Source organism: Podarcis melisellensis, assembly GCF_964234715.1.
Source record: "Podarcis melisellensis genome assembly, chromosome: 17".
Lineage (NCBI taxonomy): Eukaryota > Metazoa > Chordata > Lepidosauria > Squamata > Lacertidae > Podarcis > Podarcis melisellensis.
Genome location: NC_138534.1, coordinates 7,316,925 through 7,565,216, shown reverse-complemented (window position 1 = coordinate 7,565,216; position 248,292 = coordinate 7,316,925). Strand labels below are relative to the sequence as shown.

At 45.8% G+C, this 248,292-nt stretch overlaps 4 protein-coding genes and 3 long non-coding RNA genes across 15 annotated transcripts; 3 read left to right on the top strand and 4 right to left on the bottom strand.

Moving 5' to 3' along the window:
* Nucleotides 1-360: 360 nt before the first annotated feature.
* Nucleotides 361-3,150, top strand: LOC309360396. The gene is made up of 2 exons (XR_014164098.1): nt 361-538; nt 2,822-3,150. It is a non-coding gene; the product is annotated as an uncharacterized lncRNA (long non-coding RNA).
* Nucleotides 3,151-5,830: 2,680 nt separating this feature from the next.
* Nucleotides 5,831-28,119, top strand: PODNL1 (podocan like 1). 7 transcript variants are annotated; one of them, XM_081894301.1, is made up of 12 exons: nt 5,831-5,949; nt 7,278-7,328; nt 14,600-14,851; nt 15,531-15,624; nt 16,013-16,077; nt 18,013-18,122; nt 19,500-19,656; nt 20,253-20,368; nt 20,533-21,190; nt 22,697-22,845; nt 25,618-25,786; nt 26,841-28,119. In XM_081894301.1, exons 3-11 carry the CDS (start codon nt 14,708-14,710, stop codon nt 25,766-25,768), a joined length of 1,644 nt encoding a protein of 547 aa, XP_081750427.1. In that variant the 5' UTR covers nt 5,831-5,949; nt 7,278-7,328; nt 14,600-14,707; the 3' UTR covers nt 25,769-25,786; nt 26,841-28,119. The 7 variants fall into 7 exon arrangements, 6 of the variants coding, with proteins under 6 accessions (XP_081750427.1, XP_081750428.1, XP_081750426.1 ...); XM_081894302.1 differs by lacking the exons at nt 5,831-5,949; nt 7,278-7,328 and adding an exon at nt 10,120-10,375; XM_081894300.1 differs by lacking the exons at nt 5,831-5,949; nt 7,278-7,328 and adding an exon at nt 10,382-10,520 and having other exon boundaries at nt 14,603-14,851.
* CC2D1A (coiled-coil and C2 domain containing 1A) lies at nt 27,981-79,460 on the bottom strand. Its single transcript, XM_081894997.1, has 30 exons — nt 79,237-79,460; nt 77,643-77,751; nt 73,309-73,441; nt 70,359-70,468; nt 69,229-69,303; nt 67,560-67,697; nt 65,058-65,430; nt 63,415-63,539; nt 63,036-63,108; nt 61,304-61,420; nt 59,684-59,814; nt 58,310-58,382; nt 56,614-56,735; nt 55,623-55,767; nt 53,897-54,069; nt 52,075-52,197; nt 51,036-51,094; nt 49,801-49,917; nt 48,868-48,941; nt 45,351-45,409; nt 44,983-45,034; nt 42,492-42,591; nt 41,028-41,118; nt 39,286-39,417; nt 37,185-37,240; nt 34,225-34,291; nt 32,687-32,813; nt 31,742-31,818; nt 31,504-31,551; nt 27,981-30,077 (listed from the first exon to the last, which is right to left on the bottom strand). The coding sequence occupies exons 2-30, from the start codon at nt 77,697-77,699 to the stop codon at nt 30,057-30,059; spliced, it is 3,048 nt and encodes a 1,015-aa protein (XP_081751123.1). The 5' UTR covers nt 77,700-77,751; nt 79,237-79,460; the 3' UTR covers nt 27,981-30,056.
* Nucleotides 79,461-80,254: 794 nt separating this feature from the next.
* BRME1 (break repair meiotic recombinase recruitment factor 1) lies at nt 80,255-95,135 on the top strand. Its single transcript, XM_081894159.1, has 9 exons — nt 80,255-80,439; nt 82,153-82,201; nt 82,924-83,131; nt 84,864-84,924; nt 88,245-88,376; nt 89,479-91,179; nt 92,462-92,586; nt 93,012-93,104; nt 94,542-95,135. Exons 2-9 carry the CDS (start codon nt 82,171-82,173, stop codon nt 94,687-94,689), a joined length of 2,499 nt encoding a protein of 832 aa, XP_081750285.1. The 5' UTR covers nt 80,255-80,439; nt 82,153-82,170; the 3' UTR covers nt 94,690-95,135.
* Nucleotides 95,136-95,353: 218 nt separating this feature from the next.
* NANOS3 (nanos C2HC-type zinc finger 3) lies at nt 95,354-98,556 on the bottom strand. Of its 2 annotated transcripts, none has more exons than XR_014163976.1 (2): nt 97,606-98,556; nt 95,354-96,253 (listed from the first exon to the last, which is right to left on the bottom strand). XR_014163976.1 is itself a non-coding variant. In XM_081894952.1 (2 exons), exon 1 carries the CDS (start codon nt 98,111-98,113, stop codon nt 97,688-97,690), a length of 426 nt encoding a protein of 141 aa, XP_081751078.1. In that variant the 5' UTR covers nt 98,114-98,556; the 3' UTR covers nt 95,354-96,253; nt 97,677-97,687. The 2 variants fall into 2 exon arrangements, 1 of the variants encoding a protein (XP_081751078.1); XM_081894952.1 differs by having other exon boundaries at nt 97,677-98,556.
* A 16,201-nt stretch (nt 98,557-114,757) lies between these two features.
* On the bottom strand, nt 114,758-147,507 carry LOC309360405. Of its 2 annotated transcripts, XR_014164109.1 has the most exons (4): nt 147,410-147,507; nt 128,660-128,813; nt 126,472-126,636; nt 114,758-115,304 (listed from the first exon to the last, which is right to left on the bottom strand). It is a non-coding gene; the product is annotated as an uncharacterized lncRNA (long non-coding RNA). The 2 variants fall into 2 exon arrangements; XR_014164110.1 differs by lacking the exon at nt 147,410-147,507 and having other exon boundaries at nt 128,660-129,304.
* A 36,861-nt stretch (nt 147,508-184,368) lies between these two features.
* Nucleotides 184,369-201,119, bottom strand: LOC309360406. Its single transcript, XR_014164111.1, has 4 exons — nt 200,541-201,119; nt 199,717-200,025; nt 192,018-192,147; nt 184,369-186,118 (listed from the first exon to the last, which is right to left on the bottom strand). It is a non-coding gene; the product is annotated as an uncharacterized lncRNA (long non-coding RNA).
* Nucleotides 201,120-248,292: the final 47,173 nt, after the last annotated feature.

Here is a 248,292-nt window from a genome sequence, read left to right as displayed (position 1 = left end):
CCCCCTCGCAACGAGCGTCCCGTTCGGAGCCCCGCCCATCGCCTTCTCCTCATTGGCCAGCCTCGCGCGCGAGGAGTCGCTTGCTCGCCGCAGCGCTCTGGTTTTCTTATGCGCTCCTTTCTCGCTCTCCATTGGCAGCCGCCGCCGCCGATCATCCCCGCTGCCTGCCTCCAAATCCTGCAGCCGCGCGTGCTGAGCTCTCACCGGCTTGCGATTGGTGGGGCCGCTTTTCAGTCTGGGAAATAGCTTTCAGTTGCCGCCGATGAGAAACGATGCGTGCCTTAATGCCCCGCCTTAACGGGGTTCTCAGGCCGCCGATAGGGCAAAATAAAAACGTGCGTGTTGCCGTGGCAACGAGGCTTCGGCCTGCGGTCCTGTCAAGCGAGGACCACAAGGAGCGAGAGGGAGCCTTCCTTGCCCAGGCAGGAGTTGATAGAAAGTTGAGGGGGTGCGAGGGTTGACTGAATCCCTTCCTACCAAGACATGCAAAAGCTCCCTGCAAGTAGAAGATGAGCGCGCAGGCAATATCTGAAGGAGCGTCTCCACCCCCATCATTCAGCCTGGACACTGAGGTCCAGCACCGTGGGCCTTCTGGCCGTTCCCTCACTGTGTGAAGCCAGTTACAGGGAACCAGGCAGAACCAAAGGAGAGTATCGGCAATGTTTTAAAATTACTAGAAGAATTTGGAAAATTATCGGGATTTAAACTGAACAGAGAAAAAACCAAAATAATGACTAAAAATATGAAAGAAGATACAAAAAATGAGCTTGAAAGACAAACTGGAATTAAAATAATTAAAAAAGTAAAATACCTTGGAATCTGGATAACTATGAAAAATATAAATTTGATTGAAAATAATTATAAGAAAACATGGAAAGAAATAATGAAGGACTTGGATACATGGAACAGATTACATCTCTCGTGGTTGGGCAGAATGGCGGCGATCAAAATGAGTTTATTACCTAAATTACTCTTCTTATTTCAGAACATCCCAATAATCAGGGGAACTTCAATATTTAAAGATTGGCAGAGATTACTTTCCAAATTTATCTGGCAGGGAAAAAGACCCAGAATCAAATTTAAACTGCTTACAGATCAAAGAGATGGGGGGGTCTTGCGGTTCCAAATTTGAGGTTATATTATGAGGCCGCATGCCTCTGTTGGGTTAAAGATTGGATCGTCATTAAAAATAAAGATTTGTTAGACCTAGAGGGGTTTAACCTAAGGTTTGGTTGGCATGCTTACCTATGGCGAGATAAGGGAAGGGTTCTTAAAGGTTTTTCTAACCATATCTTTAGAGGGCCACTATTGGAAGCGTGGGAAAGGAATAAAAAATTGTTGGAGCAGAAAACGCCCTAGTGGTTATCACCAATCGATATTTTAACAATTAAAAAATCAAATATTGAGGGAGAAAGATGGACATATGAGGATTTACTAACTAAAACAGAAGCCGGGTGGAGGATAAGACCATACGAAGAAATAAAAAATAAGTTGACCAGCTGGATCCATTACCATCAAATAAATTCAATGTGAATGGAAGATAAAAAGATTGGAATAAGTGAGAAAAAATCCAGATTCCAGATTGAAATAATAGAAAGTAAAACGAAATTATTATCAAAAATGTATAACCAGTTGCTCGAGTGGGACACCAAGGATGAGGAAGTAAAGGAGGTGATGGTGAAGTGGGCGGTAGATCTTGGGTACAATATAGAGTTTGACAAATGGAAGGCACTATGGTGTAAAGATATGAATTTTTCTGCATGCACGACACTCAAGGAAAATATGTACAAGATGATGTACAGATGGTACATAACGCCGATAAAATTGCATAAAATTTATAGAACGGGAGATAAATTGTGCTGGAAATGTAAGAATAAGGAGGGCGAATTCATTCACATGTGGTGGACGTGCGAGATTCTTAAAAAAAATTGGGAATCCATCTATAATGAGCTAAAAAAATTTCTTAAATACACGTTTGCTGAAAAACCTGAAGCTTTCCTGCTGGGGATAATTGGTAAGGACATCAAAGAAGAAGATAGAACCTTTTTTCAATATGCAACAGCGGCCGCCAGAACCCTCATAACACAGCACTGGAAAACATCAAAAATCCCAACAATACAGGAATGGCAATTAAAATTATCTGATTATTTAGAACTGGCAAAATTGACACAGAAAATAAGAAACCAAAAAAGCACAAAATTTAGCAATGAATGGGATAAATTTAGGACATATATGGAAACAGAGACAAGGGGAAAAACAAAATGTTAATCAGTAATATATATGTATTCAAAAAATCACAGTAGGCACGAGATAGCGCTTACTACGTAAAAATTTTATTTTGGAATAGATACAGCAGATAGATAATTAAGATAACATTATCCAAAATCGAGATAAAAGGAAGTCGATTAATGTTGTTGTAAAATCAATGTAAGTCGAGTTGTTTATGTTGTATGTATTTAATGTTTTTCTTTTTCTTTTTTTTTGTTTGTTCCTGTCTTCTGTATGTTTTGTGAAGTATATCTATGCAAAATTTAATAAAAATTTTTTAAAAAAAATACAGGGAACCAGGCAGAGGGCCTTCTCGGTAGTGGCACCCGCCCTGTGGAACACCCTCCCACCAGATGTCAAAGAGAACAACAACTACCAGACTTTTAGAAGACACCTGAAGGCAGCCCTGTTTAGGGAAACTTGTAATGTTTGGTGTATTACAGTATTTTAATATTGTTTTTTGGAAGCAGCCCAGAGTGGCTGGGGAAACCCAGCCAGATGGGCGGGGTATAAATAGTAAACTAGTATTATTATTTATTACTCACCCACTCAGCTCTCTAGCTAGCTTTCTGCCTGCAGGGACTTTAACCACCAGGGATGGGGGCATTCAGTCTAGTTGCAGGAGAGGGAGAAATGGAAGAGAGCTCCATGGCCTCAGCTGACAGGACACCCACCCACCCTTGACATTTGGCTCCCCTATCTCAGAACTGTTTCCATTCAAGCTGGTCATTATAAGAACAACTATGCAGCTTTGAGAATTGATGCATAAGTTTGCCAGCTTCTCCTTTTCCCTCTGTTCTGTTTCCTTTCGTCTTTACAGGAAAAATGGGTGATATTATCATTGTGGTAATTATACAGAGTTGTGTGGAAGTTGCCCCAGGACATTTGGCCTTTTGAATAGTTCTCTGTTTCCCTCCTAGAAGAAAACAATGCAACACACTTGGTTTTAAAATTTAAAAGTAACATATGACTTTTACTTGCTGTACTTGCTCTTGTTAGATTGAATGTACAAGACAGGCAGGCAATACTTACGTTACTGAAGAATATTTACATTAATTTGTACCTAAGACTGATCAGTATTTACCGACTAACGGGGGGGGGGGGGACTGCCTAAGGCAGGGGTCAGCAAACTTTTCCAGCAGGGGGCTGGTCCACTGTCCCTCAGACCTTGTGGGGGGGGGGTCCAGACTATATTTGGGGAGGATATGAACGAATTCCTATGCCCCACAAATAACCCAGAATTGCATTTCAAATAAAAGGGCACATTCTGCTCAGGTAAAAACACTCTGATTCCCAGAGTGTCCATGGGCCGGATTGAGAAGGTGATTGGGCCGGATCTGGCCCCCAGGTCTTAGTTTGCCTACCCCTGGTCTAAGGCATATGGCATTACAATATTCTATGCTACAGCATTAACCCTTTGGGATGCACCATTCCCAAAATCATTTCAGTGCTATCATCAAGTAGTATGTTGATCTAAGATTCCACAAGGCTACACACTTTCTGCCATAGGCGTAGCTGGGGTGGGGGCAGGTGGCAGCTGTCCCCCTAATGCAATATAAATCAATACAAATCTGAGGTTCTACCCCTGCAACAAAAATCCTGGCTATGCCCGTGCTTTCTGTTTCATTTTTGTTGCTGTTTAGATTTGTACTCAATCTGAACCTAAGAGAGCAAGGTGACTCACAGTACGTATGCTAAATAAGACTTATTTCTCCCTCCTAAATGTCCACAATCTAAATTGCATTCATTCTGTTTTCCTCAAAAGCTCTCTTAGCCACAATATTAGAAGTTCAGCCAGAATGTGTACTTCAGATGAAGAAAAGTACTTCCAGGGCCAAGAAGACTGCTTGAGACATACCAATTTTGGCAGCACAAGTTTGATGAGGCAGAGGAGTAGATAGAAAATTTTCAGGAAGTGGCCCTTGCACTTGTATGTTGGGTTTTGCTGGAGATGAGAATGAGAATGACTAACTTCTATGGAAAAACTGCCACAGGTGTAAGCAAAGCATACTGTGTGTTCATTTGACACTGTGTGTATGCGTGCATATGTGACATGATGTCTCACAGAGAATTTGTGCAGCTGGAAAATCTGCTTTTAAAACCCCCTGAAGGGATGCTAAAAAAAGAATTTGAGGAGCACATTGCTAAACAAAAACATGAAGAACACCACCAACAAAAAATCATTAAAATACATTAGTAGCAAGAGATTGGCTAGGGCGGGGTGTTGGACCTTTAGATGACAACGGAGTAAAAGGTGTGCTAAAGGAATTTTTTGCATCTGTCTTCACAGCAGAAGATATAGGGCAGATTCCTGGGCCTGAACTTTCACAAGAAGGGAGTCTGAGGAATTGAGGCAAATAGTAGTGACAGATGAAGTTCTAGGGCTTCTTGATAAAATAAAAATTGACAAATCACTGAGTCCGGATGACTCTTCTAGCAAAAATACATAACAACAACAACGATAATGATAATGATAATGATAATTTATTTATACCCTGCCCATCTGGCTGGTTTCCCCAGCCACTCCAACAGAATGTTAAAATACAATAGCATTAAACATTAAAAGCTTCCCTACACAGGGCTGCCTTCAGATGTCTTCTAAAAGTCTGGCAGTTGTTTTCCTCTTTGACATCTGGTGGGAGGACGTTCCACAGGGTGGGTGCCACTACCAAGAAGGCCCTCTGCCGGTTCCCTGTAACTTGGCTTCTCGGAGCGAGGGAACTACCAGAAGGCCCTCGGCACTGGACCTCAGTGTCCGGGCTGAACGATGGGGGTGGAGACGCTTCTTCAGGTACAGTGGTACCTCAGGTTACAGACGCTTCAGGTTACAGACTCCGCTAACCCATAAATAGTACCTTGGGTTAAGAACTTTGCTTCAGGATGAGAACAGAAATCATGCTCTGGTGGTGCGGTGGCAGTGGGAGGCCCCATTAGCTAAAGTGGTGCTTCAGGTTAAGAACAGTTTCAGGTTAAGAATGGACCTCCAGAAGGAATTAAGTACTTAACCCGAGGTACCACTATATACTGGACCGAGGCTGTTTAGGGCTTTAAAGGCCAGCACCAACACTTTGAATTGTGCTCGGAAACATACTGTGAGTCAGTGTAGGTCTTTCAAGACCGGTGTTATATGGTCTCGCTTCCAGTCACCAGTCTAGCTGCCGCATTCTGGATTAGTTGTGTAGTCCCTAAGAAAACGGTACAGTGAACCCACAACTTGAGTTCAATTTACTTAACGCCATTACAACCTTATGTGGGGTGGAGGGGAATGAATAAATAAATGGAGAGCGGAGAAACCATTTATATGTCCTCATCCACATGTGCACCCAGCAAGTTTTCATTGCTTACTGGGCTCTGGGAAACTTTTATATTGTGGTATACTTCCTTGCAATCGTCTGATGACAGGTAGTCTAGAAACAAAACCATCGATGACAAGAGGGCACGCAAACCCAGTAATTCTGCCCTATGTGCTTTTCACTGAAGTGCATGGCACTGTTTATATCTCAGATTTTGCAAGGGCAGAGTTAAAATGTCCTGTTTTTCTTCCCTTTTTTATTTATCTCAGCACTTCTTGGGCTTTGACTGTGCCTTGGTGTCATCCTAACTGGAGATGGAGCCCTGGCTGTGCTGTGTGCCCCAGCCTGGCACAGAATTGAACACGCTGGCAAACATAACAAGGAAGAGGTGAGGGAACCAATAACAAAACAATAAACAAGAAAAGTGTTTATATATCCCTCACTTAAGCCAAGCCAGGAAAGGAAGCTATAAATAGTGCTTTCAAGCCAGCTAGTCAGATGTTACTGTTTGGCAGTCTTCAAACAAAGAACTGTGTCCTTTCGCTGCCAAGTTAAGTTCAGCCCTGTAACACTTCTGTTTTTCTCCAACCTAGATAATTTTGCATATCAGATTCTTATATGGCTGAAAATCTGGTAGGCTGGAAGTATGCAGTCAAGACATTGAGGCAGGCTGTCTGTAGCAACAGAGAAATTGAGTTCCAGGAAAAATGATAAACCCAGAACTAGATTTTGAAACAAATTCTACTGTCTGAAATAAAGCACTGAAACTACGCACGTGTCTTGGGCTCAGCCCTGGTTCAAATTAAGCCCTACACGTGGGCCAAATCTGGAAGCTTTTTTTTTGTCCGAATGAAGTGAGCCCCTGCCCATGGCTTCACAGAATTCCTCTATCTCATCCCAATGACATATGGGAAACTAAAAGTGATTCATTCCAGAGTCGCTGAAATATTCCTGGCATCTGCTTTCGGAGCTGTATAAATTTGCATGACAATCAGAAAAACCAGAACCACCTGCTCTTGTTTACCAACTCTTGCATTGCATAATTCAGGGCTCCCCAAAGTGGGGACATGAGAAGCCTGTAGGGACGAGTGATGGGCAGACAAGTATGTTTTTATTAAAACGGCACCATCACAAATCTGAGTAGAATGCCATATTCCTTTTGGGGGCAAAGCAAGTTACTTTATAGTTGGCTTTTTCTGCGATGGTGCTGCTACTGCCACACAATCCAAAATTCACTATATCTGCACATTTGTTAAAGGCACAGATGTTGTCTTTCTAAGGAGATGTTGACTAGAGTGCATACAGCCCTGCTGGATCAGACCACAGTTCCTTCTGCTTTAACATCCTGCTTCCAGCAGTGGCCAGCTTCCAGGAAGTCCCCAGTCAGGACAAGAAGGCAACAGCCCTACCCTTCGCTAATCCCCTAGCATCTCGTGTTCAAATATACGCTGCCGCTGAGCACCTATCATGACTAATGCCTGCTGATAAAGCCACACAAGTTGTCTGCATAAACTTGTCTAGCCTTTTTGTATCTAAGCCTAAGCCAACCCCACATCTCATGTCAGCAAATTGCATAAGAGAATCATAAATTGTGTGAAAAAGTACTTTCTTGTTCCCTTCCTGAGTCTACTGCTCATCCATTTCACTGGATGGCCTCATGCCTTAGTGTTATGACAGACAGATAAATGCCTACTCAACTTCCTGTTTTCGTTGCAGCTGTCCCGATTCCTGAGCTCTCCACTAGAGCCAGTTTTCCTTGAAGATTCAGTGAGTTCAAGTCCCTCTCAATATGTTTTTGGAGACTTGTAGAGAATGGGGAGACAAATGAAGATTACCAGTTGATAGGAATCACAGGTGAGCAGGTTACCGTTGCATTCATGCCCAGTGTGCAGGCTTCCCACTGGAAGAACAGAATGCTGGACTGGATGGGCCATAGGCCTGATCCAAGAATCTTGTCTTACGTTCCTATGAAGACCACCTCAGAACCTGCTCCAGTTGGACTTTTCTCCACACCACAGGGCTATCTACAGCCAGGGCTTGTAAACACAACAGCTTTACAGCACATGTGAAACATAGTCTCCCCCTCCAATAATTCTCCATGCTGTGGTTACAATTCCCAGCAACCCTTAACAATACAGGTGGCAACTATTTTGCATGTGTCCAATTGATGTGCAACCACCAACACCTGGGTCCTTTTGGATCTGGAAGAGGGCAGAATGAGAGCATAACAGGGTGAAGTGGACTTGTTGGTGTGTTCCACCAATGCACAGGGGAGCCAGGAACGAACCCCCCCGTGCAAAATGGTTGCCACCTGTGCTTCAAAGACCACCTTTCCCCACATCTGGACCCTGTGATCATAATCCGAGGCCCTTCTTTGTGTGTCCCCTCCATGAGAGGTCCAAAAGGCAGCAACACAAAAGTGGGCCTTTTCTGCAGTGGCTCCCTACTTGTAGGATGCTCTCCCCAGGAATAATTGCCTGGCACCTTCATTACATACCTTTAGGCGGCAAGCAAATACATTTCTCTATAACCAGGCCTTGGACTGAAAACATTCTGTGGCCTTTTAAAAGTGTTTATTATGTATTTTGTGTTTTAATTTTGTGTTTTTATGTTGTGAACCACCTTGTGATCTTTGGATGAAGGGTTGTATACAAATTTTATTATTATTATTATTATTATTATTATTATTATTATTATTATTATGAGTAAGAATAAACAAACTACAGTGCCTGGAATTCTTTGAGAAGGGAAATGTGCTTTGTATGTGTAAGGAGCCCAGTAGAGAGAGGGAGGCAGGTGAAGACCATCTTAGCAACTATTCCATCTGGACTGTCTGCTTCCCAAGACAGACACATTCTACCATTAAGTGCCCTGTGGCAAGTAGGACTTTTTATATGTTGCTGTTGCTTATTGTAGTTTTAAAATGTAGTTTAATATAAGCTGCCTTTGAAGGAACTGTATCCTGAAAGGCAGGATATAAACAATGGTCTAGTGCAAGGATAATAACAGAAACAAATTTATTTATATCATGGTCCACATACCCTGTTAAAGCATGTGGGCATCATTGTCAGGTGTGCGTGCAGGAGCCAGGTCCTGTGACCAGGACTGGGGCCTTCCTAAATTTGTTCTGGAGAGGCAAGGCGTGGCCTCACAGGTGAGGCCGATTGGTAACTCACAGCACCTGGTAGCAAGAACTGGGAAGGGATATAAGGTCAGCATTTCTCTTCAGGTATTTGCCACAGCAACATGCTCCCTGCCTTGTTGCATTTGGTTCCTTGACTACTTGCTCCTCAGACCCCTGCCTTCATGACTGCTTGCTTCCTGACCCTTGGACCCTTGGCTTCTTGACTCCCAGCTCTCTGACCCTCGGACTCTTGGCTTCCCAACTCCTGGCTTCTGGACTCCCGTTCCTGCTCCCACCCTGCCATCTTGCCCCCGGTCCCGACGTCCCCAGCTGGGACTTCGATCACCTGTGAACTGGACTGTGACAATCGTCCTGTCCTGTTGATTCCTCCAGTTTGTTCTGGGGGAATAAAATCAGGGCATTTTGCAGCTGGACAGAGAATGGAACCCAACTTGCCCTAACTTTGTGACCCTGGAACCAGGTAGTCTTTAAGTGTTTGGCAGCTTCTCTTCCAAAGGTGAAGAGCCACAGAGGAAGGCTGGTGGCAGCCACTGGATAACAGATTGCAGTCCCAAAAAATGATTGGTGGTGTGTGGGTCTGAAGTACAAACATGCAGATATTCCAGAGAAGTGCTGTAAGTGTCCTAGGAGGTGGGCATGTGTGTGAGAGGGGGGGAAAGTCATTTTGAAGGTTAAATGCCTGTCATTCAGATTGCAGCTGATGACTTTGATGTGATATTCTTAACCTTAAAGGTAAAGGGACCCCTGAATATTAGGTCCAGCCATGGCCAACTCTGGGGTTGCGGCTCTCATCTCGCTTTATTGGCCGAGGAAGCCGGCGTACAGCTTCCGGGTCATGTGGCCAGCATGACTAAGCCACTTCTGGCAAACCAGAGCAGCGCACGGAAACACCCTTTACCTTCCCGCCGGAGCGGTACCTATTTATCTACTTGCACTTTGACGTGCTTTCGAACTGCTAGGTTGGCAGGAGCAGGGACTGAGCAACGGGAGCTCATCCTGTCGCGGGGATTCGAACCGCTGACCTTCTGATTGGCAAGTCCTAGGCTCTGTGGTTTTAACCCACAGCGCCACCCGAGTCCCTATCCTTAACCTTATCCTGTTGTAATTTTTGCAGTGGAAGTTTGATATTTGACTCTGTGCACTTTGCTCAGCCACTTTGTAAGGGCAGATACCTGTCGCCCAGCGGCTTTAGCTTGAAACCACAGCAGGGGCCCTCTGAGCATGGTCAGGGGGCACTCTGTTCCTTGTGCCGAGTCATGTTTTCCTTTGGTACTCAAGTAAGACCAGCCTTAAAGTCCTGGGAGAGCGCGGGGTGCCGCTGCTGACAGGTTGACTGGAGGAGATACGAGGACTAAGGTGGGCGCGCTGGAGAAAGATACGGAGAAAGCAGTCAGTCGGCGCAGCTGAACGGCCCTTGGAGCGTTGCGCCTCGCTGGCATTTCACCCACCTCTCTCCGCGGAGGCAGCGTTATGCAATAGCCCGTCTTAACTCTGATCGGATGGAAAACAAGAAGGAGACGCAACAATTCTTTCTCTCCCCCCCCCTCCTCCCCACTCCCACGCAGAAACAGCGGCGACAGGTCCGTCCCGGTTGCCTTTGGGGAAGAAAGGGGAGGGCTTTCCCCCGGCTCCTTCCCCTTGCGCTCCTTGGGCTCCTCCGCAGCAAGAGGTTGGTTTCAGGAGGGAAAGGAAGGCGAGCGAGCGAGCGAGCGGGCGGGGAGGGCAAGGGGTGCCGCCCCCGCGCGGCTCTGGATCCCATTCGCGACCCGCGGCATCCTCCCGCGGAGAGGCGGCTCCAGCCGAGCAGGGCGATGGTGAGCGAGCGGGGACCCGGGCGCCGCTTTCCCCACCCCCGCGTGGCGCCCCGGAGCGCGCCGGCAGGGGGCGACGCGGAGGGGCCGAGGGGCGGGGAGGGGCCGGGGGGAGTTGCCCCTTTGGCGTGGGAGGCGCCGGGGAGTTAAGACCCGTGTCGCGCGGGGTCGGAAAGGTCGTGTGCATGCTGCGCCTGGGTGCAAAGGGGCCACCGCGCGGGCCAACGGTTGTCCAGCCCGAAACCTCGGGTTATTCAGCATTAATGGATGCTGCAGGTATGCTCTCTGTTTGGGTCTGACTAGGAGGGGAAATCGTTGTCTCCTGCGTCTTTAACAACCGCACAGCAGGCAGGTTGCGGTGGTGGTTGTTGATTATGATAATGATGCTTTACATGTGCAGCCCTTTCTGTCGAGGAGAAGAGAGTTTATATTATTATTATTATTATTATTATTCCTGCGTGATGTTAAGACATAGAAAGTGTGTGGCGCGGGAAGAAGGGCAAGGAGGGTTGGTCAGAGATAAAAAGAGATCTGGAAACATGGTCAAGATTAAAACTTTCCTTGCTGGGCAGAATAGCTGCTATAAAGATGAATGTATTGCCGAAAATGCTATTTTTGTTTCAGTCCCTCCAGATCGTGGATAAGGTGGAATGTTTTGGAAAATGGCAGAGGGATTTATCTAAATTTGTCTGGCAGGGCAAAAAGCCCCGAATAAAGTTTAAAATACTAACAGATGCGAAAGAAAGAGGGGGGTTTGCCCTGCCGGACTTGAGGTTATATTACGAAGCTGCAGCCCTCTGCTGGTTGAAGGATTGGATCTTATTGGAGAACACCGACGTCCTTGACCTGGAGGGATTTGATAATGCTTTTGGGTGGCATGCATATTTGTGGTATGACAAGGTTAAAGTTCATAAATTGTTCAAAAACCATATTGTCAGAAAGGCAATTTTCATGGTCTGGTCAAAATATAAAGACTTATTGGAGAGTAAAACTCCGAGGTGGCTCTCACCGATGGAGGCCAAAGCACGTAAAAGACTCAATATGGAGGCCCACTGGCCTAAATATTGGGAAATAATTGAAAAAATTGGAGATAAATGGAGGTTACAGAGTATGGAAAAGTTAAAAAACAAGGTGCGAGATTGGTTGCATTATGCTCAAATCCAGGAAGTTTTTAAAGCAGATAAAAAAGTGGGTTTTCAGGAGGAAAAATCGAAACTAGAAACAGAGTTGCTTGAGCCAAAATCTAAGCTAATTTCGAGAATGTATAACTTGCTGCTTAAATGGAACACACAGGATGAGATTGTCAAATCCTCTATGATAAAGTGGGCACAGGACTTGGGGCATAACATTATGTTTGAAGACTGGGAAAGGTTATGGAACACCGGAATGAATTTCACGGCATGTACTGCCTTGAAGGAAAACATTATGAAAATGATATACCGGTGGTACATGACCCCAGTCAAGCTTGCAAAGATATATCACCTGTCCGATAATAAATGTTGGAAATGTAAGGAAGAGGAAGGTACATTTTTACACCTCTGGTGGACCTGCCCGAAAGTGAAGACCTTCTGGGAAATGATACATAATGAACTAAAAAAGGTGCTGAGATTCACCTTACCTAAGAAACCGGAGGCCTTCCTTCTGGGCATGGTGGACCAGAGAATGGTCAAGAAAGATAGAACTTTCTTTATGTACGCTACTACGGCAGCGAGGATCTTGTTGGCAAAGCACTGGAAGACACAAAATCTACCCACATTGGAAGAATGGCAGACGCAGCTGATGGACTATATGGAGTTGGCTGAAATGACTGGCAGAATTCGAGACTCGGGAGAAGAAGAAACGGAGGAAGTTTGGAAAAATTTTAAGGACTATTTGAAAAAGCATTATAAGTTGTATGAATGTTAAAAAATGCTCCTTTCTAGGAAGGTATAGCTTCAGTATCGGCAAATTTCTGAATTGATAAATAAGACACTATAAGACAGAAGTGAGGTAACGAAATATTTTTATTGTGTGGAAATTAAAAATTAATGCAATTGTATTGAAATGTTTACATCAGATAACACGATAAAATGGAAGATATATTGTTATGTATAAAACAAGTTAACAAATTGCTGAGGTTTTGGTTACACAGGGAATGCAGTGCTCAGGAGATGGGGGGAGTCCATTGGATTCATGGAAGTATGTATTTGAAAGTGGAAATTTGTTTATTAAAAACCTAATAAAATATTTATAAAAAAAAAAAAGAAGAAGGGCAAGGAGGAGAAACGTACTTCCAAATATTGTGTCTTCTTTTTTTCTGAATATAAAAGCGAAAGCTAACAAGCAGACAAGACTCCTTGGCTCAGAACCAAGGGCTTCTAGCTTCTGTCTCTTCTGTTTGACAGACCGGTGTCCGGTGGTAAGGAGACAAGGACTGGTTGTTTCCTGCTTTGAGCAGACTTCTATGGTTCCCAAGATCGATTTACAGACATGCTGGAAAGAATTCCCAAAGGAGCTGAACGCAAATCCAGGCGCACCTTGCCAATGGCATAACCTCTCGTCCTTGGGGCAAACTGGGCTCCTGCCCTTCCAGCTGGCCAGAGATACCAGATTGCCCCTGGAATGGCATTGGGTCCCTCCAGTATTGGCCCCAGGGATACAGACAGTGCCATTTCAAGGTCCATTTGGAAAAGCATTTCCCCTCCCCTCCTTCTGGGCTGTTTGATCCCTAAAATCCATTCTCCTTGGTTTAGTGTATTCTTATAGCACATTGGAAAGTCCCTGTATTCCTGTGACAACACGTTCCTCTCCAGAGAAAGAGTGTCTTCTGGGCCACAACTCTCAGATTAAGGGGCTACTGAAAATATTACCAGCCAGTGGCGTAGCGTGGGTTGTCAGCACCCGGGGCAAGGCAAGTAATTTGCACCCCCTAACCTGTGGATTTGCGCCCCCTAACCCTAACCCCCAGATGTTGCGCCCGGTGCGGCCGGCCCCCCCTGCACCCCCCACGCCATGCCACTGTTACCAGCCCATGTGACTGGTTGTGCTATCAAGCGCTCATCAGCTCCCGCCCCGAAACCAATGTCCCACTCTGTAGGGACGTGTGGATCCAGAATTGGCCTCCACAGTCACTTTCAGACTCATTGTTAAAAACGTGTTTATGGAAGACAATCTTACTCGGCTACAAGTGATCGCCAAAGAAGAAGAAGAATGCCACAGATTAGGGGTGGAGATGGATTGCCGGGCAGCTCTGCTTTCTGATGGGCAATCCTGGACCCATTTCAGGACCACAAAGCTCAGCTCCCATTCATTTTAATGGGGGTGTGCATTGACTTAACTGATGGGAAACGATGACGTATGGATTCTTTCACTTCTTGGGCCTGTCCTGAATGGGGCATGCTGGGACGAGAGTGGGGAAGTGATTTAAAGGATCCAGGCAACCTCAGGCCAGAGGAACACCTTGAATGCTTCCAGTCATCCACCTTCCCTCCGCCCCACCCCCCTCGCTGCTTCCCCCTCCATGCACAATTCCACATCCCGTTCCTCAGCTGCAGCTCTTCGGCTTTTTAACTTCTGCCTGAGACTCAGACTTGTTAGGCTCAAACTGTTCGCAATTTTCTTCCCCCCCCCCCCAAGAAATGCTGGCCCAATAAAGCCACTGGTTTGCACGGCAGTTTGTGAGTAGGCACCCCACCTTCACTAGTCAGCAACCGTTTATGAGCCCACACACATCTTTGACACCCTTCCCCATGCACAGGAACTCTACCCAAACATTTACAACACAGGCTGCTCTCTGTTTTATTTCATTTTGCCACCATGCAGTGCTTCTCCCGTCTCCCATGCTGAACACTCATTCGCCTAGCTCCCCGCTGGAAGAGACAAGCACCCCCTTGTGCCTTCCATCTCCCCCCTCCAAATCAATGAGGCGTTTCCATACTTTTAAGGGGCTCTGTCTGCATTTCCAGTGGGGATCATGGGGGTGGGGAGAGAAGGGGGGCTTCCTGGCCTACCTGGTGAAGCAGACAGGGGAAGCATTGAGAGAAAAGCATGCGCAGGGTGGTTGTATAGAGCCCCTATTGACTAGCCCTGACCTCTGCCCCCAGCAGCTGGGCAGTGGCCGTCTTCTACTATTCCTGCTGGCGAGCATCCCTTGCAGCTTCCTGCTCGACAGCCTTGATGACGACGAACTGCTGCTGGCGACATCCCAGCCCATGGGAGGCATCCCAGCCCAGAACGTGCCTGGCTGCCCAGCCAACTGCACCTGCCCAGCAGAAGAGACAGTGGACTGCGGTGGCCTTGACCTGCACATCTTCCCCAGCAATATCTCTGCAGGCATCCAGCATCTTTCGCTGCAGGTGGTGGAGGGGATCCTGGGCAGATGCGGAGGGTGGCCTTGTTGGGTGGGAGTATGTCAGGGGATGGCAGGATGCTGAGGACTGTGCACTGGGGGGAGCGGGAAGTCTGACTCGAGAGAGGAGGGCAATGGGTTGTGGGGGCTTGTACGAGCCAGGAGGCAAGAATCCGAGGTAGGAGGAAGCTTCAGAGCTGGAGGAAGAGGAGGCAGGCAAGGGAAGGGCTAGGTGCTTCCCTACCCTCTCCTGCACCACTGTCTCCCAGAACCAGGAGAGAACTGAAACGGGAAGAGCAGAGGCAGCTTCCACACAGACATAGTCTCCAATTGCATGTGCGCAGCCTGTCAGTGGAAGGTAAATAAATGGGTGGAGGGGGAGCAGCCCCTAGTAGCTGCAACTGCTCCATAGAGTGTGGGCCTGGGAATAGCTGCCTAGACACTAGATTGGTGTTTCCAGAGCTGTAGAAGTGACAGCAAGTATTATCTTTTACAATAAAGAGTTAACTTTCTGCAATGGGCATTCTTTTGGCTAGGAAGTATGGAACTGCAGGAGATCAGGAGCCACCCAGAGCAGAGTCCATGTGAATGCCTTGCCACTCATTCTGACCACCTGTTAATCTGGTCTGTGACCGTTTAATAAAATTTGATTTGATTCTGACCACCTGCTGGTTTTCTTTCTGCAGAACAACCAGTTGCAGGAGCTGCCCTACAATGAGGTGTCCCGACTGGCTGGCCTGAGAACCCTCAATCTACACAACAACCACATCACCTCTGAAGGTGAGCAGACCCAAGTGAGCAGGGTGTTCCCTGGCATTCTGAAGGATCGTTATCTTTTCAGGGGACCCTCAGCCCCTCCCTCCAATACATGAATAATTGTCTCCTAATTGACCAATGATGTTTGTTCCCATGAGAAGTAGATGGGTTGATTGTTGTAAGGAAATGGTTCATGCTCAATTTTTTGCCCTTCCGTCCCTTGGAGTTGTGATGCTCCAAATGAAGGAACTGTTAATTAGCAACCCCCTTCAGATCCAGAGCTGGTTGCACGTGACCCAGCAAGAGATCACAAGGCCATCACTGCTGCTGCTTGGGCATAAATCTAGTGGGTAGAGTCGGTAGAGGGCATGAATCCCAAATCTGCCTTTTTCTTATGTGTCCCATTTTAAAGGTCTCCCAGATGAAGCCTTTGAGTCCCTGCAATCGCTTCAGTACATCTACCTGGCCAACAATAAGGTGAGTTGTGTTTTAGGAAGGGTTTGATCTTCATAGCCACTGAATTCTGTTGATGGTAGGATTCACTAGGGGACGGGTAGGCAATGTGTTGCACTCCATACGTTGCTGAACTACAGTTCCTATCATTCCTGGCTGGGGCTGATGGGAGCTGGAGTCCCATAACATCTACGTGGAGAGATCGGGTGGAGATGTTTCCCATCGGAAGGTTTCCCATCTGTGATACAGTCCAGCATTATTTGCAAGAATCTCAGCCACCAGCAGGCACTTGCCTTCTGCACATCTTTTTCAGAATGCTTCCATCTTTGTTGGATATGTATCTGAGATGCTTCAAGATATTGTGAGAGGGAGCAAAAATACATTAGTAAATTCCAGAGGGGCAGCCAAAAAATACATGCCTAGATATAGAGAAAAAGGGTCACAGAATGTAAGATGACATCTTTGACATTTCTGTGCAAAGCTCCAATATATTCAAAGTAAGAATAGTGATCATTCAAAGCAGGTGTAATTGGGGATAACTTATTACATTTTTATCTTGCCGTACGTGAACTCGGAGTAGCATCCAAGATTCACCCTCCAGGAGTGCACAAGTCCTTGTGGAAGGATGTTTTGAGATACGTGCAATCGACTCTGTAAGAGAAGTGCTGTGCACGAACAATTCAATATTGTAGGTTCACTGAAACAGTTAAGAGACCATGTGAGGATAATCATGTTAAGAGTCTTCATGATTCAGTGTGTATATTATATTATATTATATTATATTATATTATATTATATTATATTATATTATAATTAAATTTCTATACCGCCCTTCATCAGAGGATCACAGGACAGTTTACAATATAAAAAACAATGTGCATATATGTTTGTTTGCACATCCCATTCTACCACCTTACAAGATAAGGTAGGCTGAATGCCCCACACGTGGCTGGGGAGGGGATTGAATCTGTCCACTCAAAACTGAGTTCCATTGAGAGGGAATAATGGGAACCATTCACTTCCATGGAAAGGAACCAAAGGCGGGCACTCAAGGATAGCACTGAGGTGCTTATCATGCTTGGTATCTCGGCACCTTTCAGAATCAAGCCTGCTCCTGTTTGCGTAGCCCCATCCTGTTTCTTGTTCACTCCAGAGCAAGGTTTCCCAAACTTGAATCTCCAGATGTTTTGGGACAACAATTCCCATCATCCCTGACCACTGGCCCTGCTAGCAAGGGATGATGGGAGCTGTGGTCCAAAAACAGCTGGTAAAACATTTAGTAAACCCTGCTCTAGAGGGTATTGGAATGTTGAGAAACAGCTTCTGTATGTGGGAAGCTTGTTCTTGCTATGGCACACAATTCTAAAACGTGGTTTTGCATTTTCTCCTTGAGTCTGCCACCACTGAGGTCCAGTGCCAAGGGCCTTCTGGCAGTTCCCTCACTGCGAGAAGCCAAGTTACAGGGAACCAGGCAGGAGGGCCTTCTCGGTAGTGGCACCCAGCCTGTGGAACGCCCTCCCACCAGATGTCAAGGAGAAAAACAATGGCCAGACTTTTAGAAGACATCTGAAGGCAGCCCTGTTTAGGGAAGCTTTTAATGTTTAATAGATTATTGCATTTTAATATTCTGTTGGAAGCCGCCCAGAGTGGCTGGGGAATAAATAATATATTATTATTATTATTTATTATTACCACGGAGCAAGCAAGCAGGCTCCATTTTCTACCACCATTTTGAAATCTGACGGGACCTTTCTGCTGATGTGTGGCTGGGCCTGGCTGGCCAGTTCTTAGGCTACAATGTTTCTGGCTGCTTCCCCTCTGAACAGGCCGTAGGTGGGTGTGGATGTAGGAAGCTGGAGTCAGTTCAAAATCTTTCTGCATCTCAGGGGGTTGGCCTGGATGACCCGTGGGGTCCCTTCCACCTTTATCATTTTGTGAGTATGTCTTTTTTATTTCCAGCTTTCGGTGGCGCCACAGCTCCTACCCAGCACGCTGCGGATCGTGGACCTTGCTGCAAACCACCTGACTCGTGTCTACCCATTTACCTTTGGGCATAAACCTGGCCTCAGGTAAAAGTGGGACGGAGGACTGGTACACATTCCGACATAAGCAAGACCACAGAGTGTTGGCAGACACCCTTTGGCATGATATTGCTTACTACAGGGATCCCAGTACGAGAGAAAGTTATACAGTCATACCTCAGGTTACAGCCGCTTCAGGTTGTGTTTCTTTCAGGTTGCGGACTGCTGAAACCCAGAAGTACCGGAACAGGTTACTTCCGGTCGCGCATGCGCAGAAGCGCTAAATCGCGCTTTGCGCATGCGCAGAAGACCAAATTGCAACCTGTGTGTGTGTGCAGATGCAGGTTGCGAATGCTGCAGGTTGCGAACGTGCATCCCACATCAGTGGCGTAGCGTGGGTTGTCAGCACCCGGGGCAAGGCAAGTAATTTGCACCCCCTAATCCGTGGATTTGCGCCCCCTAACCTGTGGATTTGCGCCTCCTAACCCTAACCCCCAGATGTTGCGCCCGGTGCGGCCGGCACCCCCTGCACCCCCCACGCTACGCCACTGTCCCACATGGATCACGTTCGCAACCCAAGCGTTCACTGTACTTTCTGAAAATCAGAGCCAGCTAGAAGCCACACCCTCTGCTCAAGAAGCTTGCTGGGGTTATGAAACGAGGAAGAAAGGCACTCTGCATCTGCTCAGAGGCACCCTCTACTGCTCCCCTTACATCAGGCTACTTATTTTTCACTTGAGGGTGGGGTGGCAGCAGGGCAACCTATGGGGTTCCCCCAGGGAGGAAAAGAGCTTGGAGAGAGCACACAAATGCTTGGCAGGGTGAAGCAGCCATCCTCTCCCCTGCTCCCCCAGTCCCTTATCCAGCCTGAAAGCCACAAACAGCTGCCTTATATCAAAATAGAATTGGAGGTGGGAGGGTTCTTAGGGAATTATTAGATGCAGGTATACATATGAAGAATGTGCTGTGTGGATCAGGCTTGACCCATTATAGAGGCCAAGGATTGCAGCAATCTTTTAGGAAAAGAAGATTCTCTTACTTCAGGATCACCAGCCCAGTGTCAAGCTCAGGGGATAGTGTTAAGTTGTGGGTGAACATATCAGACGACACAGCGATTCTTCAGACAGCTCTTGTTTATTCACAGGCCAGAACAGAACTGAACTGAAGGGTTCAGTCAGCCTGCTTATATAGAGCTCCAGTACAACGTAACTGTAACAATTTTCTAAAACTATCCAATCACTGAACGTCACTTTCGATCCCTTATTTGCATAACTATCTACAGTATCCCCCTGCTGGCCCAGGGTGAGAACTTCAGTACATAACAGATAGCATTTAGATCCAGGATGGGGTGTTGCCCCTAGGACTCAATGAGGCTAGCCCAGGAGGTGGCACTCCTAACCTGTCCCTTACCTTTCCCCCCCACAGGTCTGTTTATATGCACAACAACCAGCTGAACAACACAGGTCTGCCCTTTGATGCCTTCAACGGCTCCGATGCCGTGAGCACCCTCATCCTCTCCAGCAACCTGCTCACTTACGTGCCCCAGAACTTGCCCCGTGCCATCGTCCGCCTCCACTTACAGGTTGGCAGCTGAGATTTCCCACCTGGATGGTATAGAAGCAGAGGCTTGCTTCAAGTAGTCAAGAGAACAGAGCCCAGCCATGAACAGGGGAGCTGAGGGAGAGAAGGGGAGTCGGGAGCCCCAGATTTTAGCTCAAGGAGAATGGGGCCCAGCAGTTAGAACAGGAAAGTTGGGGTACTAAGCCAGAGCCTTTGTTCTCCTGACTCTTCAGCGCCAAGCCCCACCAGTTGTGGAATTGGATTGTTTTATGCTCATTTAGAACATTTTCAAAGACACTTGCCCTTAATCTCACAGATGTTTAGTGGAAAACAAATCCCACTTAGTTCAATGGCATTTACTCACATTTACTCTACCGCTGGCCTGCCCCCAAATAGTTGGTTTTTAGTTTTACTCAATAGGGTGTAAACTCTAACAATAAACCTCACACACAACTCCCTACAAATAGAAAAGGGCAAATCTTTGCTCCCTGACATAATGGAAATATAATATCTAAAAAATATATCCTCTCTTAGCATCTATTCACATCCCAACGCCTAGGCTGGTGGGGTGGGAGCAGTGGAGGGGATCCTCCTTAACTACTAGGCTCCGCTTTGCAGAACAACCGCATCTCCCGCATCCCAAAAGGGGCCTTGAGCAGCCAGTGGCGCCTCCGGGAGCTCTACCTGCAGAACAACAACCTGTCCAATGATGGCCTTGACCCCTCCACCTTCAGGTGACTCTTTTGTTTTTAATGGGGCTCCCCTGGTGGGTATGAGTGGCGAAGCCAAGAGCCAGGGTGCTGGGTTTCCCGTGGCCAGCTCTGGGGAACTGGAAGACCACAGGAGAGCGGATGCTGATTGGCGGGCCTCCTAATCTTCAACTCTTGCTTCTCTACAGCCGGCTGAAGAGCCTGGAGTACTTGGACCTTTCCAACAACAACCTGACGCAGGTGCCTGCCGGCCTCCCCCCCAACATTGCAATCCTGCACCTGGGCCGGAACCACCTGACCCACCTGCCCCCCGAGCGCCTGAGCCGTGTGCGGGGTCTCCAGTACCTCCTGCTGCAGAGCAACGCCCTGACCGCTTCGGGAGTCCACCCCGAGGCCTTTGCCCGCCTTCGTTCCCTCCACACGCTGCACATGTACAACAACCGGCTGGAGCATGTTCCGTCCGGACTTCCGCGCAGGGTCCGTTCGCTCATGCTGCTGCACAACCAGATTGCGCACATTGGGCTGCAGGATTTTGCGGCCACCTACGCCTTGGTGGAGCTCAATCTCAGCTACAACCACCTCTACAGCGCCCACATCCATCGCCTGGCCTTCCGCAAACTGAGGCGCCTGGAGACCCTGGACATTTCGGGCAACCAGCTCACGCTCCTGCCGGCCGGGCTCCCCTCCAGCCTTCAGGTCCTCAATCTTCAGAAAAACCAGCTCAACTCCCTCTCTCCAGAGCGGCTGGTCAACCTCACGATGCTCAAGGAGCTACACCTGGCCCACAACCGCCTGCGGATCAGCGGCATCTACCCAGGCACTTGGCAAGAGCTGCATGGACTCAAGGTGAGGCTGTCGGCAGGCAGGCGCCCTTTGGTGTGCTCCAGTGGCTCAGAAGCTGGTTTTAGGACAACAATAACACAACTAAGGGTCCACAGTAACAGTCTCTGGGCTGGATCTTTTCCTAATCTGGGCATGGGGAGATCTGCATGGAAACCAGGAGCCATCCTGGGAAAAGCGGGAACAAGTGTAAGGCAGGGCTTTTGTCCTTAGCTACTAAGAAAAGCATATTTTTCTCCTCCTAGAATTTGGGGTAACCTAAAGAAGTTGAATTGCCATCAGTTCAGGGCAGACTAGAGAAAGTGCTTCTTCACACAATGCAAGACAAATTTGCAGGATGCACTGGCACGAGCCATGGCAACGACATCACACTTTGCAAAGGGATTAGACAAATTCATGTAGGATGACAACTATTAACCATGACCATGAAGAGGACTCTCCATACACAGATGGTGCAAGTTCTCCCTCTGAATATTGTATGCTGGCGATGGAGAGGGGATGTTGGTCTCCCGTGATGGCTTTTCCCTGGAGAAACATGGGTTTTATCTCCCTCAGAATATGCCTAAAACCTGGATTTACTGCAATATAATAATTGCATGTGCTTGTTACTCCTCAAGCCCCTGCTTAAAAGTACTCAAAATTCAGCATGTTTCTATAGTGACTGTTTTCCCGCTAATGTGGGCTTCTGCTCCCAGATACTGGACTCTGAGCTTATCCACAGTTACCTTTCACGCTGCTCTTTCAAGGCACAGGTCCACGCTTAAAAGCTGTGTGTCTGAGCAGTTTTATTTTAACACACACATACCCCTGTGCTTTCTCTGCAAAAACATGCTCTTTAGCGCTCAATCAGAGCAAATGTCAGTTCAGGGTTTCCACGGATTGCCATTTGTCCTGACTGAGCTTTAAAGAGCAGGTTTTGGCAGTGAAAGCTCTGGAGCAAAAAAGAAGGGTGCTGAGACACAGAGATTTAAGGAGCGGACAATGCCTGGAAAGAGCCAAGGAAAGGTAAGTGTGGATAAGCCCATTCTCTTTCAGTTTTTGTTTGAGTAACTCTCAGAACACAGGCAAGAGTATGGCTCCTACAAATCCTGTTTAAAGCATTTGGATGCCAGAAGCATGGAACTATGTTTGAGCCCTAAGGCAGGCATGGCCAAACTTGGCCCTTCAGATGTTTTGGGACTACAACTCCCATCATTCCTGACCACTAGTCCTGTTAACTAGGGATGATGGGAGTTGTAGTCCCAAAACATCTGGAGGGCCGAGTTTGCCTATGCCTGCCCTAAGGGGAACTACCAGTTGTTCTCCTGCACTGTCCAACTTAGGGCTACAGTGCCCTTATGCCACTCCAGCTGATTTCAGTGGTGCGTATAGAAGAAAACCAAATGATTGTGTTGTTGTCACTCACAACCCAAGGCAGATCTGCCTATGTCCAGCACCTGCTGTCCTTAATGATGCTCCAGATCTGGCAGGAATCTCTGGGACTCCAACATTTTATTGGTTTTGCTTTCCCAGCTCCTGGATCTGAGCTATAATGAGCTGTCCTATGTTCCACCAGACCTACCAGAATCACTAGAATATCTATACCTGCAGCATAACAGGATTGCTGTCATTATGGCTGAGGCCTTCCTCACAGCACCCAACATCCGTGTCATCACTCTCAGGTAAGGGAAATGACAATTGACTACAAGAGTTTGGATAGACACTCGGGTATGGAGATTATTACATTCCCACTGCTCATAAAGGAGGAAGTGTGTTTGTGTGTGTGTGTGTGTGTGTGTGGTGCTTTAAAAAACAATGTAAGCCAGGGGTCTGAATTGCTGTTGTCTATATTTTAAAAGTGGAATGCATCAAACAAAATGTCATGCCTGTGTTCTTTGCACATTTAGTCTACACTTAAAATCTGCAGAAATGCAAGCCAAATTCTACAAGAAAAGTTTGAGTACCTGCTTGAATTAAACAAATTACTTCACACAATTTATTCTCAATTTTGCACACTAATTCTGATTTGTTATTCATGGCAAAGGCCACTGATACTCCATCCTCTAACCCCTGAAAAATTTACTTCCTTCCCAAGACTTGCATCTTGAGTTTTTGCAGGAGGCTGAGAGTCATATATTCACCTTCACTATAACATCTTCAAAAGAAGATGATAAAACATTTGGGACAAACTTCTATTTGGGATGTGGGTGGCGCTGTGGGTTAAACCACAGAGCCTAGGACTTGCCGATCAGAAGGTCGGCGGTTCGAATCCCCGCGACGGGGTGAGCTCCCGTTGCTCGGCCCCTGCTCCTGCCAACCTAGCAGTTCGAAAGCACGTCAAAGTGCAAGTAGATAAGTAGGTACTGCTCTGGCGGGAAGGTAAACGGCATTTCCGTGCGCTGCTCTAATTCGCCAGAAGCGGCTTAGTCATGCTAGCCACATGTCCTGGAAGCTGTACACTGGCTCCCTCAGCCAATAAAGCGAGATGAGCGTCACAACCCCCGAGTCGACCACGACTGGACCTAATGGTCAGGAGTCCTTTTCTCTATGTGGCTGAGAGCATCATACATAGTTTAGCCCAAAATATCCCCATAGCAAGTGGGTGGCAAGACATCTCACCTCTCTTTCTCCCACCCTTCTCACTAACTGATACCTGTCAGTATATCCATTTATCTGTGCATTTGTAGATTTCACCAGATGTTGGACATTCACTGTAACATTCAATCATTTACTAACAAACGAAAACAGAAATGGTGAACATAAAAATTGTGACTGGAACTAGATGAAAAAGTAGTTGTAAAACCCCCCAATAAAATGCTGTTGGACTCTGCAGTTAATTATGATACTCAAACATACTGTGATTATGAGCCATATAATACCAGATAATTCATGGGACGTTGATAAGAGATTTTATATTCTTATTCTTTATAAGATTTGCATATCATCCTTCATCCAAAGATCGTAGGGCGGATCACAAAATAAAAATACAAAATGGGAATACAAAATGCATAAATCAAAAACAATCCATTCTGCATTAGAAAATAAATGTTTGTTCATCATGAAGCAGTAAACCTTTCATTGTGTCTACCATAATAGGTGTTGCTTTCTCTGTTGAGTGAGGGCAGTTTTCTGTCCCCTCCCCGCTTCCACAAATACTGTGCTGCTTGCTGACATGAATCAAAACTCTGAACAGAAGATAATGAGTGTGATGTTAACATATGAGAGTGCTGGTGGTGAAATAGTTAAACAGGTTACCCAATCAGAACCCAGGGGGGTTGGAGTCAGAGGGACTATAAAACCAGCTCTGGAAGGGATGAAGAGAGAGTTTGTTGGGTGGTTGGTTGGAGTGGGAGTGAATTGGGATAGAGTCTGTGGGGAGGTTGAGTGAGTGTAGCAAAATAAACTGAGTCAGGAACAGTTAGGAGCTAGGAAGACAAGTAAATATCTGAGAGGTGGTTTAGTGAGTGAGAGCAGGTAGCGAAAGTTATAGGTCTGGATAGGCACCCCATGAATGTAATTGACCGATACAGTTTATGAAACCTCATGCTTGTTAAACTGCAATAAATAAACAGAAGTTTATGTTCCAATTTAACCCTGACTGGACTCAGTATTGTACCAGGTAGGGCCTGGGTGGTGGCAGCGAGAAATAAAGTGTTGGCACAGGGATCAATAGACGGTGAAATGTCCAGGGACCCTGTGTGATCTCCACAATGAGTTTATCTGGATCTTGGTCACAGATTTCATTAAGTAAATTTAGATACAGGGGTACCTTATTTGAGTGGTGATGCTGCTTGGGCAGTCTCCTGAACTCTGCTCAGGGAAAACCAGTTCCTTGTTTGGAGAAGAAGCTGGCCAGTCACAGCTCCAATTGGTTGATAGGTCTTCCTTGTCGTGTCACCAATCTATAAAGCACCCAGAGAACTTTACAATCTGGGGCAGCATGGAAATGTCATATGGAAAGAAAAAGGTGCTTTAAAACAGCATGAATGAATACGTATTTAATTTACTGGATATGCACGCAGCACTTTCAAAATATATTTGGACCAGAATTCCTCAAACTCCAAGCCCCGTTTGGATTTCAGAACCTTTGTAAACCAGCAAATTCATTAAAAAGAGTATAAGTTACAAGCTATATTTTAATTTAAGAAGTCCACCAGCTGGAAAGGCCATTTAACAGAAAATAGATGGCAATTGAGAAAAGCAGATACTGCTGCTACAGACAATGTTAAGGCTGTTCACACTTGCAGTCAAGTTGGTGCATCGCTTCCTAATAAACATGCATAGGGTTGTGCTGTGACAGAACCACATTTCTGACTCCTTTGAATTAAATCCATCCTCTGGAGCTGTTTCAAAGTTCCAGGAACTGTGTTGTTGTATTTTTTTTTTTTAAAAAAAAACGCTTCACATATTAGTGCTTTCCCCATTTCACACACAAATCCTCCTTTGTTTTCTAGATCCAACCGTTTGTTGGCAGCCAACGTGTCGGAAGCTGCATTTGCAGACCTGAAACTGCTGGAGGTAGTAGACACTACCGGGAATCCAGAACCTATCACCATCTCTTTGCTGCAAGCTGGGCACTGGGTCCGCACCCAGATGGGTACCTAAGGAGGTTGCCTATAACAGGTTAGCCTTTGAGCTGTGGCAAAGTGTTCATTCATAAACTAAGTCACTTTAGTTTCCAGCTTTTGCTGGAATTGTTGACCACAAAGAACGTAGTGATCCGAAGCTCTCCAAACATAAACTTGTATTACACGTCTGCTGTATTTGTGACTAACACAAGCTCTGTGATGAATTGTACAAGGGCTGGAGCATTCGTTTGGCTTCTGCAGGAGCAAGTGGTTAGAAACAGGTATAGCCCACTATTTTCCATCAAGACCAGTAGGTGCAGTATAGCTGCTGCAGGTGAAGCCATCTGCTACTTAGCACACATTCACTATAGTGCTTGGGTTGGGCACCATTTTGTGACTCCATTTTTATATTTAAAAATTGAGCTTTTGCTAAAACACTTTTCTGGGACTTTTTAAAAGTGCTAGAACATCACACACTAAAATGCTAATTCACTGTGGTGTTATAGCAAGATTACACAATATTACACAACTCAGGACAAAAGGGAGAAGTCCCGCCCAGAAACCTATGTCCCCACAGTGGAAGGGTGTGTGGATCTAGAATTGGCCTCCACAGTAACTTACAGACTCACTGTTAAGACTGTGTTCATGGAAGACAATCTTACTCAGCTACGAGTGATCGCCAAAGAAGACACAATATGACAACACCACCATAATGTTATAGTGTTATACTGTACTTCTTTCATAAAAAGCTCATAGTATAAAGTATCAATTTTATTTATCATAAAAAGGTGACCACCACAAAAGCAGTAAGAAAAATGTGCCCACAGCTGTGATCGTTGCCCAGAAGAGTAACTCTAAAGGCATCATCAACACCTGTGGAGAATGTGCTCCTTTTCCATTCTGAAAAAGTCTGTGTTCTGAGAAAAGACAGAAGAACCAAAGGAAAATATGAAATAGGAATTGACTGGATGACAGTGTTGTGTGTGCTCACTTTAAAAAGAGGACTTGCTTTTAGTGTCTTGGCTACATGATGTCCCCACTGTCATTATGAACATGGTCATCCTCTGGGGGGTGTCAGATCCAGCTGACAGAACCTCTTTCTTTTGCAGATCACCATCCTACGCTTCCTTTCTACTGCTGCCTGTCCTCAGGCATCTCTACCAGGATGGCTCAGCCCACCTGCAGCCTTCTGGAGAGGTTTTGCACTGCCCAGTGTTTGTCCTTCCACCTTCAGCCAGTTGCACGGAGCAGAGCCTCTACAGTATGCTCTGTCTGCTTCTCTAAGGTGCAGGACTCAGCTACAGCTTTTCAGGTCGAGAGAGACAAGATGAAGATACAAGATTTCTCCAATTCTAGCTACTTCTGGAGCCTGATCTTCAATGGATCTGTGTTTAGCCTAGGGCTAAGCAACGGCACTGGCAAAGCTGAAGTTTCCGTGGACTAGGACCAAAGAGGCAGCCAAGGCTAGCTAAAGGTATTTGCGTGCCCCTGCTTGGCTCCCGTTATTTGGAAACAGAGTTGCTTAGGACAACGCAAGCATCCGCCAGGGCACCTATGTTCTACTCCTTCTGCCTTGCTCCTCAAACAGGTGCACCCAAACCGTCCCTGTTGGGTGACAGAGGTGTTACCTAATCTAGACAACCAAGTTTATCCCTTAGAGTAAATGCAAACTTGTTTCCTGCGTGTCACAAGCCCCAGTGCCGGTCCAGTTCTTCTTCGCAAGGGAGGAGATGAATAGAATCCATCACACAGAACCAGCGGGCAGCTTCTGGATGCCCCACATGGGCAAATGTTTGTGTAAATCTCAAGACAACATGGGAAGGGGAGGCTCCATAGTTAAGAAACTGGCTTTTGAGCCCAGATTCATCACAAGCCTTTGGTTTCCCCTGTAGAAAGGCCAGGCAACACCACCCTAGCCAGGATCACATGAGTCACAGCTGGAACAAGAGGGAATCCATGTAGGGAACCAGGAAATACTTGATTCATCCTGAAAGCCAACACCTACCTGCTTTTCAAGGCCACCCTCCTCTCTCTGTCCTCCACACCATCTCATTTCACTTGAAACTAATGTTAGCTTAGTGGATTGTGCTAGGGCTTTTGGTGGGGGGCGCAGTTTGCACCTTACTTGCAGATTGCTGGGAAGCAAGAGATGTTTCAGTTTGAAGTGAGAAGAGGGATGACTTGCAAGATTCCACATGAATGACCGTCTCAATGCCCAGATGACCCAATCAACACAACCCAGAAGAAAATGAGGTTTCAACAAGGTTTATTATTGGTGCAAGATTCCAGTACGTCTTTTTTACAGAGTTTTTTTAGAACTCCCCCCACCCTAAAAACTTTATATATTTATGTCACTCCAAGCATAAAATAAAAGCCGTAACACAGTCAGATTCACGGCCTCTGGTTTTTAGCATTGGCTTTCAACGCCTCTGGCTGAGCAACAACCATGGAGGTAGGCACTTGTATAAAAATCCAATTTCCCTAATACCAAAGAGGGGGTGGTAAGAATGGGGTCAGGAAAGAAAGGCTGCCTGGAGCATTTGTTTCCCTTTATCGTTCCTCTGTCCAGGGACATGAGAAGTTAAATTTTGGTTTAAAAAGGAATTGGGCAGGGGCAGTAGTGCAAGATCTAACCCGCAGCTCGTCACCTCATCCATCCTGAGCAGCAGCAACCCTGAGTTAATTTCTTACCCTTTAAAACGTCTTTAACCTAATATAGGAAACAGGACACTTCCATAAAAGGTCACATTTCCAGCTGCCCAAGGGGAGACCAGACCACCCACAAGGCCACACCAATGTGCCCTAGTACAGAAAGAGGACACCCCACAGACTACAGCAGCATGCCTCCCCCAACTGCAGGGACTACAGAGAGGATGCAATTACTTAACACCACCCCACACCAGAAATGACACATGGTCTGGGCCAGGGGCCAGCACAAGCCCTGCTCCAAGCTGCAGCCTATGGACTGTGCCCCACAAGTCTTTGCACACCAGAACAGAGCTGGCACTTAAGCAACCTAGGTGTCAACAGGCCGCTGATAGGGGACGGAAGCCTCTTCTATGTTCTTTGGAGGTCAAAGGGAAGGGGAAGTCTCCCTCAGCCGTCTCTTATGCTTTTCTCTAGCAGGGGCAGGTAGTCTCAGCCCTGTGTTTCTTCCTTTGGCAGCCCAAAGGCAGAAAGCAGGCAGCCCTCTCAGAGATCAAGACCCAGCAACAGTCGTTGAGCTCAGTCATTTTTCTTACTTGGAAATGGGCCGCACAGATAGCAGGGGCAGATGCTGGTCAAGAAGGATGCCCCCTTTGCAGGGTCTTCCGCCACAGGCATCTGAAGAAACCCGAGGTAGGTTCAGAAGCTGGGTTCTCACGGGAGCCGGCAAGCAAGGCGTCACACCAGCATCCTGCTAGGTCCTTTTGGCCATTCAGGAGGGATCAGGTCAGTTTAAAGCAGCAAGCTATTAGCTCTCTACAGCCCCCAAAGAAATAAACCCATAGAAGGGCAAACAAGCAGAGCTCAGAGAGGTGTAGGTGCAAAGTGCCTGGTGCAAAGGAGGACTGGTGTGGAAGGAGTGGAGGGGCAGCGAGCTGAGTGCAGACCACATAGGCTGGGGGATATACTAGAAGGTGCCAAATTCCTAATTGAGTCAGCTTGGTGCATGTTGAATAATGTGGGGCCTTCTCTCTGGGGCTGAGGAGGCAAGACACTCTGAGCATATCTGCAGTGCAAGTTTAAGAAAGCTGCAAGCCTTCTCTCTTGCTGACACAATAACGCTGGACCAAGGAACTCTGGGCACCGAAGTTCCATAAAGGGGCTTTTCTACTCAGCACTCTCTCAAAACTATCACTCCCAGGTTACTATGTGATAGGGAGCCATTGGAACTAAACCTGTTTCAAGCTGTAAATGAGGATGCACCCAGCAGCTGCCGCTAGAGCAGCTGGGAGAACAAAGAGCGAGGGAGGGGGATTCTTTCCCTTCTCCCTGCTGAGAAAGTGGCTCATTATGGACCTTGGGGAGTCTGGGCTGAGCCAGAGGACAGAGTGCCAAGGCAACCGTCACATGGATTGTCTCCAGCTAGCAGTGTCACATGACCTGCCCCACTGATGGGGAAACTAAGGGAGTCTCCATTCATTCTTATTTACCCAGCGAAGGCTAGAAAGAGCCCACTGCCAGAGGTGCTTTGCAGCATTGCCGCTCCATCAGCATACATGGAGCCCTCCCCACCCTGCTCTCCAAACCCCCGTTCTCCTGCGGCGGGGAAAAGGCCACGTAGGAAGAGAGCAGTTGCTTGACCCGGCGATTCCAAGACTTCCACATTTCCGCCACTTTCTTCATTTGCGAAACTTCTGCAGCTGGAAGGCAAAAGGGTTTGCCAGTCAGTGTTTCTGCCACCATAGCCTCTTTCAGGAAAAGGAAGGGCACAAGCCAGGGAAGGGCTCCCAGCACCGGGCCAGCAGGGCCAACGGTCAGCGATGGCGGGAGCTGTAGGCCAGCAACACCTGGAAGACCACAGGACTCCCAGCCTTGGCACCAAGAGCACCATTGATTGATTCTGGACATTTATAGATTGCCCTCTCATCAAATTTCCAGGGTGGGCCACAGAAAAAGAAAGCAAAGCTGCATACTGTTGAGTAACAAGCAGCTAATAAGTCTAATTAATCATCATAAGCTGCCACCCAGAGCTTCTTGGAGAAAAGGGGGTGAATATATGAAGTAAATCAATAAAAACAGTGAATGTTGCAATGCAGATCTCAAAGCAGCTTAACAAAACAACAACAACAGATTCCAATTAAAACTAAGAAGCTTAGAACAATAAGACGCCAAAGAGACAACAGCATCCTAGGTGCCAAGAGCTCCCTCTGGGAAGAGCACACTAACACTGGGGGCCACTACGGAAAAGGCCTTTATCCCTTTACTTCCCATGGCAGTGACACCCATAGAGGATCTTAATATACAGGTACACATGGAGATAGGTGGTGGATCCCATAAGTTACCTGGTCCTAAGCTGTCAAGGGCTTTAAAACGAGCACATTCAACTCATGCAATCCTTAACATTGGGAGAGGCAGAGGAAGCATTCTGAATCATGAGGATCTATGCCTACGGAGAGAGACAACAGAAGGGGGAACAGGGCGCCTCAGTCCACAGAGCACTCTGCCCAGAAGCGATTTGGGAAACGAACCACCTAGAGAGGCGGCAGCGCCAAACAAGCCAGAAAGTTCCAGCTGTGCGCTGCTGCAGGTGCTCAATTTGACGACACTGCTTAAAATCATTCCAGAAAGCTCTCCCAGGGCTCGTCCAGACTTTCTGTTGCACCATGCTTCCCAGGCACAGGTTTGCTCTTTAAAACTCCATGTTCAAGCGATTTTCTTTCTTTTTTTTGTCCAGGCATTTCCTCTGGGGAAATCCACATTTTACGGCTGAATTGGAGCAAGTGGCAATGGAGTTTTCTGCAGATTGCCACTTGCTCCAGTTCAGCAGTAAAATGAGGGTTTTCCTGGGGAAAGCGCCAGGACAAAAATAAAGAACAAACCAAAAATGCTCGGACACGGAGCTTTAAATCCCAGACCTGTGCCTAGAAACATGACAGAAAAGGCAGTCTGCATGAGCCCTCAGTCACCCTACAAACGACCAGGGGATCAATGAAGGCAGGACCAGTCTGGGAAAAGCTCCTCTGGTCCCCATGACTGACTCATTCAGCCTGCGTTGCCTATTCTAGTGGGAGGTGACTGGGTGAGAACAGCAGAAACAACAGCTTGCGTGACAATAAGCACACTCACCTCGCCCTCAACCAGATTGCGCTTGTAAAGGGCATCTTTGGCTGCATCCTGCCAAATAAACACACACAACAGGCAGTTAAGTAGCTACAGAGGCTCTCGTTGCCCCAGGCAGGGGTGCTCCTTTAAGCAGGCAGGCACTGGTGCAACCAAGAGGCTTTAAAAAGGCGATCTGAGGTCTTTGCTCCCCCATCCCATCTAGAAGTAAAATGGAGTGGATGGGGGGACTGAAGAATCATACCCGCTTTCCTTCACTGCCAAGGCGCCGTGCTGCCTCTGTATACCACTGCTGGTACCGCTCCAATTGGGTCAGGTATTCTGTGGAGTAAAGATCAGACATGACTAAGGAATAGCTCCGGCGTCCAACTGCATCCCCTTCACCTCCAACCCCAGAGGTTGGGACTCTGCCTCTTTTCTTGTCATGCAGTGTTTTGAGAGAGCTAAAGAAAGGGCTGAGAGACACCGAGATGCAACCACAAACTGCTGAGATCAAGATCTGTCAATCTAACAAATTGTATGCTTTTTTTAAATTATTCCATTGTATCCATCCCTGCCAAGATATCTGGTAGATTTGCCAAATGTTAAAATGAGGGTAGTCTTTGCACAGGCAAGACTAAATGTCCTTCCATTAGCAGATTGGACGGGCCGACACAAAGGAATTCCTAAGGAGGATAGAATTTGCAGCTGCAACTCTGTGTCAATAGAAAACGTAACTCATGTACTCTTTCAATGCCCTTTTTATAATGATCTTAGAAACAATTACATCCACCCGTTGCTGAGATCGCAGAAGGGAAAGACATCCCTTGCAAAGACCTGTTTTTTGTTGTCTGATGTAGAAAGGGATATATTCTTTAGATCACCCAAATTTCTTTCCAAGGCTTTACAAATTTGTGTAATAAAACTTAATGGGGGGGGGATGAGAAATGATTTATCCCGTAAAGGTCGGGGAGCAGAAATGTAAACCACTATTATTAGGAGTATTCTTATTCTTGTTATTTTCATGTGTGCAACGGCTGCTCGCTAAACACAATAAATCAAACTGAACTGAAGCCCCTCAATGAGCACTTCCTGCTAAGGCAATTTAGCACACCAATTCAATATGAACCGTCAGAGAAAGGGGGGAAATATTCACTTGCTCAAGCATTGGGAATGGGGCCTTTGTGGCTGGGCTTTCATCGCAAAGTACCTTTCATGACTGCAGGGCCTCCGTGCTGAAGCTGGGACTTCTGCCACTGGATCATCCGTATAACGTTCTGGTGCTGCTCCACTAGGTCATTAGGAGGTCGTTGGCCAACTTGTTTGTATCCTGCCATCTGCCAGCAAAGGAAGGAGGGTTTGTGTACGTTCTCAGGGAAAGGACAGAGCACTCAACTTTGGGGGTAAGAAAAGGACCTTCTGGGACTAGGTTCTGTCTGGCTGACAAGTGCATGCACAGGCTGGGAAACGGCTTTTCCAGGGCCACAGCAACTGTGAGCAGCACACCTGAACAGGTGACTAAGAGAGAGTCGGTCACCTGAGAGATCCGGCCACATAAACACAGAAGGAAGGCAAGACTTCACCATATGAGTTTGCCACACTTAAAAGAGAACACTTCTGCAGACCTCGGGTGGGACTCCTTCTACAGAATGAAATTAAAGGCCAGATTTTTTTTTCTAAAATAAAAAGGTAGTTTATGAAGCCGAAGCAGGCAAAAATAGCCCAGAGAGAGCAAAATACAAGATTCTTCCAGTCGACTGCCCTTTTAGTTGTTTGTTACCCAGCCGAGACAGGAATGCCAAGCAGGGCCCAAGGGTTTTGAGGGTTGGGAAGAAGACATCATTTTAGGTCATTTTGAAAGGGCATCACTCACACATTCCCTAGAGATTTGTCTTGTCCAACCTTGGGTGTTTTTGCTGTACTGTAACACTTCAGCTGACTACTGCACTACTAAGGTAAGCAGATTTTAAAATCATGAGCATTATACGCTGCCCTAAGGAAGCACAGCAACTTTGAGACAGGGCTGAGATTTCTGAATGAGCTTCCTGCCCCTCCTCCAACCAGTAGCTTTGTAAGTTAGACATTCTTAGTGCCTTCAGCCCAGTTTGCAGGAGTCAAGATTCAATGTTTGCTTGCAGTTTTCCTCCCAGCAACCTCGTGCCTTGTTCTTTTGAGGGACAATGAACACAACTGTTCAGAATGTAAGACATACCAGTGTCTCACTTGTCAAACTTGTGTCTCCTGTTTCCTCCCATCCTTTCGTTGTCCATTGCACAGTCTCAAGATTTGTCTGCAAGCACCTTGAGGTGGAAGGGACGTGGGTGGCACTGTGGGTTAAACCACAGAGCCTAGGACTTGCCGATCAGAAGGTCGGCGGTTTGAATCCCCGTGACGGGGTGAGCTCCCATTGCTCGGTCCCTGCTCCTGCCAACCTAGCAGTTCGAACGCACGTCAAAGTGCAAGTAGATAAATAGGTACCGCTCCGGCGGGAAGGTAAACGGCGTTTCTGTGCGCTGTTCTGGTTCACTAGAAGCGGCTTAGTCATGCTGGCCACATGACCCGGAAGCTGTCTGCGGACAAATGCCGGCTCCCTCGGCCAGTAAAGCGAGATGAGCGCCGCAACCCCAGAGTCGGCCACGACTGGACCTAATGGTCATAGGTCCCTTTACCTTTACTTTGAGGTGCTAAAGCACCAAGTACACGGAGATGCTGGAATTAGTAACTACTGCCCTGATAAACATTACTGACCTTTTTCTCCAGCCTCTCCTTGTCAAAAGCGAGGACATTGAAGCTGTGCAGAGTGCAGACAGGCTTGCTGTAAGGAAAGAAAGTGCAGCATGGTTAACCTCAGAAGAGGCCAGCAGCAGAAACACAGCACAGAAAATGAGGCAAAGGTAAGCTGGCAACCACCATCTGGAGAAGCAGATATGGATTGGGTGTGTGCCTGCCAACTTCACGCCCAATCAACAAAAGCACAGCTGACTCCTGCCAAGGCAGGGGGGCAAGAACCAGGCAGATCAGCTGCAGCAGAGCCCCCTAGCTTGGGGACCAGAGTTTGGCGGGCAAGCAGACTGAATTGCTGCCCAGGATCCCTCAGGTTCTAGATTCAGGACCTGCTGTGGGTTTCTTCCTGACAGCCCTGAGAGAAAAGGCAGCCCAGCACACACACAGGGACACTCCTGATCAGACCTGTTGGCAGGCAGGGTGCTAATTTCTCATTTGCTAGAATGCCACAGGACAGGTTTTAAAGGACCACAAGAGCAAGATGAATGGGGGTGGGCTGGGTTTGAAGATTGACTGGCTAAAGGAGCGAGGGAAGCTCTGAAGTTTCATGCCCGGTGCTGTTTCTTGTGTTGTTCTCAACCCAAGACAGACAACTCTAGTCTGGTAAACAGCTACATGGCAGATTTGAGGCAAGAGAGACACTCTTTGTCATTTGCATTCAGAACAAGAGAACCTTCCAGGCAAGCGTTCTGCCTTACACCTTGGCCTCAGCACCCCCTTTTCCTTTCAGGATGCCTCCAATCGCATTCAGGAATCTTCCTTGCTAGCCGGTTGGTCCTGACTTCTCTCCCATCTTAGGCCCTACCCCTGGGAACAAGAAACTCTGCCCTTGTTGCAATGCCTGCACAATGCCCTAGTGCTGCTCTGCCTGTTCCTCATGCTCTTTGTTTCTCAACCCTACAGGAAATGCCAGGCTGTTATCAGACCAAAAATCTATCCTGCTAGATTTCCTGTTTGTTTTGAGTGGTGCCATCCAGATTGCACAGTTTCACAAGAAAGGCACGGTCTTGAATGCCAGTTTGAGACATCTTTCTCTCTCCCTGCTCCTCCAGTTACAGGAGAGGCTTTTGGCTATGGCTAACTGGGAGGAGGCCCTACCATGAGAAAAGTTAGCAAACTGTCTCAACCCATTGATTCAGGGCATCATTATCAGAGCGGGAGACAAACCAACCTGTAGTATGTGGCACAATCCACCTTCATGCCCTCCTACGCGAGCCCCACAGAATGGGACCTGAAAGAGGCACAGCAGTCTCCCATGTTACTCGATAGAAAGGGAGGTGTCCTTTGGACCTCCTGCCTCAGCCACCAAAATATCTTGGGTCGGTTCTGGGCTCGTTATTCACCATGCAAAATTGTACCTATTCTTTCGAAGCTTTAACTACTTTGCCTTCCTGCCAATTGCCACAAAACCTTTTGTGCCCATACAACCTCCCAGAGCTCTTTGCCCTCTCTAGTTGTCCTACATTTCTTTTCTTGTCCAGAGCCGGCAGAAGCAAACCATTCTCTGTGCAAGGGAGCCTTCGAGGCCTGAGAGAAGGAAGGTCCAATCAGAGCTGGCTTGGCTACAGCAGGGAGCAGATGGATGTTCTGGAAGGGAAATTAGAAGAGACTATCAACAGCCACTGGCAGAGCAAAAGGTGCTGGGCTGGACACCTGCCTCTGTGCACACCATCCAACCGTCCATCATGCTCCCTTAACACGGAATTCAGATATCAAAAACCCTACATGGTGGTAACTGGTGTGGTTTGGTGGGCAAAGCACTGGACAAATCTGGGAGACTTGCTTATGGGCTTCTCAAAGGCATCTATCTATCTGGCTCGCCCCTGTGGCAAAGAGAATGCTGAATTTGTTAGGGTTTTTCTGATCCAGCAGCAAGGCTCTTCTCATGCTTTGTCTCAGCCACTGACTCATTGTGTGGCCTTGAACAAACTTCTTCACTAACTGCCTCTGCTCTCTCTACTGTACAGACGCTAGCTGAGGCTTGGAGCTTCCCCTGCCCTGTGTGCCAACTTTAGAACAGGTATGGTTCTTATACACTCTCCCAAGGCACTAAGGGCCTACGCAAAGAGGCTCTTGTGGCATCAGAAGCTCCATTACAAAACCCTCACAAGAAGCTACATTGCCACTTTTGACAACCTGGGCTATTCAATTCCTGTTTATTCACAAGTCTCAGCAGCCAAGAACAATGCGGCAGATCTGTATGGTCACGGCAAGCTGTCTCCTCAGCATAACTGCTTTTTGAGGGAGGCCTTTCTATCAGAAAGTCGGACCAATATCATGCGGCGTTACGCAGTCAGGAGAGCAGAATTGATCCATGAGGTGCAATCCACCAGGAAGGTCTTCTGCACAAGTTAAACGAAAATGAACTACAGTGGTACCTCGGGTTAAGAACTTAATTCGTTCTGGAGGTCCGTTCTTAAGCTGAAACTGTTCTTAACCTGAAGCACCACTTTAGCTAATGGGGCCTCCCGCTGCTGCTGCATGATTTCCGTTTTCATCCTGAGGTAAAGTTCTCAACCCCAGGTACTATTTCTGGGTTAGCGGAGTCTATAACTTGAAGCGTCTGTAACCTGAAGCGCCTTTGTGGTAAAATAATACTCAGAGCAGCTTCCAAATAAAACTCATGCCAACAGGGCTTATGCAGGAGAACTTCCTGCTTAACTGTGACCTCCAGGTCAGATTGTCTTGTCTTTCCCCACCCTGCTGCCCCCAAAACACTCAAAAGCAGCCCCCTGAAGCAGGCACACCTGCCCTACTGCTTTTTTGTGAGACGCCTTGGGCCTTGCATTTGCCTTCTTGAGCCGAGAGTGAAGTAAGAAAAGAATGAAAAGGAGAGCGGAAGGACAGAAGTTAAGATTTCCCCACAGATTATGCATGGAGCTAACTCTCAGGAGACCCCAGCAAAAGCACAAGAACATACATACCTACTGCCCACATCCTTCCCAGGAGCTATTGCCGGCTTGGGTTTGGGAAGAGCAACCTGGGTGAAGAAAACAAATACTGTTTTGCTCCTGTATGTCTGGCATAGCCACATTTATTTCAACAATGCAAGGCTGGTCAACCCACTTTCCAGAGGCAGGGTGGGGAGCTGACAGCAGAGACCAGGACATGATCAGGGTTATGAGCATGCCAAACAATTCTATGAAAGTAGAAAAGTCATAGCACATGGTACAGTGGTGCCCCGCAAGACGAACGCCTCGCAAGACGGAAAACCCGCTAGACGAAAGGGTTTTCCGTTTTGGAGGTGCTTCGCAAAACAAATTTCCCTATGGGGTTGCTTCGGAAGACGGAAAAAATCTTGCGTCCCCCCCGCGGGTTTTTTTCACTTTTTTCGCCCTTTTCCTAAGCCGCTTATCAGCTATTCCGCTGATAAGCCGCTTAACAACTGATCGCTGAAAGCCGCTAGACCGCTGTAGCGCTAATCCACTAAGCTGTCAATGGACTTGCTTCGCAAGACGAAAAAACCGCTAGACGAAGAGAATCGCGGAACAGATTCTTTTCGTCTAGCGAGGCACCACTGTATTGCCTACAGAGTTTGGTGCCCTAAGAATCTCAGCTTTCATTTGGGTGGGGGAGGAAGCCCTTATGAATTGTGAAGACCTATCTGAAACTGTGTGGGACACATTGGACTAGTGATTTTGGGTATAATATCCAACTTTCATTTTAGGAAAAGTTGTGGAGAGAAGAAATAAAATTTACAGCATGCTGTGCGATGAAAGAAAATCACATGAAAATGATGTACCGTTGGTATCTAACACCAAGTAAGATTGCAAAAATGTATAAAACTAAATCAAATATGTGTTGGAAATGTAAAGAGAAAAGTACTTTTTTCCATATGTGGTGGTCATGTTGTAAGGTAAAAAGCTTCTGGGAAATGATTTATAATGAATTAAAGAAAATGTTTAAAAATACATTTGTTAAAAAACCAGAAGCCTTTCTTTTAGGTTCTTCTGAAGAAGTGTGCATGCACACGAAAGCTCATACCAAGAACTAACTTAGTTGGTCTTTAAGGTGCTACTGGAAGGATTTTTTTTTGTTTTGACCATGGCAGACCAACACGGCTACCTATCTGTAACAAGAAGATCAAGTATTTGTTAGAGACTGGAGTAAATTTATAGTTTACTTGAAAAACCACTGTAAGCTGTTAAAAACATTGGTAGCGTTGTAATGACATCTGTAATGTGAAAATGACTATGATAAAATAGGGATACATAATAGTTGGAAAAATTATAAGCAGCAAAAAAATTATTTTTAATTTAAGAACCCATGGAAGGGAAGTCGGAAGGTTCAGGGGACCTTGTAATTGGATATATGTGAAAGATATTATGTATAAAAATGTGAAAACTAATAATATTTTTTTTTAAAAAAGAAACTGGGGGACAATGCCTGGTGAAATCTGAGGGGTCAGAGGTTGGGATGTCAGTGCTCTGCATAATTCCTTGCCTCACCTTACAAGCAAACTCAGAATAAAACATGCAAAATAGTTTACGAACGCAAAATAAATTACTTAAAACAAAACATTTGCCAGATTTGTCCAGGCTGCAAATTGTCTCCCCCTGTCCCCGTTTAATATATTTTTTTAAGCAGACAGTATGCACAGGGCTGGACAATCATCTGCCTCTTCCCATCACAATATGCTGCTCCTGTGGGCAGGAAACCAGCCCCTGAAAAGCAACAACTGCTGGAGACATTTCAAGCCACGCTTAGTCATTAGCCACACTTTTGGCCCACATCCATTTCTGAAGAAACCAAACTTTGGACTCTGGTAACACAGCTGAAATTCATTTCTTGAAAAGAAAACGGAGCCACAGAAACGAGGTGATGGAAGGGGCACAGTTGTCTGGATACCCTCTAGGAGGAGCACCAACCACAGATTCCATATGGTTCATATTCTTGCCAGCCTCAGTTGAGCAAGAGCCAGAACCTTTGCAAAGCCACACTCAGAACAACTTTTCGGGTGCCACCCAGACCAGCTTTGCTCTTGATGGAAAGCTTCTGGGACACAGAGAACAGCTTGGCTCTTACTGGTGGCATCGTGAGGGGGTCAATCACCAGCCACTTCTCCGTCGTCGTCTCCAGCTGCTGGGAGGTCAGCGGCTCTCTCAGACGCACAATGACTTCCAACTTGCCCCCTGTGGGCCGCCGACCATCCAAAAGCTAGGCAGAGAAAAGAAAGAGAGAGAGGCGCCCCAATTAGTGTGAAGTCACAATGCTCTGAACTTCTCCCCGCCAGCACCAAATGCGTCCCGCTCATGGTTCACACTTGTCAATCTGTGCGGCAGAACGATGCAGCCTGTTCCCTTTGGCTCTCGGGGTGCTGGCATCTCTGTCTCTTCGACTACGTGGCAGATGGCAAACCAAAGCCTGGAGAAACTGCTCTCTCAAGTTCCACAGGGAGGCTGGCTGAGCAGGCAGCGAAGGCTAGCTCAGAGGTCTAATCCAGGCCACTCATTTAGTCACAATCATATAGAGGTGAACATGGAGTTACAGTGAGGGGAAAAAGTATCCCCTGCTAAAATTGCCTGTTTGTTCTCTGACGAAGAAATGACCAGTCCATAATTTTTATAGTAGCTTTACTGTAGCTGTGAGAGACAGAATAACAACAGGAAACCCCCCCCCCCAGAAACCCAGAAGACAAAAGGCAGAGATTGATGTGGGGTTTTCCTGTTGTTATTCTGTCTCTCACAGCTACAGTAAACCTACCATAAAAATTATGGACTGGTCATTTCTTCGTCAGGGGGCAAATGGGCAAATTTAGCAGGGGATCAAATACTTTCCCCCCTCACTGTAAACAACAACAACAACATTTAGAAAGTTCAACATTCCTGAAGTCCTCCACTTCTGAAAACTGCAATTGGGCCTTGAAATGTTTTTGAGGTGATGGGTTTTTGGTGGATGTGTGGATACCTCCTTTAGCAGCTAATTGCATTGGTAGTGTGAATGTCAATTCCTCAGGTGGAATGTTTTTAGCAGTTATCATCTCAGGAAAATCTTCAAAATGGGACCTTATCCAAAAGCCTGCCTGCTGTCAGCTGTTTAGAGCATTCTTCAAATGCAATATTTTTGTTTGTGCTATATGGTTTTTTTTGGTTTTTTGTAACCCTCGTTGAAATGTTCAGTTGGCAATCCTCATGATAGCTTGTTTACTTTGTTCCTAACTTATTCTCATTAATAAACTGTTGTCACAGTCCTTTTAGCACTTTTAATGGCCGTTCTATAGAACTGTGGTCTTGCACGTGATTTCACGTTTAACTTCAGTACAGAAGGTGGTAAAGTGGAGCCACTCCTGATGCCCTGCTGCAACAGGGATGCTGAAATGGGTGCTCCCCAAGACATGCTGAGCCCAAGGCCTTGAAAGGCAGTGACATTTCTTCCAGCAAGCATCACAAAGGCATGGTTTGCGGTGAAAGCAAAAGTCTGATTTCACTCTAGCCACTCTCAGTTCTGCTAGAGCAGGGGTCAGCAAACTTTTTCAGCAGGGGGCCAGTCCACTGTCCCTCAGATCTTGGGGGGGGACTATATTTTTTTTGGGGGGGGGAATGAACAGATTCCTGTGCCCCACAAATTACCCAGAGATGCATTTTAAGTAAAAGGACACATTCTACTCATGTAAAAACATGCTGATTCCTGGACCATCTGAGGGCCGAATTTAGAAGGTGATTGGGCTGGATCTGGCCCCTGGGCCTTAGTTTGCCTACCCATGTGCTAGAGGGCTTGGTTTTACATGCCCATCATGCCTGAGAAGAAAGGGAAGGATTCAGGCTTACCTCCAGAATCTCCCGAAGCTCGCAAGCTGTCTCCAGTGCATCCAACTTCAATTGTGCAGTTCCAACTACACGGTCAGTTTTGAACAGCCCTCTGGAGAGAAAATGGAAGTATTAGACTGAAGACCTTATTCAGAGAGTCACAAATTTCATTCTGGTCTTACTTGTTCCCTTTCAATAAAACTAACACTTGGCCTTTTCAAAATAACCATACCACAAGAACTGCTGCAAGGTTACAGCAGAGTATTCCCAACATTCCTGTAGTAAAACTACTCATAGCTTGGATGCCTCTTTTCAGCTTAGTAACAACAACAACAACAACTTATTATTTATACCCCACCCATCTGACTGGGCTTCCCCAGCCACTCTGGGCGGCTTCCAAAAAAATATTAAAATACTGTGATACATCAAACATTAAAAGCTTCCCTAAACAGGGCTGCCTTCAGATGTCTTCTAAAAGTTTGGTAGTTATTTTTCTCTTTGACATCTGGTGGGAGGGCGTTCCACAGGGCGGGTGCCACTACTGAGAAGGCCCTCTGGCTGGTACCCTGTAACTTGACTTCTCGCAGTGAGGGAACCGCCAGAAGGCCCTCAGTGCTGGACCTCAGTGTCTGGGCAGAACAATGGGGGTGGCTTTCAGTACATGTGGATCTGAACTATAAGTTGCCCACCTGTCTTGCCTGTGTGTGTCAATGAGCCAACCTGAGTTTCTTCCCCCCATAACAAACATTTCCCAATCTCACATCCTGGGTTTTCTACTAATGTCCTGCCACCACCACATTATAGAAGTGAGACGTGGAGGATGTACCTTGTATGGAATGAAAGCCACCTTGTTTCAATTGTTTCATCACTCTTTTGATAGCACTCTGAAGCCTCTTTCAGTTAGTGCCTCCTTGACCGCTAAATAGCCTTCCATTCTCTTCCATATTTTTTGTGCTTCTGCCAATAGCCCTGAAAGAATGTGCAATCTCAGCACATTCACGGACACTAAGAACCAAACTACACATTACAAGAAACATCGTGAAATGCATAACCGGGACCTGCCATTTTACTTTCTTAAGAAAAAAATCAAGGAAGCGGCAGGGGGGACGGATTATGACCACCATGTTATGGAGGGAGGTGTATTCCTTTCCCCTGCATGCTTCCCCACCAAAAATCCCCACCTCAAGCTACTTGCTTCCGAAGGTGTTATTTGACAGGACAATTCCAGAAGGAAGCACAGCGGTTATCCCAACAATATACTATTCTTCTGTCCTTCCTGCACTGCATATTAAAAATGCATATGTGAGGTTTAATTAAAAGCTCAGCGATTTCATGGAAGAGTTGTAAACGCTCATATTAAAGCTCTCAGGCCACTCAGACATGCAAATTCCATGTTGAAGGTGGCCCACCTCCAGTCAGTTTGACCATAGCAGGAAGGTCCCTACGGGTTTCTGCCAGTAACAGTCAAACCTCCATTTTGCTCACCCTTTATGGACGACTTCAAACTTGATGCCTTTTGTCTGGATGGCCCTCTTCAGCCCACGGTGCCCCCGATTAATAAACAGCTTGAACTTCTCTTGGAATTCTGCCAGAGGGAGATACCAAATGGGAAGGTTACTGGGCGTCAGGTGAGAGCCAAGAACAATCATCACTGAAAGGAACAGCCTTGCATTGTTGGAGGGACTGGGGTCCCTGCAGTTTGCTTCAAGCCCCCCCCCCCAAGCTTGGGAGGGCTCAAATCCAACCCCTGAGCATTTACAAAGTTGTTGTGCCCCATTGATATGCCACTGTTCACCCCATCATAAACACCCTAGGTAAAAAAGATAAAAGGTAAAGGACCCAGGACGGTTAAGTCCAGTCAAAGGTGACTATGGGGTGCAGTGCTCATCTTGTGTTCAGGCCGAGGGGGCCGGCGTTTGTCCACAGACAGTTTTCTGGGTCATTTGACCAGCACCACTAACCCACTTCTGGTGCAATGAAACACTGTGACGGAAACCAGAGCGCATGGAAACACCGTTTACCTTCCCGCCGCAGCGGTACCTATTTATCTACTTGCACTGGCGTGCTTTTGAACTGTTAGGTTGGCAGGAGCTGGGACAGAGCAACAGGAGCTCACCCCAGATTTGAGCCTACAGCCCTCTGATTGACAAGCGCAAGAGGCTCAGTGGTTTAGACCACAGCGCCACCCGCGTCCCTATGCAAGCACTCTATGCACTGGTAAGAGCAAATCGTGGCAGGATCAGGTTGTACAACATTGGCCATAGTGATGTTTCAGCACAATAGCAAACCCCTCCATTTGCTTCTTGGTTCGCCAGAGGCACTTACACTGAGACAGCCAAAGACTGTGCAGTTCTGATGCTGCCACTACTCCTTGCCATCAGATACCCTAAGATGTCAGTCAGCAGATTCTGTAGGAGGGAGGGAGGCGGGGAAAACCTGGCAGCTATCCTCACGCTTTATCCAGCTTCCCTCAAATCATGCTCGCTGTTGCCTAGAAGAAAGTCTGTGCCACAATATACTCCACCAGACACCTTTCCCTTCAAACAGCAAGTCGCTGTCATATTCACAGAAGCAACTTGCACATAAGGACTGAGAATATTCTCCACTAGAATCCAGGAGCCAATACTTCTTGAAACCAGCAGTAGCCCAATGAAGCAAAAGGACCAACAATTTTCCAGAGCCGCCTCTGATGATGCAGGCTTGCTACTAACAAGTCTTGCGGTATCTCTGACTGCTGAGCTGTCAAAAGCCCTGTTCTTCAGCTGGTAGCCTGTAGCAGAGTTTCAGACTGCTAAGCTTCTGTGTCGACAAGAGAAAACTATCCTCACCTGCTCTCCTCCCTTGTCATTGTGCTTTCTTTGCTGTCCCCACTAAAAGCCTGGCAAGGACATTTACTTCCAATACTGCACAGCTAGCTCAGTGCTTGGGACAAGGGAGGGCCTCAGAAAGCAGGCCGGTGATGAGGGTCTGGCATACCCAGACACAGAACTAAGGGACCAGCCCAGTATACCAGTGCTTTGTAGCTCTGTCCAATATCTGACCTGCAGCATCTCCCTCTATCCCAGGTTTGGGGCTGTCCCTGTGACTAAGGGCTAGACCACATGCAGCACTGTATAGGTCACTTGGAAGCCAACCCATTAAAAAAATAGAATAGTATGCAAGTGTAGGGCAGGTTTAACTCTTCCCTCCCCAGCCATGATCCTGAAATTCACCCCCCCCCCCAATCCTCCATTTGCCTTTCTGAAGCTAATGGCGGAGAGAATTTTATTAGGATAGGGCTGCCATACATGTGGCATTTTGTCCTGGATCTTAGTCAAGTCAATCGTAAAAGTGTGGGTTTGGGGTTTTTTGTTTGTTAAAAGGAAAAAAGAAAAGCTCAACAATTTTGGGGGGTATTCCTTAAAAAAAAGGATTGCAGTAATAATAATAATAAATTTTATTTATACCCCGCCATCCCCAGCCAAGGCCAGGCTCAGGGCAAACAACCAATAATAAAAATGAGTTGAATGAATACAACTTAAAAACAAGATTAAAATACATTAAAACAATTGAGTAGGGGAGAGAATGATTGAACCTCCCCTCCCTTGCATGCTGCAGTCCCCCCACAACACACACAGCCTCTAGTACATTGGTACCTTGGTTGTCGAACGGCTTGGCTCCCAAACAAATCGGCTCCCGAACGCCACAAACTCAGAAGTAAGTGTTCTGGGTTGCGAATGTTTTTTGGAAGCCAAATGTCTGAAGCGACTTCTGACTGAGTGCAGGAAGCTCCTGCAGCCAATTTGAAGCCACGCCTTGGTTTTCGAACAGATTAAGTTTGACAACCAAGGTACTACTGTATTAATTTTACTTACAATACTGATGGGCTTCCTGGTGATGTGCTCAGTACTGTATATGCTTTGGCCCTGAAGCTGTGAGGTGCTTCCCCCCCCCCCTTCTTTCTAGAATGGCCTAAAGCTCACAAACATAAATTTACCGGGAGAGTTGGAATTCTTGATCACGTTGGTCTTGTCTTTCTGCGCTTCCTCCTGCAAATACAGAAATGTGAAAAGAAGCAGTAAGAACTAGGCGCCTGCCAGAGAAGTGATTCGGAGCATTTCAAAGCAGACCCCACCACCGTCCTCAAAGCAGCTTCACGCATCAGGCTTTTTCTACACCTGCATTACATGCAGCTGGCTATTGAAAAGGCAGTTTTAAATTATTATTGTTATTTTTCTTTTTATTAAAACACCACCCCCATACCCATAGATCTCAGGGCGGTTCACAACATAAATATACAAATGCAGGGGGGAATGATCATTGGCTGCTTCCCACAGGATAATGAAAAGGTAACATATGACTCACCGCATTGGGATAGGGGAATTCAAAGCGGACAAAGGCATCCAGGTCATTAGGAGACATGCCTGAAGAAGGGAAAAACGAGAGTCAGGGAACCTTTTAGGTCAAAAATCTCAAAGCTGCTCTCAGAAGGCTCCACACGGAAATTGGCTCAGCCTGGTTCCTTGTATGCCGCCCTTGCAGCACCTGCAAAATCAGGCCTCTCCACAGAAGCCGGGGCGCAAGTGTGGCCTTCGCGTGACTGCCTTGGCCTGCAGTGCCCTGGAAGTCAGCATGTGGGGCAACAGGCCTAGAAGTGGGCAATTCAGAGTAAAGAACACACCTCAGAAACCACCTTTGGAACAAGTGTTTGCCTATATTACAAAATGAAAGGGGAGTGGGGAGTGAGAGAGAAAGAACAGGCTTCAACAGAATTAAATTCACTCTCAAATCCAGCGACAGGTGGGAAGGTGGGGATTTCAAAGAATGCGTCAAAGGAAAGGAGAGGTGAGAGGAGGGAGGAAGTGCCCTCCCCAATGCGCACACACACCTGTTTGGGGAGTTGGAAGTACAGTGGTACCTTGGTTCTCAAATGCCTTGGTACTCAAACAACTTGGAACCCAAACACTGGAAGCAAGTGTCCTGGTTTGTGAACTTTTTTCAGAAGTCGAACATGAGTGCCATACTTCCGTTTTGAGTGTTACGCCGAGGTTTTTGCTATTTATTTTGTGTTTTTGTGGCTCTTTTTATGTGTGTGTGACTGTGTGGAACCCAGTTCAGCTCCTGACTGATGGATTGTGTGACTACAATACATTGTTTACTGCTTTCATTTTATGGATTAATGTTCCTGTTAAATTGCTGTTTTAAGGGTTGTTTTTAAAAGTCTGGAACGGATTAATCCATTTTACATTACTTTCTATGGGAAATTGCGCCTTAGTTTTGGAACGGACTTCTGGAGCAGATTAAGTTTGAGAACCAAGGTACCACTGTACTCAAGAAGCACACAAGATCCCTTCCCTGGCACCCTGGCTGAACACACGACTTAGGAAGGTGGTTGCAGAAGTGGTGGGGGCTGTGTGCTCTACATAGCCAGCTTCCCAGCTGGCGCTGAAATGACCAGGAAGCGGGGGGGGGGGGGGGAGAATGCAAGCTATTCAAACAGGTTATTCTGATGCCCTGTCTCAGCCAGCCACACATCCTGTCTGCTTCACACAGCAGCAGCAAATCCTTGATCTCTCTATACATTTTTCTCTCCCCTTCCTCTCCTACACAGGCTCTTTGCTACTCCACTAACCAGATTTCTTCCAGTCTTCTCTTTCCTGATAGGCTCTTTCCCAAGCAGCAAATACCTAAATCACTTTTTATTTTATTTTTATAGGATATTTATTAAGATTTTTTAAAGTATTACAATAAAAATGAAAAAATAACAAAAATACAAAATAGAAATAGTTAAAAACACACAGATTTTCTATTGCTAGTTTTCCTTTAGCTTGTTTCCCGGACCTCCTCATACCTCCCTTTTTTGTGTTCCACTTCAAATTGTTGGTTCGGCTAATCCTTACCATTAGATTTTTACCTGTTTATAACCCTTTTTTCATATTCTCTTAAAGCATTACAGCTGGAAACCGCTTAATTTCTATCCAACATCAATCTAACATTCATTAATTTTACAATATTTCTGTAGGTAGTCTTTAAATTTCTTCCAATCTTCTTCTACTGACTCTTCTCCCTGGTCTCGGATTCTGCCAGTCATTTCTGCCAATCCCATATAGTCCATCACCTTCATCTGCCATTCTTCCAAAGTGGGTAGATCTTGTGTCTTCCAATACTTTGCAATAAGTATTCTTGCTGCTGTTGTAAATCACTTTTTTAAACCTTTTAACTTATCGCACAATAATTTGCTCTGGGGCATGCCTGCAAGGGCTTGGCTTGTAAATCAATAATAACAACAGGATGCTCTTTCTGGCAGTGTTTCTGACAGCTACTGAAATTACAAGCAGGCAGGAGAGCCGAGCAGGATCCAATCACTTTTTATGGGTTTTACTGTCATGTTATTATTGCTTTGATGCTGTTAGCTGCCCTTGAGTTTCCATTAGGAAAGAAAGGCAGGGGATAGACTGAATGAAGAAATGAATAAAATATTGTAAAATTAATGAATGTTAGAACGATGTTGGATAGAAATTAAGTGGTTTCCAGCTGTAATGTTTTAAGAGAATATGAAAAAAAGGTTATAAACAGGTAAAAATCTAAGGGTAAGGATTTGCTGAACCAACAATTTGAAGTGGAATACAAAAAAGGGAAGTATGAGGAGGTCCGGGAAATAAGTTAAAGGAAAAGTAGTAAATGGAAAATCTGTGTGTTTTTAAGTATTTTTATTTTTGTTTTTTTTCCTTTTTTCCATTTTTATTGTAATACTTTAAAAAATCTTAATAAATATTCTATATAAAAAAAAGAAATGAATAAAATGAGGAGGAGGAGGAGGACAATGATAGAGATACAGTCCTTTGTTCAAGATGCCACTCTGCAATGCTATTTTCAAAAGCCAAGTTTCTTCCTCCATGGATAGGACAGTGTAATAGTGATTGGGATTAGCTCTGCTCACTTAGACAGTGGCTTCTGCCTTCCTTAATAACACACATGGGACCCAAACATATAAAATTATAGGAAAAACGATGAGGAATAAAAGTTCTTTAGCATTCTACAGAACTAACGGGAAGCCTGTGGACCTCCAAATATTGTTGGATTCCAACTTCCATTAACCCCAGTCAACAGGGGATGATGGGCATTGTAGTCCAGCCATAACACCCATGAGATAGGTGCAGCAATGTTAAGAGGGACTCAGTTTTGCACTAGGACAGGGCACAAAGAAATGAACTGGAGTGGGCAGGTCAGCCCTTTTGCAAATTTCAGAGGAGGGGAGAATTCTTAATTTTGAGAATAAATGTTAGAATCGTCTTGCTGCATCAGGCTCAGCTGTCCCTCTAGCCCAGTGTTTTCGCTCCAGTAAGGCGCAATCAGATCCCGCTAGGAAATTCATAAGCGGGGCATTAAAGACAGCCCCGCCCCGCCCCCCGTTGTTTGTTGTCCCCTTCATCTAGTAAACAGAAACCATTTGCTGCTCTGAACAAAAAAAGTCCCACTGGCATAATACTTTGCATAACCAGTTGGGGGACATAAAAAAAGAGAAAGGGAAACATCGCATCCCTTCTGCCAACACAAACAATTGTAAATGACTTTGGGAACTCTTCACCATACGTGTTCTAGCAGGCACCTAACTTTCCTCTGCCCACCCCGCCTCCTCCCAGTTTGGCTTTAGACCAGAGAAAGGGGACCTTCGAACCTCCAGATGTTGCTGAACCTCAGCTCCCAGCCAGCATGACCAATGGTCAGGGGTGATGGGAGCAGCAGCTCAGCAATTCCTGGGGAGTCACAGGCTGCCCCATCCCAACTGCTTTGTCCAACTTACAATTAATGGTGGCAACAGGCATAGCAACTCCCGCCCCCAAATTATGATTTCAGAAACAGAAGCCGTTTCCTGCATTACCTGGAGGAGCTGGTAGGTTGATTCCTTTCACGACAGAGAGAACCATATCGTTGCTGTTCAATTCTGGGAAAATCCTGCAAGGGGGGGAAGGAGAGGGTCAGCTTCAACTGAGGTGCTTTCAGTGAACAGGCCAAAATCTCACCACCACCAAACAAAGCGTCCGACTTCACCCACCTATTCCTACCACTCCAAAAAGAACACTCTGAAAGACTTCCTCTCTCTCTCTCTCTCTCTCTCTCTCTCTCTCTCTCTCTCTCTCACACACACACACACACACACACACACACACACAAAAACATACATTCTCTGGGCAAGAGCTGAGGTTTGAAACAGGTCATGGCCCTTTAATAAATATTGGTTTGGTCTATGTGGGATTTTTTAAAAAAATCCTCCTCTATTGTTGTGGCTCTGAGAGAACCTATTCCTGCAAAGGAAAAGCCTGATCAATGGCTAGGGACTCAGCTACATGCATAAGAGAGCCAGTGTGATGTAGTGGTTAAGAGCGATAGACTCGTAATCTGGGGAACCGGGTTCGCTTCCCTGCTCCTCCACCTGCAGCTGCTGGGTGACCTTGGGCTAGTCACACTTCTTTGAAGTCTCTCAGCCTCACTCACCTCACAGAGTGTTTGTTGTGGGGGAGGAAGGGAAAGGAGAATGATAGCCGCTTTGAGACTCCTTCGGGTAGTGATAAAGCGGGATATCAAACCCAAACTCTTCCTAAACATAAATCGCTTTATATGCGTTATAACACTGTAACACCAGATGGCGCTGTGGAGTCCCGCCTTTCACCAATGGGATTTCCCTGTATGAAATTTACAACACAGGTAACTGAATCGCTTATTTGATGTGTCTAGATCTGGCCTAGGAAAGAGAGCCCCAAAAGCATTTGGCATCTAGCATTTGGGGCAAACTGCAAAGCAATGGCCCACATACTTGACCACACTGAAAGTCCGCTGCTCATAGTGATATTTGGGCAGTGGAAACCCCTTGGCATGGGCTTGCTTTAAGATCTCCATGTTCTTTTTGCAGTCTTCAGCCATCTTCTCAAATCTGGAAAGGGGTAGACCAAATAGTCAACTTAGTTTACAGGGTGATTCACGGAGTTCAAATAAGTTTTCTTAGCACATTGTAGATAACTTTGAGCCATAAAAGAAGAGCTATGAGAACTTTGTTAAGCATGAAGAAATAGTTGGAGTAGACGGGATGTGTTGGAAAGCTTCAGCCAATGAGAATTCAGAAAAAGCTGGGATCTTGGTTAAGCAACAGCCCAAAGAATTCAGCACAAGAGAGTTGGATGCTAGCAAACAGAAGCAGTATTTTCAGAAAACAGCCAAAACTGGAAGCCCTCCAACCGTAACTGACTGGCAGCACACACAGATGTCTGGGAACAAGCTATGTTTTGAGAACAGGGTCAGAAAAATAGAACATTCCATGCAGAACAGCTAGCTTTGCACTAGGAGTGCTGGTTATGGATTTCATTAGGCAGTAGCAAAAACAAATTGCGCCATGAACTGAGCAACGTAGCAATGAGCAAAAATGTCATACTATAAAAGTGATGTGTGGAAATGGACTTTAAGAGGAGCAGACATTATATATTCCCTGAAGGAAGAAACGCATGTAACCTTAAATATAAATCATGAAAGCTTGTTCTACTTGCGACCTTTATTTACCCCCCACCCTCTTCAATGCACTCCCATCACTTCCTTTGGGAATCCTTTTGCTTGTTTTAAAATGCAAATGAACCTATTCAGTGACTTGCCTCAGCTCTGCTGCAGAACAGATACAGGGAACCAGGCAGAGGGCCTTCTCGGTAGTGGCACCCGCCCAGGGGAATGCCCTCCCACCAGATGTCAAAGAACAACTACCAGACTTTTAGAAGACATCTGAAGGCAGGCCTGTTTAGGGAAGCTTTTAATGTTTGACCAACTATTGCATTTTAATATTTTGTTGGAAGCCATCCAGAGTGGCTGGGGAAACCCAGCCAGCTGGGCAGGGTATAAATAAATTATTACTATTACTATTATTATTACTATTATCATCATCATCACGATCATCATCATCTAAGGAGCATCTGCTGTGAAGAGGGCGTTCCTGGCCAACAGAGGCCACAGATTTAGCAGAGAGAGCCGAAGAAGGGAAGGGCATTGCTCAGTTGCCATCACGCTTACTTGGTAGTTTCTGCAATGTTTCCTAAATGGGTGAACTGCTTGGAGAAACTCATGCACATCTGGAACAAAAAAGAAAGGAAAAGGAGGGAGTCACATCAGGAGCAAGCAGGCACGATCCTGGCTCCCTCCCATGGGTCATGCACCTTTGCAGTCAAATGCCTTAAATTCCACCCCTTAATAAGCAAGTTCCAGCCCTTATATGGCCAGAGTATGCAGACTATCTTCTCAAGGAACCCAGAAGCCACTATATCTTTCTTAATGTAGCCCATCCATTGCTCATCATTTACTTAATACTCGGGTAGCTGCAGGAAGTCCATATGGGGCCACACCAACAGTCCCTTCTGATGTATATATTCAAACACACACATACACACACACACACACACACACACCCCTTATATGTAAATAGGAGAGAGATGCAAGCAAGAAATAGAGCTGCTGCCATTATGTCAGGTTTGCCCCCTCCCTCCCTTGCTGGATCAGACCTACAGTGGTACCCTGGGTTAAGAACTTAATTCGTTCTGGAGGTCCGTTCTTAACCTGACACTGTTCTTAACCTGAAGCACCACTTTAGCTAATGGGGCCTCCCACTGCTGCCACGCCACCGGAGCACGATTTCTGTTCTCATCCTGAAGCAAAGTTCTTAAACCAAGGTACTATTTCTGGGTTAGCACAGTCTGTAGCCTGAAGCGTCTGTAACCTGAGGTACCACTGTATTAGCGTCCGTCTAATCCAATATCCTGTTTCCAACTATGCTCCACCAACCGAATGTTTCCAGGAAGCCCACCAGAATGGCATGAATGCCACAGCCCTCCCACCTTATTTCGTTCCCAGGAAACGGCAGGTGTAACAGGTGTGATGATTTCAATAAGAATGATCGACTGCCATCCTAGTATGCCTTGTCTCACATCTGGTGGGGCTTCCAGGAAAAGGAGGAAGAAACCTTTCTAGTTTAAAAAGATAGCCCTGCTCTCCCCGATTCCTTACTAATCTCCTCCAAAAGAGAGGCTGCAACATCCCTTAAAGCTTGCCCACTTACCTCATGCTGCTGCCTCATAATTTTCACAAGCTCCATGTACTGGGCAGCCGTTTCTGGGGAGATGTTGGCCCCACGACGCTGAGCAAGTGTGAAGTCCTCCTTGTTCACAGGGGCCTGAGGCACCTGAAGGGGGAAAGTGGGTATTTGGGGGCGGGGGAAGTTAGTACCAGAATGAACGACTCCGAAAAGGGCTGTGTTACCTTCATGCACAAAACACAAATCAGCACAGAGTGATCCTCTGCCTGTCAAACAGACCTGGGTTTCCCACAAAGGGAGCTCCCAATCCAAAACTGTATGGATCTATAAACTGGCCTGAAATGGGAGGCTTGCCTGCTGCCATCATTATACAGTGGTAAAAGGTAAAGGTACCCCTGCCCGTACGGGCCAGTCGTGTCCGACTCTAGGGTTGCGCGCTCATCTCGCTCAAGAGGCCGGGAGCCGGCGCCGTCGGAAGACACTTCCGGGTCACGTGGCCAGCGTGACGAAGCTGCAGCTGGCGAGCCAGCACCAGCGCTGCACATGGAAACGCCGTTTACCTTTCCGCTATAAAGCAGTACCTATTTATCTACTTGCACTTAGGGGTGCTTTCGAACTGCTAGGTGGGCAGGAGCTGGGACCGAACGACGGGAGCTCACCCCGCCGCGGGGATTCGAACCGCCGACCTTGCGATCAGCAAGTCCTAGGCACTGAGGTTTTACCCACAGCGGCACCCGCGTCCCCTTATACAGTGGTACCTTGCGTTAATAACTTAATTCATTCTGGAGGTCCGTTCTTAACCTGAAACTATTCTCAACCTGAGGTACCACTTTAGCTAATGGGGCTTCCCGCTGCCGCTGCGCGATTTCTGTTCTCATCCTGAAGCAAAGTTCTTAACCCGAGGTACTATTTCTGGGTTAGCGGAGTCTGTAACCTGAAGCGTCTGTAACCCGAGGTACCACTGTATATCTTTCAGCAAAAGGTAAAATAACTTTCCTCTATAACGAAGCCTTAGGCTTTTAACTAACCGGCCTTCTAGAAATGGGTGGGGTGTTGTAAATGCATCTCTTTTCCTTCTTGGTTTTAATATAACTATGTGGGGTTTATTGTGTTTGGTTGATTGTAAGTTGCTTCAGGTCCCCTTGGGTAAGATAAAGGAACTATCAAATTTAATTAATTAATTAATAATGAAGTGTCCCATGCCAAGCTTAACTGGCCCTCATTCAGCAACAGCACTAAGTCAAATGGGAGGACAGAAAAATTATTTTGCCCCACGTCAGTGGGTTCAAGAAGAGGCATTAGAGCAGGTTTTCCTTGGACACAGACCAAACTGTCAGTCATAACGTAGCATAAAACAGAACAAAAGACCAGGCCTGCTGGATCAGACCAAGGGTCCATCTAGTAAATTTTCTGACTGATATGATGCCTCTGGGAAAATCCTAAGCAGTGCATGAAGGCAACAGTCCCCACCTCACTGCTATTTCCCCAGGATGATGTACTCAAAGAGGTATACTCCCTCTGAACACAAATATTAGATATGATAGCTAAACAGAACCACCTATTTTCCACATATTTGTCAAATCCCATTACGCTCAGAATACAGACACTGAGGAATGCAAAAGATTGAAAGCACCAGGGCGAGATTTTTGTTCCAGCGCTCCACAGATGAGACCAGATTTATTTATATTTTTTAAAATATGTCTCTCTGGCTCGAACTCAGGTTCCAGAACTGGGACATAGTGACTGAAAAACAACATCCATGCACTTCATGAGCTCTGAGCTGTTTTCTAGCACAACTCTTTTGACAGACATTTCCCAACCAGAGAGAAAGAGAGAATATGATTGCCTTTGTTATGTCGACCGGGAGTCCACTCTGCGATGCTTCAATCATGGGGTCCAGACCCTTGGCTTGACGCAAGAACATCTTGGCTCCCTCAATGTCATTCTGCTGCTTTGCTCTGAGAGCTGCCTGCATCAGCTGCTTCTTCCGGGTTTCCAGAAAAGTCAGCTGCTGTTGAGCTGCAGGGAGAAGGGAGATCCATCAGGAATGCTTCAAAGTCTCTTCTAAACGGACAATAAGGAGGTCTCAAATGGGCAAGGGTGCAAATCTTATTTCAGTACACTAACATATGTCTGTGCATAAGCAAAACAGTCACTTTTTACAAGTACCATGCTGGTAACATGAAAAGCATGTTTGCTCAGGTGACAGCAATAAATGCAGAGCCTATTATGAGTCTAGGCACCCTTAGAAATAATAATAAAAAAAACAGCCATTATCTTATCTCCAAGATCAGCCAATAATGAATGCTACATTGCACCAGTTAAGAAATGGTTGTTCTCCTGTTGGGTTCGATTCCAAAATAGCAAAAAAAGAGGAGCTGTTTGCTTCCATTGGAGAAAGTTTGGGGCTGTTGCAGAGAAAACAGTCCAAGGAACAGAGCCCAAGCTTCTCAATCTGATGTTAGGTGGTCACTGCAAAGTCCTACCCACATAGCAGCGACTTTGGGGCTGTAAAATTCAGGGGAAAGTGGAGATTGGGAAAAACAAAGTACCTCAATCAAAGAGGCACCAATCAGCCCAGGGATTGTTGCATAAATCAGGAACGTGGAACGTGCCACCAACATAGATTCTGTTGTTGTCTGACCTGCAATCTGGACCAACAGGAATCAATGTCGCCCAAGAAGCTTGAATGCCTGATACTGAAAAAAACCCCTCACACTGCTAATTTGAAAACACTCTGTCTGAAGAGTGACCAAATCACTTGTAAACTGTGGCTTAGTTTAGATGTCAAGAGCTCCTGTACAGACCGAATTGCCAAGGCAGAGAAGCTCCCAATGCTTAAACCGTTTGTGTATCTATCTAGGATGAGTGTATCTACAAAATGAGTAATTTTATTCATAAAACACTACCCTGTCATTCAGTACTTGTGGTAAAAGGTAAAGGGACCCCTGACCATTAGGTCCAGTTGTGGCCGACTCTGGGGTTGCGGTGCTCATCTCGCTTTACTGGCCGAGGGAGCCGGCGTACAGCTTCCGGGTCATGTGGCCAGCATGACTAAGCCGCTTCTGGCGAATCAGAGCAGCACACAGAAACACCGTTTACCTTCCCGCCGGAGCGGTGCCTATTTATCTACTTGCACTTTGACGTGCTTTCGAACTGCTACGTTTGCAGGAACAGGGACTGAGCAACCAGAGCTCACCCCATTGCGGGGATTCGAACCGCTGACCTTTTGATCGGCAAATCCTAGGCTTTGTGGTTTAACCTACAGCGCCACCCGCGTCCCCAGTACTTGTGGTACTTTACAATAAAAAGCGAAAAGGGACACCACAGAATCTAAACATTTTCCCCACCAGCCTAGACACCACCACACAGATAAGATCAAGCTTCTCTGAAAAATTGTCTCCTATCACTGATATTTAGGCTGGTACATAAATTTACTTATTTTCCTCTTCCCTCATTGCCTCTCTTCTGTTTCGTATCAAGTCTCCTCACATCATAAGCCACTATTTTATATTATAGACCATGCTTATATTATGAATGAAAGGTAAACCAATAAATAAAAGTGGGGTTACCTTTTGTGTTGACCTTTGAGGCACTTTTACCTGTCCCCGTTGCCTTTGGAGCTGCAGGGGCTACTCGTGAGCCAGGTTGGGGTGGCAGCTTAGGCTGCGGTGAGCTGGCTGGTTTGGATGATGCAGGCTGGTTTGGGTGGTCAGGCTGAAAAAACAAGAGAGGAGATACATCTCAAAAAACATTCCTTTGTGCAACGAAGGACCAACCTGACACGCAGGGAATCACGTGGGATATCAAGGCAGTTGGAGAAGTCCAACCTCTGTTCATGACATAGCATTCAATCTTAAAACCTTGACTGCACAACCAGCTCTAAAAGTAATGCTGTTGCCAGTACAGGTTCTCCCCCCACTCTTTTTTACATTTTTAAATTTTATTTTAATTTTATTTATTTACAATATAAATCCACCACAACTCAAATAAACAAATCCATCACCATTAGACAAAAACATAACATAACATATAACAAACAATAAAACAAAAGACTTCCTTTATCCTGTACATGGCCTAATGTTTACTTCTTATGAACTGTTTCCTTTATGAGTTGTTATTACGATTATTCAAATTATGACTTATAAAACAAACAAACCCACAAAGTCTCCTGCACACATTAATCGAAACAAGTCCAGATGTGTATTTTAGGGCACTGTTTTGTAAAGTATTCTTTACATTTCCCCCATTCTTTTTGAAATTCTTGTCTGGGGAGTCCCCTAATTGCCTCTGTTAATCTATCCAATTCAATATGGTTTAATAATTTATCCTGCCATTCCTATTTTGTTGGCATGAATTCTTTTTTCCAATTTTTGGCAATTAAGGTTCTTGCCGCACCTGTGGCACAGAGGAATATTTTCTGATCCTCTCTTCCAATAGTTCCCCTGGAGGTGGTGTGATGTTGGCTGGTGGGGTATTCTAGTCTAACCTATGACCAAGGCATACAGTTTTGCATGCTTCCTCACAAATTCATTCAGGACTTTGACTAGCACGCAACCCAACCTTTTTTGCCTCCTCAGCATCTTCATCCTCCTCCTCATTGGCTAGTTTCATGGCTGTTTCGAGGATCCCCGCAAAGCTTTGATCTCCTGGTGAAGATTCCATTCCTTGGATTGGAGGGAACCCTGCCAAAGATGACACAGTGACTGATTAGAAAGCTACTGCTAAATGTCTGCATGCAACCAGAGGTTGCTGAATTACAATTCCCAACATCCTGGGCCACTGGGCATGCTTGCTGGCGTTGATGGGCGATGTAGTTCAGCAACATCTGGAGGGCCAAAAGCTCAGTCTCATATCCAACACATCCATAGCCTGAGCATGGATCTATGGCACCCAGAAGTGTGTGTGTAAGCAAAGAATTTGGTATTGAGTGAAGAAGTCAGCTTCTTCAGGATCTGAGACCAGTTCTTTAAAAATTAAACACATTTCCAGCCTGTGGCTGTAAAGATACAGCCTGAAACTGAGGGCAGTGTCTACTGAAATCTTTGAAGCCAGGAGGAAACAAGATTTCAAGTGGCCAAAGATTTCACAGCCCCACTGTTCCTTGCTCTCTTTCTACAAGTAACAGAAATGCAAGCACATTTGTTCGAGCAAATGTGTAGTAAACAAATCAGAGTTTGTAGTTATTCTACAGGAGTCAATGTGGAGGACACGGCCACGATTAGCACACTGTATTTATAACTTCTTTCCTCTCAAAGCAGCCTATGCAAAATCCAGCAATGAAATATTAAAGATAACTGGGCATGTTGACGACAGTCCCTTCAATGTACATCAGGCTTCCTCAACCTCGGCTCTCCAGATGTTTTGAGACCACAGTTCCCCTCATCCCTGACCACTGGTCCTGCTAGCTAGGGATCATGGGAGTTGTAAGCCAAAAACATCTGGAGGGCCAAGGTTGAGGAAGCCTGATGTACATGGTCAGGTTGAGTTTTTTTTGCTGGATACCCCCCTTTCCCTTCTTTATGGAGTTTCAGCTTTCAGCAAAGCAAACACAATGCTAAAAACCCTGACCCCAATTGGGATAATGTGAAATAGGTGCCACTCACTTCAATGCGCTTTCCTTCCAAATAATTTTGCTTAGGGCTGCCACCTTCATCTGCAATCTTATCGATTGCCAGCTGAGCCCTTTGTCTCATTCTGGAGGGCACAAACTTTGCAGTTAGAAGCATAGGGAGGAATTCAACACAGCACTAAGCGGATAGCTCCATCAGCGCAAGCATTTCTTGCTTGCCTGATGGAATGATCTGACCTCCCCTCTTTCTACATGCTGTATTGGGGGTTTTCCCAACTCCCCAGAGCCAACTTGGGGGGATGCAGGGAGTGCATGAGTTGGGGTGGGAGTCCTCTTGTTTTAGAAGATGTTGTGATGTGGGCATCTATTGGTGGGGCTTCTTATAATGCCCAAGATCTCTCTGTGTGATGGAAGCTTAAGCTGGAAACCAAGAAGAAAACTCAGAAGAGCCATCTATTTAGATCAGGCATAGCCAAACTTGGCCCTCCAGCTGTTTTGGGACTACAATTCCCATCATCCCTGACCACTGCTAGGGATGATGGGAGTTGTAGTTGTATGTTTGGCCACACCTGATTTAGATGGAGTTACTTTGGGGTAACCTCACATGATGTTGCCACAAGAGGGCAGCATTTGCCAGATGCATCCTTGCCTCCCCAACTACCAATAACAAGATTGCAAGTTACATACCTGGGGGAACAGGTAGGTCACCAAACTCAACAGGTTTTCCTGCCTTGTGAGCTCTGATGGCCTCTTGATATTGCTGAAGAGGGAAACAAAAACAGAAGCTGAAATCCCTAATTTGGGAGCATGGTCTTTCTAGAAAAGGGTGAGTAAGGCTACTTTTCTTGGGATAGTTGCAGAAAAAAACAAGGTATGAGAGTATGCATATTTGCTTACTTATTATCAGGAACATTGTTAATCAAAGCAATTGTTCTGCCTGTACACTCATTAAACACCTGTGCTTTAAATGGCAGTAACTTGGGTGGGTCTCACCCTAGAATCCCCCAAATCCTTAGCTCATACCAGTTTGCTGCTTCTGGAGTTGTAAGTAGAATCAGTTCATCTTTTGGTATCTCTTGCCCTGCATTTGAATTGCTATTTTTTAACTTCACTCATTCTGAACTGTTCTTTCAGTGCCACTTGGGTTTTAACATTTTTATCTCCAAGTCCTACAGATTTTACAAGAATGTTGCTCATTTTTAAGCAAAGCACAGACTGCATTGTTGAGCTCCTGTATGTTTTTAATCTACTGATGAAGTTAACAGGGGGCTTATAGTCAATCAGGAATCCTGTTCTTGAGCTAAATTAGATAGAAGCACAAGGAGAACTTCAGAGCAAGTGAAAACTAGCTTTGGTTCTAGTCTGGCCTGCTTTAATCAATCAATCAAATTATTTATATACTGCCGTCTCATAAATATCAGGGCTGTGTACAACACCACTTATACAATAAAATATATGAAACCCTTTAAAAATAGAACAACTTAATTGTTAAAATGGCTGGATGTTAAGGGGTTTTAAACCTTTTGCTGCACCGGACAGGAGCAATAATACCAGAATAACATTAGCACACACTCTTCTGCCTCATCCTGCTCACTGAGGATGGGCAAGGAGACGCCCAAATTTATAGTGAACTAAAAGCAGAATGGGTGGGAAGAAAATGTTGAGACCTACGACTGCTGTGGGGGGTGATCCTTGAGGATTTCTCAGGGCCAGTAATTTCCCCCAAAGAGTTACACAAGTGGTATGTGTGATGCAAACGCTCGATATCAATCACAATTCCCGTATATCAAAATAAACAGAACCAACCTTTTAATTCAGTTTCTACACCCGGAAACTGTGGTTTTCTGCAAAAATCACCACGATTCTGTATCCGTTCATTAGGCGGCAAGAAGAAAATACTTATTAGCATATTCCAGCCACCATGAACCCAGTTATGCTGCAGCAGGAAGCAAATTGCTTTTCTCTATCTGCTCCTCGTAGGTATTGCCATAAGATCTGTGCTATGCAACATTTGAGCAGGAAAGCTAGTGAGCAAAAGCGTAAAGAAAGCAGGTCCCTCACCTTCACAATTCGCTCGTGCATCCTAGCCTTCCTGTCATCTCCTTTGCTCTTTGCCTGGGCTGCTGCTGTCTTGTATCTGTCCATCCTCTGCTGCAGTGCCTCCATAATATCTCGAGGAGGCGGGGGCACATCTGGAAACAAAGCAGGCAATTCTATGTCCGTCCATTCTTGCATGCAAGAAAGTGAGACTAGGAGGGGGTGGGTGGGTGGCTTATCTAAAACAAGGTTCAGCATTGGGATAGGGTAAGTGCAGGGAAGTGCAGAATGTCCCCAGCAGTTGACGTCAGTGCCTGATTAGCTAAATTTATATGCCTGGGAGTTTAGGATAGGAATTACTGCTTCTCATTCTGCATGGGTGGAAAGATGAATGGTTTCTCCTCTTATTTATGACATTGTTTTGAAGATAAAAAAAATTGACAATATGCCATACTCCTCTCCAAACCGATCTTGCCTTCTTTAGAATCAAAGTTCTCAAACTGGTCTAAGCTCCATTCAGAAGGTCCGCTGAAATGCTGCACAATAGCCCATAATACCTGTACCTGGCCCTGCACCTGACTGAATTTTTTCCCCCTGAGAGGGACCTGGGCCTTTAGTTTTACCAAGACCAAATATATCAACCAGAATGACAAGGCACTGGCTTTTCAAAACACAACACTCTAATTTTCCCCTAAAATTTAACCAGTCAAAGAAGAAGTTCTTCACAGTGGCCTGACTGAAAGCCTATGATTTTCCCTTATACGGCACTGTTTTTAATTATGATGCTGGCACTATTTTTCTTTATCATTAAACCAGAAGCATAACCATCATCTTAGAAAAGTTAGCTTATGGCTGTTAAAATATGAGTTCTAGTTTTTTGTTCACTTGTGGAACTAAAATACTTTATTAGGTGGTCTTGTGAGGCCCTAATCAATTATCTAAAGGTCAGGGGAGGGGGAAGGAGATTGAAAACCACTACACTAGACATAAAACACTATGTTCACTTAAAACTTCTATGTTGGGTCAAGATCAAAAGTCTCCTGGATCCTTTATTAGACTTGTAAAAGCACACCAATCATCTTCAGTCTGTCAAAAATATGCTTAAGACTGAACAGTTTCCACACATGACATATTTGTTAAAAATATGACCTTGAGGAAAACTATTCTTTGAATTTGGGGGTCAGTGATACAAGGCATTTTTTTTTTGCAGTTTTCTATTTTTCTGCCAAAAAAAATCCTTTCAGAAGTTCATCAGCAACAGTGAGCAAGTGCCAGCTGCAAATAAATACTAGACAAACTTGTCAGTTTCAATTTTAAAGCTTTATTAAATACAAGTAAAATAAACACGCTAAATCAGATCAGGAAAAATACCCAAATTCATCATGCAAAGTCCTATACAAGTCTAGGGAATCAGATATATTAACTCGGCAGAACTAGGCAAGTGACGTAAGAGGCCAGGCCTATTACAGGGTGCAGGCTGCACCCCACGAGAACTTTTTCCACCTGCGGAAAAACTAGCAAGCAAAGCCCCAAGGAAAAACAATGCAGAACGCCTATACTACAAGAAGCTGAGCTGAGGGCTCTGCACAGTGAAGCAATATTCTCAGGAAAACTAGAAGCAAGAAAGCCTTACTGGGTTCTTACCTCCTGCACTTGAGACTCCTGGTGCCAGTGGGGTTGCAGCCTGTGCAAGAGGTGTTGTTGCTGTAGCTACAGGCGACTGTGGAATACTTGGGGACAACATCTCCTTGGGCAGCTGATCTGTGGAAGAAAAATAGCTAGCAGTTGCATGACAATAAGCCGATTCACAATAGGCTGGCAGCGCCCTTCCCTACTGACACCAGATGTCAATGAGTCTTTCAGCAGGGGCTCCTCAATATAACACTTCTATGTTGCATTCTACCACCACCCTGCCCCAAACACCCATGGAGTGCTGAGCTATTAAGACTAAATGTTTGCAATGCCCCTGCTCCAATGCACTTTGCCCTGATGGTTCAGAGCAGAAGAGAAACACACCCTGGCCAGGAGACCACGAGCTGTTGAGTAGCAAGGGGTTGTGGTTTGTGTACAAGTAGTGTGAGTATTACTGCAGACGATTGCAAGCCGCCTTGGAGATCATTCAATCCAAAGGCAGGATAGGCCTAAGCTGTGAGCAAATCTCAGGGATTTTGTCTCCCTTTCTCAGGCTACAAGAAAGGGCAAGTCTCACCACTGAGCAGTCACCATACAAAGACTTTCCTGTTTGTCTGAATGCCCCACCCCAGAAACAGAAAGGTAACGAGATTAAGACGCAGACCAAATATTTAGAACAAGCGGAATCCATCTTCTTCCTGACAAGACCAAGGATGTACACTCTCCTCATCCAATGATCTGGGATGTAACTTTGCACCAACGTAAGCAAAGATGAGATTCCATCCTTTTTAAACAGTCTCAAGCTCCCTTCATATGACTAGGCCATGATCTTTCTGGAGGACAACCAACATGCCTTAGCTCTTCGTGTTAGCTTTGTGAGTAGAATAGTATAAATAAAGCACTTACAACTCGTTCCTATGCATGTCTATTAAGAAACAAGTCCTACCAAATTCATTGAGACACTCCTAGGTAATGTACACAAAGCTTCAGCCTGAGAGGAGCCTTGGAAGAATTTGGCTTCCTGAAGACTGTGAAGCTTTCCCTTTTAACCTGAGAGTGTTAGTAACCTTGAATGGGGGCTCAACTGGGGTGGCCGCTGCCATTGCCATCTTACCACCTTGCCATCTTTTCATGTTTGATGTTTGATTATGTTTTATATGTACTGTAAGCAGCTCAGAGTGGTTGGGGAAATCCAGCCAGATGGGAAGGGTGTACAGTCAGACCTCGGGTTACGTCCGGGTTTTGGCGGCCACACATGCGCAGAAGCGCTGAATCGCGTTTTGCGCATCCGCAGAAGCACCAAATCGCAACCCGTACATGCACAGACATGGGTTGCGAACGCTGTGGGTTGCGAACGTTCATCCCGCATGGGTCACGTTCGCAACCCGAGCATCCACTGTAAATAAAATTATTATTATTATTACTACCAGAAGTCTTGTTAAGTTACCTGAATCAGGAGTGACTGTCCCTCAAGGATTATTCTAGAATTTTTGTAATGGCATGTGTTTCAGGTTGGGAAGACAGGAAACATCTGATTCAAGAGTTTCAACTCAAATATAACTGGGATTACATTTTGGATTAGCTAGCTATTTCATATTATGGAATTAATCAATGCACTTCTACCTGCTTTTTACTAGAAGTAAAACTGGTGTGTCATATCTCTACAAGGAAGTTAGCAAATGATATGGAGAGAACCAAAGCTCATGCACAGGGAACACAACTTGGAACACCCAACTATTCTTACCTGGAGGGGGAGGCAGATGACTGAGATCCACCGCCTCTCCTTTACCCACAGATGCTAAAAGAGGGTCAAGGCTCTGAAAAACATTAACATAAAAGTTACTTGTATAAATTCCCTCTACAGGATTGCCTTCAGATGGTCAGATAACTCCATACCCTCCAACATTTCTCCAATGAAAATAGGGACATCCCAAGGAAAAACCAGACATTCTGGGACCAAATCAGAAATCGGGACAGCTTCTCTAAATCAGGGATGTCCCTGGAAAATAGGGACACTTGCGAGGGTCTGCAGAAAGAGATAGCAACTTTGGTGACGATCATTCTCCCCACGGAGCACTGTTTTTCCTGACCTCTTGCAAAAAGGACCTCTGTCTTGCACTTACCTTGGCTATGCGGTAGTACTTAGTAGCCATTTCAATGCTGCCTTCCTGTTTAGCCCGCAGAGCAGCCAGCTTGTATTCCCGCTGTCTGGCTTGCAGAAGCACCTGGGTACTGGAGCTTTTGGAATCTGAGGAGAAGCAGATTTTGCAAAGCATTTTAAGTGTGTTCTGTAGTCAAAAAGGCTCCCGAAGCAGCTAACAGAGATCACTACTAGCAAGACAGTGATGTAGAACATGCTGTTGCACATCCCTGTCAAAGCGATCTGAAAGACTGGGAGCCAGAGAACAACTTGGGCTGTGTGTCCCTGTGAGTTCTTTTGCAGTCCTCCTCCCCACACGACATTAAACAAACTGCCCTTGAGGTTCCCATCAGTTTCAAAAGCAACTTGCCACGAGGATCAGCCATTAGAGAAACACAAGGCAAAATGTAAGTGATGTGAGTGCATGTGACAAACTGAAGGACTCTTGGGGCACAGGTTGTCTAAATAGGGTTTTAATTCATGTATCTCTAAGTAAAATTTCTGTCCTGACCTTCACCTTTAGGTCACGGGGCTGGTTACAGCATCAAATGACATAAAGAAGAAATACAGTCATTAAACCATGACGTATTAGTGTAGGGTTTTCTTTTCATTCATGTCACTCCCTCCCCCCCGCAAACCAATCCAAAGCGACTGGAAGTGGTGACACCACTTTTTAAAGCGCTGAAACTAAATTGTACCAGCCAAAACACAGCTAACTAGAGCAAGAAAAATAAAAAGGATAGCTCCTATTCATTGGGGCAGGGCAACGAAAGAACCAAAGTTACATGATATTTGTATATTTTTAAAGAAAATAACTTTTTCCATTTTCTCTAGTACTTCAATTGGTTTTGATTCAGTTTGTGATTTCTTGTTAGAAATCGCAAAGCCCATTCCTATTGAGTTCTCTGACATGAAAGGTGGACTGAAAAACAGCAGAGCGTCCAAACCCATGCAATGAGCACCGTAAGAATTTGAACATGGGGTCCTGTTTGTGACACCTACTTGACTACCAGGCTAAAAACAGTTCTGAAAAACAAGTCAAGGCTAAACATGGCTTTAACCTAGAGGTGGTGACCCCATAGCCCTCCAGATGTTGCTAGACGACAACCCCTATCATCCCAGTTGCTGGCCATGCTGTTGGGACTTGGGAGTCCAAGAAACACCTGGAAGGCACCCCATCGTTTGCCCGGACACTGAGGTCCAGTGCCGAGGGCCTTCTGGCTGTTCTCTTGCTCTGAGAAGCCAAGTTACAGGGAACCAGGCAGAGGGCCTTCTCGGTAGTGGCACCAGCCCTGTGAAATGCCCTCCCACCAGATGTCAAAGAGAAAAACAACTACCAGACTTTTAGAAGACATCTGAAGGCAGCCCTGTTTAGGGAAGCTTTTAATGTTTAACAGACTAATGTATTTTAATATTTTGTTGGAAGCTGCCCAGAGTGGCTGGGGAAACCCAGCCAGATGGGTGGGGTTTAAACAATAAATAACAACAATAACAACAATAATTATTATTATTATTATTTACACCCCACCCATCTGGCTGGGTTTCCACAGCTACCCCAATCACCCGTCAAACATCTCTCAAACATCTTGGTCTTTTTTATGCTGCATGTTTGCATTGAGTACTAACCCAAAGAAGGAGAAGGTTCCACAGCGGCAGATTTTTCTTGTGGAGCCTCCGGGGATCTAAGTGACACAGGAGGAGGTGGAGAAATCTTTGGTTTTGGAAGTACTGGCGGTGGCAGCTTGGGGGATAGTTCAGGTAGAGGCAGTGCTTGAGAAGGTGGTTGCTCAGGAGCCGCAGGAGTTGACTCTGGAGGAAGGTGATTGGCAACAGTTGTAGTTTCATCCAAGGCGGAGGAGACCTCTGAGGCTGAAGCTGTCTTCAAAGGAGAGCCCTGCTGCTGGGAATTTGAGACCTTTCCTGTAGACACTGGTGGAGGAATTTCATCTTCGTCAATCTTTTTGCCTTTCTTCACAGAGGTCAACAAGTTTTCCAGAGTCTGAGGGAAGAATGTATATAGTGTAACATGCATGTTTCAGAAACTTAAAACACAAGCTGAGAATGAGAGGGCTTTCCCCACTCAGAAACCCATGTACAGTGGTGCCCCGCAAGACGAACGCCTCGCAAGACGAAAAACCCGCTAGACGAAAGGGTTTTCCGTTTTGGAGGCACTTCGCAAGACGAATTTCCCTATGGGCTTGCTTCGCAAGAAGAAAGCCCATAGGGAAATCTCCGGGGACCTCTTTTAAATGCTAGCGGTGGGGAGCAAAGCCTTCCCCCCCCCTCGGGCCTTCAGAAGAGGTCCAGGAAGGCCGGCGGGGGCCAAAAGGCTTTGCTCCCCACTGACAGCATTTTAAAAGCAGTCCGGGATAGCAGGGAAGCGCTTCCCGCTATCCCGGATGGCTTTTGAAGGCAGGCGGGGGGAGCAAAGACTTTTGCCCCCCGCCCGCCTTCAGAAGAGGTCCAGGACCTCTTCTGAAGGCGGGCGGGGGGCAAAAGTCTTTGTCCCCCCTGCCTGCCTTCCCGGGGGCTTTTAAATCGCCCCGGGGCTGTCCTGGGGCGATTTAAAAGCCCCCGGACGGCTTTTGAAGGCAGGCGGGGGGGGAGCAAAGACTTTTGCCCCCCGCCCGCCTTCAGAAGAGGTCTAGGACTAGTTTTTCGTCTTGCGAAGCACGGTTTCCCATAGGAATGCATTAAAAATCAATTAATGCGTTCCTATGGAAACCGCCTTCAGACCAGGTCCGGGGACAGTGCTTCGCGAGACGAAAAACTCGCAAGACGAAAAGACTTGCGGAACGAATTAATTTCGTCTTGCGAGGCACCACTGTATTTCACACATACCAAAATATTATTTCCCCACATCGCTCTGAAGCTTCCATCTGTGTCTTTAGATAAATTTAAAAGACTTTCCCACTGGCTTCCTTTAAGTCCTCACATCCATCAAATTGTTGCTCCTACCTTCAATACTTCAAACTCTTGCTCAAACCTTTCCATTTTTTTTACATCCTTGCTCATCTAATCAGACACAAGACCTCCTCATGTTTGGTACTGCTGCCTCCTACGTTTGCCAAGGCTGTAACTCTTTCCTTACACCCTAATGATAAAGGCCAGTTCAGATGTAATGGCTTACTGTAGCTTAGAGATCAAGAGCGGGCTCTGAGATTGCTTTCATCTCTCCCCTCTCACATGCAAGCACGAACCAGCAACAAGGTGCAGAGTCCTTTAAACCTCTCCATCGATGGATGGGACACAGCCTGCTTTTCACTGCCAGCTAGCAGGAGCTGGTAGCAAGGTGCGGATTTACTCAAGTCTAATGCTCCATGAGACGCAGGTGGCGCTGTGGTCTAAACCACAGAGCCTAGGGCTTGCCGATCAGAAGGTCGGCGGTTCGAATCCCCACGACAGGGTGAGCTCCCATTGTTCGGTCCCTGCTCCTGCAAACCTAGCAGTTCGAAAACACGTCAAAGTGCAAGTAGATAAATAGGTACCACTCTGGCTGGAAGGTAAATGGCATTTCCGTGCGCTGCTCTGGTTCGCCAGAAGCGGCTTAGACATGCTGGCTACATGACCCGGAAGCTGTCTGTGGACAAACGCTGGTTCCCTCGGCCTATAGAGCGAGATGAGCGCGCAACCCTAGAGTCGGCCACAGCTGGACTTAATGGTCAGGGGTCTCTTTACCTTTTACCACAAGTACTGAATGACAGGGTAGTGTTTTATGAATAAAATTACTCATTTTGTAGATGCACTCATCCTAGATACACAAACGGTTTAAGCATTGGGAGCTTCTCTGCCTTGGCAATTCGGTCTGTACAGGAGCTCTTGACATCTAAACTAAGCCACAGTTTACAAGTGATTTGGTCTCTCTTCAGACAGAGTGTTTTCAAATTAGCAGTGTGAGGGGTTTTTTCAGTCGTCCGCTACTGGACCCAACAGTCAGGGGTACCTTTACCTTTACTGCCCCATTGAATCTGATGCGCACCCAATTTTTTGCAGCATGATTTGGCAAAAAAAAGACTTGAGTAAATACGGTATTAAAAAATTCAATTTCTGATAGTTTTTCATACAAGACCTAGAAGATCTGGTTGCCAAATTTCAAAATTATATTTCAGTGAATATCTGGTGGCTTACCTTGATCCCCCTTTCATAGCGACGCACTTTGGAACTTTCGTTGGCTTGCTTTGCGTTAGCAGCTGCAGCTTTGTACATGGCCAGTCTTTCTAGCAAAACCGATTCCGTGTTGCTGGAATCAGCAGGGGTATTATTTGTCTGGGAAAGCATGAAACAGACCATTTTTTCCCCAGGGAAAAAACAAACCCAATCCCCACATTTGTCCACTGCTGATCTGTTGAAGACATTGCACATCTGACGCCATGCCCCCCAACCTAAAAGTTCTAGACATTGGGCAAGGAAGAAAGTGGCCTTGTCCCTCCGCTCCCCTGCAGAAGCACCCACCTGTCTGTGCACTATAATGCAGCTGGAGCAAGATCTTTTTATAGAAGGAAAAAAAGAGCATACAGTGGTGCCCCGCAAGACGAAAAGAATCCGTTCCGTGAGTCTCTTCGTCTTGCGGTTTTTTCATCTTGCAAAGCAAGCCCATTAGCGGCTTAGCGCTATTAGCGGCTTAGCAGCTCAGCTGATAAGCGGCTTAGCGGATCAGCTGATAAGCGGCTTAGCGGATCAGCTGATAAGCGGCTTAGCGGCTCAGCTGATAAGCGGCTTAGCGGCTCAGCTGATAAGCGGCTTAGCGGCTCAGCTGATAAGCGGCTTAGCGGATCAGCTGATAAGCGGCTTAGCGGATCAGCTGATAAGCGGCTTAGCGGATCAGCTGATAAGCGGCTTAGCGGCTCAGCTGATAAGCGGCTTAGCTAATCAGCTGACAAGCGGCTTAGCGGCTTGGGAAAAAGGGGGGGAAAAGAAAAAAACCCCGCAGGAACTCGCAATACATTTTCGTCTTGCGAAGCAAGCCCATAGGAAATTCGTTTTGCAAAGCACCTCCAAAACGGAAAACCCTTTCGTCTAGCGGGTTTTCCGTCTTGCGAGGCATTCGGCTTGCGGGGCACCACTGTACTCTCAGTATGAAAAACAGAAGTCATTGCTTCATTGTCAAAGCTGCACTCTCTTGCTATCATCCTAAGCCTTAATTATTATTATGGACCTACGATATGGGGATGTTTTAAGGATTTGGACTCCCTAAAGCTCTCTCTATTAGTTATTAGTTAACAGTTATTATTTAATAAATTATTAAATTATTATTAGCACACCCTCTTCACTGGCCCCGTATCGCACCCTAAGTGTCTACTTGAATTCCAATAACGCCTCTTGTTTGTCTGAATGGAAGAGAGGAATGTGAGAGTGTGCTTAGAAACCGAAAGTTACCATTTACCTTTGTTGCCATGCCCGCTTTTGTCTCTGTCCCATCACTAGCATGTGGCCGTGGGACGGTTGCCCAGAAGCAAATGCAGCCCTCCCTTTGGTTTAAAAAGGGGGCTCACTTCTGCTGCAGAGAAGCACTTCACACACATGCACACTATGTCATTAAGCGTTACTGCAACTGCCCTGTGGTGTAGAACACTGTTGCTATTCCCCTATTACAGCTGGGTGAGGATAAGGCAAAGTCTATCCTGTGGTCCTCCAACTGCTGCTGGGACTCCCAACTCCCACCAGCCTCAGTCATCATGGCAAATGGTCAGGAAACAGAGGAGTTGTGCCCACCCCCCACAGAAGGAAGAAGCCACCACCAAAAGTGCCCAACAAGAAGAAAAGAGGAAGAAACCCAAGCCGGAAGGGAGGTTCGCACCTTAACAGGAGCAGGAGAAAGTGTTGGAGCATCCTTGGTTTCAGCATCTTCCTCAAGGACTTCATTGAGTTCAGCCTACACAGAAGAGAACAATATTGATAATACATTCAAATTTTGTACTCTTCAAGGAAAGACTGACAAAATCTGAAGCAAAGCTTTATTTGCCCCCATCTTTCCCCTTTCCATCCATCCTGAACTGTACCATCCAGAGCCATCTTTCCCATAGGGCTTAGTGGTGCATTGCGCCAGGGCACCGGCCTCTCAGTGGGGGAGCTGTGCAGCTTTGCTGGCGGCCTCCCCTTTCCCTGCACACCCACCAGCTGTGCCCTGGCAACCATAAGGTTGGTGGGCATGCAGCTTCCCTCCCAAGCCTTCTCAGGAGGACAGTGATCCCCGCAGAGGCTTAGGATGGAAGCATAGCCGTCAACCTTCCCTTTTCCCCCCCGGGAAATTCCCTTATTTCAGCGCCGTTTCCTGCTGCTATCCCGCATTGTTAGATATCCTGTAGACTGTCCCCGGGTCAAGTGAGGCTGCTGATCCCTTATTTTCAAATCTGAACGTTGACAGCTATGGATGGAAGCTGCGCCCCACCAACCATATGGCTGCCGGGCGCGCAACTTCCCTCCCAAGCCTCTGCAAAGATCGCTCTCCTGCAGTGGCATGGGGGAGAGTTGCGCCCCCCCCCCAATGGCTGGCAGTGCGCAGCAAGGGCCACCCCAACACTATCCACAGTAATTTGGGGGCGCTGGGCGGATATTTGCACCCTGGCGCCGCATCTGCTGCTGGTACCATCCCTAGTTCCTCTCCCACACATCTTTCCCAGAACATCCAATCGACCCCTTTACTTCCGATCCATAATACCAACTGAATCTGTCTTTCCTGCACCCACAAGCCACTTTTGTCTCCTCTCTCATTAATGCCTGTATGCTTTCTATTATTCTCCTCCATGTGCCCAGAACAACCTCCTGTTCTCTATTTAGCAGGCTTTCCCCTTCTTCTCAGAGGATCCGTCTTAGCCTGCCTCTGCCTCGCCACTTTGGCAATTCCCTTCTCTATCCACGTAATGCCACTGTCAGTCTCCAACCGCCTCCTCCCCACAGTACCCTACGAGGCTCCAAGGAAATTTTTACCAAGAGTTCGTCGTCATCTTCCAAATCTTCCTCTTCTACCCCATCCTCTTCGTCGAGGTCCTTCATGCAGAAAGCGGCCATTCTTTCAATAGCTTCCATTGGCAAAGGAGCTAGAAAGAAAAAGCAAACGGACCATTATCACATGTCACAAAATCAACTCAAGATTGGTCCAAAAGGGATTTCAGAACAAGTTTTGAAACAACTGCGAATGCTTAGCGGAGAAAAATTCTAATTAAATAAACAACAACAGAGCCATCAGAAGACCAAGAAAAGGAGTACTCAGAGGGAAAGATTCTAGTTCTTTGGATGAATGTATTGCCAAAAATGCTGTTTCTGTTTCAAACTTTGCAGATTGTGGATAAAATGGAGTGTTTTGGGAGGTGGCAGAGAGATATATCTAAATTTGTCTGGCAGGGCAAAAAGCCCAGAATTAAGTTTAAGATATTAACTGATGCTAAAGAAAGAGGGGGCTTTGCCCTGCCAGACTTAAAGTTGTACTATGAATCAGCAGCTTTCTGCTGGTTGAAGGACTGGCTGCTTCTTGAAAACACGGATGTTTTAGATTTGGAAGGATTTAATAATGCTTTTGGATGGCATGCATATTTGTGGTATGACAAGGTTAAAATACATAAGGCCTTTAAGAACCATGTTGTCAGAAAAGCAGTGTTCAATGTCTGGACAAAATATAAAGACTTATTGGAAAATAAGACCCCAAGGTGGTTATCACCAATGGAAGCTAAGGCCCCGAAAAGACTCAATATGGAGGCCAAATGGCCGAAATATTGGGAAATAATAGAAAAAGATGGAGATAACTGGAGGTTGCAGAGTTTGGAGAAACTAAAGGGGAAAGTGCAAGATTGGTTACATTATGCTCAGATTAAAGAAGTTTTAAAGTTGGACAAAAAGATAGGATTCCAGGTGGAAAAATCAAAGTTAGAAACAGAACTGTTAGAACCCAGTTCTAAGATACTTTCAAGAATGTATAACTTGTTGCTAAAATGGAACACACAAGATGAAACGGTCAAATCAGCTATGATAAAATGGGCACAGGACATAGGGTACAATATCATGTTTGCTGACTGGGAAAAGTTATGGACCACCGGCCTGAGATTTACGGCATGTAATGCCTTGAAAGAAAATATTATGAAAATGATATACAGGTGGTACATGACCCCAGTCAAGCTTGCAAAGATATACCATTTGTCAGATAATAAATGTTGAAAATGTAAAGAAACTGAAGGAACGTTCTTTCACCTCTGGTGGACCTGCCCTAGAGTTAAGGCTTTCTGGGAAATGATATATAATGAGCTGAAAAAGATATTTAGGTATACCTTTCCTAAGAAACCAGAGGCCTTTCTTCTGGGCATTGTCGGCCAGAGGGTGCAAAAGAAAGACCGAACTTTTTTTATGTATGCTACAACAGCAGCAAGGATACTCATTGCCAAATACTGGAAAACTCAAGATTTGCCCACACTGGAAGAATGGCAGATGCAACTGATGGACTATATGGAACTGGCGGAAATGACTGGCAGAATCCGAGACCTGGGAGAAGAACTGGTGGAGGAGGACTGGAAGAAATTTAATGACTATCTACAAAAACATTGCAAATTGTATGAATGTTAAGAAAGATGTAAGATTAGCAACAACATGGTACCAACAAACTAGTTAAAAGGAATAAGAATCTAAATGCTATTAAAAGAAAATACAAATTTTGGATAAATATTATGTTAAAACTAAGTCTTTAGAATTGTGGTCTAAATTTTCTAAAATTTGAGATTTAATATTGGAAAATTGTACTATAAGAATTGAAACAAGTTAATAATTTGCTGGTAAAAGTTAAGAGTTTGGAATGCAGGAACGAGAGTCGCGAGGAAGCCCAAGGAGGAGAATGAAATGTGGATATTGGAAAATTATATGTTACTCTGTATGTTTTTTACTGTTTTTTTAATAAATATTATTATAAAAAAAAGATTCTAGTTCTTTGAAACTTGCAAGTCTTCAATAGATTATTTTCATCAAGCACTTGGGAGTAGTTGGACGTGTCTACTGGCTTTGCTTCAAAATGGTAAAGGAGACCTTTGGCAAGGCCACAAGTAGAGTGTGAATGGGGGGTGGGTAAGAAGGGGTGTCCTCACTTGCACTGAGGCCCCAAGATGCATGACTGGGTCCATGCTGATGTGGGGAGACGTCAAAGGTGGTGGTGGCCAAGCCTATGGTGAACTGTGGCATCGACATTGAAGTAGCAGGTGGCCAACTCTTCTTGACAGTTACCCCAAGAAAGTAGTCCAGTCATGGCCGACTCTGGGGTTGCGGCGCTCATCTCGCTTTATTGGCCGAGGGAGCCGGCGTACAGCTTCCGGGTCATGTGGACAGCATGACTAAGCCGCTTCTGGCGAACCAGAGCAGCACATGGAAACGCCGTTTACCTTCCCACAAGAGTGGTACCTATTTATCTACTTGCACTTTGATGTGCTTTCAAACTGCTAGGTTGGCAGGAGCAGGGACCGAGCAACAGGAGCTCACCCTGTCGCAGGGATTCGAACTGCCAACCTTCTGATCGGCAAGTCCTAGGCTCTGTGGTTTAACCCACAGTGCCACCTGCGTCCCTAGTACTGCAGCCCAAAACATTCACTGCTCAGCAGCATAAAGGTGGGGACTGAGTGGGAAATTTGTGAAGCCAGAAGAGCTGTCTATAATATCCAATAGGAGGGATGGGAAATTCAGGATATTTCAAGAGTTCAAAGAAAGCACAGAGATAAAGAGGAAGGGAAGGACATGTTATAGGCAGCTTCCCCCTTTTTTGCAGAGTTGGGTGACAGATTGTGTCTTGGAATCTGGAAAGGTTCCATGGGCTCAAGATGTACCCCATACACACAGACACACACTCCATAGTGCTCAAGTCACTTTCTTAAGCAACAGGCAACACTACAAGGGCCTGGCAGCCACTTACTTTTTCCATTTGGTTTCCGTTTTGGATCTGGCTGGCCTCCAACAATGGCCAGGAATTCAGCCTCCAGTTCGTGATCATCCTCCCCATCACTGGCCATCAAGCCTTCGGGTGAAAAATCCAACAGCAAACCCATCTACAGGAAATGAGGTACAACTTTGTCATGAAGAGTGCTGTAGACTTACTATGTGATGTTAATAATAATAATAATAATAATAATAAATTTTATTTATATCCCGCCCTCCCCAGCCAAAGCCGGGCTCAGGGCGGCTAACAAAAATAAAACAGTACAAAAGTACAGTACAAACAACACTCTAAAATCATTCATTATAAAATTGATTCAAATCAGGCCACTGGAAACCATTGTGCCAGAGCTCCACGAAGATTGCCGAGGGAGGGAGTCAGGCTGTGCCCTGGCCAAAGGCCTGGTGGAACAGCTCTGTCTTGCAGGCCCTGCGGAAAGATGTCAAGTCCCGCAGGGCCCTAGTCTCTAGTGACAGAGCGTTCCACCAGATCGGAGCCACAGCCGAAAAAGCCCTGGCTCTAGTTGAGGCCAGCCTAACTTCTCTGTGGCCTGGGACCTTCAAGATGTTTTTATTTGAAGACCGTAAGTTTCTCTGTGGGGCATACCAGGAGAGGCGGTCCCGTAGGTACGAGGGTCCTAGGCTGTTCATGCTTTATGGATAGTCTTTGTTGATACTGATCTTAGAGGGCCTTCTTGGTAGTGGTGCCCACCTTGTGGAATGCCTTCCCATCAGATGTCAAGGAAATAAACAACTATCTGACTTTTAGAAGACAACTGAAAGCAGCTCTGTTTAGGGAAGTTTTTAATGTTTGATCTTTTATCGTGTTTTTAATATTCTGTTGGGAGCCGCCCAGAGTGGCTGGGGATGAATAAATTGTTGTTGTTGTTGTTGCTGCTGCTGCAAACTAATGACTGTATTAGCAGACACACTGCTTGTGTACATGTTTAAGTACCAACATTAGCATCCATCCAAGCTGGGGAAGACAATTTTCCTCAGCCTTTTTCCTTTTGTTTTTTGGATTGTCTTCTAAAATTGATTACAGTGGTACCTCGGTTTACGAACTTAATCCGTTCCAGAAGTCCGTTCTTAAACCAAAACCATTCTTAAACCGAGGCATGCTTTCCTTAATGAGGCCTCCCGCCACCGGTGTCCTTCCACCATTCGGATGCCGTTCTTAGACCGAGGTACAGTTCGCAAACCGGGACACTACTTCCGGTTCTCCGGAGTTTCTAAACCAAATTGTTCTTAAACTGGACTGTTCTTAAACAGAGGTACCACTGTATATGTAAGCCACTCCGGGAATCTTTTCAGCTGAAGCATTGGGCAGAGGTACGTATGTACTGTATACAGCTTGTGTGTTTTTGATTTTAGTGACTGTTCCTTTGATTTTAAAAAACAAAAACAAATAAGAAACAAATATTCATTACATTCTAATTCTTTCCTTTTCTTATGAAATATCAATGAAAGTCACAACAGGATATGACTCCATGCAGCATTTTTCAAACTTCATACCATGTGGGAACTCTCACAACATTGATTTGTCTGCCAAGAAACCCCTGAGCACCAGCCACAGATTCCTTGCATCTTGCAGTGTTTTCTGGGGCACATTCTTCATTCACGTTGTGCCTCATCACTGCCCAGGTATTCCCTGAAGTATTCCCAACAGGATATGCCTTCTTTATCCCCCACACCCCCCAGGTGTACATACACACTTTAGGGTTTTTTAAAAATATAATTTTTATTCAATTTTCTGTTTTACAATTTCAAATAAACATTTTACATACTTAAGATATCAATTTCTTCCCTTCTTTCTTTCCGTGGTTCATTTTACATATCTTATATCCCCGCATATTTTACAAAAACTGTACCAATCTGTTTTCCATTATTGCTTTCATCAAAACTTATTTACACTGTTGAATTTATCTTAATGCTGACAGCGTTTTTGGCTGTACACTGAATTATTTTCCATATATTCAATAAATGTTTTCTGATCTTCTTTAAATGTATGTTCTTCCTGTTCTCTTATTCTATATGTTATGTCTCCTTTATCTGTAAGTTACAGAGAAGACTAATAATGGTAGACAAACTGCCTTTCTGGTAAGATATTGCCTGCGTGTATAACCCTGCAGCAGGGTATTGAATGGCAATAGATGGAACGTGAGATGAAGTCTTGTCCCAATGGCTTGGAGTTTCATTTCTCTGTAACAAGAGTAGTGTTCCTTCATAACCACACAAACCTGCCTGAATAATGTGCAAGTTAGATCTAGAGATGCCAGAGAAATTATGTCAAGCTTGGATACAATACAGGGATGTGTGTGGGTGCCTCTGAAGCTCACCTCAAAGAAGATATGTGTTTTACAACCCCTTTAGCTGTTCTAAAAAATACAGATTCCTTTAACTACCTCTTGCAGCCTTAAATATTATTAAGCAATAATAAGTGAGCCTATTGTATGGATACTTATTGCAACAAAAGTACTAGTTTTCAGGGGAACATAAATGACATTATGAGTCTACTGACAGAATTATATGTTGTTTTTGCAATCAGAATTGATGCTACTCTACTGGCTACCATATTACTGGGGGCGTTTCTAACATTTAAATTGTCCTAATGTTGTACTTGATCTATTAACTGAATTTTCATAGCATCACAATTTTTACTTGTTGCACAGGAGCCTGATGCCCTAGGCAAGTGTTTGTTCCCTTCCACTAGGGCCTATTTGCTCAGCCCTTATTAATCCACCAGCTGAAGAAAGAGCCTTCAGAAGTTTCTCTATTTGCTAAGGAATGTTATGCCACTGTCACATACGTGAAGGATTTTCAACAGCGAGACTACACTGAAATATAATTGCCCTACATTATGCTGCTTTGCTCTGCCTACTTGGAATCTAAAAGGGTGGACTAGACTCAGAACACACCCAAGTCACACCCACATCTTGGAAAACATCTCCAGAACAAGGAAGCATTTTGCACAATAATTCCTCTCGCAAGCAGACTATGAACTAACCTGTTGCTCTGCCACACCTACTGCCAGTTTACAAAGCAGTGAAGAAGTCTCATCACACATTCTCTCCCACTTCTCACTCTGCCCCCTAACCACAACACAGCTGGGTCACAACCGTGCCAATTTTTTATTGGTGCAGCATCTAATGATACTGTTACAATTAAAATGCATCTTGTATCTTTAAACATGGTTTCAGTAAGCTGGAAACCCTAAAAAGCAGAAGCACTGGGGCCAAATTGTGCATCTGGCAACCCAGTAAGTTAACATTTGTTAGAGATATTTATAATAATAATAATAATAATAATAATAATAATAATAATAAATTTTATTTATATCCTGCCCTCCCCAGCCGAAGCTGGGCTCAGGGTGGCTAAGAACAATCAAAATAGTTCAACATTCTAAAAACATTCATTATAAAATGAATTAAAATCAAATTAATGGCAACCATCAAGCAAAATTCTGTGCAGATTGCCAGAGGAGGGGGTCAGGCTGCGCCCTGACCAAAGGCCTGGTGGAACAGCTCTGTCTTGCAGGCCCTGCGGAAAGATGTCAGGTCCCGCAGGGCCCTAGTCTCTTGTGACAGAGCGTTCCACCAGATTGGAGCCGCGGCCGAGAAAGCCCTGGCTCTAGTTGAGGCCAGCCTTTCCTCTCTGTGGCCTGGGATCTTTAGGATGTTTTTATTTGCAGACCATAAATTTCTCTGTGGGACATACTTATGCTTAAGATAGAGTCATATATAATGCTTTTAAAAACATTATCAAACTTCTTTATTAGAGTCTATCCTTTTATTTTAAAAAGGTAAGTAAAGTTGTGTTTTTAACCCAGTTAGATTGACTGTTAGCTTCGCAGGTTGTACAACCAGAGCTAAGGGGTAGTGGAATTGGCAGCTGTTCGCTATTTATTAACCAGTCTTGGATGTGTGTGGGGTGGGGTGTGTGTGTGTGTGATATAAATATCTTCAAGGTTCAGGGTATCCTGATGAAACTCTTCAGTTGTTTATTAAATAGTTTAGTACAACATTTGATTCAGAATATTTTTTTTCTTGTTTTCCTCCTCTAAAAACTAGGTGGGTCTTATGGTCGGGTGTGTCTTATAGAACAAGATTTCCTGTGGCAGAAGGATTACACACTATGGGCATAAAACAAGAGTGGCAGGAGAGGACCTGTTGTGTGTACACATTGTTATTTCATAGTGCTCAAGATGTGAAAGCAGCATCTTGGAGCAGATACCTGCACAGCCTAAAACAAGGTGCTTTCAAGAAAGAGCACCTAAGACAAATCACACCACAGAAAAAGGGGATAGCAACCTACCTGTCTAGGTGTGGCAGCACCTTTGCCTCCTGAAGGTGGCTTCCTGTTCCTGTTCATTTCTCTTTGTTCTGTTCTCAGTCAGTGCAAGACAGCATCAGGCCAGATGGAGCTGGATATTTTAATGGGATCAGTCAGAAGTTGTCCCTGTTTCCCTCATTCCAGTTATCCGCATTATCTCCCTCTTCTGCTGATGGCTGCCCAGCCCCCACTTCTTTTCCAAAGCGCTTCCGGAAAACCACAAGTGTGTTCCATTAATATTGCACACGACATGCGATATGTGACACTAAGTCATGAAATATGTGCCACCATACCTCCTCTGTTTTTCTCTTCTGTCTGGTGCCATGCAGTGGCAACCCTAATCACATACATTGACTTCAGTATGGCTGAAATCACTGGGAATAAGCCTCAATAGGATTTACTGCCAAGCTAATGCACATAACATGAGGCTACTAAGCCCACGGCCACTGCTTTCCAGTCCGCATCTTATTCGCCTCAAATGCCTATACTACCACGCCTATCTTATCTGTCTGCCCACATCACTCCAACTCCTAGCCAGCCAGTTTTATTATTTGTTTGTTTGTTTGATTGACTGATTTATATACCACCCTTCATCCGAGAATCACAGGGCGGTTTACAGAATAAAAACACAAACAACATAGTAACAAACAAAACACTAACCCCACATACTTTCTCTCCCCTTCTTTCACTCTTAGGAGAAAGCCTCACCATCCCTGGTATTAATCTTAACGTCTAGAATACAGTGATATCTTGGTTTACGAACTTAATCCATTCTGGAAGTCCGTTCTTAAACCAAAGCATTCTTCACATGCTTTCCCATAGCAGAAGGACTCAATTTACAAATGGAACACACTCAACAGGAAGCAAAACATGTTCTTATTCCAAGGCAAAGTTCACAAACCAAAACACCTACTTCCAGGTTTGCAGCGTTATTAATCCAAGTTTTTCATAAACTAAACTGTTCTTAAACCAAGGTACCACTGTAGTACTTTTGAGTCTGTTTTTTTAACAAAAATATGCTTTCTTCAAAACAATTCACAATGCATTAAGCTGATATGATTACAACGGTATTGTAACCCCACTGAAGACAGTGGCTTGCTTAAGGAGAGATTTTTAATTAGAGCACTCCATAAAACCCATCGGGGGCAGTGGGGGGATGTGGGACAATGTGTTCCATGGGACTTATTCTCGGGTAAAAAAATAACTACCAAACTTTTAGAAGACATCTAAAGGCACCCCTGTTTAGGGAAGCTTTTAATGTTTAATAGGCTATTGTATTTTAGTGTTTTGTTGGAAGCTGCCCAGAGTGGCTGGGGAAACCCAGCCAGATGGGCGGGATATAAATTAATAATAATAATAATAATAATAATAATAATAATAATAATAATAATAATAATAAACATGCACATGGTGACAGCCAAAATTATAAATCTGGCCATTATTATCATTCTATACTAGTTTATTTTTACCCCACCTTTTCCCCTGACCAGGGTCTCAAGGCGGCTTGCAAATAAAACATCACCGGTTCATGTTTCTCCCGCCGCTTCTCTTCCTAAAAACAATAATGCTGGCCTACCTTACGGGACTGTTGTGAGGATAACCGGGCCGCGCATGCGAAGGGACTCGGAAGGCTGCGCCGCTAACCAGAGAGTGGCAAAGGGCCCCTGCCGCGGCCCGGCTCCTCGCCCTTCGCCCCCGACACCGCAGGCAAAAGTTGGGGGCCAGCCCTTCTCGCTCCAGCCACACGCACTTCCGGCTTCTTTCCGCGACTAGCCCGTCAACCCCCGACTTGCTTTACGTCTCCGTCGCGAGCACGGCATCGCACGACGGCGCCCGTCGGGCTTTACGGCAGGCTTTCCCCTTCCCAGTCCGTAGACTGAGTGCGCGGAGGGAAGAGCAGCTACGGTAGTTGCTGGAGCCTGGCAGGCCAAAATTTGGAACAAAAGGCAGAACATTGTGCCTCCCCAACCCCAATGCACGCCGCGTATTTTATTTAGATAGTTACTTTTTAATTTATTTTTTTAAAGTACAATATTGCTTCGCAAATGCTTCCTGCACTGGGCGAGGAAAAAGAAACTGCCCTAAGAACAAAATAAAAAAAAATCCAGCTTTTTAGTAAGCTAGTGATGAAGTACAAAAGCCTCCTCTACAGATGGTGGGTTAAGGCATTCAAGTGCACTATTGTGAAGGGTAAAGAAACTGTTTGTTTGCCCAATGTTTACTGTTTGCCTTACACAAAATGAAGACTCTTGTCCCATAAGAAACTGCTAGCGATTAATGCCATGCAGCAAGCCCACTGTTTGGAAAGGCTTCCCTTAGTCATGCTGCTTATTGCCTTGCAAGTGGAGAGGCGTGAAAGTGCTTTTCTGATTATGCATTGTCTTTAACAAGGATCTAGCACTTGAAAGTAAAACTGATGTGTGTTGCATTCAAATGGAAATAAAATAAATTGCATATATATATATATATATATATATATATATATATATATATATATATCCTTCCAGTAGCATCTTAGACCAACTAAGCTTGTTATTGGCATGAGCTTTCGTGGGCATGCACACTTCTGCAGATGCCCTAAGAACGTAAGAGGAGTCCGGCTGCTGGATCGGGCCCACCTAGTTATTACAGTGGCCAGCAGACAGATGCCCCTTGGGGGAAGCCCGCGAGCAGGATTCGAGCATATAATATCAGGAGAGCCCGGCTGCTGGATCAGGCCAAAGGGCTCAGCATCAAGCCCAGGATCCTATCCCCACAGTGGCTAGCCACGGGGAAGCCCGTGCGCAGAACCTGAGCGCAGGAGCAGCTCTTTTTCCCGATCTCGATTCGCAGCAACTGGCCGCCGGAGGCATCGCTGCCTCCTTTTTCTCGCACTCCGCTTGGAAATCGGAGCGGGGAGGCGGGCCGAGAGACGCTGCAGCCGTACTGCATAGCCTGGTATAGTTCAGATTTATTTCCCCGCTGGGCAGGCTGAGGCTGAAGGATAGTTCCTTTCACCAAACCTGGCCCCGCGTCTCTTTTTCTCCATATAGCAGGCAAAGCTGGGCGGTAAGGCAGAGAAGGAGAGCGGTTTGCAAGGAACACTGAAAGATACAGCGACGGGATAAACTTGCTCTTAGCTGCTTGTGGTTGTCTGTGTGTGTTTTGCCACCCTAGGAAAAGGGTCCCCGAATAACACCGGAAACCAAGAGGTGTTCGTTCTACCCTTTTTCCTAGCTCTAGGGGTGGGGGCGAGGGGGGGAAAGGAGAATTGGCGGGAAAAGTCGTTAGGGAGTTGCCTTCCCTCACTTTTTGTGCTGCTCAAAAAGCAGGTGCTCCTTTGAGTTCCTCTCTTTTGTATTTAGTTGTATTATGTGCATTTATTATTTAGTTGTATTTTCCCCCTCATGACTTTTGTTTTATGGATACAGCAGACATGGACAGCACAAAGCAATAACGTTACTGCTGGTTACATAAAAATTTTCCATTTTTTAATGCTTCAGCCCCCTTGGCTTAACACTGTTTTCTCTCCAGCTAAGCAACCTAGGGCCCCTCAACGTTGCATATCATAGGACCCAACTCCTATGGGCTCCCCAAAATAAATTATTTGATAGGGCCAGGCCTCCACAAAGTTGATGGGCATTTCCATTCAAATAGTGTGTGTGCACTGCATCCATGTGATTGATTATGCAGGGCGGGAATTAAAACCCAACATCTCAGTCTGGATCTGATTCTCCCCATCATATTCATATTTTTTAAACAGCTGTGTCATTGCTGGTTATGTTTTCTGCTTTGTGTTCACAGAATTATTTTTGGGGGGAGAAGGGGGCAAGGTTTTTCACTTGAAGCTAAAGGTCGACTTGTGACTGAATCTCCTGCACTATTACATGGTGTTGAAGAGAAGCAATGCAAAACAATGGCGGCTTTGCTCTGCATGGGATTAAGCGTTTTAGAACTGATTTCTGACAAACGGCTTTAATTGTCCATTTAATGATAACGCAGTAAGATACTGTTGAGACGTAGACTACACTGAACCAAGAGTACTGCAGGCAGCTCTGTATTCACGGTGGGGCAAATGGGTGGCCCATGCCTCAATTTTTTTATTTTAAGATCTTCTAATTTGTGACTTGATGGACAGTGAGGGCCTCCATGCAAAGAATAACAGGAGCGATTTCAGAACAATTAGCAAATAAGACACAGTGAGTGCATAACAAAAGCCTCATCTGGAAAAGCCCCCAAAATTTGCTAACTCAATACTTTCCTCTGACAGGGCAAGTTTTTGATTATCACAGCCAGCTTATAATTACTAAGGGATTCTGAAAAAAACAGCCTGTATGGTAATGTGACTCTTGAAGAGTTAAACTTTCACATACTAGAGTTTAGTATGCATGAAAATGTCTCAAAACAGCATATGATTAACTTTGGCTGTCAAAACACCATGATATAACATCTAATAATGCAATATATTTTATTTTAGTAGAAAACATTGACCTAAATTGATATTTCCCTTTAGATCTACCAAGCCACTAAAATGAGTAAAAGGAAGAAGGGACAAATTCCAGGTAATAGAATCACACTGTATTTTTTGTCATTATATAAGACTTCCCCCTCCTCCAATCTTTTCAAGCCATTTCCATATTGTGGTGCTTCAAGACCGGGGGCTTAATGTCACTAGCAGATTGTGCAGATCTGATTTTCTGTGTACACAAATAGCACATGACAATTAACACACTCAGTTCTGTGTATTCTGGATCCTCCCCCCAGCCACTCCTCCCCTGCCCTCAACAGCCTTTTTTGTTTTGGGTAGATGCTCACCTTTGTGCAAATCACTTCCCACCCCCAAAATGCTGAGGTAGATTGTTGCTTATGAAAAGTTTGCAAGCTTACCTGGGAGTAAGCCAGTATAACTATTTGCATATCAATTCCAAAAGCTGTCACATTGACTTGGAACCTAAGCTAAGTTAACTTAATGAAGTTCATGGGAGAAATGTTTCTAGAACCCTCTTCCCCCCTGAGTAAGCATGTCTAGGTTTGCAGTGTACGGTAAGTCGTGAGAGCATGTGCTTCAATAAATTAAGCAGATCCACTTGAATTAAGTACATTTAAGCCTTGTTATTCAGTAGCAGACTTAAAGCATGTGCATTGAAATCAATGCCTATTGAAATCAACAGGATTTAAAAGTGTTCTCCTTTAGGTGATTAATGTATTTTATTATAAAGTCAATATTAATTGCTGTATTTATTTTGCAAAAAGGTTGATTAATATTTTTTTCCCCAAATAAAAGAAGAGAACAAGGAACATGGCCTATCCAAAGCAAACAAGTGCCTTAGGAGGAAGCTTACAGAAGGGAATGATCCAGAAATGCCAGTACAGAATTTTCATTCTGACAATTCTTCCACAAAAGTAATTGTATCAGGAACAATTCAAGAATGTCAAAGAAATAGCCTAGCAAACACGAACACAGAAAATTTAGTAGCAGACCTGGATACAAGGTAATCAAGTTTGATTCAAAGCAGAGTATGAAATGACTGAAACATGGTTGGACTGGACAGAGAAATCAAGGGGTGGCAATTGATAAGAGAAAGACAACTGAGACTCCTCATACGATTAAATTCTGATTGTTCTAAAGTAAGGCTTCTGGACAAAAGTTTTATTAAGCATGTGAATTCACATGTCAGATTATAATGATGCAACTAGAGCAATTGGACCAGGACCCATTCCTGCAAAGGGCTTCAGATTCTGTACTTTCAGTGTGTAAAACAGTAAGTCTCTAACTGTCATGGAAGTAAAGTTATAAAGCAAAATGTGCAGGCAACTTTCTAAGTGATTTATGTGAGATGAGTCAGCCTGGCTGCTCCCACTTTTCAGTGTTTTTAGCCCCTAGCTGGGTACTTTCTCCCGGGATGCGAGTGGAAGTTTCGCACCGGCGGCAGCCGCAGGAGGCCCCATTAACGAAAGCGCACCTCATGTTAAGAACGGTTTCGGCTTAAGAACGGACCTCCGCAACGAATTAAGTTCGTAACCGGAGGTACCACTGTACTGTAAACCATTTTGATAACCAACAAAAATATCACAAAATACCAAACAAACTTTTAAGCTGCCCTGCATGTTTAGATTTCAGGTAAGATTTCAGTTTTAAAAAATAATGGAGGAGACTAATGTCCATTTAATAAGCGCCCAGCAAAGTCTCTTCATTAGAAGATCTAATGCCATCTTCCTTCAAGTTCTAGGATCCCTTTCTTTGACAAAGTCCCCATGATATTTTTGCAAGGAAGCTGGTAAAATGTGGGTTGAACGAGGTAACTGTTATGTGGATTTGTAGCTGGTTAACTGGCCGAACTCAAACTGCTCTTAATGGTTCCTTGTCATCTTGGGAAAAAGTGACAAGTGAGGTAAAGCAGGGTTCTGTCCTGAGCCCGTTGTTAAATGTATTTATAAACAACTTGAACAAAGGAATTGTGAGGGTACCCATCAAATTTGCAGATGACACCAAACTGGGAGGGGTAGCTAATGCCACAGAAGACAGAATCAGGAATCAAAACAATCTTAACAGACTAGGGAGCTGGGCCCAAACTAACAAAATGAATTTTAATAGGGACAAATATATGGTTCTGTGCTTAGGAAGGAAGAACCAGCTGCACAAATATAAGACAGTGGACACCTGGCTTACTAGTAGTACATATGTAAAGGATCTGGGGTCTTAGTGGACCACCAGTTTAACATGAGTCAACAGTGTGATGCAGCAGCAAAAAAAGCTCATGCTATTCTAAGCTGCATCAACAGAAGTCTAGTGTCCCAAACAAGAGAAGTAATAGTACCACTCCATTCTGCCTTGGTCAGTCCACATCTGGAATACTGTGTCCTGTTCTGAGCACCACAGTTTAAGAATGATATTGACAAACTAGAAGATGTACAGAGGAGAGCAACCATGATGATCAGTGGTCTGGAAACCAAGCCTTATGAGGAATGGTTGAAGGAGCTGGGTATGTTTAGCCTGGAAAAGAGGAGACTGAGAGGAGATATGATAGCCATCTCCAAATATCTTAAGGGCTGTCACATGGAAGATGGAGCATGTTTGTTTTGTTCTGCTCTGGAGGGCATTTTGCAAACAGAATAAACATCCTGGGATTTTCAAACATACTGGAATTTCCTAGTTACTGTATTTCTATTACTAATTTGCCTTTCCTAAACTTGAATGTGCATATATTTGTTGTCTTTTAACAGCAAGGCTTCATTTGAGAGGAAAGAGCAAGATAATATGAAGGTTTTTGTACCTCTGTCTCAGGTAAATTCCGTCTCAAGTAACATTAGCAGTATATTTAACTGTAGAGTAGCTTTTAGTAATTTATTGGTTAGGTAAAGTAAATTTACAAAGTATAGCTGAATAGATTTCCTTTGTGTTCCTTATGTGGACATACTGCTTGATCAAATCCAAATCCTTGCAGTCTGTATGACATAAATCTCGCAAGAGAGGACATCAGAGGTGACTGATATGCAGCAAGATTTACCTGGTAGATATTTGGGTAATTGACACCTTGCATGTATCTTAAGCATTGTATCAGGCAGTTTGTTAAGGCTACAAGGGAATAAACCACATTGAACCCAATAGCCTTACTTCTTTGGCTTGCTCTGTGCATAGGTTTGCTCTGTGTAAAGAGGATGATTCACTAAACCTCCTTACACATTCTTTCAGTGTGATGTCACAGGATTGCAGTGGCTAGCTTCTACCAGCTTACTAGCTGGGCATTCAACAGCCAGAAGAGACCACAAACATACACAGATATATACACCTATTGCTCCACCATGCATATATTTCTACACGTGTGTAGATCCTTCATATAGTCCCTTCAGCCTCCTTATGCGTTGAAAGACTGTATGAGACAGTCCAAATGGACTTTTCCCCCTCATAAGATCTTCAAAATATGTGAGCTAATCCACATGGCTGCAATGCAAGAATCTGTGAGTTTGTTTCTGATCATGTGTTGTTGCTTTGGCCAATAGCCAATAACATTTCACCTTTCAAAATGTATACTGGCAGTGATTATATTGCATACTTCTGTTTGTCATGGCTGAAACACCTAGGAAAATGATCTTAAAAGCTTTTTTAAAAATCCAAGGAAGAGTTGCTGCGATTAGGGAAAAGGGCAAGGCTCTTCCACATTCTCTGCTTCTACAGTGTATCAACCTACCAGTGCTGGAACTACCATGGTGGCAGTGAGCGAAATGAAAGTCACTCTCTTTAGTCACAGAAAATAATTTGTACAGATGGCAAACATTTTGTGTGTGACCGATTGATGTATAGCTAAGGCCCGCATCAGGATTCAAAAAGTTGCTTAGAATTTCAAACAATGAGAAGTACAATGGAAACCCAAACCACCAGTGGGCACTCAAAGCCAGAGAGAAGTGAAACCAGGGCTTTTGCTTGCACAGCTGGCTCAGTCCTGACCTAAATACATCTTCAGCAATGGTCTGTCTAGCTTTTTCTTGAAAACTGTTATAGCCAGAAGAGCAGCCTGTGTCGTTCCACACAACCTTCCTTTGAATTCATAAACTTTATTGCTGCGTGCAGATTAAGACCAAGGGTTGCCCCTTGTACGTACATTTCCCCCTAGTGGAGTTGTAGAGCACATACTCTGAGAACAGAAGGCCCCAGGTTTGAACCCCAGCATCTCTAGTTAAAAACGCTGAGTAGTCAGGGGTGAAGAAGTCAAAGACCTCTGCCCTGGATAGCCACTTCCAGCCAGAGTAGACAATACTGGGCTAGGTGAACAAGTTGTCTGACCTGGTATTAAGAAACGCCCTGAACTCCTAACACCACCCCACCTCTTTATTAGGCCAAAGAGAACCCCGGAGTCCTGGTTCCTGGCCACCAGTTACCTGCCTCAAAAAAACCACTCAGTTTACTCCCTTGTGGAGAAAATTAAGTTAAGCACTCCCTTTGGGCAACAGCTAGCTTCCTTCCTTCCCTTTATATTAAATATTTGCAAAGCCATAGCTGTGGGGGGCTTGCTGGTTTTTTTGCCCTGGGTGAAGCCTCCAGAGGGGCACCATTAAGGCTCAAAACCTCTGTGTGTGTGTGTGTGTGTGTGTGTGTGTGCGCGCGCGCGCGCGCGCAAATACACAGGGGGGAAGCCAAACTGGGTCTTTGACCCAGGTGAAATAAAACCTAGTTTTACCCCCTGACATATGTGTGTATATTTTAAACAGTGGGTTTGGCTGTTGTGGCAGCAGTAGGGGGGTGGAGAGGAATCCCCCTACCAGGAAAGTTCTGATACAAAGGGAACTTGGACTGCCAGCAACTGGGCAATCACATGCGGGATGATTCCTGCCATGCTTGGCTCCAAGAGGCACTGCTGCTTCACTGTAGTGGGTCTCCGGAAGACAGAGTTTTCCTGTGGAAATGTGGACACAAAGATGTAGGACCACTTAGGGCCAGCCCAAGACATCTTGATGCCCAGGGTGGGAAAGGAAATTGGCACCTGCTAATTTATAACCCACCAGGTATAGCTGCGAACTATGCGGCCCCTGAGGTGCCCGGGCACCCACAAATTTAAAATGGAGGTGTGCCCCCCCAAGATTCCGATTGATGGTGTGTACACACCATGGTGATGTTGGCATGCCCTTGGCACCCACTCATGGGAGCAAGGTGGCACACCTGCCACCAGGAAAGTCACCTGCTGAAGCCCAGCTGGGGGAAAAAGACACACACACACAATCCTTTCATTGGGAGAAGTGCAAGATTTCCAAAGGTATTTTGCTGCCTGAGGCCAAGGTCACGATGGTGACCCTTTACTTTCCATTAGGTGCTAAAATCTCTACATGTAAACACATAATCCATTGATATGATCAAATTCAGATCATTTTTCTTTTCTTTTTTTCAGTGCAGGATGTTTTTTTCTTAAATGTGGGGTATATTTATGAACTTATTGTATTTGCATTTTAATGGTTATAGTAAATTACTGTTGTTCTTTCACTTTTGTGGAATTATCTGTTGCTCACAACGTCTTTTAGTTGACAGTAAAATAAACTTGAACTTCTGGTGCTTCTCATTTTGAGTGAAACTACTACCAATACTTGTTCAATAATTCTAATACAGTAATTTGAATCTTAAGTTCCTCTGAGTGGAACCCCACTTGGCAAATATGATACTTCCATGGAATACCTTGAAGATACTATTTGACAGTTCCCTCCGGCAGCCCTCTGTGCCCTTAAGATCTGCTCTGGAGGGTTGGGAATCCTCCCAGAGCAGCAAGGAAAGTGACACTGGGAGCTGCAAGGGGAGCAAGAAATCAGTGAAAATTGTTTTCTGCCTGTGGGAACCTCTGTTGGATCACAATGCCTTCCTTTCAGGATCCACCTGATGAGGTTTTGTCCAATTTTATTCCTTTGCAAAATCCTCAGAAATTTAGGGTAGTGTCAGTAGGTCAAAAATAATTTTCTTTGTTGAGCCTGATAAATCCAATCTCTTATTGTTATTGTTGAGCCTGATAAATCCAATCTCTATTATCTCTTAAGGATAGGATACTCTTATTGTATAGGATACTTTTATTGAGTATAGGATACTCTTATTGTTATTTTTATTCTTACTCTTATTGTTGGTCGTAGGGAGGAAAGTTGGTACCAAAGTTTACGAAGCCAAGAAAAACATTGGCTGAAAAAAAGGAAGGAAATTTTGGAGGAGCTGTAACAACTGGAACAGAAAAGGTACAACAAGCCCTTCCTCCTTATCTATATAATGTAATGTATACCCTTGTGATTTAGAGAAGTGTTTCCTTATGGCTGGACATGGGGAAAACACTTTCGTTTTTGTACTGATAATTAAAGACAAACTGCACTCTTCTAGTTCAAATTAAGCACACTGAAAATTTCCAGAGGGCTTTTAATGATTAGTTTTAATCAAGATATACTGACATGTTATTTAAGTATACTGTTAGCTGTGCTGTTTTATTTCTATATACTATGGTTTTTATTTTTGATTTTAATAATAATAATAGTAATAATAATAATAATTCTAAGTGACATTCTCTAAGAGGCAGTTCATAAATAAATAAATAGTATGGAGTAACCCCCCCCAAATGAAAAACTCACATTTTAGTTTGTCTTTCAGCTAAGGCACCTGCACACTCTCAAGCATATTAAGGACACTAGCTTTGGCAAGACAGGTGGGTCTAGCAGCACCCCCACAATGCAAAGTTGCTTCTTTAGAGGGAGCACAAGCCCATCTAGGAATTTAAAGAGTTCCACTGTGTATACTCCACAATTCACTGTTTAAACTAGTAGGCCAAGGGCAGATAAAAATAGAGTATTATTTGGTGGAAGATGATAACTTGTGCAGAACTGCATATTCACACATTAAGTTGTCTGTATACTTAGGTAATCTTTAGTGTCCCTGCTCCGTTCTTCCAGTAAGGTTAGCAAAGGGCAAATGAAGAAAGGGCTTTCTCAATTGGGTCAGCTTGCTTATGGAATGCTCTCCTCAGGGAGGCTTGCCTGACACGTACTCTAATGTCTTTTCAGCAGCATGCAAATACTTAAAAAACAAATATCTTAAGACTTTTTACCTGAACTGACTTTTCTGTTGTTAAATATGCCTTTCATTATGTCAGCTGTTATTATTTTGATTGTTTCAGTTTTACTGTAAGCAAACCTGGAAGTTTGCTCGCTTGTTATAAGCTGTAAAAAGATGGTAAAGGAACTCAGAACCTGAAGGGGCAGCATATAGATGGTTAAATACATAGAAATGCACTATTAAATGGGAACTGGTAGCTATAGTCAGAAAATGCTAAATGTTTGTGCTACTTTTTTCTACTGACACACAATTTTGTCAACTTCTTCAAAGGGTGATTGTATGGATAGAAATGTTACCAGCACAGCAAAAAATTATGTCGAGAACATTGTTGCTTCTTCAGAGACACCAGAAGCAGCGGATTCATTGGTGACGAAAGTGAAGGATGCTGGAGATCAACTGATCATTCATTGTGAAGAATTAAGTAAAAGACTGGATGTTAAAATGCAAGATGAGGACAAGATTGGAGGGATAAACAATGGTGGTGCAAACTCAGGCTTAGCTGATTCCTGTCAAGGAACAGGGACAGCATCCAATTTACAAGAAAGTATCTGTGAAAAGGAAGTGTCAGGTAATAAGGATGTAGATGGTCTGTCTCTAGAGCCATTTAAATGCCAGTTTGTTAAGGAGATGAGCATTAGTATGTTGGCAGAGGACAGTGTCACTGACCATATTAAAAGTACCCCACATGAAGAGCATCTTGATACTTCAAACAAGTGTATGGATAAAAATAAAGTTTTCCATGATATCACAAATTCAGATGATGTAAAAGAAGCAAACTGGACCAAAAATAGAAGTTGTAAAGACGCAAGTCTTATTGAGTGCATGTTCAGCCAAACCCAAAAGGAGAACAACAGAACATATTTCCCACTAGAGACAGATCTATCATTTCTCACACCTGGAGAACAAGGCAAACATCTAAATACAAGCAATGTATCTAGAGACGGAGATACTGATGTCAAAAAAGCAGACCAGGACCTTCCATATAGAAGGGGAGAAACTGAAGAGCAAAATGTCATTTGCAGCAGTACTGAAATTTCAGAACAAGTCACTTTGTGCAGCTCTGCAATGAGTGAAAAGGGGACAGACAAGCTGAACCTGTGGTCAAGTGGCAAACCTGTAGAGGAAAATGGTATGAGTAAAACTGCAAGCCAAAGCAACCCTTTTATGGAAGAGATCATAGTTGCAGAGCAAAACAGTGTACAAGGCCAGAATACTTCCAGGAAAGACGTTCTAGATATTCGATCTATGAGTACTTACTTGGAAAAGAAAGCAGATATTTCTGAATCAAAATGTGAACAGGTTTTTGAAACAAGTGATATGTTCTTGCCACAGCCTGATGGGGATGTTGACCCTGAGAGCAGCACAATCTCAGTGCAAGCAGTGATTTGCAGCGAAGAGACGGGGAGGAATAAAAAAGAATCTGAAATGAAAGCAAGGCCAGCAAAAGGCCCCACTGGCTCACCTGACCCAGAAGTTCCAGTTTTACAGGAAAATGGTAGTGAGAGATTGGTGTCTGATACAAAACAGTCTGAATTCAGCAGATGTGATTTGGAACCAGCTGAAATTAGGGAAGTGCTGTCAGGTATTTCCCAGCAAAATTTGACTGAGACTGCCAAGGCAGAAACAAACCCAACAAAAAACTCTTCTGCTGACATCTACATGGAGGGAAAAGAAGAAATGGTAACCTGTGAGGACGACAAGAACAAACCTGCCCATGAGGAAAATGGCCTCTCCACAGTCAAGGTTCTTCCAGCACCACTGGTGGTGGGCGATCCTGGTAGAGAAATGAATGCTGGTTCCGAAATGCAGAAGTCTCTCCTTGCATTAGGTACAGGTTGCAGCAGAAATGCCCCAAGCGGCCTTGATACTATGACCCAAACATGCTCTCCTTGCACAGATTCCCTTTCTCTGGATATGGAAATTCTGTCTAACAGTCAGCTACTGGGCATCTTTGAATTTCCACCACACAAGGTGAGTTGACCATGAATGACTAGATTTAGAAAGTGATAGTTTTACTTCTTCATATGACAGTTACTATACAACAGAATCGATAAGACCTTAACACTCCAGTAATCCTTTTAAGATTGCATTTATAAATGCAAGTATCAGTACCCATCATATGAATTTATGAAGGAATTGGCCTTGCACTACTACATACTTTTAGTTAATTAGTAGATTTATATCCCACTTCCTTGCCGGAGTCCTTAAAGCAGCTCATAACATTAACAAAAACCAGTGGATTCCAATTTTACTGTAGTTTGAATAATTTTGAATGGTGTTACAGTGCAAAATAATTGTAGCAACTGAAGTGCATCCCAGTAAAAATATTTGTGAACCCATTACAGTAGTATATAAAATGGTCATTTCCAGATCTAACAAACCCATTGTAACTAGTACTGATTCTGTAGATTAACTGAAGCTGCAACAATGGAAGCAGTGGCTCCCATTCTAGTTCTTTAAAATAGTTTGTACTTGCCTTTGTGGCTCCTCTGAACTAAAAAAGCTGGATAGAGCTGGGAGGGACTTTGGAGGTCATCTGGTCCAATCCTCTACTTAATGCAAGGTTTGCAATGGGGGATGCAACTATAGGAGCCCTGATTGATGGACTTCCCACCTCTGCTTAAATACCTGCTGTGAAGGAGTATCCCCCATCTTCCTAGTTATTCTGCTCTCCTGTCAACTAGCTCTTACTCTTAGGAGGTTTCTTCCAGTGTTATGCCAACATCTGTTTCCTTCTAATTTCTATGCATTCATTTTAGTTCTGTTTGTGTTATATCTCACAAGGATGTGGGAGGAAATTCTTCGCTGTGTGCATGGAGCAGGTGCCGGCCTGTTGCTGAGGGAGGATGGGGATAGCGGCAGTAGTAGTGGGGGGGGGGAGGGGCTTGCCAGCAGAACACACTGTAGATGAAGAATGGTGAACTGTCCCCTTGCCCTCCCCAAAGTAGCTCAGGCTACAAACAATCTCTGCTCGTTTGCAGGAGGCTTCTCTTAAAATTATATCCATCACATCTAGCCAAAAGAAACGATAAAAATTATTTGCATAAAGTCTAAAAGCTAACTAGTGGATATGTCTATGTATCAACATTCTGAAACCTCTGTGTCTAATAACCCAATTATTACATTAATTATGAACATTATTGCTGCAGATTTCTCCCCATCTGGTTGAGATTGTGATTGAACAAGTCCTTCACTGGTGCTTTTTACATAGAGAATATACCTGTTTCGCTAAACTGCATTTCTATCCCTTCAGACATCCTTTCTGGATAATCCACATAGCCCTTCCAAGGATAAAAGTGATCAGTGTGCTGTAGGAGAACAAAGTGGAATCAAAACACCAGTCCCAGCCATTAATCTGATCTATCCAAATAGTGACAGGTGGGTGGATTTCCTAGTAGGAGCTTTCTTGGTACTGTATTTTGCATTCCAGTTGGTATTACTAGGCCTACATATGTGGCTTTGCATGAGTGTGTACACACACCTGAAACACCAGAGCTAATGGAAGTGGATGATTTTTATTTCCATCTCAAAAGCTTGGGGCAGGCAGTTTTAAGAAAAAGTGCAATAAAAAACCATAATTAAAACCTATATTCTACATAAATATTTAATAAGTCATTTGTTAGATGTGCTATTTGTAGGATGGGATTGGAATCCTAGGTCAAGGGGTCAGTGGAGTAAAGATAATATCCTTTGATGTTTGAAAAGGCATGACACCTGGAAAACACTCACACTTTTAATCTAGAAAGATATATATTGCTGATCTCCTGCTTCTGTTTTCCTTTCCCCCCCCCAAAAAAAAACAGGAATGAGGTGACTGAGGGGATTTGTGATCCATACAAACAAGAAGATGCAACAGATGTTGTTTGTGGACTGATTAAAGAGCTCTCTAATCTCAAGTAAGAACTTATTTCTGTACCATATCCAATACTTCATAAAAAATGAGGTTCTTGAAGGCCTGAGATAATGTGGTCACTGCCATAGCATCTACAGCAATTACATAGCTCCCACAGGAATCATAGTGTAACATTCTTAGCTTAAATGTGCCTGATTTAAGGACAAAAAGACATGTTTGGCCTAGCAACCACTATTAGGCATGGTAGTTAAATTGAATGTCTATGTGTTTTATACTCCTGAATGCCAGCTGCTGAGGACAAACACTGAGGGAAAGCTATTGCCTTTTATGCCTGTTTGTGATCTTCCTAGAGGCATCTGGCCCAGGACTGTTTTAAGGGTTTACTGAATTGCAAGTCCTACCACAATTAGTGGGATACATGCCAGATCCCAATGACATCTACTGGGGTGTAAGTCCCACTGATTTCAGATTTTATTTTCACATGTGTTTAACCTTGGGGTTAAAATGACTTTTAGGAATGCCTCGAAGATTTTTAAAATGCCAACATGGCTATGCAGCTGCTTCGAACGTATATAAATAGTGGAATAAAAAAATAATAAATAATAAATCTCCCTCCCCTCCAGGTCTGGATTTCCTCCCTGCCCATGCCTCTGTGCCCATACAGCTGCTAACCCCCCCATGGCGATTGCACCAGAGTAATGACAGGGGGCAGATCTGCTGCCTGAGGCAATTTTTTTGCCTCAGGCACCAGATCTGACTTGCTTCATTAAAGTGCCAGCCTTGCTGAGGGCTGACCTGAGGTTGCTAGGCGCCATGAGGCATTATCAGCCACAGTGAGGAAGTAGGACAGGGGTCTGCAACCCGCGGCTCCGGAGCCGCATGTGGCTCTTTTACACCTTTGCCGCGGCTCCGGGGCGGATACTAGCAAGGGGAGGAGGCGCATTGTGCGCCCCGACACTCCCCACTGTGGCGGGCGCTGTACTGGCTGTGACGTTGCATGGGGGCAGTGCGTGCGTTAGTCACTCACCGTCCCGACGTCACCTTCCCGCCCGCTGTCAGATTGCGGCTCCGGAGATATATTTGGTTTTGGTTTTGCGGCTCCCAGGTTTTTTTTCTCCTTCGGAAACGGGTCCAAGTGGCTCTTTTTGTCTTAAAGGTTGCAGACCCCTGAAGTAGGAGGTTATTTCCCCCTCCCCAGTCACTTTTCCAGCCTGCTACGGCTCTTAGACTGAGAACTGGAGAACATGGCACATGAACCCTTTCAGCTACCTTGAATTATTTCAGCTCTTTAAATCAAATTCCTTGCAGTTGTTCTGGAGCAAAAAATAATAATTGTTGGAACCTGCTTCTTTAGATAACAGTGACTGAATTGTTCTGCAAGGGGTTGCAGTCTATAATTTTATTTCTGCAGCTTACTTAAGAAGTGCCTTGCTAACATGGAACCCATTGTGGTGTGGTTGGGTTGTTTTGTTCTTCCTAGCCGACTTATCATGAGTACACACAGAGACCTGGATTCCTTCAAGAGGCTGAAGTTCCGGAGAAACAGACAATCTGGGAAGCTTGTACCTCATAGCGTGAGCAATGTGACAAGCACACTTTGTACAGTCAAAAAGAAGAGAGAGATTTAGCTAGTGAATTCTGTTCCAGCTTTGAAAGTTTGCTTTGTTATGGTTTTCTTTAGCTGTTTCATTTAGCAGCGGGGTAATTTATGCTATCTGCATCAAAATAGACTGCTAGTTGCAGAATAAAATTAATAAAATGAGTATAATAAGTCATCTTCATATCCCACTAACTACCACAGCAATGTAAAGGACCCTTACAAATAAGAACTGGGTCCAATGTCTTGGTGCACAATCCAGTAAGTAAAGTTACCTGTATATAAGCTGTGATCAATATCCCTTTCACCACCATCTCTTAACAAACTCTTGACATAACTTTCTGGGTGTGAACTCTTGTCCACAATTGTGAAGAGTTGCCCTATGTTCAGGCATGTATCTATAGTTCTTCCTCCATTAGGCCAAAATGTATCTTATGGAATGCAAAAATAAAAATAAAACCTTAACCTTAAAAGCCAGTTTTACTGGACAGAAACTACGGAATGATGCCATTATTTATAGGGTTCTGGTGTAACCATTTCATTGTTTATAAATGAACTAGGTTAGTGGAATGAAAATGCTGTATTTTGGCTGTATTTTTAGTAACTTTAAACCTCACTTCAAGTGGAAGAGTTATGTGTGTACTTAGTTGTTCCACACATTAACCCATAGAGCTTAAAATGCTGTGCACTTTCATTCTAGCCTACTTTATGGTGTCTTGTGTGTTTGCATTCTACACAGACAGAACAATTCTAAAATTGGGGAAGATTCTGTGGTGGTAGAACTGCTGCTTCCCAAGCCCTGCTGCTCACTCTAGCTAGGATGGAAGTGGGGTGGGATGCAGCACTTTCTCACTTAAAAGAGGGCAATTAACTATACCAGCTGCAAGTCTGGTATAATTCTTTGCCCCTTTATCACAGTATGCTAAGACCCCTTCATCTAAATCCCCTCAACTGCCCCTCCCTAACTTCCTTGTCCAACAGTAAATCCTTACATAGCGATTCATTTGAAAAATGACACATCTTTGGTTTAGAGTTTTTAAAATGCTGTATTGCTTTTGTGTAACAAATAAATAACCATATAAAGTCATAATATTAACCAAACAAAGTAATTATTGACCATACATCTTAAGAACCAAATAAAACCTGGCCAACAAATATCACTTGAAAAGCAAGCATGCATTTAAACAAAACTTCAAACAAATACAAACATTGGGAGACTTTAGACTGGAGATTTGGGAAATTAGGTAACATTTGTCTCAAGTGGACACTCTTCACACTGAGTCAGACATCTGTAATAACATGAATGTGAAATAATTCAAGCAGGAGGAGTAGCTGGATTAAAAAACAATAATAGCGAGTGAGTTGATTGTGATTGTACTGAGAGAATTCATTTCCAGGCCCTGGGTGTGATGTACCAGTGCCACCTGAAGTAAATGTTGCCATCCTGGACTATCTTTCCCTCTCTCCTTTTTCACTCCAGGTTCCTTCTGAATATTTCAGTTGATTCCTGCAGACCAACCACTTGGGGCATATTAGATCCAAAGTTTTCCTTGACTTCAAGAAAAGTGCTAGCTCTGGTACAGCTGCAAATGTACCTGAAAGAGATGATAAAATGCACACAATCCCAATCACATTTTCCTCACCAGAAATCTATGCAGCATTTTTTTCTAGTTTGTATCCAGCTGTAATTGTAGGAATACCCACCCCAGAATCCTTTTGAGGCTAAATACTGGAGAGCAGGCGTACCCCAGGAACATGGTCAGTGGTGAGGGACAAGGGGAACTGTATTCCAACAACACTTGCATAGCTTCACATTGGCTACCCTTGCTGTAAGAGTAGCAATGGCAGGCAATGGCTGCTTATCTACATTTTTTACTCATTTTAACCCAGGAACCGCCAGGTTTGAAAACCACTTCAGGGTGGCAGGCTGCTGTGGCTTGCAAGAGAGAAACAAGCCACAGTTCCTAGTTCAGAAGTAACACAAAACCAACCATTTTCTTGTCCTGCATTTACCAGCATGCTACTAATGCTCAGGAAACCTTCCTCCCATCTGGCAAATATGTCTCTGCCTCAGTCACACATAGACACACACTTTACACACACACACACACACACACACACACACACACACGATCTGAGCACTCTTCCTCCCCCCCCCTTTCCAAGGGGCAGGGAAGGAAGGTTCAAATCCCCTCTGGGCCATGAAGCTCACTGGGTGATCACGACCCCTTCCTCTCTCTCTGCCTAACCTACCTCATAGGGTTGTGTGGGGATGCAAGGAGTTAAAGGGAGAACTGTATGCTATCAAGCTCCCATCAGATGTCAAAGCGATAAACAACTACCTGACATTCAGAAGACATCTGAAGGCAGCCCTGTTCAGGGAAGTTTTTAATATGTGACATTTTAGTGTATTTTTCATCTTTGTTGGAAGCTGCCCAGAGTGGCTGGGGAAACCCAGCCAGATGGGCGGAGTACAAATAATAAATTATTATTATTATAAACATAGTAAATACAATAATAACAAACTGTCAGGCACACACACACATACGGGAAGTGTGAGCCAGGATGAAAAGTATCTCATTCGGCACCGGAATGTCGCTCAATCGCTCTTGGAGGACAAATAATAATAATAGTTATTCTTTATACATTGAATCCACCTTAGTCTTACTCAGACCCACTAAAGGGTTTCAATGGGTTTACTCTGAGTAAAAGTTACTTGGATACAAAACGGTGGCACTGATGCCCACAGGACTAAACCCACTCTCGCCTTCCAACTCCCCATCCGCCTCCTTTTCCTTCCCCAACCCCAGGGGGCCTTCTTCCTCCTAAACATCCAGACAAGGTCTGGCCATTTCGGATAGTGGGATTTCAGAGTTTGCTTTTCAGATGCGCTTAACAGACAAAGGCGGCCTGGGGTGGTGGGGATAGGAAGAGGAAGAGTACTTACCACCAGGTTGGAACCTTTGCTGCTGAAAGAGAAAACGAGAGAGAGAGAGAGAATAATATTCCCCTTCCCACCTTTTTGTTTTTTAAGTTTTAGGAAAGGCTGGCTTCGTTTTGCAGTTGCTTGCCTTCTTCCCGGCCGAATTCCGGATGCAGCTGTAGACGGACGTGTAGCCCTTGTTGGTTAAAGGGCAGAACTTCCTCGTGTGCGCCCGATCCTGAGATGCCCCGCACTGAGGGCAAGTGTAATTTCTCAGGATCGGGCACTGCACCCTCCCGGCTGAGTCCTTCAGCGCGTGCGACGCGTAGATGGCCCTCGACTCGCCGTTGTGCTTGCAGAAGGCGCAGTGGCGCGCCGGCCTGCTGACCCCGGCAGGGGGCGCCTCCTTGCGCGGCGGCGGCGCCGGGTCCGCGAAAGCCCCCGGCCAGCTGCTCCTCGCGCTCCGCCAGCGCATCTCTTGCACCACGCGAGCCAGCTGGAAATAGTCCCTCCACAATTGGAAAGCCGCCATGATCGCCGCAGCCTGAGCTGGTCGCCGGAGCCCTGGGCGCTCCTAAATGCAGCCATGTGCCGTTGTGGCCTCCGCCCAGAGCCAATAGCCTGGGAAGCTCTTCCCACTGCCCCCCACCGTCAAGGAGCCTGGAGCCAAGAAGTCTGGCTCGCCCCACGGCCCCCCACCCCGCCGCTTGTGGGTCGCCATCCTGGCAAAGTTGAGGGCGTGGCTGCGAAGCTGCAGAAATGTGTCTCTCGCCGAATGTTAAAGGATCTGCAAAGAAGACACTGAATTGAAAGTGGAGACAGGAGATGTATGTACCTTTCCCCGTCTCTCTGTTTGCTTTGTAACACAGATAAACGTAATAAGAACTTATTGAATGCGGAGGGGAGAGAGAATCGTCAACTAAGAAGCGCTGCCTTTGGCTTCAAGAGTTGCTTCTTTATTGCAACTTGCAAAGTTGCAAGCGTCTGTGCGACTCTCTCTCTCTCTCTCTCTCTCTGACACACACACACACACACACACACACACACACACAAGTGCTGGATTTACGGATAAGCTAAACAAGCTCTAGCTTAGGGCCCCACTCTCTTGGGCCCCACAAAAAAAAATAATGGAAAGAAAACTGGATGTACTTTGATAAAATACATATTTTGTTCTGTGCAAATGGCTTTAGGTCCATAAGTTAAAGGTAAAGGGACCCCTGACCATTAGATCCAGTTGTGGCCGACTCTGGGGTTGCGGCGCTTATCTTGCTTTATTGGCCAAGGGAGCCAGTGTACAACTTCCGGGTCATGTGGCCAGCATGACTAAGCCACTTCTGGCGAACCAGAGCAGCGCATGGAAATGCCGTTTACCTTCCCGCCGGAGCGGTACCTATTTATCTACTTGCACTTTGACGTGCTTTTGAACTGCTAGGTTGGCAGGAGCAGGGACGGAGCAATGGGCGCTCACCCCATGGATTTGAACTGCCAACCTTCCGATCGGCGAGCCCAAGGCTCTTCGGTTTAGACCACAGCATCACCCTTGCATAGCTTGTCAAAATCATTTCTCCTGCACATTCCCCCTCTTACCTTAATGTTGTTGTTTAGTTGTTTAGTCGTGTCTGACTCTTCGTACCCCATGGACCAGAGCACGCCAGGCACTCCTGTCTTCCACTGCCTCCCGCAGCTTGGTCAGACTCATGTTTGTAGCTTCGAGAACACTATCCAACCATCTCGTCCTCTTGTCGTCCCCTTCTCCTTGTGCCCTCCATCTTTCCCAACATCAGGGTCTTTTCCAGGGAGTCTTCTCTTCTCATGAGGTGGCCAAAGTATTGGAGCCTCAGCTTCACGATCTGTCCTTCCAGTGAGCACCCAGGGCTGATTTCCTTAAGAATGGAGAGGTTTGATCTTCTTGCAGTCCATGGGACTCTCAAGAGTCTCCTCCAGCACCATAATTCAAAAGCATCAATTCTTCGGCGATCAGCCTTCTTTATGGTCCAGCTCTCACTTCCATACATCACTACTGGGAAAACCATGGCTTTAACTATACAGACCTTTGTTGGTAAGGTGATGTCTCTGCTTTTTAAGATGCTGTCTAGGTTTGCCATCACCTTTCTCCCAAGGAGCAGGCGTCTTTTAATTTTGTGACTGCTGTCACCATCTGCGGTGATCCTTACCTTAATACCACATGCCAATTTATTATTAATAGCTTCATCCTCTTTTTTTAAACCATCCAAATTGCTGGCTATGCCATGCTAACTGCTGGCGCTCAGTCGGGGTAATAAGCTGCCCTTTCAACAGCAAAGGAAAACACTGCAATGCACAGCTGCCTTGCATTCAGGTCTGGCTGGTGGCAAAGCACAATAAAAGCATCCCCATTGGAAGGCGAATGGTTTGGCTCTGTGCCAGAAACTAAGCAGACGAGCAATTACCTTTTTTTTGTTTTTGTGTGCCACCATGAATATACTGTACACGAGGTTAGTTAGGTCCTGACCATATTATCTGCACTTTGTTATCATTGGCACCAACAGAGTTTAATTTAGTCCTTATTAAATTTCCAGACAATTACAATGTTAGCTTAACTGGATTGAAGTTTGGATTCAACCTGTAGCGTCTGATGGGTTTTTAGAAGCAAATGAAATAAAATGGGGGCATAATTCATGATCCTGTCACTTAAGGAGCTTAAATGTAACAACAGGGAAGAGATTGTGACGGGGTGGGGAGGGGGAAGCAAGGGGTTAATGTGAGCTGATGCAGTTGCAGGAACTTCTAAGGTTACCAGTGTAAACTGACCTGTCCTGTACACAGTGCACTGTAAACTGTACTGTTCAAATATCATAATGGTGCAATGCATTTTTAAAATGTATACGGTGAGAACCATAACAGTGAGAACATTAATGTGGGGCACAAGCTAGCCAAAATTTAGCATTTTAAAAGTACACTTTATTGAAATACGTAGAAGTGGTTTAATCAAGTGCTGAAAAGGTTATGAGACCTCCTGCCTGATCCTAAGCTGAGCTGAGTGGAATTAATTCCTTTTATTTATGCATGTATTCCTTATTGAAAATGTTGAATTATAACCAAAAAGGCAGACAAATTAACAAGGTGTGTGATCTTATATTTCAAATTATACAGAACAGTGCAGTCCGGCTAATATAATGTATTTTGCATTATTTTGATTGGTACGGGTTGCAACAGAATGGAATTAATTCTCCAGAGAGTGTGTTGGGTTTGCAACCTTCACAAAGACTTACGTTTGACTGGATCCTGACCCTGTTTTTTCTGTGCAAGGAGCCTCAGATTTTAGTTTTAAGGCACAGCTAAAGTGGCGCTGTGGTCTAAACCACTGAGCCTCTTGGGTTTTCCGATCGGAAGGTCAGCAGTTCGAATCCTCCTGACGGGGTGAGCTCCCGTTGCTTGGTCCCTGCCAACCTAGCAGTTCGAAAGCACACCAAAAAGTGCAAGTAGATAAATAGGTACCACTCTGGCAGGATGGTAAATGGCATTTCCGTGTGCTGCTCTGGTTTCGCCAGAAGCGGCTTAGTCGTGCTGGCCACATGACCCAGGAAAACTCCCGAAAAACATCGGGAGCGCCGCAACCCCAGAGTCATTCGCGACTGGACTTAACCGTCAAGGGTCCTTTACCTTAAAGTTAAAGGGCCTTGGTTGTAAACTGCAGTCGTAAGATCTTTGATGTCAAAAGGGGGGGGGGTAGAATTTTGTACACTGAAAAGCAGCTTCAGATACTCATCAGCATTTTCTTGGCTCATGGAATTCCCTTCTTATGGGAATACTCTCACTAATTGTACAATGCTGAGTGGAGGAGAATGCCTGTGTTTCGTCTCTCCCACAGCAAGGGCAAGGAGCCTTTTCTACAATGATTTCACTAAAATGTAGCAAAGCTGGAATGCTCACACACCTCAGAACTGAGCGGGGGCATGAAAACTGTAATTTTCAGCCCCCCCAATTCTCTTGATATGTTGCTTTATACTGTTCATTAATAAATGAGTTGGGATTTTATTGTTTAATATTATAGATATGCAAATAACTGAGCAGGAATCATTTGTAGGAGGGGATGGAATTACAGGATTAAGGACATGCCTATACTTTAACACAGGACATTTGAGGCGGCTCAGGGAACACCACAAAGGCAAAAATGGGAAGGGGTTTTGTGCGTGTGTGTGTTTTTGTCTGTCTGTTTAAATGGAAAACTACCCCAAGTGCCATATCTGCCAAATCAGGAGACACTCAGAGGTCCATGGGCCAGGAGTTAGTCACCCAGCACTAAATGAATGGCCAATACACATTTATTTGTTTATTCAAACTACAATGTGGAGAACTTGGCCAGTAACACTTTCAACAAATACACTGAGAGGTGAGTGGTGGTGGCAGCAGGGGGGGGGGGGAGCTCCTGTGTGAATAAACCTGGGGGTCTTATAGGAAATGTGCTAAAAACAGCAAATACAAGGAAATCAAGTGGGGAAATTGAATATCATGGTTCAGGAAAACATTTTACCAGGTTAACTGGGTTCAAATCCATTTGTGAAATAGAGCAGTGAAATGTATGAACCACAGAGACGGATTCCTTTTGTTATTGAATAGTTAGTGTAAGAGTACTCCATTGGGGTATTCTGATTTTTATTTTCCCCCTTGCTTTGTGTAACATATTGCCCAGTGAAGAGCTCTGGAGAACCAGGAAGCTTGCTGTGCTTTTGTGAGATTTTTGGTCTGTTCCATACCTCATATTACGCCCTGCGGCGACCTGGAAGTACAGGAACGGGTTACTTCCGGGTTTCGCCGCTTGCGCAGATGCATAAAATGACATCACGCACATGAGCAGAAGCGGTGAATCACAACCCGCGCTTGCGCAGACACGCTGCTGCGGATTGCGTTCTTTTCATGTTGCAAACGGGCCTCCAGAAAGGATCCTGTTTGCAACCAGAGGTACCACTGTATTGCATCACTCCAAATAGTGGGGGGGGGGGGGAGAGAGGTGCCCTCCAGACACTGCCATTATTGCTCCTTACCTGCATGATGATTGGGGAAGGTCAGGGGTAGGCAACCTAAGGCCCGGGGGCCGGATACAATTTTGCACGTTTTGGAGATTTACTGAGGCATAATACAGCAAATAGCTCAGTCGTAATATTAAGAATATTAGGGGGGTGGGCAAGGGAAGGACTAGACCGGGGTAGGCAACCTAAGGCCCGGGGGCCGGATACAGCCCAATCGGCTTCTCAATCCAGCCCGTGGACGGTCCGGGAATCAGCTTGTTTTTACATGAGTAGAATGTGTCCTTTTGTTTAAAATGCATCTCTGGGTTATTTGTGGGGCATAGGAATTTGTTGCTGACCCCTGGGGAAGGTGGTGGCAACTGGGCACTGTCCCTGCCCTGGCAAAAGCACCCAATTGGCAGCAGCTGTCCTGCTGGTACAATTATGCCGTGTGGCCTTTCCTTGCCCCAGCACTATCCAGGTAAGCAGCAGTAATATTTATATACCACCTTTCACCTAAATGTTGCAATGCCACGTACAATGATACCAAATATGTGGATGACATCGGTGTGTGTGTGTCTAACTAGCAATAGTACCCTCCCACTGCCCAAAGGCCTGGTGCAACCAAGAGTGTTCTAAGCTGGCTTGCCTTGTACTAGTTTTTTTTTAGCGGGGAGCATAACCCCAGCCAGAACAAGTTATGAACCTAGGATGGGAAGCCCAGAAACCACTAATCCACAGTTCCTCTGTTCTCTACACTGCTATAAGAGGTATAATCAACCACACCAAATGCTTTTTTCCTTTTTAGTGTTGCTCTTCTTGCAGTGTACAGATCTATTTGCAGGATACTATGCATGAAGTGGTGGGACGTGGGTGGCGCTGTGGGTAAAACCTCAGCGCCTAGGACTTACCGATCGCATGGTCGGCGGTTCGAATCCCCGCGGCAGGGTGCGCTCCCGTTGTTCGGTCCCAGCTCCTGCCCACCTAGCAGTTCGAAAGCACCTTCGGGTGCAAGTAGATAAATAGGGACCGCTTACCAGCGGGAAGGTAAATGGCGTTCCGTGTGCTGCGCTGGCTCGCCAGATGCAGCTTGTCACGCTGGCCACGTGACCCGGAAAGTGTCTGCGGACAGCGCTGGCTCCCGGCCTATAGAGTGAGATGAGCGCACAACCCTAGAGTCTGGCAAGACTGGCCCGTACGGGCAGGGGTACATTTTTATGCATGAAGTGGGCTCAATCATAGAATCATGGGACCGTCGAGTTGGAAGGCAGCACAAGATCCATCTAGTCCAACCCCTGCAATCAGTGTCAGAAACTGAGATATGGAAGCTAGGAGCTAAATGGCACCTTAAACCTAGGTTATGGGCGCAACAACAGAATGTCTAGGTGCACTTCTTTATAACAAGAATTCAAAGCTTAAAATGAATGAACTGCAGCTAACATATTATGTTCATTTTCCACATGGTCCAGTCCCCAGGGGTCAGCAACCTTTTTCAGCCATGAGCTGGTCCACCGTCCCTCAGACCATGTGGTGGGCCAGACTATATTTTGAAAAACAAAAATGAATGAATTCCTATGCCCCACAAATAACCCAGAGATGCATTTTAAATAAAAGGACACATTCTGCTCATGTAAAAACATGCTGATTCCTGGACCGTCAGCGGGCTGGATTGAGAAGCCGATTGGGCTGCATCCGGCCCCCGGGCCTTAGGTTGCTTACCCTGGTCTAGTCCTTCCCTTGCCCACCCCCCTAATATTCTTAGTATTACGACTGAACTTTTTGCTGTATTATGTCTCAGTAAATCTCCAAAACATGCAAAATTGTTGGTAGAGTCATAGGGATCCATTAGGGAAGAAAGTGAAACAACCAAAGCCACAATATGGTGCTATATTTACTAGTATAACTAAAAAGGTTACAAATAGTTAAGATTTGTCCATGTCTTCAAGCTGGCAAAGCAAAGATGGTTGTGGAGGACAGAGGACATGGGGTGAAATCTGGGCATAGTGGTAAGACCCCAAATTGTGGTATGGTATTTGCAACCTTTTTTTAAGTCTACAAAGGTAAAGCACTTTGTAAGAGTCTTAAAATGTGATGTGCAGGAAGTGTTGTATCCAAGGTGTATAACAGATTCTGTGTCACAGGAAAGGCAGAGCAAATCTGTAGCCTCGCTACAAATCGTAAGACTTGTCGTCTTTTCTTCTTTTAACTCCTCCTCCCAGCTTTTTTTGTCGTTGCTTTTAATATCCAGTCTGAAATAGAGTTCTGGAAAATTCAAAAGCTCCCTTGCTATCTCTATACAACTGGCTTGTTGTAACAAACCTATTGCTTATTGCAGCTTTACAATAAATCTGCTACATCTTCTTTTTGCAAAAGACAAACCTCTGGATTTATTTATTTTTAATGAACATCTTTATTGAAGAAGTTGCATGTGAAAGGATGAATTTTATAGCAAAGTAACAACGAAACAAAACACCAGTACCACTTTTCAGTCGGTATCTAAACTTGGTAGTACAGTAATAGCATTAAGAGCTTGTGGGTGCCAGACCTCTAAATTCCTGCAACCAGCCAATGTTAACAGCTAATCCAGCCAGGCCTAGCCTCCTGGTGAGGTGCAGAGACCTCAGAAGGAAGAAAGCCAGAGTTGAGAGTTACCAGTTATGTGAGCTAGAAGCTGGGTGCAAAAGTGGCAGGCTGGAGAAGCAGAAAGAGAGGGAGCCATGCTTTATCTCGCATTTTTATGCTGCAAACCGTACTGAGATCTACAGATGAAGGGCAGTACAGTGGTACCTCAGGTTAAGAACTTAATTCATTCTGGAGGTCCATTCTTAAGCTGAAACTGTTCTTAACCTGAGGTACCACCTTAGCTAATGGGGTCTCTTGCTGCCGCCACGTGATTTCTGTTTGTATCCTGAAGCAAAGTTCTTAACCCGAGGTACTATTTCTGGGTTAGCGGAGTCTGTAACCTGAAGCGTCTGTAACCTGAGGCGTCTGTAACCCAAGGTACCACTGTATACCAATTTAATAAATAATAATGATGATGATAATCACAGGCTCCACAGTGCCTCATTTCCAAAATGAAATGAATGCCTAGAACAGGGGTCAGCAACCTTTTTCAGCCATGGGCCGGTCCACCGTCCCTCAGACCATGTGGTGGGCTGGACTATAATTTGTAGAGAGAAAATAAACAAATTCCTATGCCCCACAAATAACCCAGAGATGCATTTTATATAAAAGCACACATTCTACTCATGTAAAAATGCGCTGATTCCTAGACTGTCTGCAGGCTGGATTGCGAAGGCGAATGGGCCGCATCCAGCCCCCCGGCCTTAGGTTGCCAACCCCTGGTCTAGAACCTATGGGTGAGCGCCTGGAACCCCTGGAATCTCACCCCACTTGGAGACTGGGGTGGTGTGCAGCAATAGACCTGAAATTTACAGCACAGAACAGCCCCCACTGCAGAGGAAAAAATATTATCAGTCATCACCTAATTTCCCCTTCGACACTTTACTTACCTAGTACAGCGCTACCTCGGGTTAATTACTCAATTCGTTCTGGAGGTCCGTTCTTAACCTGAAACTGTTCTTAACCTGAGGTACCAGTTTAGCTAATGGGGTCTCCCGCCACATGATTTCTGTTCTCATCCTGAAGCAAAGTTCTTAACCCGAGGTACTATTTCTGGGTTAGCGGAGTCTGTAATCTGAAGCGTATGTAACCTGAGGTACCACTGTATCTGAAAAATCGTCCTCACCTTGAGGGCAGAGGAGTAGTAGGACTCTCTTCTCCACTGGGTCAAAACATGGATAGGAGTGGGCCAGGGTTTCCTGACCACATTGCAGGACAAGGGATCCCCCTAGATGTTTCTACACCCCAAGCTGTTTCCATCTCTACTTCTGAGGCAGAACCTGCCCTATGGAGGTGAACACCCTAACAATATTAAGTTAATAATCACTCGTGGAAAACAAACTTATTTACCATATTCCACGAGAATAGACCTGTCCCTCATTTCTAAGGCTAGCAGAAAGCCTGCATAGCTTTTAGGCAGGTTACTGAGCCACAGAAATATTGAGGAGAGAGGGAGTCTTGAGATATTTCAGGCCACTTCTGTGCATTTTTACCTTTAGTCAAAAAAGGGTCACATATTTCTTTTATGTATGGTGAAATAAGCAAAAAGATGCAGAGACGTTTGCAACTCTCCACTACATTTGTTAAAAACAAACGTTAGGAGCTCTCCTGTCGTGCCCACAATACATGAAATCTGGCTCTCCGACACTACATTGACCACACCTACTGGTCCTCAAGGCTGAGTTTGGGGGCTGGATTTGACCCAGAACTCTCTATATATGTATGTCCCGCAGAGGACCCTAAGGTCTATGAATAGTAATAGCTTAAAGGTTCTGGGCCCTAAAGCAGCCAGACTACCCTCCACCAGGGCCGGGGCTTTTTCAGTGACGGCTCTCACCTAGTGGACAGCTCTGTCCCATGAGACTAGGGCCCTGGAGGACTTTATCTCCTTCTGCAGGGCCTGTAAGACAGAGCTATTCCACCTGGCCTTCAATTTGAATTAGCCTGATCCTCTATTCCCTTTTCTTTTCTATGAAGAAACCCTTCTGGGACCCCACATTTAAACTCTTCCCTGGTCTCCTTGCTGGCCTAGTAGGACCAACCTGGCCAGTTAGCCCTGGTGATCAGTTGTTTATAGACCCCCACAAAATGACCCCTGAATTTTATTGACATTGATGCTGTATTTTATGCTGTTTTTAAGTTGCATTTTAATCAATGTTTTATACAGTGGTACCTTGGGTTGAGAACTTAATTCATTCTGGAGGTCCGTTCTTAACCTGAAACAATTCTTAACTTGAGGTACCACTTTAGCTAATGCGGCCTCCTACTGCCACCACGATTTCTGTTTTCATCCTGAAGCAAAGTTCTTAACCTGAGGTACTATTTCTGGGTTAGTGGAGTCTCTAACCTGAAGTGTCTGTAACCCGAAGCATCTGTAACCCGAGGTAGCACTGTATTTGCTGTTAGACACCCTGAGCCCGGTTTTAAACTGGGAAGGGCAGGGTATAAATAAAATTTTATTATTATTATTATTGATGCTGACGCATTCTTGTAGGATCTTGAGGCAGTGCAGGACTGTTCTTGAACTGTATGTGCAGGTAGGAACAGTCCACTGAGGAACGGTGGCCTTGTGGCGAGACTGTTTTTGCCCCGTCCATCTTGATGCACTGCAGTCTCCTGGAACATGCTGGTCCTGTGTGTGCCTTCCAGCCACAGTTGCATTCACTGATCAGTGAGCTTCTCCTCCAGCATCACAACCCACCGACAGAATGAATGTTGATTGTGACTTTCTAGCTTTCCAAAACTGTCTGAAGATAGCCGATGTCCTGGTGACAGGATTTTACAAAGAATTACATGGGGTGTGCGTGTGTGTGTATTTTAATGTGCTCCATTTCCTGGGGAAGAAGCCAAGGCCTGAAGATGAAAAAGGAAAAACACCTGCCTGCCCCTTTGAATGTTTAGAAAGAAACAAGGGGCATAATAGAATCGCAGCCTGCAGAACGTCCCCAAGTTCTGGTCATGGAAAATCCTGGCCTTCAGCATGTTTTGTGTCTGGGGCACATCGAGATTGGTGGGACAGAATACAGGGAGTCCAAATGAGAGGTGGAACCTAAACAAAGGACATTCAGAGTCAACTAATGCTAGTTTTGCCCCCATCCTCTTCCCTGCTGAGCTCCACAAGGAAGACCCGGAGACTAAAAAGCTGACAGCCAGAGCGATCTCATGAATAGGTTAGAAGGCAGGCAGGTCATGGGTGGGTGAGGACAGACTGAGATTGGGCAGTGCCCCACTTGACCTATTAATAATAATAATAATAATAATAATAATAATAATAATAATAATAGACCAGTCTCCACATCTCTTGAATGTGGCCCTCACTTGAAAGAAGGTTGCCCACCCTTGTTGTAGGTCATCAGAACCAGTATAAGAATTCAGGGTTTAAAACAGGGTTTATTTTATTGGGGAAGGCTTTATGGAGGGGGGGGGGCAGAACAGAGTTATCTGGGACAGAATTATTATTATTATTATTTGTTGAATTTATATACTGCCCTATACCTGGAGGTTTCAGGGCAGTTCACAGAACAAAATCAATATATAAAACCACAAAATATATAATCAAAATAAAAACAATAACCCCCCCCAAAGAAAACCACATTTTAAAGGGGCATAGGATGCTAAATCAAATCAACCAAAGGCCTGGTTAAAAAGGAACGTTTTTGCCTGGCGCCTAAAGGTTTATAATGAAGGCGCCAGGAGAACTTCCCTGGGGAGAGCATTCCACAGATGGGGAGCCACTGCAGAGAAGGCCCCGTTCTTGTGTTGCCAACCTCCGGACCTCTCGAGGAGGAGACACACAAAGAAGGGCCTCAGAAGATGATCTCAGGGTCTGGGTAGGTTCATATGGAAAGAGGCCGTCCTTGAGGTATTGGTCAGTTAGTTTAGTATCTTTATTTATTTACTTGGTGGGGAGCAACTACACCCCCCTGGCTAGGCCCATGGTTGGGGAAGATGTGGTGGTGTTAGCAATCGTGTCTGCTTTGGCATGTGCCAATGACCCTGCCTCCTAGTGTGGTGTTCTGGTCAGAGGCAGGGAGGGCTACTGAAAATCTCTGCGCACCTTCTTGAAGGTTTGAGGAACCACGGCTGCCTAGGCTTCCACTGAATCAGAACAGTGTCTAGGTTGCAAGAGGGCAGAACTGGGAGCCCTAGAGATGCATGGGTCATGCACAGACCCCTCCGATGATATCACGTAAGCAGATGAAGTTTACATACGCGCCTTGGCATTTTCATCCATGGAGCTTAAATCACCTTCTTTTGCACTATTGATGCAAATATCTGGCTTGTATGAATGCACAAGGTAAAATGGAAGAGAGCGAGTTGTATCATGACAATGAGCATCCTGGCGAACGTAGGTTTGACATGTCCAATTGAAATAAACTGAAGCACGTCCTGCTTCAGATCTCTTTGCAGACATACCTGTCACACAACTTTACATTTCTCCAGGCTGAGCACCTGTTGCTTAGAAAACCATTTCTGCACTCTCAACTCCACCAACTTGGCTGTCCTTTGGCTGGTAGCTTCCTTCGCTTCCAAGTGCTGCACAGGCCACAAGGTACACTCAACAGTCGATGGTTTGACCCCAGTGACAAAACTCACCGACAGCGTTGAATGTTCCACGAGACCCTCTCTTTTGCTTCGTGTACGAGAGAGAAAGAGAGAGAGAGACAGACAGAGAGAGAGAGAGAGGTGGATGTTAAAACAGGTGATGATGAAGCAGATTGTATAGGATGCTGTTTTAGCCTCAATGCCACACACAGGAGGAAAAAGCAAAAACAAAGCACACCTACCTTTCAGGGCTCTTGCAAGAGTGAAGGAAATAACAGATATATCACCAGAGCATAAATGTTCCATTCTGCAGCCTCGGCTGCTTTGCAGAATTGTGAGTAGGCACACTCAACCCTTTTTGTGACAGAGACACTGTGGTTTTTAACAGCTATAGGATGGGCAACAAAAACCCCAAAACCATCTTAGTCTGGCAAGGGCAAACAACATCACCTCTTGAATTTCTGCCTGCTATGTAGCTGTGTGTAGATGACATCTAAGCCGGGGAGCCACTCCCTGCAACTCTCTCTGAGTTCCCCTTTATGTAACTCTTGCGCCAAGCAAGCCAACTGCTCTTTAGGGAAGTTGAAGAAGCTGGTTTGTTGTTTCCACTGGAGGCTGATGATGAAAGGAAAGCTCTCAGCCTTCTTTGGATCAGGACCACTGGCTGTCATGTGATTCTCTGGCCCCATATCTGCACAAACTTATTATCCCAAAATATAGACGTGCTTTTACACCTGCAAGACTGGATGTTCTGCCATCTGCGGTACTTGAGGGTCGATTCCAAAAGATCCCGTCTGAGAAATGTCTTTGCCCCTGTGGAGACGGTAATACCAAAACAGTGGCACACATCCTCTTGTCCTGTACTCTCTACAAAGACCAGAGGAATGAGATCATCACCCCACTCGCACTAACCATCCCAGGGCGCTCAGCCACTGCCACAATGTCCTTCCTTCTATCAGATCAAAATGAGCAGATAACAGCAAAGGTTGCAAGGTTCATAGCAGGGGCAATCAGAATAAGGGCCACTGACTGACTGCTGATTCAGGACTTTAAATTATGCTCTTATATCAAATTTCCCTTTCTGCGTATACTGCAATGCTTTATTGTTGCTATGGCCATTGGCTAATGTGAATAAAGTTTTATCATGTCATGTGAATACAGTGATACCTCGAGTTACAACCACCTCAGGTTACAAACGCTTCAGGTTACAAACTCCGCTAACCTGGAAGAGTTACCTTGAGTTGAGAACTTTGCCCCAGGATGAGAACAGAAATCGTGTGCCGGCGGCACAGCAGCAGCAAGAGGCCCCAGTAGCAAAAGCACACCTCTAGATAAGAAGAGTTTCAGGTTAAGAACGGACCTCCAGAACGAATTAAGTTCGTAACTAGAGGTACCACTGTAGGCTCATGCAACAATGAGATGCTCAGTTTTTTTGTTGCTGGTTGCAACACAGTGAGGAAAGAGCCAATTGCACCATCAATCTTAGGGCACCCAGCCTTTGCCCTGTGGTACTGTCTGGATGCCACTTTTGAGAGAGAGAAATAGCCAGTGTGATTCAATGGGCACAACATTGGACTAGGACTGGGATTTTGTTTCTTGCTCGCTTCATATCCTTTTCCAGAGCAATCGCAGGGCAGCTGCCCTTTTCACAGCCTAATCGACCTTGCAGGGTCATCTTGAAGGCAAAGACTGATAATCTCATGAAAATCATGTTGTGAGGATAAAAGGACATTGGGGGCGGGAGGTAACATTGAGCATCCTGGAGGAAGGGGAGGGATACAAATGTGAAGTAGAATCCAGGACTGGACAATGTGCAGAGGGATAGTCAGTGTCATGCAAAACAAGACCAGCTGGCTGTGAGGCAGGAAAGGGAGCAAAATCCACCCCTTATCTCAAACACTGGGGGTCACCAGAGGCAAGGAGCAGGTTCAGTCTGCACCTGTAAGATGTCCTCCCCTTTACTTACCTCTCCTATATGAATGGCTGCTGCTCAGCCCTATGGAGTGGGGCAGAGGATAAGGGAAGACCCCACCCTTTAGCCCCAAGAGCAGGTAGTCAGCCTCCCTCCCCCCATCTCAAAAAACCAGCAGAACTTCCTCTGTCACAGCCACCACTTTCCTTCACACAACAACAAAGATTTTGCTGGTAATAAACAAATGGCAGCAGTGAACTGCAGACCGCCAAGCCAGGCAATTTGTAGGAAGAGACGAACCAATTTATTATGGCAATCAGCTCGGGTCCACAAAAGCTGATTGCCATAATAAATTTGTTAGTCTTTACGGTGCCACAAGGGTCTCATTTTTGACGCTGCCAGATAACATGGCTCTTGCAGGCAGCCTTCTGGAAAATGCATCAGGAGAGCCACCTACTTCCCTTCTCCTAGGCAATCAGTCTCCCTCTTCCGGTGTCATCTTAGGTGGGAGCTGTGAGGAAGCCCAATAGCCTGGACCTGGACACCTGTGGAGCTTGCAGCCCTATCTTCTTAATATCTTGCCCTGAAAAGAAAGAACACTGATTCCCCCCCACTCCACACACAGTTCACACTCTCTTCACCTCTTAACTCCTAACCAACAGCAGCCAACAATAACAATACTTAGCAGTCCTTAGCATTTCAAAGTGCTACACTAAGAAACATTAACTCAAAGAATCCTCTCCAGGACCCTGTTGTTATCCTCCCACTGAGACTGAAAGATAATGACTGAGACTGAAAGAGATAGACATCTTTTCGCCATATTTCAAAAAGCGAAAATCCAGACACAAAAGCTGTTAACCTTTTTTTGGCTAACACCACCCAAAAAATTGTTTTAAACTATTTTTTCGGAGGGGGGGGCAAAAAAAAGCGCATGACTTCCTCTCTCTCAGTTCTAGAACTTTGCTGGCTGTGCAATGAAGCTGAATGTTGGAAGATTCAGGACAAACAAAATTAAGCATTTCTTTACTTGTTTAGTCGTGTCCGACTCTTGAGCATGCAAGGCACTCCTGTCTTCCACTGCCTCCTGCAGTTTGGTCAAACTCATGCTGGTAGCTTCCAGAACACTGTCCCACCATCTCGTCCTCGGTCGTCCCCTTCTCCTTGTGCAACATCAGATCTTTCCCAACATCAGTGTCTTTCCCAGGGAGTCTTCTCTTCTCATGAGGTGGCCAAAGTATTGGAGCCTCAGCTTCACGATCTGTCCTTCCAGTGAGCACTCAGGGCTGATTTCCTTCAGAATGGATAGGTTTCTTTACTATTTTTCACTAAACTATGGAATTCACTAAACACTTAACAACTTAGGTGGCAAATTCATAGAGAAAGCTAAGGATAGCTTTTCTTCTGCCCTTTTGATAATTGCTCGCTTAAGGCCACCAGGTGATTTCATGACAGGGCTAGGATTTGGACCCAAGTCTTCCTGGTTCAGTTTCAGTAGGCAAAAATTCTATGCAGGCTTACCTGACGGTTGAACACAGTTTGACTTAATTCAGCATACATAGGATTGCCTTGAGTCTTCCTTCAGATTCTTCCATCTTTATTCTAAGTGCCTAAAATCTGACATATCTGGGAGTGGGGGGAAACTAACCAGTTGCATGAACTCCACAGGTGCGGATGATTCTTGGCCCTGATCTTTCATCTCTTCAAGAGGTGAGGTTTCAACATCTGCCATATCGGGCAGGTAAGCCTAGCACAGCTCAGCACACCTTAGTGAGTTTTTAGGACACCCCCATACTCCTCACAGAGATAACACTTCTCAGAGTGATCAAACCCTCTTTTCCAGGGAACTCTGAGAACTGTAGCTCTGTGAGGTGAATATGGATCTCCTAACAACTCAGCACAGGTGGCACTGTGGTGTAAACCACTGAGCCTTTGGGGCTTGCCAATCAGAAGGTTGGGGGTTCGAATCCCGGCAATAGGGTGAGCTCCCGTTGCTTGGTCCCAGCTCCTGCCAACCTAGCAGTTCAAAAGCATGTCAAAGTGCAAGTAGATAAATAGGTACCGCTCTGGCGGCAAGGTAAATGGTGTTTCCATGCGCTGCTCTGGTTTCGGTGTTCCGTTGTGCCTGAAGCAGCTTAGTCATGCTGGCCACATGACCTGGAAAAACTGTCTGCGGACAAATACCGGCTCCCTCGGCCTGTAAAGCAAGATGAGCGCCGCAACCCCATAGTCGTCTGCGACTGGACTTAACTGTCAGGGGTCCTTTACCTTTACCTTTTACCAACTCTAAGTATCCTTAACAAACTACACTTCCCATAATTCTTTCAGGGAAGCCATGGCTTTTAAAAGTGATATGATGCTGCTTTAAATGTGCAATGCTGGCGGGCTCAGGATCTAACCTCCATGCAAACAAGTCAGGATGAATGTTCAAAAGACAGTTCATCTGGAACAGGGGTCAGCAAACATTTTCAGCAGGGGGCCAGTCTACTGTCCCTCAGACCTTGTGGGGGGCCGGACTATATTTTGACAAAAAAAATGAATGAATTCCTATGCCCCACAAATAAAAGGTAAAGGTACCCCTGCCCGTACGGGCCAGTCGTGTCCTACTCTAGGGTTGTGCGTCCATCTCACTTAAGAGGCCGGGGGCCAGCGCTGTCCGGAGACACTTCCGGGTCACGTGGCCAGCGTGACAAAGCTGCATCTGGTGAGCCAGCGCAGCACACGGAAACCCCGTTTACCTTCCCGCCAGTAAGCGGTCCCTATTTATCTACTTGCACCTGGGGTGCTTTCAAACTGCTAGGTTGGCAGGCGCTGGGACCGAGCAACGGGAGCGCACCCCGCCGCGAGGATTCGAACCGCCGCCCTTTCGATCGGCAAGTCCTAGGCACTGAGGCTTTTACCCACAGCGCCACCCGCGTCCCTATGCCCCACAAATAATGCATTTTAAGTAAAAGCACACATTCTACTCATGTAAGAACACTAGGCAGGCCCCACAAATAACTCAGAGATGCATTTTAACTAAAAAGGACACATTCTATTCATGTAAAAACACGCTAATTCCTGGATGGTCTGCGGGCCAGATTTAGAAGGCGACTGGACCGCATCCAGCCCCTAGTTTGGCTACCCATGATCTGGAAGCACCCTGCTTTGATGGGAAAGAACTCTCTCTGCCTGAGATTCTGAAGTGCCTTTGCCTGTCAGAGGACAGACAGATAACACTGGGCTAAATGGACAAATAAAATAGTCTGCCCAGATGCAAGCTGTTTCCTGTGTTCTTGTCTCCCGAGCTGGTCTAATAAACTGCTCACATGGTATGTTGCCATGAGCATGCTATGCACATAGGCTTACTCACGACAACCATGCAACTGTGGCTCATCAGTCAGGCATCACAATGAGCTAACGGGTCTTCAGGGTGCCATGCCACCCCTCTTTTCAGGCTGGTTAGCAGGCCAGCTCCAGCCACACCACAAGGAGAACACAAAACATGGAGAAGGAGCAATGGAACAGGTTGCTGTCCTCGGGGAAGGCAGCTTGGCTGGCTCCTTCCTTGGGAATCCCTGGGATGTTGTGGTTTGAAGCTCCTCCTGCCAATTCTTCGCCAGGTGGCTTCCCGCTGAAGAGGCAGCTGGTTGGATTAACAGTGGCGGCAGAAGAATTCTCTGCAAAGAAGAAGAAGAAAAGGACAAAGAACAAGGTTAACCAATAATGACAACATTAATTTCCTGATGACCTCACTCTTGACAATTCTATTATCATCACATATGTGTATGTACACACACACACACCCTGATCTAGGTATAGTTTGTGGCTAGAATCCGTTTACTTCGTGCTAATATCTATGTGAATATCTAATACGGTCAAACCTCTACTTAGCACTGCCTTTTCTTACTGTCATTCCAAGTTATAATGAATGATTTTAGAGTGTTGTTTATGCTGTACTTTTGTACTGTTTTATTGTTGTTAGCCGCCCTGAGCCCGGCTAAATTTATTATTATTATTATTATTATTATTATTATTATTATTATTATTATTACCATGGCAAACCCGGAAGTAACCAGCGGGTTTGCTGCCGTTCGCACATGCGCAGGAATGGCGATCACAGTTTGTGCAGAAGCAAGCAACCGCCCTTTGTACATACGCAGAAGCGGGCAACCGCCACCCGTGCCTGCGCACAACGGCACCTCTCCCAGAGACCCGTTTCAACCTCCAGACAGACCTCCAGAACAGATTATGGTTGCAAAATAGAGGTTCCACTGTAGTAAAGGTAAAGGGACCCCTGACCATTAGGTCCAGTGGTGACCGACTCTGGGGTTGCAGCGCTCATCCCGCTTTACTGGCTGAGGGAGCCAGTGTATAACTTCCAGTTCATGTGGCCAGCATGACTAAACCGCTTTGCTGAACCAGAGAAGCGCACGGAAACGCCATTTACCTTCCCGCCGGAGCGGTCCCTATTTATCTACTTGCACTTTGATGTGCTTTCGAACTGCTAGGTTGGCAGGAACTGGGACCGAGTAACGGGAGCTCACCCCGTTGTGGGGATTCGAACTGCCGACCTTCTGATCGGCAAGTCCTAGGCTCTGTGGTTTAACCCACAGCGCCATCCACGTCCCATTCCACTGTAGTAGATGCACCTATAAACCCCTTCAGTTTAAATATACATCAACACACAACAAAGCCATTTTAAAAGCAAAATGGAACAAGGAGACTGATCCCCAAATAACTACCCTGCCAAAATCTTGTCTAAATATATATGTTTTATATTTTCTTTCAGTTCTACTAATGTTTCACCCACAACCAAAAATCCCCGCTTGGCACTCTTGAACTTTTCCAATAGAGGGCGCATGGGATCTGAGAAGCTCATGTTTCCCCTCTCAACTGTGCACTGATTCTTAGGGAAATCCTCCCTTGCACAGTGAGAAACAGTGATGAAGACCCAGAACTGGCAGATGTGCTGAGGAGAGGATAGTGCTCAGTTTTCTGGTGAAGGCCAGCGGGCTCTGAATGCTTCCACCAATGCTGCCATAACAACCAGGACTCTTCATGGCGTATAACAGGGCTTCCCAAACTTGGGTCTCCCAGCTGTTTTTGGACTACAACTCCCATCATCCCTAGCTAGCAGGACCAGTGGTCAGGGATGATGGGAATTGTAGTCCAAAACCAGCTGGAGACACAAGTTTGGGAAACCCTGGTGTATAATTATTGCCTGTCACACAAGAAGGGACTGGTGATCAACTCTCCATTGCATGGTTGTCAGGTGTGCATGCAGGAGCCAGGCCCTGTGACCAGGACTGGGGCCTTCCTAAGTTTGTTCTGGAGAGGCAAGGCGCAGTTGCACAGGTGAGGCCGATTGGTAACTCACAGCACCTGGTGGCAAGAGCTGGGAAGGGATATAAAGTCAGCATTTTCCCTTCGGCTCTTTGCCACAGCAACACGCTTCCTGCCTTGCTGTATTTGGTCCCTTGACTTCTTGATCCTTGGACCCCTGACTTCATGACTCCTTGCTTCCTGACTCCTGGTTCTCTGACCCTCGGACTCTTGGCTTCCTGACTTCTGGACTCCTGTTCCTGCTCCCACCCCGCCATCTTGCCCCCAGTCCCGACGTCCCCAGCCGGGACTTTGATCGCCCATGAACCAGACTGTGACAATGGTCCAGTGCAGTCAATACTGTATTGCACCTAAGAAGAGCTCTGCGGGATCAGGCAAAAGGCTATGGCAGCCCAGCATCCTGTTCTCAGAGTGGCTTATGGCAGGCATGTCCAAAGTCTGTTTGGGGGCCTAATCTGGCCCACCGGTCAATTTAACCCGGGACCTGTGGCAGTATATGTCCTGGCGTAAAATCCTAAAAAAGAAAAGCTCAGCAACTTCTATCCTTCTATCCTAAAAAAAGCTTACCAACCTTGGTCAGCCCTCACACATGTTCACTTCATCAAATCTGGCCCTCTCTGAAAAAAAGTTTGGGCACCACTGGCTTATGGGAAGCCTGTGAGTAGGACCTGAACGCATCAGTGCTCTCCCCACTTGGGATTCCCACCACTGGCATTCAGAGGTAGGCTTCCTCAGATAGCAGAAGCAGAACACTGACCCTGAGTTCAAATCCCGGTTTAGCCGTGGTGCGGATCCCAGCATGGCCTTGGACCACTCGCCTTTCTTCAGTCCGGCCTACCTTGCAAGGTTGTTGCGAGAATAAAAGGGGGAGGCAGCCCCCATGTTCCTCGGAAGAAAGGGTAGGTACCCCAAATGTCCAATAATAATAAAAAAATAATTTTATTTATATCCCGCCCTCCCCAGCCGAAACCGGGTTCAGAGAGGTTTCCATCATTGAACCCAGCGCCACAATGATTAATTCTGGAAAGGGCTGTGTGCTTTGTGAAGCGGCAAGACTCCTTCCGCTCGAAAGGTCTGGTTTTATTTTCCAAAGGAGGGGAATCTCCTCCCTGAATTTGGAGGTGGGCTTTTGTGTCAGATGAGTACAGGGAGCTGGCCGAGGTCGCCAGTAAGTTTTATGTACCTGCGGAAGAGGAGAGGGAACTGGAGGGGAGAGGAAATAATGGCCGAAGGGAAATCAAAAGGAAGATGAAAGAGCTTCCAGTGGCCCCTCAATCCCCACAGGCCAGCTGTGTGTTCACTTCAGCCAGACATCCCCATCAGAAATGAATGGGAGAGGGCTAACTGTGGGGGTGGGGCTGTCTAGACACAGCCAGGCTGCTGCCAAGGAGAGCCCTACATTTAGAAAAGACACTGCAATGCTCTCCCCTTACTTGCCGCAGCAGCACATGGCCCAACAAACCAAACAGGGTTAAAGAGCAATAGCAGCGACCTGCCGTTAAATATCACTGGGAATAGAAACCTTGCAGTGGTGGTCTGGTGTCTCAGTGTGAGAAGGACACAGAGAGATGGGTGTGTGTGTGTGTGTGTGTGTGTGTGTGTGTGAGAGAGAGAGAGAGAGAGAGAGAGAGAGAGAGAGAGAGAGAGAGAGAGAAACAGCATCCTAGTTTACAATCCTCTATCTCGGAGGTTTTCAACCTTTTTGAGACCATGGCTCCCTTGACCAACTCCATTCTTTCCGTGGCAACCCTATGGGAACCCAGTTTTGTCACCCCTTGCCTGCAGAGCTGGCAGCCTCTCACCCTTTTTCCAGCACTTTCCCTTGTGGGGTGTTTCCCCAGCCCTCTCCCCTCTCCTTGGGAGTCCTCTGGGCAGCAGCTGCCACACACACACAACCCGATCTCTGAGTTGCCCCCGCACCCCTAATTATTATTATTATTATTATTATTATTATTATTATTATTATTAATCTCCCATCCTCCCCATCCAAAGCTGGGCTCAGAACGGCTATCAACAATAAAAGTAACACAGCATTCTAAAATCAATTCCTTCTAAAATCAATTCAAAATCAAATTAATGGCAACCATTGGGCTAGAGTTCTGTGAGGATTACCAAAGGAGGGGGTCAGACTGTGCCTTGGCCAAAGGCCTGGTGGAACAGCTCAGTCTTGCAGGCCCTGCGGAAAGATGTCAAGTCCCACAGGGCCCTAGTCTCTTGTGACAGAGCGTTCCACCAGATCGGGGCCACAGCTGAAAAAGCCATGGCTCTGGTTGAGGCCAGCCTAACCTCCCTGTGGCCTGGGACCTCCAAGATGTTTTTGTTTGAAGACGGTCCTCCGTGGGACATACCAGGAGAGGCGGTCCCGTAGATACATGGGTCCTAGGCCGCATAGGGCTTTAAAGGTTAAGACCAGCACCTTAAACCTGATCCTGTACTCCACCGGGAGCCAGTGCAGCTGGTATAGCACCGGGTGAATGTGATCCCGCAGCGAGGACCCTGTAAGGAGTCTCGCCGTGGCATTCTGCACCTGCTAGAGTTTCTGGGTCAGTCTCAAGGGCAGCCCCACGTAGAGTGAGGTACAATAATCAAGTCTGGAGGTGACCGTTGCGTGGATCACAGTGGCTAGATCAGGACGAGAGAGAGGTGCCTCCACATGTCACCCCACAGGGGCCTGGGCAGAGGATGCCCCCAGCCTTAGTGGCCCAGCGGAAACTGGACAAAGGTGGACGTGAGGCCAGCACCTTACCTGGGGAGGCCAGCACCTTACCTGGGGAGACTCAAGAGGGCATTAGAGAAGGGAGGGAAGGAAAGATGGACAGAGGCCAGTGTTGAGTGTGGCACCCCTGACCATAATTCAAGGCACCCCAGGGTGCCATGGCACACTGGTTGAAAACCACTGTACCTGAAGGACTGTCAGAAGACGGTCGTCCATCTGAAATTGCTGTATTTTGGCAGCACTCAGGGCACCGCTGGAATTATAAAGCCCAAAGTCTGCCACTGCCACTATGAAGGGATGTACTGTCTTATGATTTAAACTACAGCAGTTGTTTTCAAAATGTAAAATATATGCACATTTCATGCAAATCTGCCACCTCCTCTTTCATGCTACTGCTACGGACCTTCCTCTACTACACTAGTGGCCAAAATTGTGGAAACCTTTTGGGAAAAGTGTCTTTCTGAGGTTTGATGGCTCTTCGACACCTGATTGGTTCTCTAAACACTCTTGCTCATTGGCTACATTGAAAAGACGGAAAGCTACTGCATATCAATCTAAGCAAGTTGTGTTTCCCTTTTCTGGTTATTTGGCTATAACTTTTGATAGAATACAGATAGTTGAACAAACTTTGTTCCATTACATTCTTCATCAAATTATCCTTCCATTGATATGTAATTTTATGGTATTACTACTGCAAAAAAAGTGGTGTTATGAGCCATCAAACCTCAGAAGCACACTTTTTTACAAAAGCTTTCCACAATTTTGGCCACTAGTGTATACTATGCAACACTAGAGAGCTCAGATTTGGCTGCCAATGCCCAAATTGACCTATATCACTTAGGTCCAAGCTACCTGAAATATGTTATTTTCTCATATGAACCTGCCCGGTTTCTGAGGTCTTCTCTCAGTCCTACCATGCTTGGGGGGGACATGGGAGAGGGCCGTCTTAGTGGCGGCTGCCACCACTTGATGGTTGCCTTCTTGGTGGTGGCTCCTCCCAGACAACTTTAGAACTCCCTTCCCAGAGAAGCCAGACTGGCTCCCTCCTTGTTCTCTTTCCACACCAGCAGCTGAAGACCTTCTCATTCCAACAGGCTTTTGGGAATCGACTGCTTTTAATGAAATGTCAGCTATCCCTGGGCATAGCCAGGATTTATTTTTTGGGGGGAGAAGAACCGAGATATCAGCAAGGCAATTGGTCAGTTAAACAGAAATACTTATGTGTTGGACTATAGTTGTAATGCAAATCTAATAGAATTGGATTAATAGAGAAGACGTAGGAGGAAAAAAAGTTAATATAAGGACCCACAAAAGGGAGGAGGGAAGTCCATGGGAATTTATGGATTTCTCTTTTTGTTGTGGTTGCTTGACGATTGTAAATTTCAAAATCTGAAAATTATATGTGTGTGTGTGTGTGTGTGTGTGTGTGCGTGCGCGCACCCATGCTGGCACTGTGCGTTTTTTGTTGTGATTGTCTGTATGCTTTTAACAGATCTTATATATAGTTTTGATTCTGTCCATGTTCAATTGCTTTTACATTATTGGGGCTTTTTCCATGTTTACGCATAAGCTTGCCTCGAGTCCTTGTCAGGGAAAAAGGCAGCGTATGTATGTATGTATGTATGTATGTATAAATAAATGTGATATATTTTTGAGAGGGCATGTCTGACTTTAAGAGACTAGTCCAAGGGCACAGCAGACAATATTTCCCAACCTCTCTCAAATTCTCAGCTGCAGGATAGCTTACACCCAATTTGGAAGTGGGTCAATGAGGGCTTTTTTTGCGGGGAGGGGGAGACACATAGATAAAGCATCTACACCATATAGCTCCATCACAAGTCTCCTGCTCTGTAAAACCACTCCACAATACAGAGTTCACTAGCCTGCCCTACTTTCCTTAATCTGGTCTTGGCCGCCAACACCCAGAACACGCAGCCTTTAACCCCTCCTCAACCCCTCCTCAACCCGTCCTCCGTCTTCTGCGAGGCTGAAACATCTCCCTCCTGTACCCTCTCCCCATTGATCTGCAAAAAAAAAAAAAAAAAGCCATTCTCCCGTGTCAGACTTTCTGAGCTGCTGCTTTGAAGCTCAAGCTATCTTCTGCCGTTCCTTTTAATATGCCAGCGATAGCTTTGCACACTTGTACACAGTTCCTGGCAGGAGTTGGCGGGGTGGGAAGAGAGAGAGAGAAAGAGAGATCTTTGCCTAACAACACTATTTGAATTAAGAGGCACGGAATCAGGAGACCTGCTCTGGATTAATCAGCAGGCAATGCACACCCACCCACCCCGGATTTTGCTATTCTGATGACAGCCACCCCCGTTAATGTATTCTGCTCTGACAGCAATTTAGAAAGAGAGTAAGGAGCTTATGGGAGCATTGTGCCTCGGTGCCCCAGTTCTACATAGGCCCCCTAATCCTGCTGAGCACTGAAAAGAGGTTCCCGTCGGGTTGCGACGGGGCTGGCTAAGGCTTCGCTCAGAGGTGTTCTGACGGGAAACTCAGGGGCTGCCCTCTTGCCAATGCACCCAGAGGGCACCATCAGCCAGAAACCTTGCAGGCATCTTAAGATGAAGAGAGGGGAACTGGGGGATATTCTCCTCCTTCTAGCTGAAGGTGGTTTAGAAGAGAGAGCGTTATCTGCTGCTTACGCCTGCCCCACTTGTGCATCTGTTAAACGGGCTTTTGCATTAATTAAAAACCCTTTGGCCAGAGGTGGCAGTGGGACAAAACAGAAAACGTGTGCAAGAGCAATGCCTCTCTCAGAGACCACTTCCAGTGCTCTCATTAGTGGCACCTAGCATTTGCAGAGCACTTAGGGAATATTTCCCGCAAATTCAGCTTGGTGTTAACCAGGGGGCAGCAAACTTTTTCAGCAGGCCTTGTGGAGGGCTGGACTATATTTTTTTTGGGGGGGGGGAATGAACAAATTCCTATGCCCCACAAATAACCCAGAGGTGCATTTTAAATAAAAGGACACATTCTACTCCTGTAAAAACACCAGGCAGGCCCCACAAATAACCCAGAGATGCATTTTAAATAAAAGGACACATTCTACTCCTGTAAAAACACTCTGATTCCTGGACTGTCCGTGGGCCGCATTGAGAAGGCAATTGGGCCAGATCCGGCCCCCAAGCCTTAGGTTGCCTACCCATGGTGTAAACCTTACAAGGCAAGAGGGGCAGTGAAGATTTTCCAGCTACTGTAAGTGGGGCAGGGAGGGGGAGAGGGGCTTGTTGAAGACCACCGAGATCTTCCTACAGCAGAGGCAAGATTCAATTTAAGCCATCGTATTTCAGCTGCAGCGGTAGGGAGTCCTTCGCCCTCCTAATCATGGCCCAAAAATCTGGAGATGCACAGATTTGCTCGATGGTTTGGTTACAGCTACATAAACCATATATACATATCTCCTGATTTCTGCACAGTCCTCTCTAGATCTGAAGTGAGAAGAAAGGTTGAATGGTGAACAGGCGCTGCTGCTACAACACAGCTACAATTCAATGCTGGCTATCTTTAGCACCAACAGATCTGGAAGGGGTGGGTGTGTCATTTGGATGAGTGGTTCAGCGATGTAACGCGCTGCCCTAGGGAGGCTGTCAAATCTTATATGCTTTCATGAAACATTTGGGAAGACGTTTTGCCAGAGATGCCTCACCCCACTGCGTCTCTTCCGACTCAATGGATTTCTCCACTGAGAAATCTAGGACACCAATAAGGGCAGCATTTTAAAAAGGCAGGGTTGTGTATGTGTGTATATTGCTCATTATTCTCAGACTGCAAGTGGGGACCTAATGAAACCCTCCTGGTATGGAACGCCTGGCTAATTTTCACATCACACAAAGCCAGGTGTGGTACAAAGTGTACACTCAAAAGAAACAAACCCCATTCTCCAAAAGTGCCTCTGTCTAAGACACACGTTTGCAAACACGTTTTCACGTTGTTTCGGCATAAACCTAAATACACAGAATGCATGACCGTAAACAGTGCTTTTTTCCCCTAAAACAATGTTTTGGGGTACTCTCGTTTTCCTACTTATATTGAAATACTGCCCCTGATCGTAAATGTGCATTTAGAAGCACCGCGAGGTAGGGAGAAGCAGCGGGGAGAAATAAAATTTGGAGGAGAGTTGTAGCGTAGCGTGGGGTTGTTGCCTCGGGAGCAAAATTGGGGGAAGGTGCACAAAATTTCACAAGAAAAATAAACCGCTTTGAGGGTTTTTTTCTTAAAAATAAAAGCAGTGTAAAAATGTCATAAAAATAAAATAATAAAATAAAATTAGCAGAGAAGAGATAAGCAAGAAAAAGGTTAAGCAATCCCTCCTCTTCTGCCATTTTATTTCCCCCTCCCAGTGTGGTCTTTCTAGAAATAAAAAAGGATTATTGGAGTTTTGTACCTACTATGCATTTTGGAAAGCTGTGTGTCTGCTCAGTATGCATATAGACCCCTCTCAAAGATACACGTAGCAAAATAAATAAATTGCATGATGGTTCAAGGAGCAGGTTTCTGTCTATGTTTGGATACCACTGGATGCCATTTTGAATCAAAGTGGCCGGCTGGACCTTTCAATACTGGACTGGTTTTAACTACTGATTTCAAAATTGCACTGATTTTTCTGGCATCTTCGGATTCCCCAGCAACACCAAGTACAAGGCGAATGAAAAGATTCAAGCACAATTTTTATTCAGATGCAGCTGTTAATTACATCCTTCCAAACTCTCTGGTTCTGGGAGTTACCTTTTGTAGAGGAGGCTCAAGCAATTAAGGGCAGGTCTACTGGGTGAGAAGCCTGCAAAAAGACCTTTCCTCCTCCCCAGGGTTTTGCACAACTGAGCTGCTCCCAGAAAACCTAAGGAGAGCAGCCTGCCTAATGTCTCCCAGCCATGAATCCATGATTGTCTGCATTTTGTATCATTTTGAGAGAACTTTTACTATTTTTTAAGCCACTACTGCCTTCATTACTTAATTGTCTGCCTTTCCAAAAGACCATAAAATACTTGAGACCAAATTCTATCACTTCTTCTGCATCGATACTGAATTTGTAGTACAGTGGTACCTCAGGTTAAGAACTTAATTCATTCTGGAGGTCTGTTCTTAACCTGAAACTGTTCTTAACCTGAGGTACCACTTTAGCTAATGGGGCCTCCCGCTGCTGCCACGCCACCGCCACGCAATTTCTGTTCTCATCCTCAAGCAAAGTTCTTAACCCGAGGTACTATTTCTGGGTTAGCAGAGTCTGTAACCTGAAGCGTCTGTAACCTGAGCTACCACTGTAATATGAATTTACTAATCTTGCAAAAAAATTGTTAACTCAATACAAATTATCTATTAAACCATGCAGTCTGCAGAGGGAATCGAACACAGGTTAACTCAAAGGTAAGTTGAGTTCAATTTGTCTCACTCCTTAGTATAGTATACATGCTTTGCAGTCTAAATTATAGTAATAAATATGCCTTATTCATGTTACTATTAAACCATTGTATAACCGATTACAGTAAAGCTAAAACTACAATTGAAAATTACAGGCGTGCAAGTCGTACCAGCCCTGATGAAACTTACTGAATATATTTACTCTGCCTTTTATTTTGGAAATGCATTGCCGATTTATGCAAATATTATTATATTTGAAATACCGCTTGGGTAACGGAGTTGTTACGGATGGGAAATATAGTTTTTACGATATACAGTGTATTTTTTCCAAGCTATGCAAATAGAAAACAGCAGATGTAAGGAAGTTCACAAAGTAAAGCTGACATCTTTAACAACGCAATAAAGGTAAAGGTACCCCTAGCCATTAGGTCCAGTCACGGACTCTGGGGTTGCGGCACTCATCTCACTCTATAGGCCGAGGGAGCCGGTGTTTGTCAGCTTTCAGGGTCATGTGGCCAGCATTACTAAGCCACTTCTGGTGAACAAGAAAAGTGCACGGAAATGCCGTTCACCTTCCCGCTGGAGCAGTACCTATTTATCTACTTGCCCTCTGACGTGCTTTGGAACTGCTACGTTGGCAGGAGCTGGGACCGAACAACGGGAGCTCACCCTGTCGTGGGGATTCGAACCGCCAACCTTCTGATCGGCAAGCCCAAAAGGCTCTGTGTTTTAGACCACAGCGCCACCCACTACAAGAAGGAAAGGTTGGGGGTTGGGAGCACATGAACACCCTTGTGGCAAGCCAAGGGTTGAGAGACTGGGGAGCAGTCCCTTATCCCCTCTGGATCCTTCCCCCTGAGGCCATCCATCAGCATCAAATGCCCCCATTTTCAGAGCTGGGGGCATCTCCTCTAAAAGAGCCCAGCACTATTTTGGTGCACATTGCAGAAGGAACCAAGGGAGCTTATGCACAGACAGCCAAGAGCCCCCAGGACAAAGATGCCAACACATATCAGTTCTGACAGGCAAGAGCTGCTGAGGTCATCGCTCTTGGTTCTTGCTGCCCATGACTGAGCTCTGTTTTCTGTTTTCTGCAGGACCACAGCGGCTGCCATCTCCAGCAGGCTGCCAAAAAGGGGGACCAGCTGCAGCTTCTCTGACTTCTGAGCCAGACAAGCAGAGAGCTAGCTTCCTTCCTTTCCTTGCACACAGTCTGCTGCTGGGGCCAGGTCTCCTTCCTGCAGCACTAGGCACCAAAACCTCTCTACAGCAGCTCCCTCTCTCTCCCTCCTTCCCTCCCACATCTCTTATTTGCTCCTGCAAGCACCCCAGGTGCACACCAGAGACAGACAAGAGAGACAAGAAGACAGGGATAAGGCAGCAAGCAGAGATGCACCAGGTTCACTAAATTTACTCACAAGTAGGGGAGACAGAGAGGTCAGGCTCATCCACCTTCTCATGAGTACCCAGCTTAGGACTCAGGTGCTTGCTGGACTGTCTTCATCCATCCCAAACTCCCCATCATCTGGGGGTAAAGGCAACCAGAGAGAGCATCTTCTTGGCGGTGATGCGTTTGGCATACTCTCCCTGGGAAAAACCAAGTTTGATGTTTAACTAGAGTGCCAGCTGAACACCTTTCTTCTTCCTTTCCTTTTAGCATCCCAAGGTTTACAGACCTTTTAGGTAAAGGTAAAGGGACCCCTGACCATTAGATCCAGTCGTGGCCAACTCTGGGGTTGCGGCGCTCATCTCGCTTTATTGGCCTAGGGAGCCGGCGTACAGCTTCCGGGTCATGTGTCAAGCATGACTAAGCCGCTTCTGGCGAACCAGAGCAGCGCACAGAAATGCCATTTACCTTCCCGCCGGAGCGATACCTATTTATCTACTTGCACGTTGACGTGCTTTCGAACTGCTAGGTTGGCAGGAGCAGGGACTGAGCAACGGGAGCTCACCCCGTTGCGGGGATTCAAACCGCCGACCTTCTGATCAGCAAGTCCTAGGCTCTGTGGTTTAACCCACAGCGTCACCCTACAGACCTTTTAAGCCACTATAATTTTTTTTTACCTGATCTGCTTTACTTTCTCTCTCTTTTTTAACACTTCTTTTAGTTTGCTGGGTTTTCTTCTTTTTTGTTCTCAGACAGACATCTTTCCCAGCCCTCCCTGCACGTGAGAAGCAAGATGCTGGACTAGAGGAAGTTTTGGTCTGATCCAGGAGTGCTGGAAACAGGCGAAGGTGGCTCTGTGGCGGAAGACATGCTTGCAAGCAGAACACCCCGGGTTCAAGCCCCAGCACCTAAAAGTGGTGGGGAAACTCATGTGTGAGATCCTGGAGAGCTGTTGCCAGTCAGTGTGGACAGCGCTAAGCCCAATGGACCAACGATCAGGCTAGCCATAAGGCAATGTCCAAGGACTCGCTGGAACTGCCTGGTTCCCTGTAACTTGGCTTCTCGCAGTGAGGGAATCGCCAAAAGGCCCTCGGAGCTGGACCTCAGTGTCCGGGCTGAACGATGGAGGTGGTACTTTAAAGGTACTTTAAAAATGTACACAGGCAGTGATTATATTGCACACTTCATTTTGCCATGGCTGAAACGTCTAGGGAAAGGATGTTAAAAGCTTAAGAAAAAAATCAGTTTGTGTTGGGGTGGTAGTACACGAAAGGCCATGTGCTTATCCTTATACAGACCAGTGCTCCTGTGGACCTTGAATAATAAGACCTCAAACAACTGAAAACATTCATGTGCACTGGTAGACATGGCAAAGTGGCCTCTTTTGGGAATGTTCTACCATTCAGGAACGTCTCGTTCTTTGTGTATATTTCAAGTTCTCTTGGGCAGCGAAATTGCTCAGACAAGAAGATGCTCGTGTTCTGTTGTTTATTTCCATAGGCTTATTCCGATCGAAGGAGGAGTTGCTGCAATCAGGAAAGAGGCTCTTCCCCGTTCTCTGCTTGCAGAAATATCAACCAAAGGCAGATTCAGGGGAGCGCGACCAGTGCGGACACATTGGGCGCAGAGCTTCTGGGGTACTGCAGCAGGCGCCACAGCTATGATGCCCAATGAAAGGCGAGAGGTTGGTGGGAGGGTGGATACAGGGCGCCACTGAAATTCGAGGCGCCAAGGTCTGCCACTGTATCAGTTATTGGTGCTGGATTAAGTGCCACAGTGGCAGTGAGCAAAGGCAAAATACTCAAGAGGCCAAACTATAAGAGATGCAGAAGATCTGCAAAAAGATACAATTATGTCCCTCCCACACCCACTGTGCTACGAATAGTAATTTCAGAGGGTGGCCAATTTAGGTGGGGGGGGGGAAGGGGAGCAGGGAAGGCTGTTCTTAAGAAAAAAGAAAACTGGATTTCCCAGCTCTTGTATAGCAAGGCTGGAATCAGGGTTCAAGAAGTTGCTTAGAATTTAAAACAATGAGAAGCACCATGCAAACCCAAACCACCAGTGGGCACTCAAAGCCAGAGAGAAATGAAAGCAGCCAGCCGAAGTGTCTCTGTTTTTCATGCCCATCGGGCAGGAGGGGTACAGGAAAGGTTATGCCATAGATCAATTCACATGATAACATAGTAGGCACATCATGCAAAGAAAAGAATAAATGAAACAGGCCTTGAGTTGTGGTCTGCAAACTTTCAGGCTATCCTTTTCTTGAGGCCATAACTCAGCAGTCGAATGTTGCACTCCAAAGGCTCCAGATTCAGGCAAGTTTCTAGTCCTTGTGATCGTAATGTGCAGCTTGGGATGTCCTCTGGGTGAAATCTAAAGCCAGAAGAGACATTTCAGTGCCTCGCATATCTCATTGCTCCTCCTCAAGGGCTAGGCAGAAATGGAGCAACATTATGCAAACTAAGCAAATGCAAAAAAAATGCCATGATTGATAGAGGCTGCAAAATCCGGCTTTCCACGGCATACCAGGATACCTTAACACATCTTATTTCTTTATTTTAGTACACACAAACCTGCTTTTGGCTTTGATCATATCTGCAGCCATTTCCCAGGGACGCGGTTGGCACTGTGGGTTAAACCACAAAGCCTAGGAATTGCTGATCAGAAGGTTGGCGGTTCGAATCCCCGCAACGGGGTGAGCTCCCCTTGCTCGGTCCTTGCTCCTGCCAACCTAGCAGTTCGAAAGCACGTCAAAGTGCAAGTAGATAAATAGGTACCGCTCCGGCGGGAAGGTAAACGGCGTTTCCGTGTGCTGCTTTGGTTCGCCAGAAGCGGCTTAGTCATGCTGGCCACATGACCTGGAAGCTGTACGCTGGCTCCCTCAGCCAATAAAGCGAGATTTGCGTCGCAACCCCAGAGTCGGTCACGACTGGACCTAATGGTCAGGGGTCCCTTTACCTTTACCTATGGCATACGCCAGGATACCTTAACACATCTTATTTCTTTATTTTAGTACATGCAAACCTGCTTTTGGCTTTGATCATATCTACAGGCATTTCATGAGGGTGGCGGCGATGGCAGCAGCAGCAGTGGCAGGGTATGGTGGCATTTCTCGTTTCTTCTCTAGTGGCAAAACTGGACCCCCCCCCCCCCGGACTGGCTTGGTACATTAATGGCATCTCTGTTCTCTGGCCAAGGATATGCCCCTATTCTGCTCACTTGGTATCTCGTTCTAGAAACAGGGTTAACATACAGCTTGGCCCAGTTTCCTCCCCCTGAAAAAACTCCCTTTCTGTGGTCATTTCCAGATGACCTGCTTATTGAGCATTCATCCTGATATGTTTGTGGGAAGGTTAGATGATGTCAGCCATTTAGCGAGCCTTCATTCTGATTTGTTTTCTGGGGAGGTTTAGACGATGTCACGCGCCAGGCAAATGTACAGTGAATTTCCCCCACCACTTTCCCTTTCACCAAAGGCCCTTTTTTGGGTGGGTGGGGAGGAAGTAAGCTTGTTGCTAAATCAACTTTAATTGCACAACCAGAATTTTCTGCTACGGGTCGAATTCTACCCGAAAACAGCAACAGCTTGGGAGTGCCCTATGAGACCTCAGCAGTGGTCTTCTTTCCTATTGTCAAAATACGGGTGTCATAGTGAAAGCGTTCTTAAGTAATGCCATTTAGAGAGTTCCCTTTCAATAAGACCATTAAGTCCAAAGTCTAAAATTGCCGAAATGAAAAATTAGAAAAACATACATATTTACAAAAAAAGGAAAATACAACAGAAAAAGAAAATACATGTAACCAAGAAAAAAATTAGAGAATATTTTGTCTCTTTTCATATTTACAGTTATTTATAAAATGCTATTCACAATAAAGAAGTGAGATAAAAGGTAAGATATCAGAAAAAAGAACAAAGAAAATATAAAGAAGTAGAAGAAAAATCAAAAGTGAAAAATTTTAAAAGTTGATAAGTCTTCACTATACACAGCCATTTCCAATCTATATTTATAGATTTTCTAATTTGTACTTAATAAAATTAATTAAAACATTTTTTAAAAATAATAATAATAAAAATTGCCGAAATGCACCACTATGCTAGGGAACACATATTAAAACCGTATCACAACCTCTCTTGAGTTGCTGGCACAGCTGGCTCAGCCCTGACCTAAATACATCTTCAGCAATGGTCTGCCCAGCTTTTTCTTCAAAACTGTCCACAGCCAGAAGCTCACTGGAAGGACAGATCCTGAAGCTGAGGCTCCAATACTTTGGCCACCTCATGAGAAGAGAAGACTCCCTGGAAAAGACCCTGATGTTGGGAAAGATGGAGGGCACAAGGAGAAGGGGATGACAGAGGACGAGATGGTTGGACAGTGTTCTCGAAGCTACCAGCATGAGTTTGACCAAACTGCGGGAGGCAGTGGAAGACAGGAGTGCCTGGTGTGCTCTGGTCCATGGGGTCACAAAGAGTCGGAGACGACTAAACGACTAAACAACAACAACATCTCTAGTTAAAAATGCTGAGTAGTCATGGGTGAAGATGTCAAAGTGCCCTGGATAGCCACTTCCAGCCAGAGTACACAATACTGGGCTAGATGAACAAGGTGTATGACCTGGTATTAAGAAATACCCTGAATTCCTAACAGCACCCCACCTCTTGCAAGAGAGGGCCAAAGAGAACCCAGGAGTCCTGGCTCCTGGCCACCACTTACCTGCCTCGAAAAAACCACTCAGTTTACTCCCACATCTCAACTCAAAACACTCTTGTGGGGAACAGTAGGCTAAGCACTCCCTTTGGGCAAAAGCCTCCTTCCTTCCTTCCTTCCTTCCCTCCTCCACATCTTTATATTAAATATATACAGAGCCATAGCTGTAGGGGCCTAGCCTAGTTTTTTTTGCCCTGGGTGAAGCCTCCAGAGGGGCACCATTAAGGCTCAAAATCTGTGTGTGTGTGCACGCGCACACACACGCATGCATGCATGCAAATGCGCATGGGGAAAGGTGTGAAACTGGGGCTTTGGCCCGGGTGAAATAAAACCTAGTTTTGCCCCCAATATATGTGTTTGTAGTTTTAACAGTTAGTTTGGCTGCGGTGGCAGCAGCAAGGCGGGGGGAGAGGAATTCCCCTGCCAGGAAAGTTCTGAGACAAAGGGAACTTGGACTGCCAGCAACTGGGCAATCACATGCGGAATGATTCCTGCCATCCTTGGCTCGAAGAGGCACTGCTGCTTCACTGTAGTGGGTCTCCGGAAGACAGTTTTCCTGTGGAAATGTGGACACAAAGATGTAGGACCACTTAGGGCCAGCCCAAGACATCTTAATGCCCAGGGTGGGAAAGGAAATTGGCACCTTCTAATTAATTGGGAAAGACTGAGGGCAAAAGGAGAAGGGGACGACTGAGGACGAGATGGTTGGACAGTGTTCTGGAAGCTACCAGCATGAGTTTGACCAAACTGCGGGAGGCAGTGGAAGACAGGAGTGCCTGGCGTGCTCTGGTCCATGGTGTCACAAAGAGTCGGACATGACTAAACGACAACAACAATTAATGAAGGGTATAACCCACCAGAAAAGTCTCCTGCTGAAGTCCAGCTGGGGAAAAATGAGAGCCCCTGATCCTTTCAGTAGGATGAGTGCAAGATCGCCAAAGGGACTTTGCTGCCTGCCTTCATCCTACCAATTCTAATGGGCCCCACCAGCCACCAATGGGCAGCAATCTAGTTCAGGAAGATGCAGGACAGGCCCTGTGGCACACGCAGCTCTATCCTTCCAACAACTTGTTGGTGTTCCACACCCCACCCCACCCGGGTCTGTTTCCTGGCCCCCCCCTCTCTCTGCCTCATGCCCTGGACCTGCACGAGGATTTCCTGGTAGATGGTGCTCCACATCTCAGACCTGTCTCCTACTCTGCTGCCTGTAACAGCACCAAAAACCGGCTGTTTGATGTGCCCACCTCTCTGCAGGTTCACCTTCGTATAGTGCAATTTAACCCCAAAAAGTTCAATCTTTTCTATTGGTTTCTAAGACCCTCAAAGATGGAAAAATCAGGTGCTTCCACACAGATGTTTATGGAAAGATCAGTGCTTTTCACGATGCCCTTGTCAACAAAATGCCAACCCATATCTTCTCCCACGTAATCCAGATTTATCCTTTCCGGAGGGAAATCTGTTTAAAAAAACATGCACCTGTTTTCCAACGACCCATTTGCAGTATTTCAGTGACCTGCTTATGCCAATCATCTTTAATGCATTCATGCATGCGGGGTAAATCTGATGGAAATAAGACTGAGCCAAGCCTGAAAGATTCCAGTCACTGAACAAGTGCACTTATAGGTAGAAGAAGATTGAGCAAGAAGAGTTAAGTACTGGAAATCTACAGTCCTTTGAACTTGAATAGATAGCATTCAGGACCATGTCTACACACAGGAAGTCCTATGTTCAGAGGTTAAATGAGGCTGTTCAGGAAAAAAAAACATTCAATGGCTCCAAGCTATGCAGCAACTATCTGAAGCTGTGCCAGTTCATATGAGCAAGCTGGGGGTGTGTGATAGTAGTGTTTGCGGCACATTTCTCCCCACAGAGGGAACCCCTTGCAACATGGCATGGAATGATCTGCTGCACACACACTTCCTGTTTCAAGCTGAACTGCAACTGCATGCATGGTACGGCCGTGTCCTCAATTTGCTTTTGCTTTTCTGTTTCACGGCAAAAAATTTACAAAACTTAATTTGCATTGAACTCATTTGGTTCGCCAAATGGTTACCGAAATCAAAACAAGCTAGGGAAGGCATAGGCAAACTCAGCCCTCCAGATGTTTTGGGACTACAACTCCCATCATCCCTAGCTAACAGGACCAGTGGTCAGGGATGATGGAACTTGTAGTCTCAAAACATATGGAGGGCCAAGTTTGCCCATGCCTGAGCTAGGGCAATGCAAAGACATTTGATGGGGTTCAGTTAAGTGAAGGGAGGACACCACCAAGCAAGGAATGGACAAGTGCTGCACTGATCAGAACTCCTCTAGGAGAAGCCATGTTGGCACCTGCTTGAAGGCATTCTTAACTTGACAAGTCTACCCATTTTGAGGATCGGAGGCCAGCTCGGACTGGAGAAGGAAAGTTGGATAGATCCTTTCATGCAGGGATTTACTGACCTTTGGGACCTCGATTTGGGTCAGGAGGTGATTGGAGTTGTGGGGGCCTTTGGATTTGGAGGAATTTTGAAACATGTCCTGAAATATTATATGGACCTTAGTTTTAACTATGGAGAGTTGGCTGACCTGTCGAGAAGGAATAAAAGCATTGTTAGGTCGGAGACTCCCCGAGATCTGCTCTTCAGCATCAAAGAATATAAAGAAGACCTACAGAAGGGACTTGGAAAAGAGTTAAGAGCCTCGGACAGATCTCCAGGTTGATGAACTATATGGAATTGACGGAAATGACTGGCAGAATCCGAGACCAGGGAGAAGAGATGGTGGAAGAAGATTGGAAAAGTTTAAAGTTTATATATAGAAATACTGTAAAATTAATGAGTGTTAGAAAAATGCTGGAATGAAATTTTATGGCTTTAGTAGAAATGTTATAAGGAGTTAAGCATAAATAAGTACTTTAGCATTAATGGAAAATAAGGTTAAAAATATGTTAAGATATTTATATGACAAAAAATAGAGAAAGATGGAAAGGAATTGCTGAAACAATTAACAGAAGTGGAATACAAAAAGGGAGGTGAGAGGAGGTCGATGAAACAAGGGAATGAAAGATAGAGTATTGAAATGGTATGATGTATGTTTTTAAACTGTTCTTGTCTTGTTTTGTTTAGTTTAATGTGTTAAGGTTGCATTTTGTATTGTTTATATATTGTATTATATTGTTTTTTTCCTCTCTTTTGTTTTTTCTTGTCTTTTTTCTTGTCTTTTTTTCTTGTAAGCTTTAAAAGTAATAAATATTATTTAAATAAATAAATAAATAAATAAATAAATAAATAAATAAATAAATAAAAAAGACAAGTCTACCCAGATGTTTAGAAAGCCTGCAGGAGTTTTACTTTGTTTCACTCTGTTCTACTCCGGTTTTAACTTTCTGCATGTTTAAAATCGTGGCTGTAATGTTTTTAGTGACAATGTTATTGTTTTTATCTTTTTTTTTTTGTAAACTGCTTCGAGGTTTTCTTCCTACAATCAGGTGGCATATAAATTTTGTGAAATAAAAAATATTATTATTCATTATTATTTATTGAATTTGTATGCCTTCATCCAGGAAAAAAAAATGTGGCAGCAAAAGCAACTTCTAGTAGCACCTGAAAGGCATTCGTTTTTGTATTTTTAAAAAAATGGCCTTCCCTAACTTGGGGGTGTGCTGGACTCCCAACTTCCATCAACTCCAACCAGCAGAGCAGGGCTAGTCAGAGGGCCCAGCACTGACCATCATTTTGCATACGCAGCCCCCATCTTCTAAGGGAGTGAAATGGCTGCCGGGGGTGGGGTGGGGTGGGAGGCTCAGGAGGAGCTGCCAGGAAGCTGACCTCCAACATCTGGTGCTTAAGGCGGGAGGTGACCTCACTCTGCTTAATTGTAGGGCCCTCCCTCCCTATGACATCACACAGAAGTGATGAGAACATGCTCTCTTCCCTCACATCAAGTATTCGCTTCCCTCCCCTCAACTTTCAGACGACAACAACCAGTTTCCTTTCTCCAGAGCAGGCGAGGGCAACCTAAGGCCCGGGAGCCAGATCCAGCCCAATTGCCTCCTAAATCTGGCCCATGGACGGTCTGGGAATCAGCATGTTTTTACACCTCTGGGTTATTTGCTGGGCATAGGAATTCATTCATTTTTTTTTCCAAAATATAGTCCGGCCCCTCACAAGGTCTGGGGGACAGTAGACCGGCCCACAACTGAAAAAGGTTGCTGACCCCTGCTCCAGAGTGTTCCCCCACCATTTGGTTAAGGGCACCCCTCTCCAAGTTTGGGAACACACACACACACACACACACAAACAACAACAACATATATGTACATACACTTTTTTTTAAGACAGAAGAAAGCAGGAACCAGGTGATACCCATGCATTAAATTTATTAATGTTTAATTGCTTTTTAATGATTCCCCCCTTTTTTTAGCTGTTTCTATTTTTATCTGCCTTGAGTGTCAGGGGGAAATGTAGGGTATATAAATAATAGCAATAGTAATAGTAATAATAATAATAATACGTAGTAGTAGTGCCAGTACCTCGTGGCACTGCAATAATCACCTTGCTTAAAACAGCAGCAACAACAACACTCGGATGTGAGTGCCTATTCTCCAGCATGGGAGGGCATATGGTGCTCTCTGCATGCCCCCCAGTGCTACTGGCAATGCCAACTATCCCCCTCTGTGCCACCTAGTTGCTCCCCCCGCCAACATGGCATTAGTGTTGCCTCAGCAATTTTGTTCACTGTTGAGTTTGGTTCTACATTATTGAGAACCCAGGCATATTTCACATCCTCATTACTGTTTACGGCACATTGGATTAAAAAACACAAAACAGGGGCTCTCACAAATGAAAGAAGTTCCCACTTAACACCTAGTAGAGCAGGGAAGGAACACAATAAATACTGAACATGGCACTCTATAAAAACAGCCAATGCATGCAGGTCATTCCTTTTAAAATCATACTTGTGCAGTTTCAAATTCACAACGCTGAGCAGGGAAATCACAGAAACCGATAGATTTGGTTGAAAAGGGTGCAGCTGACTTTCCTCTTCCCAGCTCTCCGCACTGATGCCTCTTAAAAATAATTACCTTTTAAAACATTTTAATTAAGAAACTCTGTGAAGTGCATTCCCTTTTATTTTTTTTTAAAGACCACAGATGCAGACCTGAGGCTGAGACAGAATAACTCCTACCTGCCACCACTCAGGGAGCCAAGAGCTGAGCTGAAATTCGAACCTGAATCATCCAAAAGAACACAAAACTCGAAGAGGAAATAAGAGCAGCCATGGCTAGAGTTTTGCCTAACTAAGACTTGTTAGAGCCCCATCAAATATCCATTTGGCCATCAAGCTGAGAGGGTGAGGCTGGCCTGGCCTACCTTGCAAAGTTCTTTTTAGGATAAAAGGGGGAAGAGAGAGGACATTGCCTTGAACTCCTGAGAGGAAAGACAGAATCTAAATGTAATGGGTAAATTAGGATCATAGCTGTCAAGCGTCCCTTATTTGGCGGGACAGTCCCTTATCCCAGCGCCATGTCCTGCTGCTGTCCCTTATTGATGATGTCCCTTAAATAAGCTACTGAAGGTAATGGGGCCCTTTCTATGTCCAGCTGTCCTTTGTCAACAACAAATTGTTGCTGTTTTTTGTATTGAATATATGCTATATGGTAATTTATGGACCTAATAGGTATCTAAAGCCATTTGCATGCAACAAAATATGTATTTTGTCAAAGTAATTGTTGATCCCTTATTTTGGCTGCTGATCCCTTATTTTCGAGGCTACTGGTCCCTTATTTTCATATCTGTAAGTTGACAGCTATGATCGGGATAGGCTGTTCCCCTCACGGTTTGCGTGTTCCCAGTATGGAATGAATATTGCATGCGGCAACAACACACAAGTTGACCCAACGTATCCCACACATTTTCGAGTGCTAGGCAGGATCTGTAAGCCTTTCCTGCCCTGAAAAATAGATGCATTAAGAGAACTTTGAAATTAGAACTAGCACAAGGCCTCCTGCTCCATAGGCAGAGATCTATATAAAGGTGCTTTTAAGACGGTTCAATTATTTAAGCCGATAGCCCCCAAGAGCAGCTCTCTGGAACACCAAGTACTGGAAATGGAGCATGCCACAACGGTTATCGTTATAAAATGTCTTCCCTCCACATCACATGCGCACAGCCTGAGCATGGAGTAGTTCAGGGAAGTCTTTCCTTGGGAGGCGAGAGAGAGAGAACCCAGAGTGTTTATTTACAGCTGCACCAGTAGAGAATGAATTCTACAAGCAAAGCAGCAGCATTCTTCCATAGAACTCCACATCTATGGCAGAAAATAGATCAATGATAGGGATACTACCAGGGGCCAGTTTCTTCCTCTTTCGTTGCTGTTGAGGGCCACATTCCCTCAGGGATGATCTGCCAAGGTCCACATGCTGCTACTGGCCAGACAGAGCCAAAGGCAAAAATGTTCTGGATTAACTAATCCAGAATAAAGAGGGCCCTTCTTCAATTTTCAGTCTGGTCACCTCCAATTAGAATTCCCAATCCTGGGATGGATGGGGTTTCTTTCAAAAAAGTACAGTCATACCTTGGGTTAAGGACGCTTCAGGTTGCGTTTTTTCAGGTTGCAAATCGCTGAAACCCAGAAGTACCGGGATGGGTTACTTCTGGGTTTTGGCAGTCGAGCATGCTCAGAAGCACTAAATTGCGCTTTGCGCATGCACAGACGCACCAAATAGCAACCTGTGTGTGCGCAGACGCGCCGCTATGGGTTGTGGACGCTGCGGGTTGCGAATGTGCATCCCGCACGGATCACGTTTGCAACCCGAGCGTCCACCGTATGTGGAAGTTGCTGTTTTTGGGCAATGCACCAATACAGCTACTGTTCTTGAAAATGCATAAAAGTGACTTTAGTCTTCTTCGAAGCCTACCAATTTGTTCTTAGATGGTGGGCCATACAACTAGGAAAAACGGAAATAAAATAAAACGTGCCCCCCTTCAAACTGTTCTGAAACTACATGGAAACAATTTTAAAAGCCAGGAGCACCAGGAGGAAACAAACAGGACGGAAGGGATTCTGATGGGATGGAAAGATGAAGTAGCTTCAGGAAGCAACAGGAGGGGGAACATAACATGTAGTTGGGGCTTGCATATGGCTGCTGGACCATGTTCTGCCCACCTGTGCTCTTGCACCTGCAGAATACCTCTGTCTGCCTTCCTTCCCTGACCACCCACCCTGCTGCAGTGACAGCCATTGTGCTAAGGCGATTCACAATCTCTTTACACGGATGCAGATATTCTTCTACAGAAGGATTTCCCATTCCATTGACCCATTTTCTGCTAAAAGTTTGCTTTCAGATTATGAATCTGTAGGTAGGGGCCTGTCCTTCAACACTTTAGGTACTGTGCTTAGCCGTAGGTACTATGTAAATACAGATTACATATTTATTAATAAAGCATAAAACATGAATGTCTTTGGGATAAAAAAATAGTCTTCAAAGTACAGCCTGGGTGATTAAACCAGAATAAATGACAACTCTGCTAATGCACATTACGTGTCACACACACACACACGGAGCCTCATAGAATTGTAGAGCTGGAAAGGACCCGCAGGGTTATCTAGTTCAACCCCCCGCAATTCAGGAATCTCAACTAGATCGTACATGACAGGTGGCCATCCAAGCCCTGCTTTAAAACCTCCAAGGAAAGGGAGTCCACTGCCTCCTATGTATACAAAGATCTGTATTCTCCCACAGGGACAGGCTGGCTGTGTCTGTCAGCTTGTATTAGTGTGTTTGCATGTGCGTGCATGGAGACAGTGGAGGCGGGCAACGTCCTAAATCGGGGTCCCCAAACTGAGGCCCGCGGGCCAGATAAGGCCCGGGGGACTCGTTTATCCAGCCCACGGCAACCCCTGCTGCCCGCTCTTACCAGTGCTGCGCTGTGCGGCTGCCCACTTCTGGGTCGGAGGAGCACCGGAAATAGCTTGTGCGCATGCGCAAGAGTCATTTGCGCATGCACAGGTGTTATTTCTGGTGCACATCTGGGTCAGAGGAGGCCAGTGCACATGCGCACAAGCTATTCCCGGTGTTCCTCTGACCTGGAAATGCGCGGGAAATAGTGTGTGCGCACGCGTATGGGCACGCGCTCCCCCGCCCTCCGCGCAATTGGTGCTGGAGACACTGGCCAGAGGCGCAGTAAGTTTGCTGGCTCCTGTCCTAAATTACCTGCCTCTCTAACACGGAGGAGAGGTCCATCCACAGTAACTCCGCTGGCCTCTAACCAGGGGCCCATTTTCCCTTTTCATAGCAAATTTTGGTGGGTGAAACCTCCTAGAGCTATAAATAAAACTCTGCAGAGCAGTAATGATAGCTCTGCAGCGCCCGAGATCCACATCAGCTCCCCATACTAAGTCACATTCACAACAGTGCAAACCCCTCCCCGCCCCTGCCATTCTAAAAATAAATCTGACCACTGCCTGGAAGTCAGGGGCTTGGTGGAAGATGGAGCTGCAAAGAGGCACTTACAGCAGCCAGAGGACATCTCTCCGCTCCTTCAGACACGGCTCCGAAAGGCCCAGCCCCAGCTGAGAGTACGCAAAGTTTCGGGGTAGCCAAACTACACATTACTTGGAAGCATGTGCCAACAATTCCCCACTCGTGGTCTTTTTCGCAAAACAGTAACTGTAGGTTCTGATCGAGTTTTGGAATGGCTACACAGAGGGAAGTAGGGATTAACCCACCCCCTGCCCCGATTTTTGTTTTAACCTGCCCAGCGTGATTTTATGCTATGTTGGAGTTGTAATTATTTTAGAAGCTGCTCTAATCGCTATGATGGAATAGTGGCTAAATCATCACCTCTACCCCAACCACCATCCATTTCACATAGGGGAGGTAAGGGCAGATCCCTGCAGCATCCCTAAGGACAGGGACATTGTGGGAGGGGGGCTGGGAATGTGGCTTTGTGCAATTCAACACAATCCCACTCATTACGAGCAGCATGTAGAACAGAAGCGTCAGAAGAAGAGAAGCTCTGCAGAATCTCTCCACCACCTTTTCCAAGGGCAGCACAGCACAGGAGGACGCACAGGTGATACTTCCTGGCTGGAATGTGGTAAGGTAAAGGGAAAGGGAAAGGACCCCTGACAGTTAAGTCCAGTCATGAATGACTCTGGGGTTGCGACGCTCATCTCGCTTTACTGGCCGAGGGAGCCGGCGTTTGTCCGCAGTTGTTTTGGGTCATGTGGCCAGCATGACTTAGCTGCTTCTGGCGAAACCAAAGCAGCGAACGGAAATGCTGTTTACCTTCCCGCCAGAGTGGTACCTATTTATCTACTTGCACTTTGACATGCTTTCGAAATGCTAGGCTGGCAGGAGCTGGGACCGAGCAATGGGAGCTCACCCCGTTATGGGGATTTGAACCGCTGACCTTCCGATCGGCAAGCCCAAGAGGCTCAGTGGTACCAGACTACAATAATGCCTCTGGTTTGCCTGGATGGAGGATGGAATGTACTCCAATGTTCAAAGGCAGAGGTCACCTCCATTGCTTCCATCTAGCCCAGCCCACCACACAGCCTCTGTCTCCTTCATGACAACTGTCGCTGCATCATTACCAGTTATTACAGAAAGCAAAACAGCAGAGAATCAACTGGAGGACTAAACTGGAGGGTGAGGTGGGAATAAGGATGGTTTTGCTGGATCTTATCAGAGGGTCCATCAAGACCAGTTGTGGGGAACCTTTGGTCCTTCAGATGCTGCTGGAGATCCCATCCACCCTGGCCATTAACCATGCTTTCTGGGACTGATGGAAGTTGTAGTTCAGCAATACCTGGAGGGCCAAGGTCTCCCCCTGTCCTGGCCTAGATGTTTTTTTCCTACATTAGTCAGCCAAATGCCCCTTGGAAAGCTCACAAGCAGTGGAAGAAGCAAAGATCACCAGTGTCAAAGCAATGATTCTTCAACATCAGCTTCGTTGGACTGGTCATGTTGTGCTGATGCCTGATTATCGTCTGCCAAAGCAACTCCTCTATTCCGAACTTAAAAATGGAAAGCTGGTGGTCAACAAAAGAGGTTTAAAGACTCTCTCGAGGCAAATCTAAAAAAAAGTAGTATAAACACTGACAACTGGGAAACACTGGCCTGCGAGCGCCCCAGTTGGAGGACAGCTTTTACCAAAGGTGTCATGGGCTTGGAAGATGCTTGAACTCAGGACGAAAGGGAGAAATGTGCTAAGAGGAAGGCATGCTTAGGAAACCCTCACTGTGATCAACTCCTGCCCAGAAACATATGTCCCCACTCTGGAAGGACGTGTGGATCCAGAACTGGCCTCCACAGTCACTTACGGACTCACTTTTAAAACCGTGTTCATGGAAGACAATCTCACTCGGCTACAAGTGATCGCCAAAGAAGAAGGAGGAAAGCTCACAAGCAGTGCATGGAAGCAATGCACCTTCTCATGTGGTTTGTCCTCAACCAACCAATCAAAATCCAATTTTTAAAAGTTGGGTGATGCAATTGTGAGTCCCATGCATTTTCTCTGTCTTGATCTTTAGTCCTTTCAAAGTCTCCCATTCCCAAGGTGTCTTGGGGGCGAGTCCTAATGGCCAAAAAGGCATGAAGCTGGTTTACATCAGTAATGTAGACAGGACCATAGTCGGCAAAAGAAGTGGTTGGGAGAAAGGATGAGTCACAAAGCAGGTGCTGGTAACTTTTTAGAAAGATAATAATTTGGGTGAAAGGTGTTGCAAAAACAACTTCACAGGCATCAAAGAAATGCAGCTTTTGTTCCTCCAAGATTGTTGAAGCAGACCCTTCCTCTGTCTGCAATCAGCTTTCACCTTCCCGTTGGGAATCCCCGCCTCTCCCTGCAAACATGAGCTCACTGGCATTTGGATGGGCTTGGCTCTGCCTCCCATTCACTTGGACAGAGCAGGAATCCTCTGAATGAGGGCTGGTCTCTCTCCAAAAATAACTGAACCCTTTGAGAGCCAAAACACTTGTGCCTCTCCCAAGGAGATCAGCAAGTTTCTTTAGAGCAGGTCAAAACTGAGAAGCTGGAAAGAAACTGTGACTCAGCACAGGCCAGAGCAGCAATGCTAGTGGCATTAGAGAGACAGGATTCTGCTCCAGTGGGAGCTCACAGCTTTTCCGGGACTGATCTCAAATCCTGGAGTCTACACAATTCCAGACAAGACTGTTAGATGCTTCTTAAGGTGCATGTAAGATGTGAAGAAAAATTACTTGAGACTGCCTGAGATAATCAACACTGTCTGCAAGACCAGAGTGGACACAGAGAAGAATCATAGAATCTTAGCGTCGGAAGGGACCCAAGGGTCATCTAGTCCAACCCGCTGCAATGTAGGAATCTCAGCTAACACTGAGTAACATTTTCTTCCTCTAGATAGATAGATAATTTATTACGGCCGGAGACCAGCTTATAAAACACACCTGGGGGTACAATCCCAGAAGGAAAACAAATATTTAAAACAATGTACAACAATAAATTTAAAATTTATAAATGTGATAAGCGTATAGACACTTGAAACTTTAAGATAAGCTACCGCAGAGAGATGACCCAGTCACCCATGGAACCGAGTTTGGGGATTTTCTTAACGAACTAGTTTGGGTTGGGGGATGGTCTGCGCCTACAGATCTGTACACAGAATCTGGCGACCATCCAGGTCGTCTTCTGATCTTTGCCTAACAGGAAAAGGTCAAATTTTTGCTTTTCCGGGAGGTCAGAGAGCCTCACCAGCAGGGGATCAATGGTCTCACTCTGTGCCTCTTCATAAAAGGGACATCTAAAGAACAAGTGCTCTGGGCTTCCTATCTCCCCCAATGAACAGGCGCAAAGTCTCTGGGCATATGGGACTTTTTAAAAGAATCCTTCCAGGACCGGCGAGGGTAGAGCTGAATTTCTGGCGAGTGTAAAAGCCCTTCTTGTATTTTTGGATACGAGAAAGAAGAGATATGCTGCCGGTGCAGCTATATATCTTTCGATTTCTCCAATTTTATAGTAGGGGCACCTTGAGCAGTCGTGTTGTCTCTCGGTGTCTATGATTCTTTGCCTGACCGTAGCTTTTGCCTGGCCCAACCATTTTCTTCCCCTACTGCATTCACAAGGAAAATCCATTTTCTGAAGGTGCTATCAGCAACACAGGATGCCACTGCTGAGATGTATGCCCCTACTAACCAATGGAAGATTTAAAGCTGTAACTTGTATGCCTGGCTTCATGCTGATCTGATTCTCGCTTGGAGTGATTCTCGCTTGGAGTGATTCACCTCAAAGGGACTCACTTACCACAGCAGCGTGTTGCCCCCCTTTCACTCATGTTCTGAACGTTCTTGTTTCTGGGAAACAGCTGCAGGTGCGTATCTTTGTAACATCTCCAGCACATCGCTGAGATTCATGGACGGCAAGTGTATATCTGGGACCTTTGCCAGTTATCAGATCGCCCAACTACTGACACATTAAAAAGATGAGTAACAACACCCCCCCTTTTTTTGCAACTTGGGAATTTGCTGGAAGATGCAGCATGGAATGAAGATCTCAGGTGAAAGAAGCGGACATTATGTGAAGTTTTCGGATCTTTCTTCCCACTCTGAGGAGGCTATGGAGTTTTTTCTAAGCCTCCAATCCTATGCCCACCAACTTAAGCTCCAGTAAACTGAACTGCACTTACTTCTGAGTGGACATTATAGGATTGCACTGTTAAGAACAAGTTGAGTTAAGAAAGCCTGTGGAGCCACAGACTGCTCTTATTCAGAGGCTGCTGTGTTTAAAAACCAAACAAAATCCTGAGACCTTGCGGCCAGGGCCAAATTAACAAATTTCATAAGAAAAAATGGAGAATTGGACACCATTTATTGAATCCTGTAGATGCAATTCACGAATGCTAAGCCCACGTTCATGCTTGGACGTGAATTAAGATAAATAATAATACAAATACTAATTTTCAAACCAGTGTCCCCCAAAGCTACAAAAATATTCAGTTAGGTTGATTTAGGTGTACCTCAAATCTCTATCATGTATAAATTATAGACACCCCTTCTTATCATTAACCCCCAATTCTAACATCATCATAGCTTAATGATGGGTGCTTAATAGTTTTGTTTTTTTTAATCAACCCACAACACCTTGCTGGGTGCTACTGTCCAGAGCACAAATGTTTTATGTACAAGTCCCACAACAATTGTTTTCATTTACTTAGTGAGTTTTACTGTGTTAGGCCAGGGCACAGGGGGAATGCCATTCTACAACGCTGCCAGCCTTTAAACGAGCCAAAAACTGCCTTCTCATCTACCATCTTGAAAACATCACCATGCAAGTTCCCCTTCAAACTATTACATGGACTTTGATAAGCCCATTCCCAGGTTGCAGAAGGTGGCAGGCACCTCAATAATCCGATATCTTTTACGCTGCTAGTATGAAAACTTGCTATTCAAAGTTTTCTCTTTACTTCTCTGTGACAATAGGATCTAGGCAGGCTCTAGGATGGATCTGTACAGTGTGAACAGACACCAGCTGGGGTTCTCTTTGCCTCGTTGTGTTAGAGAGGCCTCTGTACAAGGTCCTGGGTGACAAAGAGCAGATGAATATTCAGCAGCGTGTGGCTCTGCTGCCCGTATCGCAGCAAGGTCAACTTGTACCAGTTAGCAATATATTCACTGCTACGGACGAAAAGAGTGTCATCTATAGCAAGGTAGACTAAGCTCTCCCTTCTGACTTAAATGGGAACAAATACAGTTAGCTGGTCACTTTCTAAAACCATTTTGCCAGCTCCCAATGTCTTCCTCCTAACTGCAAAAGGAGAATATGCAAGGCATCTTGCAGAACAGTATTGCTGCTTTGTAAGAAACTTTGGATAAATTACCTACAGAACTTTTTTTTTTTGCAGGTTCCTTGCAAATGCACTGTTAAGTCTTCGTCTCTTAGTGCCCCTCCCTCTTTAACATCACAAAATGAATACTCCATCTCTCATCTGAGGCTAATACCCCTTATGAAGCAGACTATTAGAGTCTCTCTGAGCACGTACAGATTGCACTGAGCAACTTTGGTCTGATTGCTTAAAAGCAGGGCAACTTGCATGAGCCAAGGACAGGGTTCCCACAAAATCCTGAGCCGTGCACCCATCTTTAGAAATTAAATGCTGCTCTGCCTCCCTTTAAGGGATGAAGTTCAGATACATAATGGGACTTTTAATGCTCATAGCTTACAAAAGTACTTCTGCACCACTGCGATATCTCCTGCAACTACAGTACTGCTATTTCTCTGGCCATACACAGTGGCAAATGGCACATTCCTGCCCAGTGCCTCACATCCATTTCAAGTTCTGCCAGGGTGGCAAGAGGCCATGCCATGCCAAGGCAATTTGGCTGCCCTCAAAAACTGCACCACACAATCCAAGGCTGCTCTGCTACCATCTCCCTGAGTGCCAAGGCACAAGCCTCCAGGCGGAGAGCGTTTTCCTGGAGGATCACGTCAAAAAGGCAGCTTCCCTGGCATTCTGAGAGGCACAGCTGGAGAGAGATGCTTATGGAGTCTTGCCATTCCTGAAGACAAGATGCTTCAACCAGAGCCTGGTCAGCAGCTCAGGTGTATGGAGGGTTGCCTAGAGGCTGCCACCCTCTATATCACCTGTGCTGTCAACTCAAGGAGCCAGGCCCCACCTTGCAAGGGCCAGATTGGGGGCCAGAGGCATTCTAGTTGCTGACTCCTGACCGAGAGAGCAGAAGAATGGAGCAGAAATACACTTCCATACACTTCTCACACACCTCATGTAAGATTCCCACAAGACAAAAGGAACAAAAGGAGCAAAAGTTATAGGTGCACCAGGTAGATCTGCTTGTCTCCCTCCATCCCAGCAGACTCCACAAAAGTTTCATATGACTGTTTTGGCTGAAGTCTGACAGCAGCTCAGAACTGGTCCCCTGCCAGGACCTGCTATTGACCAGCATAATCCCGAGATCAGGGCAAACTGCTAGAAGCCTCAGGGCAAAAGTCCTCATTTCTAGCAAAGGAACACCCTTGCTTCACCAGGCCCAAAGGTCTGCTCTGCCCCCCCCCATGTCCACACTTCTCTAGGGGTTGCACTTCGTCGCTGTTGAGATGCCTCTAAGCCTGAGATGAAGGGGAATTTCCCCCATCGCAATGTCTCACTTCCCTAAATGGCAAAAAAACAACAACCTCACAACCAAAACCATTTCTCATCTGGGAAAAAAATCTTAAATTCCCCCACCCGCTTACGAAAGGGAAACGGGGGCAAATGCGGCGGGGAGTGATTGGAAATGCGCTTAGGACTTCAAAAGCACATGAACTTCTGGTGGCGAGAGCAGACTCGGGCCTCGCCTCCCCTCCCCCCATGTCGCCTGCGGGGGAGGCCACGCGGTGTCGCTTCGCCCTCCCTCCCTCCCTCCCTCCCCCCGCCGCCGTCTGGGGCTGCCCGTGACCAGCAGATTTAAGGCCCGGCGCGCCGTCACGCCGCTCCAGCTTTCCCACTTGATCCTGACCGCAGACAGGAGGGGAAGGGGCCGCCGGGCGGCGACCTTCCCTCCCAGGAGCGTCTGGAAGGGAGGAGAGGGGCGGGGAGGGGGGTGAGCATTCCCGCCGCCGCCCGAGGTGCTCCGCGATCCTTCCCGGGGTGGGGTGGGGTGGCCTTGGGGAGGGAGCCGCCGCCGCCGCCTTACTCACGGCTCCTCCTCGGATCTCTCTCGCCGGGGCGGGGCGGCAAAGACGGCGCTGGCTGGAGGGGGGGGGGGACGCGCTCCGGCTCGCCTTCCCTTTGTGTGCCGTTTCCTTCCCGGCTGCGAGTGGCACTTGGCGGAGAAGGGGAGCCGCGCGGGGTCCTCCTTTCTTCGCGCTTTCCGGAGCGGAGATGAAGGGCGGGGGGCGGCTAGAGACCCTCTCCCTCCCTCCCTCCCTCCTGGCTGGCGTCTGCGAAGAGGCTCGGCGGGGAAAGTTGGATAGAGGCGCGGCTTCGGGGCGGCCCCGCTGCTCCCTCCGCGGAAACAAAACAAAACAACCAGCAAAGAATCAAACAGCCTTTCTTTCGCGAGGGGCAGGAGGCAGGGCGGCCGCCGCTCCCTGCCACGCTCTCCCGGCCTCGCAGGTCGCTCGGCGCGGATGCTCTTTTCCCACGGGCGCGCCGTCGGACAGAGCGAGCGCATCCTCCCGCGCTCCCCGGGGGCGGCCACGCCGGACGCCGCGGGAAGGGAGCCCGTGACCTTGTTCCGCGAGGGGCCAAAGCGGCAGAGAGCTCAAGCTGCTCCCGGATCGCGCCTCCTCGCCTCCCCACCTCAGCCCATCCGGCGCCGGCTCCGCTCGCTCCCGGTCCCCATTCAAATCCACGTCGCGACCCGACCCGTCTCTATAGGAGCGAGAGCTCGACGTTTTACATATACATCCCATATGTGGGCAGTTTTCAGGGAAGAGGTGGGGTGGGTCAGATGAGCGCCGAGGATGCTCCCCGATTGGCTGATCGGGAAGCCCCGGACTCCTCTTATTGGCCGCGAGCCCCGAAGATTGATTTTTCCCCTCCCCCCCCCCTTTTTCTTTTCAAAAAAGAGAAGGGTCTTGGGTATCAGAGGGAGGATTTTGCAGACAAGCTCGCCAAGGAGCAGACATTAACCCCCAGCGCGCCGGACAGACAGGCGAGGGAGGCAGCAGGCGCGGCCGGATAGCCAGCATTCCCCAAGGTGCATGAGAAAGGGATCCATCCCACGCCTATTCCTAAGGCTGGCTGGCTGGGCTGCCCCCTCCCGGGGTTTCCGGCCTTGCTCTTGTACCGCTGCTAACACAGATGCGGAGAAATGAACCGGGAGAGGCTTTGTTGGGGGAGCATCTTCGTGCCAGATTTTCTGCTCTCCAAGGTGCTGGTAAAGATACAGGATCAGGGCCCCCGAGGAAGAAGGAAGTGGACTGCCTGGCTGGGGTGACTCCCATGCAGAGGGGAACAGGGAGTTCTTTTGTCACAGCGAATGGGGGCAAGTGCAGCTTGGCCTCTGGAGGGGTGAGAATAAAAGAGGCCCCAGCCAGGATCGCTTCTTTGATCCCACTATTCAGAGGAGCCTTACTCTAACGTGGGCAGGCAAGTCCACACCTCTCGAGTTGTTTTCATTTATTTACAGTGGTACCTCGGGTTACATACGCTTCAGGTTACAGACTCCGCTAACTCAGAAATAGTACCTCGGGTTAAGAACTTTGCTTCAGGATGAGAACAGAAATTGCACGGCAGCGAGGCAGCAGCAGAAGGCCCCATTAGCTAAAGTGGTACATCAGGTTAAGAACAGTTTTAGGTTAAGAACGTACCTCCGGAACAAATTAAGTTCTAAACCCGAGGTACCACGGTAACACTTGTAATGTCACAAACACTATGGACAATATGGACAGATTCAAAATACTGTATAATTACGAAATAATATGCAGTTGAAAATGACACAGCTGGTTTTCAGAGGTCCAGCAAATTGTTAGTCATTTGATTTTACTACAGTGATACCTCAGGTTACAGACGCTTCAGACCCAGAAATAGTACCTCGGCATAAGAACTTTGCTTCAGGATGAGAACAGAAATTGTGGTCCGGCGGCGCAGCAGCAGCGGGAGGCCCCATAAACTAAAGTGGTGCTTCAGGTTAAAAACAGTTTCAGGTTAAGAACGGACCTCCGGAACGAATTAAGTACTTAACCTGAGGTACCACTGTATTGGCAAAAAATGCTACACACACCACAGCAGGTTATCTACTATGCAGGGGCCCATTCAAGTGACGGTGAGCTACACAACCCCTCCATTTATATCAGTGGCACCTGGACAAGAGAAGACTCTCAGCTGTTAGACCTGCCTGTCTCCCACTAGGCTGTCCTTAAGGGTGTCGACTTCTGAAAAGCTTGCTGCTTTTACACCACTGGCGGCTGCAACTGAATGTGAGTCTCAGGGACGGAAGGCTGGACCATCTACAGTGGCACCTCAGGTTAAGAACTTAATTCGCTCCGGAGGTCCATTCTTAACCTGAAACTGTTCTTAACCTGAAGCACCACTTTAGCTAATGGGGCCTCCCGCTGCCACCGCACAATTTCTGTTCTCATCCTGAAGTAAAGTTCTTAACCCAAGGTACTATTTCTGGGTTAGCGGAGTCTGTGACCTGAAGCGTCTGTAACCCAAGGTACCACTGTATTTTGCATTATTCGCTTTTTAGCCAATACAGTGGTACCTCAGGTTAATAACTTAATTCGTTCTGGAGGTCCGTTCTTAACCTGAAACTGTTCTTAACCTGAGGTACCACTTTAGCTAATGGGGCCTCCCGCTGCCACCGCACGATTTCGGTTCTCATCCTGAAGCAAAGTTCTTAACCCGAGGTACTATTTCTGGGTTAGCGGAGTGTGTAACCTGAAGCGTCTGTAACCCGAGGTACCACTGTATGGTGTAGTGGTTGGACTGAAGAGGACCAAGTTAGAAACCTCAGAACTGTAGTTAATCTCCTTGCAGAGCTGCCATTCCCAGCAGCCCTTAAAAAACCAAAAACCTAGTGCTGAGGGTGCTTTGAGGTGGTGGGATGTGGTTCAAAGGCACAAATTACACCTTTCTCACCTGAGAAACCTTCTGAGGGCCACATGGCAGTGGGTGAGGAGGGCCTGAGGGTGGCAAATGCAAATTTCACCTTTGTACAGTAGACTAGTGTGGTCTAGTGGTTAGCGTGTCGGACTGGGACCTGGGGGACCAGGGTTCAAATCCCCACCCAGCCATGAAGGTTGCTGGGTGACCTCAGGCCAGTCACTGCCTCTCAGCCTGACCTGCCTCACAGGGTTGTTGTGAGGGTTAAATGAGGAGAGAGAGGACCACAGACACAACCTCGAGTTCCTTGAAGTATTTTTTTTTAATTTTTAAAATGATATTTTATTCAGTTATCACAATAAAGAAATTATAAAACAATCATTAAGAAAAACACAAGAAAAACACAAAAGCACAAAAACAGAAAGTTACAAAAATACAAACAATTAACATAGAAAAAAAAGAAAAACAAAAAGCCCTCCTTTTTCTTTTGTCCTCTTTAGTTAACTTATTTTCCTGACTTCCTCACGCCTCCCTTTTTTGTATTCCACTTGAAAATTGGTTCAGCAAATTCTTATCCTATTGGTTTATCCTTAATTATTTTTCCTCACATATTTTAACTTCGAACTTTCATCTAGTATCAATCCACTCTTGCATAATCTTTTACCTTATTACTAGAACCCCTTCATTTCATTTCAATGTCATCAACATTCAAAAATTTTACAATGTTTCTGCAAGTAAATTTTAAATTTCCTCCAGTCTTCTTCCACCAACCTCGAGTTCCTTGAAGTAAAAGGTGGGATGTAAACACGACAACTAAATAAATGAATATAGCACACCTCTCTGCCCTCCATTCAGTCAAGCAAGAGGCGTTTGAGTCACCCAAGGAGGGTTCAGAAGAGAGCTGTGAGGGATGTGGGAAGAGGCCCCCCAGGTCCAGATGGAGCATTTTGGGGGGCTGCTATTGGCTGCTAAGCCCGAGGTCCCTCACTTCTGCCCTAGAGCAAAGGGAGGATATTTAATTTGGTACATAAACACTTTAATGACTCTGAAGAGGCCGACAGGATTCCGTCTCCTCTTCTTTTGTCTCGAGGCTTGTAGAAAGTGGGATATATGGTGGCCTCGTGACAAAACCCATGGCTTTTACTGGCATCTGGAGAGCAGATTGTGTTACAGTACTTCTGGCTGGAGAAATGCCACACTCAGTCCCACACACCCCAGCCTGCAATTTCTAAGAGACTTTGTGAAAGGGGTTGTCGTGAGCAAGGTTATACATAACTATAGGATTCCAGAGCAATGTACGATGGGGATATGGCATGAAAATATGTGGTGATTTGTGTGTTTATGTATGGCTTTTTTTTTCTTTACAGGCCACCCAATACCATTGTTCTCTGGGTAGCTCACAAATGCAAAATTGTAAAATGCAGTATTAAAATACAATACCACGAAGCAACATTTGCAATATATACCGTATATATATTTTAATGAGCAGAGATAGAAGAGTAGGTTTCTAGTTCTGAACTTTTAAATTCACAGATTTTAAACGGCCTAGAAAGCTAAAAAGAAGTCCTTCCATAACACTGAAATTACTATAAGGAAGGCACCAAGCAACTTTTTACCACATCTGGGGAGCCATCACTAACAAGGCTCTCACCCCCATAGACAGCCACCTTACCACTTGGAAAAAGAGACATATTCTTTTCTGTAGGATTGCAAATTTCCACACTATCCTCTGCTCTTGCACTGGTAACAGCAGTTTGATATGAATGCATTAAGTTGATTAGGTATCTCCTCATCCTCTGAAAAGCTTCACCTTTCAGTTTCTGCATATCAGGCTGCTAGTAGAGGCAAAGGAAGAGTATTTTTCCTGGTCAGTTGGCGACTCTAATGACCTGCTCCCTTCTCCTCTCTTCCCTACAAATCCCCCTTCCCTTTCACAGTTTGCTTTAACCATAGTGCTTGTAGTGCTATGACTGGTATGAATGATTCCTAATGCTAGCGAGAATGAATTGGAACTTGGATCTAGGGGGTGAAGTGGATTTGCAAGGGCATTAATGATGGTTAGCGGCTGCGCATGGTGCAGCATTACAGCATGATTAAAGCAGAACATAGAAGAGAGGAAGAAATGAGCATGGGAGAGATTAGGACGGAAAGAGGAGAGAAGTGTGGAAGCCTGTGGTCTCCTAACTCTGGTCATCTGGAAAATGACAGCTATGCCAGTCACAAAAGCATAGGTGCCCATGTCCTATTATTCTAGATGCTGTGCTAGTTAACAAGGGGAGATCTATGGTTTTCAGTGTGAAGTAGTATCACCCAGTGCCAGTGTGGTGTAGTGGTTAAGAGCGGTAGACTCGTAATCTGGTGAACCGGGTTCGTGTCTCTGCTCCTCCACATGCAGCTGCTGGGTGACCTTGGGCCAGTCACACTTCTCTGAAGTCTCTAAGCCCCACTCACCTCACAGAGTGTTTGTTGTGGGGGAGGAAAGGAAAGGAGAATGTCAGCCACTTTGAGACTCCTTAGGGTAGTGATAAAGCGGGATATCAAATCCTAACTCTTCTTCTTCTTTTTTGTGTGTCAAGAAAGGTTGAAAGGTTGGGAGAGGAGCTTTGCTCCTCGTGTCAACAGGTCAGCAACAAACTCCTGAAACTGAGAACCAGGAAGCCACCTATATCCCTGTAGTGCCTAAATTGGTTTCCAGTTTGCTTCCATGGGCACAATTCAAAGAGCTGGCAGTTATCTTTAAAGCCCTAAATGGTATCTGAGGGACTGCCTGCTCCTATACCAGCTTGCTCACTCCCACAGATAAAGGGAAGAACGGACCCTTTCCAGGGACCGTCCTGGATTTACAGAAGCCATCCCAGTTTTGGATTTGATCCCGGAATGCCCAGCTTTTCCTTAGGACTTCCTTATTTTCATCAGAGAAATTTGGGAGGGTCTGGGGAAGAGGCCCTTCTCTGTAGCCAAGGGCCAAGGCATGGCTGACCTGCCCATGAAACCTGGTGAGGCGCTTGCAGCCCGCCACTGCCGGATCTTCTCCTGCCTCCTTTTACACCCTGGGTTGCCTCCAGGTGGTGGCTGAGGCAGAGGTGGAAGAGGCAGGGAAGCATGTTCAGTTTAGGCTGGAGTAGCACAGCATCTTGGGCCAGGCCTGCTCAGTGGTGAAGATGGACAGGGCCTTCTCAGTGACTGCACCAGTTGTGAAACACCTCCCCTTCCACTTGTAAATGAATATATTTTTATTCAGCAGGCTACCAAAACCAGATATAGTCAATGGCTTTATCCATTGTGCCTCTCTGCCGTATTGTGCATTGTTTTATTATGTTACTGCATTTTTAACTGTTGAAAGTTGCCATGAGTAATTTTAGAAAGGCCAGGTAGAGATTCCTATATCTATGTACAAATAAAATAAAACGTCACAGACCATCAGAGAAGATGCTCTAAAAATCTTTTCACGGACTCATTAGTTAATTGATTTTACATTACATGTCCCCTGCTTTGTTGAAGGCCAGGTGAGAGCTATTACTACTCAGGCCTCCTCTAGAGTAGCTGCTCTCTCTGGAAGTTATGGGTTGTCTCTTTAGTCCTACTCTGAGTAGACCCATCAAAATGAATGGAACCAAATTAGTAAAGTTCACTGCTGGGTCGTAGGAGTAAGGATGGGAGCTTGCTTTTACTTGTAGGGGCTTTGTGTGCCTGTTCTTGCATTAAACAGATATGGTGGGGGGCATCTAATGTTAGGCATACTTAGAACAGACCAACCCAAATCAATGGACTTAAAGTTACTTAAAATATCAATGGGTTTACTCTGACTATCACACAATCATTTTAAATAGATAACCTCACCAACATTTTCATAAACAAAGAAGCAAGAATCAGTTGCTAAGTGCTAAAAATAATCAGTAATTTTTAAATTAATTTATAATTGCAGTTGTACCTTGGTTTTCGAACAGAGTCCATTCTGGAAGTCCGTTCGACTTCCAAAAACGTTAGAAAACCAAGGCGTGGCTTCCAATTGGCTGCAGGAGCTTCCTGCACTCAATTGGAAGCCGCGTCGGATGTTCGTGTTCCAAGGAACGTTCGCAAACCAGAACATTCACTTCTGGGTTTGCGGCGTTCAGGAGCCAAAACATTTGAGTCGCAAGGCGTTCAACAACCAAGGTACATAAATAGATCTGTGTATTACCAAAACCTCAGTATAAACATATTTTAAACATAAAAAAGACCACCTTCTTGTTGGAAGGAAAGGCTTTTAGTGTTTTCCTTTTGTCTCCTACTGCAGCAACACATCAGAACCAGAATAACTTAAAACAAACCAGTGTGCCTTTTAACTTTCTATTTGACGATGGCACTCGCCAGTTAGAGTTCGACACTCCCAGATTAATCAACTAAAATCTTAGTTGACTGATCTACTTATAAATGCTTGTAGCTGGAATCTCATGCAGTCTTGCACAGCTGATGTTACGTCTCTTGAAGCCAAAGGTTGTTTTGTGCTTCTAAATCTGGCATGACGACCTCGCACGCTATTATCCCCTTGGGAAGCCCCTATGGTAATAAGCCTGGAAATACTACTGCTGCCCCCTCCAGCGAATTTGGTGGTAACCGTTTCATTAGGGAGCTGTGTGCAGACAGATAGCAGCTGACATATTGACCGGCATCCCAGACAGGAGTCTGGAGCGTCCTTGCTTTCAAAGGCCGTCATATCCGATCACATTGCAACCCACAGCGAGTTATCGCTGTCCTTTGCCCCCAAATTAGGCGTTTTGTCTTGAATCACAATGGTTGGGCTTGGATTGCACATGCTTCCCTTTGTCTTCTGGTTTTCCTATGAGGCAGCTGAACGGAACCACATCCCAACTCTGGTCTGGCAGCAGCTGCAGGTGCCCCACTGCCCACGGGAGCCATAGCAGTCCTCTGGGCTCAGACCACGTCCACTTAGTGGCCTTTGTGTCTGTGCCGCAAACCCCACTCAAGGCATGCACGTGGTAGAAATCAGAGGAGAGAATGGAGCATGTGTTTCAGGTCGTGTCCCCCCCCCCCCATTTTGCCAAAGAGGAAGCAAAGGGCCTTTGATTCCCCTTGGAAAGGTCAGGAACTGAGTTGGCTGCCTGCTGAGGTAGTAGCAGTCCTGCGGACTTTGTGCCCAATTGGATTCCTCCTGCCTCTCCCCAGATCCCCAAACACAGACCCAGGAATCCCTGCTCACCAAAATTCAACAGACCCATCTCCCTTGCAGAGAGAGGATTGCAAAAACCTGGAGCCTTGTCTTAAAGGCATTGTTTCCCCGCATCTGGAATATAAATAACCCAGCCTTATCTCCCCCTCCCCCTCCTGCTCTAACCACTAGGCGCAAATGCTTCCTTTTCAGATGCATGTAGTAAACATATTTTTGCTGAAAGCTAAATTTTATGCGCCAGTGAACAACTGGGGCATGAACACTCTGATCCAGGGTGCCTGGCATTAAAGAATCAGAGCTCATCTCCCTTCCCTAGCCATCCTGCCCCAGGGATGGAGGTGGAGTTTAGCAGCAGCAGCTCTCTCTCTCTCTCTCTCTCTCTCTCAAAGGGTGATGTTGTGTTGTGGCGATTGAGAAGCACCGAAGAGAGGAGTCCTGAGACACAAAGCTTTATTTTGCCACTGCCAGTTTAAATAGGACATAAGGTCAAGGGGTTAAAGCAGGAATGGTAGCCAGCTTCTGTATTGCTGAAGGTTGTTCCCATCTCCCCAATGGACCATGAGGTATTCTCCCAAAACCACAAAAATAAAGGTATTCTCCCAAACCACAAAAATCTTTCTTGAATGGTCAGGCTGAATTGTGAAACTGGCACCACTTAAGCAATCGGGATTTTCAACAGGACTGCAAGCTTCACTTGGTTCTATTATCAGATTAATCAACTGAAAATATTGTGGATTAATCAGCGAAGCTTCAGTTCAAGAGCACATGGGTTTAGTTTTCAAAGCTATTTTGACTTCAAATCCATAATATAACTTCAAAATGGAGTACGTAGAGATGGCAAAACTGACGGGGAAGATCCGAAACCAGGAAGATCAAATATTTTATAAAGTCTGAAGTAAATTTGTAATTTACTTAAAAGACCACTGTAAACAGTTAACATCTTTGGCAGGGATGTAATGACAATTGTAAAGTGGAATTATTTATGATAATTATGGTTATATAAAAGATGGATAATTGTAAAAGATGCAGTAAATTTAATCTTAAACATGGAACCCATGGAGGGAGGGAAAGAGGTCTGAAGATTCAAAATAACTTTGTATTTTAATGTTTGAAATGGTTATGCTAAATATGTATAAAATTATTGAAAAACAAAAAAAACCCAACCCAACCCCAAAAAAGTTATTTTGATTCAAGTGTGCTTTTGCAATAGTGAGCGAAAAAGAAAGCATTAAAAAATGACTTTCCCTGTAATAAGAGATAGCTTTGTTTATTAAATTGTTTGTTCAAACCACCATTAATATCCCAAAACAGATACCTATAATATATCAACATAACTTTGAATGTAACAGTATATTAGCCATATACCAATTTATTTAAACGACACTGATGAATTGGTTAAAAGCTTTATCTGGCTGACATGCCTTGGCTTCCAAGTCATGAAATGCTAAATCCAGAAAATGCAGAGTTCCAGAAAGTAGGAAAGTAATGGTAGCTGCACTGGCCCCTAAGAAAATAAAATCCAAAACCCCTATTAGGGCAGGTTTCCTGTAGCCTGTTGGGAGGGAGAAACTTGCAATGGCTGAGTCCCTAGCTCTGGAAATACAAAATCTATTTGTTTCCCAGTTCTGTCTTAGGCAAGTGTTTGGTGGCAATTGCTTCATTTACGGAAACCACTGTTTTCCCATGTTCTGTCCTCCTTTGTGTCTGGGCACTGCGTAACGAAATGGAAGTAAGAATATATGTAGGTAAAGGTAAAGGTATGGTGTGTGGTGTAAACCACTGAGCCTCTTGGGCTTTCCGATCAGAAGGTTGGCTGTTCAAGTCCCCACGACGGGGTGAGCTCCCGTTGCTCCGTCCCAGCTCCTGCCCACCTAGCAGTTCAAAAGCACGCCAGTGCAAGTAGATAAATCGGTACCACTGTGGTGGGAAGGTAAACGGTGTTTCCATGTGCTCTGGCTTCCGTCATGGCCTTCTGTTGTGCCATAACCAGTTTAGTCATGCTGGCCACATGACCCGGAAAGCTGTCTATGGACAAAACGCCGTCTCCCTCAGCCTGAAGCAAGATGAGCACTGCAACCCCATAGTTGCCTTTGACTGGACTTTACCAGGGTTCCTATACCTAAGAATATATGTGGTCTTATTCTGAGCATTTAGCTATCCCAACTGCCCTGGGATATCATTTCCCATTGAACTTCTGGGTTCTTCCCCTCCATATCTTGGCTGTATTGTCTTCCACCCCACCCACAGCCCTAAGCAGAGGGTTTTCCTTCAGCAGCTAGTCTTTCATTATAACTTTCAGTGCCTGGAATACCACGTTCTGAGTGACAACTATTCTTGACAAATGGAATGTTCATCAGTGTTTCATGACATCACATCAGCTCAGCCAATAGGAACCAGTTGCTCCATTGCCGCTTGAACCACTGCAACTGGTGTTGGCCTCCATAAAATTATTTAGTGTCAATATATTCACCGTCATAATAATTATTAAATTTATTAGTCGCTTTATCTTGCCCAGCGCAAGCTAATGCGACTTACAACCATCCAAACAAACAAACAAACACCCCAGAGGTACATTAAAACCAAAGGGGAAGGAATACAGTGGTACCTCAGGTTAAGAACTTAATTCGTTCTGGAGGTCTGTTCTTAACCTGAAACTGTTCTTAACCTGAGGTACCACTTTAGCTAATGGGGCCTCCCGCTGCCGCCGCATGATTTCTGTTCTCATCCTGAAGTAAAGTTCTTAACCTAAGGTACTACATCCGGGTTAGTGGAGTCTGTAACCTGAAGCGTTTGTAACCCCAGGTACCACTGTACAGTAAAAGCATCCCACCTGCTTTTTAGAGGCCACAGATAGGTAAAGGCCAAAGGCCTGGTTATAGAGGAAAGTTTTTGCTTGGTATCTAAAGAAATGTGATGAAGGTGCCTGGCAAGCTTCCCTGGGGAGAGCATTCCAGCAATGAGGAGCCACTGCAGAAAAGGCCCCGTTCTCGTGTTGCTACTCTCCTGACCTCTCTTGGAGGAGACACATGAAGAAGGGCTTGAGATGTTGGTCACAGAGTCTGGGTGAGTTCTTTTTTTTTTAATATAATCTTTATTAATTTAAATTACACAAATATACAAAGAATTTACAAAAAAATTACAATCTTATATTACAAAAATAAAATTAAAGAAGATTAAAGAAAAAAAGCAATTAAGAAAGAAAAAAAGAGGAAAATACAAAAGAAGAGAAAAGGAAAAAGCAGATTTACATACATAGAAAAGCATAATCTTCCTTGGTAACACTTAAATAAACACCTAAATAAAGAGACTTCTGACAAAACAAGTCTTCTGATCATTCTCATTGTACTATTTATACTGTCATTATTTTTTTGCACAGTTTTATATTCTTTAATGTTATTCCAGTCTACTCCAAAAACGGTATTTGTTATGAGTTTTTATTTACAGGTATCACTCAAGTTCTGCTAATATGGTATGATTGGTACAATATGATCTTATATACCGTAATCTTTAAATATTCTCCATTCTCCAAATATTTTCTGGGTCTGGCTCAGTTCACATGGGGAGAGGCGGTCCTTGAGGTATTCATGTATATGAATCACGGGGGGGGGGGGCCTAAGGGTGGGGAATGGAGATTTCGGTAGAGAATCTGAGAAGTCATGACTTTGGAGTCCATCTCCCCTTCATTGTGGGATGAGGCAAAGATGGCTTTGTAAGATGAGTCAGAGGGCTGGAGAGATTTCCTCTCAGAGCCCTCTTCCTGCTGGACCAGAACAGGTGTTTAAATAAAACTGTGATGTGCCAGCCAGATTGAAAAATCAGCAACTGCAACATACCTTAAATGAAGCCTGGTTGTGTTAAGAACCCTAGCTGATCTGTTCTGCACTTCAGGCAGAAACAAACTACAGAATGGCTAGGTAGTGAGGTTGTCAGCCTCACAGTTTACTTTTTCATTTGCTCTTTTTAGATTTCACGGAGTGTGAAAGAGAAAACACAGAATTATTGCTAAAGACAAGGGTTGTGCTGAAACAAGCCACATTTTTCCATACACATACAAATCAACGTTATACAAATAAAAAAGTATGTATTTTTGGTTATTTTTTTTCACTATCCCTTGAAAAAATCATCCCTATATACTTATTGCCTTCAGTTGCCGTCATTTGTCATATTGAGAAAAACCATAGCCAAATTATGGTTACTGACATCCAGTGAGGTCATCACATCAGAGAGGGCACTGTGGCTATTTGTGTACTTTCATGAGTTTGGACTGAGCACAATTGCTCATGTGATTAATTCACGCAGAGAAGCAGTGGTGTGTGTTGAAGGGGGAATGGGACTTAATAAATAAGAGCCATGGGAATCACTTTAACATGATCAAACATGATCACGTCATCCAGTTCCCCACTCTCCCTGCCAAAGAGAAATTTCTACCCTGTGGAAATGGTCAGTTTTGAAATAACTGAAAATCTGGTGAATACCTGCTGAAGAGCCACTAACACAGGAGTCAGCAACCTTTTTCAGCTGTGGGCCGGTCCACCGTCCTTCAGACCATGTGGTGGGCCGGACTATTTTTTTTGTGGGCGGGGGGAATGAATGAATTCCTATGCCCCACAAATAACCCAGAGATGCATTTTAAATAAAAGGATACATTCTACTCATGTAAAAACATGCTGATTCCCGGACTGTCTGTGGGCTGGATTGAGAAGGCGATTGGGCTGTATCCGGCCCCCGGGCCTTAGGTTGCCTACCCCTGCACTAATGCTACTTTCCACAAATCACACAGGATTGCCATACTTCTAATTGAATATGGTGACAATTATGCCAATCATCTGTGCATTCACAGGGAACTGTACAGGAAATCACACCAGGCTGCATCCATTTTGAGACAGGTTCCTATGTAGAATAGCAGACCCACCAAATGCCCCTATTTTCCAGGGATGTCCCTGATTTAGATAAGCTGTCCCAGTTTCTGATTTGATCCCAGAATGTCCTGCTTTTCCTTAGGACGTAGCTATTTTCATTGGAGAAATGTTGGAGGGTATAGAGTTATCTGACGTGAAATATACTCGGAGTTGAGAGTGGATTTCATGCTCTTTATTCAGCTCATAGTGGTGAGGAGGAATGAAAGTTCCCCCAAAATATCAGCTTTATATACATTATTTACACAATGGGCTGCATGTGATTGGCTAATTCCGGGATTCTCCTGTAGGCCAATCAGGTTGTGGATTCACTTCCATCTGGAGCTGGATTGGGTGGCTCCTGCAAACCAATCATACTGCTGCATTGTTCTAGGACCAATCAGACTGCTGCATTCTGAATCCTATTGTTCTAGGACCAATCAGACTGCTGCATTTTGGATCCTATTCAACTCAGTACATAACATGACCCCTGAGCCGGCAGAAGGCTATCCTGTATAGAGAAGACTTTTTTTAAAAAATGTATAATGTATTATTACGTTTTTATATGTGTTGGAAACCACCCAGAGTGGCTGGGGCAACCCAGTGAGATGTGTGGGGTATAAATAGTAATACAGTGGTACCTTGGGTTAAGAACTTAATTCGTTCTGGAGTTCCGTTCTTAACCTGAAACCGTTCTTAACCTGAGGTACCACTTTAGCTAATGGGGCCTCGCGCTGCCGTCGCACCACCGGCGTGCAATTTCCGTTCTCATCCTGAGGTGAAGTTCTTAACCTGAGGTACTACTTCTGGGTTAGCGGAGTCTGTAACCCGAAGTGTTTGTAACCTGAGGTGTCTGTAACCTGAGGTACCACTGTATTATCATTATGGAATGGGACGTCCCTATTTTCATTGGAGAAATGTTGGAGGGCATGCATCCAGTGAGCTAGAACCCCTTTCTAATTTAACCCTCATCCTGATTCTGCACTGCACTGCCAACACACACACACACCCCTTCAGTGGTGCAGACATCATGTGTCTTTGTTGCCCACACAGCCAGATACCAGCTGCATCTGCATATCACTGCATTTATGAAGAGGCTCTGTGTCCCGGATACGGCTTATTGGAATAGGCAGGAAACCGTTAGCCTGTGGTCTGGGGTCAGGAGAGCCAAACAGACAGTGGCTGAGAAAGAGACAACATGGTGGCTGCTGCTGGTTTTAAGAATGCTGCAAAGGACACAGACAGGCATTGCCCCAAAACTGAGCCCCGCCTTGTGCAGCTGTTTGGGAAGGGAGCATAGCTGTCAACTTTTCACTTTTCTTGCAAGGAATCCTATTCGGAATAAGGGAATTTCCCTTTTAAAAAAGGAAAATGTTGACAGCTATGGAAAGGAACCACTGTGTAGCCAATTCTGTTTTTGGCTCTGACCATCTGGTGATGGTCTGATTAACACTCTTGACCCCCTGAGCTTAAGGTTTGAAGGTGTTTGAAGGATCCCACCTGCACCATGTATTTAGAGCTGTATCGTGCCACTTTAAACAGTCATGGCTTCCCTCAAAGACTTCTGGGACCTGTAGTTTGTTATGGGTGCTGGGAAGGGTAAAGGTAAAGGGACTCCTGGCAATTAAGTCCCGTCATGAATGACTCTGCTCACACCATCGCGGGGATTCGAACCGCTGACCTTTCGATCGGCAAGCCCAAGCGGCACGGTGGTTTAACCCACAGTGCCACCCGTGTCCCTGGTAGGAGACTCCTGACAGATCTACAATTTCCAGAGTGGTTAAGGAACAATTCCTCATCTTGGGGAACTCTGGGAACTGTAGTTCTGTGAGAGGAATAGGGTAGCCTAACAGCTCACAGCATCCTTAACAAACTACAGTTTCCAGGATTCTTTGAGGAAAGCCATGACTGTTTAAAGTGGTGTTTAAGTTGCTTTAAATTTATGGTTCAGGTGGAGCCAAAATTAAGGGTTTTGATTTTGTAACTATCTTAATAGCTTAAAAGACGGCAGCTAAGGTTTACTTTTGTTAACTGAATGATAGAGCGGGTCTACACACCGCTATAAATAAGTCAGAAATTCGATTGTTATAACAAAAGGAATATCTGTTTAAATATTTCCTGCTCTCTGTCGCCATCTGGTGTTGCATGTTTATAGCGCATTCAAAGAGTTGTTTCTTTATTAATGCAGCTGAGTCACTAGAGATTAAATATATATGTATCTGTGTGGGATTTGAAATTATTTTTATATATGAAATTATTTTATACATGAAACAAAGTTTGGTAACCATCCATGTCATTTAATACAATGGAGCCCTCAGACAGAGAGTGAATCTACCACAAGTGGATATGAACATAGGAAGTTACGAGTCAGGCTGTGGGGCTATTAGTATAGTTTATTAAATTTCTATAAAGCCCTTCCTCCAAGGATCACAATATTTTATATTTTATTTTATGTCACAATATAAAACCACAAAAATACACAACCTAGTAACAAACAAAAACTATAACTCGGCTCCCACTGTTTAAAAGACCATAGGTAAAGGGACCCCTGACAATTAGGTCCAGTTTTGGACGACTCTGGGCTTGCGGCACTCATCTCGCTTTATTGGCCGAGGGAGTCGGTGTACAGCTTCCAAGTCATGTGGCCAGCATGACTAGGCCGCTTCTGGCAAACCAGAGCAGCGCACAGGAACGCTGTTTACCTTCCCGCTGGAGTTATACCTATTTATCTACTTGCACTTTGACATGCTTTCAAACTGCTAGGTTGGCAGGAGCTGGGACCGAGCAACGGGACCTCACCCCCTTGTGGGGACTCGAACCATGACCTTCTGATTGGCAAGCCCAAGAGGCTCAGTGGTTTAACTCACAGTACCACCTGCGTCCATAGATTGTTTAATTAGCCAAAGGCCTGGGAGAAGAGGAATGTTTTTGCCAGGTGCCTAAAGATATATAATGAAGGTACCAGGTGAGCCTCCCTGGGAATAGGATTCCACAATTGGGCACCATTGCAGAAAAGGTTCGTTCTTGCATTACTGACCCCTCCAGACTTCTCGTACAGGAGGGTCATGAAGAAGGGCCTCAGATGGTGCTTGCAGGGTCCGAGTCAGTTCATATGGGGAGAACAAATAGCTGATGTTTGCTGTGAACTGCTTTGAGAACAGCTGATTGTAAAAAAGCAGCGTAAACTAAACTTAAACTTCCCATTATATTTGTGTACTGAGATTGATGAAGTTTTGCACGGTAGGTTTCCTCTCCAAGCTTTTCTGATGTTAAAAACTACACTCACTCACGGACTCACTGTTAAGACCGTGTTCATGGAAGACAATCGTACTTAGCTACTCGCCAAGGAAAGGAAGAAGAATATTTTTCCAAGCACACGCTGCCCTCTTGTGGCAGATAATGTGATCTGTCCTTTGCATTACGATTTTTGTTTAGTCGTTTCGTCGTGTCTGACTCTTCGTGACCCCATGGACCAGAGCATGCGATTTTTAAGAGTGTTCAGTCTTATCTGGACTGTGGATGCTCTGAGATGGGGGCTAAATATGCAGATGGGTCACTGAGATATTGCAAGCAGGTAATTGACAATGAACACCCCCCCTTGTTGTTGTTGTTGTTTAGTCGTTTAGTCGTGTCCGACTCTTTGTGACCCCATGGACCAGAGCACACCAGGCACTCCTGTCTTCCACTGCCTCCCGCAGTTTAGTCAAACTCATGCTGGTAGGTTCGAGAACACTATCCAACCATCTCGTCCTCTGTTGTCCCCTTCTCCTTGTGCCCTCAATCTTTCCCAACATCAGAGTCTTTTCCAGGGAGTCTTCTCTTCTCATGAGGTGGCCAAAGTATTGGAGCCTCAGCTTCAGGATCTGTCCTTCCAGTGAGCACTCAGGGCTGATTTCCTTCAGAATGGAGAGGTTTGATCTTCTTGCAGTCCATGGGACTCTCAAGAGTCTCCTCCAGCACCAGAATTCAAAAGCATGAATTCTTCGGTGATCAGCTTTCTTTATGGTCCAGCTCTCACTTCCATACATCACTACTGGGAAAACCAGAGCTTTAACTATACAGACCTTTGTTGGGAAGGTGATGTCTCTGCTTTTTAAGATGCTGTCTAGGTTTGTCATTGCTTTTCTCCCAAGGAGCAGGCGTCTTTTAATTTCATGGCTGCTGTCACCATCTGCAGTGAAATGCAGAGGGTGAATTGCTATAGTGTTTTAACAATTGATTCCTCTTCACGGAGAACTCTAGGAGGCAAGTAGAGGTCTCCGAACAACTCTCAGCACTCTTGCAGCAGCTGATATAATGCTTTAAAGTGATCTCATCATGTTTTGAATGCAGGGTGTTTTAAACGTGGTCTTGGTTCAGCCCTGGCAACAGGACACCTGCTGCTCCTGAAAATAACAAGGAGGCTGCCTTAGGAGGAAGTCCAGAGCAGGCCACATGGATGAGTGACGCCAGTGCGGGATTCACGTATAAGCTAGACAAGCTATAGCTTAGGGCCACACTCTCTCGGGGGCCCCCAAAAAATTTAAAGAAAAAAAACCTCTGGATGTACATTTCCAAAATATAAGATAAAAGATAATGTGCTGTATAGGCTCCTGTGATGTAAGTCATGGGCCCCACCAGCTAGCCTGCTCCCTAAAATATCACTGGTTTGCTCATTTATATATATAGGGTACCTACATTCTGCATGGGACACGGGTGGTGCTGTGGGTTAAACCACAGAGCCTAGGATTTGCTGATCAGAAGGTGGGCGGTTCGAATCCCCACAACGGGGTGAGTTCCTGCTGCTCAGTCCCTGTTCCTGCCAACCTAGCAGTTCAAAAGCACATCAAAGTACAAGTAGATAAATAGGTACTGCTCTGGCAGGAAGGTAAACGGTGTTTCCGTGTGCTGCTCTGGTTGGCCAGAAGTGGCTTAGTCATGCTGGCCACATGACCTGGAAGCTGTATGCCGGCTCCCTTGGCCAATAAAGCGAGATGAGCACCACAACCCCAGAGTCAGCCACAGCTGGACCTTATGGTCAGGGGGTCCCTTTACCTTTACATTACATTCTGCATGGACTGGTTGCGTGGCAACATATGCAAATGGCTTTAGATTCCTATTAGGTCCATAAATTACCATACAGTGGTACCTCGGGTTACAGACACTTCAGGTCACATATGCTTCAGGTTACAGACTCCGCTAACCCAGAAATATTACCTCAGGTTAAGAACTTTGCTTCAGGATGAGAACAGAAATTGTGTGGCAGTACCCGGAGGCCCCATTAGCTAAAATGGTACCTCAGGTTAAGAACAGTTTCAGGTTAAGAATGGACCTCCAGAACAAATGCTTTAGTTGAGATTCCTGCATTGAAGGGGGATGGATTTGATTACCCTTGGGGGTCCCTTCTAACTCTTATGATTCTGTGTACGTGACAACAGCAGCTAGAATATTATATGCACAGAGGTTTTTAAGCAGAGGTTGGTTGGCCATCTGTCAATATTATATGCACAGAAATGGAAAGAAGAACAAGTTCCAACAAAGGAAGAGTGGCTCTTGAAAGTAACAGACTACGCAGAAATGGCAAAACTGACAGTGAAATTAAGAGATTAAAACGATGAACTTTTTATAGACAAATGGAGGTATTTTGTGGAATATTTTTTTAAAAAATACTATAGTCAAATGAAACCACGGGCAGGGGATTCAAGATAAAAGCAGTGGGGGAGGGGGGATGATAGAATAATTGTACCAGAGAAACTTTTTATAATAGATAAAGATCATAGAATCATAGAATCATAGACTTGGAAGAAACCACAAGGGCCATCGAGTCCAACCCCCTGCCAAGCAGGACACTTGATGTAATGCAGTAGAAAAGGTCTGAGCAGAAACACTGCAGAGTTGGGAAGTCAATTTATGAAACAATGCAACTATTTGATGTGAAGATTATTGTAAAAATGTTTGGGGAGGGGGAAATAAAAAATTACACTACAAAGAAAAGAAACAGGATGAAATTCAAGTTTGTTGGGAAGCACAGTCCTGGGGCTAGTCTGACATGAGGCAGCCCAGCTACCCAGTTGGGGGGGGGCAATTTTTAGGGGTGTGAAGGACAGACCAGCTGAGTTGAGGGCTATGCAGCAGGAGACACTGTGTATGTGCATCTTAGCCTAAGGTTACCAGATTTTTTTCAGAGAATCCAGGGACACTTAAAAAAAAAAAGTTATTTAAAAAGTTTTTTTTTTTTTTAAAAAAAGGTTAATAAGTACTATAATATATTCTCTTCTGTGGTCTCTTCTGTTGTGTGGCCTTCTCTGAGTCGCCATGGAGTAAGCTTGGGTCGGGCCTGGGCTCGGCCACGTGTCCTTGCCGTCCCAGTGCTCTCCTACCTCTCCTCCTCAGTGATGGTGGTGGCAGCGGCATGGAAAGTTTGGGGCTCCCCTCTTTTTTTCTCCTTCCTCTTTCTCTCTCTTCCTTCTCCTTCTCCTCTCCTCCTTCTCCCTGCATCAGGTCCGGGGTTTTCCTGGCCCTGGAGCGCCCCTGGGCAGTTGGCCAGGTGGCTGGGCGCTCTTGCTCCCGGCTCAATTTGGGTCACTGGGGGGGGGGGGTTGTCAGCGGTTCCCCCAGTTGACGCACTGGGCATCCCCGGTTCCCCCTTGGCAGTGGCACTGGCAGCAGCAGTCTCAGCAGCCCGGAGCCAGCCTGGTAGCGCAGTTGGCTCTGGCTGGCTTCAGGAGCTGCTCTCTGCCGTGACGCCCGCCATTTTGCCTCGCCGGAAGTCCCCATATGATGTGTCTTGTGCCATTGAACCAATCACGCAACATTCATTCCCTAGTAATAAATCTACAACACTTAAAATATAAATCCAGGGACATTAAATGAAATCCGGGGACATTCCGGGGACGGATTTTGTCCAGGGACATTCCGGGGACTGTCCCTGGGAAACGGGGACGTCTGGTAACCATATCTTAGCCTTTGGGCACCTTTGGGCTCCTTGCTCTGCTAGAATTCCTCTTTTGGAGCGCCCTGGCATTATCAGTGAGAAAGCTCCTGATAGCATAATTTGTGGGACAGATTTAAGCTGGTGTAATTGTGTTCCTTTCCCCACTGAATCCTGGGAACTTAAGTTTCAAGCCACATGCAGTAGAGAACTCTTAGCACTCCCATTAAAATACAGTTCCTGAGTTTCCTGCAGGAAGCCGTGAAGGATAAACTGGTACCTGTTTGCATATGCCCTCAGATTACCCTATGTTAGCAAGATACTTTGGGCTGGCTTATCCGAACGATCACATGTGCTAGCAATTGACCAAAACGAGCCAGCAGGGGGCAGCCTTTCCTAGGAGGATCTCTTCCAGTTTGTCATGCAAATTTTATTTTGGGGAGTCATGCCCAGTTGCTGAATACCCACCTTGGATTCTTGGTTTGGTGTTTAATGCCGTCAGATAACGACGGGTGAATTTCACAGGCCATAGCGCTGGCTCTGCTTCACAGTGAGTAAACTGAGGCAGGGATGCAAAGAGAGGAGATCACTTGACTGCTGAGAAAATCAGAGGAGAGAGAACAAAATGAAGTGTTTGAGTGGTGCTATTCACAGAACTCCTTTCTCCCCCTCCACCGCCTACCCACGTGAGTGAGCAGAAAGGCCTCACTGTGGGATGGCATGGTTTGAATTAGCCGTCTGCTGAGGGGACATCTAATCCAATATTGCAGTGATTCATAGCAGATTGTATTCCTTGGGCAGGGCTTCTGTGGAAGCCACAGATCTGCACAAACAAGGACCATGGGGAGTGGCCAGCCCAGCCCAGCCCAGCCCAACCCATCTTCGGCACGCAGAGGAGCAACAGATCGTGGACTTTTCCAAAGCCTTTGTAGCTTAGATCTTGCGAGCTGACAAAGTTTTATTAATGAAGGCAAGCAAGTGTTGATGGAAATGAATGGGCGCAGTCTGGGGCCACATGCTGGCATAAATACACCATCAGCAGCTACTCAGAAGTATCAAAACACTGTTATTTTTTGTACTCGGTTCTCAGAACGGAGGCAAGGAAAGTGTTGAATCACTAAAATGTCCTGGAGTTCAGGTCTATGTAGATGGAAGCCTCACTCCTTTAGGGTTGCCATACACCTAGAATTTCCTGGACATATTCAGAATACTGCAGTTGGCAGCAGTCTGCGGGCGGCAATTGGCAAAAAAAAAAAAAGTCCAGGAAAATCCAGATGTATGACAACCCATTGGCAGTGTTGTTTCTGCAAAACTGAAAAAAGGCAAAGTTCAACAAATTTTCAGTACTTAAAATATGGCAACTCTAAACTCCTTGATGTGCAGGGCAGAATGTAGTTGACCAATGCTGAGGGCGATACACTCTGTACATGTTCATTGGTCCTCTTTTCTATTAGTTCAGATCTGTTTCTTTCTGAGAATGGGCATTGTGTTATCGGCTGCTAAATGTGGAGGAGTGGACTACAATAGGAGGAGTGGGACTACAATACCAACAATGCCTGCCCCCCCCAAAAAAATTTTAATGGTCAACTAGGCAGAGAATACTTTTATTTTATATATCTTTATTATTTGTAAATGGAACCTTTGTATGAGTTACATACTTCATTGTCCCTTTGGAGCTGTGCTGCATTTCTGCACTTTTGTCTTTCCAGGCTGTGATGCTTCATGGCTTACAGTTTTGAGTCTTTGTTTTCTTTCCTTTTGCTATGTTTGCACTTGTTGTTTTGCTTTGTTCATAGTAAATAAATTAAAAGCAAGCAAGTATCCTATTTGGGCCATTGATGTTGCTGGGACAGGGTGCCAGCTACTGTGGGCACCTTCAAAAATGACTGTGATATCAAATAAAAACAACTAGTTTCAACACAATATAGATATGCGCTCATATACATAAAGGTTGGGAATGAACAAATTTAAGGGGAAGGTAGAAACTGAAACCCTAACTGCAGATACTTAAGGAGAGCATTGCTTACCCAGAACAGCCCATGTTGCATACATTCAGACACAGAAGACAACGAGAACATTGGCAACACCAATATTATGCGTCCACATTCCCAGCACATGAATCTCTGTAGTCCGGGGGCCCACATCAATGAGGCCACGAAGACACCGTTTGGTTTCTTGGCCACTGAGTAGTACAGCAAGCTCTCACCTGGATCCTTTCCTGTGCCCAAACTTACAGGATGTGGTGTGTGGCAACCGCCAGAGACACTTTTAACCAACTCCATCTGGAGAGAACACTGTGACTCTTTCTATCTGGCTTAGACCTACCACCCATTATTCATGCCTTTGAAATGGCAGGGTACATAAGATGCTCAGATGTGCCCTTGAAGTGAGTCCTGAAGCCCCGGCTTATATAGACCACAAGGGACTGAAGCCAAGCTCTTCATTCTCCCTGGATTCCAGAGAGTGCGCTGGCTGGCTCTGGGAGAGCTTTTTGCTGTAACTCAAGGAGCCAGCTATGACCTTAGATTGCATACACATCTGCTTGATTCCTCAGATATAGATGGAGTTCACATCAGGCCTGGAGTTTGTTTATCGGTTCATGTATTTTTTCAGGTAATATCCCATCCCATCAATTGCATGGATTCCAGGACAGGCTACGTCTTAACATACGTACTATAAAAAATGTAGAACGGAATTTTAAATAACCAAATCTTCAGATAAGATACAGTCAAACCTCGGTTGTCGAACGTAATCCATTCCGGAAGCCTGTTTGGCTTCCGAAATGTTCAACAACCAAGGCGCGGCTTCCGATTGATTGCAGTAGTTTCCTGCACTCGGTGGAAACCGCATCTGATGTTCGGCTTCCGAAAAACATTCAAAAACTGGAGCATTTACTTCTGGGTTTTCGGTGTTCGGGAGCCGAAAAGTTCCAAAACGGAGGTGTTAAGGATCTGAGGTTATGGACCACTGGAATTAAGTTTACGGCATGTAGTGCCCTAAAAGAGAATATAATGAAAATGATCTATAGGTGGTACATGACCCCAGTTAAGCTGGCAAAGATCTATCATATGCCCAATAATAAATGTTGGAAATGTAATGAGTCTGAGGGAACCTTCTATCACCTTTGGTGGACCTGCCCTAAGGTTAAAGCCTACTGGGAAATGATCTATAATGAAATTAAGAAGGTCCTTAAGTGGACATTTACAAAGAAACCGGAGGCTTTTCTCTTGGGCATGGTCGGCCAATTGGTATTAAAGAAGGATAGAACATTTTTTATGTATGCAACTACAGCAGCAAGGATTCTTGTGGCAAAGTATTGGAAGATGCAAGAACTACCTACTCTGGAAGAGTGGCAGACAAAGGTGATTGACTTTATGGGACTGGCAGAGATGACCGGCAGAATCCGTGACCAGAGGAAAGAGACAGTGGAAGAGGACTGGAAAAAATTTAAAGTATATCTTAAAAACTGTTGTAAAATTGTGGACTGTTAAGATGCCAAGGGGTATGAAACAGAGAATCACAGCGGTAAATAAGAGCGCTAAGTAAACTCTAAGAGACTCTATAAGAATCTGACTGAAGGGTTGCTAAGGGAATATCTTTTAAAAATAAGAATGCAGTGAAAGGGAGGTATGGGGAAGCCATGTTTTATTTGTATTTGGGTTTTTTTTGTTGTTGTTGTTTTTTCTTTATGTGGTGTGTTTTGTCTTTTTTGTTGTTGTGGAAATTAATAAAAATTATTTTTTTTTAAAAAAAGGATCTGAGGTTTGGTTGTACAACAAATAAGAAAGAATACAATAATTACAGCAGACCATTGTTAGCACCGAGTGGGGCTGTGGTAGATTTACTGAGAGTTCCTATCCTTAAAAAAATAAAAATAAAACCTGGGTGAAAAGATGTGCTTTAAGGTACAGTGGGCAGGGCCATCAGTCAGTGCAAAACGAAAGCTGAATAGGTGTTTAGATGTCCTGTTATGGCTGTGCTCCCCCTTCAAGTATGCGAGTTCCTATTAATTACGAAAGAAATAGGTGAGGGGGGCGGGCAGAGGAAAGGGCTCACATTTCTAAGAGGCCTGTTTGCATGAGAGCACTAGCTCAGAAGCACTATTCCCAGGGCGGGCTTTCTTTCACAATATCTGCAGGCTTGGAATCAACTCTCTCACCATGCCACCATGCTTCTCAGACCTCAGGTGACTTGGTGGAGGGCAGGGAGAGTGGGAGAGCTCGGAGTGGGGCGGGAATTTCTTCTCTCCACACATGGTACCAGTTTGTAAAAGAATCTCATGATTCTTTAAAAAAAGAAAACCACTTGCCAGCTGCTGCTGTTTGGATGAGGAGGGGAAACCCATGTTTTACAAAGCAGGACCAACTATTCCTCCCTCTCAAAGACCCATAGCTTGAGCCTCACGTCCCACACTGCCTTTGTTCACATTGGACTTACAGCACACAGCTATGCACCACCAGCTAAACATACATAACCAGTGGCGTAGCGTGGGGGGTGCAGGGGGGGCCGGCCGCACCGGGCGCACATCTGGGGGGGGGGCGCGCTCGCACTCGTAGCTCTCTGTCCCTACCTGGCTCACTCACTCTCTCTCACTGCAGTGCTGGCTGTGCGAATCCGATCCGAGCCACCGGGTCGCTGCCCACTGTGGAGGGGGTGGGTGCCAGGCGTGCGGTGCGGAGAGAGAGCAAGGGACTATCTGGGGGAGGGACAGTGCAGCGGCCGCCCAGCACAGCGCTGAGCGCGGGAGAGAACCACACCAGACCAGCCCAGGCAGCAGCAAGAAGAAGCTGGCAGCGGCGCAGGTTAGGGGTTAGGGGGCGCAAATTACTTGCCTTGCCCCAGGTTAGGGGGTGCAAATTACTTGCCTTGCCCCGGGTGCTGACAACCCACGCTACGCCACTGTACCTAACTCCCTCAGCTGTTCCTCATAAGGCTTGTTTTCCAGACCCTTGATCATTTGATGAAAACAATGTTGTGTGGATGCTGCACAAAACATGCCTCAGCACACTGAGTGCACACGAAACACCCTGGTGGGACCACCACCCCCATTATCATAATCATCATCACCATCACTAATTGAATTTATAGGCCACCCTATACCCACAGGTCTCAGGGCGATTCACAGGGCTTTTTAGTGAGAAAGGAATGTCAGCTCTTCATTGCGAAGGCACAGCATAATTGAGAAGTTGCCGTGCTCTGTTCGTAAACTGTTCCAATGGTTAATTCTTCTCCTGGCACTCCTAGTTGTTTCTTATTATTACTATTTATTTAAAAATATGAGTCAGACTCTCAAAACAGCTCTTTCGAAGTTGGCTTCAAATCCACGATCCCTTCTGCCCCAATCCATGTGCGGCTGTGTTTTCTGAGAGTTTTGAGTTTGAACCACAAGAACTTGACATTGGCATGATAGAAGCTGAGAATATCCTGAGACAATGGGTGACACGTACCACAAATGTACAAACTTCATCACTGCTTCCATGACTGCTTTGACGGGATTTGAGTGATTCTGGCTTCTGTGATTAAAAGCTGAGTTCCCAGTTTGTTTGCCAGGGATATACATTATGGATATACACTATGGATTCAAAACCAACATGTCATGCTTGGGTGCATGAGGCTGCTTTCAGAATGTTGCTATTTTCTGGTGGGATCCAGTCACTAAGGTTGTGTACACATTACTGGTTTAAAATGCAGGAAGGCCACTTTGTTTTGCTGCGTTTCAAATTGCATTTCCCTGGGGTTGTCAACAACAGCATTTCTGGATGTATTTCCAAGTCACCTGTTCTTTGTCCACACCTCTCTTCATATGGCTTATGACGTATACTTTAAAAATGGCAAACTAAATTAACTCCCCCCCCCCCATTAGGTAAAAACTCAGCCAGAAAACCATAATTAGACCCAGGAGGAAAGGAGGGCTAGGAATGCCCTATCTTGGGCTACACTACACAGTTTTCCAAATTCAATCACTGATAATAATAATAATAATAATAATAATAATAATAATAATAATTTTTATTTATATCCCGCCCTCCCCAGCCGAAGCCGGGCTCAGGGCGGCTAACAACAATAAAACAGTACAAAAGTACAGCACAAACAACACTCTAAAATCATTCATTATAAAATTGATTCAAATCAAGCCACTGGCAACCATTGTGCCAGAGCTCCACGAAGATTGCCGAGGGAGGGAGTCAGGCTGTGCCCTGGCCAAAGGCCTGGTGGAACAGCTCTGTCTTGCAGGCCCTGCGGAAAGATGTCAAGTCCCGCAGGGCCCTAGTCTCTAGTGACAGAGCGTTCCACCAGATCGGAGCCACAGCCGAAAAAGCCCTGGCTCTAGTTGAGGCCAGCCTAACTTCTCTGTGGCCTGGGACCTTCAAGATGTTTTTATTTGAAAACCTCTCATTAGAGGCCTCAGTGGATATCCCATTGTTCATATAGAAAACAGCCACATGATACCATCAGCTTGTGCTCTGCCCTTCTTGCAGCTGTATTGCATGGAACAAGGAAAGATGGCCAACCTGTTCTCAAAAACAGCAGATCAATATAAGCAGTTTAAAGACCTCAAAGCTAATGGCTTCTGCAGAGTGAGAGAACTGTTCGAAAGAGGCAAGGCAATTTCAGAAGAGGATCTAGTAGCAAAGACGAAAGGCATAAAATGGTCTTGGCCACAACTTTACCAATCATGAACATTCGCAAAATATTTGGAACGCATAGGTGAGGGCTTGAGATCTTTGACACAGACCTAGCTTTGACATGAATAGGGCTGTGTCAGTGATATATGGTATGATTTTAGACATCTTTGCTGGCAAGGTACCTGAATGAGATGGGAAGATGGCACTGGAATCTTGATAAGTGGAAATGCATAGGAGTCTATGTGACACAATCCATCTTTAAAAACAATTTCAGCTCGCCTCCAGTAAGTTTCCCTTAAAAGTATCTTTCGATGGCATTGGAACCCCATGCGCCTTGGAAAGAACACATTCTTCGATTTCACTGTAATGCTGCAAAGGCAGTGGAGGACAAGATTCCTATTTTCATGTTTGGCCGGAGTGTCCATGACTGTTGGGGGGGGGAAGTGTTTTATCTGATCTCCAAAATCACTACACATTCTATTTCTTCTGATTTGCTCTTAGATCTGACTCCAAACTCTACTCCCAAATCGAAAGACTTAATTTTCTTTTTGTTCACAGCAGCTAGGCTAGTTATTGCGCAACAATGGAAGGAAGCTTCCAATGTACCAATTAAGGCTTGGCTTAACAATACAGTATCTGAAACGTAGCTCTACCAGAAGGCCTCACACACCATCGATGGGCAATTGAAGGCATTTCCCAAAAAGATACGTTTGACACAGATTGATTTCCTTTTTTTACTTTTATTAATGAAAAACAAAACTTTTAATGCCACCGTCACCACCACAAAAATGCTTGTGGATAAGATATCTTGACTGAAATTAAACAAGCCAGTGTGGCAGTGAGGTATGGATTGAAAACATTTAATGAGCCAACATGATTGTAATGTATAAAAAGGTAAAGGTACCCCTGCCCGTACGGGCCAGTCTTGACAGACTCTGGGGTTGTGCGCCCATCTCACTTAAGAGGCCAGGGGCCAGCGCTGTCCGGAGACACTTCCGAGTCACGTGGCCAGCGTGACATCGCTGCTCTGGCGAGCCAGAGCCGCACACGGAAACGCCGTTTACCTTCCCGCTGGTAAGCGGTCCCTATTTATCTACTTGCACCCGGAGGTGCTTTCGAACTGCTAGGTTGGCAGGCGCTGGGACCAAGCAGCGGGAGCGCACCCCGCCGCAGGGATTCGAACCGCCGACCTTTCGATCGGCAAGTCCTAGGCGCTGAGGCTTTAACCCACAGCGCCACCTGCGTCCCCTTTGTAATGTATAATTAATGCTTATTATAGTCCTTTTATAGGGGACGCAGGTGGCGCTGTGGGTTAAAGCCTCAGCGCCTAGGACTTGCCGATCGAAAGGTCGGCGGTTCGAATCCCTGCGGCGGGGTGCGCTCCCGCTGCTTGGTCCCAGCGCCTGCCAACCTAGCAGTTCGAAAGCACCTCCGGGTGCAAGTAGATAAATAGGGACCGCTTACCAGCGGGAAGGTAAACGGCGTTTCCGTGTGCGGCTCTGGCTCGCCAGAGCAGCGATGTCACGCTGGCCACGTGACTCGGAAGTGTCTCCGGACAGCGCTGGCCCCTGGCCTCTTAAGTGAGATGGGCGCACAACCCCAGAGTCTGTCAAGACTGGCCCGTACGGGCAGGGGTACCTTTACCTTTACCTATAGTCCTTTTATAACACTGCAGCAGTAGATAAAGTTATTTTATAATCTTAAATTTTATTTGAAGTTGTTTATTGTGACTTGTTTAAAAACCAATAAAAATGGTTGGTTGGTTTTTTAAAAAAATGAATAGCCATAACAGATGAGTGTAAGTTTGAGTGGCGCTTCAGCGTGTGTGTGCTTGAGCGTCATCCATCATTGGCTGTTTCGCCAATGAATGCACAGCCTTCCCAACAGAACCAAAGAGCCTGAAAAGACCACAAACAAATAAATTAAGGGTTTAACAGTATTAACTCATACAACACGATTTCCAGGCACGGACAGACTCCTGAATACAAATGATATCATGGCTTGAGAACGACTGATAACACCTCTCTGGGGTGGGATGATGAAAATTCCAAGCAGCTCTGCCATCCATTCATTTAGAAAGGGGGAAATTCCAGAATGAAATACCTGTGTGAATGCCTTTACTGAAATGCACAGAAGCGGTGTGAGTGTCCCATTCCTACAAATGCGGAGAGCTGTTGGGCTTGGCGTTGTGGGGACCTGCAAGAGAGGCAGATGGGGAACTGTCCGCCTAGGAGGGGAACCTTTCACTGCAGCCAGGGTCTTGGACATGCAACAGCAGCATAAAGTAGGCAAGGAGCTGGGAAGGACAGACGTTGCACAGGCAGCAGCTGAAGGTCCTTACAGCAGGTCTGATGCATCAGGAGAGGCCCTGATCCCAGAAGCATTTAGATCAGGTCTTGTCCTCAGGAGTGGAGCCTGATGAAGGGAGACCTCAAAATCCCTGGCAAGCACACGAATGGTGGCATCTGTCTGTGTTTGTTTCCATCTTTGTTCCTGAGGAAGCTACCAAACAGAGGATCCTGTGGCCTGAGTTCCTGCCTTCAGTGGGGCCCAAGGGTGCTCTGAGCAGTTGCCCCACAGTCGCTATTAGGACAGGCAACTCCTCCTGCCCCTGGCTTCCCTGGTGGTGGCTCCCCTACCTTTTCTGAAGCAGTCATATGATGTGACCATGAAAGCTGTCTGTCTCCCACTCTTCCATGCTTAATGGCAGCTGAGAACTTGCCATTTGAGGTGAGAGCCTCACCTCTCATAAAAGGGCCCCCTCTGAGCCTCTCCAGCTGGACCTTGCAACCCATGAACACTCAATAAGGACTTTGAACCACAGAGCCTAGGACTTGCCGATCAGAAGGTCGGCGGTTCGAATCCCCACGATGGCGTGAGCTCCCGTTGCTTGGTCTCTGTTCCTGCCAACCTAGCAGTTTGAAAGCACACCAAAGTGCAAGTAGATAAATAGGTACCGCTCCGGTGGGAAGGTAAATGGCGTTTCTGTGCGCTGCTCTGGTTCGGCAGAAGCAGCTGAGTCATGCTGGCGACATGACCCGGAAGCTGTACGCCGGCTCCCTCAGCCAGTAAAGCGAGATGAGAGCTGCAACCCCAGAGTCGTCTGTGACTGGACCTAATGGTCAGGGGTCCCTTTACCTTTAGTATTGTAAAGAAGAGTACTGCCCACCTTGGATGTGGACACATAAAGCATTTTTTAAAATGCCGGCTCATCCCAAGCTTGGCAGCAGCAGCATTGGTGGGGGAAACAGAGACACCCTGGGAACAAATCAGAAGCCAGGGCAGCCTTCATAATTATGGGGATGACCCTGAAAAATGGGGACACTTGGAAGGTATGCTGGAGTAGCAGCCCCTCCTTGAAAAACAGCCAAAATGGTTAGCCCCATTTCTCCACTCCTGAAAAATGTGGCAAAATTTTGGCTCAGCTAGAGTAGAACACACATCCACTTTTTCCCTGCCAAAGGATTTGCGTTTGGGGCAAAGGAAGTGCCTTCAAACCATGTTTCTGCCTCGCTTCAGAATTCCTGCCTGCCTTCAGTCTTGGATGTTTTCGTCCCTGAAGTGGTGAAAGAGTCAGAATGCCACCCGATGGCTCATAAACAAGGTTCTTCTTTTTTGAATGAGACATGGAGACAGAAGCTGGAGATGGGGAAACAGGACTGCCCTTAGCAGGCCAGGCCAGACCTGGGTGGGGTTTCAGGAGCAAGCAAGGCAGCCTTCATGGTAGACTGCTGCGCCCTCTCAGAGCAAACAGATCACATGAATTCAGGGGCTCCTGAGGTGAACATAAGGCTCAGTCAAAAACTGTAGCGTTCCTGGAGAGAGTGTGTGAGAGAGATTGGGAACAGGCAGTATGCTCACAAAAGCCCAGAGGAGGAAAACCATGGAATTGTTTGTTCTTGTTGTACCAATGAGTCATTCATTGTGAGCTGAGCGGGAGAAATTCATTTTGAGGAGGGATTTGCATTGGGTTTAAAGTTCACAGCTGTGTACCACCAGCTAAGAACTTGCAACAGGCCACCGCCCTGAGCTGTGTGGGCTGAGAGAGGGGCAGGTTGCACATGGAGGTGGTAGAAGACTGCGCTTGCGACAGCGAAGGGAGGAGCTGCTCCCAGTACTTGGCATCACCCACATCATTCCAGGGCAGGACCTGACTTACCTGGTGCTTATATGAATAAGGTAACAGGTAAAGGACCCCTGGACAGTTAAGTCCAGTCAAAGGCCACTATGGGGTTGCGGCACCTATCTCGCTTTCAGGCCGAGGGAGCTGGTGTTTGTCCACAGACAGCTTTCTGGGTCATGTGGCCAGCAAGACTAAACTGCTACTGGTGCACAGAGGACCATGACGGAAAGCAGAGTGCACAGAAACACTGTTTATTTTCCTGCCGCAGCAGTACCTATTTATCTACTTGCACTGGTGTGCTTTCGAACTGCTAGGTTGGCAGGAGCTGGAAAAGAGCAATGGGAGCTCACCTCGTCTTGGGGATTCAAACCGCTGACCTTCTGATCAGCAAGCCCAAGAGTCTCAGTGGTTTAGACCACAGCGCCACCTGTGTTCCTGGGCCAGTACAAGGGTACTTTGACATGGAACCTGTGGGCTGCATAATGCCGTGTCAGGTATGGGGAGAGTGAGGCCTCATGCTGGGAGACCACTAACTAGGCTTTGAGAAGGAAGAGGAAGGACTCTAGGAGCCCTCACACCTCCTTCCCAAAGCCCATCACCTTACTCAGTTTTGGGAAGCCAATGCAAGGGCCGGCTGGGCGGTCAAATGTGGCTGAGAGCCACCCAAAAATACTGTCCTCTTTATTAGTCTGTGGGTGTCAGGCCTATCTGCTGGGCTCATTATGGTCGTCTAAGCCTGCATTTTAATCAGCTTTTTACATTGAATTGCTCTTTGAATGTACACAGCCCTTAAGTATTTCTATATGGCAGGTTAAATATATAATTCAGGAAACTAAGTCTCACAGCAGCGTGGCTTCCTCCACCAGGGAGGGTTCTCCAAGGAGCAAACCCATATAGATGAGTAGAATGAGGTTATGCCTAATACACATTCCCTGAACTTTAGTCTGGCCAAGGCAATCAGCTGCAAAAGTCATTATGACACTTAGTACGGTTGCCTACTTCGAAGCGCAAAAATAAATTCTCTCCCTGAGGTGCCTCCTTCACTACCCAGCACAGACAGCACAATGGTCACCTTTGACAGGAAAATGACTTTGTTACTCAAATGGTGCTTCGGTTTTCCACCTCATGGTGCCAAACAGAACTTAATTTAGCACAGAAAGCTCAGATGGGCCACTGAAAAACCACTGCTGCGGTCCAGGTTATTTATAGCCTCTCCTCCTCCTAACCCAGCCATAACCCCCAGACTTTCCCCTGCCGTTCCCCTCTCCCAGTTTGCCTCTTTCTGTCAGCTGCAGCAGCTTCCAAGGTGCAGGTTGCGCACAGGCTGGATCCTTGCTTCCTTCCCAGGACACTCTTTGGTGGCGGCTGTGTCTGTCTCCTGTTGTTTTCATCCCCTGAAGGCTCCCCCAGAGATGCTTCTTATTGTGCCTTCATGATGATTTGTGTTCATGAAGATACTGAGGTGTTTATTTGGGGTCCTGCTCAGGGCTGTCTTAAGCATATGTGGTGCTGAGGTGCAAAAATCGGTCCAGCGACCCCCCCCCCAAGTTGCCCAGACCCAGGCGTGCAGGAGGGCAGAGCTGCCCTCCCACCTCAGCGTCTCGCTGGCTCGGTCGCCCCTGAACTCACGGTGCAGAGCCGCCCGCAGCAGAAGAGCCCGCTGTGGCACTCCGACTGAAGGGCGGGCTCTTCCCCAGACTCAACTCTCAGGCCCCAGACTCTCGGCCTGGTGTCGCCGAGAGCCTGGTGCCCGGGTGCCCCACACCCCTAGCACCTGTGGGTAAGACGGCCCTGGCCCTGCTTTCAATACTGTTTGCATCCTGATTGTCGCCTTCCAAAGTAACTACTCTATTCTGAACTTTAAAACGGACAGCGTAATGCTGCTGGTCAACAAAAGAGGTTTAAAGATTCTCACAAGGCAAATCTTTAAAAATGTAGTATAAACACTGACAATTGGGAGACACTGGCCTGTGAGCGCTCCAATTGGAGAACAGCCTTTACTTTGAAGACGCTCAAACTCAGGACAAACGGGAGAAATGTGCTAAGAGGAAGGCATGTTTGACAAACCCTCACCATAATCAACTCCCTCCCAGAAACCTATGTCCCCACTGTGGAAGGACGTGCGGATTCAGAACTCTCCTCCACAGTCACTTATGGACTCACTGTTAAGATCATGTTCATGGAAGAAAATATTACTCGGCCTCAGTGATTGCCAAAGAAGAGATTTGTGTTCATCAAGATACTGTTTATTTGTGGTCCTGCTTTCAATATTGTTTGCATCTGCAAAGGTTTCAGGGCAAACATGATGCTTCCTTTCCCATATCTTCCTGATGAAATCCTGTAACATTTCATACCAGAAATGTTCCACTTTATTTTTTGTACCAATAGAGTTGCATATAGCGCAAGGGTGCCCCTCCAGTGTGATGTAGTGGTTAAGAGCAGTGGACTCATAATCTGGTGAACTGGGTTCGCTTCCCCGCTCCTCCACATGCAGCTGCTGGGTGACCTTGGGCCAGTCACACTTCTCTGAAGTCTCTCAGCCCCACTCACCTCACAGAGTGTTTGTTGTGAGGGAGGAAGGGAAAGGAGAATGTTAGCCGCTTTGAGACTCCTTAGGGTAGTGATAAAGCAGGATATCAAATCCAAACTCCTCCTCCTCCAGATGGCAATAATACAATAACATCGAGGAGGCAGGGCACAAATGGAATTATGCGTAGTAGAAATTTCTAGTAGAAATACACCACTAATGCACTGCAATCGTGGCAAGGACAGGTTGCAAAATACCCCTGGGAGGGGAGGGGGAGTCTGGAGCGGCTGGGAGGCGAAGAAGGCAGAGCTCTCTCATCTCTCACACACTCCAGCCATTCATATTTATCAGGTGCAGCCCTGATTTTCTGGTACTCATCACTGTTAAATCTAAAGTGGGGATGAAATTATCCACCCAGTTCCCCAAACATATTAACTCCCCTGCACAGATTGTGGGGTGGTTAATCTGCTACTTTACTGCAGAGAGAATAAATTTATCTGAAATGTTTGGGAGAGTGATGCTGGAACTTGTCAGGAAGTGCAGCTGGAAGGAGAAAGTATTGTAACACTTCCCACCAGCTACACTTTCTGGAATCCCTTCAGAGTCACACGATGTGAAGCAATGCGGCTCCAGAAGAAATCCAAGAAGTTTGCCTCGTGGTGGCTTGTGGAGAGGGCCTTGCAATACTGTAAGAATTGATGCTTTTGAACTATGGTGCTGGAGGAGACTCTTGAGAGTCCCATGGACTGCAAGAAGATCAAACCTCTCCATTCTTAAGGAAATCAGCCCTGACTGCTCACTGGAAGGACAGATCCTGAAGCTGAGGCTCCAATACTTTGGCCACCTCATGAGAAGAGAAGACTCCCTGGAAAAGACCCTGATGTTGGGAAAGATGGAGGGCACAAGGAGAAGGGGACGACGGAGGACAAGATGGTGGGACAGTGTTCTGGAAGCTACCAGCATGAGTTTGATCAAACTGCAGGAGGCAGTGGAAGACGGGAGTGCCTGGCGTGCTCTGGTCCAGGGGGTCACGAAGAGTCGGACACGACTAAACGACTAAACAACAACAAGTAGCGTGGAGGCTTTTTAAAGTTGAAAACAACAACAACAACACCCAAACACTTGGAAATCTCTTGGCCGCATCATAAAGTTAAGCAAAGAACCGTATGTGAACAACCCCCTCCCAAACATTTCAGAAAAAAATATTTTCCTCCCTCAGTGATCTTTCACGAGGTTTTTGGTTCTCCCAAAAAATGGTTGTGGGGGGGACGGGGACAAAATGTTTGGCACAATTCTAGTTAAATAATTCTTCATCTTATAGACTGCCCATATATAAAAATTTAGATCTAGATCTTCGCTCTAGATCTTATGTAACCTGTGGACTACTAGGGAATCCACTATGGCCATGAATTTCAGTTACCAATCATATTTCATGATTCTGTCTGTCCCTAACTATCACTGATTATTCACCAAAGCCAGACTAAATGTATTTCCATCAGACATACAGTGGTACCTCGGGTTAAGTACTTAATTCGTTCCAGAGGTCCGTACTTAACCTGAAACTGTTCTTAACCTGAAGCACCACTTTAGCTAATGGGGCCTCCTGCTGCTGCCGCACCGCCGGAGCACGATTTCTGTTCTCATCCTGAAGCAAAGTTCTTAACCTGAAGCACTATTTCTGGGTTAGCGGAATCTGTAACCTGAAGCGTATGTAACCCGAGGTGCCACTGTACTAAATGGTAGACTGTCTGGCATACCATATCAGAATAGACTCTGCTTATGCTCTCAGGGTATCAACTGTACACTGAGCAGTTCAGACAAGCCGGGGATCAATTAATTAAACCTCTCTTGGTAAACTTAACTGGAAAATCCAAAACCTTCTACCTTAAGTATCTCCTTGGAGATATGTCAGATGATACTACCCTGAGTTCCCCTCAGAAGTAATAAGAAATATAAACCCACATGCTCTGGATAAGACATAGTGACTGTCTTGGAATCCTTTCCCTGTATTCCTGTTTTATTTTGCTTTTGAAAGTGCTTTGTGGGTCTTTGGACCGAAATAAAGATTTTATGTATAAAACTTCCAGGGTGGTTCAAAGGTACAAGAAGAAGATCATTAAAAAGAACAAAAAACATTAAAACACCAAACAATAAAATAACAGACTTAAAACAGCAATAAAATAATGAGACTTCAAAAAGAAGATGTCTCAGATGTTAAAAGCCTGGGAAATTTAAAAGTCAATGCTTGGCGCTGAAAAGAGTGAGCCTCCTTAAGGAGAGAGTCCTCTAACCAGGACACCACAACAGAGGAGGCCACCAGAAGGCCTTCAAAGATAATTTGAGTCAGGGGTCCCAACTTGAATAAAATAGGGGAGGCAGGCAAGCCCCGGCCCACACAATAGATCACAAGACATGTTGCACACACACCATTTGAATGGCAATGCCAACACTGGGGGATCAGGCCCCCTCAAATATTTTATTGAGGGGCCCAAAGGGACCTCGGAGTCCATGGCCATTCTCTCCATTTTGTGGGTATCTGGCTAATGCAACAACTTAAATGAAACCTGAAAACCTCACTTTTTTTTTTTAATTGGGAGTGATTCGCCCACCATTTCTTTCCCCACTCATCCCCATTGTCCTTTGTTTTTCTCTCATCTACCCACAACCATTCCCCCACTTCTGTTGCGCCTCAATGTCTTGGCTGTAACCTGCAAGTGGAGAAAGGTGTTTTCAAACACAGGACCAAGTAACGTAGAGGGGAGGCGGCCGCAGATGGAAGAACCCATTTCCTGAAAGCAAAGTATTCCCGTTTTGCCTTGGGGGAACAAAAAAGGCGCCATCTTTTCTCTGCGAAAGGAGGGAGAGGGAAAGTGTGACAGGGAGGGCCGGTGCAAGGGAGTGCCAAAGGTTCTTTGGCAGGTTTGCTGGAACATTCCTGAGGCATTTGACACCTGCCTTTCACTCAGTTCTCCCAACACTTTTCTACTTCCTGTCTCAAGCAGACGAGAAGCAAGCACACGCTCCCTTGCCGTGCCTGGATTGTGTCGGTGCTGTGTCTGTTTAGGGCAGTGGTTTTCAACCAGTGTGCTATGGCACCCTGGGTGCCTTGAATGATGGTCAGAGGTACCATGGGCAACACTGGCCTCTGTCCCTCTTTCCTTCCCTCCCTCTTCTGATGCCCTCTCGCATCTCTGCCTCCCAAAGGCTTGCACAGCTGTTTGTTGCAGCAGCCCTGGCTACAAGCTCCACAGGTGAATGGTGCCTCTGGGGCTGGCCAGTGGGTGCTGGTTGCCAGGAGCTGAGGTGGCCTCGGAGTAAGCAAGCAAGGGCGCGAGGGAGCCCATCCAGTCAGTCCACCAGCCCTTGCTGTTGGGAATGGACAGACAAGTCCCAGGTGTTAGGATATAGTTCCATTCCACCTTTAGAACAGATGTGTGGATTGTTGTATGTCACATGTCTGTTTACTTCCAGCACAGTCTGCTGGGAACTTCCATTGTACAGTGGTACCTCGGGTTACAGACGCTTCAGGTTACAGACTCCGCTAACCCAGAAATAGTACCTCGGGTTAAGAACTTTGCTTCAGGATGAGAACAGAAATTGTGCTCTGGCGGTGCAGCGGCAGCAGGAGGCCCCATTAGCTAAAGTGGTGCTTCGGGTTAAGAACAGTTTCAGGTTAAGAGTGGACCTCTGGAACTTAACCCAAGGTACCACAGTATATTGCTTTTGCTATACTGCTGTTTGCTTGAACATGAAGGGAAGCAGAGATGTTTTTTCCTTTGTTCCTGATGCTGAATAAACGCCTTTAAATATGCTTACATATGTCTCCGTCCGCCACTTCCGTTGTGAAAAGTTATTCACTCTGCTGATCAGAGCGTGCTCAGTCTCTGAAGGCTTCTGAGACTCGAGTCACTGATAGATGCTGTTCTGAGAACCAGAGTTCACCCGGCTGCTGGTCAGTGGCTGGAGCCAGCTGGGGACCTGCTGAATGCCCCTGTCTCCCCAGACGCATCCCAAGACCAGGCCCCTGTGGGGCAGTGTGAGGAGACACCTCTCTTTGGGGCAGGGGGCACAGCTCAGAGACCAGGGGCGGCAGCAGCAGCTGCCCTGAGGACTCCCAAGGAGAGGGGAGAGGAGGCTGACAGAACCCTCCACAAGGAAGGTATTCAAAAAAGGGTGAGAGGCTGCCAGCTCTGCAGGCAAGGGGTGATGCAACTGGGCTCCTGAGCCCCACAGGGGTGCCGCAGAAAGAATATAGTTGGTCAAGGGAACTGTGGACTCAGAAAGGTTGAAAACCTCTGGTTTAGGGGAAAGGCTCCAGGCTTGGTCCTGTAAGCAGCAAGCGTTCTTGGGAGTGGCTCTTCTCATGCTCTCCCATAGCGGGAAGTCTCTATTCCTTCTTGGCGTGTCCACAGAGGGACCACTCACAGGCATACCTTCCAACATTTCTGCAATGAAAATAGGGACATCCCATTCCATAATGATAATTTTACTATTTATACCCCCACACATCATACTGGTTTGCCCCAGCCATCTGGGCACCTTCCAACATTTATAAGAACACAATAAAACATTAAACATTAAAAAAACCCTTCCCTTCAGATGGCTCAGGGGTCAGATAACTCCATACCCTCCATCATTTCTCCAATGAAAAGAGGGACAGCCTAAGGAAAAGTGGGACATTCCAGGATCAATTCAGAAACCGAGATGGCTTCTCTAAATCAGGGACGTCCCTGGAAAATAGGGACACTTGGAGGGTTTGCTAACAGGTGATAGAGTGGTCCCTTTCCCAAAATTCTCTTGCAAAGGGCCATGGACCATCTTCATTGGCTGCACCCTCAGCCTGAGAAGGCCCTTAATTGGTGGCAGAGCACAATAACAGACGACATGCTAGGTCAACGCAATGGACCATCTAGCTTAGCATCCCATAAGGCAGCTTTTCTGAACCTGGGAGCCTCCATATATTTTGGACTACAACTCCCATCAGCCTCAGCAAGGATGACCAATGGCCAGGGATTTTGGGAGTTGTAGGTCTGGCAACATCTGGAGGCCACCAGGTTGGGGGAGGCTGCCATAAGGCAATTTAGGCTAGGTAAATAAATCCAATAAATAAAATAAAATTTCTCAGAGAATCATTTATTGCACTGCCTCAAGCAACTTCCCCAACAGAGCACAATGCAAGATTCATGCTCTTCTTATTAGTTGTTGGCTAGAATCTGGCACTCAAAGCTCAGGAGTATAGACCCTTTGGGCTTTTTGCTCTATAGGATTCTTATTAGTTAGAGCGCATCACCCTGCTTTGCTCAATGTGACATAAGTTATGCATTGTAGGTACCGCACAAATAAATGGTTTCTGCTGCCACTCTTCTGGTGATCTTCACAACTTCTTCCCTTGATGCTCATTGGACCTTCCTCATAGGTCTTATTTTCTCACTGCCTCTGCTGACAGCTTCAATTGCTGCTTCTCTGGGCCTTGGCACCTAAGTTGAAAGTTCTGAAGGGCCGGAAAGGGCCAGCTGCCAAGTCAAGAGCAAGGGCTCTGGCAAATGGCTAGAGCCAGGCTGATCTCCTAAGTAAATACAGGGGACTGGATTATTTTGTCAAATGTCGAGAAATAATCCAGTAAATTTGAACCAACTTGCATCAGTGTACTAGTTTTGAAATGTTAGCTCAGATCCAACAGTTATCTGGACTTACCTTATTATTTCCGGGTCCGAGTTCAACTATATTCAGTTTTGTGAATGTGGATTGCATGTGGGACTATACCTCTTATTTGTTTCAGGTGGGGAAATGTGTTGTTTGTTTTCCAATCTGTAGATCAAAACTTCTTACCTATCAGTTTGAGCCAATGTAAATGTGTAAGCTTCTCGGCAGCTGCAATAAATTCCTTCTTTGATCACTACTCTGTTCTGAGTTTTTTTTAGATCTGGATTTCCTTTTCATCAAAATTAATGCCCAAGGCAATGTACCTTGGGAAAAGGAAGAGGCAAATGGAATAAATGATTACATTTTTAAAAAACAAAACAGAAGAGTCTGCAGATAAGTGTGAGTATTAAAACTTGTGCTGCTTGTTGCAAATCAAGTTGTGGACAATATCCTTTCTACGTGGCACCCACAATGAATGGTCTTTTATTAGGTTTTCTCCAGTACAAGAGAGAGCACATCAAGGGCTGGGAGCAGACGTGCAACACAGAAGGAAGACATGTGGACCCTGTGCAACATTTTTGAAAAGAAAAAGAAAAAGAAAGAAGAAATGTCCTTAGGGGATGCATGGAAATTGTTACTCAGCTTCCAGTCTCCACAATGTGATCCCAGCTTCAAGCTGAATTTAATACAGCAGGAGCAGGAGCTCAGAAGCAAATATAAAGGTAGCAATCACATATTAGAATTAGAGAAAGTAGTTGTAGGAACCTATGCATTCCATGATTTGGTGCATAGAGGGAAGTGGTTTTCAGACACACCAACAGAAACTGGATTAGAGAAGGAAATGAATTCAGAGTACTATGTGGAGAGGGAGTTCTTTGTGTTCCTTCCTTCAGGGGTCCACTGTGGACTGTGTTGTACTTCTGTTCCAGCACGAGAGTGATTCCCTAGCAATCTTCCTTAGGACTCAAAACATCAGATATACCAGACCCTCCAAATGTCCCTATTTTCCAGGGACGTCCTTGATTTAGAGAAGCCGTCTCGGTTTCTGATTTGATCCCGGAATGTCCCACTTTTCCTTAGAATGCCCCTATTTTCATTGGAGAAATGTTGGAGGGAACAGAGTTATCCAACCCCGAAACCATCTGAAGGCAATCCTGTATAGGGAAGGTTGTTTTTTTAATGTTTAATGTTTTTATATATGTTGGAAGCTGGCTGGGCAACCCAGTAAGATGTGTGTAGTATAAATAATTATCATTATGGAATGGGACATTCCTATTTTCATTGGACAAATGTTGGAAGGTATGATATACGGCTTGCGATAGGAATTTTGAGGTCTTAGATATATGGTAATGTTCATAACCGCACATACATAGATCAGCACAGGAAGACCGACCTGAAGCCATTTTGATTCCTAAACTGAGCAAATGTTTTCTCTGCAAGGTCAAAGTAGAAAAGCCTCCCCATTGTCTTTTCCTTCACAAATCCTGTCTTAAGGGTATGTCTGTGTTTGAATAGGGTGTGAGCCTGTGACATGGCCCAGGAACTAAGTATTTATCATTACAAAAGACTGGCCAGGCTCCCCAGGCAATCCAATCAAGTAACCTGCCAGACAGGAGATAAACAAGGACAGGAGAAAAACAACATTCAAATTTCTGTTTAGACCGCCTTTTCTGTGATGTAGGTATGATGTATCTGAGGGTTGGTCTTGGGTTACACCCCTTCTGTGATGTATGTATGATGTTTCTGGGGGTGGTCTTGATCTACAGGGTGGGAATTTCAAAAGTCTTTATAAGGCCTTGCGCGCCATTTTTCTGGGTCCCTCCTCTCTCCTGCGGGTGAGGGGAGCACTCTGTTGCAACAGATCAATAAAGATCAAGCTTACTAGCTGCCTTTGCTTCTCAATATTCTCTGGTTGGCCTCTGTTATTCTCTCCTACCAATAGGGAACCTATGTAAGGACTCTATATGGGCTCTTGGAAAAGGGCAATTTTTTGTTTACAACAGGCTGATCCCAGATTACCTTGATGGGGGAACGAGGACAGGGAAGGCCCTTGTAATTCCTCTGGAACTCAAACCAAGCCAAGTATGAAAAGGCATCACGGCAATAGGAACTGCATGCTGCTGGCCTATGTGAGAGAGGCTGTTTCAAGCAGAAGTGGCCTCCAGGGATTCCTGGTACTGCAAAGGCGTTGGCGTGTGTTGATATCCCTTGCACCTCTGATCTTCGCAGGGCCGCCTCCTTTCTGCCACCTGCAAGGCTTGGTCCATCAGATATGATACCTCCCTTCTGACTCACCCTCAAAGGGAGTTTCCTGCCCATCACCTCCCCCAGCCCTTGCAGCTAAGGCTGGGCCTTTTTCCCAGCCATTCAAGGAATCCAATTACGCAGGGGCAACTAGGCGCCAAGGAGGCAGCCGAGTGACGCCAAAGGTGAGGACAACCTGTGCCACCAGGCATACGGACAGGGTACGGGCAGCGTAGCTAAAAGGCCACAGATCGCAAGTTTTTCTGCCTGCCTCTTGCAGTGTGCCAGTCTCACAATGTCTCACGGAGCTCGCAAAATAAAGTCCGTGTTTCGCATGCTTCCTCTCTAAGCTGATAGGTTGCACAGTGGGACAACACAAACATATTTGCTTGCTTCCTGAAGAGGCTGCGCTACAAGAACTGAGAGGCGTGATGCGGGCTCTCTTGCTTACAGTGTCTCTGTAGATTCTGGCTGGGACACAACCCTCAGGGCCTCTGTAGTCACGATACATTAAGGACAGGTGTGTTATTACAACTCCAAAGACTGCTTCCCCTCCCACAGCCCCTCCCTGCAGAGTGGCAGAGGCATCTTTGTAAGAGTAAACTCACATCTAGCAATCTGTGGAGGAGAAAGTGTCAGAGGAAAAGCAGCGACAGAAAGAAAGTTAGGGCTGCCATACGCCTGCAATTTCCTGGACATATCTGGAATTCATCCTTCGGAAATAGCGCTCTGGCAGAATCTCTGATAAACATGTCTGTAAAAACCCATACGTACGGCAACCCACGTTGGAAGTGTTGATTTTTTGGCGGATTTCTTAAAAAATAGCTCAAAAATGTCTTCTTTTTGAAATTTTGCAAAAGAAAAAGCTCAGCCCTTCTCTATGTTATCACACCAAATCACCTCTTCTCATGCTGTATTTCCCTGGAAGAAGCAGCCATCAGAACGGTAATATATATGTTTGTGTGCAATTTAGCCACCAGATTAGGCACACTTTCGGACTGCACTCTGCACTTAAAACACTTGGGGCACAGGCCCATCATGCAAATGCACACAACACGTGCACATGCCAATTTATATGTGCAGATGCATCTGGGAAATTATGATGGTGGCTGAACTCTTAGCAGCAATGCCCTTCACAGTGTGAACCCCTAAACCCAAAGTTAGGGAAGTTAAGGATCTCTGATGGAGAACCATCCAGTTGTTGGATTCAGACGACCATCTGACTGATTGCCTCAACATTATATTTCCCAGTATTTTGTGGGAGCATGGGTGGAGGAAGGAGCCATGGCTATTAAGCTGGTATAAAACTGTGCTTAGTGTAGATATGCCCTTAGGCAAAAATGCTGAGAAAATGTATCACTCTGTCTTCCGTCAGCAGCTGCAGCAGCAACCTGAGCAAACAGGGTGGTTGATTCAAACCATTGTTTGAGAGCAGAGACTTTGCCTTGCTTGAGCGTCCTTAATTCTTCCCATCAACAGCTATTGCCCTCAGGTGATCTCACAGGCAGACATTAGATACTGAAAGCGTCATACACCCAGGGCTATCATGTGATTGAATTTAGTTTTACCATCTCACATGGCTGTCTTGAAACCAATTGCCAGAGCCCATAGCAATAGAGTGGCACCTCGGTTGCCGAAGGCAATCCCTTCCGGAAGGCCGTTCGACTTCTGAAACGTTCGACAACCGAGACACAAAGGGCGGTCAGCAAAGTCAACGGAGAAAAAAGAAAAAGAAAACATAGCAGAAGCCGTTCGACTTCCAAGGTGCGTTCAAAAATGGAAGCGGTTCCAGGTTTTTGGTGTTCAGGTTCCGAAACATTCGGCTTTCAAGACGCTCAAAAACCAAGGTACAGTACCACTGTACTCCTAAGGTGTTTGGGGTGGCAGCAAGAGGCAATGGGAGACATTTTGCTCTATTGTTTTGTTCTCCGCTGAGCAGCAGGGGGAGCAACAGGGGAAGAGAATGAACAGGGAAGATCATACGACACCACCATCTGAATCCTGAACCAGACAGCAGGAGAAACCGATTAATGAATAAATATGTGAGCCCTGCACCGTGCAGTCACTTCCTCTCCCAGCTGTGATGCTCTCATCCTCCAAAGGGTCCCTGACATCCAGGGACAACCCTCCATCTATTGATGCCTGGAGGCAGAGAAACTTCAAATGGAAAGCTTTCTTTCTCTCGCAGAGCTTCCAGGCCACCTGCTTATTGAGCACACGTCTTAATTTGTTTGCAGGGGAATTCAATGGTGCTGGCTGTTCAACGAGCATTCATTCTGATTTGCTTGCGGGGAGGTCAGATGACTTTGCAAGTGTCATACCACTCTTTTCAGTGCATTTTCTCATCACTTTCCTTATTGCAAGAATTCAGATCTTCGTAAGAAGCAGTTTTGTTGCCAGTGCTTAATTTATCCCTGTGCTTAGGGATGGGGAAACGTTTCAATTTTGGTTTATCTCACTTTCTAATTTTTCCAGTCTTAAGTTCAGCTCTCTACATTTCCACATCTGTGTGTGAAAATGTTTTTGTCCTCATGAAAATTCACCAGCATTTGAGTGCAAATTTCTCCTAATATGCACGTTTGTGTATGCAATTTTGCCTATTATACACATTTCTGCAAAGCACTTCTCCCCAATACAATGGGGAGAAAATAAATACAGTGGTACCTCGGGTTACATATGCTTCAGGTTACATACGCTTCAGGTTACAGACTCCGCTAACCCAGAAATAGTACCTTGGGTTAAGAACTTTGCTTCAGGATGAGAACGGAAATCATGTGGTGGCAGCAGGAGGCCCCATTAGCTAAAGTGGTGCTTCAGGTTAAGAACAGTTTCAGGTTAAGAACAGACCTCCGGAACGAATTAAGTTCTTAACCCAAAGTACCACTGTAGTTGATTGGTAACTAACAGAGAGGCTAAAATAGAGGGTAAAAAAGGGTTCTGCTTGCGTCCCCTTGCATGCTTTGCATTTAATTCCCCTGCCCTGTTTATAAAAATTCAGCAGACTCTGAGTTGCACCTGCTGCTGTCAGATCTAGTTTGAACCTGGAGTGCACAGTTAACAGGCGTACTTGAATAGTGCAGGTGTTCACAAGCACTTATTGGCTGTATGGTCCCTTTACGTTTTGGGCGCTTCCAGACTGTTGCTCATTTTGGGTGGGATTCAGTCACATAACCAGAAAATTCAGCTTACACAATTATAGCTGATTGGGAGGTCTTGCACAACGAACACACTTCCTCAAATTTCAGCCTTTCTGCAATAAGGAAAGTAACAGGGAAATCCACCCAAAAGTGTGGGATAACGCTTGCTTTGGTTGTCACAATGTCATCTAAGCTCCCTTCAGACAATTCAGAATGAATGATAATCCCAAAGCCAATGTCATCTAATCTTCCTGAAAGCGTATCAGGCTCAATGAACAGGTTGTCTGGAAGCACTATATGCTGGATGTGCATTTTAACTATCTCAAGTGTAGGCCTAAAAATATAGTTTGTGAAGTGGCCTCGAAGTGCTGTTCCGGATTACCAAATAGGCAGAGGAGGCACTGGCCTTTGGGCCCCATGCCTTTTAGGGACTCTGTGGCAACGGATCAAAATAATATTGAATATTGTTGAAAGAAAATCACAATCAACCTTTCTTGGTTCAATGCTATCCTACTAGATCACGTGCACGAGGGGGCCGCTGAGATTTCGACTGCCTAGGGGCCTCCACAGGGCTTAACCCAGCACTGTCAAAGTGGCTGGGCAAGGCCGTTTTCCTCATTCTCTTGAGTTGTTCTGAGTCGCGATGCAGGGCACTGTTGTCATTCCAGATCAGTTAACAGGGCTTGGAAGGATGTGATCTTGTGGAGCATGTGCAGGTGTCGGGTGAACAAGGTGTGGCGAGGTTATGCTCATTGTGATCTCCGGTGCTCTCCTTCCTTGGAAATCTCTGTGGCCAAGAAGAACTGGGAAGCCAAGAACCCATGACGAGGCAGGACTGGCCCCAGAGGAGGTGACCTAGCGCAGGCTGCATCAAAGAGCCTTTGTGTGTGCCGAGACCGAGCGGGAACACTGTCACCACGGCCCCACCCTGCCGGTGACTCACTGGCGCATTGCTGGGGACTGACTCACCACCAGGCGGGCTTCCCTCCACCCCCCCACGCCATGCCTTCCCATGGGGGACCCAGTGCCAGCAGCCCATGCAGCTGAACTGGGGGGTCCTGGGAGGGCAGGTGGTTCACACACCAGATACAGTTAGAGAACTCTCGATCAGGGAGGCCGACAAAACACACCTCGATCTGGGATAGACGGACAAGCTTTGGGGAAGGCACACAACACACTCCTGTGCACATGACAACAGGAAAACTCAACACTCCTGGGATGGCAAGATGTGTGCAAAGAGACAGAGAGGCATGAAGCTGGGTTGTGCTAGCTGTTTGCATGCCAAGTCCAGTCCGAAGGCAGATTTGCCCCCTCCTGACTCGGCTGCCGCCCAGGGCCTTTCCAGGGTGTGAATCACCACGCTGCATCCCGTGGCTCCCATCAGCTGCTTCGCTCATACAGGGGGCCCTTCTCGTTTACCTCCATTCACCACTTGCATTCAGTTCTCCCTACGGCAATGGGATACCCCAGGAAACCCCAGTCTTCATTTAGGCCCTGAAAGCCATGGCAGGGAACTCTGTACAGGCCCAGCACAAACGGGACGCTTCGTATCCCAAATATTTTTCAAACAAAGGACAAGCCTGGAAGCAATAACAGGCTTCCGCAGGAAGCTGATGAATTGGACAGAAGGGACTTGTGAGTCAGAAAAAGCCTTGCAGCTAGACTGGACAGCTTCATTGCTCCATACAGGGCATAATGGTTAGGAAAAAAGATGTTTCTTGTAACATGTAGCTCCCACTGCTCCATGTGGCCTGGAAGTAGACAGCATAGGCTTCTGGACCCATCTCTGTCTCTGGATGCCCAAGTGACTGCTGTGAACTTAGGCTGGGGTACCAGATAAGCCCCGTCCTGGAGGATGTCGATCAGGCTATGGTAAAGCATGCCATGGGCTTCATGTTGCAAAGGGATAGTCGAGATCCGATATTTCTGTGCTGTTGAGAATAGTGGGATATCAAGAGGGATAGCCATGCTGCTGCAAAAGCAGAAAATAATTTTGCAGAGCACCTTAAAGTTTTTGTTGGGTTAGAGAGCCCGTTTCACCTGAAAGGATAAGTGGAGAAAGAATGAGGATGTGGCAATCAGGCCCATGCTTTCTGTCGCATCAAATTCCACTCCAGATTGGCTGAAAATAAGTTGTGCCATTGCAAGTAAGGTCATGAGGCTCCTTGTTTAGTAGATGTGGGGCATAATTTGGACAGGCCAAACCTGAGGCTGACTCCAATGTTGTCTTCCACACACATGGAAAAAACACATGCAAAATCCATGTGCATTTTCCAGTAAAGTTCCATGTGAGAGGAAAGAATTGCAGCCCCTCCAAGTGTCTCTATTTTCCAGGGACGTCACTGATTTAGAGAAGCCATCCCAGTTTCTGATTTGATCCTAGAATGTCCCACTTTTCCTTAAGATGTCCCTGTTTTCATTGGAGAAATGATGGAGGGTGTGGCATTATCTGACCCCTGAGCTGTCTGCAGGCAATCCTGTATAGGGAAGTTTTAAAATGTTTAATGCTTTATTATGTTTTTATATACGTTGGAAGGCGTCCAGAGTGGCTGGGGCAAACTGCTAAGATGTGTAGGGGTATAAATAGTAAAATTATCATTATGGAATGGGACGTCCCTATTTTCATAAATGTTGGAGGGTATGGAATGGCTGAACAATCTAATCACACTCTCTGCAGAGATGCAACAGAAAGACCTGCCCTCAGAAGAGGGTGATTGGAAGGAGATGCCAAACCACGCAGAGATGTGGTGGACAGCCTCCTTTGTCTTGTGGCTGCTTGGGGCTCACATTTTGGTAATTACTGACCTAAGGAACTGCAGCCTGTATGATTCTCACTTGACGTTGGTTCAGCCTCTGGGCTGGCCTTTGTGCAGCTGCCTAGAACAGATTTCTATCTGTTCCGCCGCTGCAGAAATCTGTTCCGCACTCGCCCTGTCTCCCCAAATAATCCTAGGGGCTGTAGTGTAATTGTGTCAGGAATTGTGGTATGGCGAGGGGCAAACTATGGTTCTCGTTGTTCTTTTGCGGGGGAAATGTGTGTTACACGTACACAGCCTCAGTCCTCAAGACCCGCTGGACCTCAGAGGGCCAGTCCCATGAAGTGCTAGCCAAACGCTGAGCCCCAGCTGATTTTTTAGAAATCGGGGTGGGAACCCATAGCAGCACACTCTGAGAGCAGCAGGGGGAGGCTGGGCTGCTGGCTGGCGAGGCCTGTAGCTGGCTGCCAGCCAGGCGAGATGGTTCTGTTTCTTGTGACTCATGCCGCTGTGAGTCACCCACACACGGCAGCCCTTTTGAAGGATTAACAAACACTGTGTCACTGGGCAACAGAAAACAGAATGGAGAGAGAGAGGGAGAGGGAGATTCCCCATGCCCCACAGTGACAAAGCAAACAAACTCCCTACCTGCCCCACATCCCAGGCTCCCTGTATTCCAGGCTTTGCCTCAGCCACACGGGCTGATGGGACCTGAGGAGATGCTCCTCCTTGCTCCAGGAAGTCAATAGAGAATGACTGGGTGGAGGTGCTCCCTGTGTTCCTGGGTGTGTGTCTCATTCCGCTGCTCATTATTACCTAATTGACCACATATGGCTGCTTATATCTTAAGGAATTAGCTTAATCCCTTTAATAACGTACCGCACAAACTTTCTCCCCATTACGGCAGACTATGTGAGCGTGGCAAAGCTTGTTCTACAAAGAGTGCTGAGCTGCAGAGAGGGAACCCAAGACTTCTGCCTCCCAGCTCATGCACCCATTATGTATTTATAAGAGAGAGAGAGCGGATTGCAGATAAAATGAAAATCACTAAAAACATACAGTAGAAGAAACAACCATTAAAAAAAACATTAAAACATGGATAGAACTAAAACTATAGACCAGGGGTAGGCAAACTCAGGCCCGGGGGCCGGATGCGCCCCAATCGCCTTCTCAATCCAGCCCGCAGACTGTCCGGGAATCAGTGTGTTTTTCCATGACTAGAATGTGTCCTTTTATTTAAAATGCATCTCTGGGTTATTTGTGGGGCATAGGAATTTGTTCATTTCCCCCCCCCAAAAAAAAATATAGTCCGACCCACCACATGGTCTGAGGGACGGTGGACTGGCGCACAGCTGAAAAAGGTCGCTGCCCCCTGCTATAGACATACTTAAAAATCTGTTTAAAACATGCAAATAAGTACAATGAAAACATTTTCCCAGGTCACAAGTTTGACACATTATCAGCACCCACGCCAGAAACGCAACCAGCAGGACGGGGTACGCGCTTGCATGGTGTGTTGAACAATGCCTATGTACACCCAATACATTTAAAGCATGTGATATCCCCCCTAAAAAAAAAATCCCGGGAACTGTAGCTTACTCCTTACAGAGCTACAATTCCCAACACCCTTAGCAAATTAAAATCCCCAGGATTCTTTCGGGGAAAGTCACAGGTGCTTCAAATGTATGGTGTGTACAAGACCAATATGGCCAAACGTGGATTATGCTCCGATTCTGCAGTTCCCCCTTGTGGTTTTGTGGGATGGGCCAAGCGATCAGCATATTTTCCTCCATGGTGCACCAGGACTAGACATGCTTAGCGAGTCAACTACCGGAGACAGCAGGCTTGGGGCACCATCAAGGGCAGCAGCAGGCAGATCAGAGCACAATCCACCGGGAAGTTTTCTTGTACAAGTCACTTTGAAATGGAGCCATTTTCCAGTCCAAAGGGGTGAGGGCAGAGAGACTTCCGAGCCCTGTCCCCCCCCCCCCCAATGTTTTGCATTTGAAAGTTGCAAGAAAGGAGATTCTGATTAAATTTCAGGAAGAGTTTTCTGACAGTGTATAGGACTCTCTTGGAGGTTGTTGTTATTGTTATTATTATTATTATTATTATTATTATTACTCCGCCCATCTGGCTGGGTTTCCCCAGCCACTCTGGGCAGCTTCCAACCGAATATTAAAAACAATACAGAATCAAACATTAAAAGCTTCCCTAAGCAGGGCCGCCTTCAGTTGTCTTTTAAAAGTAAAATAGTTGCCTTGACATCTGATGGGCAGGTGCCACTACTGAGAAGGCCCTCTGCCCGGTTCCTTGTAACCTCAGTTCTCGCAGGGAGGGAACCGCCAGAAGGCCCTCGGTGCTGGGCCTCAGTTTCTGGGCTGAACGATGGGGGTGGAGATGCTACTTCAGGTCTACTGGGCTGAGGCCGTTTAGGGCTTTAAAGGTCAGTACTAACACTTTGAATTGTGCTTGGAAACGTATTGGGAGCCAATGAAGATCTTTCAGGACCGGTGTTATATGGACTCAGTGGCCGCTCCCACTCACCAGTCTAGCAACCGCATTCTGGATTAAGTAGATGTTGGATGGCTATCTGCCATGGGTACTTGAGCTGAGATTCCTGCACTGCAGGGGGTTAGACTAGATGACCCTCGGGGTCCCTTCCAACTCTACAATTCTATGATTCTATTATTTGGAGTCGCTTCCCAACATCTTTTGTATTTTAGTGTTCTGTTGGAAGCTGCCCAGCCAGATAGGTGGGATATAAATAAATTATTATTATTATTATTATTATTATTATTATTATTATTATTATTATGCCTTCTGCACCACCACCCTGGCCCAAGCCCACCTCCCTAAGCAGCACCAAATGTCATACAGCAGATCACCCAGAGGTCTGATCATTCAGCCACAGAATGGGAAAGGGATGCTGAGGGTGATTTAGTCCAACCCCCTGCAAATGCAGGACTCTCAGCTCAGCATCCATGACTATATTGATGCAGCCTGGCCTGTTGGTGAGCCCTGATCCAAAAACCTTGACTTGAGAAAGAGAGAGAGAGAGAGAGAGAGAGGGAGAGAATTATAGAACGAGACGTCTCTGACCCCTCCTAAAACCACACAAAAGGAAACACCACAAGAAAGTCAATTCTGTTCATTTCGGTGCAAACTAAAAGCCTACTTGCTCATCCGGGCATTTGCAGCATGTTAGATATGAGCTAGTCTGCTCTGGGTTTTGTTTTTTAAAGACTTTGTGCTTTTAAACCACTGTACAGCATTTTGTGCTTTTAAACTACAGCATTTTACCCACTGGCTTTGGTGTGTAATGAGCTGTGATCTTATTTGTATTGCCTCCATTGTAATAGTGGGACAGTATTTTATGCCACCTTGAGATCTGAAGGGCGAGTTAAAAATACAGGCAACGAATGATTACTGCGCATCTGAAAGATGTGCGATCGTGCAGGCGCACACGGTGTCGAAGTATGGGTGTAGCCAGGATTTGGGGGGGCAGGGCTTTTTGTTGGGGGGGCAGAACCTATGTGATTGGCCAGTTAGTTAAGTATTTCTATTGTTTTACTTAATATGGGGGGTGGGGCTGCCCCCTCTGCCGCGCCTGGTGAATCCTGCCACCCGAAGCACTTGCCCCACCTTGCCTCAGGGGTGGGCCGGCCCTGCAAGGAGTCATGTGAACATACCCTTTGAGCCCCTTATGTTCCACATACCTCAGGGGTCCCTACCCAACCAAACCTTTGGTCTATCAGGCAAGGTTTTTAGCTGGAGCGATTAGAATAAGATCCACTATTTGACTATTGATTTAAAACCCTAAAATGTATTTTATATAATTGACTTTTTTATTACTATTCTTTGTATATCTTATTGTTGTTTTATTGCTATGGCTGATGGCTGACGCAAATAAAGTTTCATTCATTCATTCTACAGGGCACCTCCAGGTTGACTGTTTTTGTGTGTGTGTGTGTTGTTGTTGTTGTTGTTGTTGTTGTTGTGTGTGTGTGCTGCCATTTGGATTTCCCACCCCGTGAGGCAATATCTCTTGGGCCAGTGCTGAGACCAGAGAGAAGAGACGGTGGAAGAAGATTGGAAGAAGTTTAAAGAATATTTGAAAAAATCTGTTAAGATTTAAATCTTAGAATAGCTTTGGAAGTGGATATAGGCTGTTGGGTTAGAAGTAGAAGATAGGGTATTTTAAAATAGTATTACTTGTAAGGGATAAAATGTGGAGTTTTTTATGGTAAAAGTAAGTGAGATAAAAAAATGGTTAAAAATTATGATATATGTAAACTGCTAAAGATGAGGTAAAATGAAAATCAGATGGGGGGACCTGGGGAAGCTCACCTAACATTTTTTTTTGTGGGGGGGGGGGGAGATCCTTGAGCCAGTACTGGAGCTGCTGCATATTTCTAACAGCCTCAAGAAAACTGCCCCACGTGATGCCCCTTCCAGCCTGCCACTGCGCTTGGAATCCAGGCAGGCCTATGTTTTCATCACCACGTCACTCTCCCCATGGAAAGATCTGGCAACGGATGCTAGTATTCCAGTAGCAAAGAGAGCAGGGCTCCCTTATGATGGATACTGTTCAAAAATAGGATCCTTGCCCAGAAAAGCTGGCAATTCAGAGCAGGCTGTGGCAGCATCAGAGAGCTGGTAATAGGAGCATCTGGGTTTTTATTTTTTATTTTTAAAAAGCCCTGCCAGTTCCAGGCAGAACACTGCATGCATTAAGGCCAGGAGGCCTCAAAGATCCTGGACCATCATACCCTCCAATAGTCCTCAGATGAAAATAGGGATGCAGTCGTACCTTGGATCCCGAACGCCTTGCGAATCAAACGTTTTGGTTCCCGAACGCCACAAACCTGGAAGCGAGTGTTCCGGTTTGCGAACGTTCTTTGGAACCCGAACGTCCAACGCGGCTTCCGACTGGCTGCAGGAGCTTTGGAAGTCAAATGGATTCCGTTTGACTTCCGAGGTACGACTGTATTTCACACTCCACTCCCAACTTACCCCCTTTGACCCCTCATTTTTTTTTGTCCTCACCCCCCAGAGCATTTTCTACCAGAAGGGCGAGTGGCATCATCAGGACACCAATGGGACACAGCACACAACTCTCCACCGTATTGAGAAAACCCTGTAATTCCTATTTTATTTTATTCTTTGGTAGATTTACAAAAAGAAAAACACACACCAATAAATAAATTTTAGAAAGGGGCAAGATTAGACACAGACACACAATTCCCCCCCCATCATCATCATCATCATCATCAAGACTCCTTGTGCTCCGCTCCCCCTTTCTTCCCTCCCCGCAGCAGCCCTGTCCTCTGCCTGCCCTTCAGAGCCAGCATGTCACACAGGGATGGGCCTAGGCAGAGGCACCTCTCTATTCTTCCCCCTCGCTCTCTCTCCAGCAGGGGCTCCGAGTTGCCCAAGGGAAGAGGCCGGCTGTAGCGGCCATGGAGAGGCCATGGAGAAGCAACAGGATGCTAACTCACCACCGCCACTCGGGAAAATCCAGATGTATGGCAACCTTGTCTTGCAAGTAAAGATTCAGGTGAATTTCCAGAAAACAAAAAGTTATAAAGAAAGCTCAACAATTTTGGGGGTTTCCTAAAAGAAACTCAACAATTTTGATGGTTCCTTAAAAAAATAGTAAACAATTTTTGAGGTGTCCTGGTTTTTACTTTTTGAAATATGGCAACCCTAAAAAAAAACCCTGACGCAACAACTTTTGTGTTCGGATTTCCACTTTTTGAAATACAGTCATACCTTGGGTTACAGACGCTTCAGGTTACAGACTTCGTTAACCCAAAAATAGTACCTCAGGTTAAGAACTTTGCTTCATTATGAGGACAGAAATCGTTCAGCGGCAGCGGGAGGCCCCATTAGCTAAAGTGGTGCTTCAGGTTAAGAACAGTTTCAGGTTAAGAACGGACCTCCGGAATTAATTAAGTTCTTAACCCGAGGTACCACTGTATGGCAACCCTACCAGAGCATAGATGGCAGAAGTAGCTACTTACACGTATTCTCACATCTGTCAACAATATCCAGGCCAGAAGCTGAAGCTTTGTGGAACCAGATGCAACCTTATTGGCTCCTTTGTGCCACCTGGCAAACATTTCACTAGAAGCTGCAGACCATGCTCTGGGCATGGTGCACAAGGCCTCCCTCTTCTGGTGAGTCCACAAGATGATGGTGCAGTGAGCAGGACACCAGGGACTCCTCTGCAGAGTCCCTGTCTAGGAGCCTCTTGGATGTGCATTCGGGGACTGGAGAAATGAATTGCCCTTGTAGATCCTGCTCTTGTGAATGGCTGCATCTCAAGTGACCTCACCTGGAGTACTGTGTCCAGTTCTGGGCACCACAGTTCAAGAAGGACACTGACAAACTGGAACATGTCCAGAGGAGGGCAACCAAAATGGTCAAAGGCCTGGAAACGATGCCTTATGAGGAACGGCTAAGGGAGCTGGGCATGTTTAGCCTGGAGAAGAGGCGATTAAGGGGTGATATGATGGCCATGTTCAAATATATAAAAGGATGTGACATAGAGGAGGGAGAAAGGTTGTTTTCTGCTGCTCCAGAGAAGCGGACACGGAGCAATGGATCCAAACTACAAGAAAGAGGATTCCACCTAAACATTAGGAAGAACTTCCTGACAGTAAGAGCTGTTCGACAGTGGAATTTGCTGCCAAGGAGTGTGGAGTCTCCTTCTTTGGAGGTCTTTAAGTAGAGGCTTGACAACCATATGTCAGGAGTGCTCTGATGGTGTTTCCTGCTTGGCAGGGGGTTGGACTCGATGGCCCTTGTGGTCTCTTCCAACTCTATGATTCTATGATTCTATGACTTCCCTTCCTGGCTAATGAATCGTGTTGCTTCCCCCACCCGCCCCAGCCTGGTCAAAGCGACCCACCTCTTGTCCTTACTACCTCGGCACAGGTGGAGGACACGGGAACTCTGAGTTCTCTGACCTGCTCCTCTGTTTGGCGGTTGGGCAAGAGCCTCTTGGGCTGGTGCGTGCAAAAACCCGTCTGATTCCATACCAGAGCCAGGACGCCTTCCCTCTTTCACCTTCGCGTAATTAAAGGGTGGAAACTGACAAGTTGCTTTTTGTTTGGCCAGAGTCCCACTTGCCTGTTTAATCCATTAACAAGCTGGGGCAGAACTGAGAAGGGCTTCCCTTGGGCACTAAAAGCACGTTAGGTGGGTTGTTTGGTTTCCGCCCCGGGGGTGTCTTCTGCTGGATTCGTTTAGCTCACAACCCAACGAGGAATCAGTCTAGAACCGATCATGGGTTATGCACGTCCTTCTAATAAGCACCATCGGTGCAGATACGTCCTTGATCATTGCAGATTATTGTAATGACAATAATTACCTGGCAGTTGTACAAGTCACTTTCATCACCCGAGATACCAAAGGATTTACCAGCTAGCACAGAGCATTGCAGAAAAAGTGAAGCCATTCCTGTTTGCAGAGGGATTCCTCATTCGGTGTCAGGATTCTGCTGCCTCTGCAGTGACAGGAACAGGGCCTTCTTTGTGCTGACCCCCATTGTGTATCTCTGTCAGCCTATATATATATATATATATATATATATATATATATATATATATATATTAGTGGAGCAACAACCATTTGTCTGTTCTCAAAAATCGTGTTATGGGATCCCGCTAACTAGAAATGTATAATTGCTTCTCCTCAGGGAACTCTGGGAATTGTAGTTCTGTTCTGGGGCTTAGAAATCACCAAGAATTCTGATTTCCCCCAGGATTTTTTTTGGGATGGGAGCAGAAAGCCAGGTCACTTTAATACATGTGTGCTATTTTTTATTGTGCAATTATTCTTTAGGATTCTCCTCAGAAAATTACAATTCCCAGAGTGGTTTAACAATCAGTCCCATAACTCTGGGAATTATGGCTGCCTGAGGGGAATGAGGGAATCTCCTAACAATTCTCCACACCCTTAACAATAGGGTTGCCATATGTTCGGACATAGCTGGAATATTGAAGCCGGAAGCAGTGTCCGGGCAGAAATCCATAAAATGTCCAGGGAAATCTGGATGTCGGCAGTGTCGTTTTTGTCACTTTGCCTTAAAAATAGCTCAAAAACTTCAATTTGTTTTCTTTTGGCGATTTTGCCAGCAGCAGCAGTGGCAACAACAACAACGTTTGTATCTGGATTTTCACTTTTTGAAATATGGCAACCCTACTTAACAAGCTACACTTCCCATGATCCTTTGGGGGAAACCACAACGGTTTAAAGTAGTATGTTGTTACTGCTTTAACTGTATTGTGGAGATGGGGCCTTAGATGAGGAAGAATCTGGTTGGAATCATGAGTTGGGTTGTTCCTCAGGCTTCTTAAACAACACCTTGGCGGTTCCACAGAACCACCACAAGGCTCTCTCCTCCACTCATTTCCCGCTTATCTCAATTAGAAGAGAAGGAGCCAGAGGTCCTCTTGTGGGAGAGCGAAAGCACTGGCTTCTCTTCCCTTGCTCCTGGGCAGATGACGGCTCTCAAAGCAGCCTCCGCCCTGTCAAATTATTAAATGGGATTAGTCCTCTGGGTCAGGCTCCACACTGCCTGGGTGGCTGATTAACCCATGAATACTGATAGAGATTGCTCTGTTGCCATAATGATTTTGTCCTCACCTTGCACTGCAATGAGCAGCCACCCAGGGAGGAAGGAACTCATAGAAGGAATTCAGCTATCCTCCATTGAAAGCCCTGCAGGTCGAGGGGTGTGTGATTCAGAGCAAGGTAAGGGTGGGTGGGGAAGGGTTAAGGGTAGCTGCCTTTGCTGCTTCTCCACATCTCAGCTGACTCTCCTTGATGCTGCTTTCTACATAAAAAATTAAAAAATGCCAGGGCCCTTCTGTGCCCACAATTTTATTACAGAGTCCAAGAGTACAGGTCCCTGCCCTGAGGAGCTTACAATCTAAAATTTGACAACAGGCACACAGAATGCAGCAAAAAGTGGGTTCTGAAGAGGGATGTGAAGAAAATGAAAAGAGGTGGCAGCGAGTGGCACAAGTGATTGTGCACAGCACACGATGTAATAGAGCCTCATTCCCACTGAAATCCATGGAAATACTGTAGATCCTTGGATTTCAATGGGATGTCCTTCCAAAAAAGCCTGCTTAGTGTTGCAGCTTTGGGGATTTAAGTGGGTACCAGTAAAAGCTGCATATTACCTTGGCAAACATGTACAGTGGTACCTTGGTTCTCAAACGCCTTAGTTCTCAAACAACTTGGAACCCAAACACTGCAAACCCAGAAGTAAGTGTTCCGATTTGCAAACTTTTTTCAGAAGCCGAATGTGCTCTGTTTTGGGTGTTACGCTTCCGATTTGAGTGCCGCACTACCGTTTTGAGTGTTACACTGAGGTCTGTCTGTTTTTGCTATTTATTTTGTGTTTTTGTTTTTGCGGCTCTTTTGTTTTTGTGACCGTGTGGAACCCAGTTCAGCTCCTGATTGATTGTGTGACTGCAGTACATTGTTTATTGCTTTCATTTTATGGATCAGTGGTCTCGTTAGATAGTAAAATTCATGTTAAATTGCTGTTTTAGGGGTTGTTTTTAAAAGTCTGGAATGGATTAATCCATTTTGCATTACTTTCTATGGGAAAGTGTGCCTTGGTTTTGTGCCCACGATGATATGTGATCCCGTTTTCACTACTAGGTGCTCATCCTGATTAGTTGGCACAGAGGTTAGAACATTCTGGCTGCATATTAAGTATTTGTTCTTATCTGTTTGCAGGGAGGTTTAGATGATGTGTCATGCAAATGCCACCTCACCCTTTCCCTCCCTCTGATAGGGTTGCCATACACCTGGAATTTTCCGGACATGTCCAGGATTTAACTGGTGAAAATAGCATGGGGGGGCGGATTCGGAAAATCTGCAAAATGTCTGGGATTGCCATAGCTCAACAACTTTGAGTTTCATTTCCCAAAAAAGCTCAACAACTGAATTTTGCTTCTAGAAATATGGCAACCCTACTCCCCTCATAGCAAAGAACTCAGGACAACCAGGCAGAGGGCCTTCTCGGTGGTGGTGCCCACCCTGTGGAATGCCTTCCCACCAGATGTCAAGGAAATAAACAACTACAGTCATACGTCTTGCTATGTTAGCTTCAGGTTACGTCTTTTCAGGTTGTGTCCTGCGGCGACCCGGAAGTACCGGAAAGGGTTACTTCCGGGTTTTACCGCTTGCGCATGCGCAGATGCGCAAAATGACGTCACGTGCATGCGCAGAAGTGGCGAATTGCAACCTGCGCATGTGCAGGGCTCTGGAACGGATCCCATTCGCAACCAGAGGTACCACTGTATCTGACTTTTAGAAGACATCTGAAGGCAGCACTGTTGCACTGTTTAGGGAAGTTTTTAATGCGTGATGTTTTAGTCTGTTTTTAATCTGCTGCCAGCCGTGGGGAAACCCAGCTGGATGGGCGGGGTATAAATATTATTATTATTATTATTATTATTATTATTATTATTATTATTATTATTTTATTACATTTATTGGCAGTAGCTCCTATCACCTGAGGACAGAAGAAAACACCCCTCCACAAACCACATGGTTAACATCCCAGTCATGTGCATCTTAAGCTCCACTGTATTGAATGGAGCTTAATTCTAGGTAAATGGGCACAGGTTTGCAGTCTTCTGGTGTGGTAATCACCAATATCCTACAAAGCATTTAAAGGTGATAGTATAAATTCATAGAGGAAACCTCTTTTTAGGTGGTCTTAGCCATGACAGCAAAACAGAATTTCCATTTTTAACTAGAGGAAAAAGCTTTTAAGCCTCCTGCAACACTCCTGGGGGGAAATGGATGAAGAGGAAATGAAAACCATATTATTCTTTTTTAAAAAAAATGGTGGAAAATCATGGCCAAGAGGAAATGGGATTGGAAGATATGGATCTGGGTGTGAATTAATTATTATACAATAAGTAAATAACCATGGATCATTGTCTCAGTATAGAGACCAAGGATTTGCTGTTTCTCAATATTGGAAGCAAAGTTGTTACATTGGACTGGAGGAAGACTTTTGTTGTCTTTTACTGATGATAATAATTAGAGAGCCTCGTTTGGACTGTTTGTCTGGAAGGAAAAATGAATGAACATGAGATGCCCAGACTCAAAGACTGAAAAAACATTGCCTAGCAGAGGAACAGCTGGACACTACGCTGGAGGGAATATTTAAATATTTTGAAAAAATCTTGTATATGCAACTGACAAAAGGAATAGTTAGAAGTCCTTTTTACTTATTTCTGTTTATCCCTTTATTATTTTCTTATTTCTTAAATATTGTCATCTCTTTGTTACCTTTTCCTTTACTTCGTTGCTTTGTTCTTGCTTCTATTGTCCTCTGTTCTTTTGTGTTTTTTGTTGTCCTCCACTCAGGGTCAATGGAGGTTAACGTGCAGGTGAAAGTGATGGTTGGTTGGTGAAGGACGAAAGGAAGATCTCCCAGAAGAAGAAATGGAAGCTCCCAGGTGAGGGCTGGGGTGGGTTCACCTCTTTCTGTGTGTGACAAGTTTAGATCTACCTGAGAGACAAGACTTTGCCATTTTCTTTTTCTCTTTTCTCTGTTTTTGTTTAGATTAAGGTAAAGGAACCCCTGACCATTAGGCCCAGTCGTGGCCGACTCTGGGATTGCGGCGCTCATCTCACTTTATTGGCCAAGGAAACGCCATTTACCTTCCCGCCAGAGCGGTACCTATTTATCTACTTCACTTTGATGTGCTTTCGAACTGCTAGGTTGGCAGGAGCAGGGACTGAGCAACAGGAGCGGGGATTTGAACCGCCGACCTTCTGATCGACAAGTCCTAGTTTGCTTTTTACTGCAATGTATTATGAAAGGTCTTAACGAAACCTTAATGAAAGAAAAAAAAGAACTTCCATATTCAGGAGCAATATACCTCTGAATACCATGTATCAATCCAAACAAAAATTTCAGAAAGAATGGGGGAAATATAGTCAATACCTGAAAAAACAGTGCCCTCAAATTAATACTTGGACTTGTCTTGACTATTTTTTGCAAAATAAAATATGGTGGAAAAATGTAAGATATAGAGGGGGAAATAGAGAAGGGGAATTGAGAAAGAAAGTTTATTAAGTATAGAACCGGGGCCGCGTTGAGGGGGAAGGAAGTCAAACAGAAATGAATAAGAATTGAAATAGGAATGTATGTGTATCATTTGTTCTGTATGTGCAGTTACATCTTTTTGTAAGTTTGTCTTGTGTGTGACGTCTGTGTTGGTGTTGGTATAATAAGTTAATAAAAGCATTAAAAAAATGAATACCAAGTATCAGCAGGGGACACAAACAATGGAGATACGGCTTGTTCCATTTCTGCACTTGTGGGCTTCTTTTTCCGCCACATTTAAATATAACGTATAAAACACACAAAACAAAACACATTACAATACTACAAGAAAAAATAATAATAAAAACACATATTCTTTCTTACATGCATTTTAAATTCCATTGTTACGTGACTTGCTTAAATCCCCCCTAACTGAATTTCATTATAACACCTTGTAACAGTTTTCCCAATCATCTTTCTATTACAATTAGTTCCTTCAATTTACTATCTTCATCTCTGTTCTTATTGTCTTAAATCCATCTTACTATACAACATTCTTATTGTAATCCTAGGCCTGTTTAATACTTTCAAGTACCTTCTTAATTATCTTATATTACAATATTTGGCTAAATATTCTTTACATTTCATCCAGTCTTCTTGGTATTCCTCCTCTTTGTGTTCGCGGATTCTTCCAGTCAGGTAAGCCAGCTCCCGAAACTCTAACATCTTCACCTGCCATTCTTCTACTGTTGGTATTTCTTGAGATTTCCAATTTTTTGCTAATAGCAGTCTTGCCGCTGTAGTGGCATAATCTCAGTGGCGTAGCATGGGTTGTCAGCACCCGGGGCAAGGCAAGTAATTTGTGCCCCCTAACCCGTGAATTTTGCGCCCCCTAACCCGTGGAGTGCGCCCCCCCAGATGTTGCGCCCGGCCCCCCTGCACCCCCCATGCCACGCCACTGCATAATCTGACATCTTTTTGGGGCAATTCCAATCCTATTATTCCAAGTAAAAAGGCTTCTGGTTTCTTTACAAAAGTATATTTCAACATTTTTTTTTGCTCATTTTAAATCTTTTCCCAGCAGTCCTTAACCTTAGGACACTGTACTTGTGGGCTTCTTGTAGGTATCTGGCAGGGCTAATGTTGGGGAAAAAGTGTTGGACCAGATGAATCTCTCCAGATGTTATGGACCTGCAACTCCAGATGTTATTGACCTGTCATTTCCTATGCTGTCTGGGGTTACAGGAGTTGAATCCAACAACATTTAGAGAGCCCCAGTTTCTCCTGCCTTATATTCTTACATGAAGCACTTAGAAATATCTCTTAACAATGGCAAGGCAACCTGAACTGTCTGCAGCCGGCCAGTGCTGAGATGTGGTTCTTAGTACACCTTGGTTTTGTGGAGTTGGCAAGATCGGGTGGAGCTTTGCCTGCTGTGCTGAGGCAAAGCAGAGGCTCAAGGCGTATTAATGGAGACAAGCTGCTGTTCGAGGAAAAAACAACAACACTGAATAAGGTTTGGGATCCAAAACTTTAATAAAACATCCCATGTTCCCACACAAATCCGGGAGGGCGTTGGTTAAACTAACAAGGGGTATTTCTGGCTTGGGAATGATCTGGAAGTAAGTATAGAGAATGTGTGTGATCTTTCTTCCCCTGAGACACGCACAAACATGTACTTTTATTCACACGCACCACCAACCCAGGGCAAACAGCTGCACCGTATGACCATCGTAGATTCGCTGCCCTGGAAGATGCTGTGGCAATTTGCAAGGCTTGCCGATTTAAGGCTTTGATTAACAGCACCCTCCACAGAAAGTAGGGGACGCAGGTGGCGCTGTGGGTTAAACCACAGAGCCTAGGACTTGCCAATCAAAAGGTTCTCGGTTCAAATCCCTGCAACGGGGTGAGCTCCCGTTGCTCAGTCCCTGCTCCTGCCAACCTAGCAGTTCGAAAGCACTCCAAAGTGCAAGTGGATAAATAGGTACCGCTCCGGCGGGAAGGTAAACGGCGTTTCCGTGCGCTGCTCTGGTTCGCCAGAAGTGGCTTAGTCATGCTGGCCACATGACCCGGAAGCTGTACGCCAGCTCCCTCGGCCAATAAAGCAAGATGAGCGCCGCAACCCCAGAGTCGGTCACGACTGGACAGACAGAAAGTGAGGGCCATCCCTGCCATTAGGCAGTGTGAGGTACCCACTTCAGATGGCAGAGTGGCACAGAGTGGCAGCAAGGTGTTGGAGAACAGAGTTGTGTGCCACACAGCCTGCTCTATACCCCCAAAGCTTGCCTGCGGCTCCACTGACAGTGTGGAAGCAAGATTCAACAGCCAGTCCTGTCAGGAGAGGCGTCATCTTGTCTTTGCCACCCTCAGGCGGCAAAACGTCCTGATCCGTCTTCCAGAGAAGATCCACGGTCTTCCACACTTTTCTGTTAGGCAGTGTGTACAGCAATGTGCGTGTGTAAAAGAATTAGAAGTGCCTTCCTCTCTGCCCGCCTTATTCCCCACACCCACTCCTCTCTGATTACTGCAGAAGGCCCGTGATTCATTAGTGGGGTTGCGCCAGGCAAAACTTTCCATCAGCACACCATAAACTATAAACTGGCTCCAGAAAGAGCGAGGGCGTGCCATTTCATGTACGACGAAGAGTTGTGTGTGTGTGTGTGCCTGGCCAGCACATTTTCTTTTAAAAACATATATATATTTTCGTATCTGCTTGTTTGGAACCATGTCCATAAACTGGGTAGCATTGTATGTCCTCCAGAACATCTTGTTAATTATGCAAGGGAAAGTTCTGCTTGAAGTATGGCTGAAACCCGGATCAGGGCCCACCCCTTTGGTGCGCACTGATTCTCAGGAGCCCAGCTTGTATAATTGTTTAATTTGTACATTGAAATGGAAAATAACTCTGTATGTGTATTGTTAAAGGAACTGGAAAATTCCACTGAGCTAAACTAAAGTTCTCAGAGTGCCTAAAAGGTTAATGATGAGCTGCTCTTAAATCACACAAAAGTTTCTCTCTATGCATATGTTAATCTGTGGGCATCCGTTTTGTGTGAGTTAGTCTTTGTTCCCAAACTACCCAAGAGAAAGGGTGTGCTTAATCTTTCTCCAGGAGAAAAGAGCCTCCTGGCTAATGGAGTCCATGTGGGGGAGAGGCAGAGCTTTGATCAAGGGTCAGCAAATTTTTTCAGCAGGGGGCCAGTCTACTGTCCCTCAGACCTTGTGGGGGGCCGGACTATATTTTGAAAAGAAGGGGGGGAAAGAACGAATTCCTATGCCCCACAAATAACCCAGACATGCGTTTTAAATAAAAGGACACATTCTACTCATGTAAAAACACGCTGATTCCCGGACCATCCGTGGGCCTGATCTAGAAGGCGGTTGGGCCGGATCCGGCCCCCAGGCCTTAGTTTGCCTACCCATGACTTTGATTCAAGTTCTGGATAAAGTTATTTCATATTTCTTAGACGTTGTACCGGCTCTTGGACAAGTACATGATAATATGCAACTATTTGGATGTACCGTTATTGTTTGGGGTGCCTGTTTTGGAACAAGTTCTGTTAGCAAAGCTTTTGTACCATATTTTTGGACTGGACAATTTTCATTTGAAGAAGAGTCCATTTTTATTCATCCTATTGCTTCCATTGGTGTGGTATTGATAACCACAATGCAGTTTAGCACCACAGCCTTGGTCATCGCCAGAAAAGTTTCCTGTGTAGATATACCCTATCCTTGCTTGTGCCAGGGGGCCCCTGGGTAACTGCGTCCCAGGAGGAACATCATGGTGAGAGAAGAACACGAATCTGGCCCAAAAAGGAGCATTGAAAGAGCATTTAGAAGTGCTTTGCAAATGAGAACTAGTGACAAAGTTCGCTTTCCTCCCTCTTCCATTCTGATTCCTTTTCCTTTTATGTGGTGTACTTGTGTGGAGGCAGGGAATATCTTAATATTTAGCACTGCAAGCTGCGCCGGGAGCCCTTTTTCGGCTGAACAGAGCAGGGTAAAAATCCTTCAGATAAACACATGAAGTTGAATTATTGACAGAATGATGATCTTCTAAATTCTCTGGTATTGGACCTGGGCTGGACCTAGACACATCAAAGAAGGGATTCGGTTAAATGCGTGGTAATGTCATACAGGGAAATCCCATTGAAGAAAGGTGGGACTCCACAGTGCCACCTGGTGTCACAGCGTTATAACACATATAAAGCGCTTTATCTTTACGAATGTAGCTGAGTCCCTGTTCTGACTGTAGGTGATGGGATTTGAGAGTGGGAAGGAACTTATTTCAGCCAGATGTAGCAGACCGTGTCTCAGCTGATATGGGAATGCCTTTCTGGCTGGCGTCTGGATACTTTTGTTTAAAAGGTGAAGAATGAGAGAATTGTGTGCACAACATACACACTAACCTGTTTGTAGCACCAAAAAGTAGTTTTTCTCAATCCAGAATCATTCCTGCTTGTCCATGGGGCTTTCTATCTAGACTGAGAGATATATATATCCCGTGGCCCACAAGGATGGGTTTGGTTATATGGTATGGATTTGAAAACCCTCCCCTTGATTAGGTTATCCATGCCTTTTCCTCCATGCACCTGCCCCAGGTGAATGAGGAAGGAAGGGGTGCTTGCGATCTTTGTATAAGGTAAAGGTAAAGGTAAAGGTACCCCTGCCCGTACGGGCCAGTCTTGCCAGACTCTGGGGTTGTGCGCCCATCTCACTCAAGAGGCCAGGGGCCAGCGCTGTCCGAAGACACTTCCGGGTCACGTGGCCAGCGTGACATCACTGCTCTGGCGAGCAGCGCCGTTTTGTGTGCTTTGTATATGCACACCCACAATTGTGCCTTCAATTTCACTGAGCAGGTGAATCCATCTGTCATGTCCTTTTATTTCCGGAATGAAACCAGTTTCTCAAGAAGTGGTTTTCAGGGGCAAAACATATGCGCTAGATCTAGATTGTGTGAACGGGCCACGTAGAAAAAAACAAGTACTCAGTCTCCATGGACTGAGGGCAGAGCTTTCCAAACTTTTCATGTCCGTGACACTTTTTAGACACGCATTATTTCGCGATCAGTGCTGGATTTACGTATAAGCTAAACAGGCTATAGCTTAGGGCCCCACTCTCTTGGGGGGGCCCCCAAAAATGTAAGGGAAAAAAACCTGGATGTACATTTCCAAAATAAAAAACAAATAAAACATACATACAGCAACAGTGTTTGTGTTTATTAAATTACCATATAGCATATATTCAACATAAAAAACAGTGACAATTTGTTGTTGACAAGGGACAGCTGAACATATAAAGGGCCCCTTTACCTTCAGCAGCTTAGGGCCTCATCAAACCTAAATACGACCCTGTTCACAACACAGTAATTCAGCTTTACTAGTGAACCCAAGTTTAATTAACCCCTTATAAGAGATATGGACACATATCGTGCGACATACCTACACACTGCAGCTGACACACTAATGTGCCGCAACACACAGTTTGGAAAGCTCTGGCCTTGGGGGGTTGAGGCTTTTAAAAAATCTCAGAGGTACGACTATTCTTCAGACAGTGCTGTGGGTTTATAGTGGTGCTTCTGACTCGAAACTGGAGGGTAGGAATTACTTTTTTAAAATAAAAAATTGTAATATCAAAAAGATATAAATGTGTGTGGAGCAAAGTCACATGCTTGTTGGACGTTGCAACAGGGCCACCATATTATACCAAATTTATCTGTTTTGGCAATGCCTCTAACCACTCGACTGTGATATGCCAAATGCTCTGGTGATGCCATGCCCCATATTCTGCCAAGCCACTCTTGCCTAGTGAACCCTGATGTTCTCCAGTGGCATGCTGTTTCTAAACATACTGCTGTCATCAGCAAGGCTACCAATTCTCTATCAATGATTTGAAAGTCATCAGAAGCTTGAATCATTAATAAAGTTAACGCTGGATCAGGCGGAATTGTTTGACGTTTAATAATCGCTAGCCCAGAAGTCTTTCACACACACACACAAATTCCCATCAAAGATGGAAGAAACCACCTTTCATTCCACAGTCTTGCTGTGAGATGCTTACATTGATCCTATTAAGTTTAATGGGGGTCCAGTGCTACCTATGGATAATCTTAAATGAGGCCTCCTGTTTGTAAGCTGACATAGATTTTACAGGTATAGATTTGCCCTATATATTCCAAGCCCCTTCCGACAATTTTCCCTTAGATCAGTTTCCCTCACACCTTTAAGACCTACAGGCTACCTGTCCATTCAACAATAAGAGCTTTTTAAATATAAGATATTTAATTGTTGAGCTTTTTTTTTTTGTAAAATCTCCCAAAAAATGAAGTTTTTGCCCTGGGGGCGGAATTGCCCCCCAAATCAACACTTCCACCCATTCTGCCCATTTCGCCCAGACACCATTTTTGACAGACGAATCCCAGCTATGTCCAGGAAATTCCGGACAGATGTCAGCCCTAATAAAAGTTTATTTCATTTGTATTTTGTGTCTGTTTCATGGCTACTGAAAACTCCAGGAGTATGACTTTTACAATGAACTAGGGTTGCCAGGCAACTAAATTATTTTGAGTTGATTAATCAGCTACCCATTAATGGATGGAAGTGAGTTTGCACACTACTAAACCTTCAGGTCTAAGGCTCAGACTTCTGAGACCCTGCCATCTTATTTCAGAGAGGAGGCCTGGCCAAAATGGATGCGTAAGAATGGAACAACTTTATCATAAACAGGAACAGTCTTAGAACAGCAGCATGACTCATTGCCTCAGTTGGACACACTGCCACCTATGGCTGGAATCGTGGAATAACAGCTAATTCTATACTGCACAACCCTTCAGTGCATCTGTCTTTATATAGAGATTGAAGGAAGCGTGAATTAACTTATAATTTAACAAATAAAAGCTAAAAAAATTCCTTCCAGTAGCACCTTAAAGACCAACTAAGTTAGTTCTTGGTATGAGCTTTCGTGTGCATGCACACTTCTTCAGATACACTGAAACAGAAGTCACCAGACCCTTCTATATAGTGAGAAGGTGGGGAGGGGTATTACTCAGAAGGGTGGTGGGAATGGGTGATTGGCAGATAGCTGTGATGAGCCTGTTCATGACTCTTAACGACTGCAATAGGTCTTACAGGAAAAAGCAAGGGGTGAGAAGGTGAAAAATGGCTTTGCGTGTCGAGGTCCCCAGGTCCACCCCAATAACTCACACATCACACAGAATTTTTGTTTAAGGTTTTTGGCATAATTTTGGCCACAACTTTATTAAAATACAAATTTGTGAGTGGTTGCTTAGGCATTGGTTGCGACTATCTGCCCCCACCATGGGGGACAGACTGACATTCCGCACGATGTGAAAGTCAGAATGGGGGAATACACTTGGGGGTTACGCGGAGCAGGGAACCTGCCCTCACCCCAAATGCAACCAGGAGCTCATTGCTATGGCCCGAGCCCCCTTGACAGAGTGGACAAGCAATAGTTAGCCCCCAATTCCTTTAACGGAATCCCTTGCAGCAGCAGCATTAGAGGGGCAGGCACAGCCAATCCATGCCCCTCAACCAACCAAACCATAAACCAATGCCTAACCGCAACCTTACAAGTTGTGACGATTTGCTACGCAGTAGGCAAAAACCAAATGGCCCCAGCCAATCAGCCAGATGGACAAAATTCCTACCAGGCCCCCGCTCCAAAGCAGACGACCCCATGACAGGCATAGCAAGGTCAAAGCGAACAACCCTATTCTAGGGAGGGAGGGACGGGCAATCCGCTGCACAGGCGAAAAGAGGAAGACCTAGCCTCGTGCAAGGAGTTTTAGCATTTCTGGCTGTCAATCAATAAATGGCAACATTAATTTCTTCCCAACAACAAGGGAAGCCCCAATCGCATCAGTGGCCAACGATCAGTTAGCCCGCCCCCAACTTTGGAGTGTCCTGGTGGCCCCCACCGCAACACGTGCTCTCCATGAAGGAGAACACGCTTTGCGTGTCGAGGTCCCCAGGTCCACCCCAATAACTCACACATCACACAGAATTTTTGTTTAAGGTTTTTGGCATAATTTTGGCCACAACTTTATTAAAATACAAATTTGTGAGTGGTTGCTTAGGCATTGGTTGCGACTATCTGCCCCCACCATGGGGGGCAGACTGACATTCTGCACGATGCGAAAGTCAGAATGGGGGTTACGCGGAGCAGGGAACCTGCCCTCACCCCAAATGCAACCAGGCATTGGTTGCGACTATCTGCCCCCACCATGGGGGACAGACTGACATTCCGCACGATGTGAAAGTCAGAATGGGGGAATACACTTGGGGGTTACGCGGAGCAGGGAACCTGCCCTCACCCCAAATGCAACCAGGAGCTCATTGCTATAGCCCGAGCCCCCTTGACAGAGTGGACAAGCAATAGTTAGCCCCCAATTCCTTTAACGGAATCCCTTGCAGCAGCAGCATTAGAGGGGCAGGCACAGCCAATCCATGCCCCTCAACCAACCAAACCATAAACCAATGCCTAACCGCCACCGAGCACTCAAGCTCGCCGCCAACCACTCACAGCTGCAACCCCACCTTCAAACCCAACACAACAGAATTTAACCTTGTGTCATTTCCCAACGGGGAAAGATGCACACCATCGTCCCTGAAAAGGACGGCCTCCTTGAAGGTGATATTGGGGTGCGCAATCACGGAACCACCATGAGCAATGACTGTTTTCATTGCCACCTTATTAACGCGCTTTCTGGCTCCTTCAGTGGCAGCTGGACAGCGACTGCCACGCCAGGTGCGCCTCTGCAGCAACTGGGACCAAAAAACTTTCACACCCAGTAAAAACTCTGCCAATTCAGCCAGGTCCTTTTGAACTGTAAAACGTAAAGAACAACAGTCCGTGGCAGGCAGATCATTTCCCCCTAACTGCAGCACGATAGCTGTAGGGGGCCCCTCCAACCTCACATGCTTCCGAACAAGGGGAAGCAATTCGGCCCACAGCACTCCACGCCTGGACAGCCAAGACACTTGCGCGTGTTGAGGAAGGCCAAGACTGAGTCCAAGTCTAGACTCCCTTGCTCTGATACCGGCCCAGTAGTCAATGCTGTAGCCCACAATGCGAACAGCAGCCACACCTAAGAGAAGACAAGCAAAATTAAGTATGGGTGATCAACGATGTCTATGCACATATCCACAAAATGCATTGGACTTCCAAAGGCCCATGTTCTTAATTCTTTCTACAGACAGTCCCCAATGAGCTGCTGTAGTGGCAGCACCATTGCGGAAAGAATGAGGGGCGTAACCTGCTGCTTTCAAACCACAAGCTGCAATCGCTTTCCGCATCTCCTTAGCAAATTGATGCCTAGCCAATGGGGCGCCATCCTCATGAATAAGGAATGGACCCTCCCCCGTGGCCTGAGATCCAAATACCTGGAGGTATCCTCCACCGGGCAAGGACCCTTATTCCCAGTGGCAGGCAGCCTAAGAGTGGCACCCCTGCCTAACTGGTCTGTCTTCGAATTCCGGATAAACAGGACCACCTCCGAAGGGGATAAAGTTACGTCCTGCAAAAGCAGTCCCCTTGACTCTCTGCCACAGGTGAATTCCAATACCACCTCACCTACACTCAGGGCGCCAAAAAGGCTAAAGAAAAGGCGGCTGAAAAAAGCTGTGCTACATATTTGAACCAGCAAATGCTCCTCAACTTTAAGCGCATGCTGGCCAGCAAATCAAGTTATAGGCTTCCTTACCACAGGGGATAGAGTGCCCAGCCTACCCCTGCCTTGCGCACCACAAATTTGGCGCAAGGGTCTTTATTAAAAAAGGCTTTGCAGAAAAAGGAAATGGCCGTCGGTTGGATCCTGAGCATCCTGGCCACTTGGCCCAATTGAAAGAGGTGGGCCATCCTATGGAGTTGGAGCCTATTCCAACCGTCCAAGGCCCTGTGCACGACAAACTTTTTTCAAGGTCTCTGAAAATTAAGCTTCACTATAACAGACATTGCAGCGGACTGAATTCTGATAGTTTTTCCAACACATCCAATCTGTAGCAGGTGGGCCAAATCCTGCAGGATGTGCTCAGCGTATGGGGGCAAGTTCCTCTGAAGGCCAAGGGCTGTCAACTAAAACCCTAAGAAATCAGTCCAGGCCTTCTCATAAGAGCTAAAAAGCAGAAGGGGAATGGAAGCTGCTACTCCCTGTAATTACTAATTGTTGACAAAGTGCAACAGGTGGTCCGGAAAAGTCCAGCAATAGCTGAGTGTCTGGAGCCCAGGATCTGAAGCACTCCATCTGAAAATGGGATAGAGTGTCAGCAATATCATTAGAGGATCCCGTAAACAGGTGAGCAGCAAGCACAATATTAAACCTTAAGCAGTACCGCTCAAAAGCATGAGCGGAGGGGCGGAGACTCTGCTGGAGCATGTGGACTGTTCTGCCAAGATGCTCACCACTGCCTGGTTATCCGACCAAAAGCAGATCTGACGGTCACTGAACCTCTGGTCCAGATGTGAACTGCTACTACAATGGGGAAAACTCAAGCAAAGTTAGGTCACATGGTAGCCTCACCACACTAGGCTTGAGGCCATGGCTTTGCACACCAGCAGCACCTGAAATAAAAACCAAAGGCCAAAGATCCAGCAGCGTCAGCATGAACCTGAAAATCGCTGTGCAGGTTCAAGGTATCCTGCCATGTAAGCGTACACGAAGGTAAGGGGACCTCGGGCCGCAGACAGCCTGGCCAAGTGGGAACGGAAGGGGCAGCCTGGGACAACCAATCTGCATGCAAGATTAATTAAATGACCCAGGAAGATCGGATCTGATGAAGCATCACTTACTTCATAAGAAGTATTACAAAATAACTTCATTCCAGGCAGACAGCTTCTCCATAGGCAAGCGGTATGTTTGAGCAAAAATATCCCTCTGGATCCCCAAATAATGATTGGCTTGCCCTGCCAGGCTCAAGGCCAGTGTACTGGTGCCGTGACTCGGATGCGAAAAGAGGAAGACCTAGCCTCGTGCAAGGAGTTTTAGCATTTCTGGCTGTCAATCAATAAATGGCAACATTAATTTCTTCCCAACAACAAGGGAAGCCCCAATCACATCAGTGGCCAACGATCAGTTAGCCCGCCCCCAACTTTGGAGTGTCCTGGTGGCCCCCACCGCAACACGTGCTCTCCATGAAGGAGAACACGCTTTGTCATGTATAATGAGATAAGAATCCAATGTCTTTGTTCAGACCAGATCTCTCCGTGGTTTTAAGTTTGGTAATCAGTTGCAATTCAGCAGCTTCTCTTTCCAGTCTATTTCTGAAATTCCTTTGTAGTAGAACAGCTACTTTGAGATCTTGTATAGAATGTCCTGGGAGAATGAAGTGTTCTCCTACTGGTTTCTCTGTCTTGTGATTCCTGATGTCAGATCGGACATAAATCTATATAGAAGGGTCTGGTGACTTCTGTTTCAGTGTATCTGAAGAAGTGTGCATGCACACGAAAGCTCATACCAAGAACTAACTTAGTTGGTCTTTAAGGTGCTACTGGAAGGAATTTTTTTTGTTTTGACTATGGAAGACCAACACGGTTACCTATCTGCAAATAAAAGCTGTCACTCCTTGTTAGAAGGAAAGGCGGCAGCTCTTCCTTCGAGGCTGGAATGATATACACATATTTATTTATTGAATTTCTCTCCCGCCCTTCCTCCCAGAGGAGCCCAAGGTGGCAAACGGGTCCACAGTTTAAAAGCAAATACGGCATAACGGGGTGAGAGTCCTCCATTATGGCAACAAAGCCATACATTTGGTAGCTGGACTGTTGTTATCTATGCAAAATGCTTCCCAAAGCTTCACTAGCAGCACAGCTGCGGCTGTGTGTAGAACACAGATCTGCATTGCTGTTGTGCAAACTTCGTGGTAGGGTTAATAATAATAATAATAATAATAATAATAATAATAATAATAATTTATTTGTAATTTATACCCTGCCCATCTGGCTGGGCTTCCCCATGGAAATGGCTGATGTGTGAGGGACGTACCTTTTTGACACTTAAAGTAAAAGGGACCCCTGACCATTAGGTCCAGTCCTGACTGACTCTGGGGTTGCAGCGCTCATCTCACTTTATTGGCTGAGGGAGCCGGCGTACAGCTTCCAGGTCATGTGGCCAGCATGACTAAGCCACTTCTGGCGAACCAGAGCAGCGCACGGAAACGTTGTTTACCTTCCCGCCGGAGTGGTGCCTATTTATCTACTTGCACTTTGACGTGCTTTCGAACTGCTAGGTTGGCAGGAGCAGGGACCGAGCAACGGGAGCTCACCCCGTCGTGGGGATTCGAACCACCGACCTTCTGATCAGCAAGTACTAGGCCCACAGTGCCACCCGCGTCCCTTGCCAGCCCTCAAATTAGGATATGGAGGGCTCAGGTGCATCCCATGATAATAAAAACTCTCCCCCCTCCATACAACCCCCTCTTTCCCTTTATATACACACACAGTGTGGCTGACTCAGCCCTGTGGAATTCATCCTGTCTGGGCGTGTGGAAGCGCTGAGCATCATGCCAGCGCCAAAGACTCTGGCGTCTGCTAAGAGTAATTGCCTAGAAAGGGCATCTCTTGCTTTCAGAGTTGCTGCGGCAAGGTTGCCAGTCAGCGAAGGCAGAGCATGTGGATGTGTGTGTCAGCAGATATACCCCTCCAGAAGTGAACAAAAGCTCCTTCTCAGCCGGTGCCTCAGAGAAGTCTCAGCTGCCCAGGTTTGCTGGATTTTTTAATAATAATAAAAATCAGTTTATTCTCGCTCCAGCTGGGAGCAGCTGAGTTAAGGCGGAGCAGCGCTGCAGGCAAAAGCTGATGAAGCTGTTGTGCCCCACCCAGAAATTAGAGAAAAGGGGAATCCAGGCTCTGGCTTGGTGAGGGCTGAATACTTGAGAATGGGATGTTGGGCAAAGACCATTGGCTCACAGTAGAGGCAGAAGCTCAGCTTCTCTGCATCTCAAGCCACGGAGAAAAAGCTAGAAAGAGGGGAGGCCAGTTCTCCCCCCCCCCTGGAGGTACTCTGGGGTCCAGAGTACCGGCACCTATTTTTTTCCCTGGAAGAAAAGCCCTGGTTAAAAGTATGCCACTTGCTGTAACAACTTCCAACAGGCCAGACAGAGAAGAAGACGCCAAAGAGAAGCCAAGGCGAGGCCTGGCTGCCAGTTTTAAACCCCCCTTAAGTTGTTCTGCTACATACGATACGATAATCTTTATTGTCATTGTCCCATACAAAACAACGAAATTGTAAAAATCTACATCAGACATTCAAAAACCAAAAAGCCTGCTATCCCAGCCTGGTTAGCCCCCTAAAAGCTCTGATACCCCCTAATTAAATACAATATACTCCCATAGAGAGTACTGTAAAGGTAAAGGGACCCCTGACCGTTAGGTCCAGTCGTGGCCGACTCAGGTTGTGGCGTTCATCTCGCTTTATTGGCCGAGGGAGCCAGCGTATAGCTTCCGGGTTGTGTGGCCAGCATGACTAAGCCGCTTCCAGCAAACCAGAGCAGCACACGGAAACGCCGTCTACCTTTCCGCCGGAGCGGTACCTATTTATCTATTTGCACTTTGAGGTGCTTTTGAACTGCTAGGTTGGCAGGAGCAGGGACCGAACAACGGGAGCTCACCCCGTCACGAGGATTTGAACCACCGACTTTCTGATCGGTAAGTCCTAGGCTCTGTGGTTTAACCCACAGCTCCACCCATGTCCTAGAGATGACATTACGCTGAGTTTAAAACCAAAATCGCCTGTTCTCAGGCAGCTAGTCCTAGTCTTTATAATGCTGTACCTTCTTCCAGAAGGCAGAAGCTGAAAGAGATAATTTCCGGGGTGCGCACTATCCTGCGCTATCTCTGCAGCTTTCTTATGGCACCTGGAAGCATAATGGGGTGGGCTGGGGGTATGGCAGGCAGCAGGTGTCCCCTTCCAGTAAGGTTGCCACCTTTGTTCTGGAAAAATACAGGATGGGACAAAAATGGCCGGGGGGGGGCAGGGGGATCCCCCCCCCACCTGGTGCTGAAATGACTTCAAAGCAATTCATTACAATCTATTGCAGCCGAACCGGATGGCCCCTCTGGAATTTGCAGCACGCATGCACACACACATACGCATGAATTCGTAAATCTGTCCTGTGCATTGCAACCCGGAGCTGAAATACATGACCTTTTGCACACACACCCCTTCACACACATGCATATTCTGATGAGGGGGCGGGCCTTGTTCTACTTTGTTAAAATTCTGAAGGAGAGGAAAAAATATTAGGGGGTGGGAGGGAGGGGGCAAGACTTGGGAGCTACTTCTTCTCTATCCTCCTGTCTCAAATATCAAGCAGATAACTATGTTCAGAATTGCGGCGTCTGGTAGGGTTGCCATATTTCAAGAAGTGAAAATTAGGACATAAACCATTTTTTATAGAAAATCCACAAAGTTGTCGAGTTCTTTCTTTCTTTCTTTCTTTCTTTCTTTCTTTCTTTCTTTCTTTCTTTCTTTCTTTCTTTCTTTCTTTCTTTCTTTCTTTCTTGAAATACAGTGGTACCTCGGGTTACAGATGCTTCAGGTTACAGATGCTTCGGGTTACTTACTCCACTAACCCAGAAATAGTACCTCGGGTTAAGAACTTTGCTTCAGGATGAGAACAGAAATCTTGCTCCGGCAGCGCGGCAGTAGCAGGAGGCCCCATTAGCTAAAGTGGTGCTGCAGGTTAAGAACAGTTTCAGGTTAAGAACGGACCTCCGGAACGAATTAAATTCTTAACCCGAGGTACCACTGTAACCAGACAACCTCCTCGGCGGATGGCCGCCTTGACGCAGCCCAAGCAGGAGGGAACTGGAAGCAACATGGAAGCCTGGTTTGCTCCTCCTTGGGGGTAGGATGAGGAGAGGGAGCAAGGAGGAAAAAGGAAAGGGAACAAGCGAGAGGAGGGAGGAGAAAGAGAGAGTATAGCAGGGCAGAAATACAGGACAAACTGTATCCTGTATTGAATCAATACAGGATATAGCATTTTACATTGAAACAAGCGACAATACTGTATTATACAGGACCGGTGGCAGCCCTCTCTCCTGGCGTCTCTTGCAGGGAGAGAGATGGGGCAGGTCAAGATATTGGTGAAGTCATTGTTGGAGTAGACCAGGCTTCCTCAACCTCGGCCCGCCAGATATTTTGAGACTACAATTCCCATCATCCCTGACCACTGGTCCTGCTAGCTAGGGATCATGGGAGTTGCAGGCCCTGGAGGGCCGAGGTTGAGGAAGCCTGGAGTAGACAGACTAACAGTCTCACTCAGCGTAAGGCAGCTTCCTGCTTAGATGTTGGCAGCCCATAGGCAAAACTTGCATTTCCCCAGAAACATCTAGTACCTACGCCCCCAGCCCACCCCAAAGAACCAGCAGGTGATGTGGTGTCATCACTTTTCCTGTCTACGTTCTAGACTTCAGGGATGATGAACCTCGAACGCCCACCTCTATGCAGGCCTTGGGACTCGCCCCTAGCCAGGCACCTCTCACGAGCCTTACTTGGTCCCATCCCTCAAGTGCTTCTTTTTGTGTGTGTTAAAGCGTTTATTAATTTTTCAGTTGTTTCTGTTTAGTCGTTTAGTCGTGTCCGACTCTTCGTGACCCCCTGGACCAGAGCACGCCAGGCACTCCTGTCTTCCACTGCCTCCCACAGTTTGGTCAGACTCATGTTTGTAGCTTCGAGAACACTGTCCAATCATCTTGTCCTCTGTCGTCCCCTTCTCCTTGTGCCCTCCATCTTTCCCAACATCAGTGTCTTTTCCAGGGAGTCTTCTCTTCTCATGAGGTGGCCAAAGTATTGGAGCCTCAGCTTCGGGATCTGTCCTTCCAGTGAGCACTCAGGGCTGATTTCCTTAAGAATGGAGAGGTTTGATCTTCTTGCAGTCCATGGGACTCTCAAGAGTCTCCTCCAGCACCACAATTCAAAAGCATCAATTCTTCAGTGATCAGCCTTCTTTATGGTCCAGCTCTCACTTCTGTACATCGCTACTGGGAAAACCATGGCTTTAACTATATGGACCTTTGTGGGCAAGGTGATGTCTCTGCTTTTTAAGATGATGCCTAGAATTTTTCAGTAAAAACATCCAATTAACATTTCAAATCACAATCCAATAACAAGAAAAAACTAAAATAAAAAGTCCAATTGTCTTCCAAATTATAATCTTAATTTTTTTACGACTTCCCATGATCTGAATTCCGAAGCATTTTCCAAATCACAGTCCTGCCTTTCATCTCTCAACGGTGTTTTCATAATTCCATATCACGATTTTATCCTTCCCTCAAGTGCTTCAGCTGGCGGGAAAGTGACCTTGAAATGTGATAATATTGTCTGCTTGCCTGGGTGTGCACAGAAATTTTGTGCGACTGGAATGTAGCCCAATGCGCAAAGTCATCAGCACACATGGCCCCTGGAAAGTTGCCCACAAGATCATGCGGCCCTCCAGCTGTTAAAATAAGTTTCCTTATCACTGCTCTGTTTCATTGGCTGCGGTGTCCAGGTGCTAGAAGGGAGGTAATGAAACCCGGAGAGGTGACTTGGTAGCACCCACCTGCTATTGATGTTCCTCGAGTACATCTCCTCAGGTAAACCCAGTCATTGCTCTTGCAGAATTGCAAAAGACTTTCCACACTTCGTGGGAATTGCATTTTTGTGTTGTGTTCCGTCCACGCTAGCAGGTGTGTCAAAGGTGGAGCTGTTGTCGTTTAGTCGTTTAGTCATGTCCGACTCTTCGTGACCCCCTGGATCAGAGAACACCAGGCACTCCTGTCTTCCACTGCCTCCCGCAGTTTGATCAAACTCATGCTGGTAGCTTCGAGAACACTGTCCAGCCATCTCATCCTCTGTCATCCCCTTCTCCTTGTGCCCTCCATCTTTCCAAAGATCAGGGTCTTTTCCAGGGAGTCTTCTCTTCTCACGAGGTGGCCAAAGTATTGGAGCCTCAGCTTCACGATCTGTCCTTCCAGTGAGCACTCAAAGCTGATTTCCTTCAGAATGGAGAGGTCTGATCTTCTTGCAGTCCATGGGACTCTCAAGAGTCTCCTCCAGCACCATAATTCAAAAGCATCAATTCTTCGGCGATCAGCCTTCTTTATGGTCCAGCTTTCACTTCCATACATCACTACTGGGGAAAAGGCGGAGCTACGACAGCGCAATCGGATCCACCGCAATGGGTGCAGAGCCTATGAGCAAGGTGGGCATGCCAAATTTGGGGCTCACACTGGGTGCCACTGAAATTTGAAAGACCAGTGTCTGCCCCTGGATTTGTGACACAAGGACATGTGTGAGCATGTCGTTCCTTAACCTTTTTCCTATCAATGTTCAAAATCATTCTTAAAACTTGTGCTAAAGAACTTTGGACATTTCAGCACAGTTACTTCAGTACTCTTGAAAAGCTGAGGGAGAAAAATGAAAAGGAGGGAAATCATCACAGTAATAAAAAGGCACCAACCCAAAGACCAAAGATGCCAGATTATTATTATTATTTTAATCAGTTTTTTTAAAATTGTGCTGAAGTGTTTTTTAATTTAAGTGCTATGGTGTGATTTAGAAAAAAATCATAAAAACAATTTGCAAATGGCACAAGTTAACCATACAGTAGCACCTTGGCTTACGTTACTCTCAGGTAACGTAAACTTCGGGTTGCGAAAGCGACAAACCCAGACGTGTTTCGTTGCGCATGCGCAGAAGTGCTCTACCACGCCGCGTGCATGCGCAGAAGCAGTCCCTCCGGTTGCGGAAACCTCGGGATCCGACCGGAGCTCCGGAACGGATCCCGTCTGCAACCAGAGGTACCACTGTACATTGGCTCCCAGTACGTTTCCGAGCACAATTCAAAGTGTTGGTGTTGACCTTTAAAGCCCTAAACAGCCTCGGCCCAGTATACCTGAAGGAGCGTCTCCACCCCCATTGTTCTGCCCGGACGCTGAGGTCCAGTGCCGAGGGCCTTCTGGCGGTTCCCTCATTGTGAGAAGCAAAGCTACAGGGAACCAGGCAGAGGGCCTTTTCGGTAGTGGCTCCCGTCCTGTGGAACGCCCTCCCATCAGATGTCAAAACGATAAACAACTACTTGACATTCAGAAGACATCTTAAGGCAGCCCTGTTCAGGGAAGTTTTCAATGTATGATATTTTAGTGTTTTCTGGTTTCTATGGAAGCCGCCCAGAGTGGCTGGGGAAACCCAGCCAGATGGGCGGGGTACAAATAAATTATTATTATTATTATTATTATTATTATTATTATTATTATTATTATTACCACTGTACACAGTTAACATGGAGCAGCCAAGGAAGGCAGTAGGGAATGTGTAGAGAAGGACAGATATGTAGGAATACAATCACTTGCCCAATAAGACCCAGCGCATGGCAAAACCATGCCTCAAAAAACCAACCAACCAACCAAAATTGTAAGAGTAGCACAAATTAGAATGTGTGCAGAAGAGCGCAACCCAGATGATCTGGAAACCAAGCCTTATGAGGAACGGTTGAAGGAGCTGGGTCTGTTTACCAGGGGTCAGCAAACTTTTTCAGCACGGGGCTGGTCCACTGTCCCTCAGACCTTGTGGGTGGGCCGGACTATATTTTTTTTTGGGGGGGGGGGAATGAACGAATTCCTATGCCCGACAAATAACCCAGAGATGCATTTTAAATAAAAGCACACATTCTACTCATGTAAAAACACACTGATTCCCGGACCGCCAGATTGAGAAGGTGATTGGGCTAGATCCGGCCCCTGGCCTTAGTTTGCCTACCCATGGTTTAGCCTGAAGAAAAGAAGACTGAGAGAAGATAGGAGAGCGATTTTCAAGGGCTGCCATATGGAAGATGGAGCAAGCTTGTTTTGGACCTCTACCAATGGATTGAAGTTAGAAGAGCATCAGGAAGAATTTTCCGACAGTTAGAGCTGTTCAACAGTGGAACGAACTTCCTTGAAAGGTGGTGGACTCTCCTTCACTGGGGATTTTTAACCAGAGATTGGATGGCCATCCTTAATGGATGCTTGAGTTGAGATTCCTGCATTGCAGGGAGCCAGGACTAGATGACCCTGGGCAGGGGGTTCCTTCCATCTCTATGATTTCATGATTCACTAAGGTGATCTATGCTTGTCCCTCATTTGGGGATTCAAGAACGCATTTAATTCACATGATGTGATGCTGAGAAAATGCAAATTATTAATTCTTTCCATGTCTCATGCCTCAGCAGTTCAGGATGTGTTCTTTGCCGTTCCGTTATCTGTAGACCTCACCTTGTTAACTTGTATTTTCTTCCACTGTGGCAAATACGTTCTGTTCACATCACTGGGCCAAGCGAGATTGCTGAATTAACACCAAGGGCTGGGGCATGACATCAACCACAGATATCCTGTGGGAAATAGCAAGTTCCCTCCCTCAGTCAGAAGTGATAGCAAAAGCCACAACTGCTTATTTCTGGGTCTAACCCTGTTCATGTGTAAAACGAGGAGCTAGCGCCTAGGGCTGGGCTAAAGTATTGCCCAGAAGAAAATTGGGAGGGTGGGGAAACAGGGAGGTTTGGCGGCCGAATCTATGTCTTGGGCAACAAATGATAAGCATTTAGAAACCGGGCTCAGGGCAGCTAACAACAAATTTAAAACACTTAATTGATGCAACAAAAAGCAGCATAAATACAGTATAAAACATGAATAACAATAAATTCAAAAATCAATTTAGGGGTTTTCAATTTATTGAAATCCATCCAATAAATATTAGACGATCACCAGGGCTAGCTGGCTAAATTAGTCCTATTTGCAAACACAATAATCCCGTGGATTCAGGGCCGAATTTAGGTTTGATGAGGCCCCAAGCTACTGAAAGTAATTGGGCCCTTTATATGGCCAGCTGTCCTTTGTCAACAACAAACTGTCGCTGTTTTTTGTGTTGAATATATGCTATATGGTCATTTATGGACCTAATTACATCATAGGAGCCTACGCAACACAAAACACTGCTGCTGTATGTAGGTTTTATTTTATTTGTTTTTTATCTTATATTTTGGAACTGGACACAGTACATCCAGGTTTTCTTCCCTTTAATTTTTTTAGGAGGGCCCCAAGAGAGTGGGGCCCTAAGCTATAGCTTGTTTAGCTTATACGTAAATCCGGCACTGCATGGCTTAGCTCACAGCAGCAACATGACCAGAGGCGGTGGATCATGGCAGCCTTCTCGGTAGTGGCACCCGCCCTGTGGAATGCCTCCCATCAGATGTCAAAGAAATAAACAGCTATCTGAGTTTTCGAAGACATCTTCTTTCCTGTACAACTTTCCTCTATAGGAAAGTGTTTAATGTTGGATATTTTACTGTGTTTACTTTGTTGCCAGCTGCCCAGAGTGGCTGGGACAACCCTGTGAGATATAACAACAACAACAACAACAACAACAACATTTATACCCCGCCCATCGGGCTGGGTTTCCCCAGCCACTCTGGGCGGTTTCCAACAGAATATTAAAACAATAATTAAAACAATAATCTATTAAACATTAAAAGCTTCCCTAAACAGGGCTGCTTTTAGATGTCTTCTAAAAGTCTGGTAGTTGTTTTTCTCTTTGACATCTGGTGGGAGGGTGTTCCACAGGGTGGGTGCCACTACCGAGAAGGCTCTCTGCCTGGTTCCCTGTAACTTGGCTTTTCGCAGCAAGGGAACCACCAGAAGACCCTTGGTGCTGGACCTCAGTGTCCGGGCAGAATGATGGGGGTGGAGACACTCCTTCAGGTATACTGGGCAGAGGCTGTTTAGGGCTTTAAAGGTCAGGACCAATTATTCTTATTCTTATTCTTACTACACAGGTTCACACTTAGCCATAGTTTAGCTTAGCATTGTGTGCAAATCATACATAGGAGTTTATTTTTCTGAGTTACAGCCTGGGGAAAAACTACAGTAGTTCCGTGTGTCTGGGGAAGAATCCAGCTGTGCAGTGTACAGATTTGCTGAGGGTTTGCATTTATTTTTTTTATGTTTACCAATAACATATTTTTTATTGAAGATTTCTTGGCTTACAAAAGTATGTGCAATGTCTCTTTTTTCAAGTTACATTTTCTACAGATCAGTTTCATTTGCTGAGACATTAGGAAGATAAGGGGGGAAAGAGGTGGAGGGGGGTATGGTGAGTGGGGGGTGGGTTGGGTTTGCAATGTTATAAACCAATCTCTGCCCGCCGTTCCTGGAGGAAGCCGTCTAACTTTTTTGAAAACTGTTTGTGTGTAACCCTTTAAAAAAGAAGAAACGCTGAACAAATGTTGAATTGGATAAGCTTGCATGCAGTGCATACAACACACACACACACACACACACACACACACACACACACACACACTGTGGTGCAAACTGATGAGCTAAAATTCAAGAAAAGATTCAAAAATTGTTTAAGGCCGACAGACTGCCTGAAGTATAAGGATGTGAAGACAGAAGACTGGAACAACGTTCTGTTGGCTGATAAATACATCTCTCTATTGCACAGCAGAAGCTGTGGGGAAGCAAGGTTAACTCTCGGAGAATATTCACGCCAGAGAAAATATTTTACTTAAAGGTATGTCTGTACACATCCTAACTTCCTTTGGGTTAAAACGTTGAGTTTTGTGGTACAGCACAGCGGTTCTTCCATCATTTTACCAAGTCCCGAAAAATGTTTCTCTTCTCAGGAGTGCTAACATAGGCACAATCACTCACACATGTCCATGCGCGCACACATACACACGACAGATTAAGTGTTGACTTTCAGGTCTACTTCCAGGATGAAACTACACTGAACACAAGCAGGGAAGAAGAATACAGAGAATCAGGCCCTCGGTATGCCTGGGAATTTACTAGGTGCATCCAAGCATCGTTCACCTCCCAGACACCTCTTTACTGGGCGCCTTCTGTTTTACTAGCAACAGCTTGTGAAGAAGCAGGCTGTAAATGCTGAATGCCCGGCTATGAAAGTTTCCGTCCTTTTTTCTGAAAGGGGGATGGCCAATAAAGGACTTCTGGCTGTCCAGGAATAAGGCTGATTGTCTCTGGGTCTCTCCTTCAAGCTCGTGAACGCTTTTTCCCCAGCACCCCGGAGGTCTCAGATGCATCGTTTACGTTTTACTGGCCCCCAAAGAAAAACGGCGAGCATCTGCCTCCTTATTAAACCCCGCCGCCACTAGCACTGCCATTATTATAAGCTTCTCAGTAAAAAAACAATGGCAGGGGCAGATTCCTGAGGGCCAGATGTCCCTTGTTTTAAGGGCTGCCCCTGTGTTTCCGCTCTTAGTCCCGAACTTCGGTGCTCCATCGTAGAAAGGGCGGCCCTAATCAGGACACCTTCATCCCAGTGTGATGTGGGGGGAACCCAAGGGCTGTCTTCGGACAATATATCTCTATGGTCTACATCGGAATACAGTGCCCAGCTCCTGTTAACACAGAACAGGGATCAGTATTCAAAAACAAGTTACAATAGTTCCAGTTACAGACAGGTAGCCGTGTTGGTCTGCCATAGTCAAAACAAAAAAAATTCCTTCCAGTAGCACCTTAAAGACCAACTAAGTTAGTTCTTGGTATGAGCTTTCGTGTGCATGCACACTTCTTCAGATACACTGAAACAGAAGTCACCAGACCCTTCTCTATAGTGAGAAGGTGGGGAGGGGTATTACTCAGAAGGGTGGTGGGAATGGGTGATTGGCAGATAGCTGTGATGAGCCTGTTGACGACTCTTAACGACTGCAATAGGTCTTACAGGAAAAAGCAAGGGGTTAGAAGGTGAAAAATGGCTTTGTCATGTATAATGAGATAAGAATCCAATGTCTTTGTGCAGACCAGGTCTCTCCATGGTTTTAAGTTTGGTGATAAGTTGCAATTCAAATTTGCTGATTTTGACCTTTAAAGCCCTTCACGGCCTAGGACCCTCGTACCTACGGGACCGCCTCTCCTGGTATGCCCCAGGGAGAGCCTCAAGGTCCATAAATAACAACACCCTAGTGGTCCCAGGCCCTAAGGAAGTTAGATTGGCTTCAACCAGAGCCAGGGCCTTTTCATACTCTGGCTTCGGTCTGGTGGAACGCTCTGCCTCATGAGACCAGGGCCCTGCAGGATCTGATTTCTTTCCGCAGGGCCTGTAAGACAGAGTTGTTCCGCCTGGCCTTTAGCTTGGAGCCAATTTGATTCCCTCCCTCTCTTTTCCCCCCCTTTCTTTTCCTTCTCCTCCTGCGATGAGGCTACATTTTAATATTTTAATGTTCCTTTATTTTAATGTTGTATTTTATTTTTGTTTTTAAGTTGTAATCATTCATCTTGTTTTTATTATTGCTTGTAAGCCGCTCTGAGCCCGGCCTTGGCTGGGGAGGGCGGGGTATAAATAAAAAATTATTATTATTATTATTATTATTATTATTATTATTATTAATTCAGCAGCTTCTCTTTCCAGTCAAGTTACAATAGGTAAGAGAACCTTCAGCCACCCAGCAATTCTAGTGCCTTCTGTGCCAAGTTATTTTTAAGCAACACTGATATGACTGGAGGTCTGGAAACAAGTTGAGAGGACACCTGCCTCTGCTCTGACTTCCTATTCCCAGTGCTCAAAAGCTACTACCCTCATTTATGGGGCATGTCAGCCAAGCAACCGTCCTCTTCCACCACAGTCAGTGCATGACTAATAAGAATAATAAATTTTATTTATACCCTGCCCTCCCTAGCCAAGACCGGGCTCAGGGCGGCTAACACCAGATATAAAACAATTGATTGAGATACAACTTAAAAAACAAGATTAAAATACAACATTAAAATGCAGCCTCGTTTCAGAAGAAACTCAAAAACTTTTTGGGAGATGAAAACATCAAGTCTTCACCAAGGCTAACTATCCAGACTGGTCCTACATGGGCCAGAAAAAAGCCAGGGAAGTCCCCAAGTAGGATTTCCATCACAGAAGGAGAAAGGAAAAAAAGAAAGAGGGGGCGGGGGAATATCTGCGGGCAAAAATCTGGTGTAAGCCAGGAGGAATCATGGAACTGGTAGCCAGTGGTCAGGACTGAACAGTAAATCACGGCCAACCAGTAGGCAGGATCCAGTATGGAAGCAGAAGTCAGGAGCAAGAATAACAAGAGCTAGAGAGACACAGCGAAGGTTGGGAGTACCGTATGGCTTTGGGGATGCAGGTGGCACTGTGGGTTAAACCACAGAGCCTAGGGCTTGCTGATCAGAAGGTCGGTGGTTCAAATCCCCACGATGGGGTGAGCTCCCGTTGCTTGGTCCCTGCTCCTGCCAACCTAGCAGTTCAAAAGCACGTCAAAGTGCAAGTAGATAAATAGGTACCACTCCGGCAGGAAGGTAAACGGCGTTTCCATGCTCTGCTCTGGTTCACCAGAAGCGGCTTAGTCATGCTGGCCACATGACCCGGAAGCTGTACGCTGGCTCCCTCGGCCAATAAAGCGAGATGAGCACCACAACCCCAGAGTCGGCCACGACTGGACCTAATGGCCAGGGGTCCCTTTACCTTTTTAGAGAGACACAGAGGAGGTTGGAAGTACCGTATGGCTTTGCTAGAACAGGAAGTCTTTATATTCTCTCCTGCCTAGTAGGATGCAATGGCGAACCCAGGTGGGTGGAGCCAGCCCATGCCTGAAGGTTCCCCCCCCCCTGGGGTGCTTCCTGACTGTTGCTATTTTCGGATGGGAGTCAGTCACCTGCCCCACCCCCCCCGCCCCCCACCCCCCGCCAAAAGCAGACTTTTAGAGGTACGCAAAGTGAAAAGGAAATGTCTTGGAAAATATGGGATGGCAAGTTCTTGATTCAACATCATTATAACCACCCTGTAAACAAATCAGAGTGAATGGTCAATAAGGGGTTGGGGCTAGGTGTCAAATTTTACCACATTACCAAGCTCTGCTCCTGTTCGCCAGTTAGAATAACTGTAGGGTAGCCATCCGACCCAAGTTTTGTTCAAAGAGAAAGAGAAAGAAAGTGAGAGCAGCAGGGGCCTTGAAGTTGTGCACCAACAGTTTGCAGTTTAAACTGGCACAAAGAGTCACTTGGCCACAATCTTCCTCATTTTGGTGAGGTGGATTGCATTTCTGTTTAAATTATAGTCGTTATTTCTAAATTTGCATCTAGACATACAAATTAGCACAGGGATTATTCTTTTTTAAAAATGCAAAATTCGAAAACCAACATGATTTTGTATTTTGGAATTTAATGATTTGTTAAGTTCAGACGATTTGTTAATGCAAATCCATGTCCTCTTTGGTCATCTTTCTTTCTTTCTTTCTTTCTTTCTTTCTTTCTTTCTTTCTTTCTTTCTTTCTTTCTTTCTTTCTTTCTTTCTTTCTTTCTTTCTTTCTTTCTTTCTTTCTTTCTTTCTTTCTTCCTTCCTTCATAAGTAGCCACCCTAAATCCTGGAGAGTTGAACCTGCCAACTAACATGCTGTTCCAGAGCACCCTGGTCATTAGTTCCTACCCTGCGATTTATTAGATCAGCTGTTCCCAAGCTTTTCACTTAAGGCGAGCCTCAGATGGAACGTATCTGGCCCTGAAAGTATGCCCATTCTCAACCCAGAAGGCCTCACTGCCTATCCAAGGGGCTGGGGGAGTGGGACTCAGGACAGGGCCCTGATTGCTGCTTCTCACAAGCCTCGCTGCTGTAACGCATCGGACTTCACGGCTATCCATCTTGCCTCTAACACTCATCGCTCGCCAGAGATGCAAACAGAGCCCACGCACCCCGAGCCCTCCTTCCTCTCACCGGCTGGCAACAACATTTCTTCCCTCTGAAAGTGTAAGTGCTCAGCATGCATGGATTGGACCCAAGAGCCATTCCAGGCGGGAACATCAAATGCAGCGAATAGCTCTGCCAAGGAGAGACAAAAAAGGCAGCTCACGAGAGATCAGTTTTTAGCAACCCTGTATTTATAGCAAGGCAGGCAGGGAACCTAAATCCGTGCTGATTCATAATGGAGGCTCACACAGCCCTTGCGAAAGGGATTTTCACCACATAATCAGGGCCCAGTCGTCAAAACAGGCCATCAGGGGTGGCTTACGGTGGAACAGTTCCTGCTTCCATCCTCAGCAGTAAGCTGATGCCAGAGATGTTAAATCTGCCTTTCTCTATCACCATCCTTGGAAGATGGAGATGTTTATAGGAAAGGGAGTGACGGGAAAAGTGAACCGGGACATTGGGAAGGCTGGGAGGCCACTGTGGCAGCCATGTGCGCATGTGTGTTGGCACACACGGGTTTGCACACGCCTGGTTTGGGTTAAGGGAGGGATGACTTACACCCCCACCCACCCCACCCCCAAAAAACCACTGTCTGAATCCTGATTCCTGGATCTTACAAGTTTCCTTTTTCTTTTTTTCATTTCAATGCAAAATTACAACACAAATTACAAACAAGGGGGGAAAAACACAAGTGGGGGGGGACACACAAAAAACCAAAAACACAAAACACACATCTACAAATAAAGCCATATCACTATTCTAATCATTACGTACGTATACACGTACTGTATTGACTTTCTTCCTTTGTTCTAAGACCTTGAAATTTTTACTCTTTCTAAATTGTTGTGTCTAATGTAGATTATCTCTATCTTTATACTTTTTGCACCATTTTCCTCTTTCTTTAACCTTGCAAAAGTTCATTTGTTATATACCGACATGCTTGCTCCAGAACAATGTTTTTTCGTATACAGTGGTACCTCAGGTTAAGTACTTAATTCGTTCCAGAGGTCCGTACTTAACCTGAAAGTGTTCTTAACCTGCACCACCACTTTAGCTAATGGGGCCTCCTGCTGCCGCCGCGCCGCCGGAGCCCGATTTCTGTTCTCATCCTGAAGCAAAGTTCTTAACCTGAAGCACTATTTCTGGGTTAGCGGAGTCTGTAACCTGAAGCGTATGTAACCTGAAGCGTCTGTAACCTGAGGTACCACTGTACTCTTTAGCACATCCCCATTCTTTTAATAATTTTTGGTCCGATTGTCCGAAAGGGTGCCCACAGACATAGCAAGGTGGGGGTTCAGACAGGCAAGTAACTGCAGTTAGTGTCACCAACTAACTATCTTCATGTCAGGGAGAAAAGCAGGGATTTCAAAAGAAAAAAGAAAAAGTGGCAGCCATATATATCGGTGTGTTTCAAGGTGGACTCTCTGTTTGTTCAAAGTGATATCTAGTCATCATAGGCCTCTCTGGAGTCCAGGACCAGCCGAGTGCACAAAACAAAATCCTCTGGTAAAGAGTGCTTCCATGACTGTACGAAATCTGAAAGCCAATCATCTGGACCAGGCTTTCTCCCAGGGTGCTTTTGGATGCTGCTGCTGCCATTGGTAGCATTGTAGGGCTGGATCAGGTAGATGATGGCACCTTAGCAAACATTCCTCTTGAAAATTAGAAGTTAACCAGGAAGACCTGCAACAAAATGTTAGAGTGAAGTGCTCTTGTTCCCTGTTCCAGTAAGTCTGCCAGTTTTGGGACCGTGCTGAGGAGGGCTGCTTTGAGGAAGAATGGTGGGAGCCTCTCCCTTCCCCTGCTCTTGCTCAGGATCCTGAATCTTCCCTGGAGCAGGAGGACAGTATAGATTTGGAACAGTGGTTTGCAGAGGGGCATAGTTCAGAAGGCAGAAGCTAGGCTGGATGGGAAACAGTTAGGAGGAGAAGCACTGGGAGAGAGAGAGAGTCAACAGACTCACTTTCTCTGGAAAGTGTCCATCCGATCAGCCCAAGGTCAAGGAGAGCAGATAAGGTGCTGCTCAGAAAGCACAGTGGTTGTGAGATCAGGTTACAAGGCGTGGTAGTGACGTGGGTGACTAGGGAGGAAGTGGGTGTAACCCTTAATTGGGAGCACCTTCATTCCTAGGAAATGGATTCTTTGTTCTCTCGCTGTGATTATTAACATTTCTAACTGCTAAGGAGTCTCCTTTTTGTTTGTTTGCTCTGCTAATCTATTGCCAAAGGGGGGGAGGAAGCCAATTGCCTGAAGCCTGGCAGCCAGCCAGTCAGTTATGACCCCTCTCCACTATATTTAATTGCATTTCCTGATCTTTCTTTTTTCACTCCCCGCCAGCACCTCCTGTTCAGGGTACTCTGTTCCATTTCCCCACCCCCAATGTGAGGGCTCACCCACACATCTGCCTAGAAAGCATGGGTCCAAGTGGTTTCCATATGTCCCACTCACCACTTTAGCATGGAATCGGAAAAATGTCAAACCGCAGAAAAGGGGGCAAGTGGCGGGGGAAGCTGGATGAGCCCTGATGAGTCAGCATTCTGTGGCCACTGAACACACTCCGTCCTGATTGGGCTGTTGTGCATCAATGGGAACACCCCCTGATGCTTAACCCAGGGCGGATTCACACATTCGTATTTTCAAGTGTACACCTAAAAATGTAATGTGCGAATGAGACAGACTCATGCTAGGAAATGCATTGTTAGAATGTCTCAAGGCTGATGGTTCATCAGTAGAGGGTGCCCTCTGTGGGAAGTCTGGATTTGTGTGGAACTGCTCAATGATGTTGCTCGAATGTCTACGTTTGAATGAAGTCTATGAGTTAAAGCTCAAAGGCACACAGCAGAGGCAGCCAGGTTTGCTATGCACGGTCTGCCCCCCAACTCATGTGTAAAGCTGGGTTTGTGGAGTTTTGCATCAAAAGCTGCACATGGGCTCCATTGCTTCAGACCCTTCTCTCCCCAGTGTGGCTCATTTCTGGCATTATTGGAATGAGTGAAAAGTGCTGGCGGCGACAAATCCCAGGAACGAGATGTAGGATAGGACTGAGGGCAGGGATGGGAGAGAGAGAAAATGCATTTAAAGACACACCTACTTTCTGAAACAATGGCTTGTCCCTGGGAAGTACCTGTTATTCTAAAGCAGCAATGCGGCAGCAAGCAAAGGCTATAGCAGCCAAGTCTGCTGCTTGTGGCTGGAAAGCCAAACAGGAAGTTTGTGACTGTTGCCATGGGAACAAAGGGGCAGTCCATTCTGTACTGAGCACCGGATGTTAGCTCAGTGGGTTTGTCATATGACCTGTACAGGATGTACATGGGTGGAGTTTATTCTAACTGTTGAAGAGAGCAGACATCTTTACTGTATGACTGCTAAAAGACACAAATAAAGACATGTAGAAACGTTTCTGACTGTGTCTGATTCCCCTCCCTGGGGATATGCAGGGAACAGGGAGGAGGAGAAGCAGTTGGTGTGTTTTCCTCACAGCCTGAGGAAAATCGCCGGAATGGACCTCGAGTATGTTGTTTCCTGCCGGGAGTCGCCGGAGGGAGGTCTAAGGAATTCAGCCGGTGCCTGAACAGATAGGCACATACCTCAAGACGGGCTTGAATTCTAACAGTACCATTCTCTGGTGCTCATTGGGAACAAAATGGCAATTGGGGTTTTCTCCTAACGTTTGCTACGATTGAGCACTAATGAGCAGGGTTCCACTGGGAAAGGAGTAGGGCAAGTGGAAAACTGCTCTGACCATAGGAGCCGTCTCCTAGGGGCCAAGATCCCTTTAGCCCCTCCCCCAATAAAATATTTGAGGGGTCTGCCACCCCAGACTGGGCATAAATTGCCATTCAAATGGTGTGCTTTGTGATTGGTGATGCAGATCAGGGCTTACCTGCTTCGTCCCCAGATCCATGCTTTTTAGGCACGGCACAAGCGGAAGTGTAGTTCTCGAGCCAAATAATGTGTGAAAACTGCACAAACCTCCAGGCTTGACTACTGTAATTCGCTCTACGCGGGGCTACCCTTGAAGCTGTCCCAGAAACTCCAGCGGGTGCAGAATGCTGCAACGAGGCTCCTTACGGGGTCTCTGCCATGGGAGCATATTCACCCAGTGCTTCCACCTGGCCTTTGGCTTAGATTCAATTGGATTCCCTCCCCCTCTTTCTTTTTTCCTTTTTCCTCCTGTGAAGAGGCTGCATCTTAATGTTTTAATGTTGTATTTTAATCTTGTTTTTTAAGTTGTATTTTAATCAACTTGTTTTTATTACTGGTTGTTAGCCGCCCTGAGCCCGGCCTTGGCTAGGGAGGGCGGGGTATAAATAAAATTTATTATTATAATAATTATATACTATGGCAAAGTGTGCATAAAAGCACACAAATTAGTGAAAAGAAGATTCAAGAAAAGCATTATATTAGGGGAAATGATCTGCAAAAATGTGTATATTAGGAAAAAATGCATCCAGACATGGGTATATTTAGAGAAATTCGTGAAGACTAAAAAAAACCCCACAAAAAAAACCTCAAACTGATTTGGAAATGTGGAGATCTGAACTTAAAATTGGAAGAATGAGAACCTGAGGGGAAATGAAATGGGTGCATTTGCCCATCCACTGGTGGGGTTTTAGCTTCTCTCACTCATTTGCCCTTTTATTTTATTTATTTTCAAGTGTTGAATTTACATACTGCCCTCTACCCGCAAGTCTTTTGTACCCAGGTGAAAATCTGACCCCCTCCCTCCCTTTAGATATGAACAGAGCAAACATGTGAATAAACAATCATGGCTGCCCAGTAACATCGAGGGAACGTGTGTGAGAAAGCATCGTTTCACGTGCCTTTAAGTGCTGTGTTTGTGCCTGTATCTGAACAAAATGTGTACATTTCAGATTAGGAGCTGGCACGGCCCTTTCCCTTAACTGATCCCAAATGCGTTTGCTCCAAGGTTGGAGACAGTTAAGAGAGTGTGGTTTCCTCCGCTTTAACATTTCCAAAAGGCTCTTTTTGAAATTTTTACCTCCAACTTTTATCATGTGCGGAGCAACAGGAAGCGATCCTTATGGAGCCTTCCAGATGTTTTGGGGAACGGACACAGCTGGACCGACCGCACAGCCTGTGATGTCTAGGTAGAGACCCTGGAAGCATGGAAGCCTCAGATTTCGCCTGTCTGACCAGGCGTATTTTTAGAAATTAAGGTCACCCAAGCCTCACGAGCTGGAGCTGAAACTGTTCCCCCTTGCGAGTGACGACGAGTTCCCTCCAGCTTCCCTTCACTGGCGGGGAAAACATGGCAACCCAGCTCAGAACAACCAAACAAAAGCAAAACGGGGAAGCTGTCTAGAGCATCATCACCCACTGAGAAGCAGTGAGTCACCACCATGTGAAATTCTCCTCTCCCACATATATCCTTCCCTGGTCATCTGGTCTGCTAAGCCTTACTGGGGACTCGTAGCATCAAGCCGACAAACAAAACTACCCTTTAGGTTGTGAGTTTCATGCCTGTCTTCCTTCATATTCTCCCCCCTCCCTGTTGCAGCTTGCAGATTGCAGAGAAAAAGAAACGGAACCACACCCTGCAGGGATTTTTATTTTTCTTTACCATTCAAAAACCAGGAGACTAGGATCCTCCAAACAGAAAACAAAACTAACCGCTGTCATACGTAAATTAAGTACTTAATGTAAGAGGTGTTTTAGGCGACAGAAGTCATTCCCAGATTACCTGCTTAATGAGCATTTATCCTGATTTGTTTGCACAAAGTTTGCAGGGAGGTTAGACTGTGCCAACTATTTATTGAGTGTGCTTGCAAAGAGAATATACAATAGCTGCATATACAACATGCATTTAAAAAACTCCCCCTGCAAGAATCCCAAGAATTGTAGTTTGCCCATCAAAGAGCTACAATGCGCAGCACCCATAGCAAACTACAGTTCCCAGGATTATTTGGGGGTAAGTCATATATGGTGTGTACGCAAACTGGTTGCATCAAGCAGTTGTTTTCCTGCATTTTCGGGGGGGGGGAGCAAGTTAGTTGCACAAGAGCGCCAGATCACCTATAATTTCACAACCTGAAATTGCCAGTGTGGGATTGAGTTCCTGCTCGAAAAATATAGTCACAGTCTGGAAGCACCAGAGAGAAAGGTTGGAGAGGAATCAGAGGGCGCTTCTGGAAGGCAGTTTATTGTGGGCTCATGCATGCATGTTTTGCACACCGTCCACACAACATTGCTGCCGCCTAAATGCTGCTGCATATTTTTAACCCACTGCTTTGGGTTAAACCACTGAGCCTCTTGGGCTTGCCGATCAGAAGGTTGGCGGTTCGAATCCCTGTGACGGGGTGAGCTCCTGTTGCTCTGTCCCTGCTCCTGCCAACCCAGCAGTTCGAAAACACGCAGTGCAAGTAGATGAATAGGTACCACTCCGGCGGGAAGGTAAATGGCATTTCCGTGCGCTGCTCTGGTTCTCCAGAAGCAGCTTAGTCATGCTGGCCACAACCCGGAAGCTGTACGCCAGCTCCCTCGGCCAATAAAGTGAGATGAGCGACGCAACCCCAGAGTCATTCATGACTGAACTTTACTGTCAAGGGTCCCTTTACCTTTAATCCAGATTTACCATTTCCATGGAAATCCAGGAAGTTTAAGAAAGCCACAGAAACAGTAAATCCAGACTGGGGTGAGGAGGGGAAGGAACATGGGATGGCATTTGGACCAGGGTGATATGTGGACGCTGTGTAAAACTTTTTAAAAAAACATTTAAAATCACTGTTTAGTTCTAACTGTGCATTCTTTAAAATGCATCATTGAATCCATGCTTGGTAATCCCCATTTTAATTTATTTTCAGCCCCAAGCAGCCATGAAGCCCTCATTCCAGATCATGCAGGGGATGAAACTTAACCCTTTCGACGGTGCCATTTACCCCACTCCAGCTACTATTTGCTCCCAAAGCTGCTGTTGGCTGCTATTAGCTGCTTTGGAACAAACAGCAGTTTGCAGGGAGGGCAGGAAAATGGTGCAGAGGAAAGATTTAAACCCTCACTGGTTAAGCTAATGTCACCATATCTTGTGGCAGTTTATTATGTTTTGCACAAAAAAGTACCGTATTTTTTGCCCCATAGGGCGCACCGGCCCATAGGGCGCACCTAGTTTTTTTGGGGGGGAAATAAAGAAAAAAATATTATTCCCCCCCCCAGGCACACGGCTGGGGCGGGGGAAGCCCGAGCTTCCCCCGACCCCAGCCCCCAGAACAGGCTGCTATCCGCAAGCTTAGGGAGCCCAGCGGGAAGTCGCTCCGGTCTCCCCAGGCTTGCGGATATCTGCCCGAAGTCGTGCTGAACTCAGCGCGCCCCAGGCTTCAGGATGCAGACAGCTCTCCGCAAGCCATGGGAGAGCTGCACAACTTCGCGCCGGGCTCCCACGTCTTGCGGATAGCTTCCTGAAGCCTGCATTCACCCCATAGGACGCACACACATTTCCCCTTCATTTTTGGAGGTGAAAAAGTGCGTCCTATAGGGCGAAAAATACGGTACTTTCTCTCTGTCCAGAAGTTAGGTAGTAGTCAATTACCTTAAGTTTTATTCAGAAGAGACCCACTGAAATGAATGGACACGGTTAAGGTAGGTCCATAAATTTCAGTGGGTTTACTCAGAGTAAAACTAAGTTGACTATTACTCCATATCTCCCAGGATGGATCTTCACATTCTGTAGCAAACCCAGGCCTGGGAATGCTGCCTGGGTCTTCTCTGCAAACAAGAAGGAGGAACATTCTGGTGGAAGGAGCAACAGGCAAGAGCCTGGATAGGAAAAATAAGGCCCGGGGGCCGGATCCTGCCCAACCGCCTTCTCAATCCGGCCTGTGGACGGTCTGGGAATCAGCGTATTTTTACATGAGTAGAATGTGTGCTTTTATTTAAAATGCATCTCTGGGTTATTTGTGCAGCATAGGAATTCGTTCATATATTTTTTTTTCAAATTATGCTCCGGCCCCCCACAAGTTTTGGGAGACAGTGGACCAGCCCTCTGCTGAAAAAGTTTGCTGACCCCTGGACAACAGGGTGCCAAACCTTTCTCCTGGCCATCCCATTCCTCTCTAGCTGTTTTTCCCTACTTGACATGGCAAACGTGCCTGGGAACCCCAGCTGGTGTGTGGGGGGGTAGTAGGTTTGCAGGGGGAAGGTAGTAAAAGGAAAAGGCTTTAGCGCTAGGGTTGCCATATTTTGAAAAGTGAAAAACAACTTGGGTCAATGTTGAGCTTTTTTTAGGTTTTCGGCATTTCAAAGGAAAGAAAAAGAGTTTTGGAGCTATTTTTAAGGAGACTCATGGGTCACCATACACCCTGATTTTCCCGGACACTTCAGCGATTTCTGCCTAGATGCTGTTTGCAAGGGCTGAATACCGGGTAAGATATTCCAGACGTATGGCAACCCTACTTAACACCCTCCCACCTGCTCTCACATCTCGCCCCCTCAAATTGTACCCTGCCTGCTTTGCAGCAAGGAAATGACAGCTGGGTTTCCGTGCCCCACATTTCCTGCCAAGCGCACGGTTCATGCCTACTGTGTTTTCGCATGCCAATCAGACACAGCGCAGAGCTTCCCTTTGCCAATTCCAAATGTTACACATGCACCTACCATTCATGTAACCTGTGCTGGTCCCCCCGGGGGAGGGTTACCCTGAGACGTGGTCAGAGTCCGGTCCTGGGTCGAGGGTCTGGAGACTGTCCACCAAGGGCGAAGCGGGGTCCAGAGCAAGAAGCTGGGCGTGGTCGGGAACTCCGGAAGGACAGGTCTGGGTGCTGGCAGAAACAGGTCTTCAACGACGTTGCTCCCACAACCTGGGACCGGGCTGACTGGCCTTTATCTTCTTTGAGGCCAGGGGCAGTCCTGGCCGCCAGGAGACCTGCCTCTCCTGGCCTTAAGGTGAGCACTCCTCCTGGGAGAAACCAGTTCCCTCCGCCTCTCTGCCCTGAGCCTCTGCAGCTCAGGAGAGGCTGGAGGGTTACTGGACCCAGGGGGAGACTCACCTTCCCCTGACAGGGCTGGGAGAGGCGCACCTGTAGGCACTGTGTCCTCAACCACCTCCGGAGCCAGAGTGGATTCACCTGGTGTCTGCTCCTGAGGATCCTGCGCAGGTGCGGGCCCTTCAGATTCAAGGCCCTGCCCCGGCCCTGGAGGCCCTGGAGGCGGGGACTCCTGTCCAGGCTGGGATTCCTCTGGTTCAGCCTCTGAATCAGATTCCCAGGCCATCACATAACCATTGCATCTCTCTGTCCCTCCCCTCCCCCTTTCTTCCTCAGACACACAGCTATTACTATTATTTTTTAGTGAACTATGATTTCCTTGTGACTGGCTCTTCCTCCTCTGCCTTTTTCAGGACTGTGAGGTACCTCCCAGATGGAAATACAGTCATACCTCTTGTTACGTTTGCTTCAGGTTAAGTCTTTTCAGGTTGCGTCCTGCAGTACCGGAAAGGGTTACTTCCAGGTTTCGCCGCTCACGCATGCGCAGATGTGCAAAATGACGTCATGTGCATGCACAGAAGCTGCAAATTGCGACCCAGACGCGGGTTGCGTTCCTTTCAGGTTGCGAACGGGGCTCCGGAACAGATCCCGTTCGCAACCAGAGGTACCACTGTAGATCTAAACCACAGACTGTCAATGACTTCATGCCATCTCGTATAGACAGACCTTGAGACACTGTTTACCAAGGATAACTAGGTGGAACATCCATATACCGAAGCAGTACACCAGATGTTAGGAAAAAACAGGGGAGAGCTGTTGTCTTCATGCCTTGCTTATAAGTTCCCTGAAGTGTCTGGCTGGCCACAGAGAACAGGGTCTTGTTGGAGGTGGCCCCACACTTCTAGAACTCTCCCCTGGAAGCACGAGTAGCCCCATTTTGTGAACATTTTAAGAAACAACTTAAAGCATGTTTGTTTCACTCTGCTTTTAATTAATTGCTGTTGCTTTATTTAATTGATGTGGATGTTCCGCCTGCAATTCAGTCTTAAGGGTGTGTGATGTGGTTTTAATTAAATGGTTATTTTCTTGTCTTTTTCATTGTTGTACTCTATTAAATTTTGTATGTCGCCTTCAAGGGGCAGTACATTAGGTAAGTATGTTAAAATAAATATAACTGTTAAAACCAGAATGCTGGATGCAATGAACCTTTGGTCCAGTCTCACTCTTCTTCTTCTTCTTCTTCTTCTTCTTCTTCTTCTTCTTCTTCTTCTTCTTCTCCTTCTCCTTCTCCTTCTCCTTCTCCTTCTCCTTCTCCTTCTCCTTCGTCTTCGTCTTCAAGGCATGCAGCAGACGGCTCTTGCAAGTTCAATGAGGAACTGAAGCACAGAAAGGAAAGTTTCCCCACAAGAGGTTGTTCCTGTTGGACAAGGCTGGGATGTCTACCCATGGCAACCAGAACCGATCTCAGCCCTGTAATTACAGAACAGCTATAGCCTCTCAGCTATTCCCAGAGTTTCTTGCAAATGTGCTGATCCTGAGCTTCTGTCCGCTTAACCATTTTGGCTAACGGTTGTTTATGAGCCTGACTGTTCTACCTGGCAGAGTTACTATGCAAACTCACAAAAAGGCTGCCAGCGAACTGGCCCCACTATAAGGCAGCCGTAGATTTTGGTTAGGACTCGCTTATGATTATAATCATGATGAATAATAATTATCATGAATAATACTTCTATCAGAATTATTACACACCAGCACAAGAAGAAGAAGACCCACCTGGCCTCTCCTGGAGAATAGACCCATTTTTCATGTGGTTTGCTGGCCCATTTACACTTTTGGTCTTCAAAATCCTGCATGGCAAAGATGAGTCATATTCTGGTTAAGATTAATTCCTTTCTGTTTGTTATAAACCCATCATCCCATTGGATAGTGACATTCTTGTACCATGAGAAAACTTTCCTAGAAACTTTCCTTGGGCCGTTCGTTTTCTTACACATAAAAAACGATCTGATGTTGCTGAAAAAGCGAGAACTTTGAACTTTGGGGAGATTGCTTACTATCTAGAAATGCGATCCTGCTACTAAGAAACAGTTCTAAACGATTGATTTCCATTGGAGAGCCAGATTGAAATGGGCAGACTTAAAAATAAAATAAAAAAGCGGGGTGGGGGGAGAAGTGTTTAATTTTAGCTGGCCTATTTGAGGAGTTCTGCAAGGATTTGATCTTCAGATCCATTTGGTGGCTGGGCTAAGCAAGGGAATGACTGAAATTTTCGGATAATAGCAAAAGGTTTAAAAGGTGCCAGTGATAACAGCAGAGATTCAAAAGCTTATTCAGGAAGAGAATGCAGTGGCATTTGGGCCTGGCTTGTTAGAAATGGAGTGTACAGGGCTGGGGGAGAGATTCGGTTCAGGCCTCATTCAAAGCCCAATTCATCAAATTCACATTTTCCAAAACAATATACAGTATGAACTGAAACGCAGCCATCCTTCAAAATTTGCACGTACCTGAATTTTACTATGCAGTTTGCCAACCAGGCAATGTTTACAAAAATCAAAATGTCAGGGGAAAGTGAGCATAAACACGACCATACTGGTGAAATTAATACACACAAATGTGTTATATTGGGGAAATTTAGCTTACAAAAATGTGTAAATATGTCAAAACGGCATATACAAATGTGTTTATGAGGGGAAATTTGAGCTAAAATGCTGATGGGTTTTCATGAGGATTTTTTTTTTAATTGTGAATTGCTGCAGTATTTGGAGAACTGGATTTGAAATTGGAAAAATACTGAGAGAACCTAAATGGACAGATCCTTGCATCCCTACACAGAGCGTAATAAGACTGTAAGTACTAGTAACATTTTTGCAATGGGAGATATGGTTAATGCCATGGAAGATAAATGCATGCATGGCTAGGGAAATTGTGGCCCTCCAGATTTGTTGGACTCCAGCAAATGCAATTCAGATGTGCAACACACACCTGTGTGCTGTGGAGCAGATTGCACAGAACGGTCAAATTGTAGGGTTGTCTCAGCCAAGCTTCCTGTATCGCAGGCCCCTGGGACTCAGGGAGAGCAGCCTAGGAGATAATGGGAAGGCCTTTGGCAGAGCAGGGCAGCTATGGGAGCCCAGTAGCAGGGAGTGGCAGCTACCCCCCTAAATCAATAAAAATCAATTAAAAAATACTTAACTAACTGGGGTTCTGTCCCCCCAGCATAAAGCCTCCCTCCCTCTAACAATCCAATCCCCCAGTGGGATTCGAGTGGTGCCTAGAGGCAAGTGCTAAAGACAGGGAATGGCACTTGGAGGGTCAGTGGGTGGGAACTGGCTACCTAAGCTTATAATTCTTATTTATTAAATTTATATACCGCCCATCAGCCAAAGATGGCACTGGCTGCCTAATGAACACATGAGTTCAGCTAATGGGGAAAAAAGCTCTCATCAAGGCAGACAGAAAAATAGGCCAGGCCCTTTTGGTGCTGGCTCCTCACATCCAGATATTTTACTTCTTCCCCTACAGACCCTGAGAAAGATCAGGCTATAAAATCCTGAAACTTCGGGTTAGCTTCAGATTTTGCTCACGAATCTCCCGCATCACCTCTAGCTTTCGGTTTCCAAGAAGGCTGTCTCTGTTTGCTTTTTGGTTGGGCTACCTATGTCTGTGTGTACAATTGGGGTGGGGGTGGAATATAATATAAGATTCTGAATTTTCGGATTATGTTTCTGAATGTGCCAACATACAAGCAACAATAAAAACCTACGAAGCAGAAATGCATGTGTGTGAAAACACAGAATACCACGAAGTGTTCCAGGCAATGTAGAATGTAGCAGACAGAATTAATTGAAAATAAGAAGAAAGTTATTGGCGGTGGGAATGATTGAAATTTTTTGTATTTTTTCTTGCAAATAGTGGTAAGATTATCATGGCATGTAAAGTGCATACATGAATCCTGGCAACTGTAGTTTACCACAGAGCTGCAGTTCCCAGCACCCATAACAAAACTACTTACTTATATTTATTTACGGCTATTAGCCCATAAAATATGTACAAACATAAAAGCACAGAAGCATAAAAACCAATACATCGAACGACAGAAGAGGAACACCACGATGCAAGAGTGGGACATTGAGCAGTGACAAATAACAGCTTGGGGCCCGGAAAGATCCGAGGGACGGTCATGCACGCTCTTCATAACTACAGTTTCCAAGATTCTTTGATGGGGAAATGTGTTTTAAATGTATGGTGTGTGCGCAGGAAACATTTTAAAGGTTGTGCTAACTGGCAATTTTATTTTGTTTTAAATTCATCTTTATTGGTTTAAAATCAACACTTATATGCACAACAAAAGCTTGAAAAAAGAAAACAAGAAAATGAAAATGAAACGAAAAAAGCACAATACATCTCTTACAAACAATACACAACAGAACAATACATCACAAATTCACAAAAATGTAGCATCAGCCTCTGACTTCCTTGATATGGGTGCTTTGTTTTCTTAATTACTTGCCTCTATTTTTCATTCTTATCCTTATTAAATCTTGTTTGACTTCTTTATTCCTTTAGCAATCCCGAGAGTTATTCGAAGCATTCTAAAATTTTTATATGGGGACACTGTTCTTTTAAATACAGTGGTACCTCAGGTTAAGTACTTAATTCGTTCTGGAGGTCCGTTCTTAACCTGAAACTGTTCTTAAGCTGAAGCACCACTTTAGCTAATGGTGCCTCCTGCTGCTGCCGCGCCGCAGGAGCACAATTTATGTTCTCATCCTGAAGCAAAGTTCTTAACCCGAGGTACTATTTCTGGGTTAGCGGAATCTGTAACCTGAAGCGTATGTAACCCGAGGTACCACTGTATTGTCTATAGATTTTCCATTCCCTTTTGAACTTTTGGGTTGAACGATCTCTTATCTTTTCCATCACATATGCTAATTCCATGTATTCCAGCATTTTTACTTGCTATTCCTCTTTTGAGGAATAGTTTTATCTCCTTTCCCTCCCCTGGCAATCAGCATTCTCATTGCCGTTGTTGCATACAAAAAGATCCTTCTTTTCTCCCTTGTGATGTCTGACACCATTAGGCCTAAGAGGAAGACTTCCGGTTTTTTATTAAACGCTATTTTGAACAGGTTTTTTTTATTCACTGGCAATTTTAATGTATCGAAGAGCATCCAAAACATCATTTCACTACATGAACATTGGGTGAAAAAGTTACTTTTCCATGTCACCAAAAAGTGGCTTGTGAATTGGGCCCTCAAATATGGGTGCAAATGAGGCTGCGTCACGAACAGAGAAGCCAGAAAGGGAGAGTAAGAATAGAACTCCCTTTGCATGTGCTCAGCACATTGGTTCTCCTCTATTCTTGGCTATGCTGATTTGGAGCATGGAGGAAATATAAAACCTCCCAATAATTGTATTTAGGAATGTAGAAGCATCACCATAGCAACCCTTCGTGACGACAAGAAGCCCACCATAGAGAGGTGGCAATATTTAGTCAGAACAACTCCAGAGAAGGCTTAACCCTTTGTGCACACATGACGGCACAGTTTTAAGACAGAGTACTACTCCTTAATTCCTACATCCAAGTAATTCATGAAAGTTATTGGATAGCTTCTGAAGAGACCCACCTGAACACCATTGACTACCTCCTCTCATTTCGATAGTGGGCCATTAATTTCTTTTTGTTGAAAAAATACATGTCTAATATATTACAATGCAAGCTTCCAGATTACATTTTCCCATCAGAAATAAATGCTCCGGGAAGAACGAAATAATCACACATGTTGCTTTTTAGACTAAAGGAACAAGAGGCAAGAGCAGCCAATTTGATATCAGACCAGAAGTTTGCTTTGCTTCTGTTAACACCGTTCTGATGGTAATAATCTGAGAAACAGTCAAGTGAAGTAAAGGCTGTATTGTTCAAATAGTGGTTAATGTTATTCTGCAAACTAGTTGTCCGCCTCAGTTGGTTGTTTTTTAAATGAAACAAAAAAATTCAAGGGCTAGGGCAGGTGTCGTATGTTAACATGACAAGGAATCCGAAAGTGAGGAGAGATGAATGCTCCTCCCGCCCTGTGAACGCCCCACAATATTTTGCCTCAGGCACTTTTCTCACCCCAATAACAGAAGTGAGCCAGGAAGGGTGAGTAAAGTGTAGGGTTGCCATATTTCAAAAAGTGAAAATCCACACACCAAAGTTATTGAGCAAAGTGCATGAAGCGAAATGAGAGGGTCTGAGAAGGAAAGGCTGGGCAGTGGGGAGAATTCAAATCCCCTTTCCTGTGTGCTCCCTTGGTGTTAAAAGCATGCCTGAGTTTACAGGTGAACAGGGAACCCGTTCAAATAAGTCAACATGGCTGCCACCATGACATCTAGTGTTTGATCTGCAGCAGGACATGACAAGGCAATGAGCCCACCCTTGTCCTCTCCTGCTTGCGCCCCTGGAAGCGTGCACGTTTCTTTTTTAAGTTGTTGACCTTTATTTAGTTTTGCCCAAAGTTGTTGAGCTTTCTTTTCTGAGCTATTTTTAAGGAAATTCACCCAAATCTAGACTTCTGACATGGGTCACCATATGTCCACATTTTCCCACATACAGTGGACACTCGGGTTGCGTACGTGATCCCTGCGGGAGGCACGTTCGCAACCCACAGCATTCACAACCCACAGTGCCGCATCTGCGCACGCGCGGGTTGCGATTCAGTGCTTCTGCGCATGGGCAAAGTGCAATTTAGGACTTTTGCACATGCGCGGCCACTGAAACCTGGAAGTAATCCATTCCGGTACTTCCAGGTTTTAGCGCATCTGTAACCCAAAAAAACGGGGAAAATTTTCAGATTATTTGTAATGTATATGTGATGAGCAAACAACGCTAGTGGGATTTCAAGAAGCTCTGTGAATGTTTGAGGAATATTGTGTTGAAGAAAAATAAGACGGTGAAGGTATATAAAATGCAATAAAAAAATTAGGAAATGTGTAATTAAAAAATTGAACAATGGATGATTGTTAGAGAGGCTGAAGGAAGTCCAAAAGAGAAAATATGTGATAAATTTAGATTGGATATTATAAATGTATGTGGGAAAATTAATAAAAAATATTTATTAAAAAAAACGCGACCTAAAGCGTCTGTAACTCGAGGTATGACTGTATTAATCCAGGAACTGCAAACAGGTCAGGTCACTTGAAAAGGCGAATCAAACAAAACTAATGTCATTAGACTGCAGATGTGAGGCCACTTCTTTGCTGGCCAGGGTCCCTCCTTCCAGGAAAAAAGGGGGATGATACTTAAGAAGCAATGGCACGCCTTGCATTCCCTATCTGGCATGAGGAAGGGTGGTGGGAGTTTAGGAAATCCAGGGCAAGGGGCAGATGTGGCCTACTATGACCCACCACATGGTCATGTGTGTTATAAGGGGGTTGGCATGAACTGCATGTTATGTATTGCTACAGGGTGGTAGTGGGAGGGAGAATCTTGCACGTTGAAGGATACAGTGGTACCTCTGGTTGCGAATGGGATCCGTTCCGGAGGCCCGTTCACAACATGAAAAGAGCGCAACCCGCAGCAGCGCATATGCGCATGCGCGGGTTGGGATTTGCCGCTTCTGCACATGCACATGATATTATTTTGCGCTTCTGTGCAAGTAACCCTTTCCGGTACTTCCGGGTCGCTGCGGGACGTAACCTGAAAGAACGTAACATGAAGCGGACGTAACATGAAGCATGACTGTACTTGGAGCAATGAAATGGCAGGTGGGGCAAAAGCTAAGTCCCCCTCCCTTTGCCTGCATCATTTCTCTGCTCTCAATTCCCTCCTCCCACAGCAGCTTTTAAAAGAAAAGAACCACAGTGTTGGGGGGCTGTTAACATGTCTCCTCCCCCATCGTTC

Coding starts and splice junctions, on each gene's coding strand:
- PODNL1 (XM_081894297.1), top strand. Junction 20,369..20,532: donor CTTGACCCCTCCACCTTCAG/GTGACTCTTTTG, acceptor GCTTCTCTACAG/CCGGCTGAAGAGCCTGGAGT. Junction 21,191..22,696: donor AAGAGCTGCATGGACTCAAG/GTGAGGCTGTCG, acceptor TTGCTTTCCCAG/CTCCTGGATCTGAGCTATAA.
- CC2D1A (XM_081894997.1), bottom strand. CDS start 77,699: ATGAACAGGAACAGGAAGCCACCTTCAGGAGGCAAAGGTGCTGCCACA. Junction 67,698..69,228: donor TTTCTCCTGCTCCTGTTAAG/GTGCGAACCTCC, acceptor ATGCTTTCCCAG/ACAAATAATACCCCTGCTGA. Junction 51,095..52,074: donor TTATGAGGCAGCAGCATGAG/GTAAGTGGGCAA, acceptor TTTTTGTTCCAG/ATGTGCATGAGTTTCTCCAA.
- BRME1 (XM_081894159.1), top strand. CDS start 82,171: ATGAGTAAAAGGAAGAAGGGACAAATTCCAG. Junction 88,377..89,478: donor TTCCTCCTTATCTATATAAT/GTAATGTATACC, acceptor ACTTCTTCAAAG/GGTGATTGTATGGATAGAAA. Junction 93,105..94,541: donor AAAGAGCTCTCTAATCTCAA/GTAAGAACTTAT, acceptor TGTTCTTCCTAG/CCGACTTATCATGAGTACAC.
- NANOS3 (XM_081894952.1), bottom strand. CDS start 98,113: ATGGCGGCTTTCCAATTGTGGAGGGACTATTTCCAGCTGGCTCGCGTG.